The sequence below is a fragment of the Felis catus genome, chromosome B1, assembly GCF_018350175.1.
Source record: "Felis catus isolate Fca126 chromosome B1, F.catus_Fca126_mat1.0, whole genome shotgun sequence".
NCBI lineage: Eukaryota > Metazoa > Chordata > Mammalia > Carnivora > Felidae > Felis > Felis catus.
In genome coordinates this window covers 15,501,724-15,790,081 of record NC_058371.1, presented here as the reverse complement: position 1 = coordinate 15,790,081, position 288,358 = coordinate 15,501,724, and the positions used below count along the sequence as shown (strand labels likewise).

The following is a 288,358-nucleotide window of genomic DNA, read 5'->3' as shown; positions in this document are numbered from 1 at the left end:
ATTCACCTTCCAGGAAGCTATTACTGGGAAACGGTAATATCAGTCACACACCTGGACCGAGGTTTATGTCCAAGGGGGTTCCAGGCTTACTTACCATGGCTTAAGCCTGAGATAACCTAAATGTTCAAGCATAGGAGAATGATTAGGTCATCTCTTATGAACTCATAGGGAAATTGTCGCTCAATCAGATAGAATGTGTCCCCCAAATAAAATAATAAAATGGATGAATATATAATGATTATCATAACTGTATTTATTATGCAGTTATAATATACATGCAATGGAAGAGTATTCAGCCTTAATATGCTCCAGAATGGGTAAACATTGAAAATATTATGCTATGGGGCTCCCAGGGGGCTCAGTCGATTAAGCATCTGAGTTTGGCTCAGGTCATGATCTCACGACTCGTGGGTTCGAGTCCCACGTCGGGCTCTGGGCTGACGGCTCAGAGCCCAGAGCCTGCTTCGGATTCTGTGTCTCCCTCTCTCTCTCTGCCCCTCCCCCACTCGCACTCTGTCTCTCTCTCTCTCGAAAATAAATAAACATTTAAAAAATAATAAATAAACCAGATGCAAAAGGACAATTACTATATGATTCCATTTATATGAGGTACCTAGAATGTGTAAATGCAGAGAGACATAAAGCAGAGAGAAGCTATCAGGGACTGGGGTGAAGAAGAAAAGGGGAGTTAGTATTTAATGGGGCTAGAGTTTCAGTTTGGGAAAATGAAAACGTTCTGGAAATGGATAGTGGTGATGGTTGTACAAATTGTAAAAGTACTTAATGCCACTGAATTGTGTCCTTAAAAATGGTTACAATGGGGGCGCCTGGGTGGCTCAGTCGGTTAAGCGGCCGACTTCGGCTCAGGTCAAGATCTCGCGGTCCGTGAGTTCGAGCCCCGTGTCAGGCTCTGTGCTGACAGCTCAGGGCTGGAGCCCGTTTCAGATTCTGTGTCTCCCTCTCTCTCTGACCCTCCCCCGTTCATGCTCTGTCTCTCTCTGTCTCAAAAATAAATAAACGTTAAATAAATAAATAAATAAATAAATAAATAAATAAATAAAATGGTTACAATGATAAATTTTATGTTATGTGTATTTTACCACAACAAAAATGCACAGAAAAAAATTATATGCCCAAGTTTACCCAAAAATGTATGCTTTGAAATATTAGATAATGTGTAATTAGATACAAAGATGTCATCTCTGTATGCTGATTGATTCATTTGAAAAATATGGTTGATGCCTACAAAAAAGGTGTTGTATTGAACACCTACTATGTGCCACTTAGTCCTCCAGGATGTGGGGGATAGAGCTTGGTAAACAAGACTAATGACCCCTACTCTTAGTGCAAAGGATAACAGATACTGAGACGCTAAGAAATTTTCTTCTTTGACCCTTTCTGTATGTCCTGAATCCTTGTCAATGAGTGTGCTATTTTTATACTTGGCGAAAAACTGTAAGTGGAAGAAGGGAAGTAATTATGAAAAGCGATACTGGCTTGAGATGGGCGTCCTCCCTTGGTGTCAACTCATACGCTCTCATTGTAGAGAGGAAAGGGTCTGGTGACGGTGGGTGAGGAGGTGGAGTGGGGTGCAAAATATAAGGAATGAGACCTGTAGCTCCTGCTCACTCAACCATCCTGCTCTTCTCCTCGTTATGTGTTGGGCTTCCTGGCTTCCAGAAGCACCTGGAATCCACTTGCTCCGTTAATCCTACTCACTCTATTCCACCGCAAAAATAGTTTAGGTCAGTGTTCAAAAGATTAAGAGCTCTTTTCTGGTACCAAGATTTTTATCCCCTTATAAACAGTCCTGGGGTAGGGGCGCCTGGGTGGCGCAGTCGGTTAGGCGTCCGACTTCAGCCAGGTCACGATCTCGCGGTCCGTGAGTTCCAGCCCCGCGTCAGGCTCTGGGCTGATGGCTCAGAGCCTGGAGCCTGTTTCCGATTCTGTGTCTCCCTCTCTCTCTGCCCCTCCCACGTTCATGCTCTGTCTCTCTCTGTCTCAAAAATAAATAAACGTTGAAAAAAAAATTTATAAAAAAAAAAACAGTCCTGGGGCACTTGGACAGCTCGGTCGATTAAGTGTCCGACTCTTGATTTTGGCACAGGTCATGATCTCACAGTTCGTGGGTTTGAGCCCCGCGTGGGGTTCTACGCTGACAGTATGGAGCCTGCTTGGGATTCTCTCTCTCCCTCTTTCTCTGCCCCTCCCCTGCTCACGATCTCTCTCTCAAAAATAAATAAATAAAATTTTACCTGCGATAACTTTTAAATAATTATTTTCACCGCTCTGTCTACTTCTGTTAGACCATTGTACGTCTTATAGGGACTCACAAAGCTAGTATGAAAAAATCGGGCAGAGGTTAGTAGATTTACTGGCTCCTCACCTCTCCACCAAGAAATGGTTGCTAATTTTTGGCTCGTCTTACAACAGCGCAAAACCAAGAATGATTTCAGGGTTTTGCAATGTAGAAAGTCCCCAGTGGCCTCATTTCCACATGCCCTCTCCACCCTCGAATAACTGACCCCAAGTTTTTTTCATCCTTGTCTGATCTTAGCCAGAATTAGGGAAAGGCCTGACCTGGATGAGTAGATTTTGAGTATACTGATCATGATACAGAGACCGCCCCCCCCACCTCTGCTCTGAGGAGACACAGGAGGAATCATGTGCTTCCCTCTGTGAGAGATGGGAGACCCTCAGAGGGGACCCCCACCCATGTCTTTGCTGAAGTCCTCCTGTAATTCTTCTGTGACCTCTGGCCTAAGGATCTATTTAGGCAGTGATTTCCATACTCTGTCAGAAACCTCTCGTCATCAAACTAGACTTTAGAGGTGTGCGAACGTCTGGTTTTAGACTGTGAGTCCCCTGAAGGCTGATACAATGTTTAATTCCAGCTATCCGATGAAGGTTCAATTTATCAGTATATGACACATGAATACAACCAGCCTCGATGGCTTTGTTTTGATCTTATTCCCAAGAAAAATTTTACTCTCTGTTTCCCCCACAAAAACTTGACATTTTTCTTCTCCATTCAGTTCTTTTCATCTCCCTTTTCCCCCAAATCTCCAGCTATCAGTTGCTCCCATGGAAAATTCCTTCTTTACTCTCTATCGCTACCTGTTCACGATCTAGTAGCTTAATCTAGGAAAGAAAGACTGTGTGGTTGGGTGAGTGAACTCAGGCTGCCTGAGTTCGGATTCTGATTCCACCACTTTTGGTAACGTCTGTGTGTACCTTGGTGACTTCATCTGCAAATAGGGGCTCATAATAGAAACTACGTGACAGGGTTGTCAGGGGTGGTAATAAATGTAAAGTATCTCAGGTAGAACCTGGCGATTGAAGGATTTAATACATGTCCACTGTTAGTGAAGCTACACCCCAGTGGGTCTAGGCTGCAACATTATTTAGGTAGGCAGTTCTTTCTTCATGGCCTTTGTCCAACCCTGGTCGTGGTCACGTGAGGAGAAAATGGGTAATTGACCTGTGAGGGAATATTTCGGAAAATGGTTCTGTTTTTGTTTGTTTTTTTTTTTAAGTTTATTTATATATTCTGAAAGAGACAGAGATAGCATGAGTGGGGAATGGCAGAGAGAAAGGGAGAGAGAGAATCCCAAGCAAGCTCTGCACTGTCAATGCAGAACCCAATGCGGGACTGGAACCCAAGAACTGTGAGATCAACCTGAGCCAAAACCAAGAGTCGGAAGCTTAACTGAGCCACCAGGCGCCCCCTAGAAAAGCTATTATTTATTTATTTATTTATTTTATTTTAATGTTTATTTATTTTTGCAGAGAGAGAGCGAGCGAGCATGAGTGGGGGAGGGGCAGAGACAGAGGGAGACAGAATCCGAAGCAGGCTCCAGGTTCTGAGCTGTCAGCACAGAGCCTAATGCGGGGCTCAAACTCACTAAACCATGAGATCATGACCTGAACCGAAAGCAAGAGTGGGATGCTTAACTGACTGAGCCACCCAGGCACCCCAATGGGTTTTTGCCCCAGAGAAAAGGTGACCGCGAAGGGTAGCATCTGTGTCCACCCAGCACCTTCCAGCTCAGAGAGAACTTCTCGGTGCCTCAGCCCCTTTAACGCTCCAACGACCCACTGCCTGCACAGAACTTCAGTCAATCACCAACTCGCTGAGACTCGTGTCCCTACTTTTCAACTATATTATTTTCACCTTTTAAAAGAAGCAGCTGCAACCTAGAGGGTACAAAAAATTTGCCCAGGTTCAAGCAACCAGTAAGTGACAATGCTGAGTTGAGATTCTAGGTCTTTAGAAGACCTATCTTGGACCTTGGGTGGGCACAGAGGTGCTGAGTCTGTTCTTCATTTCTACTTAACCTAGCCTGCGTCTGGGGCCCTGCTTCCTAATCCACTTCCAGCTACTCCCTCTCATAGTCCCAGCCCCAGAGCCAGCCCTGAATGCCACAGATACAAAAACATGAGGGGTTCCACCTTCCTCTCATGCCTAGTGGGGCTTGAGAATAAGCCAACAGCCCAGCCCCAGTTCCATGGCCTGGTTATAATAATATCTGGGCTCAGGTGACTCCTGAGGGACCTTGCTGTGCATCAGACCCGGCAGCTTCCAGAAGTGCTTCCAATAGTCCCAGCTCTCTCTCTCTTGCTGCACTCCTCTCTAGCTGGGCACTCCAGCTGGAGTCGGGTCCATTGCCCTGCCTAGTCTCTAGGTTAGGGGAGGCCAGCTTTATTCTGAATTCCAGTTCAGTTGTTGGTGGCCTTGGCATCCATCCTGGCCTTATCTCTGGGGCATGAACTGATCCATATTTTCATTTCCTGCCATAAACAGACAGATTTCAGGGAGCAGTGCTTGGTCCTCTTGGCTCCTGAGCACCTGAAGGCTGCTCGCACCCCTAGCTCCAGGCCTTGCCCACCTGATTGTGGACTCTTCCTTCACCCACTGCTTCAGAAACTAGGGCACACCTCCTTTCTTTACTCCCCACCACCCATTTTTTTCAAAGGACCTATGATATACTACACCCAAATAGCCTCAATTTCAACACAACGATGGTCTTGCTACTATGCCTTTATGGAGTAGAATTGGATGGTCCACTCCATCTGTGACATCGGGCAAATCATTTTCCTGCCCTGAGGCTTTATTTCCTCCTAGTTAAAATGGGCATTAAATTCGATGACATCTTCCTGCTAGAAAACTCTGAATTTAGAGCTGAGGCATCTTTTCTGTTATCTGAGGACTCTGGGGAAGAAAGCATGGTTCCTGGGCTAACTCTTTAAGTAGATCTATCTGTCATCCAGGAGGAGAGTCTGAAAATTTTCTCCATCATAGACAAAGAGCTCTAGTCTGTTTTTGACTCCTATCCCTCCTGCTATGGCCTCAGAATGACCTTTTCTATCTATATCAGCTATATCATACTGGTCAGGTGATTTTACCTTCAAATCTACCTTTGCCACTTTCCGTAAAATACCCTCCACTCTGTACATTAAGTTACTTGTGTGAAAACCATAACAACTTCCTTCAACCCAAAAGTGTTTTGGAGACCTAAAACAAGCAATTAACCTTTGAAACGAAATGTCACCCTGATATTATGGAACATTAATGTCACTGGATTGCAGGGTACCTGGGTGGTTCCGTTGGTTGAGCATCTGACTTCACCTCAGGTCATGATCTCATGGCTCCTGAGTTCAAGCCCCACATCAAGGTCACAGCTGTCAGCACAGAGTCTACTTTAGATCCTCTGTCCCCCTTGCTCTCTGCCCCTCTCAGCTCATGCTCCCTCTCTTAAAAAAATAAACATTAAAAAAAGTAGCCTCTGGATTTCGACTATTTCAATGTTCTATACTTTTAGTCTCTTGATGTATGCTCTAATTGTTGGCTGACTGATTAGTTTTTCATAGTTCCTTTCCCATTTCTGCTTCTTAGAGTTTTAAAATTTCCTTGATTATTGGTGGGACAGAGTTAGCTTCCACCTTATCACTGTAAACAATTCATTGATTTAATAACACATTCATTCAACAAACAAACTCTTGCAATATGCATTTACACAAATGTTTTTACCAGAAAACACATAAGACCCATATGCTTTTTGGGTTTACACAACCCAAAACATCTGTTTGAAACGGAAGGTTAAATCATTCCATGTGTATAGGTATGTTGATTGGTAGAGAAATATGAATCATTACCTGAATTTTTTTTTTTTTTACCCAGCACAATACTATGTTTTTCTCTAGAGATTGACTCACCAAGCTTATCTCATCCTCTTAAGAACATAGTGAAATTAATTTCCCAATCATCATTGCATGGGCATGAGGCCCGACAACCAGCACTCATCAATGGAATGTAGTGAAAGTGAACTGGCCCTGAGGGACTAAGGAGGTTCTGTCCTTCTTCCCCCATCTGCTGACTGGAGGACACCAGGATGAGCTTGAAATCCTGTGTTGAAGACAGTGGAACTACATGAAAGAAGCCATGTCCCTGAACGATTGTGGGTAAGGCCACATGCTTATTACCTGACTGGATATGAGGTGAATCGTGGGACTACTGGGACTGTTTGACACAGACGTGGCTGAAACATGCCTCTTCTCCTTTATGTTGCAGAAGCAAAGGAGTCTTTGGAGTAAACGGCCTCGCTACATGGCACAAAGATGGCATGTCACAACTGACTTATGACACCCCTACTATTTACTCTGCCTCCACTTCAAGTAATGTAAGTTACATCTTCTCAGCAGAATTAGAAGGGGGTTTAAAGCTGTGAACACATCCTCTCCTTTCACCTTATCCTTGCTTCTCATCCATGGTGGCCAGTCTCACACGTCAAGCTTCATGAGCTTATCAAGATGTCTGCCAATTTGGGCAACTGAGTGAATACAGGCAAATGGCTTTGGTGTGACTCAGTCTCAGAAACCAACACAAAGCATTCGTATCTAGCTCCTTCACTTCTTTCAGATCACTCAATAAATGTGATCTGGTGTCTTTCACAGTAATATGGTTATCTAATTTCCTTTGTTAGTAGCTAGTTAAGCAAAGCTTCTGGCTTTCCAAGACCCAATTAGCTGGGTCCCTGAGCTCAATCAAGGCTTTTCCTCTTCCTCTTGAGGTCAGTCACAACCTTACTTCTTTAATGTAACCTCTGGGTTTTCTGTTGAAATATACTTTCTGGTTTTTATGTTATTTTTAAAAAATGAATGTCTTGGACCGTCCCTTCACTATTTCCAGCCCACTGAATCTTCACACTTAGCTGTGTCTCTTGCACTACTACTCCCTGAAAATGTATCTCAAATCATTTCTTCAAAGTAAGACCTCAATAATATCGAGATCTACTCCTTCTCTTTCCCTAGAATATAGCTGTTATCACCTGTTTTTCTGAATCTCCTCCCCTGGTCCGGGCCTCTTACAGGGCTACCTAAACACAAACCATTGATTGCTAAATCAAATCAAACAAGATAATACCCAATATGCTCTTTTTTCTCTCATAATTTTTAAATTTCCTTCTCCTAATGTTTAAATCTCTCCATCAATCAATTAGCAAATCACTCTGGTACCCTTTGCCAGGACTTTTGAGATGAAAACAGAAAAATGAGAACAGGATCGCCTAGGTGGCTCAGTTGGTTAAGCTTCCGACTTCGGCTCAGGTCATGATCTCACAGTTCATGGGTTCGAGCCCTGTGTCGGGATCTGTACTGACAGCTCAGAGCCTAGAGCCTGCCTCAGACCCTGTGTCTCCCTCTCTCTCTGCCCCTCCCCCACTTGCACTCTGTGTTTCTCTCTCTCTCTCTCTCTCAAAAATAAATAAACATTAAAAAAAAGGATGAGAACAGAAGAAATACAACCAAGTTCACAAGTAACGTGTGAGACTCATTTATATGAAACCATTGGAAAATAAGGTAGTATATAATACTAGTCATCTCATGTATATAAAAAGTGTGTCTACAGTTGCAGAGGGGAGAGATCAGTGTTTTCTGGAGTTTAATAAAGGTGGGATTTGGCCTGTAAGAACTGTTTGGCTAGAGTCTTTTGGGTTTTCCACGTAGAGTACCATGTTGCCTGTGAAGAGTGAAAGTTTGGCTCCTTCTTTTCCAATTTGTATGCCTTTATTTCTTTTTGTTGTCTGATTACTCCACCAAAAAAACTGCCAGAACTGATCCATGAATTCAGCAAAATCACAGGATATAAAATCAACAAACAGAAATCGGTTGCATTTCTATACACCCATAATGAAGAAGCAGAAGGAGAAATCAAGAATCAAGGAATTGATCCCATTTACAATTGCACCCCCAAACCATAAGATACGTAGAAATAAACCTAACCCAAGAGGTAAAAGATCTGTATGCTGAAAACTATAGAACACTTATCAAAGAAATGGAAGAGGACACGAAGAAATGGAAAAATATTCCATGCTCGTGGATTGGAAGAAAAAATACTGTTAAAATATTGATACTACCCAAAGCAATCTACACATTCAATGCAATCCCTATCAAAATAACACCAGGATTCTTCACAGGACTAGAAAAAATTATTCTAAAATTTTTATGGAACCAGAAAAAACCCCAAACAGCCAAAAACAATGTTGAAAAAGAAAACCAAAGCTGGAGGCATAACAATTCCAGACTTCAAGTGACATTACAAAGCTGTAATCATCAAGACAGTATGCTACTGGCACAAAAACAGACACATAGATCGTGGAACAGAATAGAGAACCCAGAAATGGACTCACGAACATATAGCCAACTAATCTTTAACAAAGCAGGAAATATCCAATGGAAAAAAAAGACAGTCCCTCCAGCAAATGGTGTTGGGAAAACTCAACAGCGACATGCAGAAGAATGAAACTGTACCACTTTCTTACACCATACACAAAAATAAGTTCAAAATGGATGAAAGACCCAAATGTAAGACAGAAAACCATCAAAATCCTAGAGGAGAAAACAGGCATCAACCTCTTTGACCTCAGCCCAGCACTTCTTACTAGACATGTCTCCAGAGGCAAGGGAAACAAAAGCAAAAATGAACTATTGGGACCTCATCAAGATACAAGCTTCTGCACTGCAAAGGAAACAATCAACAAAACTAAAAGGCAACTGACAGGATGAGAGAAGATATTTGCAAACAACTTGTTGGATAAAGGGTTCATATGCAAAATCTATAAAGAACTTAGCAAACTCAACACCAAAAAAGCAAATAATCCAGTGAAAATATGGGCACAAGACATGAATAGACACATTTCCAAAGAAGACATCCAGATGGCTAACAGACACGTGAAAAGATGCTCAACATCACTCATTATCAGGGAAATACAAATCAAAACCACAATGAGATACCACCTCGCACCTGTCAGAATAGCTAAGATGAACAACTCAGGAAACAAGATGTTGGCGAGGATGCAGAGAAAAGGGAACCCTTTTGCAATGTTGCTGGAAATGCAAACTGGTGCAGCCACTCTGGAAAAGAGTATGGAGGTTCCTCAAAAAATTAAAAAATATAACTACCCTAAGACCCAGCAATTGTACTACTAGTTATTTATCCAAGGGATACAGGTATGCTGCTTTGAAGGGGCACCCCAATGTTTATAGCAGTGCTATCAACAATAGCAAATTATGGAAAGAGCCCAAATGTCCATCGACTGATGAGTCATTAAGAAGATGTATATATACATATATATATACATGTATATATACATACATATATATATATACACACACACATATATATATAATGGAATACTACTCAATGATCAACAGGAATGAAATTGTGCCACTTGGAACAATGTGGATGGAACTAGAGTGTATTATGCTAAGCGAAATAGGTCGGTCAGAGAAAGACAAATATATGATTTTACTCATATGTGGAATTTAAGAAACAAAACACATGAACATAGGGGAAGGGAAGGAAAAATAAGATAAAAACAGAGAGGGAGGCAAACCTCTTAAATACAGATTATAGACTGAGGGTTGCTGGAGCGGAGGTTGGTGGGGGGGATGGGCTAAATGGGTCATGGGCATGAAGGAGGGCACGTGTCAGGATGAGCACTGGGTGTTGTATGTAAGTGATGAATCACTGGGTTCTACTCCTGAAACCAATAATACACTCTATGTTAACAACTAGAATTTAAACCAACAAACAAAACAAGAACTGTTAGGCAAGACTAATAGGAAGGACAAGCATTTCCATATGTGGGGAATATCATGAACAAAGGCACCAAAGCAGAAATAATAGTAACCATCAGAGTGGTCCTATTTATTGTGCCCCTAGTATGTGCCTTGCACCATGCCAGGCTCTTGTACCTTCATTATATCTAATCCTCGCCACAATCTGGGATTTGGGGTTGGGTATTTTACAAATGAGAGAACTCGAATTTAGAGAAGTACTGAATGCCAGAATCATGATTCAATGTCTGTGCTCCACCCACCACCCAGGAAGGTGGGGGGAGTTAGGAAGAAGGGTCCCCTCTGGAGAGCAGAAAGCAGTAAACTAGACGGGTTGGTCAAGCTCAATTCTGGAGACACTGGATGTTGAACGAGGGTGCTGGGCTTGACCCGGTAAGTAACAGGAGACTGCTGTGGATATCTTAGCACATCCATAGCATGGCAAAGTTTGGAATGAGACAAGGTATGAGTTCAAGGCCACACTCCACGTCAGCTGAATGACTCTGGGAAACAGCTGAGCTTGCCGAGGTTGTCTTCTTGTTTGGAAATATGTTTTACGATACCCCCCATTCATAGGGGGAGAGGCTTAAGTGAGGTCATGTATTTCAAGCTTCTGCTAAAGTACCTCACATACAGTAAGCGCTTAACACGTGATACTCCCGCTACTACCACTACCATGAAAGCAGCATTTCCAGGTGATAGTTTAGAGAAAGACAGCTAACAGACTACACCCTGGAGTTCCTGGGATAAGGAGAGACAGGTGGGAACGAGTTTACAAAAACGGCAAAGAGGAGTCCATAGGACGTTGGCGGCTGATTTGGGGGACAAAGGAAAAGACTGACCCAAAGACACAAATGGAGGAGAATCGAAGTGTGATAACATGACCAGAAATCAGGAAGCAAGGGACAGAGTTAGTTTTAGGAATTCGATGAGGAGTTACGTACGGGTTGGATATTTGGAGCGTGAAATCAGGGTAATACCTCGAGGACTATGTACTAGAATCTTTGACCAAAAGGTTGACTCTGGAGATGTAGATTGGGGGATTACTGTAACAATTGTCTGTATTTGTAAAACAAAAATGAACTAGAGCCTGATAGAGAGAAGACCAGAAGACTCAGACTGACACCTGGGAGTGCCTGCATTTGGGGAACATGAGATTAGAGAGGAGCCATTGAAAGACTAAATGAAGGAGCAGAGGGAGGGGTGACAGTAAGGCCAAAAAAAAGAAAAAAAAAAGTGACAGTCAATGCAGATGACGGAAGCCACAAAACAGGGAAGGGATTTTCCAAAGAAGACAAAGGTCTTCTGTGCCCAGGGCTGCTGAGGGGAGGAAAGACCGGGGGGGGGGGGGGGGGGGGGGGGGAGGGGGGGGACCAGAAAAGACTCTGCAGTTGGTGCGGTGACAGCTGGAAGCCAGACTGGCAGGAACCAGGTGGCAATAAAAGTCAGCGGGGCTGCCTGTTCATCCATTCGTTGGAGGGGTACGTGTACAGAGGACCAGGCTGTGTCTGGAGATAGTCGCAAAAGAAACACAGGAGGTTATTTTTTGTTTTCGGGGAGGCTGGCACCACCCATAAACCTCAGAGTGAGCTTCAGTTCCTGTCCGCCCCTTACCACGGCTCATCGCTTCGCGGACACGCTCCCCTCTCCCGTCGCCAGGGCCACGGTCATGGTCTTACAACTCTTGTCTTCTTCAGGTCTCACTTACCACTCATCAGCCTGGCCCGTCTGACCCCAACCGCACCATTTCTGATGACAGCCTGAGTCCTAAGACCTTTAGCAAACACATCCAAGGTTGTCTGGTCTCTTTCAAAGGCATCGTCGGGATTGAAGATTATTTTACCGACTTTGGTTTTTTATCTGGTTTCACACAGGTGTCTAAAAAAATGATAGCAGTTATTTTCATTGTGGGTTTTTTTTTTTAATGTTTATTTATTTTTGAGAGACGGGGGGGAGAGAGAGAGCGCGCGAGAGTGAGTGGGGGAGGGGCAGAGAGAAAGGGAGACAGAGGATCCGTACATAGCAGGCTCTGCACTGACAGCAGAGGTCCTGGCGCAGGGCTCGAACCCACGAACCACAAGATCATGACCTGAGCCTGAGCCGAAGTCAGATGCTTCACATACTGAACCACCCAGGTGCCCCAGTCATTGTGGGTTTTAGATCACTCCTCTCAAACACACTCGAAATTCCTTCACTTCTTACACAGTAATTCCATCAGGAGCCGAACCCCCCAAGTGTTATTTGGAGCATGCCCCAGGAATAACCTCCCTTCCCCAGCCCACTTTGTAAGTGATTCTTAGAATCAATTTCCTCCACAAAGCCTCTCCAGTTGGATTTCTCTAATTCCTGCCCTGGGTAAGCACGGGACTTTGGTGATTTTTTTCCCATCTATCCTTTCCCAAACACGATATCTATATTCCATCTCAAGCGACAAATAGCATGTGCCAACAAATAGCGTAGACACAGTTGCTGCATTGTATAAGTAATTTCTGCTTTTCCTTCTGTTATTGGTTTCACTCCCCAAGCCAGTCTGAGTTAGCTTCATTGGACATGACTTTGTATCACAAGGTCAGAAACCGTCTAATCCTGTGTGTCACCTTCCACACTCCAGGATCCCCACCCAGCGTCATGTAAAGAATGGTAATTTATAAATTATAAACATTTATAATTTTATATAAATTATATAAAATACAATTATAAATTATAAACGAAAAACCCAGCTTTTTGTTGCTGGTTGATCACGAGGGTGACCACACTCCTATGCTCTGCAAATTCCTCTTTATGGTGAGAACTAGGGAGCCTCATCTCTCTCCCACCTCCTGTAAACCCAGTGCAAGCATCGCTCCTTACCTGTCAGCGGCTCTGAGATCCAGCCTTCCTTTCAGAGACTTTCAGCACAGACCCTCTTTCTTAATACTGGTATCATAGTGTTTTTCTTCTCTCCTTGACCTTGAACTTTTTTCTGCCTTTGGGAAGATACAGCAAGTCCGTCCTGATCAAAAGCATTCTCCATGGACAAGCTTCTGGTTATGTGCCTTTCAACTTTATTTCTCCTCCACTATCCATATATTTTAATTCTAATTCCAGGTACTACAGAGCAAAGCCATATCACACTATAACCTCTGGTCCTGGACTTCAGAATCACAATACTAGATGAGTCAGCCGATAAGCTCTAGGAGTATTCCTGGAAGTCGTTGTACTTTGGGATTCCCAGTAATACCTTAACTAGATACCTTGAAGTCACTGAAAAACACATCAATATGTCTCACTCCACCAAAAATAAATATATCCATAATTTAATTTCCCCTCAACTGGATCTCCAAAATGCCTATCTCCCCTCCAATGACACCTCACACAAGGAACAATGGGATGGAGGAGAGGTTAAGGTGAAAAAGTACAGTAGATTTAACCAGTTGCACTTAATACATCTTACCTCTGAATATTTATGAAAGTTATGGCTATGTAACCACCATTCTGGGCCCCTCTAGGGCTTTGGAAGAAGGTGTGAGTGCTAGTGAAGTTTCATCAAATTCATGGCACATCCACCTCTCCACTCCACCTCTCTGAGTTTCTTTTTTCATCTGCAAAATAAGAATACTATTGGGGCGCCTGGGTGGCTCAGTCGGTTAAGCGGCCGACTTCGGCTCAGGTCATGATCTCGCAGTCTGTGAGTTTGAGCCCCGCGTCGGGCTCTGTGCTGACAGCTCAGAGCCTGGAGCCTGTTTCAGATTCTGTGTCTCCCTCTCTCTGACCCTCCCCCGTTCATGCTCTGTCTCTCTCTGTCTCAAAAATAAATAAACGTTAAAAAAAAATTAAAAAAAAAGAAGAATACTATTTACCTATTTGGGAGGTTGTTGTGCTACATATAATGAAATCATCTATGTTTTTAAAAAGCACTTTGTATTACTATGTAATACATTATTAGAGTTATTTCACATGTATTTTCTAATATTGGCTACATCAATATCTCCCTTCCTGCACTCTTCTTACAAAGACTCTGACACTCCTACCTTTACGAGCTGCAGTCTCTGAAGTTGGGTGCCTGGGTTGCTAAATCAGTTGAGCCTCTGACTTTTGATTTTGGCTCGGGTCATGATCTCGCTGTTCGTGAGATTAAGCCCTGCGTGGGGCTCTGTGCTGATGGCATGGAGCCAGCTTGGGATTTTCTCTCTCCCTCTCTCTCTGCTCCTCCCCTGCTCACCTGTGCTCTCTCTCTGTCTCTCAATCTCTCTCTAAAAAATAAATAGATAAACATTTAAAAAAAAAAAAGTTGCAGTCTCTGTTCCCACTCTTCGAATGTGGGTAGACTGGTGAGCACAGCCGAGGTGACACTATGACTCCCAAAGCCCGGTCATACAAGGTGAGAGATCTTTCATGTGGCCCTCTTGGAATGTTTACGTTGCAACCCAATGGCTGTGAGGAAGGCCAAGCTGCAGAGAGGCCCACATAAGGAAGAACAGAGAGCCACCTCCAACTTTTCAGCCACGTGAGGGAGCCATCTTGAAAATGAATTCCCCAGCCCCTCCCCCCAGTTAAGCTGCCACGGATGAAATAAACTCATGATTCATGAGCAAGATAGGTAATTGTTGTTGTTTTGGAGTGGTTGGTCATGCAGCACTAGAGAACGGATACCCCATCCATGTTTCCAATTAAACCCCTCTCCGCTCAATCCAAACTGAATCCCTCCCACCATCACATCTTACAATTCCCTGCACCTGTGCCTTTTCTCATACTTTTTTTCTACTGAAAGGTCCTCTTCCCATTGAAGTCATACCTATCCTTTAAAGTCTCCCTCAATTGCCACTTCTATGGAGCACCCCCCCCCATTGCCCCAGTTGATTGTGATGTCTTCCTCCTCTCAAATCTTGAAGAACTTTCTTTCTACTTATTGCCAGGATTGATATTTCTGACATTTATTAACTGGCATGTCCAAGCATTGACCAATCAGGAGCGGGGGTGGGGGAGGGTTCCTAGGGTCCTGGGATTGCCCTCAGCCGTGCAGTGAAGTTGGTTCCACACGCTCTTAGCTCCTTTTCTGACCTGAATGCCCCTTTCAGGAAGGGCACCTTATGTATTTTTGGAAGTATCCTATCCCCGATGCAAAGCATAGAGTCTTGTGTGTAATATACTGTGTATATTATTTTAAAATAATTTGATGAGACTTAAAAAATAGATCTCTGACTAATAAAAGAGAAGGTGCAAAGAGAGTACCCAAGAGAAAAAGGAGCGTAAAACTTTAAGACTGTAAATAACTGAAAAATCAGATAAATTTTCTCAAACCAGGATCATGAAGCCGCAGGATTGTTTTTTGATCTGAGAGCTGAGACATCATCTAATTGGGACTCATATTTGTGTGTGCAAAAGAATCACCTGGGGAAAATTAGTGTACGTGTGGTGGGGGAGAGAATACAGATTCTGGATTCCACACCCAGGCATTCTGAATAAGTAGGTCTAGATGAGATTGATGAAGCCTCCTTCTTAATGAGCTCTCCAGGTGACTCTGGGGCAGGCGGGCGGTGAACCTCACGTTTGGAAACCCTGGCTTAGTCAAACCTCTCTCTCTGCATCTGGTTTATTCCCTCATCGCTGTAGTCATGTGCCCTTTGAACTGGCCACGGATGCAGGACTGCCATAGAGTGGAAGAGGTAGCATGGTCAGAAGGAAGGAGAAGTTGGGAAAGGTGTCAGTTTAGGGCTGCCCTTGAAGGAGAAATCGCTGCCCTTGAAGGAGAAATCACCGCCTTTAATCTTTGGGTGGCGGCAGAATGAAACAAAACACTTCACTGAGATCAGCAGGGAGGCAAGTAGCCTGGTTGGGGAATCTTCTCTCCGGGGGTGTCCTTGGGTGTCCTTGGGTGGAGTGGCCTGTTTTCTCATAGTCGAGTAAATTGTTACGGGGGTGACTCACTCGGTGTGGTGCAGGCTCCACCCTCGGCCACCCGGTTCCTACCTGTTCCTACCGGTCCAACATGTCATTTCATTTACCCACAGCCCCAGAGCTAACATTACAACCCAAGGGTCTGACATCGTATTGTCTGCTTCAACCATTTTCAGAATAAAATCTATACAGTTCTGAACCCTTCAACTATTTGGAAAGAAATCCATGGGATCTTTCCAGCTTTGCTTTCCAGCATCACACACTCCATCCTCTGGAACCCTTCATGAAATGAGGGATTTGCCCAGGAATCTGAGTCTCTGGATGAGGTCTCAGTCACTGCTGAGGCGTGTGATCTTACCCAATAGCCATCTAAGAGGTGGCTGTCCGGCCCTTCGAACCTCAGTGTTTGCCTACGATAAAAACTGAGGGACACCCTTTAACTAAGACAGCTTTTTCTCACCAGCATCTTCCTCTTCTTGGAAGGCAGAAAAGGAAAGCAGGACGCATGAAGCAGCTACCAATGACTTAACCATGAATTATCATCAACCGTGAATTATTCGGGAGCAGCAGAATAGCCATCTTTTGTAAAATTTTAGGTCTTTCTGGAAATACTCTATCTCCCCCAATCCCTATGCATTTTTAAAATTAAAAAAATGTTTTTAAATATCTGCCTAGGGGCGCCTGGGTGGCTCAGTCGGTTAACTGTCTGATTCTAGGTTTCGGCTCAGGGCAGGATCTCACAGTTCATGAGTTCAGGCACCACACTGGGCTCCACGCTGACAGCTCGGGGCCTGCTTGGGAGTCTCTCTCTCTCCCTCTCTCTCTGCCCCTCCCCTGCGTGCATGTTCTCTCTCAAAATAAATAAATAAACGATCTGCCTAGAACCTAATGTAGAAACTGACATCTACTAAGTGATGAGACCCTACAGAATTTGAATCCTGAACTAGCTCACAGCACGGTACAAACATAACCACAAAGGTGGGCACATCCCTATCATTGCCACAGACTTTCCTCACAGCAGAATTCCAGGCCTCCTGTCATCAGTCTTTAACAATTGCTCTTTGTTGATTGTGTCACAACATGCCTATTCGTACATTGTACCAGGCGGTCGGCACCTGTGGGCTCGTGTCATTCCCCACGACGCTGGGAGAGAGGTGTTACTTTAAAATCAAGAAACCAAGTCTCTGAGAGGTTTGGCGCCTCATCTAAGGTCACAGAGCTAGCGGCGATCGGGGGCTTCACCCAGAACCTTCATGCCAATTCCAGGGCACCTTGCACCGTGTCATATGGACTTGCTCTGTGTAGGAGCCGAGCTGGGCCCACACAGCTTGTTCCAGACAGAGCCTGGACGTGGGCCTACAGGGGCCCTGAGGATGCAGACCTCCGACTGCTTGGGGGCATAACTGGCCCAGGGCACCGGCCTCTGTGCTCTCTCTGAAATCCACCTCTGCCTCACCGAGATCACCCTTCCCACAGGCTGTGCCCCGCCAATGAGGACCGAGGAGGCAGGGCGCTAGGACGGGCCCCTTTGTGGGATACGTGGGACTCCACTGACTGGTGACTTTGTCTCAGGACGCCCTTTGGCCTTGCCCAACTTTCCTGACAGCTCGGGAGCCAAGGAAGTGTTCACTCCACCTTTCTCCCCCTCCTTCACTCAAGATGACACTTGTATTCCAGTCTGATGGCAATCCCACCCTTCTCCAGCTCCCTAAGCAAATCCTTGGCTGCTGTTGGTTGGAGGCCCCGATTATCCCAGCCTGTCTCATTCCTTCGTTGCTGATGCCCCTGCAAGGCACATCCCCAGGCTCAGGGACCCGGAGGAGAACCTAGTGTTCAGACTCTGGTGAATTAGCAGAACTAAGAAGGCAAAAGACAGAAAGATCGGGCAAATTTCAGCATGCATGCCAATGCTGACCCAAACCTGTCCTTAGACGGGGGAATCTTCAGGGAGAACGTTAGGTGGGGAAATTAAGCCTGCCATGGGCGTGTTTGCTTGGGCAGCCTGCTTGGAGGGGTCGGGGAGAAGTGGTTGCTCCTAAGCAGTGATATGCCCACGAAGCTCCTTTGTGTCCTGCTGACAAAAGTTGTTCCTATTTGGCCTTCTGTACCCCTCTTAGGTTTCAAAAGTCGCTGTCCTCACGACCTGTTTGGTTTTTTTTTTAAAGTTTTTATTCAAATTCCAGTTGGTTAACATACAGTGTAATATTAGTCTCAGGTGTTCAACACTTCCATCCATCACCCAGTGCTCATCACAGCAAGTGTGCTGGTTAATCCCCATCACCTATTCCCCCCCCCCCACCCTCCCTCCCCTCTGGGAACCATCAGTGTGTTCTCTACAGTGAAGAGTCTGTTTCTTGGCTTGTATCGCTCTTTCCCCCCCACCCTTCGCTTGTTTGTTTCTTAAATTCCACACATGAATGAAATGGTATTTGCTTACAATCTGTTTTTGTTGACCTTTGAACTGCATGCGATGGGGAAGAGGCATCACATATGATACACACTCATTAAAGAAAGAACCGTCCATGTTGATTCCTTCTGAGTGACATCACAGAAGGCATTAGTCTTTGGATCTGTTGTTCGAAGAAGGAACCAGTTCCAAAAACAGAATCCCACACATTCTCCTCCCCTGGGTCACAGAGCAAGCATACCGTTCCGTGTTCATTCATTAAATACGCCCTGTGCCCTATCATGGCTGGGTGCTGGGATTCAGAGAGGAAGTACTGTCTAATAGCATCATTAACACATGTCAGGGAAACAAGACAAGGAAACCTGTCTACGGGAACTCTGAGACTTAGATTGATTTACTGAAAATAAAATTCTTTTACTAACTTTTTAAATGTTTATATTTGAGAGAGACAGAGAGGGACAGAGTACGGGCAGGGGAGGGGCAGAGAGTGAGAGGGAGACACAGAATCCAAAGCAGGCTCCAGGCCGTGAGCTGTCAGCACAGAGCCCAACATGGGGCTTGAACTCACAATGACCAGTGGGCAGAAGGAAGGGGTTTAGACATCAAGGAGCCAAGTTGCACAACACCCTCTCGATCTGTGCTGGATGTGGCCCTTGAGTACCTCAAGTGCAGGGTCAGTCTGACCCCCGTGCTGCAGGTATAAAATACACAATGGAGTTTGGAAAGCAAAGTTTAAAAAAGAATGTAAAATATCTTATGAATAATTTTTATATTTATTCCATGTCAAAATGACATTCTTCTGGACCTATTGAGTTAAATAACATACAGTATTAAAATTAACTTCATCTATTTCCTTTTGCTTTTTTAATGTGGCTATCAGAAAATTTAAACTTTCGTATGAAGCTCAGATTATGTTCACCGTGGCGCCCTAGATGTCAGATCCAACGAGGGCAGTGATCGTATGTGCTCATTGAATTGCCATTATATTCACAGAATTGAACGCAGTATCCAGCACCGAAAAGCACTGAATAAATATTCGAGGAATGAATAACAATATGAATGAGCAAATGGACATCAGTATCATTCATTTCTCTGAAGCAAGAAGCATTTCTGTCCCCTTTTTCCTGAACCTAACATCTGAGAAAGAGGCAGGAGATTTGCAAAAGTCCATCTCCCAAACTTGAATTCCAGCCCTGAACTCGCTTGAGTGTATGTCTGATTGCCTTCGCAGAGACTCCACGGAGGTGGCTCACAGACATCTCAAACTTAACACCTCCAGAGCAGAATTCTTTATTTTCTTCACAAACTGATTCCCGCCCAAATCTTTCCCGTCCGATAAATGGCCGATAAATGGCACCATGATCTACCAATCTTTCAGGGCAAAAACACGAGTCATTCTGGAGTACTCTATTTCCCCCACTAATACCACAACCCAACCCCATCCAATCAAGAAATAAAATTTATTGGTTCTCACTGCAAAATATATTCCAGATGCATCCAGATTTCTCTACCATATTCCGAATTGCTCCGTGTACTACTGCCGTGGCCCTCAGAAATTCTGTGAACCGTTATTATCCTTCTGACAAAATGGATGCCCAATAAACTTTATGGGAAGATGACTTTTATTTGTATTTAACAAATGTGTTTCAAAAGAGCACACCAACTTCAGGATGGGCACGGGTGGGCAGTCATCTAAATATACACCAGCCTTCGGGCAGGGCTTCAGCTTGTCCAGACAAAAATCTGCTCCATTTATTGAGCTGTCCACAGATGTGGGACCCAGAGACAGGCGAGTGGAGGTGTTAACCCCATCATTTATTAGCTGTATGATCCGCGCCTTTCCTGGGTGTTGGTGCAACAGCAGAGTAAACATCACTCTCCCCCTCCCCGCCCAGTGCAGCTTCCTGCCGCCTTTTGGGGACCTCCGCCAACAGTGTTCCCCCAGCTCAGAAGCCAATGAAGTGCACCCCTTGCCCCCACCTAAAACATGCAAAACATAAAATGATAGCCGTCATCCATCTGCTGGATCACGGAAAAGATAAAGGAGATCTCAGACACTTGTGGAAATAAACCATAGGCGCTCTTTGCTGGTTTGGCTCTATAAAGAGTTATTGTATTGCTACAGAATTGAAGGAAAATTAACTCAGCCTAGATAAGGAAGAGGGCACGCTGAGATGGAACCCTAACACGGGGTTCTGCCAGCTCCCTCCATGCAGGAGAGCAGGTGCCTGCTCTGCACATCTCTGCAGTTCGACTGGGGGCTCTACACCTCCATGTCCCCCCTCCCGCTGCCCCTGGATTTCGCCTTCTCCTAGGACGACCCTCCTCGAACACCCCCCGCCACCTTTCCAGTCCCTTGTGCCGTCGTTGGCCCTCTCCGGTGTGAGTGTTGGCTCTTCCGTGTGACGCCACGCCTCCCAGGAGGGAGCCCTCTTTTCACTCTCTCCTACTCAGTTCTACTCTGCCAGGCGAATCTTCCAGAAGCACCATATTCTTGAAGCCATTTTCCTAAATAAGAATCCGCGGTAGCTCGTCTGGCTCGTTCATTCATTTTTAAAGATTCATTCATCCAACATACATTTATGTCAGGCCATATGCTCAGGATGCTGATTAGCGAAACAGGCCAGTGCCAGTTCCCTAAGACTGAATGAGCGCCACGCTCTTCCCTGTGATTTTTAACACTTCGCCATCTCTCAACTGGACCTTTGTGTTCATCATTTCCCCAAACGGGGCTTCCACCCTCCGTTCGTTATCATCCTATGAATTTTGCTCCCCGCGGAAGGACCGATTTAAAGCATCCCTCCTCGATACTTGTCTGAATTTATATCATTTATTTTGCACACAACACTAATTTCACTGCCATCCTTCAGCGTCTTATTTTTTTAGTGCAGTTACTCTTCGAAATGTGTGGGTCTTATCCCCACAGCTAAACATAAATATACATACTTTGAGTGGGGTTCTCCCACAGTGTCTAGCCGATAGAGTGTTTTGCAATATTTTTGATTGATTGATCTATTAGAGATTTACTCTTTGAGAGATCTGCTCCATTATCGGCGAAAGTCATACATAGACTGCAGTTCACCCTTCAACACCCCGGGCTTGAACTGTGTGTGTCCACTTGTACACGAATTCTTTTCAGTAATTATATTGGAAAATTTTATGGAGATTTCTGACAATTTGGAAAAAAAAAAAAAAACCTCATAGACAAACCACATAGCCTAGAAATATCGAAGAAATTATGCACAGGTTAGGTACGTCACGAATGAATAAAATGTGTACAGACTATTTTATCATTTGCTGCCAAAAAAATATACACAAATCTATTATAAAAAGTTAAAATTTATCAAAGCTCATGCACACAGACCATACATACTCCCATCTGCAGTTAGGAGAAATGTAAACGCAGATGCAGTATTAGATCATAACTGCATAAAACTAACTGTAGTACATATTTCACTACACTGGTAATTTCATAGCTACCTCCTGTGACCATTGTGGTGAGCTCAAGTGTCGTAAGTATCCACTTAAAACACCCTGTGATGCTAATTATCTCCATGTGGGCAGCTCCTCTCTCGAGTCAATTGCATATTGCAGTAAAAAGTGACCGCTCACAGTTCTTGCGTATTTTTCATCATGTTTAATCAATACTGTAAACCTTAAATAATGCCATGGAATCCACGTGAAGTGCCACTAGTGACGCTGGAAATGATCCCAAGAAGCAAAGTCCTGACATGACAAGAGGAAGTTGAATTTCTTAATATGTACTGTGGACCGTGATCTGCAGCTGCCTTTGCCTATGGTTTCCAGTGCATGAATCCAGCATAGAGACCATTGTAAAGAAAACAAAAGAAACTGCATGAGGCCATGACCACAGCCAGGCCAGTAGCCATGAAAACCTTGACCTTCCTTTTCTTAAGTTTATGTATTTATTTTCAGAGAAAGAGAGAGAGAGAGAGAGAGAGAGAGAGAGAGAACAAACAAGCAGGGGAGGGGCAGAGAGAAGGAGAAACAGAATCCCAAGCAGGCTCTGGGCCATCAGCGCATAGCCCTATGCACTCCCCAACCGTGAGATCGTGACCTGAGCCAAGATCGAGAGTCAGATGCTTAACCAACTGTGCCACCCCAGGCACACCAAAAAACTTTGCACCTCTTGCTAAATACCCTTTTGGGTCGTATTGAAAATGCAGCTTTTATGTGGATGCAGGATTGCTGTAAGAAAGGCATACCTGTAGCCTCTAATGTGGTTCGAGAAAAAGGGAAGTCATTATAGGACAACTTGAAGCAAAAGGAAGGCTGCTGTCTCTCGTAAGTGGAGAAACTGCGTGTCAGCCAATCACACGTAAGTGGTTTTACAAAACGTAACAATGTTTTCAGTACTGTTATGAATCTGACCATGATGCTTTGTGCCATGAAATTTTTATAGCAATTCACTCATTAATGTATAGGCTAGGCTACTGTGGAGCAGTCATGTGGGCTATACTAGGCTACCATAAAGCAATCACACTGCTGCTTTTTCATTGTCAATGCATGAATCATTATACCTGTAAATAAACATGAATTTCTTTCCACATTATATTTTCATTGTTTGATGTCTGGTGTTACACGTATTAACATCTACATTGTTTTGTGTCATGTAATATTGAGGTAGGTACTGACAGATGATTCGTCTCGTGAACAAATGATGTAAACGTATGGGATTCATAAATACAGTACAGTTCTGTAAATGTATTTTCTCTTCCTTATGATTTTCTTAATAACATATTCTTTTCTCTAGCTTACTTTAGTGTTTTTAAGCTTATTTATTTATTTAGGGAGAGAGAGAGAACGAGCAGGGGAGGGGCAGAGAGAGGGAGAGAGAGAATCCCAAGTAGGCTCCACACTGCAGAGCCTGACGTGGGGCTCAATTTCATGAACTGTGAGATCATGACCTGAGCCAAATAAAGAGTTGGATGCTGAGCCACCCAGGCACCCCCTATAACTTACTTTATTGTAAGAATACAATATATAATACATAGAGCATACAGAATATGTATCAATCGACTGTTTATGTTATAGGTAAGTCTTCTGGTCAACAGTAGGCTACTAGTGGCTCAGTTTCTTGGGAGTCCAAAGTTGCAGATAGATTTCAACTTTGTGGGGAGGTCAGCACCCCTCGGCCCTGCATTGTTCAGGGGTCCACTGTATTTTTGTCATCAGACTAAATCATCCAATTGTAGTTCTACTACTTGAACTTTATATGAAGTCTTTAATCAGCAGATATTTAATATCTATTTTCTACACTGAAAAATTGTTTACAAATTCTATTTATGAAACAGGAGATGCCCTTAAAGTCGGGATTCAATATTTCACTTTTTATTAGTGTTCATTGTGTTTACTATGGCATTAAACAAACAGCAAGTGCCTGATTAAAACAAACAAACAAAAAAAGATAGCTTGTAACATTTCCTGTATTTCAATGGTTTCTTTTCTTGTTACTTTGGCATTATATTCTGACATCATTGAAAGCAGGATGGTGTTTTGTTTACTGCTGCATCAACAATTCCCAGGACAGGGCTGCTACCTGTTAAAAAGAAAAAGAATCAGAGAATATGATGGATGGATGGATGGATAGGTACATGGATGGAAGGATGGACAAATGGATAGAGGGACAAATTGATAGATGCATGACACAGAACAACAGAGATTTCTTCCAGTCTAGGGCAAAAGAAATTTCCTGAAGGAACTGGTATTTGAGCTGACCTTAAAGACTAAGGAAGCTTTAGATGTGTGGGATGATAAGGGCAAACCCAGGCAAAGCAAACACATTAAACAACAGCCTGGTGGATCAGAAGAGTTTGATGAAAGTTGGCAAGACATGAAGTGCTAGACAATAAGGTTGATGACTAGAAATGTGTTTGACGTACTTGTGAGTCCATTGGAAACATTTTCAGCTCCTTGAAGGCATAGCCAGTTCATGGGTGTGTTTCCAGAGCTTAGCCCAGTGCCTGTCACACACTGAAATAATGGAATAAAAAAACAAGTCATGGAGGAAAGTTGGCTCTTGACCACTTCTCTGAAGTCACCTACTGAGACCTTTTTCCTGGCTTACTCCATTACACCATATTGAATGCCTTGGTCTTTCTTAAACATAACTTAGAGCCTTTATAATTGCTCTTTCCTTTACCTGAAGCTCTTCTTACTCTGCTCTGCCCCACTGACCTCCTGCTCTCCTTTAAACAAACCACCCTGACACCTTTGCAGTTGCCATTTATTTGATCACTCTGCTGGGAAAATTCTTCCCACCCGTCTTCACGGGACTTGATCCCTCCTTCATTTAAATCTCTCCTAAAAGTCTCTTTCGCTTCCTTGAGAAGCCCTCCCTGCCAGCCCATGTAAGGAGTGCCTTTCTCCTGTCCCTCTCAATCCCCCCAACTTTTATTTTTCTATTGTTTCCTTTTTCTTGCTAGCACATAGCGCCACCTTCTATTATTAGAGAGTTGTGTCTAATCTCCACCTGGTTAGGATGTCAGCTCTTTTTTTTTAGGTTTATTTTTATTTGAGAGATAGAGAGCAAGTGGGGGGGAGGAGCAGAGAGAGAGGGAGACAGAATCTCAAACAGGCTCCACACTGTCAGTGCAGAGCCCAACAAAGGGCTCAGACTCACAAACTGTGAGATGATGAGATCATTAAGAGTTGGACATTTTTTTTTTAACGTTTATTTTTGAGAAGAGAGAGACAGAGCATGAGTGGGGGAGGAGAGAGAAAGAGGGAGACCCAGAATCTGAAACAGGCTCCAGGCTCTGAGCTGTCAGCACAGAGCCCAACACGGGGCTCGAACTCATGGACCACAAGATCATGACCTGGGCCGAAGTCGGATGCTTAGCAAACTGAGCCACCCAGGCTCCCCTAGAGTATGAGTTCTTATTCCAAAAATTTCCCATAGTGGTGGAGGATTTTCTTATTCTCTGCTATTTCCCTGAAGCCTAGAACAGTGCTTGACATAGGAAGCACTCCATAAATACCCGTTGAATAAATAAATAAGTAGTTCAAATACCTTACCCTGGAATTGAAAGCCTTTTATACTTGTACTCCGATCTTCCTTTGGGGCGACTAAGTCCTAGAACTTCAAAGGTAGAATGGACTACATTAAGATGATCTTATCCATCCAAAGCATCTTAAAGATGAGAATAGTGAGGCCTAAACACGGAAAGCATAAGCTGGAGGCCAAATCATACAGTAAATTGGTGAAAGGGCCAGAATTAGAAACTTGATCTCCCGTGGCCTACCAGGCTTAACCCTGACCCACACCAGTTCCTGCCATCTGCCCTCCATCAGGGATCAGAGTGAGCTTCGAAAATGCAAGTGTGACTCACCTCTACTTGACGCTGTTCAGTGCCTCTCCATCTCTCAGTCAGTCCAATCAGCTGTGCTCGCTGAGAGCAGCTGCCATGTTGGACCCACGTCCTTGTTGTGTTCCCGATGAATCTCACTCAGTGCTGTTTCACACATCTGTACCTCCATAGACGCTCACTTGTGTCTGGACCTGTTATCGTCGGCCTTGATGATTCTTACCCATTTATCCTTCAAAACTTTATTTAAGGGGCTATTCCACCATGAGGCCTACCATTATACCATCCCCCCAAGTCTCTGAGAAATAACTAATTCCCCTCCTCTACATTAATTCTAATCCTAGTCCTTGCTTCTGTCACTACAAATGTTATAACCGAATTGTCCCCTTCCATGGGGTTACAGAAGGTAGTGGACATTTGTCATTTTTACTGTGCGATGTTGAACCCTCCTTCTGTTTGGGAGCAGGAGTGTCACATGACCTGGTCTGTGACTACAGATGACAAAGCAGAGCGATCCTCTTTCTCTCTCTATCTCTGGCAGCCTGGGCCCAGGCACTGGGCCAGAGTCTGGCAACCAGAAGCCCATCCTACAATTTGGACTCTTGAGTGAGTATAACAGACACAAAGGGAGGGCTGGGATCCCCTCATGGCAGGTACTGCGGCTGTGGTGGTGGCATTCTGACGAGACTAATCTTGCTAGAAGATGGCTCTGCTCTTCCAGCTTCTCAGCCTAGGTACCAATGGGGAGAAAATCTCATGGCAGAATTAAATACAAAGTTCAATAAATATTAGCAACTAGTATCATGTATCCATGTATATTGACACAGGGAGCTCAATCTTTCTCTAAGACAGCCTGTCTCCTCCAACCCTATTCTTTCTGACTTGTCTATTTCTTGTCACCTGAATACGTTTTGGACACTTTGCTGCCTCATCTAAAGGACCTAGCACCTACTCCATCTGTCTAAATCCTAACCATCCTTCAAGGCCCCTTCAGTGGCTCCATTTGACCCCCCCCCCCCCCCCCCCGCCATGAGCTTGCCACCTCTTCGTTCCCATAGCACTCTTTCCCTATGCTATTTATGATAGATTGGATTCTTGGTCCCTATGATTCGCAGCCCTTTCTTGTGGAAGGATTACACATCACCCTCATAACTTGACGGGGCCACTAAAATGTGAGAAGTGACATGTGTCCCATCCAAGCGGAGCTTTCAGAGTGATCTTGTAGCTCTCCCATTGCACTTTATTCTCTGTCATAAGAGTGGCATCTCCTTAGAGAGAGGCTGTCCCTCCAACCTGGGTCCTGGAAAGACGAAGATCTGTGGAGTCCACGGTCGATCTTTAGTTCAGCCATCAAGAGAATGAAAAATAAACCTTTGTTATCGGCCACTGATTTATTTATTTTTTTATATGAAATTTATTGACAAATTGGTTTCCATACAACACCCAGTGCTCATCCCAAAAGGTGCCCTCCTTAATACCCATCACCCACCCTCTCCCCCCTCCCACCCCCCATCAACCCTCAGTTTGTTCTCAGTTTTTAAGAGTCTCTTATGCTTTGGCTCTCTCCCACTCTAACCTGTTTTTTTTTTTTTTTCCTTCCCCTCCCCCATGGGTTCCTGTTAAGTTTCTCAGGATCCACATAAGAGTGAAACCATATGGTATCTGTCTTTCTCTGTATGGCTGATTTCACTTAGCATCACACTCTCCAGTTCCATCCACGTTGCTACAAAAGGCCAAATTTCATTTTTTCTCATTGCCACGTAATATTCCTTTGTGTATATAAACCACAATTTCTTTATCCATTCATCAGTTGATGGACATTTAGGCTCTTTCCATAATTTGGCTATTGTTGAGAGTGCTGCTATGAACATTGGGGTACAAGTGGCCCTATGCATCAGTACTCCTGTATCCCTTGGATAAATTCCTAGCAGTGCTATTGCTGGGTCATAGGGTAGGTCTATTTTTAATTTTCTGAGGAACCTCCACACTGCTTTCCAGAGCGGCTGCACCAATTTGCATTCCCACCAACAGTGCAAGAGGGTTCCCGTTTCTCCACATCCTCGCCAGCATCTATAGTCTCCTGATTTGTTCATTTTGGCCACTCTGACTGGCGTGAGGTGATACCTGAGTGTGGTTTTGATTTGTATTTCCCTGATAAGGAGCGACGCTGAACATCTTTTCATGTGCCTGTTGGCCATCCGGATGTCTTCTTTAGAGAAGTGTCTATTCATGTTTTCTGCCCATTTCTTCACTGGGTTATTTGTTTTTCGGGTGTGGAGTTTGGTGAGCTCTTTATAGATTTTGGATACTAGCCCTTTGTCCGATATGTCATTTGCGAATATCTTTTCCCATTCCGTTGGTTGCCTTTTAGTTTTGTTGGTTGTTTCCTTTGCTGTGCAGAAGCTTTTTATCTTCATAAGGTCCCAGTAATTCACTTTTGCTTTTAATTCCCTTGCCTTTGGGGATGTGTCGAGTAAGAGATTGCTACGGCTGAGGTCAGAGAGGTCTTTTCCTGCTTTCTCCTCTAAGGTTTTGATGGTTTCCTGCCTCACATTTAGGTCCTTTATCCATTTTGAGTTTATTTTTGTGAATGGTGTGAGAAAGTGGTCTAGTTTCAACCTTCTGCATGTTGCTGTCCAGTTCTCCCAGCACCATTTGTTAAAGAGGCTTTTTTCCATTGGATGTTCTTTCCTGCTTTGTCAAAGATGAGTTGGCCATACGTTTGTGGGTCTAGTTCTGGGGTTTCTATTCTATTCCATTGGTCTATGTGTCTGTTTTTGTGCCATCGGCCACTGATTTAAAGTTGACATTACTGTAGCAAAACCTAACATAAGCTGACTAAGGCACCACTCACTTACAGTTTTCATGTGCTATTTGGTATTATTATTTATCTTTAAATACATATATCCTGTGTTCCCAAGGTGTTTTCCAACACCAGCAGCCAATTTTCTGCTGACATCCAACTGGCTGCCCAACAATTCAATCCAATCTGTAACCTAGCATTAGCACAGACCCCACAGGGTAAGGGCTCAGTCCCAAAAAGGCTGCCTTCCTTCTTCAGATGTCACTTGCAAGTAGTAAGTCCCCACCCTTACGTCTAATTTGGCTACAAACTGGGGTTCCCGTGACCCACTTCTCAGGTTCCATAATCTGCTAGAACCATTCATAGATTTCAGGGAAACACACTTATTGGTTTACTCGAAAGGATATTATAAAGGATAAAAAATAAGCAGCCAGATGAGGAGGTACATACAGCACGGTCCAGGAAGGTCCTGAGTGCAGGACCGTCTATCTGTGTGGGGCTGGAATATGCCACCCTCCGGGCACGTGAATGCATCTACTAACCCAGAAGCTCATCAAATTTCTTCTTTTCGGAGGTTTTCTAGAAACTTAATCTCCAGCTGCTCCTTCCTGGAACTCAATGAGTGAGGCTGGAAGATCAACCCTATTCTGAGGCTAACATAAATCTCCTCGCTAGCATAAAACCAAAGGGACCCTCTAAAACTAAAGGGACTCACTTTGAGTAACAAAAGACACTGAGCACTCAGGAAATTCCAAGGATTTTAGGGACTCCATGCCAGGAATTAAGGGCAAAGACCAAATATATTCTTTATGATATCATCTTTGGAATCAGAGGCACCTGGGTCGCTCAGTCAGTTAAGCGTCCGACTTTGGCTCCAGTCGTGATCCCTTGGTTTGTGAGGTTAAAGCCCAGCATTGGGCTCTGTGCTGACAGCTCAGAGCCTGGAGCCTGCTTTGGATTCTGTGTCTCCCTCTCTCTCTGCCCTTCCCCCACCTCAAAAACAAATAAACATTTAAAAAAAAAAAAAAAAGCCCAGAACCTTTGGATACAGAAATCATGGCTTACACCCACAACAGTTCCCAGCCCCAGACGGTGCAAAATAGTAGCTGCCCAGTAAATGTGAGTGGATGGTAAGGATGATTTTCAATAAACTTGAAAAAGAGACAAATTAAAGCAGACCTGTTCACCCAAAGTTGAGACTAGACCACCATGCTATTTTTTTTTAACACGAAAAGTGTAGAAGCTTAATAGCATGGGGGTATCTCAGTAGGAACAACACCCAGGAGACAGAGATTTCAGAAATTTAGTTATTTGTCTTCAGTAACCTCCCCAGATTATTAGCAAAAAGCCATGGGCTTGGGAAAATGGGAGCTTGGTAAATTCTGGCAAATCGATTGACCTGAAGAAGACCGCATGAGAACAGAGTCATCTAAATGTCTTCAATAGTGAGTCCAAATGACCAGAAGCCCATATGTATGTGAGCAGCCTGCATTTTAAACTGAAGAAAAGCCTGTCAGATACACACACACATACACACACACACACACACACACACACACACGGATTTTCAGCGATGATACAAAACCAGCCATGTATTCCTATATTTAGACCTAAGACATCTCCTTCAATTCAGACTATGTAAGAATATTCCCGATGGAGACTCTTGGCATTGAATTTAACAAAGTCAAGGACAAGAAGGTATTGTCACAGAGGGAGGTGGGCACCAAACAAGGGCCAGACTTTGATCACGTGGCCAAAATACTGGGGCACCGATACCGTGTCTTTGTAGTGAGTTAATTAGGTGAAATATTTTGTGCGAAAATTTTTCAGAGAGGGTATATTCTAGGGATAGATAGGCACTAGGTCATCATGCTGTGAACTGAGGTTCCATTTTATATTCAACTCTACATCCTTCGTGAACAGGTATATATACACACAGACCCACACCTACCTACACACTCCAACACCTACCTCCTAGATAGCACACAGTAAATGCCCACAAACGTTTTTAAGTGAATACCTGAAAAGCTGAATTTACGATCAAACGTCAACCCTTTGCTGCCTACATGTGCCAAACTGATAGCACCATGCACTTAAAAATGAAAACATATCTGGAAGCTTGGGATGGGGAAGCGAGGACCAAGGGCCTATCATGTGGCGGGCCCCTTACAACCTATTGTTCGTATGTGGAAACTGAGGCTCAGAGAGATAAGTCACATAACTAGCGTTAAGATAAATTTCTAGGCCCAAGTTGGATCTGCTCCTGACCAGGGCGTACCATCAACAAATCAAAATTCAGATCACTTTCATGTCCCTGTAAGTGATCCTCTTGACCAGAAATACGTGAGTTGGCTAGTCCCCCAAAGCAAAGCCAACTCAGGCTCTGTACTTACTTCCTTGTTCCTTCTCATTCCAATCAAGGTTGCCTAAGTAGCCCCAGCCAATCAGATTATTTTCCGTTTTTCTCTTCCCTGTTCTTTATTATTGATTTTATAAATGCTTCCTGCCTTCTCTGTTTTGCCGTTCTTGAATGGGGACTATCGGTTCCATGAAGTGTTAAATAGCTTATTCATATCACTTAAATTCTGTTCTCTCTCTCTCTCTCTTTCTTTTGATTTTAGACAGAGAATCACCCTCAGTGTGGAGCCCCACATGGGGCCGCATCCCACGACCATGAGATCAGGACCTGAGCCAAAATCAAGAGTCGGATGTTTAACTGACCGAGGCACCCAGGTGCCCCTTAAACTGTCTTTAACCATTTTTTAAACACCGGTAAGAGGCAGAGTCCAGCCTTGAACTTAGAGATTTGTATTTTTCTATTCTATCACAGGCTCTTAACCTAGGGAGCCTCGGACACCCACAGACAGCACACGGAAAGCGTTTATGAGGTGCGGATCCATATTTTTCATCAGATTCTCAAGGTGGGCCATGGCCTCCAGAAGGCTAAGGTGTGGGCCTGGGGGGAGCCTGCAGTGGCTGGGCTGGTGCAACGGTCATGAAGGAGCAGCCAGAGCAGAACTGAGGGAGGATGCGTGTTGCCCACTCACCCAGTTTCAACACCGCTCCGAACCGATGTCCCAACCCCACGGGGGTTACCAGTGTCCTGTTCCCAGAGACATCGGGTGACAAATGATCTGGTCCGAGTCCCATACGCTCCTTGTGGTATTTTTAGACACATTCTGTTCACTGAGAGAAACTTCAAATACTGCTGGGTATCATGGGCCCACGACATGACTGTTCCTTGGGTGGGGTGGAAGGGTGAGAGAGACCCCAGGGACAGGGGCTGGGCTCCCCCGGGCACTCAAGCACATGATGAGGGAGCGGCATTGTGACCTCAGAGGAGAGGGAAGCCAGTGAGCTCAGGTTCTAGGAATGGACTAGAAACAACCCCTGATGAATCACATACTCAGTCCAATTTTCCTGTAGACTTCTAGCCACAGGCCTTCCTGAGAATAAGTAGAATGGAGATTCGAGACACTTTTTATTTATGTCACAAGGATGAGCAGAGTACTCACTGCTACCACCGGGCACGGTGAGGGGGAGTCTCACGCAGACGTGGAGTGTGAAGACGGCACCTCCTTCCTGCGTGTGCATTACACGAACAAGTAATCACAATGAATGTGACAAGTTCTGTGCCAGAACCATCAGACAGAGCTGTGGGACCACCTCCGGAGGAAAGAGCAGTTACACCTTGGAGAAGGAGAAGCAGTGCTATTGGTGGTGACATACCGGTTCAATGGAATAAACATGTATCGAGTCCCAGGCATTGTCTTGGGATGAGGGGAGGAGATGTCTAGACACACAACGTCTGCTGTCAGGGAGCTCAAAGCCAGGCCCACAGACCTAGAAGCACGGGAATGTCAACCTATCACAAACAGGCAGTGCAACTTAAATGGCAGGCTAGCACGACTCTGGGGATAACAAGGTGTGTGTTGTCTGTGTGTGTGTGTGTGTGTGTGTGTGTGTGTGTGTCTGTGTATCTGTGTGTGTCTGTGTCCTGGAGAAAGGGATGCCTGAGTTAGGTTTTGGATGTCCCAACCCCACGGGGGTTACCACGGGGGTAACCATAGGGGGTTACCCTATAAATAAGAATTTATAGGGTTGCAGATACAAAAAGCATAGCTACAAAGGCTTTCCAAAGAGAATCGTAAGTAATAGCACTTATAGAATATTCACTGGGGGCAAGTACTGTACTAAGTGCTTTGCAGACATTATCTCACACAGCAACTCACCACCACCACCCCCTGCTTTTTTTTTTTAACATAATCATCCTTTCTTGGATAAGAGATACACTCAATCCCCAAAAGGCCTACCATACTCCAGACATATCTATCTGTCCATCTCTAATTTGTCTATCTACTCATCTTTCTATCTTTTATATATTTTTATCTGACCTGATTTGATTTGATTTTGAGAGAAAGAGAGAGCACGCGGGGGAGGGGCAGAGAGAGAGGGAGAGAATCCCAAGCAGACGCCATGCTCAATGTGGAGCCCCGACCGTCAGAACATGACCTGAGCTGAAATCAAGCGCTGGCCACTCAACCAGCTGACCCACCCAGGTAACCCTCATCTTTCTATCTTCCTATCTATCTATCTATCTCTCATCTATCTATATACCATCTACCTATCTCTCCATATCTATCCCAGTGTTTATTCCAGAATCAGATATAGGATTTTATTTTCTGAAGAAATTATGGTTTTCTTCTAAAAAGCAGAAAACACACTTTCAAAAGTTTTGATTTACATATTCCTCTATTAGATCAGCTGAGGGATGACTGAACAAAAAGAGAACACAATGTTTGGAAGGCAGAGGCGGGATTAATATTTAAATACCTTGAAAGGAGACCTTCTCAGTGATATATTTCATCTAGTCACCCTGAACTGTTTAAAGTGACACTCCAGATTTTAGAGCAGAAATTCATGGCTTGTTAGAGCATTAGTGGTTATGAACTGGGAACTTTAGTTCTAGAAACCCTACTGACTCACTGAAGTTTACAGAAGGCTGGAGGGCTCACTGATGGACCTACCAGGAATGCTCAAAGGTAGAAACTCTTAAGGGAAACAACATAACCACCGCTGTGCATTGAACTGGACAATCATGTGTGTTTTCAGATTGACCAATGAACTATTTCCTTGGCTAATACTCCCCAAAGCATGATTTTTTCCTGTGGAAACAGGATTTCTTCTGTGAAAACAGAAGGAGCACAGGACTAGAGGGATGGGGAGGGAAAATGTGTCACGACAATATATTCCTTGGAATGTAGGATATTGGACTTATTTTGGTCACAAGAGTGGAGGGCAGGCTTCCTTCCTCTTTCAGCTCTAATATTTTCAAACTTATCTGTATCCATTTGCACCTTTTTCTCTCCAGTCCCAGAAAAATGTGTTTTCCTTCACTAGAAGCTAATGACATTAGCTGCTTTTCAAAACATTTGCCTCTCATCTCTTTAAACACAGGGTGTCCCTCCACCAACAGAACTATAAATTAAATATTCTTTGATTCTATTTTCACTTTAGCTAATATGTTTCTTCTTTACTTTCTTTGTTTTTAACGTTTATTTATTTTTGAGAGACAGAGAGACAGAACCCGAGCAGGGGAGGGGCAGAGAAAGAGGGTGACACAGAATCCCAAGCAGGCTCCAGGCTCTGAGCTGTCCGCACAGAGCCAGACGCGGGACTCGAACTCACTGACCGTGAGATCATGACCTGAGCTGAAGTCAGAGGCTCAACCAACTGAGCCACCCAGGTGCCCCTGTTTCTTCTTTATTTTCTTTTTTTTTTTTTTTAATTTTTTTTCAACGTTTATTTATTTTTGGGACAGAGAGAGACAGAGCATGAACGGGCGAGGGGCAGAGAGAGAGGGAGACACAGAATCGGAAACAGGCTCCAGGCTCTGAGCCATCAGCCCAGAGCCTGATGCGGGGCTCGAACTCCCGGACCGCGAGATGGTGACCTGGCTGAAGTCGGACGCTTAACCGACTGCGCCACCCAGGCGCCCCTCTTCTTTACTTTCTTAAATTGAGATATGGTTGACTTGATCGATATAGAGAACATATATTAGTATCAGATGTCCAGCATAATGATTCCATATCTGTATATTGTGAAATGATCACCAAAATAAATCTTTAACATCCACTACTTTTACTATATTTTGTGTAATCTCAGATGCATATTTTTCCAGATTTTAATCTCTCTGGCATCAGGATGTACAGTAGACTTTTTGCAATATGGCCACTGTCGTTCCTCTCCTTGAATCCATGTCCTTGGGTAATCCTTTCCCGCATGGATACTTGACTTAGTCATGTGACTTGCTTCAGCCAATGGAATAGCGGCAAACACAAAGCAAGCCAAAGTTTGAAAAGCAATTGTACACTGGGGCTTATCCCCTTCGCAGAGCTTGGAGCCCTGAGGCCACCATTTTAGGACGGATGAACTGCTTACTGGAGTGGACATGTAGAAGAGAACCAAGGGACCCCAGCAAATATCCTGACATCCAAGTGAGTGAGGCCATTCCTGAGCCATCCAGCCCATATATCCACCAGCTGACTGGCTGCAAGAGAGAGCTCAGGAGAGACCAGCAGGGGAACTGCCTGGTTGAACCAGCCCAAGTGCCAAGCCACAAAATCATGAGCTAATAAATGATGGTTTTTTTAAGCCGCTAAATTTTACAGTGATTTGCTATGCAGTAAAAGCTAAGCAGTACACAGTACATCTTCCAGCTGATGATGTCATAATTATAATGGGAAGCATTTTTTTTTCTTTCTCAGGGATACATAAAATAATGGTGCATCTTACAATTGATTGTGACTTAGATCAGATGCAATACAGTATTATATGCACTTGGCAGGTAAGAAAGCTAGGGATCAGAAGGTTTCTTGCCCGAGGTCTGGAACCAGTAAGTTGTGGAATTTGAATCCATGCTGTCCGACTCCAGGCCTTTGCTCTTACCCTGCAAGCACTTCCATCCACCTGGATGGGGGAGTGTCTGGAGAGCTGGTTGGTAGGAAAGCAGAGACAGGTTATGAAGGGCATCTTAGAAGTTCTTGTAAAGAGTTTGATTTTGACAACGAAGAGCTAGTTGAATTGGAAGATTGGAGTACTTATAATTTATTTGACATTGACTGAATACAATATTCATACCACCTCAAGAAACAGAAAGTCGTGTTGTGGGGCTGCAGGGTAGAGTCTGGAAGGCCTGGAGTTGTCCAACAACTCACCCAGTGGGAAGAGGGGTGTACCCATGGAAGTTACTGCCTACACAGCTGTGGACTAACTCTCCCTTGTAAAGTTAATGAAGTCAGTGGATCAAGTGCACTTGAACAATAAAAGGGGTGGGGAGAAGGGAGGACTATGGCTTAATTAGGGCCACTGGAGACCATGTGATAATCAGTAGTTACAGAGCAACATCTGTTTGGTGGAAATATCTCAGATTTCCCAGCAAATCTGAGATTAATGGCATACAGTGCCTGCTCTCTAGGTACTTACATCTCCTGGGGGAAATGGATATACGCCTAATGTAGATGTAACCTCAAAATAGACTGAGTGACAAGCACCCAGCCACTGATGCCAACCCCTTCTTTAACCATCCACTTACCAAGGTCTGGAATTTAAAGCCCATTGGCCACTAATAACTGATGTGGCTACACTTCAGATGACCATGCTCAAAAGCAGTAGATATAGAAGATCAATAATTGTCACAACTCTGCAGTTGGCAATCACAAGTGGGAGATTTTGAGACAAGGTCATTGTCAACCTGTCCCTCAGCATGTCCCAAAAAAGACTTTGACTCTCTTTAGCTTTTCTGGAAGGTTGACCAATCAATTTTAGAGAGCTATAGATTTGGATCTAGCCAGAATTAGCCACAGAAGTTTAATCGAGCCAAAATGGGGCCAAGAATAAGAAGAGAGACTCAAACTTCTATTAGGAATTTTGTTCCACTGCAACATCCCATTTGGATCCTGTTCGGTTGGCTACAGAAGTGTTTGGGAAAAAAGAAGGTGGAAAAGAGGCTTAAGACTGGATTTCTACCGGGGCACCTGGGTGGCTCAGTCGGTTGAGTGTCCGACTTCAGCTCAGGTCACCATCTTGCTGTCTGTGAGTTCAAGCCCTGCGTCGGGCTCTGTGCTGACAGCTGAGAGCCTGGAGCCTTCTTGGGATTCTGTGTCTCCCTCTCTCTTTCTGTGCCTTGCCCGCTCACACTGTCTCTCAAAAATGAATAAATGTTAAAAAAATTTTTTTAAAAAGACTGGGTTTCTACCTCTCCCGGAGTCACAAAATGGAGCCCCCAACTATCGAGTACAGAACCTTTATTTAATGACAAAACTGAGATCATGGGCTGTCAGTCCCAACAACATCCTTCTGAGGTAGGTCCCATTCTTCCTGTCTTACAGAGGGTGAGACGGGCCTTGCTGCCCAACTCCAAAGCTTATGTGGCTTAGGTGCCCAACCACCGTGCAATACTGCTTACCTTCAAAGTCTTTATCTGGTGGTCACGGGACAACGCCATCAAGTGTGAAACTTTTTGAGATGACAAGGGAGATACGTTTTTTAAAAAAAGTGTTAGCACTGAAAGGGACCTGAGAAGTTATTTAGTCTAGTCCTCTTATTTCCAGAGGAGAAACCTGAACTTGCCGCTCTAGATCACACAGCAGCTCTACCACAGAGAGTAGGAATTGAGATGTAATCCCTGGTTGTGTGCCTTTCCTACGCTAGGGCCTTAAATTATCTGCACTAGGGCTAGAAATCAGGGAAGGGCATGCCAGTTAGAAGAAACGTGTCTTGGAGGGGGAAGGGACAGGGAAGACAGTCAGTGACAGCTGTCACGTGTTGTGGGGTTGAATTGTGTTCCCTTCTCCCTCAGAAGGAACCAATCGCACCCTCACCTTGATTTTGAAGCTCTCGGCTCTAGAGGCGTGAGACAATACATTTCTGTTTAAGCTACCTGGTTTGTGATACCGGGTAATGGCAGGTTACAAACCAATACAGCACAGAACTTGGACGTGCCTATGGAGAGGCGGAAGGACCAGTTAGAGAAGCAAGAGAAAAAAAGAAGAGGCTCAAATGATGAAATCATGGGTGAGGAGAGAGAGAGCTAAGCAGAGAAACCAAGGATTAGCCAAGTGGAAAGCAATAAAAACGAAAGTGGAGTACATTTCTAATTTTAGATGGAGAGCCTATGTGTAGAAGGGGATCTTGGAGAACTGAGCGGTTACAGAGGCCACTGGAGTGTGGGTGGCCCTCACCATTGCTGTCCTGGGGTACCTGGCACACTTTGGGAGGTAAGTCCTTGAGATATTAGTTGCTCCAGGGAACCCAATAAGCTTGAGGTGTCCCGGGAGCTCAGGCTCACAAAAACCTAAGTATCAGTCCAGTCCAGTGGTTATTATGTGCATATGCTCTGGAAGCAGATTGCATGAGTTCCAAGAGTACTTTCGCCCTCACTAGCATTCAGCCTCTGTGCCTGAGTTCATTCCAAATGGCCAACGCAGAGATGCAGAACCCCTCAAAACCACAGCCACTGCTGAGCAGGATATACAGGCCCCAAGAACTTGGCAGGTGAATACTGCCCTTGAGCAATATCAAGCCTGCATTCTGCTCTCACTATACCCGGTTTGATTTGTTCAACGTTGCTTCACGACCAGGGCATTGCAGAAGTCCAGACAAGAGTGTTCCCAGCCAAAGACTATGGCGAAACTCCATGTGAAAACCGTGGTGAAATCGGGCTAAAAGGGGTCGTGCATGTGGATGACAAGAAAAAAAAAAAAAAAAAGGCAAAGGAAGCCCTCTGGTCACCAGGATCCCGCCCCCGCCCCTGCTCCCGCATTAATCCTTGCCCGCCTAGAAGTCAGCAAGGCAGGCAATTGGGGGAGGAAAATGACAAAGGGCGTCTGCCGGTCCTCATGGCAACGGGACCCCAGGGCTGGCCGGGCTTCTAGGTTGAAGCTCTACAATATACCCTTTGCCCTTCCACAGATTCGCTATGAAATCGAAGGCAGGAGAAGCGACTCTTCCTGAGTTTGCTCGCCGCCTCCTTGCACCCGCCAGCAGTCAGCCCGGCACGCGCGCACCCAGACGGGAGATGGGCGCGCGTCGGGGGCGGGGCTTGAGAGCGGAGGCGGGGCCTGGGGCCGGGGCGGAGCCAGCGGGGCGGGAGCGGCTGGCGCACCCGCAGCAGCTTGGCTCCGCGGCGGCTGAGGCTGGGGCGCAGCCAGGGCGCAGCGACTACGGCGGCGCCCTTAAATAGCATCCGGAGTCGGCGCTGGGCAGGCAGTGGGCTGAGGTGACAGCCGGCGGCGTAGCGGCCCGGCCAGCCGAGGAGGTGAGTGCTTTTGCCGCCGGGAGCCGCGTTTTTCCCGGCTGCGGCGCCGGTGGTCTCGGCGGAGGCGCTGGGCTGAGGCTGCTCCGCCGGCCCGAGCCCGGGAGGCGACGGCCGCGGCGGAGACGCGTGAGCCGCCCCTCGACTCCCGAGGACGTTCCGCTTTTCCGGCCTCTGCCCTCGGTTCCCCTTCTCCCGGCAGCGGAGGCCTTCGGGCCGCCAGAGCCCGCCGCCGCTTCCTGTGCCTGAGCCGGGGATGCCCGGCCGCCGTTTCCCGCGGGCTGCGCGGGCGCGGGGGCTGGTGCACGGCGGGGTCCGGGTGACGCGCGCCGCGGGACCGGCCTCTGGTTTGTGTGACGGCGGGGACCCGCCCGTCCCGGAAGCCGGACCCCGAGCTTCAGATGCGAGGGATGGTCCAGCGGGGCCGGGGCGCCTGTCCCCGTGACAGGGTTTTTGAGGCGCATTTGGACCGCGCCTGAAAGCGTCGGAGCCGGAACGTCCTGCTACCTCGGCGTGATGGTGGCCCCTGCGCGGAGCGCTTGTAGGAGGGTCGAATGCAGCCTCAAAAGCCGGTTGCTAAAAGGAGAAATTCTCGCGGTGTCTCTGGAGGAGTGCCCATAGCCGTGTTGGAGTCACTGATGTAAGAAGCCTGGTGTTTTTTGAAATTAGGAAGCAGCGATGATACCTATCGTCTCGTAGCCTGGGAAAGTGGTGGTAAAGGACTTGAATGGTCACGTGGACTAGAACCTAGAGACCGACACTTATCAGTGTGTATTTACAATCGCAGATCCCTTCCCCACCCCACCTACTTACAAGGTGATGGAGCTTAATTAAGACCATTGTAGAAGTGCTGTTTGCCATTTAAAGTTAACAGTTCTGAGCATCTTCTTGATACAGGAGCATCCAAAGTGCCCCCCGAGTGTCAGTACCCTTTCTTTTATTTTTCGTCTTTGCTTAGCATGAGAAAAACATGAAATGTCACAGTGTCTGACACAAATTTCACCTGTGTTTATCTCGGTGTAAACAGTTATTTGCTTAACACAAACAAAAAGTCAATCGAAAGTTTCTGGTTGATTCTGCATTTTCAAGTGGCCATGGCAGGTTCAATGGGCACATTAGTGGACTTGAGGAGGTGGAACTTTTAAAGGAAATCTTGCTTCCCATCAGCATGGAGCCGGTCTTCTGAGATGAGATGTTCTTTCTTGCCTTCACTCAACTGGGAGAATCCCTTCCCAGTCTGAAACTTGACTCCTTACTTGTGATAGGTCTGCGTTAAACGAAAGTCTTTCATGAGCTAAGATTCTAGGACTAGGAGAAAATCTTCAAAAGTAGCCAACCTCATACCTCCCTTCCTCCCTTCAAATAGTGTAGGCATATTATAGACCTCTGTTTTATGCATTTACTGGGAACAGAAAAAACCTTTTTTTTTTTTTTTAATCACCCTTCCCTCACAATTATAAGCATTTTGACTTATTTCCTTCCTGGCTCTATTATGCATATTTTGGCAATATTTTCATTATTATTGCAGGCAGCCTGACTCAAAAGAGATCTCTGGGCTTTTTCACTTGGGGTGTTTAAGAGATAGCTAATTGTGACAAGTGCAGGTTGGGACAGGTTTCGGTTTATATCATAGAGGTATTTTCCTAGCCTCCTCTCTTTCAGATGAAGTTTGAAATAACTGAAAGCATTCTCACATGCCACAGGCCTTACTATGTCTTTCGTTTTTGATGTTAGCTGGCTTGTGGAAAATGTTCAGAGGAGGGGCTGGGGAAAGACCAGGTTGTTCTGTCATCACAGCTGGAGATTTCTCCTCTCTCCCTTCAAGTTTCACTTTTCTGGAAAGAGCAAGACTATCAGAATACTAGTAATTTCTAGATGTTGAGACTCCATAACCCGAGATGAATATGTATAATTTTTAAGGGCAGTTGCTGAATGTATTGGGCAGGTTTGCCTCATAAAGCATGAGCTCATTATTCTTCTGCACATACCGACTTTCGTATCCAAATACTGTTAAGTTAGAATCCATTAATAACGTTTTATGAACAGTATTGTCTGGATGATGCAATGGGATAGACTCTTGTGTTAAAAAATACAGAGGAACTTCCTTTAAGGCAGCTCCAAGCTATTGGTATCCGGTGGCCTTACTTGAAATCTTGGGATTCAAGCCTTTCTCTCTCGCAGGCAGGTTCGTCAGGAGGTAGACTGTAGGTGCACAGTGTTTCCTGCAGGTGGTCAGTCCAACTTGGCGGTCGGACAAACCCATCAGGATCATTTGTCTTTGGCACTCATGCCTAGAGACAAAGTCTCCTTGAACAGAGCTGATCTGAAGCTGCACATGGTTAGGTTTAATTTTCAACATTGTAGTACTTGAAGGGGCTCTGAGAGCTTTTATAGAAACACGTTTGGAAAGCGCACAAGCTAGAAAGTGGAGGCAATTTACCAGTGTTTGTGGCTGCAACTCCAAGATTGTCCTTTTGTCTCCAATTCCTTACCGAAAATGCCCAGATGACAGCTCAACAGGAATTTCTAGTTTGTGTGAGCCCAAAGTGATACATAATTTGAAAAAATTGACAAGAGGAAGCTATTGCGTAATCGGTGGTATGTTACTTTCTCTGCTTTTTCTTTACATCCAGACGTTTAGAAGTTCTTGGCTGAGTTGTAGACAATGTCGAATTTGGTTTGTTGTAACTTCTGTGCAATTCCGAGGAGAGAATGAAATATGGAGCCTTTCTTGAAACATGGCTGGCTTGGAGGGAGGGCACATTCTTTGGACGAAAGCTTAGGTGTAGGTGAGTGCTCTCTTCCCCTGTGCTGCCTGCCTAGAAGAATGCATTTGGCTGGAGGCACAAAAAAAATCTAAGATTTCAAAACTGGTGGCTCTGTGTAGGTACCTGGGCTAATTCTCTTTATGAGGATTTTTCAAGTTTTAAATGAAATTTGAAAGCTATCTAACACCTAATTCAAAACCATTTGCCTCAGAAAACCTACATATGTGTGTGTATGTATATGTATATAAAACATAAAATTATAAAAAGTTTAGCATGTAAATGTGAAAGTATTTATAATAGGAATATATACTTTTATAAGAATTATATTAACATAGGAATATTATATATTATATACTTTTTACATTATAACACGAACCCCTGCTTCTAGAAAATTTGGGAACTATAAAAAAAGGTCTTCAAGAGAATAGATGCTATTAACCTTTTTGTGTATTTCCTTTTAGTGTTTTTCTAAACAACTTTTTTTTGTACTTTAAGCATATAGTTTTAATTGAAGATAAAAATTTTGATGATTTAAAACATTTCTTAATGTTTTTTAAAAAATTTTTTTAACATTTTTTTTTGAAAGGCAGAGAGAGACGGAGCACGATTGGGGGAGGGGCAGAGAGCGAGGGAGACAGAATCTGAAGCAGGCTCCAGGCTCTGAGCTGTCAGCACAGAGCCTGACACAGGGCTCGAACTCACAAACCAGATCATGACGTGAGCCACAGTCCAACGCTTAACTGACTGAGCCACCTAGGCTCTCCTGATAGTTTAATTTTAATCACATAAGTTATATTGTGAGCATTCTTCCATGTTGTTACCTTCTCCAAAACTAAGTTTTGAGAATGGCTGCATAATGTGGTGTAAGGGATATGTTCCAATTTACTTACCCTTCTCCTACTGTTGGATATTTAAGAACAACTGCGTCAGAACAGTTTGCCAAGCCTCTTTTGTATTTAATGTATCTTTTGGAAAAATTAAGGCGTGTTCTGCTTTAAAACTGTTGACACTGGCAATGATTTGAAAATTATTTTTGTTAGTGAATGGTTTTAATGAACTTTTGGGTTCATGTGTTCTAGCGCAAAGCTGTCGATTTTTGGATTTCATGGTCTGGAAAGATAAATGGAAAAAATGAGGGCATCAAAGGAGGAAACGTGGATTGACATTTATACCATTTCCTCTTTCTGGAAGGACTTCTGATAAATGTATTATCTGTCCCTTTGCACAGTTTTGGCGGAGGAAGAAATTGGTATTTTCCCCTCAGGTTGGTGGTGAGAGAAATGTGCATATATCTAAGGCCCAAATACCTCGAACACTGTTTATGCTTTAAATAACCAGAGTAAAGAGAAGGTTGCTACAGAGACTAGTTTCTCCCTCAGGGCTCAGCCGTCAGCTACAAAGCAGGGTCTGTGAGCTGACTGAGGCAGTGGCCACAGCCCAGCAGGGGCAGGCTCAGGACGTGAAAGGTGATGATAACAGCCAACAGTCCAAGGCGCTGTTCTCAGTGCTTCTGATATCGTGTGAATTCAGTTAATCCTCCCTGCAAGGTAGGTCCTGCTATTATCCCTGCTTTACAAAAGATAAAAAGAATAAGGGCAGGAATGAAGTTGCCCAAACCAGGATTTGAACCTACGCAAGTCAGACTTCGGGGCCTGAGCTCCTAATTGGTTGGCTCAACTGCCTCCCTAGAGCTTGAAAGGTTCTTAGCCCAGGAGTGTCAGCAAAGTTCCAGGTTACCTAGCTAGTGGCAAGACAGGATAGAAGTGGTTCCTTTTCCGTGTCGTTGTTCCTTGATATCTCCTGGCCTCATTTTTACACTCTGTCCCGTACCACCAGAGCGCTGAAATGACAACAAATTTTGATTCAGCTTGCTTCAGTGAGTGACAAGATCACCTGATCCAGAGCTATGACTTTCTAGAGAATTAAAGAGTTAAAGGCTTTGCCTGCCCTTGGTTGCATTAAGACTGATGAACCGTCGAGGTGCACGGGTAATGCTCAAGTGTGTGGCAGGAAGAGAGGGTGTGGCTGGGAACAGGGACCCACGCTCGGCAGAGATGGTCGAGCCACTCACTTAAGTAAGAGATTGGTCTCACCGTGGCACATAGGTTTGCTTCCTGCTGTGCATCTCGGGTTACTTTTACCAAAAATAGACTTTCTCAGAATGTTAGAGACAAGAGAACAGAATTGTGAGTTTTCAGGGTTTGGAGGCACAGTGTTGTATCGCCTACTGGATATGGGTGCCTTTTTTCTAGTACAGTTTTAGGCAGAACCCCACAGTACGGAATAAAAGCAGGGCTGCTGTGGTTGAAGGGGGCAGGGGCGGGAACCCCAGCTCCCACATATATACTTGCTTCCTGAGTCACCTTTGTCTGCGGCACTTCTAAATATCCCAGGCTCCCTGAACATCGAAATAGCATAACTTGCTCCCTTGCAGACACAGTAATCGTGGTGCAGGTCATGGGTGATTTAGCCCAGGTTACACAACCTGTGTTCCCCTCTGGCCATGATACCCAGTGGAGTTTGTTCCTGGACCTCAGGCCTGTTCGGAGAATGACCAGATCTCAGTGTACTTCTTGTTTTGTGCCCTGCAGTCGACCTACCTTCACTTACTCTGTACAGTATTGCACAACATACACCAATTTTTCCTCAACATCACTGCCCAGACCATAGCCTGTCACCTCTCTGGTTGAGACAGTAGAGACCCCTCGTTGAAAAAAGAGGGAGAGAATGATGACTTTCCTTAATGAAGAACTCTCTGATTGAATCCCTCCTCTGCCCAGAAGCCTTCCGGGGCTCCCTCTATAAGGTCCCAAGTCTTTATTTAGCTTGGCTCTTGGGAGTTTCTAGAGTCTGGTTCCAACCTGCTGTTTCCTGTGCCTGTCCCAAACCACCCACATCCTGGGACTTTTGGAAAGCAGACTCTGGGAGCACGGGATTGCACCAAGGTCTCTGCATCCCAAGATTCTATCCGTGAGCTCTCTCTTTGGCCTGAGTGGCCTTCCCATGTCCTGGAAGGGCCTCATGGACCCTGTGCATTTACTGTGACCTGTCTGCAATGACATTCCTCATTCCAGCCTCCTTCCTCGTGGACCTGCTCCTCAGAGACTCTGGATCCCTCACTGGAACCCTAGGCTAACGTTCAACTGGCTGAGATGTGTCAGCAGCCGCAGTGGTGGTTAAAATGCTGAAATTCTCCCATATTGGTTAGGAATAGCTGCTACACCAAGTGCCCCCACCCCTAATTCAGATTCTGAAGGGTTGGTGCCTGGTCCATCCAAAGATCTCCTGAACCCATTCTGGGGCAGTGGCCTACTTCTTTCTGGATCGGTTGATACCTGGCTGTACTGGTTATTCATGTTATGAATGGCACCCCCCTCTCTCCTTCATTTGCCTTTTCATGTGAGCATATCTTGCTTCCTCATATAGACTCCCCAGCCGCATTCTAAGCTCTGGGCATGTAGGAGAGCTAGTCATTATCTTTTGCATGTTTTCAGCAGCATTTAATGTGGCACCTTAACTGCTAGCAAGCACTTAATATTGTCTGATGTCCAGTTGAGACCAGGAGACATTCAGACAGTCAGGTGTCCTGTAGAAGGGGATCGCTGACAAGAATATACATTTCAGTGTTCCAAATTTGTAAATTATGATGCTGCGCAAAACTGAGATCTTGCAGCAAAGATCAAGGTATCGAAAATCACTAGACCAAGCCTGTGCTTTCGTTGGGTTGAACTTAGTGTTTAGGAGTACAGCCGTGGTGTCTCTTTCAGGGTACTTTCAGAGAGGTTTCAACAGCAGGTGGTTGTAGGCTTTGCGGGATGTGGAAGGGAAGCAGATCAGTGTCAAGTTCTAGATAATCTTACATAACTGTACCGTCGTCTTCATTTACCTGGTATTCCTCCTTAAAATCATACCTTGTTTCTGTGCTACTAGTGAAATGGTCAAATAGCTGTTTGTTCCTTCTGTAGGACAATTACCCGCATTGTTCCTCGGGCACGCTTCCAAGGTGCCCCAGAATGTGGGGCTGGCAGGGAACTTGCCTGTCAAGCAGTCCAACCAACCACCTCATGGGAGGACGGAACCGAGATTCAGAGAGGTGTGGCTGAGAGCCCAGAGACAGGCTAGACTCTGAAGACAGAGCCAGCCTGTGCTGCCCTCTTCGGACAGGAATCACAGATGAGCGCCATTGAGGCTGGCACCCCTCTAAAGTGTAGGCAGACTGAACATCCCTGGCCCGTGAGGCAGGGGCTGAAGCTTTGGGCTGCCGTGGCCCTGCGACCTTGATTCTCCTTCCTCCAGACTAGCTGGCCCAGCCCCCTCGGGCTCTCAGCCTTGGGCCAGGTGACTTCACTGCCAGTGTCCTGCCCGCTCCAACTCCTTTCCCTCACGGAGTTGTTGATTACCTCTGTCTCCCTCTTAGACGGAAAGTCTGTGTGCAAGCACTATTACACTGCCCCCTAGCGGCGGCAAGCTTTTCGGGGGGGGGGGGGGGTGCTCCAGTTGGCACTTGTTTTTAATGTTTATTTATTTATTTTGAGAGAGACAGAGAGAACGAGTGGGAGAGGGGCAGAGAGAGAGGGAGAGAGAATCCCAGGCAGGCTCCATGCTCAGCGTGGAGTCCGACTCAGGGCTCGATCTCACGAATTGTGAGATCAGGACCTGAGCCAATCGCAAGACTCAGACACTTAACTGACTAAGCCACCCAGGCACCACTGCAATTAGCATTTTTATTTGTTGCCTCCCAGAGTCAAGAACTGACAGAGACTCTAGCCAGGCAGGTGCCCAGAGAAGCTGCAAGAACTGCTCAGTCGTCCCAAAATGGGGCCCATGTGCCCCGTGGCAGAGGTAGGCCATCCAGGGTGCAGGGTGGGTATATTAGAACTACTACAGATACTCATTTTTTAGCTTAAATTCATGTATGTGTATTTTATAATGTTCAGAAAATATTTGCAAATGTCTAGAGTTTATAAATGTAGTTACATATTAAGAGGCATTTATTGATTAGTTTGGATGCATTATGAAAAGCTCAGAGAACCGGAAAATTAACTCCGTCTCTACCAACAGCATGGCAAGATACCTCTGAATGCCACTTGGAAAAAAAGAAAAGACCAAGAGAACTCAGTTTGTCAGTTAAGGGGGAATCGAAACTCCTTTGCGAAACTAGGTTGTGATTGATGTCAAATTGGTCTCGAAGTGAGGTGGTATCTTATTGTGGTGGTGATTTGTATTTCCCTGATAACGTAGAGCATATTTTCATGTGTCTGTTAGCCATCTGGATGTCTTTGGAAAAGTGTCTAGTTATGTCTTCTGCCCATTTCTTCACTGGATTATTTGTTTTTTGGAGGTTGAGTTTGCTGAGTTCTTTATAGACTTTTGGATACTAACCCTTTATCCAGTATGTCATTTGAAGAGCCCAAATGCCCATCGATGGACTAATGGATACAGAAGATGTGGTGTACATATGCAGTGGAATACTACTCGGCGATCAAAAAGAATGAAATCTTGCCATTTGCAACAACATGGATGGAACTAGAATGTGTTATGCTAAGTGAAATAAGTCAGCCGGAGAAAGACAAACGTCGGATGATTTCACTCATATGTGAAACTTAAGAAACACAACAGATGAACATAGGGGGAGGGAAGGAAAAATAAGATAAAAACAGAGAGGGAGGCAAACCATAAGGGAGTCTTAAATACAGAGAACAAACCTGAGGGTTGCCGGAGGGGCGGTACGTGGGGGGGCATGGGCTAAATGGGTGACAGACATTAAGGAGGGCACTTGTTGGGATGAGCACTGGGTGTTGTAAGTGATGAATCCCTGGCTTCTACTGAAACCAATATGACACTGTACGTTAACTAACTTGAACTTAAAGAGATAAATTTAAAAATTTTTAAAAAGTGGTCTTGGACTTCAGGAGAGTCGTGTTAAATCCAGAGTATATTTTGACTTTGGACCCAAAGCTTGAAAATGCAGAAGCCTTAAAACCAGGACAAAGATTTTATTTTATTTTCTGATTCATTCATGACTGTGTCTCCTGAGATGGGAGCAATGTTTGATATGGAGTGCTCTGTAAATCTCAGGCTGAACATATAGACCTTTCTTTGTGTGACAATCAAATACCATGCTGGGTGTAGCACCTCGAGTCAATATTTAGGTTGGGTTTCTTTGTTGAACGTGTAGTCACTTAGCAGGAAGCAGCATGTGGATGTGCTAGTCAGTTTTACTCCCCGCAAATCGTTCCCCAAACCGCAGTATCAAAGCGCCGAATGGGCCTCAGAAGTGTCACCTGAATAGTAAGATGTTTGGGATTTGCTTTAAAATTGTTTTTTTTTTTTTTTTTTTTAATGGGTGTAAAATGAGACAATATTAGCCAAGTGTTGATCCGGGGAAAGCCGAAGCTAGGGTCATGGGCATATGGGGGTTTGTTTTCCTATTCTATGTACTTTTAAATCCACGTGGACATTTTCATTATAAAATATAAACAAAACATACGGGGAAAATAGACCCCAAGCTAGTGTCACGTGTTCCAAGTAGGTGACAGCCAGATGAGACCATCTCTTTGTCTTCCTTTCCTTCTTTTAAACGCCAGGTCGTTACTCTACAGTCCTCTGCAACTTGTTGGATTTGTTAGGTTTTCAGCCTCCCGCGGGCCACCCACTCTTCCCATGGTTCCCCGCACCCTTGGAGTTATTCTAGCCCCGCCCTTTTCCCCTCCTCCTGCAGTGGGCTTGATCCTGCAACTCTTTCTCTATTTCACGTGCTGCTTCCCCCGACACCACCACCGTCTTCCCCAGAGCTGACGAAATCGAAAAGCCAGAACAGGGTCCCAGCCTCTTTCAAAGGCTCTTTTCTGTCTTGAGGAGGCCCACAGCCTAAGCATATTTGGTGGGCTCCCTTCATCTCTGCTGTTTAAGGACACAACAGTCCCACGCTGAAATCTGTAAACCCTCAAAAGCGTCCCCATGTGTGAGTGGCCGGCCTTCCTCTCTGGGTAGAGGTCTGTCTATGTTCTATCTCCCACTTAACCCTGCGCCGCTAAGCCGGTCCACTAGTTTGTCAGTCCCTCTGAAACCGCGATCTATTTTAAGAGGTGTAAGTAACTCTATCCAACCTTGTGTCCTTTCAGCCTTCTTATCCAGGTCACTGCTATCTGATCGTGGTGACCTCTGCGAGCAAGGACTGGGCCTTGTTCTTCGCTGTCTCCTGCACCAGACCTCACCCTGGCGGGGACATGGGACGCTCAGCAAACTACACCCCGCTGCATGGGGACAAGCTCCTGCAGCTAACGGCTGCTTAGCCCGGGCGGAGGCAGGGCATCCTCCACCCTGGTCTGTGGCTCTGTCGTTCCTAACTGCCAGCCGCCCCTGCCCCAGCACCGGCCGGCACGAGCTGGCTCTCAGGGCATTTCACCCCCACCACCTGCCTCTGGCTGCTTCCACCTGGCTCTCTAGCCGGCCCTCCCATTGCACTCTGGTTCATCCATAGTGTTCTCTCCCTCCCGAAGCCCTCCACCACTTACTTCTTCACTTTTCGTCTAGATAGTTGGGTTAACTCTTTCTCGCAGGTGTGCTTGTTCACTGATACCCTAAACTCGTTGAAGGCAGAGGAAACACCGCAAATGCTGCTGGACTTCTGTTTGGGAGAGAGGGAAAGTGGGGTTTTTTTCCCTGTGATTTTGTTCATTAGCAGTGGAACCTTTCTCAAAGGTGCCCTTACGTGGAAGTGCCCACATAGCTGGTCAGGGCCCAACACGGACGGTGGGAGCCTAGGGATGGACTTTCTGGGCAGGGCTTCCACCCCATCTGTCGTTCTCCTAGAAGGACAGGTTGCCGCCCGAGGCCGTTTATGCAGCAGGTGGGAAATACATAAATACAAGAGGAAATGAACCGAATTGACCTAGTTATATCTTCTTTATCTTGAGAAATAAAAAAAAAATAACCAAATAATAACAGCAAAGTACATAGTAGAATAATAAAATCATAAATACCCAAATGCCACAGCATAGAATTAACAGTTTTTTTCCTTAATTTTATTTATTTATTTATTTATTTATTTATTTATTTATTTATTTATTTATTTTGAGGGGAGGGAGGAGTGACAGAGAGAGAAGGAGAGAGACAGAGAATCCCCAGCAGGCTCCGCACTGTCAGCACAGAGCCGGACGGGGCTCGAACTCACAAACCATGAGATCATGACCTGAAGCGAAATCGAGAGTCGGTTGCTTAACCGACTGAGCCACCCAGGCGCCCCTAGAATTGGCAGTTTCTAACAGTTATTTTCTCTCTGTGTCGTGCTGTCATCTGGAGTTTCTGGGTGGCGGTGGAATCCTGTCGTTCAGTCCTGAACGTCAGGGGTGTGTCACCATCTTTTGCCTTCTCTGGCCTTGTCTTGGAAATGCTCCATGGTGTCAGTGATTGAAGGGGGCACACATTTCCTCTATTCCCGTCCTTTCTTTATCCCCACGGAGGCCCGCACAGGCAGCGACGAAGCTAGCTCACGATTTTTGTCGCCCATCAGGGGCACCGCCGGGACCTGAAACAACAAGATTGTTACATCTGAGCCTACCTCCTACTCTTCCTGTTTTGTCTCCTTCCGTATTCACTCCTAAAAGTGACTAGTCTGGGACAAAACATCCGGAGGGACCCTGGGACTTAGGTACCCTCTCTGTGTGCGGTTTCTCAAACAAAAGGACCCTACTCCCCATTTCCAGGGTCCTGAGTGGACAGGAGTTCCTGCCTCACGGGGTCTGGCTCTGGCTATTGTGAAAGGACATTCGTCCTCTTAACTATTAAGTTCTTCTCCACCTCCCAGGAAGAGGAGCCTTCCTGCTTCCTGCCTTGCTTTGTGGTTTCCCAGAGGCCGGGAAGATGGAGAGTCTGTTGTGGATTATTTTCGTGGCAACAGGAATTTTATTTCCTTCTCTAGCTATGGTCATAATAGGCTGTACATAATGGGCCGTACCCCCCGGACCATGGTGTCGTGTTCTCTAATACACAGTCCTACAGACATAATTAGGGCCCTTCCTGGGCCAGATGTCAGCTGAGATAACATGCCTTGTTGGATTCACTTGGTGAGTTGACAGGTGGGGAGCCGGGCCCACAGAACCCTCTTCAGAAGGGTTGGGTCAACCTAGCAAACCGGTCTTGTCTCCATTAGCTGAAGTGAGGCTGACTGGCTGAGGTCACCCATTTTGCCCAAGCCTGCCCCTTCTCCGACCGTTACCAAGAAATGTCCCTGCCTCGTCTAAGTGACTTCTGAGAACTCACTTAACAGTGTTAGCAGTGTTTGAAGGCCAACGGAAACATCTTGCTTCTCTTAAGAGTTTTTTTTTTTTTTTTTCCAATAGAAACTTTCCCTCGTGAATCCATGCCACTCACATAACCTGGATGTCTTCGCTGGGCATGTCCAAACTAGAATTATCACTTCCCCAATTGGCTGGACATGGCAGGTCTTCGTGTCTATGCTGAAGAGAGAAGGGAGGAGAACCAGATGGCTCCCCCCCCACCCCCCGCCCTCCGGAGAATGCTGGGCAAGTCATATTTGCAGCATCCCTTACTGCTCAGATGGCCACCCACCCGGTGCTTGTGCTCGTGCTCGGTGTTCGGGGAGTCTCTGAGGGCTCTCCTCGCCACAGTCGCACCATTGCTGTCTAGCTCCTGGGATGCTTCTCTGGTTTAGAGGATTCTCTTTTCTGTCATAGAATAGTCACTTCTAGACGTTGGTGGCCAGCCGGGTATCAGGCTCTGGACTCAAGCCCTCCTGGCATTTGCACTTCTACTCAAGAGAGGTATTTGTTTACCCTCTTCCCCTTCTTGTGGGCAACCTTGATCTTTCAAAAAGTAATCCACAGTCTCCTGTCTGAATATTTGTCTACACATCTGCTAAGGAGACAGAGGATCCTTGCCCTTAGATGACCTTGAGGTGACATTATATAGAAGTGTAACAGTTTGAGAAATGAAAAACATCATGGGAAGATGGGCAAGAGAGTTTTGCTTTTTTTTAGTTATCATTACTGACTTCAGGAGGAGAATGTAGTAACTGATCACTTACGTAAAACACCCAGTGCTCATCACAACAAGGGGCAAGGGAGTATTTTTATGTAGCCTTTAAATCAGTGTCTTGCAAGCTTTTTCTTTTCCCCTCCACATCACCTAGGAGGTGCTGCTTATTCCTTTCTAGCACAATGGCTCGCAGCAGCAGCAGCAGCAGCAGCAGCAGCAGCAGCAGCGTGGGGTGTACAGGGAGAATGCTAAAGTTTAGAAATGTTTCAAATACCTCCTTGCTCTTTGGAGAATCACTGTTCTATAAATACACCCTCCTGGGGCCTGTAGCAGAAAACTGGTCAGAATCACAGGGGGTCGTTCCTAACTCAGTAACTGTTCATGAAGCACCTGTTCTGGGCAAGGCAGTATGTCCAGCATCAGGGGCCTATGAAGACAGATGGGAAGGGGCCCTGGCCCCAGGAGAGAGAAGCATCTATGTAAGAGAAGCAGACGCTCAACCCAAGTGTAAAATAGGAGATGCTAAGGGTCACGCAAGGGCTACAGATAACATATTCCTGGAGTTCAGGACTGCCTCTGACTGAGGAGGTCACGTAAGGATTTATTAGAGCAACTGAACTATTTGGGTCGGTTTGGACATGTTATTAAGACAGGGCTCGGGAAGAGGCCGTAAGGGAAGGAGACCCCAAGGTTGGAGAATGCAGCGTGGGCGTGGAGGCATGGGGAGACTTTCTGGTAGACTCTTGGAAAGGGCCAGAGCTCCGCCCTGGGATACTGGCCCTCCCAGCCTTGTTGAGGCAGGGAGCCGGAGGGGAGCTCGCCCAGAGACGCGTGGGGAGAGGATGGGCCGGTCCACTCGCACAAGGAGGCTTCCAGGACCCTGGGAACCTGCCTACAAACCGTCTTCCAGCCTCCCCCACCGCTTTGCTCCTTATTGTTCCACCGGTCAATCTCCCAGGCTCAAAAACCCAGCCCTCCGACTCCGACTCTTCTTTTCCACTTACATCCACTGAGTTACTAAATCCTGTTTTGTTTTGTTTTTTTTTTTTTAGTGATTAAAAATGCCTTATCGTAAAGTAGGCATAACATAAAATTTACCATTTTAGCCACTTTTAAGCATACAGTGCATTGGCATTCATTACATTATCGATATTGTGTAACTGTCACCGTTACCGAGTTCCAGAATTTTTCATCATCCCCAACACAAACTGTGTACCTGTGAAGCAATAACTCCCCTTTCCCCTCCCACCCTCCACTCCTGTAGCTTCCATTTCTGTCTCTCTGAATTTGCCTCATCGAAGTCCCTAGAACACATATAACGTTTTGTAGGTTCATCCAGTTTATGGCCTGTATCAGAATCTCCTTCTTTTTTTTTTTTTTTTTTTTTTTTTTTTTAAGGCGTAGGGATATTCCATCGCCTGCACAGGCCACATTTCGTGTGTATCCCTCCATCGCTTGGTGGACATTGGGATTCAGATCCTGGCTTTTTAAAGCTCTGTCTGTCCCAGCTTCTTAGCATCCTCTTCATCGCCTTGCACCTTCGTCTGCATTTGAACCACTGTGTGCCTCAGTGACAGGCCTGCCTTTTACGGTCCATAGGCTTTGTCTTCGGTCCTGGCCTCTGGTCTTGTTCTTGTGTGGGGCTGGGGCAGGACACCTGACTTCTCCTACGCAGTCTCCTGTCTTTGAGTCGAAGCTAATGAGGACCGTTAGGAGGATGACATTTCGTCATGTGTCTAATTACTCAGCATGGTGCCTGATACACAGCAAGTGCTTAGCAAACGGTGGCTCTTAAAGCGCAATTTCAAGCTGATTTTTTCCTTCCTTTCTCCTACCTAGTGGAATCCTGTCACTTGTTCCAGATTACCTGGCCAAAAATCCTAGAGCTGAGGTGGGGAGTTGCTTCTGGCCGTCCCGTCCTATCCCCAGAGCCCGAAGTGGAGCTCACGTTCCTGGGCCTCCCTCATCCTGCGAGGACCGGCTCACTTTTGCTTTCTGCATGCAGCAATCCTTGAGAGCGTGTGCCCTCTCTCAGAATTTCTTGTGCACTTACTGCCACCTCGTTTTGCCCTGTTTTGTGTATATATTTGTGTTACATTTTTGATTTCCAAGCCTCACGAATGGGGTCTGCCAGTTTTTCACGGTTTGCACCCACATTTGAATGTTAAGTAATGCACCTGCACCCAAGAGAGGGTGAGGATTTTCCGACAACCCTCTTGTAGTCATCGTGTGTCACTGAGGCTTTCATTTTGTGGGGGTGTCCTCTTGGTCACTTCCTTTTGAACACCATCAGGTAGAGAAGGCACCTTTCCTGAAACTGCCTCGTTCTCAGAAAGGCCAACTAAGTGAATTCAACTTTTCCTGAGCAAAGGAATTTAACACTAGCTGGGTTGCTATTTCTGGAGGCTTGACCTTACAAAGGCAAAAGTGGCTGGCTCTAGGGATGCCTGAGACCCTGTGTGAAGAAGTGTGTTCAAAGAATTTTAATAAACTATCAGGGAAATGTAAGTAGGGAAAGAGCACACATTTCTAAAGTGATTTATTTTGTCACGTGACTTCAATAGATATGTAATTTAATAAATACAGAAGCTGTTAGGGATAGACTTTGACCATTGCATCTAAGCCCTACAAGTTTATCCATTCAAGTTGGGCACATTGTATTTGGAATCTCATTACTTGGGGGCGTATATGGGAGTCGTGGCTTGGTGGCCAATATGAACAGGTGAGGTATGGCCCTAATATTACCGTTTAGAAAATTGTCTCGCCTTCTGCTTACCTTTACAGTTTTTTATTAAGTTTATTTCTTTATTTTGAGAGAGAGAGAGCGTGCACGTGCGCGCATGAGTGGGGGTGGGGCAGAGAGGGAAGGAGAGAGAGAAAATCGCAAGCAGGCTCTGTGCTGTCAGCACCGAGCTGAACACGGGGCTCGAACCCACAAACCACGAGATCATGACCTGAGCCGAAATCAAGAGTCGGATGCTTAACCGACTGAGCCACCCAAGCATCCCCCTGCTTACCTTTAAAAACTTTGTGTCCTGCTCTTTCTGACTTTGATGGCGTGGACAGAGAGTGGTGTCGTAAAGAATTTTCAAGTTGACTTGAATATTTCAGTAAATCAGGTTTCTAAAAGCAGAGCACCTCGCCTTCATTTCTCCTTTTAAAATCTGCTTGGAAATTGAATTCGTGATCCCAGAGAGTCACTTTAATGAAAATTATGTGGGTTTTTTTTTTTAATTTTTTTTTTCAACGTTTATTTATTTTTGGGACAGAGAGAGACAGAGCATGAACGGGGGAGGGGCAGAGAGAGAGGGAGACACAGAATCGGAAACAGGCTCCAGGCTCTGAGCCATCAGCCCAGAGCCTGACGCGGGGCTCGAACTCACGGACCGCGAGATGGTGACCTGGCTGAAGTCGGACGCTTAACCGACTGCGCCACCCAGGCGCCCCGAAAATTATGTGGGTTTAAGGTTCACTGTACTTCATTGGGAAGAAACACCCCATGGCAGTGGATGGGAGTAATTCATTCCCTGTGGAAGTATTTGCCCACCGTGCGTGGGATCCTGAAGTTACCCAGCTGGTCTCTCTCCTTCTCATGCTCAGGATGAGGAGATGATCCAAAGGCAGCAAACGTGGTCAGGAATTCATGTATAGAATGGGCTTTGGACAGAGACCTCTGTTTTCCTTTCTAACTGGTGGATGCCGGCGTCCCTGTTTGGGGAGAGCCCGACTGCTCTTTTGGCTCAGGAGGGGACGGCTTAAGCAAATCTAGCTTTAGGTAAATTGCCAGCCAGGGTTAAGGAGCACGAATCCAAGGGTTTTGGAGTGGCACACTGAAAGAACAGCACGCGGTCTGGCTGCTGCTCTCTTGTTCCTCCCCAAGGCTGAGCTCTGCCCAGCCGGCTCAGGACAAAGGGGGAGTTTCAGCCTTCTGTAAATAGCCTATTGTACAAGGGCAGGAGGTGGAGCAAGGAATGGCAGCGTTGCCAGCTTGGCTCGCCGCTTTTAAGGAAAGATGTCAGGATTTCTGCATTTGCTGCTGCTGGGGCAAGGGTGCTATTTATGTGGGTTTGCTTCAAGGCTGCATTCCTAGCAAAGTATTTCATCAAACCGCTGTTATTCAACCGAATGAAAGCTTGAGGAACTTTAGAAGGGGAGAAACATCCCGGTCACCCATTTTTTTGGGGGGGTTTGTAAACAGTATGAAGAAAATAAAATGCTGATGTAAGTATCAATCTGCAAAATCATAGGAGGTCTGTGTGTGTGTGTGTGTGTGTGTGTGTGTGTGTCTGTCCCTGTGTCCTTAGAGAATGATGCCCTTGTGAGTCACCTCTGGCCCCAAACCACTTTTGTGTGGTGTAAACAAAATGGTAGGAGGTAAACCTTTGTGTCCGGGTGGCCTTAGACCCATATGTTCAGAGTCCAGGATGATGGGGCAAATCCTGGTGGTTATGTAAGACAAGGGAGTTCAGATGCCCGGTTCTCATCAGGCCATGCAGTGTCAGTGCTGAGGACCTTTAGAAACCACCTGCTGTCACGGTTTCTAAGCCGGAGTGGGCTGCGGGGGACTTGTGAGCCGCATGTGCAGAGAAGTATGTGCATGTTCCCAGTGGAGAGGATCAGCGGCCCCGCAGAGGTTAGGAATTTGTTCGTGTAGAGGAAAAAGCATGACTTTAGGGTCAAGTTGGTGTCCCCGTCTTGGGATACACCTTGGGGAAACCTCTTAAGTCTCCAGCCTCAGTTTCCTCATGATCATTTTGTATTGCGATGTTTCGGTGAGCTACAGGATGTGAAAGCCGTTCTGAAACACTAAATCAGTGCTGTGTTGCCAGCTCTTCTTCCCAAAGTTTGGGTGGATAAATACCAGGACTTCTGTTTCCTGACAGTCGTGCAATCCAGCTTCTACTGCCGTGTCCTGTGTATCCTGTCCTGTGTCCTGTCCTGTGCACAGGGCTACTTAAAGGCATCCTTCACAATGGTTCTTTACGCTGGATGTGTGCCACGTTCCCCCAACCATTGCTCTGTCGTTCTGTGGTTTTAGACTCCAGCTCTTTGGGAAATTCAAAGGACCCAACTGAACAAATACACTTTTCCTAAGTGCTGGGAGGAAGGGTGTGCAGGTGTAGCTGTTGGGGAAGGGAGAAGCCAGCTGCCAATAGTCTTGTGTGTTCTCAACTGAGAAATACTGGCTGCTTAAGCCTTTAATCCGATTGAATCATATTCTTAGCAAATAGCAGCATTATTACTTGCCTGGGCTGTAAACTTCCTGAGAGGGTGATGTGGAAATTTGCTTTTGAAAGAATTTAATAAAAAAATATTCCAACTAGAACACCGTTGGAATAAGAAGTACAGTCTGTCTGGGTTTTAGTCATCTGTTGGCAAGTGTGGGTCTTGATTCTTCTTAGAGACCTGTTGGGGGCTGTCTTAAAGCGTGGTGTTAATGTTCACCTGCAGCATTGAAGGGCTATTTATTGTGGCTAATATTCTCTGAATGAGGTCTGCCTGCATTTCTAAATACGCAAAGTGCCTTTTCCTTAATAGCAGTTACATAGAAGGAAGAAGATTTAGAATGCTTTGTATTCAAGTTTAAGAGTCATTCTTCACGTGGATCTAAAAGAAGGATTGTCTTAGTTCTTTATTGGATGGGCTCTAGTTTTCCTATGGACAGCATTAACCAGTTGATTAAGTGAAGCTGGTTGTCAGCTTGTCTGTCACCTGGCTGCGAGCTGAGAGGCATGAATTAAACTGTTGTACCTTGTCATTATCACCCACTAAAGGTAAGAATTTAGCTGGGTTTCAACCCTTAGCATTACAGATTAGTATCTAATAAAGTGTTCTTGCAACGGTGCAAGATTACCAAATCAGTAATTTTCTGAAGTGTTTTTTTTTTTTCTTCAACTTTTCTTTCCTAGACTTATCTCTAGAAATAGACATTTTTCTTTCTCCTCTAATGCTGTCTACAGCTTGGCTCCTGCTGATGCTTAAAATAGAAAAAAAAAAAAATCACCAGCTTATGACTGTATTTGTTTATGGGGGGATTATTTAACGTTCCCCTCCAAGGACTGGATTCTGTCGAACAGCCCCTGCAGATTCACAGGATCTGGGCTGTATGGAAATGACTTCAGGGACCCCGGGGAGAGAAAAGCCAAGGGCAGGGGTGTGTCTGCGAGGGGTGGGAGATTCCTTTCCTGCCGCAGGGGCGCAGTGGGCGTGAAGAAGGCTGCCAGGGGCGTGACTTGAGGGCCAGGCAGGTCGGCACAGGGCGCAGTCGGGTTGCTTAGCGTCCGCTGGCTGTGCTGTGTATGGAATCTGGCCGCCTGCTGCCAGCGGGCCCGACTCCATCTGTCTGCTCGTCCTCACGGTCTCCGTGAGTGCGGGCCTTGCTCAGGGAGCCCTCACTTCAGCACGCCCTGCCGACACCGCCGGCTCAGTGTCGTGTGTCCCCCACCCGCCGAGAGCCTGGACCGGGTGGTGGGCGCCGTCCTCCCAGCCGCCGGCTCCAGGCACCCCCCCCCCCCCCAAGGCGCACCCTGGCTGGCCTCGTGTGTTCACTGTGCTCCCGGACTGGAGTAGCTCCGCTCCTGTGCGTTCCTCTAGAATAAATCTGCTGTGGCCATACCACGGACAATCTGTTTCTTTCGTGGTCCGTCGCCTGTTGGTTCGACATGCCGCCCAGCATCTGATCGTTTATTTCACTGGTTTTTAAAAATATGCCCATTGTCTCTTCTCATTGGGAAGCCAGGCAGAAAGAAAACAGTGTCTGTTTTCAGATCTGGCACTGGCAGTGACACTGGCTGATGCCTGTCCCTGCCCATGGGTGGAGCAGTGGGGTGACTGTGCTCCCAGCTGCCCATTGGCCCATCCTCCACCCGCTTCTCCTGGGAAGTCAAGTGTGAATTTTGTCTCATAGTTACCTTTAGCCCAGTGGGCAGCAGGACAGGAGTCGGCCTGTGGCAAATGTCCTGAGAGACCTTGGCAGGTCCGGCAAACGCCAGCTGAGCTCCTCCCCCCACCCCCCTCCCACCACCTCTTCTGCTCCGCAGTAGTCACCTAGCAGTCAGCTGTTGGTGGCACCTATGGTGAGTGGTATTGTAAGTAGTGGAGCTTCTCCTCCAGAAGTATGACCTGAAGAAATTTTGCTTATCTGTTCCTTCTTGGTAGTCATGGAAGGAACTTTCGTGTGTGTGTGTGTGTGTGTGTGCACGCGTGTGTACCTACACAGAGTTGTGACGCAAGATTGCACGAGCTGAGCAAATACATTAAGATAGTGATGGCCAGTGAAAACACCCGATACTCTGCTCCTCTCTAAACAAAATTTACAGCGGTAGAGAGTGAGATTTAAAGATTTCTGTATCTGAAAAAAGAAAATTATGTTCAGTTTTGTGACCTCGGTATTTAAAAGGACATACAAGAAGGAACTCACAGCTACCATCTGAAGCACAGCTAAAGCGTTCACACTTGGCAGGCAGGTTTTGAGAAAAGCCTTTCAGAGCATTCGCTATGATTTCCTTCCCTTTACTGCCAAACATACTTTATAGTAGTGGCTCATCAATCGTTTTCTAATTAGAATTATTCGTACTTATTTCCTGTTCTGACACTTTTTATGCTGATGTATATATAAATTGTCTATCCCATCCAATTTGAGGCTTTCATATACATTAGGTTGTTTGTCCAATTTTCTTCTGTGTGTTTTGGCTTTTTTTTTTTTTTTTTTTTAGTTATTTATTTGTTTTGAGAGACACAGAATGTGTGAGGGAGGAGCAGAGAGAGAGAGGGAGAGAGAGAATCAACCCCAAGCAGACTCCACAGTGAGCATGGAGCCTGACAGGGACTCGATCCCCTGGTCACGAGATCATGGTCTGAGCCGAAATCAAGAGTCAGTCACTTAACCGATTGAGCCACCCGGGCACCCCTGTGTTCTGACTGCTTTGTTGTTGTTGTTGTTGTTGTTGTTGTTGTTGTTTTATTAACTCTGTACCTTACGGTTCTGCATAAAGGACTAATCACAGGATGTTGGTAGATGAAATAATGATAGTACTTAGCATTTATCGAGTAGGTTCTGGGGCCCCATGCCATTCCAAGCTCTCTGTAAATCATGTAACCATTATAAAATCCCCGTGAGATAGGTCTATTTTCAATCTCCATTTTTGGTTAGGGAAACTGAGGCACAGAGAAGTTAAGTAATTCCAAATCATACAACTAATAAGCTGGGAAGACAGAATTTGGCTCTAGAATCTGGGATCTTAAATATTATTCTATACTTCTCAAATACTGTGCTTCAGTCTCTCTCTAGTTACGTGGTAGATGGTTTAGAATTTATGTACATCCATTTATTATTATTATTATATTTTGGTTATAATATCTTGAGGAATATAAAAAATTATTTTAGCAGAATAGAGAACTGCAGTTTCCTCTGCATTTGTATTGCTGCTTGTATGGTACAGAGAGCATGGGGAAAGCGAGAGACATACCGACACGTAGGTTGGTCCGTTGGACCGATCCAGAGCTGATGGGAAATCTTTCGGAAGAAGGGGGAGCAGACGGCTGCTGGGTGGTTTGGGCTTACTTGTGCCTCTTCCCCTTTTCTCCTCATTAGCCCTGATAACGAGACTTGAGTGTGTTTGATTAGGTGGGAGAGAACAGAGGCACACTATCAGGGAAGAAACTGGTAACTTACGCCACTTGAGCGTGTTATGGCGAGAATTCTTTGTGAGTGAAGTCTTTTTAATGTGGGGAATGGACACTTTGCACAAAACGATGGAAGTCAAATGAATTTCTGACGTGTTCTTAGAAAAATGAAATTCGGCAGCCAGGAAGAGAGCTGGACCATCAGGCCTGTGGGTTTAATGCCTCGATTGGTCAGCCAGGCATCAAGTGGGATGGTTGGCCGTCGGGAATTCTGGAGACAAGTCCTGCCTTGCTGGAATGAACATGACATCTTTTCTCTCCTGACAGAATTCAGCTGAGGGAGCCAGTGACACAGGACAATGCAAGCCCACGAGTTGTTCCGGTATTTTCGAATGCCAGAGCTGGTTGACTTACGACAGTACGTTCGCACTCTTCCGACCAACACGCTCATGGGCTTTGGAGCTTTTGCAGCCCTCACCACCTTCTGGTACGCCACGAGACCCAAAGCCCTGAAGCCACCGTGCGACCTGTCCTTGCAGTCTGTGGAGGTGGCGGTAAGTGGAGGGGCCTGCCGGCCTGCCATGTGGGTTTTCTCTGCATTTCCCCAGATTTCCCATTGAATGCGACACTGACCAGTTTCCGTCACCATCAGATATTTGCAAGGCCACTTTGTAAGCTAAACTGTGTTCAACAGACTGACGTTTGTCTATGTTAATAAATGGAGGGTGGGGGCCCGGAGGATTCCAGAAAGAATGGGCCCAGAGTCCCTGCTCTCGCAGGGCTGATGTTCCAGCAGAGAAGAGAGATGTCAAACAAATGTTCCAGAAAGAAGGATTTCATCTGCGGTATACCTGATACTTAGAACACATCCCCCAGCTGTTGAAAGGGACTCTGAGATTTCACCTAGAATGAGGCGAGGCTAGGAACTTGCCAGAATAACATGGCCACAGAATCTCAGTTAGGACATGATCAAGCAAGGGCATTCAGGAGGGATCCAAGGTTGAATTGTTGAGGACTGTGGTTGTATATACCATGGCCAAACTACAGGCCATGCTCTTGTCCTCATGAAAATGAAACCAGAGTGTGCATTCCCTGGTTAGGGCATAGTGGGTGGGATGGACAGGGAAAGCAAGGGACCCTTTCAGAAAGAGTTTTTTCTTTTTTTTTTTTAATTTTCAAAAAAATGTTTATTTATTTATTGAGAGAGAGAGAGAGAGAGAGAGAGAGAGACAGAGAGTACCTACGAGCAGGGGAGGGGCAGAAAGAGAGGGAGAGAGAGAAAGAATCCCAAGCAGGCTCTGCACTGTCAGCACAGAGCCCGATACAGGGCTTGAACCCACAGACCGTGAGATCACGACCTGAACCAAAATCAGGAGTTGGACGCTTAACCGACTGAGCCACCCGGGTGCCCCAGAGAGATTCTTTCTTGATGTTTCTGCTCTGCTTTCCTCCCTTTTGAATCTCTTTCGTATAAAATGTGAGGGGTTGAAAAGATGAAGCAGCCAAGTTCTCACTGGTGCCCTGACTCTCCACCTACTCTCTGTGTTGTGGTTTCTTGCTTTTCCCTACCTAAGTCAGAATCAATTTTCAGTATTCATAACTCCAAATGTACATAAAGAATGTCTCTTCTTCCCCTTCCTGCCCTGGTCCCCAGGCTGATGGCCATGAGGAGGAGAGGGTACCGTTCCACACGAAGCCTTGGCCTGCCTGATAAGGACCATTTTATTACTTACAGGGTTTTAGTTTTTTTAGACAATTTTCTCGGATTCATTAACTTGAAATTTTTATAATCTGTGGAAGATACATCAGTCTAATTCAGACCAAAATGTAAAGATAAAATGGCCGAATTATTGCCAAGAAAAGGTGTTTTCATACCTTGTTTAGAAGGTAAATGTGACTTAATATTTCACTTCAGCTAGTGGCGCCTGGGTGGCTCAGTCGGTTAGGCGTCTGACTTCAGCTCAGGTCATGATCTCGTGGTCCGTGGGTTCGAGCCCCGCGTCGGGCTCTGTGCTGACAGCTCGGAGCCTGGAGTCTGCCTTGGATTCTATCTCCCTCTCTCTCTCTGCCCCTCCCCTGCTCACCCTCTGTCTCTCTCAGAAATAAATAAACATTAAAAATTAAAAAAACAGGGGCGCCTGGGTGGCGCAGTCGGTTAAGCGTCCGACTTCAGCCAGGTCACCATCTCGCGGTCCGTGAGTTCGAGCCCCGCGTCAGGCTCTGGGCTGATGGCTCAGAGCCTGGAGCCTGTTTCCCATTCTGTGTCTCCCTCTCTCTCTGCCCCTCCCCCGTTCATGCTCTGTCTCTCTCTGTCCCAAAAATAAATAAACATTGAAAAAAAAAATTTAAAAATTAAAAAAACAAAATTTCACTTCAGCTAATAACAAGCCAAGAAGGAGTAGAATTTAATTTTTCTAACACATGAGTGTGGGGTTTTTGACATTCCTTCTCTTCTGGCGGAGGACCTGGTGCCTCAGGGTGGCATCGCCATCGCTATGAAAAGAGTACTTGGCAAGTGCAGATTTAAGATATTTATAATTTAGCAGTAACTGTAAATGCCTAATTCTAATTGTATGAGAAATTGTGGAGGCACTTACAGTGTGCTTTTTAAGTTCCAGCTTAGCATAAAGTCATCCTGAGACTTATTAAAATAAGCATTCATGTCCTCTGTAGAACGGTGGAAAACTACTGATAAGCGGAAAGAAAATTAAAATCTATAATTCCACTACCTGGTAGAGTCTCCCTGATTTTTCTCTTTGCTTACAGAACTGGATTCAGCTCTGATTTTCAGAATTTGTCAGTCTTGGGAGTAGATACAAAATGTGTTTCGCATTTCTTTTTTTTTAAGATTTTATTTATTGTTTTGAGAGATAGAGAGCAAGTGAGTGGGGGTGGGGCAGAGAGAGAGAGAGAGGGGGACACAGAATCCGAAGCAGGCTCCAGGCTCCTAGCCGTCAGCACACAGCCCGACGCGGGGCTCGAACCCACAAACCACGAGATCATGACCCGAGCCAAAGTCGGACGCGTAACCGACTGAGCCACCCAGGCTCCCCTGCTTTGCATTTCTAAAAAGAGAACTTAAAATACTGAAATAAAGACAAGCTTTGAGTTCTGAAGCTCCATAACGACAGGTGCTTTCCTGTAGGTAGCGTGGTCATAAGGAGTTCTGTGGCAGAAAGAAGCACTTAATTCATTTCATTAAGTATTCATCAGGAGCCTGTGTATCTGACACCGATGTAGGAACTGATCGTCAGAATAAAATACTGTTGTTTTGTTCCTTTGTTCCTTTGAAAACAAGTGCCATTTGCCAGTCCACACCCTGGTCTCCCGCCCTGCCCCCGTTTCGCTCCAGATTTCCACCCCCCTCTTCCCATAAACCTTCCATGGGTGTTAAAATGAGGAGTCTGCACTCTTTGGTTCTGCCACATCTGATACCACCCACACTGGCTGATTCCAAGCTGCACCTTCTTAAAGCTGTGGCCCGGAGGTTCTTGAGAAGTTACAGCTTCTAACATTTCCTTCTAGAAGTCGGGGTGACACCGGAGAAACAGATTCTGATTTTGTGGACATGTAGAGGGTGTCCTCTGTGAAGGAAAATAGTCATTTATTGTCTTGGGGAACTGCATAAAAGTGGGAACAATTAAATTGTCAGCCTTTTGACAAGAAAAACAAATGAATAAAAATGAAAGTAACATCCCATTTATAGTTCTCTAAGCTACTTTGTGAAGAAAAAAATATTTTGCTATGGTAGTATTTACCTTCCTGTTAAAGAAATTGGATGAACTAAAATAAATAAAAGTGGGGTGCCTGGGTGGCGCAGTCGGTTAAGCGTCCGACTTCAGCTCAGGTCACGATCTCGCGGTCCGTGAGTTCCAGCCCCGCGTCGGGCTCTGGGCTGACGGCTCGGAGCCTGGAGCCTGTTTCCGATTCTGTGTCTCCCTCTCTCTCTGCCCCTCCCCCGCTCATGCTCTCTCTCTGTCCCAAAAATAAATAAAAAACGTTGAAAAAAAATTTTTTTTAAATAAAAGTAAGTAAGTAAGTAAATAAATAAATCAAAAGGGTGATAAAGAGGACGTTAGCACCGTGCTGTGCCCCGTGTAAGAAAAGCAATGAGGACATAAGCTGCAGAACGGGACAGAGAAGCTGAAGTTCGGAACTGAGTCCAACAAGTGTCTCTTCAATTTCACACACGGTGTGATCCGGACCCTATGTTGAGGGCCGAGCCCGTGCGTTTGTGGTGGCAGCTGACACCGTGTGTCAGCAGTGTGACCCGAAGGCCTGCCTTTCCCTGCGTGTCAGGGAGGAGTTCCATCTTCCACGGAATTCTTTTGCTTCTGCTCGGTAACTCCAAGCTGTGGGGGGAAGCGAGCGTCTCTGTGTCCGTGCAGCCTTTACTCACTTTCACAGGTGATTCACACGTGTCCAGGTTTCAGCTGGTCTCTGTCTGTTGGCCGAGATTGAGATGCCCGTGTCCCCCGGGTGAAGATGACCTTAACCGCAGTGACTGGAAACCCTTCGGGGCTAGTCAGGGGCCCAGACCGTGGTGGTCGCAGCTTAGGGACATAGGAGAGCGTGATGCAGCCAGAAGGGACCAGAGAAGCGAGCAGATTTGGCAGAGGCTGGACCTCGCTCCCCTGCGAGGGGACCAGGAAGCGGTCCAGGAAGACCGCTTTGGACAAGTTCCCCTGACTTTTCTGACCTTCACATTCCTTATCTGGAGAACAGAAGTGATAGATCCTTCCCTCCCTCACGGTTAAGAGGACTGCCTAGATACTTGCAGAGGGTCCACTTGGCCCATACCGAGTGTCCAGTAAGTGTTAGTTTTCTTCTTCTATGAAGGCCTCCTCTTTTAACCCTCACGTTTTATACACAGGAAAACAGCTGAGTCCCAAGAGGCGAAATTGTATTACATAGGTAGTGAACTATCTAGAGCTTTGTTATACTGCCTTCATTACAGTGGTTGAAAGTCAGGTATTGTAATAGGGCTTTACAGGGGGTGGGGGAGGATAATAAAGTTGGGGTCTGTCTAGATTAATTTGAAGAGTCAGTGGTTAGACCTTTGAACCCAGGAGCAGGCTCTTCCGAAAATGGGTATTGGAGGCAAAACCATCTGAAGGTAATGCAGATGGAAGGAAGAAGCGGGGCTGGTGACGTAAGAACGGGGGCTGAGGTTCCACACACGAGATGGGTGTGGGAGCAGAAAGCGGGGTGGTGTGGGTGCGAGGCCGGGGCCGGGAGCATAGTGTTGTCACAGCCAGGGCGGCAGTGGCAAAACCAGGTTTCTGGTGAGCTTCTGCCTCCCCGCATCCTCTGCCCGTGCCCCAGGTCGAATGTAGATGGGGTCAGAGCAAAACTTGGTGCCGGTCGGTCGTAGGTCCACCTACCGGAGTTTAACGGATTGAGGCAACAAACCATTCCAAAGCGTCAATGAGAATCCAGGAAATTGCTGAAGGAGGAAGTGGAAAGAGTATGGGAATTCCTAGATTTGGTGAGAGATGTCAGAAGCATTGAAATGGCTCACTTGCCAAATTAAGACGGAAGGATTTATAATGTACTTAAATGAAAACCCAAGCTATTTGCCTTGTCTTTGAATATTAGAGAAGGGAGTAGACTGCAGAACATAAAAAACTTTTCTATATCTCTAACTCCATAGCTTTCTTAAGACTTCATTTTCAGAATATCAGAGCTTAGTTTCAGACTTACCTCGGGTAACCAAACAAGTCAGTCCATAACGGATTCACTGTTTAAACTTGTTGGCTACTGGACCTTGGTTCTAGTGTGGGTTCATATCTTTCAATACGCAGGATCGGCTCTTTGGGGATCACTCATCTTGGCTCCCAAGTTGGATGACTTCCACACCAAATGATCTCATGACATTCAGGCACATGCTGGCTGGCGGGCCTTTTGCCGTAAAAGCTTGAGATTGATACATCCACATGTTGGGATATTTATGATTAGCAACTTGCCTTAAGATTTTATTCTTTTTTTTTTTTTAAGTTTATTTTGAGAGCTCACATGTGTGCGCACGAACAGGGGTGGGGCAGAGAGCGGGAGAGAGAGAATTCCAAGCAAACTCCACACTGAGCATGGAGCCCAACGCAGGGCTTGATCCGACAACTGTGAGATCCTGACCTGAGCTGAAATCAAGAGTCGGACACTTAACCGACTGAACCACCCAGGCACCCCTTGCCTTAGCATTTTAAGCCTGTGCTATAGGTGACACTCTGGATTCAACCCTCCACGCTTCACAGAGTAATTATCTGATGGCCTCCCTTCAGCAAGCACTTGGTCATCTGCCATGTGATATGCGCCCAATACCTGGAAGAAGAGGCTGCTGTCCTCATGCAGCTTGTAGGCTGGCCAGCGGTCCTCTTGAGGTCTCCTTCTGTCCCTGGCAGAGGGTGAGGGTTGTCCTTAAACTAACAGGACAACTTGTTCTCATGCCATAAAGCCAAAATTCTGGTTCATTCTCTGATCAGAACCCTGAAAAAATTAAACTAAATGGAACGTATCTGGCCTGTGGAAACATTGCTCAATAAATGTCATGGTTTCCTCACATAGGACTTGCAGAGACAAAGTGTCTACCTCTGGGTTAATGACATTGGCAAAGCCAAAAGTGGCAATGCCAAAAAGAAGTTGACTCATGGAAGCATACATCAAATCACATCGTGCACTTTAGGTATCTCACACTTTTGTCAGTTACACCTCAGTAAGGCTGGGGAAAAAACAAAAAAACCAAAAAACAAACAAACAAACAAACAAACAAAAAAACAAAGGGCAAAGCATGGCGATACCCTGGACTTGAATGGCTGGGGCTGGTTCCGGGTGGGGGTGCTGTTGTCCAGTGGGGTAGGACCAAACTCCACAGTGAGGCAGCGATGTAGGGAGAGTCTGAGTGGGAGCTGGGAGGGCAGAGCAGGAAGGGAAGTTGTCTGGGAAGGGCAGGTGCAGTCAGATGGTGGAACTAACACCGGCCCCACGGTCTGTGGAACAAGTGGCAAAGCATCTGTAAGAGGGGGCGTTAGACTCCCGAATTTGAACCCAGTGGGAGGTAGCAGGTGAGCGTGACGAGGAAAGGAGAAATATTAGGAGCGGTCTAGTCGTTTCTGCAGTCACTTGTAAATACAAACATTAATAAAAACAGAATTCCCATCTCCGGCAAGACTCGGAGTGGTGGAGCAGAAGCACGTGCAGGACTTTGGAAGAATCTCCTGGTTTGATGCTCTGGCTTCCTCCCTGCCGGTAATGCTTGTGCAAATCCTGTTTTTAGGCATTAGCTTTCGTTTACTTGCCATTTGTAATTGCAGGTTTCCAGTCCTTGTTCCCCACTGCCTGTTCTTCCCTGGTCTGATTGGAAAATAATTGTGCATGTGGTCAAAGATGTCTGCAAAGATTTGCCTTTCTAATCTTTTTTAAGATTTTTAAATTTTTTTGAATTTGTTTTTGAGGGAGAGAGAGATAGAGACGGAGCATGAGTGGGGAGGGACAGAAAGAGGAAACACAGAATCTGAACCAGGCTCCAGGCTGTGAGCCTTCAGCACAGAGCCTGATGCAGGGCTCGAACGCACAAACCACAAGATCATGACCTGAGCCGAAGCTGGACGCCCAACTGACTGAGCCACCTGGGCACCCCGCCTTTCTAATCTTACCCCTAGTAGCTTGCCTGCTGTGGTGCTCAGAGAGTTTTCAAATGCATTTTTCTAAAGGGCTATGGCATCCGAGGGCATTTTCAGCCAGCGGCCCTAGCAGTTGGGGCCGTGGGGGTGGATGCAGAGAATGTATCTGGAGGGGCGTCTTTGTTTAGACCTAATATTCTGGGAGTGTATGAATGTCAGCATTTTCATGCCTTTAGGTAACTAGCACCTCTTCCAAAACGAAACAGGCTTCTTCATGACTAAGTATAACAAACCTCGTTGGTTACTTTGTCTTCGCTCACGCTGCAGAAAACTTAACTGAGGTTCTCTGTGTTTTGAGGCTTGTCTGCTAATTAGAAGTGACCAGTGATTGGAATGAGGCGGTAGAAGTGTCACTGCTGGTCATGGTCATGGGGCAGCGGTGGGTGGCGTGAGTGGGCTGCAGAGTGAAAGACGGGCATTGCAGAGAACTGAAGGCAGGTTTCTGATCTTCGTGCCAAGACTAGGCCGCAGAAGTATTAAGTAGCTGCCTTGAGGAATTCAAAGAAAGAAAGGTGATTGTTTTAGGGGGAAAATTTTTTTGTTTCTGGATTCCATGTAAAGCTGGCAGTAAAAGCTTCAGTTCACCGAACAGGAATATGGTAAAGCAGGTCTGAGAGCACAATTTGATTTTGTACAAATGATGCTGCCTCTCACAGGCTTCATTAAGCAGGGAACATACACATGTTCATAAACGACAGACGCGTGTGCTGGAATATTTATTTAAGTTTAAAAATAGCCTCCCCCAAGCAGGGTCAACGGGTGCCAGGTGAAAAATGGCAAATGTAACCCTTCTGAGCCTCTCGACAAAAAATCCCTGCTTCGCATTCATGTCTTAGAAGGCCAACCATGGATGAGAAACAGACACCGGTTCCCTTGAGAAGTCAGAAGTGGGGCAGAATGTTTCGCATATTCCAAATGGCAGGCATGTAGAGATGTTATAGGCAGTTTTGTTTTGCTGGAACAATGTGTGTTTGTGGGGGTTTGGATTTTGTGACTCCAGACTTTCTTCCCTCTCGCAGAGGTGGGAGGGTGCCATTTTCCCTTCTGTGGTTGGCTGATTTCCCCTGGTGATGAGCTTGAAATGTGCTTGTCAGCCTCCACCCCACCCCCCAACCTAAGCAACTCCTCCCCTTGGGAAGGCAGTGGGGAGGTGCTCAGGAAGTAGGAAACAGGAGAGTGAACTAGGGGTGAGGTGGAAGGTGTTCTAGGGCTTTAGAGGAAAGTGTTGAAGAACCGAAGAAACCCAGGCTGCCATCTATGATCCGGGCCCGGCTCCTCCAAGATGGAGACTAACAGCGTGGGGGCGAGTTTGAACCCTGCTTGTGATCCACAAAGAAACTTCTCACCGTATCGGATGTACGTGTCTCTGGACAACATTTGAGATGTCACATGAAAGCCTCCCCCGCAGGCTCTTTGCTCACCTGTGGAGTGGCTGGCTGGCTACACTCAGGTGCTCAGGAAATACTTACCCTCCGTCGTTCCTGCACTCAGATGACAGAACCCAGCACTGACGTGATGGTTCCGCCCTTTCTTTACTCCCTGGGCGGAAAGGATCTGGGGAAGTCAGCTAGTTAAAGGGTGAGCATCAACGGTGAGCCTGAGGGTTCTTCGCTCCGCAGGGGCATTTACGGTGTAGCCTATCATGGGGCATCTAGGTGTGTTTTAGATGTTCTCTTATCATTCGGGAAACATGGTTTGGAAGGCCACTTACTGGCTGGCCTTTACAGGCCCTGGTTTGATACAGCAGAGAGTCCAAGAGGTCACTGGATGGAAGAGCAGTTTTGTGCCTGTTTGTAGAAAGAAGCAGACAGTGTGGTCTGCAGAGGGTAAGATGCACGAAAAAACGTAGGGGCGCCTGGGTGGCGCAGTCGGTTAAGCGTCCGACTTCAGCCAGGTCACGATCTTGCGGTCCGTGAGTTCGAGCCCCGCGTCAGGCTCTGGGCTGATGGCTCGGAGCCTGGAGCCTGTTTCCGATTCTGTGTCTCCCTCTCTCTCTGCCCCTCCCCCGTTCATGCTCTGTCTCTCTCTGTCCCAAAAATAAATAAAAAAACATTGGAAAAAAAATTAAAAAAAAAAAAAAACGTGTAAAAATGCCAGTGCTGGGAAGAGTAGTTCACATGGAGGATGTTGGCAACAGCAAATAAAAAAATAAAAAAATAAAAGGTCTCCCCCCCCCCCCCACCCTGCCGTGGCCCCCCCACCCAGGGCTATGATTCCATCTGGAGCCTTTCCCCCAGAGACGGATTTAACATTAAAATCCACATGCGTCTTCAACAGTCTCCTTTCAAGTTACACCACTGTTCTGTTCTCCTTCCCTCCCGTGTCTCCCTCCGTCTTCCTGCCCCTTCCCCGTTAGAGGGACTAAACAGTAGTAACAAAGGAGGAACTTGACTGTCAGGGCCCAGATTGAGGTGAGTGACACCACAGTTTCTAAGGCCTGGGTCTTTCCATCCCGCAGAAACCCTCAAGGGTGTCATTTTGTTTTGCATTTTAGATATGAGAGTGTACAAAATGACCATCACCATCAAGAGTCCTTTTTGTCAAATACAGGCTTCCCCTGTTATCCGAAAGTAGAGCGCCCCCATGAAAGCTTCTGTAGGTCTAAATGGCATCCGTCAAGAGCGTCCGCCATTTTCCAAAAGTTCAAGTTAGCCACTTCCCTTTTATAAAACACCTACATTAGTACAGTAACAGCTTTCATAAAAGCAGAACTCCTCCTCAGATTTCTTCTGGTTAGTGAAAACAGACAAGTACTCATTGGGTCTTTCATAAAAGTGCCATAAAATGAACTTTCAGAAAGCAAGGGATCCCTGTATTGGCAAGGGTTCTGGTCTCGGGGACCACTGATAATGCAGATGTCCGCTGTGGCCCTGCCCTTATCGACCCTAAGTGGATTGAACTTGAACCTTTATTTCCTAATTCAGCCCACGTGGGGAGACTGACCTCAAGAGGAACCTTAGCTTCTGTAGATGTTGCAGAATATACTCATGAGCAGTGATTTGCCCATCGTGTGTTTGATTCATCATCTTCTATTTTTTTTAGCTGGAAAACCTATAAAACCACACTAAAGAAGCGTATAGCATAATCCTCCTTGACAATCAATCTTACTGACTGATTTCCTGCACATTTAATTGGGGTTGTCTGTTTAGCTCTCCGTTTCTTGAGCACCATTGAAACCACCCCCATACCCCCAAATCTGTAGGTTTATACCAGAAGTCCAGAAGGGCCAAGTTTAAAGTACTTTTTTTTCCATTTAAGTAGATGTTCCTAGAAATAGCCACATGTACTTGCACGACCCAGTAATGAAATGCCCTTCTTTTGAAATGGTTCGAATTTGTAGCACATACAGACATCTTGAGCTTGGTGGTTATAGCTGGGCTTCCCAGTGCTCAGTGCAATCCCTCCCCTTTGTAGGCATAAGTAAGGGTGCTAACACCCAGTGTTTACAAATAACATTTTTGTTCAAGAAGAATGGTAACACGTATGCACATCAAAAATGATGATTCTTGGGGCGCCTGGGTGGCGCAGTCGGTTAAGCGTCCGACTTCAGCCAGGTCACGATCTCGCGGTCCGGGAGTTCGAGCCCCGCGTCAGGCTCTGGGCTGATGGCTCGGAGCCTGGAGCCTGTTTCCGATTCTGTGTCTCCCTCTCTCTCTGCCCCTCCCCCGTTCATGGTCTGTTTCTCTCTGTCCCAAAAATAAATAAAAAACGTTGAAAAAAAAATTTAAAAAAAAATGATGATTCTTCAGGGGAACGTGTGCTCACTTCACAGAGCGACACATTTCAAAGCATAGATCTTGTTTAGTGCCCTCCCTGCCCCCCCCCCCACCCTTTCATTTCAGGCTCCTCTGTTGAAATTACAGACTTACCTTACAAGTCAGTGAGTGTGACCTTTTATCCAGTCTCACCGAATCGGTGTGCCTTTTTGGCATAGAACTCTTTCACTGCTTCCTCTTCAAACTTCTGCTAATTATTCTAATGGCTAATTAGAATAATAATAAATATCTTGTCTTCGGATTACTTTCTTAAGATGATTTGGGATGTTTGGGATATGACTGACTTCTTGAACTTGGATTTGGCTGTTTTACCTCCATGTTTCTCAAAGTTCTGAAGATTATATACCACCAAAAGATTAACCTTAACTCAAGAATTATTTAACCAGAGTGTGTTGTGAAATCATACTCTACAGCAGTGGATTCTCAAAATAGGACTTGGGTAGTTGACCTGTGTTGAGAGGGACATTGTCTCCGTATATCCAAAGCTCAGCTAACTCTCTTCTCAAACCTGGCCCCCATGCCCAGCCTTCTGTTTCTGATAAAAAATGGAACTGCTATCTTTAGACCTCCTTCTCTGCTCCTACACCCAGGTACTTGCCAAATCCCATTCATTAGCCAGTACTGCTTCTGGGGTCACCCTTCTCCCCATGCCCACTTGCCACTGCCCTCACTCAGGTCCAAATGAGTGGATTTCCCTCCCTCCCATTCTCCAGGCTGCGCACGTTTCTTGTAGATTTCTTTCTGAAGCATTACTCGGATCTTCAGCACATCCCTGCTGGGATCCTAATGCCTCCAGGCTGCTGGTTGTCACTATATCGTGCACCAGAATCCCCTGGAGAGCTTGCTAAAACACGGCCTGCTGGATCACACCCCCAGGGTTTCTGATTCAGTACATCTGGCGCAGGGCTAGCTAGTTTGCTTTCCTTACAAAGGCCTTACAAAGGTGTTCCCCAGACCATCCTTGAGGGTGAGCCCGTGCTCCCAAGACTCCAGGCTACTCCTGGCTATTCTTTCTGACTTCCTCTGCGCTCTTTGCTTAGCTGGTGCTCTTTGGAGCCCCTCGAGTGAGGTAAGAATAAGACTTGGGCTCCTTCAGAAAAAGCTCTGAGTCTTATTCGCCTGATTCCCATCTGACCCATTGACAGCTATAAGGGTCCTCAGCAGAACGCATGGGGAGGGCAGTATTGCTTTAGCAGAGACACCACTGAGGGATACCATGAATGAATGAGGGTCATGATAAGAGGTGTAGGGGACCCTGTCCCAGGCTGAGGTGATGAGGACCTCCCTGTGGGCTACCACGCTGCTTGTCCATGAGTTGATAAGCAGAGCGGGCTGGGCCAGTGGCCAGGGGGCAGTTATTTGTGACAATCTGCACCTCTGCACCAGGCATGCCTCTTTTCTTAGCTTTCTGTCACTCAGTCCCTTGCGCCTTTTTTCCCTACCTTAGCCGTGAGGCCCTGGGTCTTTTTGGTGGCTTCCTGGATTGAAAAGGCTTCCATGCTTAATATAAAGCAACAAAATTGCTTCTGAATTTTAATCTGAGTATTTGTTGGAGAAAAGATACAGTCTAAGAAGGACTGGTATTATAGTTATGGCATATTATAGGATATCCGAGTAGTATTCTACATATTCATGTTTTATAAGGCCAGTTTTGTTTAGCGGAAAATAACCCTGGACGTGGACACACGGTATCCCCGTTTTGCAAAACAAACAGATGCAGAGATTGAGTAATAATCATGAGTCTACAGTGCGGAGATTTTCCCACCATTATACACACAAAGAATAACTGCTTTATAAAGTAGTGTGTTATAATTAATAATTATGTTTGGAATCATGGCTACAGGTGTTAGAAAGTTTCTGCCAAGGTAGAGAAGACTGTGTGACAATTGTAAAATACATCATTGGATGATATTTACTCCAGAAAGCTATTAGTAGCCTTAGAGCAAGTGTCAAACACGTATTTGATACGTAGTAGATAATGAAAGACTTTATATAAATGTAGACCATAGAAGAAGTCTGGAAGGAACTCATCAAACTGGTAATAGGGACAAGTCTTTTTTTTTTTTTCCTTAATATACTTCTGTACTATTGCTCTTTTTGAAGTACATATATGATAAATTGGTTGGGAGGAGAGCTTGCAGGAGGAGTATGAAGGATACCAATTAAATCCTAAAAACAAACAAACAAAAAAAAAATACAAGAAGAAGAAGAAAAAGAATCCACCAAAATGTCTCTGGCCATCATTACCTATAAAGGCCTCCATGTTGGTTCTTCCGCTGCAATGTGTCCCGTTTTTCCATCTCACACTCTAGTCTCTGAGACCTAGTCCTTTGCCCCCTTCTTCATGAAGGCTTTCCTATCTACTTTCTTCAAATCTCGTGCTAGAAATGATCTCTCCTACTATGAACAGTCCTTTCTCTTAGTACCAAGAAGTTCTTATATCGTAGCGTGATTTCCCCAAGAGAGTGTTTCCTGACCATTGCACATGTGAAGACACCCCTCTCTGAAATTCAAAAGAAAAAAATTGTAGGCTCTGACATCAGAGTAGTTGAACTTTGATTTATCAGTTCCTAGAGAATGCTTGGTGTTTCTGTGGCTATCCGGACCCACAGTATCTCTGTGGCCCTGGAGGGCTGCGCAGCTCAGAGGTTGAAAGCTACTACCTCTTACCCCCCTACCCCCTTGGGAGAGAGAGAGAATCCCAAGCAGGCTGTGCACTGTCAGCATAGATCACAGGGCTCGAACTCCCGAACTGTGAGACCATGACCTGAGCCAAAATCAAGAGTCAGACGCTCAACCGACTGAGCCACCCAGGCACCCCTAGAAAGCTACTTCCTCTTGTGATAACTTCTGCAACTAGTTAGGAGTTATTGTGGGTAGGAGGTAAACTTTCTGCACCAACCAAGGAAGACCACAAAGAGACGGGTACGCAGAGATACAAAATCTGTGCACCTACAAATGCAGCGAGTCAAAGCAGTCAAGACATGTCCCTGCACCTCCCTAAGTTTTGTAGCTGGTGATTGTCAACTGTTAGATGCTATGTGAGCATCTAAAGTTCCTACCAGGTTACACTGCTGTTGACACAGAGATGTAACAGTGGCGATAATCTTGGAAGGAATATACATGGCATTTTGGAAGCACAACTGAATGGTGTGCCATTTCCACGAGAGCTGACCCAAACGCAGTCTCCTGTGCTGTCGATGGCAGAGGTTTGAGACTTGTCACAGTGTGTGGTGGTGGCAGCCTTCCAGTCCTCCTGCCAGACCCCTGCTCAGACATCTGCTCCCCTGTTTCCTTTTCCCAGGGCCCCTCTTAGCCTTGCTTCTCTGAAGCCAGGAGTTGACCCCAGCTGAATGCTCCATCTTGGCAAATCCTGCACTTCCGTTCTTTCAGCAAATACCGAGCAGCTGCTCCACAGGGGCCCCCTGCAGGGCACTGCGGGCGTGCACGCGAGGCCTTTTATTTTCAACATTTTCTTCTAACCGCTCACGTGTCTGTGTCTTTTCACAGGGTAGTGATGGTGCCCGGAGATCCGTGCTACTGGATGGCGACGAGCCCTTGGTGTATTTCTATGACGATGTCACAACCATGTACGAGGGTTTCCAGCGGGGCTTACAGGTGTCAAGTAAGCATTTGCGGGATTTGTGTGATGAATGCTTGACGGTTCTCATTCGGCATGAGTGGTCTTTCTGGAGAAAGTCATCTTTGCTCCCGTCTTCCACCTGTTTCCACCTGTCCGGGTCTCCCTGTCTCCTCCTGTAACTTCTCCAGAGTGACCTCCAAAGCACAGCAGCCCCTCCAGCTTATCCCCTGGCAGAGCGGGTTCTGTGGTGGAATATGTTTTCATCATGTCCCGCGTTTTGTGGAGGGTCACACGCATGTTAGCTCATTGTGGGCTCTGACATATCCTGAGGTCAAAAGATCTGTTTAATTGGACCCAATCCAACATTTTCAAACTTACTTGAGCATGAGACCCATATTTTGGGAAATAAACACTGACATCCCAAGGAAGCAGTGTTCCATGAGACACTTGGCAAGCGTTGGCCCGTGGGATTGCGCTTCATTGGTAACGGTGGCCTCAGAGACCCCGTGCACCTGCGTGCCTTTCCAGCCTCTCTCTCTTCCAGGCTCCATGTATACCTGCCTCACGTCACCCTGAACTTCTCGCAAAACCGGAACCCCTCTCCCTTCTCGTCACCCCGTGCCTTTGTGCATTTGTCTTTTTCCTGGTCATAAACCTGCTGCTTTCCAACCTCAGCCCCGGGCGCTTGCTATATGCCTACTAATCCTGTAAACCTCGTATTGCTTTTTTTTTTTTTTTTTACCTTTTCTATAAAACCTTCCTATTCCCTTGTTTTCATCTCCTACCTCCAGGTGGAGATGCCCACTTTCCCCAGCATCTTGTACCTATTTCTGTACCAGCCCCTCCAGGGAACAGAGGCATTTACTGCCCCTCTGTCCCACTAGCCAGTGCTCCACGAACCAGGCAGCTGTCTCTTCTCTCGGCACCTGCACACCGTAGGTGCTCTATTAATGTGTCCTCAGAGATGGAGAGAGTCCTCTCTACTTCCCCCCACCCCTCTTTTTGTTTCAGCCCCTTCATTTTGGCTTATTCCAGGTTACTCTCTAGAAATGGTCTTTGGGATCCACACGTTTGTTATTTAAATCTTTCGGTGGTTAGCTTTTATTTTTCCTACTGCTCCCTAGGCCGTAGTCTCCTGACGGCCAGGGGCTGTGTGCTATTACTGTCTCTGTCCCCACGACATGTTGCATGCGGTATGTGCTCAGGAAGTGCCGTGGTTTTTACTTGATACTGGTAAAATTGGATTGCTCTGTTGTGTTTTTGCCCTGGTGTTCCTGTAGCAGATTCATTAAGGCCCACGATAAAGGGAGAGCGTTTAATTTGTGAACTTCTTCAAAGTTAGGGGGAGGGGCAGGGTTTGTCTGTGATAGTAAATACCCATAAGGTACAGCAGCCTAACATAAGGCCACATCAAAATATTTGTATATATTCTATATATATAATAAATATATGTGGGTATGTATATGCATGTTCATATGTGTGTGTGACCTTTACCACTACCACAGAGTCACGTGTATAAATGTTTATATGATTTTCCACTATTAGTAGAGAATGAACTCATCTAGGTCGTGTGGTAACTTACATTCTACTTCTGACTCCTCTCATCTTAGGACAGTAACTTTTTTTTTTTGGTCACCTTCCTCTACTTGGAAAATGAGGGTCTTACGTGAATGTTTCCGAGAAGTTGAAGAAAACGAAGTTCAGTCTTCTTAACCTGTACTGATTGAAGGAAACTACTCTGCAGATCACTTTGCCTTCTTCCCCCCACCCCAGAGGAGCTTTTTATTCTAAGCTTTAATTTTCTAGACTACCATAAGATTAAGCCTTTACAGGAGAGCAAAATCCAGCCTCTAGATAAGGTAGTTAGGAGTCTGTTGAATGACAGGAGGAGCCAGCCAGCCTGGAGTTTTCAAACCTGGTCTTTTCAGACCGCACGCAGGAAGCCACTGCTAGGAGGGGCCCTCTGCCTGCCAGTCAGTGGATTCTTGTCCCCGGCTACACTGCACATCACCTGGGGAGCTTTTAAAAACCACTGAGGCCCAGGCCCCTTCCCTGTCCAATTACATCAAAAATTTTGTTAGTAGGGCCTGGGTATAGTATCTTTTTTTTAAGTTCCCAGTGTTCGGGAGCTGGAGTCTGCATATTTTTTTTGTAAAGGGCCAGAGAGTAACGATGGTTGGATTTCAGGGCCATACAGTCTCTGCCATGACTGCTCAGCTGCAGTCTTAGATCATCCGTAAATGAACAAGCGAGGCCGTGTTCCAGTAAAACTGTATTTACAACAACAGGTGGCAGGCTTGATTCGGCCCCTGCCTACAGATCGCCAGTCCCTGTTCTTAAAGAATAAAATCACGTTATTTCGCATGGCAAATATCTGAAAACAGCCTCTGATGGACCTTGTGTTGTCCAGCGTGGCCTTTATTACAGTCCCTGTGAACTGAAGTGGGTCTGAGAATAAGGCCCTCTGTGCTCTCTGTGTTTGCATGAAGGCTGCTGTAGAGAGAGCCAGGATGTCAGTGTGGAGCAGAGAACTTGTCCAGCCTGGGTCCTCCCCGTACTCACGACTGACCCGCACACGCAGCACCCGTCTCTAGCGGGGGGACTCCGTGTAATAGGTCCAGCGTATCAAGGCTGCCACGGGGGGCCATGCTCCACTGTCCCTCCCTCTTCTTCCAGGCCCCCAGACCAAATCAGAACATCTGAACTGCCACTCGAGCCTGGAATGGGGAAGCCAGATATGCTATAGTCACAAGACAGAAATGCCGATACCCTGTTCAGAGGGGAGGTGACAAAACAGTCTGTAGTAGAAGCCGTGCAGGCACACAGATGGTGGTAGGGCCTGTGTTTCTAGTTGAGAAACATTGGTGGGGGGGGCGCCTGGGTGGTCAGTTGATTAAGCGTCCGACTTTGCCTCTCATGGTTCGTGAGTGGAAGCCCTGCGTTGGGCTCTGTGCTGATAGAGCCTGGAGCCTACCTTGGATTCTGTCTCTCTCTCTCTCTCTCTCTCTCTCTCTCTCTCTCTGCCTCTTCCTGGCTCGTGCTTTCTCTCTCTCTCTCTCTCTCTCTCTCTTCCGCTTTCTCAAAAATAAATAAACTTAAAAAAAAAAATAAAAAGAAACATTCTGGTATGTGGTCAACCCTGGTCATCATCTGAATATGGCAGCTTTTTGTGGGGGGCTGGGGGTGGAGTGGACATAGTTTTCCTTCAACAACTACAAACTGAGCATAAAGTTAGCTTGGGGTTAATCTGTAGAAAGAAACTTGCATAATTCCAAATATAAATGACTTGAATGATATTCATTACTGTGCTAGCACTTAGTGTGAATAATTAATACCGAGTTTTCTTTCTTCCTGTTTATTCGTTACCTGGGTTAGAATCAGGACACGTCCTGATATTTCTTTCTTTTCTTTTTTTTTCAATGTTCATTTTATTTTTGAGAGAGAGAGTGCACGTGAGTGGGGGGGGGGGGGGGCAGAGAGAGAGTGGGAGAGAGAATCCCAAACAGGCTCTGCAGTGTCAGTGCAGAGCCCGACGTAGGACTCGATCCCACTAACCTAGAGATCATGACCTGAGCCCAAATCAAGAGTCAGATGCTTAACGCCACCCAGGTGCTCCCATCCTGATATTTCTTAACGTTTACTTTTATAAATACCCCCTTATTTTCTCTCATTTTGCATCTTTTCTTTATTTTTGTTTCTCTGCAATTAAGACTTCGCCTGTGTAAATAAAGTCCAGGTCATCAGAATTTGGACATTGAAGAATCGTATTTTCCTTTTAACATTCTGAGTTAGAATGCTTTAAATTTAGAAATTTTGAGGGAGTCTTCTGAACACCTACACCAGAATTTCTTTGCCATTCAGCTCCTGACTCCTTTCTAAACCGATAGGGTATTGAAGAAGAATTCACAAATTGAGTGTCTTTAAAAATTGCATTTACCTATATCCTCTCATTTTTTCCCTCTTTTCCCACTCCATTTAAGAAACAAAATAGAAACAAACAAACAAATGAGACCGAAACCTAGGGAGGACATATTTTCGAACTGAACTCATTATTTCTAATCTAGGGACAAATACTGTCTACCTGATCCTTTATAGAATGGAGTACAAATTAGAATATTTATGCATGTTAAGCCCATTTTTTTGTTTTTTGTTTTCCTTTTTCCAGATAACGGCCCTTGTTTAGGCTCTCGGAAGCCAGACCAACCCTATGAATGGCTTTCATACAAAGAGGTGAGTTCTCTGGCTCTGTGTGTCCTCGTGCAGGATGTGGTACTGAAATAGGTCAGCTCTCGGAGACGCTGTGAGGGCTGGAGGGTCGCTACTGAGTCCCTGTGTTGCACTAGCTCAGAGCTTCAGGGACAATGTGCAGCATGCAAAGGGAGAAGTCTTACACAGCAATTTGGGGAAAAACTGGTTAAGTAACTTAATTGGTGGTTCAAAAGCACTTTATTTTAGAACTTACGTTGGATGCATTGTGGAGTTGAATTTAATTCTAAGATGACGTTCTAGAAGTGTGCTCAGAGTCCATGGGAGAACAGAATTTCTCCTCTGCCTTGAGGGGTACTAGTGATATTTAGAAGCCCCAACATAGAGTGGCCCTCTCATGTGATAGATGAGGAAAATATACCCCAGGAAAGGAAGGGCCTCGCCTAACGTCACAAGCTGGTCAATGACAGAAACAGGAGCAGAAGCGAGGTCCATACCTTCCGGTACAGGGCTCTTTGGTGCATTGTATGAACCTGACCAACCTGGGACTGCGCTGACATAGAGCCCCAGGGCGGCCATAGTGAGCAGAACAGATATGCGGAAGTGACACCTGTGTTACTGTACAAACACAAAGGGGGCTGGGATCTGGGTGTATTTCTCTTTATTCCTGTGACTCTGCGGTCCTAGCTGATCCACAGCTACAGCTGTTTCAGTAGTTTCCACTGGCAGGGAGGGAGCGGAGCAGGAAGATGCTGCTTTTTATTTCGATCGTGATAGCAAGACATCTCGATGCCCCCGCCTCTCCCTGGGGAGGCAGGACCCCAGGGACGTATGGGAGCCACCGGAAGCATCAGTTTCTGCTGCCTTTTGTTTCCGGCACAGCTGTCCGGGAAATGGCTCCCTGCCGTAGAGGCAGATCATCCTGTGGCATTCATGAATCCACGTGAGCTTCCTCCTTCCACGTTTGGCAGCTGTGCTCTGGAGTGTATATGTGACAGGGGGGTCGTCACGAGGAGCCACAAAGCCGGCTCGGGAATAGCGCTCGCTGGCCCTCCCTAGACTGAACCCCACACCACTTTTCCTTCCCTTCCCTCATCTGAGGATCAGTGAGATGCAGAAGGCTTGGCTTGGGTATCTCTTGACAGAGAGCCAAGAGGCAGAACAGCTTAGTGGACCTTTTTTGGGGAAGGAGGGATGAGATGCGTGGCCCGGGGGACCAGAGGGATTTCACCGCTTTTCGTGTGCCTTTCCGGAGCCAAGGTAAAATAGCCGCCAAGGTCCCTTGTTTTCACGAGGGGTGTAGAAACAGCCGTGCGCGTGTGCGTTGGACACGTAACGCTGCGTGGTGGTGTTCAGGCCTCCCGGAATCCACAGGTGTGTTGTGAATTACTTGTGTTAGATGCCGGCTGGAAGGCGGAAGACAGGTCCGTTGCAGATGGGACTTTTCAAGGCAGACTGAAAATCACGGCGGTTCCTGAAGGTGTTAATCCGTGTTTTGTACATTTCAGCCAGAGGCTGGTGACGATACAAAACAGGACATAACAGAAGCCAGCTTTGGATTTGTAGACTTAAGTCTTCTCGTCAGCCTGGTGACTCTGCCCTTTGCGGGGCTCGGAACCCTGTGAGGTTTTCTGAGGGAAAACCTGAGGGAGCCTCTTTCTAGAGATACAAATGCACACACACTAGCCTAGTAAGCTCCGCAAACCAGGGTAGCATCTCACGGGTTCCTGTCCCTTATGTGCAAGCAGAGGTTGTGAGAAGGCTGAGGGATATGGAAACATCATTCTTGCTGTCACCTCACCCTTCAGCTCTCGTTCCCATAGGCAGAGCGAGGTGGCACTGTGTGCCAGGACAAATGGGGTTCTGGGCAGGAACAGGTGTGGCTTCATTCCCTACGGGCATGCGTGGGAATTCGGACTGCTCCCGAGAACTCAGCAACTGAGATGAAGAGAATAATTCCAAACTTTAAGATAAAAAAAAAAAAATTTCTTTGTAGTTAATCTGGGGTGGGAACGGGGAGAGGTTGGGGGCAGGTTTATAATCCTACCTCATCTTTATGAATCTACCTATTTTTACTTAGTTGCAATAATACTATTTATTTACTTACTCGTTTTACTTAAAATTGTCACAAGTTTTTTGAAGGTGTCCCCCAAACTTGCTATTTCTGTATTTATAGCAAATGACAAGTTTGGGCTGCTTTGCTGCTCTTTATAAATGCAAGTAATTTCTATCACTCTACGTCCTCGTATTACTTTTATAATTTTATAAAACTAAAGTGTAAAACAGAAATGTGCGTGAGAAGCCCGGGCATCCAGTGACCTCTGACCTGTAGCTGTCGGAATCCAATTCCTCTGCTTTGCAGAAGGAACCCTATGACCAGTTCTCCTAATAGTGAGTTCCGGTGAAGCCAGCCTCGTGTTTTACAAAACCGTAGGGCTGACGGAACCGCGTTCGCTCCTGCTGCCCTTCGCCGTGCGGCGCCACTTGCTGGCCAAGATAGCAGACTCGGTCGGCTGTCACTCCACTGAGCTTTGTTCCCTGAGTTGGGCCTGACGTGGTTCCTGATTTCTTTTCCTCCCCGTTTCAGGTTGCGGACATGTCAGAGTGTGTGGGCTCAGCGCTCATCCAGAAGGGCTTCAAGACTTCCCCGGATCAGTACATTGGCATCTTTTCTCAGAACAGACCTGAGGTATTGACCGTTAGACGCCAGTTGTGTGCGGTTTTGAGAGTCCTCACATGTAAGAGCCAACTGGAGTTCATACACACCTTTGCTTGGGACCCGATTTTGTGCTCTGATCTCTACTGAGCGTATGTCTCTATGCTATTCCTTAGAAAGTTACACATATGAAAACCCAGGCTCGGGCCTCCTTGGCCTTTAGGTGGAAAAAATCTATATATCACTTTTTGATTATTGGTTTTTGTTTTTCCAAAAACCAGGTCCCAAACAAAAACTAACAAGGAAGTTACTAGAACAGATAACTAACAAAGAATCCTCCTAGCCTCTAGGCCTACCTCTGTGATTAGAAAAATAGCATCAATAAATTATAGAGAAACTTGGATACGTTTTTGGCAGTAGCAGACCCCCCTCTTTGCTTTCTGAAAGGTGGGAGCTTTCCCTGTGATCAGGTTACAAAATTTAAAATACCGGGGGCAGTGGGAAAAGTACCTCACCGCGAGTCTGCCTCGGTGTAGACACACGGTCTGTCTGGCTGCCAAGGCCCCTGCGTGGTGCTTCTGTAAACCCTTGCATTAAGGTCAATTTAAATGAGAAGCTCTTCTGGAGCTGTTGTTCCAAGTATATATAATACACGTATTATAGCGTTGGTGAACAAATGGCATAACTTGGCTTGGAAAAATTCAAGCACTAGGCTCGAAGGAATTGAATTGGTTCTTGTGTCTAAAAGACATGTTGGCTCAATCGCTGTGCTATTGACTATTTGATAAATTAGGCTGGTTTCCTAGAGTTTTATGTACTGGTAAGGGATACACAGCATTTTCCACAGTTGGACTACGACTAGGCTTATGGAATTTCGTCTCTTTCATTGTAAGTGAAACCCAATCAAGTGAACACATCCCAGATGTTTGCGTTAGTGGCATTTTATGCTGAATCTATCACTAGGACCTTACTTCATAGGGTAAGCTCCTTCCTACATTTATGAACTAGTTTAATAAATGTGTATGGAGCACCTACTATGTGCCAGGCATCGCGAGGCACCAAAGCACAACAGTGATTTGGATCCTTCTCTTAAGGTACCGTGTGAGGGAAGACCGGCCCGTAGGGTGTTGCTTTGTCTGTAGCGTGGCAAGCGTGGACACAGGGAAAAGGGTTATGGGGAGCTCAGTCAAGGAGGACTTCCTGGAGGTGGCCTCCTAGTGGAGTCTTGAAGGATATGAGAGCAGGGAAGCTAAGGGAGTGTCCGGAACAATGACATGTTTGCATCAAGCAGCGTATCTGTGCTGGGGGTTGAGGGATTTCAATCTGGTAGAGCTTGGAGGGGCAGGGAAGACAGGACTACATGTGCCACATGGACCCTGCTGAGGAGCTTGGACCTGCCCTCCATGTTGGTAACTTGAAACTGATGCTAGGAAAGAAAAAGGAGTAAAACTTCCCCAGACCAAGTGAATGTAAGTGGGGTGTGCTGCCTTTCCACAGCAGCTGTGCCTTTATCTGCGCCGTGGCCGCGTGTCGGATTCTGCAGATTCGAGACCTGCAGCTGGAGATGAGGGGCACCAGCAAGGATTTTTAGCGAAAGGCTCATCTTGCCATGTTTGCCTTGTAGGCAGATCAGTTGCCACATGGCTGATGAGTTAGAGGCAAGGAGACCGGTCCCTGTACCACTTCTTCATCACTTTTCTGGGGAGATTTTGCCCAGAACATCTTTCCTGTTAGACAGGGGTGTCCCTCCTTCCCCAGTTCCCAGGTCTCACCGCACACGGCTGCACAGCTGATCTTCTCACACCCCAGGGCCTCCATTTCACCGAGAAGCCCTCAGTGGCGGCGCATTACCTGGGGATGGGGCCAGGCCCCTCCACAGACCACCTGCGACCCTGCCTGCCGGGGCACCCTTGAGTGCTCACTGCCCTCCCCCCTGCTTTTGTTCACGCAGTCCCTGCTCCTGGAGTCTCCTTGCCTTTCTCTCCATCTGTCCAAACCGTGCTGCCCTTGCAGAGGGCGAGCTCAGTCACGTGCTCCGTGGAGGTGGGTCACTTCCGGCTCCCTCGTGTCTGAGCCGGTCACTATCTCGTACGGTTAATTATCTTCTCACATATTTGCCTCGATTCTTCCGGCCAACTGCACTGTCCTTCTAAGAAGGGGGCAGGTATTTTGTTTGCATCGTGAATCCTCCGTGGTGCCTGGCACATAGGAGTAGACACACAAATGTTGATTTTGCCCCATCCAGTGTTTCCACTTTGAATCTCTCTAGAGTGTTGTTCTCCTTGGAGTGGTTCCGTGATGACATCTCGTTTTCTTTCCCTGACCTTTACTGTTCATTTAGTGGGTGATCATTGAACAGGGATGCTTTGCTTACTCCATGGTGTCCGTTCCCCTCTATGATACGCTTGGAGCTGAAGCCATCACCTACATAGTCAACAAAGGTATGTCTGGGGTCTCCAGGTGGGCACTGGCCTAGTTATCAGTTAGATTTGATGACTTTACATTTGGTTATATTTGATTTGATAGGGATTTTATGTTTAAATACACATCTGTCTTTCTATTCAAAGACTGTAAGTCCTGAAAATAGCCTGGTGTCAGATATCATACAGTCAGACTTTTAATATCTCGGAGCTCATTCTTCATTGTATCTCTTCATTCCCAGCCGAACTCTCTCTGGTTTTTGTTGACAAGCCAGAGAAGGCCGACACGCTATTAGAAGGTGTAGAAAATAAGTTAACACCAGGCCTTAAAACCATAGTCGTCATGGACTCCTATGGCATCGATCTGTTAGAACGAGGCAAAAGGTGTGGCGTGGAAATCATCAGTCTGAAGGCAATGGAGGTGAGTCATCCTTCCCACTTCCCTGGTGGGCGCCCCTGAGGCCATTTCGGCTCACACGTGGTATCCAGTGCAATCATGCAATCCTAGCTCTGGTTGGGCATCGCAGCAACCCATAAAAGACATAGGGTGGAAATTGCTGCCTCGTTACTGGAAGGAAGGGTTCTACGTGCATGTCTCAGTGTGAATCCATCACATCTGATAAAAAGTACTCTCGTAAAACAAGTTGCAGGTGCTCACACATTTATTCTAGAGCACTGACCAGCCATGCCAATAAATGGTAGAAATGTGAATTTCTTTTTTTCTTCTTAATGTTTATTTATTTTTGAGAGAGAGAGAGAGAGAGAGTACAAGCGGAGGAGGGGCAGATAGAGGGGACAGAGGATTCAAAGCAGGCTCTGTGCTGACAGCAGTGAGCCCGATGTGGGGCTCAAACTCGTGAACTGCGAGATCCTGACCTGAGCCGAAGTTGGATGCTCAACCAACTGAGCCACCCAAGTACTTCAGAAATGTGAATTTCTGATTTGGGTGGAGATTTAAGTTTGTATGTTCTTTTTAGCCTTTAATGCCATTTACTTACTGATTTGTTTCTAAAATGGAGCCAGCTATAGAAATCTGCCTCATTATTCTTTTTCCCAAGTTGCTTTTGTAGCGTCCTGGTAGATTTCCAGCATACATGTTTGATTTGGCTTATTTTTATATTAAATTTCTTGAGATTCACCTTAATCAGAACTTTAAGGGTAACCATTCTAGGAAAACGAATGTGGTGTATATTTAAATTGGTTGTTTGACATCACAAGTAAAAAGCTGATTCTCCCAGTTGGATTTGGATTAGAGTTTAATCCAGAGAAGCTAGTAAGAGGAGGATCTTGTCAGGTACATATCACAGGAATTGGCTGTTCTCCTTCTGAAAATGTTATAAATATTTTCCTGGAACTGTTATAAATAGGGTTTGAAATTTTACTTATAGTTCTCCTTCTACAAGGAATTGGAGGCTATAAACAAGGATCTATATAATACCTTTCCGGAGGAACTTAGCGGTCATAGAGAAACTAATTTGTTCTAACAGAGCCTTCTGCCTCACATTTATACAGAGACGCACACAGTAGAATAGATGCTTAGTCCGTAAGAATGGGTGTGCTGTACTGCTCAGTTGGGTTTTTAGCTAGCTTTTTACCTAGCATTTCTGCACATTTGTTAATTTCACTTGTGATCGCAATAATGCCATTTACAATGTAATTTTTTTCCTCCATCTTTTCCCTAACCCCACCACACAAACGTGCACACACATGCACACACCCACAGGAAGTTTTTGGTATTTTTTTATTTTTCTATGATGACATAATTTTAAGATGAAAAAATTTAGGTAAATGAAGATTGTAATGTAAAGTTAACATTAAAGATGTTATTTATAAAAGACATTGTTTTCCACTTATCTGTGTCATATGATTCATACTTGGGTTTTAAAAATTTGTAAGCAAAAGATTAAGTAATTTTTAAGAAGGGAATTTAACATTGGCCTTCCAGTTGATCATATGATCAAGTTTATGTTGATATATGTTTTTATAGGATCAAAAAGAGAAATATTGGTATTTGGAGTTTTTGCTTTTGGGGGATATTTTATTATGAATATTTTCAGACATGCAAACAAGAACAGGTACAAAGTACCAAGAATTGTACAGTAGACTGCCATATGCCCACCAAACATCTGCAGCTAATGTTTTAATATATTTGCTTTATCACATATTCGTGCATTACTCTGTCCCTCTATTCATTCATTATCTTTTTTTAATGCATTTTCATTAAGTTGCAGATTTTATTACCCCCAAATACTTCAGCATGTTATTCATTAACTAGAATTCAGTTTTCCTTCTGGGCAAGGTTTTTTGTTTTGTTTTGTTTGGGCATTTGGAGCCTGAAGATGGCAACTCATTTATTTTTATGGTTGCCATACTCTTTTCTACATGATGTCATTATACAGGTTTGAGGCTGTGAACCTTCTTGGCATATAGGGCACTAATTTTGATCATGTGTGTTCCCAATAAAATAAAAGCCAAACTGCATGTAGCTGTGGCTGTATTTTACTTAATATCAATTTTTGAAGAATTAGAGATCTCAAGAAGTTATGTAAGAATTTTGAACAGATGAGTGGAGATTTGGGTCTGATAAAGATTACTTTAAAAAAAAGGAATTATTTTTGCTTTAGCTCTTAGTTGACTTCTATTTGGACTTCGCTGTTCCTGTTTTTAATCAGCAGTCTATTATATACATAATTTAAAATGTAGTTAAGATTAAAAATGGTTTGGGGTGCCTGGGTGGCTCAGTCAGGCATCTGGCTCTTGATTTCAGCTCAGGTCATGATCTCACTGTTAATTGGATCAAGCCCTGCATTGGGCTCTGCACTGACAGTGTAGAACCTGTTTGGGATTCTTACTCTCTTTCCCTCCCTCTCTGCCCCTCCCCTGCTTGTGTGCTATCTCTCTTTCTCTCTCTCAAAATAAGTAAACTTTTTTTTTTTTTAGTTTTTTATTTTTTTATTGTTTTTTAATTTTTATTTATTTTTTTAATTTACATCCAAGTTAGTTAGCATATAGTGCAACCATTATTTCAGGAGTAGATTCCTTAATGCCCCTTACCCATTTAGCCCATACCTCCTCCCACAACCCCTCCAGTAACCCTCTCCTTATTACTCAGCTATTTAAGTCTCCTTATGTTTGTGTCCTTAAGTCTCTTATGTTTGTGTCCACCTCCCTGTTTTTATATTATTTTTGCTTCCCTTCCCTTATGTTCATCTGTTTTGTGTCTTAAAGTCCTCATATGAGTGAAGTCATAAGATATTTGTCTTTCTCTGACTTAACTAATTTCACTTAGCATAATACCCTCTAGTTCCATCCACGTAGTTGCAAAGGGCAAGATTTCATTCTTTTTGATTGCTGAGTAATACTCCATTGTGTGTGTGTGCGTGTGTGTGTGTGTGTGTGTGTGTGTGTATATATATATATACATACATATATATATACATATATATATACATACACACACACACACACACACACACACGCACACACACACACCACATCTTCTTTATCCATTCATCCATCGATGGACATTTGGGCTCTTTCCATAACTTTAGCTATTATTGATAGTACTGCTATAAACATTGGGGTGCATGTGCCCCTTCAAGACAGCATACCCGTATCCCTTGGATAAATACCTAGTAGTGCAATTGCTGGGTCATAGGGTAGTTCTATTTTTAATTTTTTGAGGAACCTCCATACTGTTTTCCAAAGTGGCTGCACCAATTTGCATTCCCACCAGCAGTGCAAAAGAGGTCCTCTTTGTCCGCATCTTCACCAACATCTCTTGTTGCCTGAATTGTTAATGTTAGCCCTTCTGACAGGTGTGAGGGGGTATCTCATTGTGGTCTTGATTTGTATTTTCCTGATGATGAGTGATGTTAAGCATTTTTTCATGGGTCGGTTGGCCATGTGGATGTCTTCTTTGGAGAAGTGTCTATTCATGTTTTTTGCCCATTTCTTCACTGGATTATTTGTTTTTTGGGTGGTGAGTTTGATAAGTTCTCTATAGATTTTGGATACTAACCCTTTATCGGATATGTCGTTTGCAAATACCTTCTCCCATTCTGACCGTTACCTTTTAGTTTTGCTGATTGTTCCCTTCGCTATGCAGAAGCTTTTTATTTTAACAAGGTCCCAATAGTTCATTTTTGCTTTTGTTTCCCTTCCCTTGTCCGGAGACATGTTGAATAAGAAGCTGCTGTGGCCAGGGTCAAAGAGGTTTTTGCCTGCTTTCTCCTCTAGTATTTTGATGACTTCCTGTCTTACATTTAGGCCTTTCATCCATTTTGACTTTATTTTCGTATATGGAGTAAGAAAGTGGTCCAGGTTCATTTTTCTGCATGTTACTGTCCAGTTTTCCCAGCACCACTTGCTGAAGAGACTGTCTTTATTCCATTGGACATTCTTTCCTGCTTTGTCAAAGATTAGTTGGCCATATGTTTGTGGGCCCATTTCTGGGTTCTCTATTCTGTCCCATTGATCTGAGTGTCTGTTCTTGTGCCAGTACCATACTATCTTGATGATTACAGCTTTGTAGTACAGCTTAAAGTCCAAAATAAATAAACTTTTTTTAAAAAATGGTTTAAAAGTGTATGCTGGGCAGAAACTCACTGAGCCCTGATCACACTGATCGAATTTCCATGTAATCCTAGCATGCTCACTCCATATGCTCATTCAAGCTATTCTGTTTTAATAGGAAAGGAATATAAATAGTTCATTAAAGAAATTAATAGCTAATTGAAGCGGCCACCACGTTACCTCCATGCAGTGAACTGAACATCACAATGGACCCCAGGTAGTGACTGGGAACGAGCTGCTGGGAGATGCATCCTCGGAAATGAACCTGCAGCTCTTCGTGTCCATCCAGCAGTGCTCTTCCGTCTTCTGTCATGGACACTTTTATTTTTTTTTAAGTTTGTTTATTTTGAGAGAGAGAGAGAGAATGAATGGGGGAGGGGCAGAGAGAGAGGGAGAGAGAATCCCAAGCAGGCTCTGCACTGTTAGCACAGAGCCCAACACAGGGCTTGAACCCACGAACCGCGAGATCGTGACCTGAGCCGAAACCAAGAGTCAGAGGCTCAACCAACTGAGCCACCCAGGCGCCCCATGTCAAGGACTGTTTTGTCATCTGAGGTTCCCAAATCTTTTATCCACTCCATGTGGGGAGTATAGATATTTGAGCCTGTAGCATTTCATCCTGCAGGGACTGCCGGTGATCCAGTCATCCAGAGCTGGGTGACCACACGTCCGTGCTGTGCTCTGGTCTCAGGAGGGCGCAGAGCGTCTGCAGTTCTTTGGTTATGACTATGATTTGCTTTTGGTCAAGAGCCAGCCATAAAAGGGTGTGGGAGTGCAGACAAGAAATCCATCATAAAAAACCTCTGATTCCCGTCTTTTGGATAAATCCTGTTTCAAGGGCTAGTCCTGACACCATTTGTTTGGTTTTATATGAGAGAAAACAACTGGAAAATGGCTCCTTTTTAAAAAAATTTATTAATGTTTATTTATTTTTGAGAGAGCGAGAGAGAGAACATGCATGGGGGGGGGAGGGGCAGAGAGAAAGGGAGACACAGAATCCAAAGCAGGCTCCAGGCTCTGAACTGTCAGCACAGAGCCTGATGCGGGGCTCGAACTCAAGAACCGTAAGATCATGACCTGAGTGGAAGTCAGATGCTTGAGCAACTGAGCCACTAAGATGCCCCTGGAAAATGGCTTGTTAGAGCAATGCATAAATATGTCACTTCAGGTTAATTAAAGTGGTCAGTTTCTTTCATTTGAAATGGACACTGTCTTTGAGCCAGCTCTGAGTGAATCCCACAGTAGAGTCAAGTTGAAGTGACTTTATCGATGTCGCCTTATTCTTTACATTTTGAAAATGTTTCCATTTAAGATTTTTTTTTTTCTCTTCTCCTTAAGGACCTGGGAAGAGCCAACAGACAGAGACCTAAGGTGAGTACACGATGTCAGCCCTGCTAAGCCCTGCTGATAACTAGTCTCCAAGACTGGTAGAAACCTTGGGGATCAATGTATGGCTTATAGTTTTCTTTCTGTTCTGACTTACACCACCGTTGGGTTTGTTTGTTTGTTTGTGTGTTTGTTTTTAATGTGCTCTAGCCGCCAGCACCTGAAGATCTTGCAGTGATTTGCTTCACCAGTGGAACTACAGGTAAGGTTTGAAAGGCAGTTGCCTCTTTTTTTTTTTTAATATGAAATTTATTGTCAAATTGGTTTCCATACAACACCCAGTGCTCATCCCAAAAGGTGCCCTCCTCAATGCCCATCACCCACCCTCGCCTCCCCCCCACCCCCCATCAACCCTCAGTTCTCAGTTTTTAGGAGTCTCTTATGTTTTGGCTCCCTCCCTCTCTAACCTTTTTTTTTTTTCCTTCCCCTCCCCCATGGTCTTCTGTTAAGTTTCTCAGGATCCACATAAGAGTGAAAACATATGGTATCTTTCTCTGTATGACTTATTTCACTTAGCATAATACCCTCCAGTTCCATCCACATTGCTACAAAAGGCCAAATTTCATTCTTTCTCATTGCCAAGTAGTATTCTATTGTGTATATAAACCACAATTTTTTATCAGTTCATCAGTTGATGGACATTTAGGCTCTTTCCATAATTTGGCTCTTGTTGAAAGTGCTGCTATAAACATTGGGGTACAAGTGCCCCTATGCATTAGCACTCCTGAGTGGCTAAAATGAACAAATCAGGAGACTGTAGATGCTGGTGAGGATTTTATTTCCAGAAATAAAATTCCTGTATTTTCTCCTCTTCCCACTACACACGCCCTCTAAAACTCACCCATGTTAATAAAGGTTGTTTAAGACAATCTTTTCATGTAAAGGATTGCAGATTGTTTAGGGATTTAATGTCATTCAGCATCTGGCTTTCACAGTTGCACCGAACACTAGAGGCATTTGAGGCCCCAATTATACAGGGTTCTGGGCTTCCTTAATTCCTGTCATTTGGGGATGGCGTTTCTTTAACTTGGTTTCTGCTCATGTGTGTTCCTCAGGCTACCCCAAAGGAGCCCTGATCACTCATCAAAATATAGTGAGTGATTGTTCAGCTTTTGTGAAAATAACAGAGGTAAGTGTTTGGGATATTGCCATCTTTCTTCACGCTCAGTGGTTGGCACTAGGCCTCAAGAATGAAAGTGTTTTATGGCAGAACCGCCATGTTTGGTCCCTGCTGTGTTTGGAGCACTGTTTGACGTGGGGATGAGGTCTGAGCTCTAATATGGTCTAAGATCACCTTCTCTCAGATAGTTTTCATTGTGGACCTAATCTCCAACTCCTGCTTGTGACCATTGAGCTGAATTGACGGAAAGTTATTATAACTTTTATGTAGTAACACTTCATGTGGGTACTGCCCTATATAAATGTTTCCAGGAGAGGACCAAGAAGAAATGACTCTCTAGTGCTCCCATCCTGGGGTGGGGAAAATAATTTCTTTAAGCGGACAATGAAACGTTAAATGCTGTGGAAGGTTTTTGAATTGCTGTTATTTATTACAGTTGATCTGGCTTCTATTTTATGAGAAGATTAAAACCTTGACCTTCAGTTGGTTTCCTAATAAAGTTTGCCCTCCAAGTGTCCTAGTCTGCGGGGCCGCCATAGCAAAATAGCACAGGCTGAGTGACTTAAATGACAGACATTTATTTTCTCACAGTTCTAGAGGCTGGAAATCCATGATCAAGGTGTCAGTAAATTTGGTTTCTGGTGAGGGCTCTCTTCTGGCCTCCTCGCTGTGTCCTCACATGGCCTTTCCTCTGTGTGTGCACAGAGAATGAGAGAGAGGTTTCTGGTGTTTCTTCCTCTGCTTCCAAGGGCACCAGCCCTATTAGATGAGCCCCCCAGTTTATGGTCTCATTTAACCTGAATTACCTCCCCAGGGGCTCTATCTCCAAATACAGTCACACTGGGGGTTAGGGCTTTAACATAAATTTGGGGAGGGGGACACAATTCAGTCTGTAGCACCAAGGGTATATTTCAAACTTGCCTTTAAAAAAAAAGTACTTATCAAGCAATATCATGCCTTTCCCTCATGCCCTTGGCACATTTTACATAATTTGCTTTTGCGGTCTCTGGGAGGGTTGCGTAGGTCCTAATTTTTGTGCTGGGAGCCTGTGCTGAATGGTTTTGGGGAATGTGCATCTTTGGTGGCTGGAGAAGGTCTGTCTCTTACCTACACTCACACTTTCTTAGTCCCCGGTTCCTTTTTTGACATACAACTTTATAAACAGAATTCAATATTTAGTGCCTCATCCACCTGGAATTTTAATTTCCTAATTAGCCTTCAAAGAAAACTTAAAATAAGGTTAGTGGCTCATGGAGGTGAATGGCTACAAACTTTGTTTAAAATTAATTATACTATCGGGGGCACTCACAACTTTGTAAAACTTCTAATCTTAGTAACATACATTTGGTGGGGGGGGGGGGGGGGGGCGGGGCGGGTACCAAATCAGAAAATTGAAAAGTATAGAAATCACCGAGTCTGACTCCTCATTATGTAGCAGTTTCCTACCAAGATGTACTATTTGGGACGCAGATCACGCTTGAATAAAATTAAGCTAAGATTATGGCATGTTCAGCCTCCATCACCCGCTTCTGGAGCCGCTGAGTTTGCCGGTGCTTTCATCTGTCACCACATGATCGTGAGGGACAGGCCAGCTTCAAGGAGGGGACGGGCACAGCCCAGAAATGGTTGCGTAGACACCCGACAAGGCCTCCGTTTCTTAACTGGTGTGGCAACAGCTGCTGTAAGGCAGCCCCTGCTTTGGCCAGAATTTTGTACGTAAATAACATGAACATTCTTAGCCTTGAAACAGAAACCAGATGCCTTGCTCAATCCAGCTGCAACCTGTATCACGATCAGCATTTTATTGCAGGTGGTGCCAGATCAGAGCTTGCACCCAACAAATCAAGATTATTTTTCATGGGGGGAAGTAGGCCATTCAGGTGAAGACGTTGATCAAACGAAAATACTCAACATGCGTGTATACTATAAAAGAGCTTGGAAATTCAATTTCTCTTCTCTCGTCCTTTCCCTTTTCAACACAATACACTATCTTATGTTGTAATAGATCTTCTGTTTCCACAACATAATATGTTACCTTGTGTTGGAACGGACCTTTTACTTCTTAAGGTGAAATTGAGCTTACTGGGCTGTGGGGTACTGTATCTTGGAAACACTAAATAATTAAAGCACATGATTCCTTAATATCCCAATCTGGACAAAATCTGCCTTATTTTGGTTAACGTCGTCATGAGTGGGTTTACTTCATCAGGAGTGAGCTCTACTCTAACTGTATAATTAACGTGTTGATTTTCATTTAATCCTTTGGAGAGAAACAATTTCAGAATGTGAGCAAAAGCTGTTTCTCCTTGGTATTGAGGTATTATGTGCTCTGAAATTCTAATGGGGAATTGCTGGGAATCTTAATGCTTTTCTGCTTGCTGGTATCTGTTTGCAGAATACAGTTGATCCTTCCCCAGATGATACTTTGATCTCTTTCTTGCCTCTCGCCCATATGTTTGAAAGAGTTGTAGAGGTAGGCCCCTTGTTTTACTTTTCTTGCTTGCTTGCTTGTTTTTGTTGTGCTAAGTTGTCATGTTTTACAGAAGGTACTTGCCTTGAATGCCAGTGACACACACATTTCGTTTTTGCCACTCGCACACATGTATGAGCAGCTTCTGCTGGTAAGTCTTATGTGTAGACTGTCATCCCCACAGTTAATTCTTTGCTGTCTTAGAAATGAATGATTAATTTATTTTAAGGAGTATAAATTTGGGGGTGGGGGTCCGGATACTTGAACTTTATTTTTTTTTAAGTTTATTGATTTTTGAGAGAGAGAGAGAGAGAGAGAGAGAGAGAGAGAGAGAGAGAGAGAACAAGCAGGGGAGACAGGGAGACACAGAATCCGAAGCAGTCTCCAGGCTCCAGCTGTCAGCACAGAGCCTGACGCAGGACTCGAACTCATGAACCGTGGGATCACGACTTGAGCCAAAGTTGGACGCTTAACTGACTGAGCTACCCTGGCACCCCGATATCTGAACTTTATTAATCGTTCATTTTAAAATTAGAAGCTCAGACTTTCAAAGGATATGCACGTGGGCATGATTCCAGAAATTTAACTTTAAAAGTAGAATTTTTATGAACACCATCCTACAAAGCCTTGAGAGGCTTCTGCCTCTGTAAGAAGTCTCTATTTTTGATGGTACTTGTTAATAGCGCACAAGTCGGCTTAAGACACACTTTTTTCCACCAGTATTCTCAGTGCCTTTGGGAAAGCAGGGTGATGTACAGCCGACCTTTGCCCGGGCTCCCTGTGCACAACCGTGTGACTAGTTTAAAAACTGACCGAGAACCATCTCTTTTCCTTCTTGGACAATTTTGGACCGTATACTTCTAGGAAAAAAAACAATGGCTGCCATCCATTCATTTAACAAATATTTACTGAGCAGCAGCTGTGTGCCGGGCACCGTGCGAGGTGTCTGTGACAAAGAGGTGACTAATCCGGAGCTAGCGGCCCTCTGATTGGCTGCTGCCCTCAAGGGCACTCTTAGCCCTAAAGGATCAAGGGTCACGAGATCCCGTCTTCCATCTGTTACCTCTGCTACTGCACACCTCAGGAGATCTTGTGAGTTTCCAGAGTGATCTCAAGCGAGCTGATAATGGACCATGTATAACTAATGGCAATTTTGGAAGGATGCCTGGGAGGTCGGGGCACACCTGAACAAAAGCCCCCTGCGCTTGAAAATTTCAACCGTGAACTGTGGTGTCCCTTTCCAGTGGTTTCTGCTTTCAGGCCTGAGACCATTTGTACTTCCGTGACATCATCTTTTGAATCTCTCTTTCTTTTTAAAATTTAAAATAGGCTGACTGTTTGTCAAGCACTTATGGCTTGCCAGTGCCATTTGCATCAGACAGGAACGCATCCACACAATGGATCCTACAGCAGGCCACTCTGGTGTTGGATGGCCCAGGATCTCAATGGCAACTTATCCAGTGGCTTTTCAGAAATTTTTAGTTAGATTCAGATTTTCAAAATGGGACTTTAATAAGCTTGGCAAGTAGCCAAGTTTGCAACGTAGCTAGGTTTTTGTTTTGAGAATAAATTAGGCCTAAAGTTTCTAGAAGAGTAAAATACTTGGATCACATGACATTCACCACCCATTTATCATAAACCTAAAACAGCGGAAGCTCCATCATCGTCCCTAAAAACACCACCGCCTGGTTCTTAACCAGCTCCTTTATCTTCAGGATGATCAAGAGAAATACCGCATTTCCATGTTGTGCAATGACTGGGGAATGTAAGAACACTTTTTGAAAAGATACCCACGTGTAGAAGCTTCAGGCTTTCTGGAAACTGGTCCAAAATGCTCAAGCTGGAGCCCTGGGTATCTGTGTGTATGTTGTGTAGCGCCCGTTGCGATGCTGATGTCATTTTCGTTTCCTGCCCTAGTGTGTAATGCTGTGTCATGGAGCTAAAATCGGATTTTTCCAAGGAGATATCAGGCTGCTTATGGACGACCTCAAGGCACTTCAACCCACTATCTTTCCTGTGGTCCCCAGACTGCTGAACCGGATGTTTGACCGAGTAAGTTCTGAGCAGCAGAGAGGGGGACCTCGAGTCCGAGACTTGGGTTTGAATCGGGCTCAGCCGGGTACCTCCTGTTCCCATGGTCTCAGGAAAGCGCAGTTTACCCATCGGTAAAACCAGAAATCATCGACCTCACAGAGCTGGTGGTAAGGACTCTGAGAAAAAAACAGACCAACAGACTTTGTTAACTGAAAGGCCCAACACAGGTGGAAGTGGGAGGTCATCTTATTTGTACAGTAAACTCTTTCGAGCCTCTGTTCTCTCATCTGCACGATGGACTGTTCCCTCCGCCCCATGCTGTGTAGCTCATAAAATTGCTCATCGCATCACATGAGAACAATAACTATGAAACGACTCTATAAATTGTGTTATGTGTCCACGCACACATAACATGACTTACTTAGCCACATAGAAAGAAACGACTGAGCCAAGCCAGGGATGGAGAGAATGCCAGCCTCTCCGTAGGGCGTCACTGTGGCACGGACCACACATCCTGGGCCAGACCAGCTTGTGGCATGAGCATTCTTCAAGATGAATTTGGACCGGGCAGTTTTCATGCTCTTTATTGGAAAGCAGGGCTTCTGTTATCTATGAGAACCTTCTTGGGTTTTTTAATGGTTCTTTAAAGAAACTTTTTAAAATAGCTTGATTGAGATATAATTTACCGTCCGTATAATTCACCCATTTAAGTGTAAAATTCAAAGGTTTTTAGGACATTCACAGAGCTCTACACCCATCACCAGAACCCATTTTTACTACCTTGAAAGGAAACGCTGTACCTGACCCATAGCTATCCCCTACTGCCTTCTACCCCCAGGCAAAATGAATCTACTTTTTGCATGTATAGATTTCCCTGTTCTGGACTTTCATATGAATGGAATCATGACATATCTGTTCTTTTGTGTCTGGCTTCTTTCACTTAGCGTATTTTCAAGGTTCATCCATATTGTAACATGGGTCCGTACTTCATCCCTTTAAATGGTCAAGTAATATTCCACTGTATGGTTATAACGCATTTTTTTTTTTAAAAAGACACATTTATTCAGCGTCATGATCAGACTATTACATTTAGCAATCAACAGCATGGGTGCAAAAAAAAAAAAAATCTACATTAAAACCCTTTGTTGGAATGCTTTACACTTTCCACAGAACAGAAACTAAAATAACCTGTTATACAATTAGTCACAAATACAGTCCTCGAGTTTTTTGCCCATACACATGAGTATTGTCTAAAACATGTCTTCTTTGTAGCAGCTAGGTCCTGCCACCACTGTGCTTGGCTGAGTTCACAAATCTGTTGTAACTTGTAGTTTCCCTGTCACTTCTCTGGCTCTCCTCTCCTGCTAAGCTTTGTTTCCTGGCAGTAATTAAAACCTTCTGCCACTGCCATAGCTACTGCTGCTGCTGGGACCGCCATAGCCACCTTGGTTTCGTGGTTTGGCAAAGTATTGGCCTCCACCACCATAGGGGCCAGAGCTTCTGCCTCCAAAATTTCCTCCTTTCATGGGTCCAAAATTTGAAGATTGATTGTTGTAATTGCCAAAATCATTATAGCTTCCACCACCTCCAAAGTTGCTTCCATCGTTACCAAATCTGTTATAGCCATCCCCACTCCCACCACCACCTCGACTGCCGCCAAAGCCACCTCGCCCACTGAAGTTTCCTCCACGGCCAAAGTTGTCATTCCCACCAAAACCACTGCCACGACCACCACCGAAGTTCCCAGGACCACTTCGACCTCTTTGGCTGGAGGAAGCACTAGCCATCTCTTGCTTAGATAAAGCTTTCCTTACTTCACAGTTGTGGCCGTTCACAGTACGGCATTTTTGAATGACAGTCTTGTCTACAGAGTCAGGGTCATCAAAGGTCACAAAAGCAAAGCCTCTCTTTTTGCCACTGCCTCGGTCAGTCATGATTTCAACCACTTCAATTTTCCCATACTGTTCAAAAGAATCTCTTAGATGATGTTCTTCAGTGTCTTCTTTAATGCCACCGACAAAAATCTTTTTCACAGTTAAGTGGGCACCAGGTCTTTCTCTCGAGACAGCCCTCTTTGGTTCCACAACTCTTCCATCCACCTTGTGTGGCCTTGCATTCATGGCTGCATCCACCTCTTCCACAGTGGCATAGGTGACAAACCCCAAAGCCTCTGGAGCGCTTGGTGTTTGGATCTCTCATTACCACACAGTCCGGAAGCGTTCCCGTTGCTCAAAATGGCTCCTCAGACTCTCATCGGTTGTTTCAAAGCTCAAACCTCCAATGAAAAGCTTCCGCAGCTGTTCAGGCTCTTTGGGAGACTCTGACTTAGACATGACGGTGGTGGGAGGGGAGACTTTCACGATGCTTACTCGGCGGCGTCCACGGGCAGAAAGCTATAACACGTTTTTTTTGACATAACAAGATCAGTCCTGTTATAATGGTTTGGCATTTTATTTTTTAAATTTATTTATTTAAATTAAAGTTAATTAACATTCAGTGTCATATTGGTTTCAAGAGCAGAACCCAGTGATTCATCACTTACATATAACACCCAATGCTCATCCCAACAAGTGCCCTCCTTACTGCCCATCACCCATCTAGCCCATCCACCCCCACCCAACACCCTGCCAGCAACCCCCAGGCTGTTCTCTGTATTTGAGTATCTTGTGGTTTGCCTCCCTCTCTGTGTTCATCTTATTTTTCCTTCCTTCCCTTCTCCTATGTTCATCTGTTGTGTTTCTTAAATTGAACAGATATAACACATTTTATTTATCTTTTCATGCATGGGTGGGCATTTGGGTTGTCGTCCCTCTTTGGCTATCATGCATAATGATGCTGTGAACATTCATGTACAAGTTTCTGCATGGACACGTGCCTTCTTTTCTCTTGGGTACTTACATTGGAGCGGAATTGCCGGGTCACATGGTAACTCTGTGTTTAACTATTTGAGGAACTGCCAGTCTACTTTCCAAAGTGACCGAGCTGTATGACATTTCCCACCCCACCCCCAGCAACGTAGGGGGGGAGGTTCCAGTTTCTCTGCACCTTTGCCGACACCTGTTGCTGTCTGACTTTCTGATTCTAGCCGTCCTCGTCGTTTTGAAACCTTCTCTTTTCTTGACCCATCAGATTTTTGGGCAGGCAAACACCACCCTCAAGCGATGGCTCCTGGACTTTGCCTCCAAGAGAAAAGAATCAGAGCTTCGCAGTGGCATCATTAGAAACAACAGCCTGTGGGACAAACTGATCTTCCACAAGATACAGGTGACAGACTCAAAACTGTTGTTTGTCATGTAAACTAACTTTGGCTTCAGAGTTTCTATGAGGGCTCTTTTTTTAAAGCAAAGTATGAAGGTAAGAGAGAATGGCATGTTTTTATTAAGTCTGGCACATTTCTAAAAATTAAGGGCCAAGCCACTAAGTAAACCTCAGTATCCAGTATAAACCTGAGCAACGTGGTGAGATGGCAGGGAAGGAAAGGAATCAGGGTATTAGAGCTTTTCTAATTGTTTATTTTGCTTTGCTTTCTGAAACAGGTATGTTACTTTCAATGTCATTTTTTAGGCACAAGTGATAAAGAATGTGGAATGACGATATTATGTCCAAACAAATGCCAAAAAATGTGGTGTTTGCCCCCAGTCCACCACACTCTTGTGCTAATTCCTTAAAAATACATGCAAGTAGGGGCACCTGGGTGGCTCGGTCAGTTGGGCATCTGACTTCGGCTCAGGTCATGATCTCACGGTCCGTGAGTTCGAGCCCCGTGTTGGGCTCTGTGCTGACAGCTCAGAGCCTGGAGCCTGCTAAGGACTCTGTGTCTCCCTCTGTCTCCCCCCCACCCCGTCCCCCTGCTCAAGCTCTGTCTCTGTCTCTCTCAAAAATAAATAAACATTAAAAAAATAATATTTTGGGGCGCCTGGGTGGCGCAGTCGGTTAAGCGTCCGACTTCAGCCAGGTCACGATCTCGCGGTCCGTGAGTTCGAGCCCCGCATTAGGCTCTGGGCTGATGGCTCGGAGCCTGGAGCCTGCTTCCGATTCTGTGCCTCCCTCTTTCTCTGCCCCTCCCCTGTTCATGCTCTGTCTCTCTCTGTCCCAAAAATAAATAAACATTGAAAAAAAAAATAAAAAAATAATATTTTTTAATTGCAAGTAAAAAAACAAAACAAAACAACACCCACAAGTAGTGGTGTTGGGTTATTCTTCATACCCATTGAGAGTGAAGGGTGTCGCTTCAGCTCCAGCCAGGCATTCCTCCTTTGAACGCCTGTGAATTGTGTGTGCATGGGTGAGCTCTGTGTGGCTGCGGAGAAGGAGTGGTGGATTAGGGGTACTGGGTTCCCAAAAGGTGTCTTGGAGAAGCCCACCAACGTGCAGCCATTTGACCCTCACTGTCTCCTCTCTCCTTGCCTTGTAAGTCGAGCCTGGGAGGAAAGGTCAGGCTGATGGTCACAGGAGCCGCGCCCGTGTCCGCCACCGTGCTGACGTTTCTGAGAGCAGCACTCGGCTGTCAGGTGAGATGGGCGTCACTGCAGCCGATTGTCTCTGCCTTTTCCAAGCCCAGGAATCTCCTTTCCAAAAGTCATCCTTATAGTTCGGTGTCTCATTTTGGCTGGGAAGATCGTGTTATGCATAGGTTGCTCGGAGAAAGGAGCGTGTATATCTTTAACACGAGGCGCGAGAAGATGCGTCTGTGGCCACCACGGACTGTGTGATTTTCTCTAGGGTCAAGCACAGTCCAGAAGACTCGCCTTTAACCAGGCCTGAGGTATAGAAATGGGTCGCAAGCGATAAGCCCCACTTGCAAACCATGGAGAAAAACCTGCCTTAAAGGGGTTGGGGGAGGCAGGAGAGACTGGGTGACATATAAGACGTGCGTGGGGCAGAGCCGAGAGCTCACAGAGCCAGGACGTTTCCCGAGTGGGTGGTGTGCAGTGTGACCTGTCGGGCCATGTCAGTGTCCCCTGGCCTGTCTGCAGGAGGTTAAGTAGAAGAAGATGACCGTGGACAGAGGCTGGTGTTTTGTGTTGGGGGTGAAGATGTTTGGGTGCCATAACAAAGCCGTAGCAGTAGCCTACAAATTTACCATATCCGTAAAACCTTGGTTTGCAGGCATAATTCGTTCTGGAAACATGCTTGTAATCCAAAGCACTCCTATGTCAAAGCAGATCTCCAGAACCATTGGCTCAGCTGTGATCATGTGACGTTCAGCCTCACATACTGCTCCTATTGCAAGACATCGCTCGTTTATCAAGTTAAAATTCATTAGAAATGTTTGCTCGTCTTGTGGAACACTCGCGGAACAAGTTCCTTGCCATCCAAGGTTTTACTTGTACAACATTTAAAAAGAGGTTTCACTATGGTCATGGTCAGCCGTTGCTCAGGAGTTACAAGAACTTAATGATTTGTGCACTTGCAGCATGGGTGTGACTGTTTCCTTTAATAACATTTCATCTCTTGCTGGTCCAGTTTTACGAAGGCTACGGACAGACCGAATGCACTGCCGGGTGCTGCCTGACCATGCCTGGAGACTGGACAGCAGGTACGCATAGCGGGCCACTGCTTATTGGAAGCCTGTTATTCCAACCAGAATTACTGGAATTGGGTTCATCATTGGTTCATTAACCGCCTTAAGTTCTGTGTCTCAAGTGATTAGGCCTTGGGGCAGCCTCATAAATCAGGGCGCCTGGTGGAGAACAGCCGCTGTGGCAGAGCAGGATGTGCTTTGAGGACCCAGCTGTAACACAGGGGGCAATGTACCTAGATTCTGAGGCGGACAGCTGAGACATGATGCCCTTTTTACCAGGTTCAGAATGTTGGGCCCAACACAGCCTACAAGGGGTCTAATTATTTGCTAGTAAATTTGAATTGAATTTACACTGGGTGCTGTGCTAGGTGTCGAGACCGCAGAGCAAAAGAAACAAGTCCTTTCTCCAAAAAGGCACAAGTAGAGGCAAATACAGAAGTCATCGATGGAGCAGCTGTCATGGATGAGGTTGTGTGTTAGGTGCTTGAGATGTACGTCATGTGCACTTCATCGCCTCCCTGTGAAGCAGGCCCTGTGACCCCGGAGAGGAAGTGATTGTTGATTAAAAAGCGTGTAAATAATGTATAAGAATTTGCACAGCAGTAGGCTTTGCAGCCAGGATTCCAGCCCAGGTCTGACTGCAAAGTTTCTGTGCTCTCCTCTGTAGCACACAGGTAGTACAGAGTTCTCCACTCGGCAGACCCCACTGACTTATTTGGCGTGTTAGAAATACGAGCGCAATCTGGTAACATGGATTCTAGTGTCTGGGACCCTAGTAGCACAATTCTGCTGGGACTCCCACCAACTGTCTGTGACCCTTTTTCATGGTTTGACTTAGGCAAAAATTATTAAAACATAGGAGGAATTCTTTGTGATGCTCTTAAAACCTGTCTCATTTCTGTTATTTGTTTGTTTGTTTGGGAAAAGACAACCCCAGTCTGAACCACGTTGGGCAGGAGAGTTGAGTTAGCTGTGAAAATAAGCACCATCCTATCTTAATAAACTTAAATCTAAAACAAGTTCTCCCATACGTAAGGAAGTAAAGACGGTCTTGGTCAGAGCCAGGGGGTGTGGGAGAGAATAAACCAGGTTTGGCAAAGCTGCGCATATTCTTTCTTTCTTTTTTTTTTTTTTAGTAAATGTTTATTTGTTTTTGAGAGAGAGAGCGTGAGTGGGAGAGAAAGAGGGAGACAGGGGATCCAAAGCAGACTCTGTACCGAGAGCACAGAGCCTGATGCAGGGCTTGAACTCACAAACCGTGAGATTATGACCTGGGCTGAAGTCAGACGGTTAACCAACTGAGCCCATCAGGCGCCCCTGTGTTGTTTTCTTACAGAAAGCAGGGATGTTAAGTCTGTTGAGAGAGAGGCGGCAGGTGATAAGCAGAGGCCATCGGATCGTGGGAGCCTAGTGGAACTTTTAGAAAGCTTGCTTCCGAGTGTTTGTAGAAAACCCTTAAAACCAGCAGCCAAATTATTTCTACTCTGAAAAATAATTTGGAGCACCAAACTTGGGAGAGGTCCCTAAAAGACTTTTGAATACTTGTCTCTCTTTGAAGAATAAACACTCTATGTTCACTTCCTGCGGGGGGGGGGGGGGGGGGGGGGGCGGGAGGGGGGAGGGACAGGATATAATGGGAGAAAACAGAAGTTTACACCAGCTGTTGTTATTATGAGCAGCAGCAGGCTTGTTTGCTATAAAAGTAATTCGGCTTCAGGGTATTAGTAGTCCTCCTGGGAATGATCATTCTTTTATTGAACATGCAGGCCACGTTGGTGCCCCAATGCCTTGTAATTTTATAAAACTTGTTGATGTAGAAGAAATGAACTACCTGGCAGCCAAGGGCGAGGGCGAGGTAAGTGAACCCCCCTCCCCCGCCCCTCGTCGTTCACCCTCATCGCCATTCCTCTGACGGCCGGCCGTGACCCCTGCACTGCCGTGACCTCGGCACTGTCGTGTAAAGGCATTGAGCTTGATGTCATTGGTGCTCCGGGATCCAACAGGCTTCTTTCTGAAGGTTCCTAATGCGGGAGGGGTACCACTAACATCTCTTCTATCAGACACCAGAGGGACTTGGGCTTCAGAGCGTGCAAAGGCTCCAGTGCTTCAGGGTCTAGAGCACAGCTCTGGTGGGCTAATTGCCCTGGATACCTGTTAGCGAGCTACTGGCTAGCGGAAGGAAAGCCTAATGACTTCAAAGTGATTTCATCCCCCTTGGGGCTTTCCAGCAGCTGTGAGCAGGAACCTCAGGCAAGCATTAGCCCTACAACCTGACTGCAGCTGAGGTCGTTAAGACAAGGAAACAGGAGCATTGGAGGTACCCCCAAGATGCCAGCGTGGCTTTGGTAACTCCTGGATTATAGAATTCAGGGCTTCTGGCTAAAGGTGGAGACACGTGCACGCACACACACACACGCACCCCAGCTTTCTCTGGACAGCCCCCAGTAAGTGCTGTTAACAGATTATCTTTTCCCCCCCACACTTCCGTCAAGATGTAATCGACCTACGACACTGTATGTGCTGTATGTTTAAACAGCACAGTGATTGGGGCATCTGGGTGGCTCAGTCGATTAAGCATCTGACTTCAGCCCAGGTCATTATCTCACGGTTTGTGAGCGTTCATGGGTTCGAGCCCCTGGGTGCCTCGGTCAGTTAAGTGTCTGACTTCAGCTCAAGTCATGATCTTACAGTTTGTGAAGGTTTGTGGGTTCGAGCCCCGTGTTGGGCTCTCTGCTGATAGCTCAGACCCTAGAGCCTGCTTCAGATTCTGTATCTCCCTCTCTCTGCCCCTTCCTCACCCACACTCTGTCTCTTTCTCTCCAAAATGAATAAACATTAAAAACAATAGCTATCCAGCATGATGATTTGACATACGTATATTGTGAAGTGAATTACCCACAATAAGTTTCATGAATATCCATCATCTCACATAGATATAAGAAAAAAAGAAAATTCTTTCCTTGTGATGAGAACTCTTAGGATCTCATTTTTTAACTTTTTTTTAAAGTTTACTTCTTTTTCGAGAGAGAGAGAGAGCAGGGGAGGGGCAGGGAGAGAGAGAGAGAAAAAGTCCAGCACAGAGCCTGACATGGGGCTCAAACTCATGAACCATGAGATCATGACCTGAGTCAAAATCCTGAGTCAGATGCTTGACCAACTGAGCCACCCAGGTGCCCCTCATCTCTTAACATGTAAATATATCACATAATAGTGCCAACTGTAGTCACCACACCGCACATTCTGTCCCTGGTACTTCTCTTCTGACTAGAAGTTTGTACCTTTTCACCCCCTTCCTCTACTTTCTTCTCACCCCCCCTCCATGCTTTTCCTCTTCAGGTGTGTGTGAAAGGGCCAAATGTATTCAAAGGCTACTTGAAGGACCCAGCAAAAACAGCGGAAGCTCTGGATAAAGATGGCTGGTTACACACAGGGGACATTGGAAAGTGGTTACCAGTAAGCTCTCCCCTCCCCTGTTCCCAGAGACTGTTGTTTTCTGCCATAGGGAAGAAAATGTCCCATGGGTTGCAGGGGGCGGCCTCATTTTTCTCTTTTCCTGCCAAGGGGGTATGGTGTAGGCTCTTCCATTTCCTGAAGGGCACACGCTTACGCTCTGAGCGTGCCCGGGTAGGATTTTCATCTTAACTATAACAAATAGGTTTGTTTTTGATGCTTGACATCAATTCTGGTGGCTGCTTCCCATTTGAAATCCAGAGAGACTCCGTACGGCCTTTTAGATATCCGGGCCGGACCTCGATGTTAAGGCCTTGGTTTAACAAGGTGTGGGGAGCACTGTGGTAGGCCTCCGGGAAGGTGTGGTGGGCAAGAATTTGTGAATATATGCGTTTGTTAGGTCTGCCATCTCATTACAAATAGGATAAGTGTTCCACGGATTAGGCCAGCTCCTTTGGATTTAGTCTTAAGTTTATGTAGAGAAATCCCAGAGTCCACCATAAGAGGGAGAGTCATGTACACGAAGCCACATCCATAGGTTTGGCCAATTTTGCTTGCTGTGGTACCAAACACTGCTTTTTCTAAGTGGTTAGTATGTTTAATTACAAGCACTGAAATGGCTAATATAATTTTCATGATTGTGTATTGGTCGATTCTTCTAGATTTAAGGTGCACAATACTCCCCGAAATTTTTAGTGAAGTGGAAAATCCGCCCCTCATCCCGCCGAGCCAATTAATTCAGACTTCAGCATACCCCAGTTACTCAGAAATAAATTAAGTCCCTCTTTCCAAGTTCAAGAGGGATTACGTGTCAGTTCTAATTCTGGCTCTGGCGCTAATGAACACATTTCATAATCTCTCTGGACCTCAGTCTACTCCTTGTGAAAATGGCGCAGAACCAACATGGAATGAGAGAACCACAGAAACTCCCCAACAGCTGACTTTTGGAAGCATAAGAATGACCCTGGGATGGGGATGGGTTGAATGGGGTGAGGTTTGGGTTACCAGAGGCGGGCACTCCTGACACCTGGCCAGTCTAGCGCAGAGATTGTAGCCTCCCCACGGTTATTGTGTGGGCAGCTGACCGACGCTGCCCCTCCTCCCCCGCCTGCCCCGAAACAATGACAAAGGAAGCAGGCGTTTGGCCTCTCTATAGCAAACATCCACTGAGCCCTCACTCTGTGCAGACAGAGTGCTCTGGGAGGATACGTCCCTGTCTGTACTCTCAAGGAGCAGGACTCATTCTTGGGGAGCCAGATAGGTAGCAAGCTACTAGGGACGAAGTGAAAGCATGAGCTCTGGGGTCCCTTCTCTCTCTCTCTCTCTCTCTCTCTCTTTTTCTCTCTCTCTTTTTCTCTCTCTCTTTCTACTTGACTCACTGGCCTTGGGCAAGTCACTTAGTCTCTCCAAGCCTGAGTTTGCCTCTCAGATGGGCTGATAGCTCGCCTCTGTGCCATGTTACCAGGATTAAATGATGCCCTGTGCAAAGTGCCCTGAACTGTGTGTGACTGACACGGGGCGGGCAGGGGCAGGGGGCACCAGCCACGGACCCACTGCCAGCCCCTCCCTCCCCTCTAATAAACAGAATGGTACCTTGAAGATTATCGACAGGAAAAAGCACATATTTAAACTGGCGCAAGGAGAGTACATAGCACCGGAGAAGATTGAGAACATCTACGTGCGAAGCGAACCTGTCGCTCAGGTGTTTGTGTACGGAGAGAGCTTGCAGGTACGGGCCCTCTGCCCCGGGAGCCGTGTCACGGGGGCACGGCCAGGCCTCGTGCTCCGGAGCTTTTCGGTGCCACGGGGAGCTGGCGATGGGTATTGAATTGACTTTCATGTGCGACGTGGCAGAGTACTACTGGGTTTTGCTGCCTGGCATTTCTTATCCAGAAGAGTTTTTCTCTTTAAATTGCAGATTTTTATTTTACCTGGCTCGAGTGGCCTGGTGTACCAAGGGGAGTTGGATAAAGATGTTAGGGAGTGAGGAGGGCACCTGTTGGGAGGAGCACTGGGTGTTGTATGGAAACCAATTTGACAATAAATTTCGTATTAAAAAAAAAAGATATGAGGGAGTGGGTACAATACGCTTCTAATTTAATTATGAAAGGAAATATTGATACGTTGATTATGAGAAAGTTTAGGATTTTCAAACGTTTTAAATGCAACGTAGCTATGCTGTGCCTCCTGAACTGTTTTTGAGCAGTGGTGGTTCTGAACTGGCATATACATAAAGTTGAAAACCAAGGTCAACGCTGTAGGGGCACGTCTCTTTGCAAACTGTGGGGCGGATGATGGCAAGGAAGAGAAAGGGGTCTGGTTTCCTGAAAGTTCATCTTTTTTTCAAATCTTGAGACTTTTAAATACTTTCGAAAGAATATTTTCTTATCTTGTAAGGAATACACCTATTTTTCTTTGAGTGTGTACTGGGTTTTTTTTGACCTGGTACCTTACCATGCCTTTGATTTTTAGTTTTATTGTTACTAAATTGTAAAAAAGAAAAAGCCGTTAGAGATTTTAAAAAAATTTTTTTAATGTTTTATGTTTGAGAGAGAGAGAGCACAAGTGGGGGAGAGACAGAGAGAGGGAGACGCAGAATCGGAAGCAGGCTCCAGGCTCTGAGCTGTCAGCCCAGAGCCAAACGCGGGGCTCGAACCCATGAACCGCAAGATCGTGACCTGAGCTGCAGTTGGCTGCTTAACTGACTGTGCCACCCAGGCGCCCCGCCCCCCCCTTTTTTAATGTTTTGTTTATTTTTGACAGAGAGAGAGAGACAGAGTGCGAGTGGGGGGGAGGGGCAGAGAGAGGGAGACAGAATCAGAAAGATTTAAAGAAAATGAATCTGTATAAATTTTCTCTCTTTTTTAGAGCAGTTATTTGATATCTATTGCCCCACTTGCTTATTTGATGCAGTTTTATTAAAATCTGTATATATATAATATGCAAAAGTAAATACAAATTAGGGTTTTGTCAGATTTTGATGCCCAGTGGCCCTTTTAAAACATTTAATCGCAAAATTCCTGATGCTGGGTGTAGTTTACAGCTGGGAGTTCTTAACCTGGGCTCCATCGACCCCTGGGGCTGGAATATGTTCTGAAGAGAGCGTCCGTGACCTCTGTCAGATCCTCCCGGGGTCCGTGGTACAAGATGACAAAGAAGCACTATCTCAGAGTATCTGCATCAAGCCGTGTCCTAACTCACTGGTCTGTGTTAAAGGCATTTCTCATCGCAATCGTGGTACCGGATGTTGAGACGTTATGTCCCTGGGCCCAAAAGAGAGGATTTGCAGGCTCCTTTGAGGAACTTTGCAGGAACAAGGTAAGGCTCCGAAGCGTGTGGTCCACCTTCCGGACCTTCGCCCGGCGCTGGGCCTGCTTCCAGGGACCTCCAGCACAGCAAGCGTGTTGTTTTCTTGCCTTACTAGGATGTCAGAAGAGCCGTCCTAGAAGACATGGTGAGGCTCGGGAAGGACTCTGGCCTGAAACCATTTGAACAGGTAAGACTTTCATCACGGCGCACGAAGCCCTGCAAAACAGGTTTCCGACTTGAGGATTTCGTGTGAGTAGGTGTGGAGCACGAGGTGACCTAAAGAAAGCCACGGGGAATGAATGATGGAGCGGCTCAGCAGCGGGAGGGGGTTTCTGTAACCAAGGAGTAGGCATCCTCCTTTCCTGGAGGTCGGGATCCAGGCCCGGATTCTGTCGTGGGCATAGCCCCTACGTCGTGTGGACAGAGCCGGCTGGCCTGAGTCGGAGGGACTGGACCGGCCACAGGGCCTCCGTCCCTTCAGGTCTACGGGCTTTTTAGATTCAAGTTGTGTCTGCCCTCGTTTTTGCTTCAATCACCTCATTTATTTGCAGGTCAAAGGCATTACTCTCCACCCTGAATTATTTTCTGTCGACAATGGCCTCCTGACCCCAACAATGAAGGCTAAACGGCCAGAGCTTCGGAACTATTTCAGGTCACAGATAGATGAGCTTTATTCCACCATCAAAGTTTAACGTGAGAAAGAAACCACACACCTCCAGCGTCTCCTACTGATGGCCTTCACGTTGGTAATTTTGACTAGAGCACACGTAGGAAAGGGAGCGTCCGTGTTTGACTTGTGCATTCGGGGTTCTTGTCATAGGAATGTTAGAGGACGTGGAACACTGCCTTACAGTCCCCTCGTGTTGCAGACCATGCTTATGGTGATACACAATTTCCAAAATGAGCCTTAAAATTGTAAAGGGGGAACTATAAATGTGCTAAGTTATTTATGACTTCCTCAGTTTAAAAAAAAAAAAAAAAAGGCGGGTGAAAACTTCTGTCTCCCTGTTTTTCTAACCAAGGGATTTAGGATTTTGCTGCAAATTCTGCATTTGTCTGCTGCTCTCGAGTACAGTGCCCTGGAGGGAACCTGTCCCTTAAAAACAAGAACTGTCCCAGCTGGAGAACATCACAAGTGGACCAGAGATTCTTTTTTAATCCCTGCCTCCTTCCCTTCACCGCCTCACACGCACTCTGACGACCCCTCTGATCCCGGGGTATGGAGCGTGCACGCTTCCCCGCTGTCCCTGTTGTCCCGTAGGAGCAGAAGTTTCCCAGAGAAGGACAGAACAGACTCACCTGAAAAGAGCACAGATTACGGAGTCTCCGATGAATGGCTGCTCACCTGAGCGAATGAATGGATTCTGGCATCCATGGGGCAGAATGCGCTCAGACCCTCTTCTCTACGCCCGCTTCCCTCCCTCCATCCCTTCCCAGGGGTTATTAAAAAATCTGCCTTAGACTCTGCAGTGAAGAGAAGCATTTCAAGAAGGAAATAAAATCACCTGGGTCAACCATGCTCAACTGTGACGCCTGTGTAACTGCTCACTTTATCTTCACCGAACCAGTCACTATTTGTGATGGCCGATGGAGTTTTAATGTGGTTTTCATATCAGAAGATTACGTTGTGGTTAACGGGCTCCCCCGGCCCCCAGTAAACTCTCAGGCAAGGCGTGTCTTTCAAAATATTAAGGGAATAGATCTACTTGGGTACTTATTGAAATGACAGTAATAAACACTCTTACAATGCTACCTGATTTTTATGAAATGTATTTGCCAAGCCAAAATTCTAGGATGTAGAAATCTGGAAAATTCATTTCCTGGGATTAACTTCTCAAGGGATTTTTTTTTGTTCTAAGTTAATTTGGGAAATTAGCTGCATTTCACTTTACTGCAAGTCTTTGCCACGTGTGACTGAATCAAGTTGTCATTTCGATACCGAAAGCAGTTGGTTTTGGATTTGTGAGCGTCCGTGTATTATACAAGCACAACAGGGTTTGCACTAAAGAATTGTCATTGTAGTAACACTATTTGGTAGCCTAACTTCGTACGTGTATTCTTAATTGCACACAAAGTCAATAATTTGTCACCTTGGGGTTTTGAATGTTTGCTTTAAGTGTTGGCTATTTCTATGTTTTATAAACCAAAACAGAATTTCCAAAAACAATGAAGGAAACCAAAATAAATATTTCTGCATTTCAAGTGGGTGAAAGCCTCTCTTTTCGTGTCAGGGGTAATACTCGGGATAGCCTTGCATGTGCACAAGGGAGCCGGAAGGGCCCTCGGCCTCAGCCCCGCCCTCCCGTGTCTTCGCCGACGCTTACAGGGGCCAACCGGGGCCCCTGGCTGGGCTCTCTGGCGATAGTCCTGTTGGGTGGTGAAGAAAACCATGGTGTGAGCAATACAGATATTCTTAGAAATGCAAATTCTTTGCTGGGCAGCCGGGTTTCAGGAGGCACTGGCTGTAGTTGGGTTTGATTCTGTGTGTGTTAGTAATTCTCTTACGAAGCACTGTTTTAGATGTCTCGCTTCCAGCAGCTGCCGTTTTCTCTTCCCTTTGCCTCTGGTTCCACGCTGTGCTCTTGTTGTAAAGATTTCCTCTTCGGCTGCTCTGTAGTCCGCCCCCGGCTCCTTATGGAGTCTGTGACGTTGAAATCCGCCTCCTGCCCTCGCTCCCTCCCTTAAATCTCATGTTTGGTGTGGAGATGTTTGGTTTCTCCCTCTAAAGCTCAAGCCCTCTGCGTGTGTCTCTTGAAAGCCTCCAAACATGTTGTGCCTTTTGTTTGAGTTATTAAATTCCTTATCTTGTCTTCCCTCATCTTTCTCTTCTTCCCCTGAGTGGAGGAAATGTGAGTTTCTTCACACTAGGACATGACCTCCTTTTCCCTCCCTTCGTGCCCAACATGGCTTGCACACCAGTAGGAGTTCATTAAATAAATCCCATTTAAATAGGGGATTCCCATGTAAATATGAACAAATACTTGGAATTTTGAATAAAACTTCTCTGATAATGAAGCTGATGTACACGTTGGGTTTATCCTGTTTTTAAAAAATTGTATCCTATACATAAATGTATCATCTTAATCGTTAAAAATATTTGTGTAATGTTTATTTCTGAGAGAGACAGAGTGCAAGAGGGGGAGGGGCAGAGAGAGAGGGAGACACAGAATCTGAAGAGGCTCCAGGCTCTGAGCTGTCAGCACAGAGCCCCACGTGGGGCTCGAACTCACAAACCGTGAGATCATGACCTGAGCCAAAGTCGGGTGCTTAACCGACTGGAACCACCCAGGCGCCCCCAGTTAATTTTTTTTTTTAATGTTTTATGTATTTATTTTGAGAGTCCTAAGCGGGCTCCGCACTGTCATCACATAGCCCAACACGGGCTCGATCCCATGAACCGTGAGATCCTGACCTGAGCCGAAGTCAGACGCTTAACCAACGGAGCCACCCAGGCGCCCCTCGTCTTAGCCATTTTCAAGCCTACAGTTGAGAGACATCAGGTGCGTTCACGTTGTGCGGCCATCAGCGCCATCCGTCCACAGAACTCTTTCATCCTGCAAAAGCGAAACTCTACTCATTAAACACTAGCTTCCATCCCCTCCTCTCCCCAGCCTCCAACCACCACCAATCTACTGGCTGTCGCCATGAATTTGACCCTAGGTAAATCCTACGGTGTAGCTGTCCTTTGGGACTGGTTTTTCCACTGTTCGCAATATCCTCAAGGCCGTACCATGTGTCAGGATTTCCTTCCTTTCTAAGGCTGAGGAATACCCCATTGTGTGCACAGACCACGTTTTCTCCATCCGTTCGTTTGTTGACGGATATTTGAGTCGCTCGTACCTTTTAGCTATTGAGAATAACGTTGCTGGGAGCGTGTTTTAGTCCCCGCTTTTGATCCTGGTGGGTATTTACCTAGAAGTGCCATCGCTGGATTGTAGGGTAGTTCTGTGCTTAAGTTTTGAGGAATTACCATATTGTTTTCCCCAGCGGCTGCACTGACCGTCTCACTGGCAATGTACGGAGATTCCAGTTTCTCCGCATCCTGTCTGTAAACATCCTCTCTCGGTGGTTTGTGTGTTTTTCACAGTGCGCATCCGAGTGGGTGTGAAGAGCTATCTCATCATGGTTTCGCTGTGCGTTTCTGTGATGATTAGTCAGGGTGAGCACCCCTTCCTGTGCTTATTGGTTGTTTGTCCATCTTCCTTGGAGAAATGCCTCTTCACGTCCTTTGCCCTTTTTTCTTCTTTTTTTTACAAGTTGGGTTGTTTGTGTGTTTTATTGAGCTCTGGGAGTTCTAACACCGCCTTTCGATTCTTAACTTGCATGGTGCTCTGTTGGGGGTCCGTGCCTGTTCAACGGCGGTAGATACCCAGGGGCACTCCATCCCACAAATCAAAACTAGACCTCGAAAGCCCTGTGGTCTGTGTCGCAAACCCAGCCAGAACAGAAGCGAGGGGCTTGACTTGGAATGAGGCAGTCTTTTCTTCCGTCCAGACGCCCTGGGGGTTAAGCTTCTTTCAAGAACAGCCAAAGGGGCGCCGAGGTGATTCAGTCGGTTGAGCGTCCAGCTCTTGATCCCATCACAGGTCATGATCCCAGCCGGGGTTGTGGGATCGAGCCCTGTGTTGGTCTCCATGCTGAGCGTGGAGACTGCTTAAGATTCTCTCTCCTCTCTCTCTCTCTCTCTCTCTCTCTCTCCCTCCCTCCCTCCCTCCCTCCCTCCCTCCTTCCCTCTCTGTCTCTCTCTCCCTCCCTCCCTCTATTCCTTTCCCCTGTGCATGCTCTCTCTGAAACAAAACAACACAACAGCCAGAGAGCAGGAGTCTCCCCCGTAGAGCCCTAGCGAGGAGGTATGAGTAGGGCAGAAGTGCTAAACCACTTAGCGCTTTAGTGGCTGTGCCCTCCCGGCTCCTCCTGCCCCTCCCTGCAGGCCCCAGCTGTGACCCACCCTCACTCTAGATCTAAACTCAGAAAAGCAGTTTGTTTTTAAGTATATTTGGCACTTGGTAAATATTTTTGCCCCACTCCCACATTTCAGATTACTTGGAATAATAATAATAACTAAAATGCTTTGGACGTCGCCCCGTGCCAGGCACGATTCTTGGCATTTTTACACAGATGACCCACTTTACATTACCACCCCTGGAGCCAAATGCTACCGTTGTCCCCAGTCTACAACGAGGGAATCTAAGCACACAGATAATGTGATCAGTGTCCCACGCCCAGATGGCATGGACTCCGTCTGGCTCCGGACCCAAGCTTTCAACCCCACGCCATGGATGTTTCTTCTTGTCTTAGACCGTGAACTTCCTGACGAGACTTGCCGGCGGAGTTATTCCTCGGTGCCAGTAGTTGTGCCTCGAAGCTTCGGTACAGATGGTTTCGATTCCTGCCCTGTGATTGTTCTTTGTCCTGGCAAGAGCTAACACCACCTCCCAGAGTTTTGTTCTGGTTTTACGGTTTCTCAGAAATTAGAGTTGCTCTCTGTGATGTTGGTAACCCCAAATCCACCAAGGACTAAAAGTTTCCTAGAGCCAGCCGCTCTGTTTGAGGAAGAAGATACGTGGAAAGCTGGGTCACAGGCCAACGGCAGGTTCATGAGGTCCCTCGGAAGTTCTAGAAACCCTCCTCAGTAACAGCTGCAGGGGCTGTGGATTTGGTACGGCCAGTGTGCCCGCCAGTGTGCATTCCTTACTGACGTCCCCATTCAGTCCTCACAAACCGCTGTTAGGCAGGGGGTGAGTCCACAGTTCTGTGTTTACCCTCAGCCAAGTGCCAGGCCCAGTTCTGTGCCGTGGGGACACAGCAGTGAGCTCAGCAGACAAGATCCTCGCCCTGACGAGGCTCCCTGGGTAACAGAGATGGACGGACACACAGGAAACAAAAAAGCAAACACAAGAATTCAGATTGTGATGGTGCTCTGACGAAAACAATTGCTAGAGGATTGGGGAGGGGACCACAGGCCTGTTTTAAGTGTTGCGGTCAGACGAGGTCCCTTTGAGGAGGTGACTGTGGGGGATGATCGGAAGAAGGAGGAGGGGAACCAGCCTTGCAAGGTTTGGGGAAGGAGGTGCAAAGGTCCTGAGGTGAGAAAGAGCTCGATGTATCCCAGGGCCCAAAAGAAAGTGAGTAAGACTAGAGCATCATAAGCAAGGGAAAGTATAGCACTGGGGAACAGTTAGAGATGAAGGAGGGCCAAGTTAGCAGGCCTCACGGCCCAGGAAGGAATCTGGGTTTTACCCTGGGTTCAGGAGGAAACCAAAGAGGTGTCTGAGGCAAGGAGTTACCCTCCCTGAGTTCCCCTTCTCAAAGACCACTCCTGGAGACGATGTGAGGACAGCATAGGGCATGGTGGCTTGAACCAGGTTGGTGGCAGCCAAGACAGAGGAGGAAAGGGGGGTGGGGAGGACCGCGCGTGGGGAACCGGGGGAGCGGAGGGTTCAGGATGTGAGCGCAGGGGGGTGGACGTGCACCCGCCCTCACCGAGCTGGGAAGACTCGCATCGGTTTTGGGGGGAGGGAGTCAGGGGTCGAATTTGGACCGTTTCTATTGGAGGTGGCTGCCCGACCAGCATGTGAAGACAGGAGTGTGCGGCCCAGAAGACAGCGAGGCGGGAGATAACACACTGGCAAGCTAACAGTGCACAGAAGGTGAAAGAGACTCGGCCGGGGACCCTGGGGGACCAGAAAACCTGGATGGGAACCAGAGGAGGTCTAAGACAGAACCGGCCTCGCCTATTTGAAAGGGAATTAAGGAGCCAGCAATGGGGACTGAGAATGGCCTACCGTGGAAGAAGGTCAGAAACCAAAGATGGGGTGTTCCAGAAGCGAAGAGAGAAAAGGTTCGGGGAGGAAGGGGATCAGTTATGTCATATGCTATCAAAAGGTAGGGGACAGAGGAACGTCCACTGATTCTGCAGTGGTGGCCACCGTGGACATAAGTGTTCCAGCAGGGCAGAGAGGGCAGAAGCCGGGGGGGGGGGGGGGGGCGGGCGGTGGGGACAGGGGCTCCGGGGAAGTCAGGGAGATCAGCTAACTACTCCTGAGTTTTCCGACTGCAAGACCTCTCTGCCTCGGTCAGCTTTTTTGCTGTCCCTCCCCCTCCCTGGTGTGATGCCCATCACTGTGTCAGACAAGTCTCCTTCATTAGACAGTCCTCAGGTACAGCTAATCTCTCCATTGTAAATGGAGAGTTGGCAGCTTAGTTCATGTCACAAGGTGGAGGCGGGTAGATGCCATCGACTCTGGAATTTTCGTCCACGTTTCCAGTGATCTTTTCCTTTCTTGGCAGCAGAAGCAGGAGAGAAGTCTGCCAGTCTGTCCCAATTGCCAGGCAGGGCAGGAGGACAGAGGGCAGAAGGCCTTAGGGCTGTAGACCGAGCGTCCCTCCCATCCCTCCACCTGCAGCCCCCTCTGCATGTATCACGGGAAGTGGCCATTCCTCCGTCCTCGGCCGGAGCAGCCTCAGCGCCCAGAGCCGAGAAAGTGCAGCCCCTGTTACCACGTGAGTCTGCAGATGTGAGGTCCCCGAGGGCAGCCCTTTCTCCACGGGGTCCTGGAGGAGATGCCCAAATCTGAACTCCCTCCTTCGCTCAGCACGAGTCACTGGGAAATCGACCCACCTTACCCTTTATCCAGTATTTGGCATTAAAAAAAAAAAAAAAATCCACATTTTTCCTTTTTGACTTTTAACTTCTCACTGTCGGCCTGCTGAAATGGTAGGCGTCTTGCTGGCTCAATTCTGCTTCTCGGCACTGTTCTTAAGGTACAGAGATGTTCTGTTCTTGGCCAGACGCAGGGTTTTGTTTTGGGGTAAATACAAGTTCTTAGCCACTCACTTTTGTTGAGCTTTTTCGTGGGGGCGGGGGGAGGGGAATGTCAGCGTTCCCTAAGAGAAATTGTCCTTGCTAAATACTGAAGCTGCTGGATTTTCCCCCACGAGCTCTGGGCAGGCTCCCTGCTTTGCCTGTGGCCAAAGTCGGAGGGTAAGTCCTGAGAGCAGCAGCGGGGCCCTGCCACAGGGGCACCTGAGTCCCAGGCACGGTCCGGGACACGTGTTAAGTGTGTGGGAAACCGGTTTGCTCACATTCCGCGTTGGGCAACATCTGCAGCCTGTGCACACACAGAGGGACTCTCCCTTAAGAGTCTTGTGCTTTCCCACACCCACTGATAACGCCTTCCCCACCCTGCTGCACTCCCGCCAGCTCCCCCGGCACCCCCCCCCCCGCCCCCGCCCACCCCGCCAGGTGGTGCACCCAGGAGGGATTCCAGGGCCGCCACTGTCTTGCTGAGGCTTTCTCCTATCATCTGTTGGATGTGTCCACTCCCCCTTTCCTGCTGCCCAGAGTGGCAGCTGTCTTCCACTGGGACCACTGCACCGGCCTCTTCGCTGGCCTCCTGCCGCCTTGTTCTCTGTGTTGGTCTCTACTGACTCACCCTGTTTTCCTCTGCTTTGCAGCAAGGATGATTTTTCTAACTCGTAAGTCTTATCGTGTGGTTGCCCTGTTTAAACCTTCAGAAAGTTCCTGTTGCTCCCAAGTCTGAACTGCTTAAAAGACTTAGAGGAGGCCTTCTCAGACTTTACTGTGCCTCAGATGCCCTGGGGATCTTAAAATGCAGATGCAGATTCAACACGTTGGGCGCTGGGCCTAAAATTGTGCGTTTCGAATAGGCTCCCCAGGGGATGCCAGCGCTGCTGGTCTGTGCAGGACATTTTGAGGAGCAAGGAACTGGAGGACCCCTGCTGATGTCCCTAGCCTCGTCTTCTGCTCCCTCCCCAACTCTGCTCCAGCCACGCTGAACTTGTGCTAGCTTCCAGAATACGTCACATGCTCGCTCACCACTGGGCCTTTGCACATGCTCTGTCTCCCTAGAGCACGCTTACCCTGGCCTACCTGGCTCCTGCTCCTATTCCAGGTAAACTGTAGATCCCACTTCCTCTGGGAAGCCTTCTCCCATTCTCCAAGCCTAGGAAATAAAGAGACTGGCATGTTTGCGGCCTGGCAGTGGTGTGAGGTGGAGAGGGAGGGTGGTTGGTAGTGATTTTCTTTATGCTAAGTGACAAGGTTAAAGGGGTGAGCAGGCTGGCCTGTGAGAACAGGGTGGCAGCCAGAGGGTAGGGGTAGCTGTTTACTCTTACAGAAGGTTCCAGAAAGAAGGTTTTTGTGTCACCTGGGGGTTGGAGAGGGAAGTACACCTGGCGTGAGGTTGTCTGGCTGATGGTACTCTGGCTCTTTTCCTTTCTCAGCTGAGCTGTGAAGGATCCCTGAGGTAAGGACTCCAGTTGCCCTGAACTCTGTGAACAAGGTCAGCTGCACAACTGTGTGTCCTCAGGCCACCCAAAAGTCGTGTCAGAGAGCAAGGACATTAAAAGGATGAGAACTGTTTTCAGAAACTTCTTTTTCTTCTTCTTTTTGGCGGGGGGGGGGGGGGGAGGGGGGGCACAGCTTGAGAGCGAATCATAGAGACAAAGAAAGTTTCTACTGTAGAGATTTTATTTCTCTTAATTTTCTTACCAAAATCTGTTCCTCTGGGGTGTTCTTTTGTTTTCTCTTTCTCACTTGTGCGCTCATGTGTCCCTTTCGCAAGTTTGAGTCATAAAACGAATTCCTCTGCAGGTTGGAATCAGCTATTGCTTGGCCAGAGAAATCCTGGACTTTGCTGGAATGGTCCTGCCAGGCTTCCTGCACCAGACGCAGCCCTGCAGGGAGCTGGGAATGGAATCTGAAACATGTGACGTTGCAGGTCATGATGCAGTGGTCAGGCATGTGATCTCAGCTTGGCTGCGGGCAGTGCCAGTTAGGTCTAGAAAAAGTAGGACGTTGGTTGCACGGCAAAAAAGTTCAGTAGTGGGTATCAGAGCCAAGGAAACGTCCGAGAGCTTGTGACACACAGAGGGATCGAACGTCATCGCAGTTCACGGCAATGGAAAACTCTTTCTGCCCCCCAACTGAAAAATATACCGCGTACTGCTTCCTTTCTGAATTTTATTTCCTCTTTGTCATAAAGGGAACCGTCCAAGCCGAGGTCTCCTCCTCCTTGGCCCTGGCCTTGCCCCGCGGGACGTTTTCAGTTCGTTTCGCAGCGTCATTGTTACAGATGGTGAGCAGTTGGTCTGTTTACCACAGATAACGACCTTAGTTTCTTCCCAAAGAGAGCTGCCAAGTTCAGTGGGTTATTCCTGTGCACCCAGTAATTAGTAGGTGCTGCAGGAAGTTAAAAAAAACACAGAAGGGAAATTTGAGAAAGAAATTATTTCCTTTATTTTCTTTCCCACACGAGAATATCATACCCTTTGCCTTCAGGGAGACTTAAAGGCATGAGCTCGACGTATAAGAGAGGATAATGCACATGACAAGGAAAAATGAGTTGAGCAACAGGTAGTTAAGAGACGTAGCCTTACGAATCTTGAACAGACTTTGAACCAGAAAATGTGAACTCTGGTCTCCAATTACATCTCCAGACCTCCAGTCCTGGTCTTCATCTGCCCTCTGGTGGCCACGGTTCTGAACAGGAAATTCCACAGAAGAGCTCCCCTGAAAGAAAGCAGAGGCCCAGTAAGAAATGATAAGCATGTGTGTATGTATGGATATGGACGTATATGTAAGTGTATATGTAAGTATATATGTAAGTGTATGCATAAATGTATATGAATACTCCGTATTCTTCACCTCATATCTTCATGGTAAACCTGTAAGGTAAATAATAATATTCTCACTTAAAAATCAAGCTAATAGGGGCACCTGGGCGGCCCAGTTCAGGCTGGGCCCTGCGTCAAGCTCTGTGCTGACAGCTCAGAGCCTGGAGCCTCCTTCAGACTCTGCGTCTCCCTCTCTCTCTCTCTCTCTCTGCCCCTCCCCCGCTCGCACTCTGTCTCTCTCTGTCTCTCAAAAATAAAGAAATGAAAATCAAACTAATAATTCCAAAACATGAAGTTAATATATACATCAACCCATTTCATGGGGAAGATATATTTCCACAGAGGAGTGTCTGTGCCCAAGCATTCAGTTCATCCCGAGGTCCAAGATGTTTTGTAGTTCTTTATTTTCTACATCTGTATTATAAAAGCAGTCGTTGTGGTGGGTTTTGTTGTTGTTGTTGTTGTTGTTGTTGTTTTGTTTTATCAAACTTTTTTTTTTTTTTTTTTTTTAGAGAGAGAATGGGAGCAGAGTAGAGGGGTTGGGGCGGGGAGAGAAAGAGAGGGAGAATCTTAAGCAGTTCCACGCTGAGTGTGGAGCTCAGTGCAGGGCTTGATCCCACAACCCAGAGATCATGACCTGAGCCGAAACCAAGAGTCGGATGCTCAACCTCCTGAGCCCCCCATGTGCTCCAATAGTGGTGGTTTTTTTTTTTTCACTGTCCAAACATGAAAGTATGTTACATCATGCTCCTCCCACTGTGATGTCCTCCAGAATTTCTGCAATCACCTGTCCTCTGCTATCCCCCAGCACCCTCTGGTTGTTCACGTTGCCCAGGCTACTTACAGGGCTCCAGACCTTCCTCCCTCCACTCCTGTGTGTTTAGCCCTCTTCCCACACCCATGCTTCACCCGTCCTGGCCACTGTCCCTAATTCTTCCCAACCTCCCTAGGTACGCTAAGATTACAAGGTTGTTGACTTTAACGAGCATTCACAAAGGGTTAACGGCGATGGAAAGAGTGCACACAACGCACACATCTGACGAGAAAATACGGTAGAAGCTTGGATTGCGGATAACTTGTTGCTGGGAGTGTTCCGCAAGACGAGCAAACATTTCTCATAAATTTTCACTTGATAAATGAGCGATGTCTTGTAATATGAGTAGTACGAGACGCCGGATGTCACATGATCACAACCGAGCCAATGGTTCCTCTCTCTCTCTCTCTCTCTTTCTCTCTCTATCTCACATGCGTGCGCTGTGGGACTGTGGGTGATCATCTCCCACACTTGGATGCTTCGTCTCAGGCTGTGGTGTTTGCAGAAATCAGTGATCTTTCAGAACATTGGAAGGTGCCCACAACTGGCACTTGTGTATTTTATGTCACTTCCAAGCACCTGTGGACAGTCCCTTGTTTTTCCATCCAAGAGTAAGCTTAGGAATGCTTTGCTTCCTTCTAGGTCAGGCTGCCTGCAGATATAGACCCTTTCCTTTGCTGTCTTATTGCCAGTTACGTGAAATACAGTAAATGACAAGAGGTTATTAATACTGTATTGCAGTCAACATCCGTTAGTGATAGTGAAAGTCTCCTACACAATAACCCTCCTGTGTCTTGTCTCTCTCACACCAGCCATGAAGTTTGCAAACAGAAGTGCAGGTTGATTTGTTTATTTTTCTTTATATTTTGTATTTTCTTTGTTATATTGTATTGTATTTCAGTACTGTAATCATTTTTATATGAATATTTTTGGGTTGTGTAATGAATCATCCGAATTTCCATTATTTCTTGTGGGAAAATTCGCTTTGATATACAAGTGCTTTGGATTATAAGCATGTTTCCAGAATGGATTCTGCTCGCAAACCAAGGTTTTCCTGTATTGATGGGCAACGGCTTCCTGAAAAAGTAATCTGCCATTGTCTTCGTAGTTTCCCAGTGACCGCATCTTCCCTTGGCTGCAACCTCTCTGATCTGCTGGGCTTTTCTTTTTCCCTTTACTGATCCTTCTCCCCTCTCGAGCCGCTGGCCTCCAGCCCCCACACTTCTGATACTTGTCTTAGGCCTTCGCGTTCACTTTCTTCCACCCAGACTGGGCTCTACACCAGAGCAACTGGGAGTCTTGTCCATGTTATAGCATTACTTGCTTCATCATACCACGCGCACCCCAGAGAGCCTGGAATCCGCCCCCTTTCCTCTCCCCTTTATTCACCCAATTTGAGAATCGCTGCTCGAATCTGACAGTTTAACCCAGAAGGCAGCATGAGGGAGTGGAACCAATGTGTTTGGTATTAGAACACCTAGGCTGAAATCCTGCCTTCCCTATGACAGATGAGCTCTGCAACCAACCGTGGGCAACTTTCTGCAGAGGAATTGGAATTGCCTGTCTCCACAGCATCCATTTCCTGCTTTCCCAATTTCCAACCCCTACCCACCACCCCAATCCCAATAGGAATCCATGTGGTTCCGGGAAGTTTGTGAGTGTGTTCCAGTTCTTTGACCCCAGGAGTTGATCCAGAGGTTGTCTTTTTGTTAATGTTTTTGGGTCAAGGTTATAATCCCCAGTTGCTTGGTCAAACACAAGTCTAGATGTTGCTGGAAAGGGTTTTTTGGTTGTTTTTTTTTTTTTTTAGATGTGATTAATATTTATTTATTAAAAAAATTTTTTTTAACGTTTATTTATTTTTGAGACACAGAGAGACAGAGCATGAACGGGGAAGGGTCAGAGAGAGGGAGACACAGAATCTGAAACAGGCTCCAGGCTCTGAGCCGTCAGCCCAGAGCCCGACACGGGGCTCGAACTCACGGACCGCGAGATCATGACCTGAGCCAAAGTCAGCCGCTTAACCAACTGAGCCACCCAGGCACCCCTTAGATGTGATTAATATTTAAATAAGTAGACTTTGAGTAAAGCAGAGTATTCTCCATAATGTGGGTGAGCCTCACCCAATCAGTTGAAGGCCTTAAGAGCAAAGACTGGGATTTCCCAGTGATGAAAAAATTCTGCCTCAAGACTGCAGCCTAAAAATTCTGCCTGAGTTTCCAGCATGCTGTCCTGCAGAATTCAGACTCAAGGCTGCAACACCAACTCTTACCTGAATGTATAGGCTGCTGGCCTGCCCTCTCCAGTTCAGACTTGCCAGCCTCCACAATCGTGTGAGATAATTCCCGAACACAAATCTCTCTCATGTAGATGTATATAAATATTCCATCTAGAGTGCTGAACCTCTTCCTGTATTAACAGTTGGGTACTTTATTTTTTAAATACGTATACATGAGAGATATATTTCATATTTATAAATATACATACATATACATATATATAGGCAGTGTGGGTGTGCACGCGCCTCCTATTGGTTCTGTTTCCCTGGAGAACACTGACACATGTAGGTATGTCACCAAAACCCCGTTAAAGCTTAAGCTTTTTTCTGGGAATACTGGGACATAGCTACTCCCTTTGTTTTGAATGGTGGAGTTGTGATGTGAGATTTGGAACAGCTGCTAGGTGCACGCTCTGGGCTTGGATCCTAAGACCTAATGCAGGCACTACCTCTTAGCACCTGTGGGACTGCTCCTTCGTTTCCTCATATGCAAAGTGGGATTATAGTGCTCACCACATAGGGTTAGGGAAAGGTTGAAATGGTTTACTACTTAGAACAGTGCCTGGATCATAGTAAATGCTCAATAAACCCAAGTGTCGCTGCCAATGCTGCTGCTGATGTACACGGCCTGATAACAAGCTGATGTATAAGAAGGGCAAGAAAATGGCCCCGTCAGAGCCCTGACGGCTTCTCAAACCTCTAGGTCAAACTGTCATCGCTGTCAAAGCCATCCTGCATCTGGGCTTTTCAGTGACATACGCTCATAAACTCCTTTCACTTTTTACACCTATTTGGGTTCAGTTTTTATTTTATATCCAGTGCTGAACATCTTCCCGTCTTCACAGTTGGGCAGTTTCTTTTTTCGGATCCACAAGTTTGAGACCCATGGCCCTTTTCCCAGAAAATGGAGCTACCTGTCGACTCTATTAAGAGTGACGAGTTTCAGTGGCTCCAGGAACCCCATTTCTAAACCCATCAGCAGGGTGGTACCTTCGGTTCCTGAAAGGTGATTTATTCCCCTATGGCAACTGCCCAAATGATTCCTGGGTGAGGTGGTTTCAGTGAGGAGGAATCAGGAAGGGACTGGGAATGATGAAAAGATGATGGTTTTAAGGGACATGCAAATGAAAAACATAATAGGATACCATTTCAACTCACTAGTTAGGTAAAAATGTAAAAGTCTTAAAAATTCTAAGTGTTGACATGTATATGGAGCTAAGGGGACTTTTACATACTGCCGATGGGGGATGTAAACTGTAATCTACAAAACGAGGTATAAAAATTGGCATTATCATGTAAAGCTTAAAATGTCTTTATTCTGAGGCAATAATATTTCTACCAGGTCTATCCGTAGAGAACCTCTCAGATATGTGTCATATGAAACACTTATAAGAATGTTGGGCACTGCATTGTTGATCAGAGCAAAAAGACTGAAACAACCATGCACAGGGGGATGGATAAATGAAATGTGGAGTATTTACTTAAAGCATTCCAAAGACAATGAAAATGAATGAACTACAGCTACATGAATCGATGTGGCTAAATCTAAAAATCATAGCTTTGATTAAGAGCACTTGCAAAGTACATACTAAATATCATTTATATAAAGTTGAGAAATACACAATAATTAACACATTCTTTAGGGATTTACCAAGGCTGGTGGAATGATCACGATTTATGCTTGTCTTTACATTATACATGTTATATTCTTTGCATGAAATATGTTCTTTTTATTGTGATAAAATCTGCATAACATCAACTTTAGCTTTTTAACCATTTTCAACTGTACACTTTAGCGGCATGCACTTAGGTACAGGCACGTTGTTACACAACCATCCACTACTATCCATCTCCAGAACTTTTCCGTGATCCCAAACTGTGCTTTTGGAATCACAGCCACGAAATCATTGCCAAACTCAAGGTCATTAAGTATCTTTGCTCTGTTTTCTCCTTAAAGTTGCATCATTTTCCTTTTTAAGTCTAGGTCTTTGACCCATTTTAAGTTCATTTTTATTTATGGTGTGGTAAAGGCCCAACATTCTTTCGCAGAATAAATTTGTAAACAGAAAGACAGAATCAGAGAATACTAGCTCCAGAAGGGGCCCTTCCCATTCACAATGAGGAAACTAGAATAGAGGTGAAAATAACAGGCCGAGCTCACACAGCTGGCTAAAGGGCAGCAGCAGAGTCAAATCCTGCCTTGTTGGCGATGCATCGTTCTCACTGCCCAGGAGCCTAAGCGCCGGGAGCTCCCACCCGAGTTTGGACCGGGTACCCACAGAAACACCGCGCTACCTCGCTTCAGCTCCGGCTCCTCCCCTTCCCCGCCCCCTGGGCGGGCCCCTACGGCTCCGGAACTGCCGAGTTTAGGAAAACCGGCGCGGACGCGGGCGCGGGCGCGGGCTCGGGGAAAAGCCCGGCAAACTATTGACGTCTCAGGGACCATCAGCAATTGGTTGGAAGGTGCTGACTCCAGATCCGCTTTCCTATAATCCCAGCCGGGATTTCTCAGGCGCTCCAGGACCGGGAGGACCCGCGGGATTAAACGGTCCGGGGCGGGGCGGGGCGTGCGCGCAGGCTCGGTCCAGATTGACCGCTTGGGGCGGCGCGCGGCTTGGCGGGATTTTTCTGGCTCCATTTACCCGCAGAGCCTTGGACTCGGATGGCTCCGTCGCGGCGGGTGCGGGGCCCGGGGCGCGGCGGGTAAGTACTTCGGTTCGTGCGGACGCAGCCCGGGCACCGGCGTTTACCTCTTTCGCTTCCTGCCGCGTTTTGTGCCTCTCGGAGCTGTTCGTGCTGCGTAGCGAGGCTCCCTGGCTCTGCCCCTGCGGAACTCGCTCAGGGTCTCGTCTTCCACCTATAAAATGGGAATATTAGCCCCAAGTGCATAGGGTGGCCGCGAGATTTAAAGCAGTTACAGCTGAAAGCTGCCTGGCGGGTGGAAGAGAAGGTTAGCTTTGTGTGCGCGAGTGTAGGCTAAAGTAGGCGGGAAATATTTTGAAACAAAATATCCAACAAATAACTCATTGAGCCGCCTCCTGCTTGCCAGACTTTACATTCTAGAAAGTTTGCCCTCTGGCTGGCCGTCAGGATTCTTATTTTCGAGACCCTGCCGTGTTTGTAACACGAACGTTAAAGCTGAACCAAATCTCCAGCCGGTGCACCAAGCTGTCGCTTGTTATTCTTAAAAAGGGGTCCAGGATGGGTCACGCAGTTTTGTCTTAATCAAAAAGGGCATGCATTTAAATATAGGCTGCCAAACTGCTCTCCAGAATGTTATTGTTTTAAGTTTTTTAATGTTTTTGTTTATTTTTGAGGCAGAGACAGAGCACGAGCAGGGGAGGGGCAGAGAGAGAGGGAGACACAGAATCCGAAGCAGGCTCCGGGCTCTGCGCTGTCAGCATAGACCCCGACGCGGGGCTCGAACTCACGGACTGTGAGATCATGACCTGAGCCGGAGTCGGCCGCTTAACCGACTGAGCCACCCAGCCGCCCCCAGAATGTTATTTTTAATGGATTCGTTGACAGTTGCCCTGCTCGCAGTGTCTTGAGCGCACCCGAAGGCCTGGTGTGGTCCTAGCTAAAGGGGTCTCGGCCTGCTATGGTGGGGACGCAAGGTCATACATACACATGTCCAGGAGTTCCTCCTGGGCTGTGGGAAGACTCCCTGTAGGAGGTGGCGTTTGTGGATGCCGGGTGACAGCGGAATGCAAGCCAGGCAGAGCTTAGGGGAAAGCCTGGAGCAGGACAGAGCAGGGAGGTGGAATGAACTGAGAGACTAGACTCCTGTGGGGACTCTTGATGGTGGGGAGAACCAAAGGCTCTCCCGATGGAGAGTCCCACTCTCTCCATGTGTGTGTATACATACAACATTTTTGCCTTTGAGACTCTTGAAATCTGTTCATCCCCCTCCCCCAAACTCACTGGTGCACATCTACCAAAACTTTTACATACGGTATCGCAGAGGTTTCCATCTTTGGAAACAGCACCTTGCTCCTACCCTTAGGGAAGGTGGAAACTTGACCTTTTTTTAAGCACAGAGGAGGCAAGAGCCAGGGGTCAGCGGAGGATAAGAAGTTCTGCAATCTGGTTTCTAGTCCTCTTTCTGTTACTTGGCTGTGTGACCTTTGATAAGTCACGTAACTTCTTTTTCCCGAACCCTGGAATCATAAATGCTGTAAAATGAATACCTGGTCTACCTTCTTCTTTGGAACGGAGAATCAAATAAAGCAGTGGTCCTTAAAGTGTTTTTAGAAATGTGCATTTGTTAGAAACGCAGCAGCTCAGATCCCATCCCAGATGGATGGAATCAGAATCTCTGGGGTGGGGCCAAGCAGTCTGTTGGAAGCCTTCCAGGTGATTCTGATGTCTTAAGTTTGAGAACCACCTCTCTAAAGAGTTCCACAGTTTTGTTTACTGTGACTCACAGTAATGATGTTTTACATCCCAATTAATACACACGTGTGCACCACACACTTCTAGAACAACAACAAAAAAAAGGTTATGAAAATCAAACGTTCAATGCAATCTTACATTTTCTATTCTTTTGTATTTACTTTTTGAAAATACAGAAGAAGATGTTGAGGGAAATTCTGGGGACGTGGGTAGAATTTGAATATGGACAGTAGATTATATGATCCTATCGGTGTTCATTTTCTTAATTTGGAAATTGTACTGTGGCAATGCGTGATAATGCTGTCTTAGGAAAGGCACACTGAATTATTTAGGGGTAAAGGTGCATGTTGTCTCTAGTCTACACACACAGAGGGCATATGAGACAACATGTGAACAGTAGGTGAACGTGGGTAGAGAATATACAGAATGTTCTTGAAATTCTAGCAAATAAAACAATACTCAAAGAAATATTGATTCCGACACGCCGGACTGATTTTGCTTTCCACGAATGGTGCCTGCACAGCAAGTTGTAGAGTCAGAGACTGAGTAATGGTATCGTACCCAAGTACCCCCAGTGCCGTCCTGCGATGCCTGGTGCACGGAGGATACACGGTACATGTTTACTGGAAATACTGTTCCCCCTCCCCCACACACTCCTATTTCCAGTTTGTATTTTATTAAAATTTTTTTTTTCAACGTTTATTTATTTTTGGGACAGAGATAGAGCATGAACGGGGGAGGGGCAGAGAGAGAGGGAGACACAGAATCGGAAACAGGCTCCAGGCTCTGAGCCATCAGCCCAGAGCCCGACGCGGGGCTCGAACTCACGGACCGCGAGATCGTGACCTGGCTGAAGTCGGACGCTCCACCGACTGCGCCACCCAGGCGCCCCTCCAGTTTGTATTTTAGTCACTGTTGTTACATCTTGTTTACGCTTGTTGAAGATCTACAACTTTGTCCTTTTATCCCAGTGCCCAAGGGAGGGGCATTAGCGGTGGGAAGGGGAAAGCTGTAGATTTGAACTGCTGGAAATTTTGACGCGGGCGGCTTCTTGGCTGTGTGCCGCTTTGGGCAAATTTACTCTGCAGATGGGGTTCACTTCTACTTTATAGGACCGTTGGAGCTAAATGAGGAAATATACGTGCAAGAGCCAGGCACAGGCTAGAATGGGTGTCGGGTGCCTAGTAAATGCCAGCCTACTTCCCTTTTGCTCTATTCTGCAGAAACTGTCAGTCGCTACTATTGACTTGTCCTCAGGGAAAAGGAATATAGCAGGATGAAGAGTTTCTGTGTCCCTGAGGGAGAGAGGTGTGCTATTTTATACACCGGTGATATGATTTGACCCGTAAAAAAAAAAAAAAATGTGTGTGAGATACAGGTTCTGTTTTCCCAAAGGATTTTGCCATAACCTGACTTTCTCTGGGTGCTCACTCTCTGTGCAACTGATGACAATAATCTGGGGGAAAAAATGCTTCGAAAGGGTTGCAAGTTACGGTGTTTCCCCAGTTATTTTAAATATTTCCTTTTTGTGTGTTTTTGCTGTTCGATAGTGTGAGATCTTCAAAGAACTCTATAGGAAAAACACATTCCACGAAAGATGTAAGTTATCGTCTCGCTTTAATATAATTATCTCATAACTGACAATACGAAATGATGAACGTTTTGTGGGAAGCTTCGAGTCGCGTAGACTTCACTCGGTGAGCTCAGTGTTCTACTGTAGTGAAAAGTGTATTCCTTTGCCTCCCATCTTTGCCAGTATATTACAAAAAATGATCCCTGTTAACATTTTGAATCTTTTTTTCTGGGCCTAGGTTGGTTTTATTTTCATTTGGATAATTGATATCCTGTAAAAATTTGTACAGCTTTCTGTATTTTGCTCTTTTCACTTCGCCATTTGGCTAAAGTCCAGCATACCTGGCACGGAATTCTTCAAGTTTTAAAGCTCTGCTCCCAGCCTGCCTTCGTGGGAAGTCCAAAGTGCCTGAGATGGATTTCTTAGCCTTCCTGACTTCTTTCTTTTCTTGGAAGGCAGCTGGAAGCTGGAGGCTGATTTGCATCTCAGAGGATGGGAAGGCCTGTCAGCTCCCCTTCTCTAGCATCCCACCCCCAAGTACTCCGTGACGGATTTTATAGTGAGGGTCTGTAAGTGGGAAAGTTTTTGTTGGGTCCATTTTACACCATCTCCTTCATATCTTCTAGAATTTCCTCATGTTTTCTTTTCTGTAAATGGCATCCTTCCCCATTTCCCAGAGCTGTGATGGATTTTTTTTCTCATTTTCTGTATGTTTTGGTCTTTCATGAAGATTTGGGGTAGTAAATGTCATGGGGCCTGTTGGTATATTGAACCAGAAACCCTTGTCTCTTCTTTGGGAGTTTTTACCCATGCGTATCCTTATGAACTTTCAGGTGCGTGGGGGAGAGGGCCCATAGCTTCCCCTAGATCAGCAGTTGGCAAACTATGGCCCATGGGCCAAATCTGGCCTGCTCCCTGTTTTTGTACAACCCTGTGAGCTGAGAAAGATTTTTACCTTTCTGATTGGTTGGAATAAAATCAAAAGACAACTATCTCGTGATAGGTGAGAATGATACAAAATTCAAATTTCAGTATTCATAAATAAAGTTTTATTGCGACACAGCCATGCTTAATTCTTTCTGCAAGGTCACTGTCTGCTTTCAGACTGCAGTGGCTGAGTTGAGCAGTTGCAACAGATGCAAAGCCTACTATATTGAGTCTCTGGTCCTTGATAGAATTTAGCCAGCCCCTGTCTTGGTTTTTCAAAGGGGTCTGTTTCCCCCAACTCCCCCCTCAAAAAGTGTTAAGGATCATTTCTTTAGGCAGCAACGATAGCAGGATTATCCTTTCTAAATAAATCAACTTTGTAATGTTCCCGGTTGTTACAACTAATTCAATGACTTTGACTTTATTCACTTTTAGAAAGCTGGCCCAGAGCAGAAGCCTACTAATGTATTTGATTTTCCCGATAATTCTGGTATCTCCAGCATCAGCAGACTGGGTGAACATGAGAAAGATGAAGAACCTTATGAAATCTTCGGTTAGTATTTTAAATCTTCATCTTAAAAACTTTAACGTAGTTTATCCTAAAAACTTTGGGCTAGCTCCTAATAAAAATATGCATCGGGCTGTGTGCTGACAGCTCGGAGCCTGGAGCCTGCTTCAGATTCTGTGTCTCCCTCTCTCCCTCCACCCCTCCCCCGCGCTCTCCCTCTGTCTCTTTTTCTATCAAAAATAAACATTAAAAAAAATTTTTTTTTAATATGGACATCTTTTCAGATTTTAAAAATCAGCTGTCTGCATATGACTGTAGTGTTCTGGGGAGTACTTAATATTTTGAGTTAATTTGTCTCACTTTTAAGTACATTAGAAGTAAGAACTCTTTTTTAAATTTTTTTTTTCTTTATGTTTCATTATTTATTTTGAGAGAGAGGGAGAGAGAAACAGAGCACGAGCAGGAGAGGGGCAGAGAGAGAGGGAGACACAGGATCTGAAGCAGGCTTCAGGCTCAAACCCATAAACCATGAGATCGTGACCTGATCCAAAGTTGGACACTTAACGGACTGAGCCGCCCAGGCACCCCATTAAGAAGTCTATTAAACATTTATCAAAGCGGAACTCTTCTAGGAGCATTTGTCCACAAGCCAGTCCTAATAGGGCACCTATTATAGTACTCTGTAGAAAGAGGAATATGAACTATACTTCTCACTCCATATGACCAATAGAGTGATTCAGTAAGGGGTTTTACTTAGAAGAGGGATAATTTTCCCTTTGCGGAAATACACAGAGGCAGAGGATGCTTCGGGAGAGCCAGGGGGAGAGCTTCATCTGTGTTTCTTGGAGTGTGAGGAAAGCAGGGCTGGCACCTGGCCCAGGTGGGACTGCTTCTGTTTATGTCACTGGCCACTTCAGAGGTCAAAAATGAGCAGAACGTGGGCACCTGGCTCAGTCGGTTAAGCGTCCGACTTCAGCTCAGGTCACGAATCTTGCGGTCTGTGAGTTCGAGCCCGCATCCAGCTGTGTGCTGACAGCTCAGAGCCTGGAGCCTGCTTCACATTCTGTGTCTCCCTCTCTCTCTGCTCCTCCCCTGTGCGCACGCTCTCTCTCTCTCTGTCTCTTTCTCTCTCTCTCAAAAATAAATAGATTTAAAAAACTTTTAAAGACAATACCTCCTTTTCAGTGGTACATTAGTGTGGCCCCCAAATTGCACAACCGTCACCATTGTCTATTCCAGAACATCCTAATCACCCCGGCGAGAAACTCTGTGCCTGTTGGCATTCAGTCCCCACCCGTCCTTCCCCCCCCAACCCCTGCCAGCCATACACCTCCTCCCTGTTTGTGCCTCTTCATACAAATGGAGTCCTACTCCGTGTTCATTTGTGACTGGCTTCTTGCATTTAGCAGAGTCTTTTCACTGTTCCTCTGTGCTGTAGCAGGCGTCATACTGCATTCCTAAAAAATGTTTTAGTTCCGTAATCCGTTGTTTGTTTTTTTTTTAATTTTTTTTTTTAACGTTTTATTTATTTTTGAGACAGGGAGAGACAGAGCATGAACGGGGGAGGGTCAGAGAGAGAGGGAGACACAGAATCTGAAACAGGCTCCAGGGTCAGAGAGAGAGGGAGACACAGAATCTGAAACAGAGCCCGACGCGGGGCTCGAACTCACAAACCATGAGATCGTGACCTGAGCTGAAGTCGGCTGCTTGACCGACGGAGCCACCCAGGCGCCCCTAACCATTTTTAAAAGTACATTTCTGTGGCATCACCCCGCTCCCGTTCTCCTGCAGCTATCCTCCCCATCCCCCCCCAGAACCTCCCCTTGCCCCTAACTGAAAGCCTGTGCCCATTAAGCCACACCTCCTCATTCCCCACACCTCCCAGCCCAACTTTCTGTTTCTGTAAATTTGACTGCTCTAGGTGCCTCCTTTGAGAGGAATCAGACAATATTTTTCCTCTTTTTTTTCCACTTAATTATGTCTTCAGAGTCTCCCCCGTGTTGTAGCCTGTGTCCAAATTTCCTTTTGAAACTGAGTAATATTCCATCCTGTGTGTATGTCCAGTCATCTGGCAGTGAACGCTGGGGTTGCTTTTACCTTGTGACTATTGTGAATAATGCTGCCATACACACGGGTGTTCAAACATCCATGGGAGTCCCTGCTTTCACTTCTTGGGAGCACCTACGCGGAAGTAGAGTTGCTGGATGTAAGGTAATTGTGTTCGCTTTTTTGAGGCCACAACATTCATTTTACATTTGCACTAGTAATACAGTTTCTCCACATCCTCACTTGGGGTTGTTTTGTTGTGTTTTGTTTTGTTTTTTGATGCCAGCCATCCAAATGGATGTGGAGTAGTATCTCATTGTGGCTTCGAGTTTTATTTCCCTAGTGACTAATGATGCTGACCATGTTTCTATGTGTCTTTTGGCCCATTTGTGTATCTGGAGCTGCCTATTCAAATCATTTATCCATTTTTAAATTGGAGTATTCATCTTGTTAAAATTGGGGTGTCTCTCTTTATGTGTTGAGGTGTGAGGGTCCAGTTTGTATGACTGGTTACACACGGAGATTCAGGATTGGTTTGTTTCTCTTTTACTCTTTGTGATGGGCAGTAGTGAATAAATCCCTTTGCCTAGTTGAGGGCAACACAGAGTATATACTGATGTTAAAATTGTGCATGGACGTGTTCACTGCTTAAGCAACTGTCTGAACCCATGTCGTTTAAAGCCACACCATGGTGCTTACGCTGCCACTGCCAGGCTAAAATTGCTAAAATTCGAACACAAGTAGTAGCTTGGCTCTTACCAGGCACCCCCCCATCCCACCCCCCCTTGCAGCAATTCAACTCTCCCATTCCTGGCCACCTCCCACCCTCCCCCAAGCTCTCCCCTCCTGCCACCAGCCCAGCCCCAGCCCAGTGTGTTGAGGTCTCTCTTTTTACCTGAGTAGGTAGGAGTGTTCTGTTCCCCCCAGGGTCCTCTTCCGTGCCTTTCCACCAAGGCCATTTGGTCGCCCTCCCTTTCATCTTGCTCGCTGAAGTTAGCTCCTTGTGCTAGGGAAAGGCTCAAACGGTGCAGGGGAAGAGAAGGAGGGAGAAGACTGGAATCCTTCCCCAGAGGGCCCCCTCCTCCTAGCTGGGAACTTGATGAGGTTCTAGAGTCCCGTGGGCCAAGCCCTGTAAGCCTCGGAGCTGATCACGAGCGTAGTGATCTCTCAAGTAGGGCCGTGATGCTCTGTCAGGTGAGGACTGAGAACGTCAGGCTTCTTTAAATTTCTTTTATATCCTTAAAAAATTTCCAGATAGCATGTAAATACAGTAATACAGGTTACCACTGATAAATGCCCACGTATTTACGAATGAAATGGTTTAAATTTCTCATTGTTGAGGTGTGAGCGCAAGAACATTCGGGAAGGAAGTAGCCTGTGTAATTGGTAGCCATTAAAACTGAGGTCGCCGTTGTGAGGGAACAAACTTAAACGCTGCCCAAGCTGCCAGACTTTGAAAGTTGTACTTTAAAAAAAAACGTCTTTTGCAGACCCTCCTTTACACAGCACTGCTATATATGCTGATGAAGAAGAATTCTCCACACACTGTGGTTCACCCATCCCTTCAACTCCTGAAGGAAAAGAAGTGGAGAAAAGGTAAGCTTCTACTTTCAGCAGTTGTTTATTTGGGGTTAGTAGGATTTCCGAGACGCTCTCTCAGGTAGAGGCTTATAAAACTAAAGCTCTTTAAAGATCTTTGGAGCCAACTTAGTTTTTCCTCAAGAGAACCGGTACATAAAAACTTATTTTCAAAAATTAATATTACTTATAATTAATTATAGGTACAACTTTCCCGTCAAAGAAAACAGTCACGGGGATGTAATTACAGCATGGTGATAGAGGTGATACTGTGTTGTATGTTCGAAAGCTGCTAAGAGAGTAGATCTGGACAGTTGTCACAAGAAGAAGAAAATTTGTAGCTCTGTTTAGTGACAGACGTTAACTAAACTAATTGTGGAGATCATTTTTCAGTATATACAAGTATCCAATCGTTATGTCGTACACCTGAAACTAACATATGTCTGTTATACCTCACTTATAAAAAAATCCAGCTTAATTAAAAAAAAAAAAGTCATTACAATTGACATTTAACTGATTATTCTAGAAAACATGCTCGTGAAGCTAGTTTTGCTTTAAGGTTAAGACAAGGAGGGAGGGAAAGAATTTTTCAAGTTTTTATTTTAATTCGAATCACCTGGGTCTCATCACAGGTACCCTCCTTAATCCCATTACCTATTTCCCCCCACCTCCTCTCTGGTAACCATCAGTTCTTCAAAGCTAAGATTCTGCTTCTTGGTTTGCCCCTCTCTCTCTCTCTCTCTCTCTCTCTCTCTCTCTCTCTCTCTCTCTCTCTCTCTCTCTTTTAAACCCTTTGCTCCTTTGTTTTGTTTCTGTATACATCATATGGGATTTGTCTTTCTCTGACTGACTGACTTTGCTTAGCATAATAGTCTCCAGCTCCATCCAAGTCATTACAAATAGCAATATTTCATTCTTTTTTAATGGCTGAGTAATATTCCATCGTATATATGTACCACCGCTTTATCCGTTCACAAATTGATGAACACTTGGGCCGCTTCCATGATTTGGCTAGTGTAACTAATGTTGCTATAAACATAGGGGTGCACGTACCCTTGGAATTAGGGTTTTTGCATTCTTTGTGTAAAAACTCAGTAGTGCAATTCCTGGATCATAGGGTAGTTCTATTTGGAACTTTTTGAGGAACCTCTGTACTGTCTTCCACAGTGGCTGCACCAGTTTGCAGCCCCACCAACAGCGCGTGATGGTTACTTTCTCTCCACATCTTCACCAACACCCATTGTTTTTGGGTTGTTGATTTTGGCCATTCTGATAGGCGCGAGGTTTTGATTTGCATTTCCCTGAGGATAAGTGATGGTCGTCTTTTCATGTGTCTGTTGCCATCTGGATGCCTTTTTGGAGAAATATCTGTTCATGTCTTCTGCCCAGTGTATAATTGGATTATTGGGGGTTTTCTTAGGTGCTGAGTTTTGTAAATGCTTTATACATCTTGGATGCTAACCCTTTTTCAGATATGTTATTTGCAAAATTCTCCCATTCTGTAGGTGGCCTTTTCGTTTTGTTGACTTTCTCCTTTGCTCTGCAGAACCTTTTTGTTATAATGAAGCCCCATCAGTTTATTTTTGCTTGTGGTTCCCTTGCCTCAGGAGACCTGTCTAAAAAAAGGTTGCTATGACTAATGCCAAATGTTACTCCCTGTGCTGTCTTCTAGGATTTTTATGGTTTCAGGTCTCACAGTTAGGTCTTTCATCAATTTTGAGTTTATTTTTGTGTATGGTGCAAGAAAGTGGTCCAGTTGTCCCAGCACCATTTGCCGAAGAGACTGTCCTTTTCCCATTGGATATTCTTTCCTGCTTTGTCAAAGATTTATTGACCATAGGGTTGTGGGTTTGTTTCTGGCTTTTCTATTCTGTTGATCTGTGTGTCTATTTTTGTGCAGTCCCATAGTGGCATATTACATATTACGGCTTTGTAATGTAACTTAAAGTCCGGAGTTGTGATGACTCCAAGCTTTGCTTTTGCTTTTCAAGGTTGCTTTGGCTATTTGGGGTCTTTTGTGGTTACATACACGTTTTAGGATTGTTTGTTCTAGTTCTGTGAAAAATACTGTTGGGGCAGCTGGGTGGCTCAGTCAGTTAAGCATCTAACTCTTGATTTCAGCTCAGGTAATGATCTCACAGTTCATGGGATCAAGCCCTGCATTGGGCTCTGCTCTGACATCATGGAGCCTGCTTGAGATTCTCTCTCTCCCTCTCTCTGCCCATCTGCTGCTTGTATTCTCTCTAAGTAAATAAATAAACATTTTAAAAAATGCTGTTGGTATTTTGATAGGGATTGCATCGAATGTATAGATTGCTTTGGGTAGTGTAGACATTTTAACAATATTTGTTCTTCCAGTCCGTGAACACGGAATGTTTTTCCATTTCTTTGTGTCGTCTTCAATGTCTTTCATCAGTGTTTTATAGTTTTTAGAGTACAGGTCTTTTATGCCAGTGATTAGATTTATTCTTAGGTGTCTTATTGTTTTGGGTGCAGTTGTAAATAGGATTTATTCCTTAATTTCTCTTTCTTCTGCTTCATCGTTGGTGTATAGAGATGCCACAGATTTCTGTGCATTAATTTTGTATCTTGCAGCTTCACTGAATTCATTTATCAGTTCTAGCCGTGTTTTGATGGAGTCTTTTGGGTTTTCTACATAGAGTATCTTGTCTGTAAAGAGTCGCTTCTTCCTTATGAGGATTTCTTTCTTTTTGTTGTCTGATTGCTGTGGCTAGTACTTCTAGTACTATGGTGAATAAAAGTGGTGAGAGGGAACATCCCTGTCTTGTTCCTGATCCTAGGGGAATAGATGAATTTTTTACCATCGAGTATGTTAGCTGTGGGTTTTTCATATATGCCCTTTATTATGATAAGTTCCCTGTAAACCTACTTTGTTGAGGGTTTTTATCATGAATGGATGTTGTACTTTGTCAAATGCTTTTTCTGCTTCTATTGAAATATCCTTATGGTTCTTATCCTTTTATTGATGTGTTGTGTCACATTTATTTGTGAATATTAAACCACCCTTACAGCCCAGAAATAAATCCGACTTGATCGTGGTGAACGATTTTTTTTAACGTGTTGTTGGATTCAGTTTGCTAGTATTTTGTTGAGGATTTTGCATCTGTGTTCATCAGAGATATTGGCCTGTAGTTCTCTTTTTTTGTGGTGTCTTTATCTGGTTTTGGTATCAGGATAATGCTGGCCTCATAGAATGGATTTGGAAGTTTTCCTTCCTTTACTGTTTTTTGGAATAGTTTAAAAAGAAAACAATTCTTTTTTTTTTTTTTTTTAATTTTTTTTAATGTTTATTTTTGAGACAGAGACAGAGCACGAGTGGGGGAGGGGCAGAGAGAGAGAGGGAGACACAGAATCTGAAACAGGCTCCAGGCTCTGAGCTGTCAGCACAGAGCCCAACGTGGGGCTTGAACCCAAGAACCGTGAGATCATGACCTGAGCTGAAGTCAGACGCTTAACCGACTGAGCCACCCAGGCGCCCCATAAAAGAAAACAATTCTATGCATTGGCCTGTTTTAGATACCTCATATAGGTGGAATAATACAGTATTTATTTGTCCCTCTGTAACTGGCTTATTTCCCTCAGCATCATTTTAATATCAAGTTCTTAAATATGTACCACCTCAGGGCCTTTGCATGTACCATCTCAGGTGCCCAGATTGCTCTTCTGTAGGCCTTCTGTAAGGCTTGCTCCTATGCTTCCTTTTAGATTTCAGATGTCACCATATCATAGCAATCCACTCTGCTGCCTCATAGAAAATATCACCTTTCTTCATCAGTATATTTTCTCTCTAATCTTTTTCTCACAGCATTCACCTCTACCAAGCCAATATTTTATGTTCATTTTTTAATTTTTTTTTAACGTTTGTTTATCTTTGAGAGCGAGAGAGAGAGAGCGTTGAGTGGGGGAAGGGCAGAGAGAGAGGGAGACACAGAATCCGAAGCAGGCTCCACGCTCCAAGCTGTCAGCACAGAGCCTGATGCAGGGATTGAACTCACGAACTGTGAAATCATGAGCTGAAGTTGGACGCTTAACCGACTGCGCCACCCAGGCGCCCCTAATTTTTTTTTTAATGTTTGTTTATTTTTGAGAGTGAGAGAGAGAGAGAGCGTTGAGTGGGGGAGGGGCAGAGAGAGAGGGAGACACAGGATCCGAAGCAGGCTCCAGGCTCCAAGCTGTCAGCACAGAGCCTGATGCAGGGATTGAACTCATGAACTGTGAGATCATGAGCTGAGGTTGGACGCTTAACTGACTGAGCCACCCAGGCGCCCCCTATGTTCATTTTTTAATTTGTTCATTGTCTCTCCCCAATAGGAGTAGCTTAAAAAGCAGAACTTTGTTCTGTTCCCTGCTGTTCCTCGGGTGCCTAGATCACCACCTGGCACGCAGTAGGCATTCAGTGAACATTTGAATCCCTTTGTTCGTGAGGTGTAAGTGCAGTGCCCTGGTTAAGGCAACTGGCCCTCAACCTCTTGTGCCAGTTCAGGTCCTCGTTAGGCCACTTCTAAGGTACTGGGCCTGGGGCCAGACCTTTAACTTCTTAATTCCTTCATCTGGAAAGTAAAGTAGTAGTACAATCTACGTCATGGATTGTTTAAGCTGAATTTATCCTCTTAAGCTCTTAAAACTGGTTGGTACATAGGGAACTTTCAAATATGAGCTATTATTGTTTGCATTTTGTCAGCATTCATTGAGCACCGCCCACATGCCTGGCCCTGAGTGAGGCTCTCGGTTTACAGTAATAACTCAGAGTGGACATAACCCTTGTTGTCCTGGAGCTTATGGAACGGTAGATATTACTGAAGGATCCCTGATGAACCTCACGGGGAAGCGGGTGACCCTGTGATGGGAATTGGGTTGGTGGGGTGGGGGAGGAGTGAATGTTCCATGGAGGTGAAATGGTAGGCACAAAGGCCCCGTGGTGGCAGGGAGCGGAGGGCGTCTGTGGGACTGAAAAGAGCTGGGGTGACTCGGGGTATGGAGACTGAAGAGGGGAGCACACAGCAAGATAGTAATTACTTTGTCACGGATGGTAAAGCGTGCTGGTCGTCTGCCCCAGTGTCTTCCCCTCCTTCCTCAGGGACAGCACATTTGATGTCAGCCGAGCATGTGGTGTCAGAATGAAGAGTGGATCTCCTAGCTTCTCTTGCCCCTAAGGTGTCTTCGTGACTGAATTTTTGCAGCTTCCATAAGTGTCTTTATAGGGAGGATTATGCCCTTCTTTGCGCCTTCCTTCTTCCTGATGGTGGAAGTGGATGTGGCAGCTGAAGCTTGAGCGGGCGTTGTGGGCAGAGAAGGTCGAGCCGTGAAGTGGAAGGAATACGGGTCTCTGATCACGGTGGGACTGTCCAAATTTCCATGAATGATCTCGAGTTTTATTAAGAGGCAAATAAAGCGTCTTGTTTAAACCATTTTGGGGGTATATTTTCTCGCATTGCAGCCACACCTAATCCCATCGTATGTAGTTGGTAAGGAGTTTTGTCCTGAAGCTCAGCAGTTAAGGAATTTTAAGAAAGCGTGGCGTGGCCAGGTAAAAACTGCATGGAAAAACTGTCCCTCTGGCTGCTGTGTGGAAAATGGATTTGAGAGAGGCAGGAGTGCACTGGAGAGACCAGTCTGGAAGTGTTTTAGTAGCCCAGGGCCGCCAGGACTAGGACAGTTACAACAGAGGGAAAAAGTGACTGAGCTTAAGCAATAGAAAGTCAACCAGCGGGCTTGGTGGTGGGTTGGCTCTAGGAGGGTGGGTAAGCGTTACTGGCAGACTACTGGCTTCCTGGTTTGTACACGTGGGTCGATGACAGTGCCCGTGACTAGCGCTTAATCCTACAAGATGCAGTAACTTCATCCTGAGGCCATCATGAATGGGTGTAGGCATGGCAAAGCTATGTACTTGGGTCTGGCGCTCAGAGGAGAGGGCCAAGCTGGACTTGTGGCTGAAGTTGTTGGCCTCTTGGTGGTGGGGGTGTGGAGCTGTGGGCGAGTGGGGCCTCGCGGGGGGAGGCTGCCCGAGGGCAGGCGAGGACGGGGCCCCCGTCTTGAAAGCCCACCTGCCGTCCCGAAGAGAGGAAGGAGCTTGTGAAGGCGAGAAGAAAAGCATCTGGAGGCAAAAGAAGAAAACCAGGGCAGCTCTGGTTCACAGGAGTAGCAGAGGGAGTGTGTGTTGGGCGGTCAGGTGGCCCGAGTGCGGTTGAGAAGCAAGTCACGCGAGAACTGAACGCGTGCGTTGTATTTAACCATATGGATGTCCTTGGTAATCTCGGTTTTGATCGTGAGGTAAGCTCCCCAGAAATAAACTATTTGGTAAGTTAGGGTCTGTGTGTGGACACAAAGGGGAGTCAAGGCGGCGGGGAGGCACTGGAGAGAGAGCGGCATTTCCCAGGACTCGCGGAGGCATCAGCACCTGCTGTCTCTTACCGGGGATGTGTTCGGTTCTTTGTTCCTTGATCTCCTTGCTCCCTCGCTGCTGTGTGCACAGGTGATGCTGCCCTTAGCTCTCTTCTCTCCACCCGCCCCGAATATTACTGTCGTGCCTCTGCTCCCCTCGTCTGTCTGTCTGGCCCCGCCTTTCTCCAGGGCACGCCATATCCCGGCTCCGCCGGGTACCCCTAGATGCCCACAGGCACTTTGGATTCCACAAAGGCAAAACCGAGCTCAGTCCTTTCCTCTCTCACCCGGTGTCAACAGGCTCCTTCCGCATTCTCTAGGTTAACGGCCTTGCTGTCACCTGGGCGTCATCCCCCTTTTATCTCTGACCAGTCCTATTCGTGTGGCCTGTGATGACCCAGAGGGCCTGCGTTTTCCTCTCCCTGCCCTGCCACAGCGTAAGCCCTTGCTGATCTCGCCAGCACTCCCGCAGCAAAGCCCGGCCCGCTGTCCTTGGCTCCGGGATTGCTCTCTCCCTCTGGCCCGCCCACCATACGGCTTCCAGCGCCATCCTTCTGAAATGCCAGCCTTCTCTCCCTGGCATGCCTCGCACCCTTGAGGGGCTCTCGGTGGCCTGTGTGCACGGCGTAGAAGGCCGCTGTGCCAGGCCAGGTAAGTACAGTGAGGCAGAATTAGAACGGAAGAGGTTTATTAGTAGACCTTTCTGTGAAACTTAAAGGTAGAAGAATGGGGACCGGGCAGAGATGGACTCAGACTGTAGGGCAGCCCTTGCGGTTCTGGCCAACTCACGGAGGGAACCCTGGCCGAGGGACTGCTTGTTCATGGAGCCCTGGAGTGGGCAGAAATGGCCAGGCCTGCTACTGTCTTTGGCCTTCCTACCAGACAGTGGACTTAAAGGAAAGTTCTCATTTTTAATTTTTTTTAATGTTTATTTATTTTTGAGAGAGAGAGAGAGAGAGAGAGTGCAAGAGGGGGAGGTGCAGAGAGAGAAGGAGACACAGAATCCAAAGCAGGCTCCAAGCTCTGAGCCGTCAGCACAGAGCCGGACGCGGGGCACGAACCCATGAACCACGAGATCATGATCTCAGCCAGTCACACGCTTAACCGACTGAGCCACCCAGGCGCCCCTGAAGGCTCTCATTTTTAAAGTAATTTTATTCACTGCGCTTTGCATTTTGAAGTTGGTATTAAATGAATGTTGAATTGAATGAAAAAATGAATTCTCATCTCTCATCAGAAGTTTAGGATTATTTTTTTTTCCATTTCAAAGAAAAAACTGGTATTCCTTTTTATATCCCCTAATGATAGGTCTAGCGTCTGTGGATTAGCTTTTAGTTCAACTGGTGGCCCATGTACCTGGGAGTGGGAACACCAGGGAAAGGACATTTCTTAGACATGACCACATGTCTTGTGGTGCAGTAACAGGACGCTTGGCTGCCCTGGGTGTCAGAAGAAGTGGGAGATGACCCATAAATCCGGGACACGTGAGAAATCTCACTAAATTGAGCTTGTTTTCATATTGGATGAGCAACCTCTATGCAGCATGTGAATAAAAATGAAGGAAGTGTAAGATGTTGATGGTTTATTCTTTCACACAGGTCAGACACTTACGAAATCGAAGCAAGTGAAGACACGTCTGTAGAAATGAGTGCAAAAAAGGTGTGTAGGAGTGTTCTCTTCTATCTTTTGCAACATATTTCATATCCTATCTCGATTGGAGGCAAGCAGAGAAAATGTGCACATTTTACACAGAGGAAGAATATTACGTTTCAGGAGATACTTTTAGAGTAAAAAGGGAAATGTGTTTTATGTCTTAAGTGCTTTTCATTACATAGGTCTCAAACCCGCATGTACCCTGTCAGTTTTCACAGCATTCCTGTGTTTAGTTCGGGATCTACAGAGGCAGAGTGAACTTGGAGTGTTCACATGGAGCCTTTAAATCTGGGTTTCCCCACTTACCCACTAATTTTGTCGCCATCTTCCTATTATGTTCAGGCTTGAGGGTGGGAAATGAGAAATGTGGATTTTAAGGCTGTCTACTATTACAGGAAGATGGTAAGCATTTGTGTTTTCTAAACCAGTAATGCTGATTTCTTGGCATAGCCAGCAAGAAAAGTCAAGCCCATTAGCAATGAATCTGAAAGCCCCGAAGAAGGTGATATAAGAAGGAAAGTTAAACCAGCGGAGAAAATGAGTACAGAACAATGTGAACCTGTTCCAGATACACCGAGTATATCTTCGGAACTTCCAGAGAAACCAGCTGAGTCCACCACTCCTAAAAGAGTAGGACCCCTTAGCGCCACGTCTGGTGTTGAAAAAGCGACCCTGGCGACAGAAAGTCGGTCGGTAAGAGCGTGTCTGTCATCTCCGTTGGGGAGAAAAAAAGTTGACTGAAAAATGTTGAGGAGGAAAATAAAGCATTTCCTCTCTTTCCTTTGATTCTTTAAAAAGCTAATATGTATTTTTGTTATAAAAATGTTTATTTTAGAAAATTCAGAAGGTGTAGAAAGGAGGATGAGATCACCCACGATCCCATCCCCGTAAAAGACGCGTGCTCTTTGATCTGTGCGCCTCAGTCCCTTAACGGAGCTTTTTCCTCACCCTGAGTGGACCGGCCTGGTCACTTGGTGTTCTGGGATGCCATTTTCACAAGTGCACGACATTTCCTTCATGAATGTGCCACAGTTTAATCTCTTACGAATGAATGGTTGCAGTCAAAAATTTTTAGGTGCTTTCATTCATGAATTTCTTCCTAGCTAAATCTTTGTGTACACCCTCGATCATATCCGTAGAAAAACATTGCTGAGATAAGATTTCCGGGTCCTAAACACTCTGTTTTAAATTGGTGGCATATGTTATCTTTGGGACAAGCTCTTAATATGTCATTTTATCCATTTGGCTTAATGCTTTGAATAATTCTCATTCATGTTCAAAAAGAATTCTAAGTATATTGTGTTCCTGCTGCCTCATTCTCCGCTTTCCGTCTTCCTCCCCCACTGAACAGGTAACATTTCGGCTGGTTTCTGTGTTCTCTTCCTGAGTTTCCTTCTGCTAAAATAAACAAAGAGGGATCTATTTTCTCTTACTGTCCCCTTTCTACGCAAACAGAAGCGTATTCATGTTGATCTGCCTCTTTCTGGTCTGTCTGGTGAACATCCCATGTGAACTTGAGTTGGCAGTTGTTGGAGGTTTTCTGTGAATGTCCTCTCAGGTCAAGTTGATGGACATGCGTTCAGATATTACGTCTCCGTAGAGTCTTTTTATGGTGCGGGGGTAGTCTACTTGATTACAAAGGAGATGTTTTAGGTGTTTGTTAATATCCCAGTTTTGCAGATTCTCTTTAGTTCTCTGAAGTTTTGCATTGTGAATTTTGTAGCTTTGTTCTTTGTTTTGTCAATTTTAGACTTATAGTTGCACAGATAGTTCAGGAAGTTCCCACACATTTTTTCCCCATCTTAATCTAATTCTTACATTTTATATAACCAAAGTGCGGTGATTAAAACCAGGAAATTAACCTTGACATAATACTGTTATCTCAAGTACAGAAGCTATGTTTTTAATTGCATGCTTACTTAACATTCTATGTTCTTGATGAGTGGCTACTATCATTATGTTCTGTTACCATTAGGAAATGTCTCCTTGTAATTTCTTATAATATTTTTTTGTCTTGAAATACATAGTGTTCGATATTCATATAACCCAGCAGCTTTCTTATGCTCACTTTGCACGGTATATCTCTTTTCGCCCATTTGTTTACAACCTGTTTATTTTTTCCAGTTTTGTTGAGATATAATAGATATATAACATTGTGTAAGTTTAAGGTGTTGGTTTGATACAATTATATATTGCAAAATTAACCACAGTGGTATTAGTTAATATCCCTATCACTTCACATAATTATCATTTCTTTTTGGAAATGAAGAACATTTAAGATCTATTCTGTTGGCAGCTTTCAAGTATATAATACAGTATCGTTAACTATAATCACTCTGTTGGACATTCCATTCCCAGAACTTATTCGTCTTATAATTGGATCTTTGGGCCAACACCTCCCCATTTTCCCCCAGCCCCTAGTAACCACCATTTCTGTCTGTGTCTATGAGTTCAGCTTTTTTTTTTTTTTTTTTTTTTTTTTTTTTGAGAGAAAGCTCGGGCATGTGTACAGACAGGTGGAGGAGGGGCAGAGGGAGTCCAAAATCAGGAGTCAGACACTCACCCGACTGAGCCACCCAGTAAATGGCCACCCCAAGCCCATTTACTTTTGATGTAATTTTTAAGTATAATCAAGTTCAAGTCTACCATCTTATTACTGTTTTCCATTTTCCCTTCGTTTTTTTCTTTCTGTTGCTAATTTTGGATTAACAATATATTTTGGTATTCCATTTTCTCTCTTCTATTGACTTCTCAGTTATCCTCTTAATTTTTTTTATTAATGTTTATTTATTTTTGAGAGAGATGGGGAGGGAGAGGCAGGGAGAGAGGGAAACAGAGGATCTGAAGTAGGCTCCACGTTGTCAGCACAGAGCCCGATGCAGGGCTCCAACTCATGAGCCGTGAGGTCATGACCTGAGCCGAAGTTGGATGCTTAACCAGTTGAGCCACCCAGGCGCCCTATGCCTCTTAATTCTTTTAAGAGTATTTTTTTTTTTTTAAGTGGTTGAGTCTGGGTTTAAAAATTTGTATCCGTCTGGGGCACCTGGGTGGCTCCGTGGGTTGAGCCTCTGACTTCGGCCCAGGTCATGATCTCGAGGTTTGTGAGTTCGAACCCCACATCGAGCTCTGTGCTGACAGCTCAGAGCCTGGTGCCTGCTTCGGATTCTGTGTCCCACTCTCTCTGCCCCTTCTCTGCTTACACTCTGTCTGTCTCTCAAAAATTGATAAACATAAAACTAAAAACTTTGCATCCTTCAATTGGCAAAGTCCACTTAGTATGTTACCACTTCCTACCATACATCCTACTTCCTGACAGTTCATCATTTCCCACTACATGAATCTAATTACATAACAATATTATTCCATTTATCCATCCGTCATCCTCTGTGCTGTTTTTGTCACGTGTTTTACTTCTACATACGTTGTAAACCTAACCTTACAATATTGTCATTTTTGCTTGAAACAGCTATTTCTTTTTTTTTTAATTTTTTTTTTCAACGTTTTATTTTATTTTTGGGACAGAGAGAGACAGAGCATGAACGGGGGAGGGGCAGACAGAGAGGGAGACACAGAATCGGAAACAGGCTCCAGGCTCTGAGCCGTCAGCCCAGAGCCCGACGCAGGGCTCGAACTCACGGACTGCGAGATCGTGACCTGGCTGAAGTCGGATGCTTAACCGACTGCGCCACCCAGGCGCCCCGAAACAGCTATTTCTTAAGGAAATTATGAAAAGGAAAAAATATCTAGTTTTTATGGTTACCCACTGATTTTTCTTTTCCAGTTGTCTTTTCTCTTTCCTATAGATCTGTGTTTCCTTCTAATACCTTTTCTCTTCAGCCTAAAGAACATCCTGTAGCAACCCTTTAGTGCAGGTCTGCTGGCAACATTTTCTCTCATTTTCTTGATCTGAAAGTGTCTTTATTCACCCCGTTTTTATTTATTTTTTTTTAATGTCTACTTTTTTTTTTTTTAACGTTTATTTATTTTTGAGACCGAGAGAGACAGAGCATGAACAGGGGAGGGTCAGAGAGAGGGAGACACAGAATCGGAAACAGGCTCCAGGCTCTGAGCTGTCAGCACAGAGCCCGGCGCGGGGCTCGAACTCACGGACCGCGAGATCATGACCTGAGCCGAAGTCGGCCGCTTAACCCACTGAGCCACCCAGGCGCCCTCACCCCTGTTTTTAAAGGATGGATTCACTGGATGCAGAATTCTGGGTTGACATTTTTTTCCCTCCACTCTTTAATTAGGTGTCTGTGTTGTTCTGTGGTGTCTCTTGTTTCTGTGAGAAGGCCGTGACATGGGTCATTGTTCCCATGTTTATTTGTATATTGACTCTGTCCCTTTCCTCTGGCTGCTGTCAAGGTTTTCCTGTTGATCTTTTTTGTTTCTTGGCATTTTGACTATGATGTGCTTAAGTATGGTTTTATCTTGCTTTAGGGTTTACTGAGCTTCTTGGATCTAGAAGTTGGAAAATTCCAGTCATTTTTTTTTCTCAAAATTTAATTTTTCTATCCCGTTCTGACTCTTCTCTTGGAACTCTTATTATGTATATTTTAGTATTGTCCCACAGGTTCCTGAGATGCTCTGATTTTTTTTTTTTTTTTCCCAGACTTTTTCTCTCTGATTTGCAGATTCGGTAAATTTTTATCACTTTGTTTTCAATTTTACTGACCAGTCTTTTGCCGTCTAAAACCTGCAGTTAGCCCGCATGTAGTGAATGGTGCCCCCTACAGATGTGTCCATGTGCAGGCCCACGAGTGTCATCACAAGTATCCTTAGAGGCAGAGGGAGATTACACACACAGGAGAAGATGCTGTGAAGACGGAGAAGGTGGTTGAAGTGATGTGACTGCAAGCTGAGGAATGCCAGAGCCACAAAAGCTGGAAGAAAGAAAGAATAGATTTACCCCCACCCCCACCCCCACCCCCCGCCAGGTCCCTGGAGGGAATGCTGTCTTACCAACACCTTGATTTTGGCCCATTGAAACTGATTTCGGACTCCTGTCCCCCAGAACCGTTAGAGAATACATGTCTGTTTTAAGGCATCAAGTTGTGGTAATTTATTACAACAGCTACAGAAAACTAAAACACTATTCCATGACTTCTTAGTTTTGTGCTCTTTGGTTCTAGAATTTCCATTTAGCTTGTTTTTTGTTTTTAATGTAGTTTCTCTTTTTCTGCTGTCATTAAGCCATCATTTTCTTTACTTTTGGGGACTTTTTTTTTTTAAGTTTATTTATTTATTTAGAGAGCAAGAGCAAGAGAGTGCAAGCAGAGGAGGGGCAGAGAGAGAGAGAATCCCAAGCAGGCTCCACACTGTCACAGAGCCTGACTCAGGGCTCAAACTCACGAACCAAGAGATCATGATCTGAGCCGAAATCAAGAGTCGGATCCTTAACCCAGGAGCCCCGTTTGAGACATATTTATGATAGCTGCTTTAAAGTCTTTGTTCTGGGCTAACTTGGGGTCGGTTTCTCTTGATTATGTTTTTTTTTTTTTTTTCTACGGTCACATTTTTTGTGTAACATTTGTATTTTAGTACTTTTAAATTGTGTATTGGAAATTGTTGACAGGCTGTTGAGACTCTGAATTCTCTTACGAATGTTGAGTTTTTATTCTCATTGGTAGCCTGTTTATTGGCTGATCATCTTTAGCTTCTGAAAGCTTTGTTTTATCTTTGGTTAGGGTCAATTTGCAAAAAGCCTAAGGGATTTTTCAAGCAGCTCTAACTCGGACTCAACCTCTGTATTAGTGTTCAGTTGCTGCGTAATAAATTACCTCCCACAAACTCAGTGACTTCACATGTATTTACATCTCACAGTTTCTATAGGTCCGGTCTAGGCCAGCCTTAGCCAGATTCTCTACGCAGGGTCCCACGAGGCTGAAATCAAGGTGCTCTCCAGGACAGAAATCTGATCTGAGTCGCCTAGTTCTCATCTAGGATCGTCCAGATTGTTGGTAGAATTTGAGTCCTTGCCTTTGTAGACCTGAGGTTCTTGGCTTCTCCGTGGGGGAAGCTGGGAGTCCTCCTTAGGTCTTAGTCATGCGGCTCTCTCAGTATGGCGGCAAGCATCTTCAGAGCCAGAGGATTTTCTCCGGTCAGCTACAGTGGAGTCTCTGTAAGGTGACCTCATCGAGGGAGCCACTATCCCATCCTGTCTGCAGGTGCCCCCCACATTCAAGAGGAAGGAGTTACCCAGATCATTGAGGATCATCTTCCAATTCTGCTGAGAGCCTACAATGTGTCTTTCCTAGTGAATCTGGTCAGACATTGGTTTAGGGTTTGTGAGGGTGGGTCCAGAGTAGGCCTTCCTCTAGGGTAGTGTTTCTCAATCCTTTTCATTATTGTCCTGACTAAAAAGCCTTTTAGACACTTTCTCTCCTAACCACGCCCTCCCCCAATTAAATTTTAATACCAAAATATACTGTATTACTCTTTATGAACTGGGGCCCTTTGGAGAGTCACAGACCATTTTAATACCTAAGAATTGTTTCTGCATCCTCTCCTGAAGAATCCCATTTTTTCTCCTTAGGAAAACTACCGCCCTGTTGAGGATTGCACGCTCTAGAGTATCCTTGTGGCCCCAAGTTGCAGTCTTCCTCCTAGCTCAACTGGATAGATAGGTTTTAATGAGGTTTAATGAGATCTCTGCATTTTCTGCATGTAATTTCCCCCCAGTGGCTTGTCCCCTATTACCTGTTGTGTTCTGAATCCCATGCCGGCTTCTTTCTAGTAAGCTTGACATAGTCTCATTCTGCGCATGCGGAGGACTCCGGGACCGCAGGGAACACGCACCTGGACTTCCTGTGCTCCCTCTGAGCTCCGGTTCCAAGTGCTTCACCTGCTCCAGTCTGGTCTCTGCTGCCTCAGCAGAGTGGGACTACGTGCTCTGTTTGAATTTAGCTTGTTGTGCTGCTGTCGAAATTGCCCCCTGGCACGGGAGGGGCGGGAGAGTGGGAGTTCACGGGGTCCCGGTCTCCCAGTCCTGGGTGCCCGCTCCCAGCACCTGAATCAAGTCGCCTCATCCCCACCCCGACTCCGTGTTTGGTTGCGGCAAGAGAGCTAGTTCGGAAGCCGATACTTCATCCCGGCTTGGAGAGCGATCAGCCGGCCTCCACGCAGTACATTACCTGCTACCTCCAAGACGATCGTTGTTAAAAGCCAATGAAGAGCTTTATTTACTTTTTGTGTTGAGACAGTTTAATTTTTCCAGGGTCTCTTTATGTTAATTTAGCCAGTATACATAATGAACCACTTAGAACTAAATGAGAGTAATAGCTAGAATGGAGAGTGTTTGATACTGTTGTTATAATATGGATGTTTTAAGAGAAGGAAAATTTTTAAATAAAAATCTTTGCTTTTTTTTTTTTTTTATTGTAGAAAACTCAGAAAAAGAAGATGTTTCCCGGCAAAAGGAAGAAATCAAGAAGTGAAGCCATAGACTCAGGTACAGAATAGTGTTTTATACTTTGTCAGTCATTCAAGAATTTCATTTTAAAAACCTATTTTTTGTTGTTAAAATAGTAAATTGTAAGTCAATAAAATTGCTACTTTAAAAAGCTGAAAATATGAGACTTTGTAGTAACTGATTTTTTCCAACATCTATCTTGAAAATTTTCAACCTACAGCCAAGGTGAAAGAATCTTACGGTATGTATTTATACACCTAGATTTTACTGTTATACCTCCTTTTATCACCTTAATTTTTCATCACACAGTCTATATTCTTTTGATACATCATGTAGCATATACTCTTCTGTAGAGGCTTTTTCTAGTCAGCATAACTTTTTTGAGATTGACTCTGTACTTTTTTATCGATACAAATAAAAGTTTATTGAAAAATGGGTGGAAAACCATTTTGTCCCTCTCCTACAGTTCTTTAAAGGAGAAGTCCTTTATGTTTAGAAAATTTGGAAAGTATGGAAAGGAAGATAAAAATCACCCATAACCCAAAAAGAGCCGCCGTGCATTTTGTTGGCTCTCTACTCTTCAAGCCTTTTATCGCACTTTCTCACCCGAAATGGGATCATATGTTTAAGTATTCTACAATTCCATCTTAACGAACGCATGACCTTTCATCCACAGATGTACCAGAACTTAATGTCTTACAATACACTACTGAGACTAAATCACATCGAGTAATCGTTACGTGTGCTAGAAGTGGCCTATTAGGTAGATTAAAATTAAGGAATCACAGGTAACCAAAAAGAGCTCTATTACCAGTAGTGTTGGGTAACAACAGACTGTTACATAAAAGGTACAACGAGGTAGTTAAGAGTCAGCAGTACTTCAGACTCTTTCAGTAGAAACAAGGAGACAGCAGGTAGAGTGACAGTGTAGACAGGATCTGTGAGACTCTGCACCAGGATAGGAAGTGAGTCATGCCTCCCCTTATGTGCCTCTTCAGCTGAAGCTATTTTTGGCAATTGGGTAGGACAGTTTTTTTGTTGGGGGCTTTCAGAACCCTGGACCTAGAGCCAAAAGATTGATAATCAGTATATTAAATTGACTTATCTTAATATTCTAGACACGTCCGACTGTGTTCATATTTGGTGTCTAAAAGGAAAGAAAGCCAGTGATCTCATGGAATTAGATGTTGTTTTGTCTGCATTGGAGAAAACCATCCTAGAGTATAAGTAAGTCTTCTGATGTGATACATGCACCTCATACATTGTCCTTAAAGCACGACTTGTGCTCATCCCATGGCTTTTGACACCTCGTATTTTCATCATCGTGTAGTTTTACATATATTTACATTTCCGTTAAAATTTTTTCTTTAATCCTGTGAATTATTTAGTAGTATGTTTTTATACGCCCAAATATGTGAATTCTTTGTATTTATCTTACATCTTAAATATGTTGTGGGAAAATTTGGTGATATTTTTTGTAATTTTGAGGCTTTCTTCATGGCCTAGCACAAAATCTGGGGACTCTAATTCATGGGTTTATGTAGACTCTCTAATTATTGGATCTGTGTAGAATGACTATTTTTCTTGATTCTTTTAATCAATTTATGCTATATATACTTAGAGACTATTTTGTTAGGACATCGTGTTTAAAATTGCTCTGTCTCATGGATGAAACATTTTATACTTCTCTAGTACCCTCTCCATTCCTAAAAATGTGTTTTGGTTTTTTTTTTTTTTGGCTTAAAATCTAGTTTATCTGATACTGTTGTGTCACTGGATTTCTTTTGCTGGCATTTGCCAGAATTTACATAGCCTTTGTCTGACCTTAAAAAAATTTTAATAAGAAATATTAAGCTTTAAATCCAGTGTGTCTATCTTTGTTGACTTCAATCCATTTACATGTATTATAATTATCAATACATTTAGAAGAATGTGTTGATATATTATTTAGATTTAGATATTATTTAGATTTAGATATTATTTAGATTACTTAGATTTTTTTTCTCCTTTTTGAGGTTTTTAATTCTAACTTTTGTTAAAAATAGAATTTTTAACTCCTCACTAATAAAAACTTTCACCTCTCCCTTCCCCTACCCAAAAATCCATCATATTTATAATACCTAGAGATTTTTAATTCTGGGGTAAGATATACAAATGTTTTCTCTTTCCGTTTTTAAGATAATAAACTTTATTAAGGTATTTATCTGATCACTTTGATTTCATATATTTCTTGTAACAACCTCTGGATATGTCTCTTAGTTAAGTGCTTCATCCAGCACTTTTAGGTGTGGCTCTTTATGTTGTAAAATTTCTAAATCCTTCTGATTATTTTGGTCGTGACTTTGAACTTGAAAGACTGTTTAGCTGGATATACTATTCTAGGTTCTAAATAATTTCCTTAAATACTCTGGAGTACTCTTCCTTCGTCTTCTAGTGTTGGTTTGGAAAATTTGGTGTTTGTTGAAGTCTTATTTATATGTGCTGTGTTCTTTCTCTCTATAAGCTTTTAGAATATTTGGTCTTTGATATTCTTAAATTTCACTATATGGGGCCTGACCTTTTGGATCTAAGGTCCTTCTTTTTTTAATTCTAAAATATATTTTTGTCCTTTATTCTATCCTGCCCTTTGCTTTTTCTAGATTTCCTCAATCCTGAAACTAGAAATTTGCTAACTTATTTCTGTGATATATCCATTATGCTATTTATCCCAGCTACTGAGTTCTTAAATTTAGCCATGAGGTTTTAACTAACATTTCTATTTGGTTCTCTTTTATGTCTTATGTTGCTGCTGTCCTCTTTAGAATATTTGTTAGGCTAAAGTCAAATTACTGAGTCATCTATTATGAAATACCTGCTTCTGTTACAATTTCTGATCTGATAGTTTGTTTTCTCTGACACAGTCGTGTTCCTCCAGTGTGTTATTCCCCAGCCTATGAGCTTAGTTACCCCTGCGCCAGTCAGCTTCCTTGTCAGACAGTGTGTATAAGGGAAGACCGAGTCTTGATCCCTGGGTTCCTGGGAGTGCAAGGGATGGGGGTAGTTGAGGCCTAGGTGGGAAGCCTCAGTCACTTATCCCACAAAGTAACCTGTCAGGTCAGGACTTAGCCTTGCCCTCCAGACATAAGTAGTGTTAAGAGCAGATACGCTCCTTACGAGATCATTTTCCAGCCCTGGGGGTTTGGTGGGGGAAGGCGGAGGAGGCAGCTGCCCACTTAGTCCTTGTTTCTCTCCAGGCCCCACAAGCACAGCCCAGGTTTGACTCTAGCAGGACGCAGACAGAGGTCTGATTGGCTGCAGCAGTTAGGGAAGCGCGGCTTGTGAGACTCATGCGGGGGAAGAAACAGGAGACAACCTTGACAGCTCCTTTCCTGCCCTGGGTCACAGCCACCACACATTCTAAACACCTCTTCCTCTCCCCTCGGGGATTTTCACAGCTCAACCCATTTTGAGAGGGGATTTTCGCTCTGGGGTTCTCATGGGGTTGATCTCAGGGAAAGGAGCCAGCCTGTCATGCTAACTCATCATTATCATTGTAGGAATTATCTGTTTTACTCTTCTGTACTTTATGTGTTAAAGCCAGTTTGCTGTTAAAATTGGTACAGAAGGTCTCTTACCATACCCAAGACCATCTTGACTGTGTTACCCTTTTCCCATTCATACATCTCTTCTAAAGGAAGAAGATACTTACTATAGATTTCTGATGTTGTGGCAAAATGGCAGTATCTTGAATTTTAGCATAATATATTTTTGATGTAATTAATGATTTAGGGGGGCGCCTGGGTGGCTCAGCCGGTTAAGCTTCTGACTTCGACTCAGGTCATGATCTCATAGTTTGTGAGTTCAAGCCCCACACCAGGTTCTCTGCTGTCAGCATGGAGCCCCTTCAGATCCTTGGTCTCCCTCTCTCTCTGCCCACCTCCCCCCCCCCCACTTGTTTTTTCTCTCCACCTCAAAAAATGAACTTAAAAAATGATTTAGGGGTGCCTGGGTGGCTCAGTCAGTTGAGCATCCGATTCTTGATATCAGCTCAGGTCGTGATCCCAGGGTCATGGGATCGAGCCCAGCATTGGGCTCCATGCTGAACTTGGAGCCTGCCAAGATTCTCTCTCTCTCTCCCTCTGCCCCTCCCCACCGCACTCAAAAGAAAAAAAGATTTAGAAGAGGTATAGTATTTTTGTTAGACTTTTTTTTTTTCTTTAAATAGGCTCCATGCCCAACATGGGCTTGAACTCATGACTCTGAGATCAAGAGTCAGATGCTCCACCAGCTGAGCCAGCTAGGCACCCCCATAGACTTTTAAAATTATAAAATACCCTTGTGTTTTCTGTCATACCCAGTGATTCTGGTAGAATCACTGATCTTGTTTTATTTTCCTGATATAAAGTATTCTCGACCACATGAAAAGTTGTGTTTTCTCAGAATCAAGTTAACTATTTGAGGGTCTTCTATTTTTAATACTCGTCTGGAACTCACACATGAATAGTTTGTTAAAAGACTTACTGATTGATTGTAAGCAGTTTGCCAATGTACATATACCTAGGGAAGTATGCCATGAAATGCAAACATTACAAACTTAGGCTATTCTATAACTGATTCAATTAGTTATTTGTAGCGACGTGACCAGATTTTTAAGGCACTAGAATTTGAAAGAGCTGTGTCTGACTCTTGTATGTAGACCACCACCATTTTCAGTGGTACAGTCTACCAATTTATCAACATTATAAGCCATATGCAGAAAGGCCTACCTAACCGGTTTTCCTAATTTTTTATGTTTTTAACATCTTAAAATCGTGATTTCATATTTATATTAGAAATACTTTTTTTTTTTAAAGCTGGAGCTGATGTATTTGTTTAATTATAAAATGTATCATCTTAACCATTTTTAAGTGCATAATTCAGTAGTGTTAAGTATATTCATATTGTCGTGCAACACACATCCAGAGCTTTTTCCTCTTGCAAAACTGAAAGTCTGTACCCATTAAACAATTTCCCATTTCCCCGTCTCTGCAGCCCCTAGCAACCTACTTACTGTTTCTATGCGTAACTACATTCGATACCTCACGTGAGTGGAATCACACAGTATTTTTCTTTTTGTGACCAGCTGATTTCACGTAGCCTCGTGTTCTCAAAGCTTATCCATATTGTAGCACATAACAGGATTTCCTTTTTTAGGGCTGACTAATCTTTTATTGTATGAATATAGCACACTTTTCTTTATCCATTCATCCACCTGCCTCTTGACTGTTGTGAATAATGCTAAAATGAACATGGGTGTGCAAATATCTCTTTAAGATCCTGTTTGCAGTTCCTTTGGATCCGTCCCCAGTAGTGGGATTGCTGGGCCATAGGGTTTATACTTTTTGAGGAAGCTCCTTCCTGTTTACCGTCATGGCTGCACTGTTTTACAATCGCACCCACGGTGCAGCGTTCCAGTTTCTCTGCCTTCTCACCAATACGCATCATCTCGTTTACTGTGGTGGCCATTCTGATGTATGTGAGGTGATAGCTCACTCTGGTTTTGACTTGCATTTCCCCGATGATTAGTGATATTGAGCACCTTTGTATATGCTTGTTTGCCATTTATATACTCTTTTTCTTTTTTTTTTTTGAGAAGTGTTCAAATCCTCTGCCCTTTTTAAAATTTGAGTTATTGGGGCGCCTGGGTGGCGCAGTCGGTTAAGCGTCCGACTTCAGCCAGGTCACGATCTCGCGGTCCGTGAGTTCGAGCCCCGCGTCAGGCTCTGGGCTGATGGCTCGGAGCCTGGAGCCTGTTTCCAATTCTGTGTCTCCCTCTCTCTCTGCCCCTCCCCCGTTCATACTCTGTCTCTCTCTGTCCCAAAAATAAATAAACGTTGAAAAAAAAAATTAAAAAAAAAATTTGAGTTATTTTGGCATTGAGTTGTAGGAGTTCTTTATATATTCTGGATATTACCCCTTATCAGACATATGGTTTGAAAATATTTTTTGTGATTCCTTGGGTTACCTTTATACTCTGTTGATTGTTTTTTTTGCTGCATAGAAGGTTTGAAGTTTGATGTCATCGCATTGTGTCTATTCTTGCTTTTGTTGCCTGTGGCTTTGGTATCATATCCAAGAAATCCGAGGCTAATGTCATAAAGTTTTTCCCCTGTGTTTTCTCAGCTGTTTTGTAGTTTCAAATCTTACATTTAGGTCTTTAATCCATTTCAAGTTAACTTTTGTACAAGGTAAGGGTCCATCTTCATTCTTTTGGATGTGGATATCCAGTTTTCCCAGCACCATTTGTTGAAGAGATTTTTCTTTCCCCATTGTGTAGCCTGGGCATCCTTGTTGAAAAGTATTTGACCATATATGTGAGGGTTTATCATTGAGTTTTCTCTTCTCTTTCATTGGTCTGTATGTCTGTCTTTATGCCAGTACTGTAATGTTTAGATTACAGTAGCTTTGTGATGTTTTGTACTTAGGAAGTGTGAGGCCTTCAGCACTGGTTTTCTTTCTCAAGATTGTTTGGGCTGCTTGGTGTCCTTTGATATTACGTATGAAGTTTAGGATTTTTTTTTTCTATTTCTGCAAAAAAATGCCATTGAGAATTTGGTAATTATTGCATTGAGTCTATAGTTTGCTTTGGGTAGTATGGACATTTTAATAGTATTCAAATTAAATCTTCCAGTTCATGAACATAGGAGGTCTTTCTCTTTATATTTGTATCTCCAGTTTCTTTTAACAATGTTTTATAGTTTTTAGTGTATAAATACCTTACCTCCTTAAGTTTGTTTCTAAGTATTATATTCTTTTTGATGCTATTGTAAATGGAATTGTTTTCTTAATTACCTTTTTGGAATGTTCATTGTTGATACATAGAAATGCAACTGTTCTTTGTTGATTTTGGTATCCTGCAATCCTGCTGAATTTGTTTATTCTAACAGTGTGTGTGTGTGTGTATAATCTTCAGCATTTTCTACATATAAAATTATGTCCTCTGTGAACAGAGATCATTTTACTTCTTTTGGATACATTTATTTCTTCTTCTTACCTAATTGCTTTGGCTAGCATTCTCAGTCCTGTGTTGAATAGAAATGGCAAGAGAGGCATCTCCATTTTGTTCCTGATCTGAGAGCAGTAACTTTTAACTTTTCACCACTGAATATGATGTTAGCTCTAGGCTTTTAATATATGGCCTTTATTACATTGATGTGATTTCCTTCTATTCCTAGTTTGCTGAGAGTTTTTATCATAAAAGGTGTTGAATTTTGTCAAATGCTTTTTCTGTATCAATTGAGATGAGCATGAGGCTTTTGTCCTTCATTCTGTTATTGTGTTATGTTGATTGTATTTCGTTTGTTGAACTATCCTTGCATTCCAGGCATAAATACCACTTTCTTGTGATGTATAATCACTTAAGTGTGTTATTGAATTCCCTTTACTAGTATTATGTTGGGGAGTTTTGCATCCATAATCAAGGATATTGCTCTCTAGTTTTCTTGTAGTATCTTTGTCTGATTTTGGTAGCAAGGTGATGCCAGCCTCATAAAATAAGTTTGGAAGTGTTTCCCCCCTCTTAAAATTTTTGGAAGAGTTTGAGAAAGATTAATGTTCATTCTTCAAATATTTGGTAGAATTCTTCAGTGAAGTCATCTGGTTTGTGGGCCTTAAATTGGAGGATTGTGATTAGTGATTCAGTCTCCTTACTAGCTATAGGTTTGAACATACTTTTTATTGCTACTTGATTCAGTCTTTGTGGGTTTTATGTTCTTAGAAGTTTACGCATTCCTTCATGGTTACCTAATTGGTGGGCTTATAATTGTTCATAGTAGTCTCTTACGATCCTTTTTATTTCTGTAGCGTCAGTTGTAATGCCTCCCCTTTCATTTTTTGCGTCTTTTCCCTTTTGTATTCGTCTAAGGATTTGTCAGTTTTGTTGATCTTTTAAAAAACGTAGTTTCATTAATTTTTTTCCTATTTTTCATTTCATTTATTTTTGCTGTAATCTTTACTGTTCTGTCTTATGCTGTTGTTTAGTTTGATCTTCCTTTTCTAGTTCCTTGAGGTGTAAAGTTAGGTTGTTGATTTGAGATATTTCTTCTTTTTTAATGTAGGTATTTACTGCTATCAGCTTCTCTTTTAGTACTTCCTTGGCTGCATCCCATAAGTGTTGGTGCATTATGTTTTAGTCTTCATTTGTTCCAAGATATTTTCCAATTTCCCTTGTATTTCTTGTTTGAATGATTCGTTGTTCAAGACTATGTTGTTTAATTTCCACATATTTGTGAGTTTTCCAGTTTTCCTTTTGTTGTTGATTTCTAGTTTTATTCCACAGTGGTCTGAGAAGATACTTGGTATGATTTCAATCATATTAAATTGGTTCAGACTTATTTCATCATCTAACATGATCCGTCTTGGAGAATATTCTGTGTGCCTATCAGAAGAATGTATATTCTGTTCTTACTGGGTGGAATGTTCTATGTAGGTTTGTTGGATCCATTTGGTTTATAGTGTTGTTCAAATCTCGTTTCCTTATTGAGCTTCTGTTTGATCTGTTATTGAAAGTGAGGTATTGAAATCACCTACTATTACTGTTACTGCCTATTTTCCCTTTCAGTTCTGTTAACTCATATATGTGGGTGCTCCAGTGTTGGGTGCATATATATTTGTAACTTTTATATATTCCTGGTGAATTGACACTTTTATCATTATATCATCTCTTTCTGTGACTTTTTTTTTACTTAAAGTATAACTTGTCCAATGTAAGTATGGTCACCACCGTTCTCTTTTTGTTATCATTGGATGGAATATCTTTTCCATATTCAGCCTGTGTATTTCCTTATACCTAACTAGAATCTTTTATAGACAGCATATAGTTGGATCCTTTTTTTCAAATCCAGTCAGCCACTCAGTGGCTTTTGATTGGGGGGACTCCTGGTAGTGATTGACTTATTTTACTACTAAATTTTGTTTTCTCTAAGTCTTATAGTTATTTTTTCTTTTCCTCTCTTATAGCCTTCCTTTGTGTTTTGTTGATTTCTTTTTTGTAGTGATGTGCCTTGATTCTCCTATTTTCTTTTGTGCTTCTGTAGAGTGTGTATGTGTGTGTGTGTGTGCACGCGTGTGCACACACGTGCACTTACACAAACGGGAATGACATAAATCATCTTATAGCAGTCTGCTTTAAAATGGTAACAACTCGGGGCGCCTGGGTGGCGCAGTCGGTTGAGCGTCCGACTTCAGCCAGGTCACGATCTCGCGGTCCGTGGGTTCGAGCCCCGCGTCAGGCTCTGGGCTGATGGCTCAGAGCCTGGAGCCTGTTTCTGATTCTGTGTCTCCTTCTCTCTCTGCCCCGCCCCCGTTCATGCTCTGTCTCTCTCTGTCCCAAAAATAAATAAAAACATTGAAAAAAAAAATTTAAAAAAAAAATGGTAACAACTCGGGTATGCCTGGGTGGCTCAGTCAGTTAAGTATCCTACTCTTGATTTCAGCTCAGGTCTTGATCTCGTGGTTGTGAGTTCAAGCCCTGCATTGGGCTCTGCACTGAGCATGAAGTCTACTTAAAATAAATGAATTAGTTAATGAAAGAAAGAAAGAATGAAAACTTAACCTCAGTCACCTAAAAAACTCTACTTCTTTATGTCTCCCTCCCCCACCATATGGGGATAACACTTTGTTACTGATGTTGCAGGTTTCACCTTCTTACATATTTTTTAAGTTTTTATGTATTTATCTTGAAAGAGACAGAGACAGTGTAAGTAGGGGAGGGGAAAAGTGAGAGGGAGAGAGGGAGAGAGAGAATCCCAAGCAGGGTCCATACTATCAGTGCAGAGCCTGATGCGGGACTCAAACTCACAAAACCATGAGATTATGACCTGAGCAGAAATCAAGAGTCGGACGCTTAACCAACTGAGCCACCCAGGTGCCCCTCACCTTCTTATAGTTTTAACCATTGACACAGTTTCATGTTATTTTTATGCTTATAGGTTTTAAAATCCATTATCAGTATGAAGAGTGATTTATGCCTCACTGTCCAGTATTATGGGGTTCTGTATCCATCTGTATATATACCTTTAGCAGACCTTTATATTTTCACATGCCTTTGTGTTACTGTATTGTGTCCTTTTGTTTAAACTTGAAAGGTTCCCCTTAGTAATTCTTACAAGGCAGTTCTAGTGATGATGAATCCACTCAGCCTTTGTTTACCTGGAAAGTCTTTACTTCTCCTTGATTGTTGAAGTACAGTTCTGCCAGGCACAGTATTATTGGTTGGCACTTTTCCTTCAGTGCTTTGTAGAGACCGTGCCACCTTCTGTTCTTCATTGTCTCTGCTGAGAAATCCATTGGTGGTGTTGTGGGAGCTCCCTTGTACATGACAAGTTGCTTTTCTCTTGCTACTTTCAAGATTCTGTTTTTGCCTTTGAATTTTGACAGTTTGAATATAATGTGTGTCAGTGTGGGCCCCTTTGGGTTCCTCTTAGGTGGGGGCTTTTTGAGCTTTCTGAATTTGGGTGTCCATTTTCATCCTCAGATTTGGTGAGTTTGGGGCCATTATTCAAATAAGTTCTCTGCTTCCCATAATGCACATTTTGGCGTGTTGAATGTTTTCTGTAAATCCCACATGCTTTTTTCCATTTTATTCTTTTTTCTTTTTGTTCTTCTGATAATTTCAAATGACTCATCCACAAGTTTCCCATTTCTTTCCTCAGCCTGATCAAATCTGCTGTGAACACGCCTAGTGAATTTTTCAATTCAGTTATCTTATTCAGTTCCAGAACTTGTTTGGTTCTTTTTATAGGTTCTCTCTTTGTTGATACTCTCATGCATCATTTTCCCGATTTAGTTTATTCATCTGTGTTCTCTTGTAGCACATTGAACTTCACTAAGGTGATCATTTTTTAGTTCTTTGTTAGCAAATTCATAGATCTCCACTTCTTTCTTTAGGGTCTGTTTCTGGGGATTTTTGCCCCCACTTATTTGGGTTATGTTTTCTTGTTTCTTCTAGTGCCTTGTTATTTTTTTCTATGTTGTGTACATTTAAAAAGCAGCCACCGGGGCGTGCCTGGGTGGCGCAGTCGGTTAAGCGTCCGACTTCAGCCAGGTCACGATCTCGCGGTCCATGAGTTCGAGCCCCGCGTCGGGCTCTGGGCTGATGGCTCGGAGCCTGGAGCCTGTTTCCGATTCTGTGTCTCCCTCTCTCTCTGCCCCTCCCCCGTTCATGCTCTGTCTCTCTCTGTCCCAAAAATAAGTAAACGTTGAAAAAAAAAATTTTTTTTTAAATAAAAAAAATAAAAAGCAGCCACCTCTCCTGGTTTTTACATACCGGCCTTGTACAGGCTTTGTACCTTCACCAGTCAGCCTGGGCAGTCCCTCAGTTCTGGTGGTCCCTCAGTCCTTTCTGAGAGATGTATCTTCTTTGGGCTTGTGCATGTGATTTGCCAGCTGGAGAGGTTTGCTTCTTTCTTTCTTAGGAATCTGTAATCTCCGAAGACTAGAGCTCTCTGCAACAGGCTGCTGAGCTCTTTTTTGGTCTCTGTGACCAAAGGCATCCAAACTATTTCGGTTCCCACCATTGTCATACTTCAGGTGACACAGAAACCATTCCAAATGATGGATAACGTTCTTGCTCTTCTCTCCCCCCGCCCCCCCCCCGCCCCCCGCAACCAAGGGAGAAGGCATGAGCTGGGCCTGGGTCATTTTTCCTGATCCCCTGGCCGCAGCATTGCCAGTTCTGTCGCTGTAGAAAGCCATTGGACTTTGTTCTCCACGGCAGTCAGGCATCTGAAGTATGCTGGTTCCGTTAGCGGTCCAAATCAGGCGAGGTGGAAAGGTGTCCCTCGGGCAGCCCCCCGAAAAGCCATGACATTGGATATACGTTGCATTCTTCTCTTTCTTTCCCAAGGGAGAAACCATGCACGGAGCTTCTTGGCTCAACCGAGCTGTGCTGGCTTGGGAGACGGGCTGTTGAAGTTGATAGGAAACAGCTTTTCTCACCTGTTTCAGTATGACTGTTCTTGACTTAGAACTTGCCTGCGACTCAGTTGGTTTCTGAAATTGTCACAAGGCTTTTTTGGCCATATATAGTTATTAAGTTGGTTTCCCTGTGGGGGAGTCTGGTGTGGGGGGCTTCCTATTCCACTATCTTGCCGATGTTACTAGACATACCTTTTAACAGTCTTGATGAGAACTTCTACAGAGATCTATATTCAGATGTACGGGCTTTCTCTTGTGTAGCGCTTAGCTCAGTCCCCTTCTTCTGAGGGACTTTGCCTCCTCATGGATTTCCCCCTAGAAAGAAACCATTTTGTAACGACCTGTCACTCATACCAGGTATTTATTACTTCCGGCGGAAAGCACACACTCACACTCTAGTATCCTTCTGCGCCGAGGCAGCATCGGGGCTTAGCTGCTGTCCCGCTGCCGCATAGTACTGTGGCTCTGCCGTTCGGCCATGAGAGCGCCGAACTGGGAGCCTCGGAGGCTTTTGTCCTGATGACGGACCGGAACCACTTTGTGTGGGTGAGCTTTGTAAGTGTTTGAAGAACTAGACTTGTGGCTACCAGTCCTGCTGGCTTCTCGCCCCTGTTGTCAGCGGGCAGGGAGGGGTCGGCTTGCTGGGCTTCCGATGACCACACTAGTGGCGGGACAGTAAAGGGTGAACACGGACCGTGAGCCTTTCCTGCGTCTCACGCCTTCACCTGTGGGCGTGGCCCGTATCAGGAAGTTCAGGTAACCATGTACCTGAAGGTTTAGGGGAACATATTTGCCGTTCTTTCTCTTTTGTTGAGACTCTGTCCGGTATTTTTTTTCTTTTTTTAGCCTGAGAAAAGGCTGCACGCTAGCCAGGCCGTCTTCTTCGGAACAGTATATGCCAAATCGTGGTTTGTTGATGTGCTAAGCAAATGAAACACACCTTTCAAAATCCTTTGTATGATACCTAGTGTGATCCTTTCTTTTTTTTTTTTCTTCCTGCTGTAGACAAAAAGTAGAATCTAAAATCTGTAAGGAAGCCATCAAAAAATTTCATGCTCATATGGAAGAAGAACTCCTCAAAATGGTAAGCTCACAGACCATAAATTTGTCGGTCTGAATTGTTTTTGCCAGTCGCGGGGCAGCATACAGTTAGTTATCTAAGAAAAGATTGCAGTGTGGTAAAGAACTCACTCGAACTATTTGTGTTTCACATGTGGTCTTTAAATGTGATATATGGTAAGTTAATAAACATTTTAATTTTGGAAAACACACACAAATATGTATTTTTTTTCTTTTGTGCAGCTTAAAGACATCCAGACATCGAAAACCCTGAAAAGGAAGAACACGAAGGTATATCCCTCGTGTGATTAGAAGCACACGGTTATATAGAACTCTAGCATGTGGAGGGTTAAGAAAAGCCGTGACTCCTTCGATTTTATAATCTTCAGTTTGTAGATGTTTTTTTTAGTCAGGCTTGTATCTGGTTGATCTTGTGGTTGGGTCCTACTAATGCGTGCTGAGGGATGGGGATCCTAACTTGCCTAAAATGGCCATCAAGCCCAAAATGACACTTACAAGGTATTAAGTTGTTACTAGTTATTAAGTATTAAGTAATATATATGTATTGCTTTTGTGGCTGTCAAAGAAGTAAAACCTTATGGAATAAAGAACTGTCCCATGTCCCACGTAAAGGGACAGCCTGGGAAGAATACAGCATTAAGGGTTAGGCGACCTCAGTTCCCATCCTGGTTCTGCTATATTGATGTTGTACCACTCTCTTGCAAACTCTAGCACTAGGTATGCGAGGAGAGGCAAACCCATGAACACCAGTGTGCGGTGGGACCAGATGACCTCTGAGCTCTAAGCCTGCAGGAATCCAGGACTGAAGAGCAGCCCCCCTCTACATTTCTAATAGAAATAAACTTGAAATGCATATTCATTTCAGTGATTACAAGCCTTTGTTGGGTTTTTTTCCCCTCAGTTTTATTTTCTTATTGGTCAATTCCGCATGGCTTCCAAGCCCCTGGGAATGGTCCAGCCGTGGATCTGGTAGTCACTAAAGGTGATGGCTGAGATAATAAAATTTGTTCTTTGGAAGTATTCTTTCTTAGATACGGGTTGTATCAGGACACTCCTGCTTCAGTATTTTCCTAGTGTACCCAGATAAAATCCAGACTCCTTATCCAGTAGCTCACAGGGTAGTAAAGATCTGGCCCCCACTTCCTCCTCAGAGTTGTCCTGGGGTAGATCCCCTATTTCCCAGAGTTCCCTGTTCTTTTTCTCCATAGCACATGACAGGTTGTAGTTACCTGCTGTTCATATGTAATGTCTGTCTTCCCCTTAGACCGAAGCTCCGTGAGGGGGAGGATGCAGTCTCTTTCCCACTGTTTTTCTAGAATCTGGTACAGTGTACATAGCGGTGCTCAAACATTGAGGGAGTTATTTTAACAAATTATTGTATTACTTTAGATTATTTCAGATATTGAGAAGAAAAGGCAGCGTTTGCTCGAACTCCAGGATGAACTGCTTCGGTAAGATAATGTCAGACTCCTCTGAGAACTTAGCTGCAAGGATTGAATCACAGTACGTCACGTGGGGCTGTGAAAATCTGCCGTATTACCTTGAAATCCCAGGTAGGTTTTCTTTGTGCCCGGAAGCTCAGTGAAGGTAGGTTATGTGGCTGAGTGGAAGCTTTTAGCAAAGAAGAGTTCAGCCTTCATCTATCAGCTCTCTCAACTCCAGCCTGAGAGGTGGCCCAGTTACAGATGAAGCGCATGGACTTTTGCACGAGACTGCCTGGGTTCGAATCCAGGGTCTGCCACTTACTGGCTGTGCAACCGCCCGGTGCCTCAGTGCCTCCTTGGTAAACGAGCACAATACCTTCCCCCCCCCCCCCCAGGGTGTTGAGAGAATTCAGTGAATAAATACACACAATGTGCCTCGCAGTGGCCGGCATCGAGTAAGTGCTGTGTAAGTGTTAACGGCTTGTGTTCGTGTTCTTGTTGGCGTAGCCCTCCTGTGAACCTGTCCCCACGTGTGGGGCCGGGAACACAGTCGGGGCTGTCCCCATGTGTGGTTACGAAGCCTGGGGTTTGCTGCCGCTGACAGTCAACCAGCTCGTAGTTGTGGGTGGTCTTCTGTGCAACAGGACCGTCGTGTGAGCTGAGGGCTGTGGGAGGGCAGTGGCCAGAGAAGCAGATCTCCTCTCTGTTCTTTGTAGGCGTTTTAAAATAGGGTGAGAAAGTGGTATTATCGGAAAAGATGGCCTACAATTATAGTACTAAGTTTTAAAGGAGAGAATGCCAGAAGTCTAGGAGAGGGTGGGATTGGGTGTCCAGCTCACTGTTCTCCAGTCCAGTCTGTGGGCAGGTGCTGGCCCTTGGCGGAGCGTCTGCTCACTCAGGCCCAAAGAAACTAGCACTTAAACAAGCTTCCTGTGTGTGCCGCTCTCTGTCTGAAATGCTTTATGTATTAGCTCCTTATCGTGGTCCTGGGAGGTGGGTTATTATGGCAGGATAGTGAGCATCAGACCTCTTACAGACCAGCGCCTCTGGTTCCTTTTCTAGATACAATTCTAGAAGTCGAAAAGTATGTCTTGAGAAGGCATAGAAACCTGCAGTGTATCATTATTCTAACTTCACGTGTGGAAAACCCCAAGGCCGAGGGAGGTTACCTTCCCCCAGTCCCACCCCCAGGAAGTCGGGGCCAGGATCTCATGGGTACAGACTGCCTTCACACCCCGCCCTCCTGCCCCAGCCAGCTTGCCCACAGTGCTGCATTTGTTCAGCAGACACCACTGTGAAAAAGTAACTCTAATATCCTTTTAGAAAAATCCTTTTATCTTTGAGAGAATAAAAAATCGGCAGCCTCCTCCCCCGCCTTTATTTGTCCATAAAATCCAAGTTATCCGTTTTTACTTTCCAGGGTAAGAAAGAAGACACTGAAAGATATAGTGGTTTACCTATACATTTTCCATCCAGGCACTTGGATGATTTTTCCACTGGTTTTATTGGATCTTGGAAAATGGACAAGGCTGTGATGAGGGGAAGGGGTGAAGGAAAGGCCTTTTTCCCTGCCGTTGCTGTTGACCTGAGCGGCCTCTCTCCTCCCACCTGAGGCTATGACTTGTTAACCAAACTGTGTCTTAATTCAGTGGTTCCCAACAATATGACTGGACAGGTTTTAGGATCTAGAAGACCTCTTCGTCTATGGATGTCATTTCTAATTCTTCATTGTGTATTGTATTTCAAATTGAAATCTAGACTCTGTCCCATATTCATAATTTCAGAACTGAAGATACCTTTAAAGATCTAGCCCCCCCTCACAGCATGGTCTCACCTCGCTCCATCTACCTGCGTCCTCAGTCTCCTACACCCTGGGCTGTTACACTTCATTATGTGCCATTCATACGTGGGGAAATATTTTCTCTTGTTGTAGGTTAGAGCCACAGATGAAACAACTACAAATGAAATACGTCGAGCTTGAGGAGAGAAAATCTTCCCTTAGGAATGCAGCGTGTTTCTTATCTAACTTAAAACAGCTTCATCGAGATTATTCAGATACTCGAGAGAAAGAACCACACGTAAAAGAAACGGTAACCTTGATTTTTATTTTTCACTGTGATTGAGAAGAGAGGGCATTTGCCTGTTGAGGATTAGCAGCTCTGAGGAGAAAGGTGGATGCAACATTACAGTCGGCCTGCAGAGCAGCATTAGACTTCACTTCTAAATTGAGTTTTCTTACACCAATCTAAAAGCCTTAAGCTTGTCTGTGTATTAGATACGGACGTGGAATGCTTTTCAGTTACTGTTCTCTGTGCCCACACACACTTGGCCCAAAGCTTGCTTGGAGTTGGGGATTTGGTTACTAACTTGGAGACATCCTGAGCACTGAATTTGAGCATAACTGGTGAAAACAGATGTGGCAACTGTACTTGGCTTGGAATACACGAGTGTACTAACCTGTCCTGTGTTTGCCCCACGGGCCTTCTGTACTCTTGCAGCATCTGTCTTCCTTCAGGGAAAGTAGGTATTTGGGTTTATGTCCTACTTCTTTTCCTAAACCAGAAATCTAACACCAAATGTTAGTTCTTCCCTCTCTCGTCTCCGAGAGCAGGCGCCCCATGGTAGCTTGAACACAGCAGGCTCTCAAATATCTGTGAAATTGAATTCCCCAGTAATAGGGTACGTGATAGTCTAGAAACAACTGCATTATTAGGTGGGTGGTAGCAATCGTCTGATGGCTTTTCTGCTCAAAGCTGCTCTTTTCATTACTAAGAAAAACCCCTTGAAAACGTGATTGTAAACTGTCATAAGTATGACAGACTGGAAGAGGACTTTAGTCACTCATCCTTAGATACAAGTTACAACATGGAGCCTGGCTTTGTCATTTCAAAATTACGAGTTTATGTTGGGTTGTCTAATTTTGTCTTCAGTTTTTCTACGTGATTAATTTTTCCCTCATGAACTTTTATGGGCCTGGTATTTTCATTCCATTAATTCTTCCAGGAAAAGTCCATCTGCCTTACGGTTTTCTGGATTTAAAACCGGCATGAGATCAAGCAGACTTGCCCAAACCCAGTCTCAATATGTACCAGGAAGTGATTTTGTTGTACATGCTTTAGATCCCACGGTTCTTGGAACTTTTTCCGGGATGAGATCAGCCTAAAACTTTCTAGAGAGGGGTCCCTTGTAACCGTACTAATTATGCCCTAAGGAAAAGGATTAAACCAATGATCATAATGGTCCTCGTTTGAAAAATGAAAGTACTGGAAAGCTCTATTCAGCATGGAGCTGTATGACAGACAGGGTTATAAAAGTTTGTTATACTTAATCCAAATAATTTGCCTTTGACAGTATGATTCATCCAGCCTTCCAGCTCTGTTAGTTCAGGCAAGAACCCTTTTAGGAGCTGAGACCCATCTGCAAAACATCAACCATCAATTAGAGAAGCTCCTTGACCGGAAATGAAGCCAGCCGCCTAAAACATGCCGAATAGAAGGATCAGTCCCCTGCTGCAGCCTGTGGTCTTCCGATCCATACTTTTGTAAATAAAAACTCCCTGAAAAGTTAACTTGTCTACTTGTTTGGGCTGGTTTGTCACCAAAATTTAGTACTTTGTTCATGGTCCTTTAATTTGATTGCATTAAGTGGCAACAGTGTGATTAGTTATCTTCTCTGGCTAATGTCTTGAGTAACAAGATTTAAAACGTTGACACCTGATCAGAGGCGGACAGAAAGCTCTGCCCTGAGTAGCACAGGGAGGTGTTCTAAGACGGGCGCCGAAGACCCTGAACTCCCCTCCTCCGCTGGCCACGCAGAGTCTGCACCTACATAGAGAGCAGCTCCTCCTGCACCACCGAGGGCCGATGGAACAGCTTCTGCACGATGCTAGAGGGACACCTTCCTCACCCCCAAGTGCTGGCCGGCAGCAGGGAGGAATAGCACTGAGGCCTGCATGCACGCTCGCCAGTCCTGGGGCACAGCAAAAAAAAAAAAAACCCAAAACATCGATTTAAAGGACAAATGGACTGTAAGCAAAGGAAACGCATTTATTAAGCTTAGCACATCCACCAAGCTGCTGAAGAACTGCTAAAACTCTCTGGGGCTGAAGGGCTGATGGGCACCATTGTTTACTTTCCCTTCCACTTTGATGGCCAGACAGGAGCCGGGCCCAGGCACTCCACTCTTCCGAGGCCTGGCCCAGTGAGCCCGGGGCCTCCAGCCCACAGCGGCTCCAGTGCAGGCCTGCACCTGCCCCAGCCGCCCCACCGGCACCACGTGCAACCGGACCCCCTCAGCCTGGGGCCACTCCGGCCCCAGCCATCTCCCTGGAGAACACGGACACCCTGGCCTGTGCCTATTGCTGCAGTCCTGCCAGGGTACCTGGGGGCCGCCCGGCCAGCCTCAGCTATCCCGCCAAGAACTCTAAGTGACTATCGTTTGGAAATAGACTCCTGTAGGGGCACCTGGATGGCTCAGTCGGTTAAACATCCAGACTTCAGCTCAGGGTATGATCTTGCGGTTCGTGAGTTCAAGCCCTGCCGCAAGATCATGACCTGCATCGCATCTGAGCTGTCAGCACGGAGCCTGCTTCAGATCCCGTGTCTGCCTCCCTCTCTGCCCCTCCCCTGCTCGCACTCTCTCTCACAAAAATAAACATTAAAAAAAATTTTCAAATAGACTGCTATATATGTAGATCAATACATACAAACCTCACGATAACCACAAACCAAAAACCTCTAAGACAGCGAAAAGAACCTAAACACTAAAGAAAGCCATCAAACCACAAGGGAAGAGACGAAGAGAAAGTACAGAGAAGCACAAAAACAACCAGAAAACAATTAACAAAATGGCAGTAAGTACATACCTATTGATAATTAAAAGTGAATGGACTAATGCTCCAGTCATAAGACACAGTGTAGCTAAATGGATCAAGGAAGTGACCCATGTATGTGCTGCCTATACTTCAGACCTAAACACAAAGTGAAGGGATGGAAAAAGATATTCCATGCAAAGGGAATGAAAAGTGATACTTCTATTAACTAAAATGGACTTTAAACAAACTATAACAAAAGATAAGGGCATTACATTATGACAGGGTCAATACAAGAAGAGGATATATAACATTTATGTACCCAACCCAGAGCACCTAAACACATAAAGGAAATGTTAACAAAGGGAGAAATTGACAATATAATAATACTATGGGACTTTAATACCCCCACTTAAACTAATGGATTGAACAGAAAGACAGAAAACCAATAAGGAAACATTGGCCTTACCAAATTAAACCAGATGGGACTTAATATATACAGAACATTTCATTGCAAAACTATAGAATACGCATTCTTTTCAAGTGCACATGGAGTATTCCCCAAGAAATAAATCCGGGAAACAAATCCTATTAACCATATTCTCTGATTACAACAGTATAAAACTAGAAACAAGTTACAAGAAGAAAACTTGAAAAAATACAAACACAGAGCATAAACAGCATGCTACTGAACAATAAAGAAATCAAAGGAAATTAAAAAATACCATGGGACAATAAAAATGGAAACAACTTTCCAAAAATCTGGGACAACAAAAGCAGTTCTAAGAGGGAATTTCACACGGATACAGGCCTACCTCAAGAAACAAAACTCCCAAGTCATCGAATTTTATACCTAAAGGAACTAGAAAAAGACCAAGCAAAGCCCAAAGTTAGCAGAAGGAAGGAAATAATAAAGAGCAGAAGGAAAAATAAATGAAATAGAGACTAAACCAACAATAACAAAAACAATTTAAAAAGATCAGTGAAAGTGAAGCTGGTTCTTTTAAAAGATAAAAATTAATAAATCTCTAGCCAGACTCATTAAGAAAAAGAGAGGGCTCATGAATAAAGTCAGAAATGGAAGAGGAGAGGGTACAACTGACATCACGGAAATTCAAAGTCTCATGAGATTACTATGAATAATTATACACTAACAAATTGGACAACCTACAAGTGGACAAATTCCTAGAACACCCAATCTTCTAAGACTGAATCACTAAGAAATAGAAAATCTGAATATATCAATTACAAGTAATGAAACAATCAGTAATTTAACACCTCCCCCCACAAAAGTCCCAAGACCAAGTGGCTTCACAGGTGAATTCTACCAAACATTTAAAGAAGTAGTACCTGTTCTTCTCAAATTATCCCAAAAACTTGAAGGAGTGCTTCCAGATTCATTTTACGAGGCCAGCATAAACTGAGGACCAAAACGAAAGACACCATTAAAAAAAGTTATAGGCCAATTTACCTCATGAACATAGATACAAAAGTCTTCAACAAAATATCAAGCCAAATGTAATAATACATTAAAAGGACCTTTACTAATGATCAAGTGGGTTTTATTCTAGTGATGCAAGGATGGTTCAACATCTGTAAATCAACGTGACACACCACGTTAACAAAAGACAAAAATCACATGATTATTTCAATGGATGCAGAAAAAGCATTTGACAAAATTTGACATCCTCAACATACTTCAAGGAACATATCTCAACATAATAAAGGCTATATATAACAAACCCACAGCAAACATCATATTCAAGAGTGAAATTCGAAAAGCTTTTCCTCTGAGATCAGGAACAACACTAGGATGCCCACTCTCACCTTTTACTCAACATAGTATTAGAATCCTAGCCACAGCAGTTAGGCATGAAAAAGAAATACAAGGCATCCAAGTTGGAAAGGAAGAAGTAAAACGGTCACTATTTGCAGATGACCTAACACCATATAAAGAAAACCCTCAAGACTCCACCAAAAAAAACTATTTGAATAAATGAATTCAGTAGAGTTGCGGGATACAAAATTAACAGTTTCTGTGCACTAATATTAAGCTATCAGAAATTAAGAAAACAATCCCATTTACAATTGCATCAAATAGAATAAAATACCTGGAAATAAATTTAAGGTGAAAGACCTATAAGACTCTATGAAACACTGATGAAAGAAATTGAAGAGGACACAGATAAATGTAAGGATACCCTTGATCGTGGACTGGAAGAAGTAATATTGTTAAAATGGCCATACTACCCAAAGCCATCTACATATTCAATACAATCCCTATCAACATGCCAGTGGCATTTTCACAGAAAATAAAGAATCCTAAAATTAGTATGGAACCGTAAAAAACCTTCAATAGTCAAAGCAGTCTTGAGAAGGAAGAACAAAGCTGAAGGGGTCGTGCTCCCTGATTTCAAACTGTACTATAAAAGCTGCAGTAATCAAAACAGTATGGTTGCACAGAAACAGAGACATAGATCAATGAAATAGCTCAGAAAAAGACCCATTCACAGCTGCTGTGGCCTCTTCTTTAGTTCAGAAGGGGAAAATAAGGGAGAGTGAGATAGGAGGAAAATATAGGCTATTCAATTAATGTGGTCCATCAATCTATGACAAACGAGGCAACAATATACTAATGGAGAAAGATGGTCTCTTCAATAAACGGTGCTGGGAAAACTGGACAGCTACATGCAAGAGAATGAAGCTAGACCACTATCTTACACCATGTAGAAAAATTCAAAATGGATTAAAGACCTGAACATAAGACGTGAAATCATAAAACTCCCAGAAGAAAACACTGGCCGTTGGCCCTGTGACATCAGCCTTATGAATATTTTTGAACTAGTCTCTTTAGGCAAGGGCAACAAAAGCTTTGAAATAAACAAGTAGGATTATATCAAACTCAAAAGCTTCTACACAGCCAACAACAAAATGAAAAGGCAACTTACTGAAATGGAGAAAATATCTGCAAGTCATATATCTTACAATAAGGGATTGATATCCAAAACATATTAAAAAAAACTTACACAACTTAATATAAAAAATTTTTTTGAACGGGCAAGGAATTTGAATAAACATTTTTCCAAAGCAGATATGCACATAGACAACAGACACATGAAAAGATGGTACAATAGCACACTAGTCCTTAGAGAAATGCAAATCAAAACCACAATGGGTATTACTTCAGACCCATCAGATTGCTATTATGAAAAAGGATAAACAACAAGTGTTGGTGAGGATGTAGAGAAAAGGAAACCCTCATGCACGGTTAGTGGGAGTGTAAGTTGGGGCAGCCACTGTGGAAAACAGTACGGAGGTTCCTCAAAAAATTAGAAATAGCATGTGATACAATCATTCCACTTCTGGGTATTTACCTGAAGAAAATGAAAACACTAATTCAAAAGAATATGTATGTACCTACGTTTATTGAAGCATTATTTATAACAGCTAAGACATGGAAGCAACCTAAGTGTCCACTGATAGATGAATGAAGAAAATGAGGTACACACACATGTACACACACACACACGCATGCACACTGAAATATCACTCAGCCATAAAAAAGAATAAAAACTTGCCATTTGTAACAACACGGATGGAACCAGAGTATATTATGCTAAGTGAAATAAGTCAGACAAAATTCCATATGATTTCACTTTCACGTGGAACATAAAAATAAAGCAGAACAGACGCACAGATACAAAAAACTGTTGGTTACCAGAAGGAGGGGTGAAGACGACTAAGAGCTACAAATGTCCAGTTACAAAATAAGTCATGAGGGGGTCATGGGATCCAGTCCCACACTGGGCTCTGTGCTGACAGCATGGAGCCTGCTTGGGATTCTCTCTCTCTTTTCCCCTCCCAGACTGACTGACTCTCTCTCTCTCTCTCTCTCAAAATAAATAAACTTAAAAAGTCGTGAGGATGTGATATGCAATACAGAGAATATAATCAATAATATTGTACTAACTTTGTGTGATAACAGATGGTAACTAGACTTATCATGGGGATCATTTTGTAATGTATAAAGATATCAAATCACTACAATATACACCCGGATATACTGTATGTCAATGATACCTCAATTTAAAAAAATTTTGTAATAAGAGTTTTAACCTATAAATAAACATGCAAAATTAAGCTGATATGAACATATACCAACTCTGGTCAGTTACGATTTCAAAGTTAATTTTCAATAAAACTGGCTTACTTCAGTAAAAAACAAGAATTGAGAAGCAGAGTGATAAAACTTAGTTGATATAGACGGTTTTAATAAAAAGTTACTATAACTTAATATATTTGTTACTAAACCACCTTCAGGCAAAATTACAGCCTACTTATATACCAGTCCAGAGTTAATTACTCTTGCAATACTTGCAAAATTAGTTCATCAGGAATTTCATCCACTCCACTATAATAACTGAGAAGGCCATTCTCTGCAGCTTCTGCTAATTCAGCATCTTCGGTAGCTTCCAAAAAATAAGTATCATCAATGCCATTATCCCAGTCAGCATCAGAAGCTACACCTTTTGACGACGTACTAGATGGTGGTTTATGAGGATTCTCGGTTTCACTGTTCATTGTTTCAGTTGCTGTGAACTCTTCTTCCTTTAGTTCAAAGGGGGAAAATAAGGGAGAGGGAGACAGGAAGAAAGTACAGGCGATTCAATGAGAATATGTGATGATTTCACTAAACAGTCGATTTATGTTAAAGTACTAAGTACAAAACCAGTTCTTGAACAGATACTAAAATAAATATGCTGGATGATATGGTCTTCAATACAGTCGCCATGGGAATGAGTTCATTAATTCAAATGTTGCTGCCACTGTAACTCAGACACTTAACAGTCTAAATTTGGAAATGCCCACAATTCCTCTGGTACATTCTTTTCAGTATTCACAGATGGGATTGGAACAATCGTAGATGGAATTTTTTAAAAAGCAGACAGTGCAGCTCAAGCCAAATTAGAAAATACACCTGCTATCTTAAAAGATTTAAAAGATTTGTTATCCTATTTATAAAGAATTTTATAAAGAATTTTAACATGAATTTAAAAAACCTCTATAAATAATTGAGACAATTGTCAAGATAGGGCTATACAGATTTGTGTATTAGGTAACAGTATTGTTATGTACATTTTCTGAGTTTAAAATTTTTACCATATTTAAGAGTATCCTTATTCTCTAGTAATATACTTAAGTGAAGAGATACAGCGTTTTGATGGCTGCAACTTCCCTTCAAGAGATCTGTTGTGGACTGTTACCCCAGATTCATAAGTTGAAACCCAAACCCCCAATATCATGGTATTAGGAGGGAGGCCTTTGGGAAGTGATTAAGCACGAGGGTACAGCCCTTATGACTGGGATTAGAAACCTTACAGAAGGGACCCCAGAGAGCTCTTTCATTCCTCTGACATGCGAGGACTTGTTGCAGACTCTCAGTCTGGAGTTCTCTCTTGTCCATCAAGAGAGCAGATGAAGAATTGAATACGAGAGAGGCTAATGTCCAGGAGGAGACAAGAGCCCCGAGTAAGGGACCTAGCTCCGTATTTATTAGGATTAGAAGGCTCACATATGTGATAGACATGCAGAAACAAACAATAATACAGTAACCATTAACTCCTGTGTGAGAGAAAAGGGGTTTTTGAAGATGTGTGGGGTTAGGGTCAAGACAAATCAAAATCTCGACACCGAGCAGACAGCTGTTTACTAAAGGCACCAGGCACCACGTCTGTTTATCTTAACTTTTCTAGGGGCTAAGACTAGAGCATGCTACCTCAGGGTTAACAAGGTGTTTTTCTCAATAATTAGCCCTGGGTGCTTTCACCCTGTGGCAGCTTTCCACCTCTACCTGTTCTCCGATGCTTTGGTCCTGTGGAAGCGGCTTTCCGCCCTAAGCCTTGTTAACTCTTGGTGCAAGCTCGGAGAATTTTTAAACTTTCCCCCACAAGGATTCAGCGAGAAGGTGGCTCCCTATAACCCAGGAAGCCAACCAGACACCAAATCTGCCAGGGCCTTGACCTTAGACTTCCAGGCCTCCAGAACTGTGAGAAATAAACTTCTGTTGCTGATAAGCCATCCAGTCAGGGGCACCTGGGTGGCTCAGCTGGTTAAGTGTTCAACTCTTGTTTTCAGCTCAGGTCACGATCTCACGGTTTTGTGAGTTCGAGCCCCACGTCAGGCTCTGCTGAGAGCACAGAGCCTGCTAGGGATTCTCTTTCTCTCTGCCCCTCCCCCACTTGCACTCTCTCTCAAAAATAAATAAAAACTAAACAACAACAAAAAAAAGCCACCCAGCCTGTGGTATTCTTTATAGTAGCCTAAAATGACTAAGACAAAATTCGTCAAAAATGTGTATGCATACAGTAGAGGGAGAAACACTAATGTAACCAATATTAACAAAGGGCAACTCTAGGTGAAGAGAGAGTTTGTTGTCCTTGTACAACATTTCTATACGACAGTTACCAACACTCGGTAAGAGAAATACAAATAGTAAATCTGAAAGAAGTTCAACTTCCTTAAGACTAAGAAATGTAAACAAAAACAACTGAAATATCACTTTTGGCCAAATAGGTTGGTAAAGGTCAAAGGCAAAAATAAACAATGTTGGCAAAGGTGTAAACAGGTGCTCTCTTAAATTGTGAAGCCTAATTTTGTATCATTTTTATTGGTACCAACTGGTAATACATACTACTGAAAACATTTGTGATAGCTGAAGTAGGAAAAAAAGCCTCTAACATAGTACGCATACTATGACTTTAAAAATATACACGGGAGCACCATAAATAGAAATTTCTGGAAGATCTATGCCAAAGCACTTACATCTGTTATCTCTGAGTGGTCAAATTATATGTGAGGAGGAGTTTTTCCCCTTTGGCTTTTCATGTATTTTCTAATTTTTTCTCAGAGTGAATGTGAATTATTTGGGCAAATAAAGGTTTTTAACAGGAAAATGTTAATTTGGCAATCTAGCAATATCTACCAAAATTAAAAATGTATACACTCTTTGACATAATTTACTTCCAGAAATTCTCCCTACAGAAAGAGTTGTTTAAAGAAACACAAAGATGAGTATTTTGGTACGCTTTGTAAAACGAAACATGAGAAACTTGTTAACTGTCTGGGAGTGGTTGACTAGGTATCTATACAATTTCTTCCGCGGCAGTGACAGTGAGGTGCATCCTACCAGGTACGTGCTCACAAGGCACAATCACTACGGCACGCTCCTAAGTGAAAACTAAGTACTGCAGAGTGTGTTTAAAGGCTATGTGGACACGTCTGAACACTACTAATAGCTCATGGATACTGTTGTACCAAGAACTGATTACTAATGGGAAAGAAACTAAAACCTGCACTTACCTCCTTGAGCAGAAACAGGAGACCAACTTCAGCAGGTAATGGAAAACCTGAACAAGAAAAAGAGCAAAACTGTTTTATATAGACCTCCTATTTTCACTTGGTATAAATATAAAAATTAACAACTCACAGTCCGATTTGAAGTTTTCTGCTTTACATACAGGGTCATGACATTTTTGATACCAAACTTCATTTTTCAGATCAACCAAAATCCTTTATATTGAAAAAACCAGAAAGGAAAAAGAGTTACAACTTGATTCCCAGACTGGATGGAAAACAAAATTCATCTACATGCTGCTTACCAGAGATGTGCCTAACTAAGACTTAAAGATGCAGACAAGGTAGAAAGTAGAAGCATTGAAATAAATATACACCACCCAAAAGAAAACTGTGGTTGTTAAAGATAGCACACAAGATGGACTTTAGGGGAAAAATATATGTATATCTATATACATATAGATACATATACGATATACGTATGGATACGTATATACATATCCATACGTATTATCATATATGTACATATGTATACACATATCTATACTCATATCTATAGACAAAAGTTCTTCCAGGAAGACCTAATTCTCAACCTGTACCCACCAAATAAAAAAGCTTCAAAAATGCATAAGCAAAACTGATGGAACTCCAAGGCTAAACAAATCTCCCATAAATCAAGATTTTAAAAAACATTTAGTATTTGATACAAATAGGCACAAAAAATTTAGAAAGGATATAGAAAATTTGAATGACATAAATTAAAAAGCAATTGCCAAGTTTGATGTAATAGGCATACATGAATATTGTTTCAGATAGTTGGAAGTTCTTTACACTCACATATAAAACAATTACAGGGGCATCTGGGTGGCTCAGTTGGTTAAGCGTCCAATCTTGGTTTTGGCCCAGGTCATGATCTCACAGTTTGTGAGTTCTAGCTCCACGTCGGGCTCTGCGCGGTCCAGTGTGGAGCCTGCTTGGGATTCTGTCCCTCCCTCTCTGCCCCTCCCACATGCTCTCTAAATAAATAAACTTAAACACAAAACAATGATAAAAACTGTGCCAGGTATCATGTTAATTTCACTGAATTTAAAAAAAGTATTCATACAACACATCTCTGACCACAAAGCAAACTGTTTAGAAATAAATATTAGAAAAATAGCTAATAGAAACACATAACTTGGAAATGAAAAACTTTTTTTTTTTTATCATTCTGAATTGTTCTATTTTGTTCTTTTCACTCTAAGAATGTAGTCTTATTCGGAGAATGACAGCTGGTCAATTTATTCGTAAGATATTTATCCATACTTATCTAGAGTTTTCAGAGGCTACTGGACCAGTCAGCTATTCTAAACTTTTATGTTAAATATGGACATTTCCCCAATACTACTCTTAAGTGATATCTCATTTACCTTCTTCCTTAAATGCACAGGCTTGTTTTAAATACTTGAAACGTCTGTAATACACTATAGAGTTTGCTTAGAGGCACTCTGTTAATGCTCTGGTGTGGCCAGAGGAAAAGCAAGCATTATTAAATATGAATGCAATCCTTACCAACACAAATTGAACCTTTTTTTTTTTTTCAATAAAAAAGCTAGCCCAGAAAAGTGTCTCATTCCACAAAGATTTATCATTTCCAAATCACAGTGAAGGAAAGTAAGTGATTTCCCAATTTTGTTTTCTATTCTGTGTCTCAGAGATGCCTCACTAAAAACTGGTATCTGACAGAGTAACATTTACAGAATGTAACATTGTAGTGACACTGCTCACATTGATTGTTAGACATATTAAACTCTGCGTATTAAATGGTTACACCCTGTTTATATAGAACATTGGTCCAATAACAAAAATAGAGAACGGCAGCTGGAAATTTATCTCATTCAGTGTTCAGAGATAAAAGAGTTAACTATTCATTCCATTATGTTCTATAGGTAAGTCCTTTTTTCATATGGAAATCTGCTGGCAATTAAATTATGATATTTTTCCCAGCTACTGTATGAAGAAAACGCCGAAGGCCATCGTGTACAGCACACTGCAATGTAAGGACTCTTCCGTTCACCAATTCTGGCGCACTTCCAAAATATACCCAACAATCCAGTTTTATTTCTGTCTAGGAGGCCGAGTGCCAAGGATAGGATATAAGCACAGGTACATATAAGCAGCAAGATTACAGTCAACAGACTCTGGAAACCAAAAACGGTAGACATAGTGAGGCCAGTGAAGCCCCAGCCACATCTGAAAAACATTTCTAAATAACCAATTACTCAAGGAAAAATCATGATGGAAATTAGAAAATGGAACTGAATGCAATTGAAAATATGTATTAAAATATGTGAAATAGAGCTAAAACGATCTTTAGAAAAAGCTTATTTACATAAAAGAATAGCTGAAGACCAATAAGTAACTAACTTGGGAAATGAACAATTGAATAAACTCTAATAAAATAAAAGGCAGGAAGTCAGCAAAAATTTAAATATTTATTTTGAGAGCAAGTTCCACACTGTTTATTCTGGAGCAGGCTCCACGCTCTCAGCACAGAGCCAGACCCAGGGGTCAAACTCACGAACCATGAGATCATGACCCGAGCTGAAATCAAGAATCGGATGCTTAACCGGTTGACTGAGGCACCGAGGTGCCTCAAGAAGCCAAAATGTAAAAGAACCAACAGGGCCAAAATGTGAAGACTAATACAATTCTTGCCAGACTGATCAAAAAATAAATAAGGTAAAGACGTAAGTGTTACTCAAAATTTAGTGCAGCTATAACTACAAATGTAGAATATACTAAAAATTTAAGAATATTATGAACAATTTCTGACAGTAACGTTAAGCATTTTGGTAAAATAGACAAAGTACTAGATAAAAAGACACCCAACTAAGCAAACTCAAAAAGTTATGAAGAACCTGAACAATCCTAATAAACGCATTAATGCTGCAGTTCCCGAACTTCACATCAAACTGTCCCAGGGTCATGAAGAATATTTACATGTTCCCAAGGGCAACTGTGATACTTGACATCCGTCATGCGCCCTGCAAACCACTTGCTTACGGTTCACAGGCTCAGAACCGTAGCAGCCTTCATTCCTTTCGGTCCTGTCCTGTCTTTGTAGAGCTGAGGTTTTTGGTGGTGACTGGGATAAAAAGGACCACTAACCTCAATGCGGAATAAGACAGAACCGTGGGGGTGACAGTGTCCAATCTAATACCAAGGTTTACGAGGTTATGTGATGCTCAGAACGACACATATCCCATTAATAAGTATCCGTATTTGAGAATCAGTCAAAAGGGGGGGCGCCTGGGTGGCTGTGTTGGTTGAGCGTTCGACTCTTCATTTTGGCTCATGTCATGATCTCATAGTTCATGGGATTAAGCCATGCGTCGGGCTCTGTGAGGACAGCACGGAGTCTGCTTGGGATTCTCTCTCTCCTTCTCTCTCAAAGTAAATAAACAATTTTTAAAAAGGGGGAGGGCACATGGGTGGCTCAGTCAGTTAAGCGTCCGACTCTTAATTTCAGCTCAGATCTTGATCTTGCGGTTCTTGAGTTCCAGCCCCATGTCGGGCTCCGTGCTGTCAGTGTGGAGCCTGCTTGGGATTCCCTCTCTCCCTGTCTGCCCCTCCCCGACCCGCATGCTCTCTCTCAAAAAGATAAACTTTAAAATAAAAAATAAAATTAAAATTAAAAAATTAAAAAAAAAAAGACGATCATCTTATGATAATGATTTACTGGTAAGCTTATATATCCATAGAGTAAAAAATTAGAAAGATATACCAAAATTATAACCACAGTTATCCCTGGTTCTGGGCCTATGGGTAATCTTTTCTTTGTGCTATTCTACGTGATAGCTTTTGTGTACTGAGCATATAATTTTTGAAATGTTATTTTTTTTTAACTGGGTTAACCTACATATGTAAGTATAGCACTGAGTCATGCTACCCAATGTATTCGCTAGCTTCCTAGCAGAACTTCACAGTCTTTTCTCATGTCTGGCACACGTGTTATTTACACTTGATACACAGAAGTCTCAGCTTTGTGTTAAATATAAAACACAGCAAAACTTCCCATATCATAACCAGTAACTGCTGGGTTTCTGTCTTATCCCTATTCTAACCATACCTTTGTATTATCTAAAATTCTTTTTTTTTTTAAGTTTATTTATTTTGAGCGAGAGAGACAGAGACAGAGAGAGACCGAGAGCATGCACAAGTGGGGGAGGAACAAAGAGAGACAGAGAATTCCAAGCAGGGTCCTCGTTGTCAGTGTAGGGCACAATGCGGGGCTCAAACTAACGAACCGCAAGATCATGACCTGAGCTGAAATCTTGAGTCAGATGCTGAACCAACAGACACCCAGGTGCCCCTGTATTATCTAAAATTCTATTTCTGGTTTCACTTCATCCTTCACTCCCTCTCGTTTTGCCAGGGGGATTTTACAGAAAACTCTCTAAAACAGGGCCTGGTGCATACAGCAAGCATTCAATAAATATTTGTTCCTCTCAATATCATTCTTTGTCTTGAACATGTTAACCTTAATTCCAACTCTTAGCACCAAAGAGTTTCCTTTTCACCCAAGTTTGCTTGATTTCAATTTACTCCATATAACATGTCAAGGACCAATGGAAACAGACAAGGGAGAGATACTTCCTTCCTCCTGTCTACTGCCTCTAATTTCTTTCTAGCCCCACTCAATTCTACCTCACTCTTCTCAAGATTATACTATCTAATGGATTATTTTACCAAATAAAGTACAGATGAAAATGACATGTGCTAAGGTGATAATTAAGTTGGTCAAATTAAATATTTTCAAACATAAACCAAATACAGTATCTGATGTAACTACATTCATTATAAGAACAAAATCATGTTTATATTCTCAACTGTAAAAATTATAAAAATTTAAAATGTAATGTTGGTTAAATACATGGAACTCAATAAACAACATTACCTACATGATATTATTGCTCTTGTGCGCTCTTCTGATGTTTTCACACCAGCGATATTTACAAATATCATAAACCAGTAACTCTTCTGGGAAAAAGTAGCTCCAACGCCGAATTCCTAAAATGCAAATAATGTTTCTGAAGCTATTATAACTCCAGCATATTACAGTGAATAAGGAATAAGATTATCTTTACCTCCTTGAATGCCATTTTTATTCACCAAAGAAAGAACAAATTGATCAATTTCAGGGTAGGGCGAACAATGAAAACCCTCAATGTTTTCTGCTGCAACAGAGAGAAAAATTCATTATAATTAAAGTGGCTAAAAGCTGAAGAGTTAAATTTTAAGTTGTTCTTTAGTACAATTACACGTTTCGGAAACTCTCCAGGTCCCTCCCCCCGCCCCCCCATTTCTCCATTTGTCTTTTAGTCAGTCACGGGTTCTGGCTTATCCTACAAGTAAGTAATATTCAAACCTCTCAATTAAGTCCAATGTTAACTAATTTTCACAAGAAGCACCTATAATCATTCTGATTGCTTTCTTCATTCTTATAAAGAGAAAAGCAACCCCTTACACCCCGGAGCTGGCCTACTCCTATCAGCTCGGCCTTGGTGTTGTGACAAACAGGCTGGGCACACACGGCTCAACCCTGTATTTTCCTGCTGATGAGTAACCATTTCACAGAATTTCAACATCACATAAGGTCACTCTGTAGCCAAGATGATTCAAGACAAAAATAAGAGCGCTCTGCAATCACAAACAAAACATGAACTATTTCCAAACCACAAAAATGACTAAACGCCGCCCATCTTATTCATAACGGGGGCTGCTTTGCCAATTCTAGCTTTAGTCCCACTGTAGTCTGCCTTCCTTCTAGATAAACTTTATGAAGATAGTCAAGCGCAGAATTGTCTCCGACAGTACCCAGCTGAAAACAAATCCACGCTGCCTTGGACATTCCTCAAAACACCCAACTGAAGCCTGAATCCTAGAAGTCGTTTCTAACACCCTTTTACTGAGCTGCCCCCACAGATCCCGGTGGTACGTGTTTTCCACACATAACACACACCACTGGTTCACTGCAGGTGTGCTCTCCCGGGACCTTCAGCTGTAGGGCTCTGACAATTTGGTTATATTTTGTATCTAAGAATCTACTGGAATAATTTACAATCATTTACTTAAAATCTCACTTCATCTTTAAACACAGAATTATCTACTTTTCTTAAAATAAAGCCTATATTGGGGCGCCGGGGTGGGTCAGTCGGTTGAGTGTCTGACTCTTGATGTTGGCTCAGGTCATGATCCCAGGGTCGTGGAATCAAGCCCTGAGTCAGGCTCTGCTCTGAGAGTGAAGGCTGATTACAGACTTTTTCTCCCTTTCTCCCTCTGCCCCTCTCCCCCACTGTGTTCTCTGTCTCTAAATAAATAAATAGGGGCACCTGGGTGGCTCAGTCGGTTAAGCGACAGACTCTCAGGTGTTCACTCTCTCTCTCCCTCCCATTCTCAAAATAAATACACTTTTTTAAAAAAAGTGTGAAAATAAACAAACAATGCCTATATTTCACTTACAAAAATAATATACATAATTGGAGAAACTTTGGAAAATACATTAAAGCAGAAATGAGAGAAATAAACTCCAAATCAGTATCTAGAAATAACTGTTAAACAAGAAGAAAATAAGCATAAGAAAATGTTATCCATGGTTTTAATGAAGCTGTAATCATACCTCCCAATTCCAGAGTCTACTTTTTCTCTTATAAATGGACATTTCCCATGTTATATTGGTTTTTATAAATTTTATAAATTGGTTATAGAGTATGTTATAGGATGTAACCAATGCCATTTTGTTTTACATTTAGATTTGTTTCCAGTTTTTCACTGCTATAAATAATGATAATCCAAAATGCATTTACAAAATTGTTTACGGGAGAATATATGAAATCCTAGAAAAAAACCTCTATGTTTTTCAATATAAAAATGAAGGACATGCGTGAAAACCATGCAGCCATTAAAAGAACCGGGAAATGCAAGGGAAATCTCCACGGGGTTCCATGGAAACTGATGGTGGCTACCCATCTTTGGTTGTGGACAGAAGGGAAGAGGACTTTTAAGTTTTTCTTTTTTTTCTTTTTATTTTTGAGACAATGTGAGCAGAGGAGGGGCAGTGAGAGGGAGACACAGAACCTGAAGCAGGCTCCAGGCTCTGAGCTGTCAGCACAGAGCCTGACATGAGACTCAAGGTCACAGACTGTGAGATCATGACCTGAGCTGAGGTCATATGCTTAACCGACTGAGCCACCCAGGCCCCCCTAGGTTTTTCTTTTAATAATGGTTTATTTCTACCAACAATCTATTTTCCCATTTCCTGCCCCCCAAACCATAAGATGAAAATTAGTGAATACGCTTTAAAAATTATCTTTTCTTGGGGAGCCTGGGTGGCTCAGTCAGTTAAACATCCAACTTCTGCCCAGGTCATGATCTCGCAGTTCATGAATTCAAGCCCCACGTCAGGCTCTGTGCTGACAGCTTAGAAACTGGAGCCTGCTTCAGATTCTGTGTCTCCCTCTCTCTATTCCTCCCCTGCTCATGCTTTCTCAAAAAATAAACATTAAAATTAAAAAATAATAATAATAAAAATTTAAAAAATAAAAAATATAATTATCTTTTCTTTACACTTTTTCCCTTTTGGATAAAAACTAAGTTGTTTTAAAGGATCAGTAGATACTGAGGCACCTGTGTGGCTCAGTTGGTTGTCTGATTCTTGGTTTCATCTCAGGATATGATCTCATGGCTCATGAGTTCAAGCCCCTCGTTGGTGCAGAGCCTGCTGGGATTCTCTCTCTCGCCCTCTCTCTGCCCCTCCCCTAATAGCTCTCTCTCTAAATAAATAAAGTCTAAAAAAAATAATAAATGATCAGTAGATATGAATACTGAAGATTTAAAATCTTCAAGGCAAAACAGACTTTGTATCCTTAAATTTTCATAGGAAATTGTTCTCTTAAAATTACCTTTAGTGTTGGTGCTGCTAAAACATTCAATTCGTTTTTCTTTATTTTGAGATGTGTCACATGTCAGAATTCGTAAAGTGTCTGAGAATCTGCAGAAAATAGGTGAAAGAAACAGTTAACATTATGTAAGAATTAAAGAGACATGGCTACGGAAAGGAGACTGAATTTCAAATAGTTCCACATTAAAATCCTTTGTTCAACAGCTAATTGTTCTAGGACAATCAAGCCACATTTGCCTACAAAAACACCAATCCTATCCATATAGAAAAGAGTAGTTTGGTGATCACTTAAAATACTTTCTTTGGGCTGCCTGGGTGGCTCAGTCAATTGAGCATCTGACTCTTGACTCTTGATTTTGGCTCAGTTCATGATCCAGGTCGTGGGATCAAGCCTTGCATCAGGCTCTGCGCTGAGCAACTGAGCGTGGAACCTGCTTGGGATTCTCACTCTCTCCCTCTGCCCCTCTCCACCTCCCTCTCTCTCTCTCTAAAATAAATTTTTAAAAATGAAAATACTTTCTTTAACCACAGAGTGAACCAGAGGACTCTGGGACTGCTGAAGCTTTAGAATGAAGTACAATTCTATTCTCCAAACATACAGAGCCTTTGACATTTTTGTTACAATGATTTGAAAAGTGTGAATAAGTCTAAAAATAATTTGAAAAGTGTGAAAAAAAAGAAGGAAGGAGGGATGAGAGCAAAGGAAAAAATGAATTAAAGTTAACTGAAAGACAGACTCATAGCCATAAAGAATTTAACGTTTATTTCAGGAAGAGAAATACTTATTTACTTGGCTACACAAAAGAAAATTAAGGAAACCCCATTGAGTAGAAGAACTCTCCACTTGTATGAAATTAATACCGAAACTACAAAAGAAATAGGATTTGGTAATCAGGAGATGACTTTAGGCTGTATTAGAGGCCACTCCTGTGCCAACCACAGTGATACAATTCTTACACTTACCACTGTACTTCCAGAATCTCAGGAACAGCTGCTAACAACTAACACTTACCCAGCAGACATCACGTGCCAGGCCCAGCTATAATTTTGTGTGTACCTCTTCCCTCATTTAATCTTCACAACTCCCTAAGATAGGTGTTAATATTATTTCCATTTTAAAGGTAAGGAAACTAAGACCCTGACATTACTTCTGACAAACGTAATTCAGTTGGTTAAGCACCCGACTTCAGCTCAGGTCAGGATCTCACAGCTCGTGAGTTCGAGCCCCGCGTGGGGCTCTGGGCGGTCAGCTCCAAGCCTGGAGCCTGCTTCGAATTCTGGGTCTCCCTCTCTCTCTGCCCCCCTCCAGTTTGTGTGCTGTCTCTCTCTCAAGAACACAGAAACATTAAAACAAATTTTAAGTTTTCATTACAACTAACTGTTGCAAATTACTAACTTGGAAGATATTCATGATATAATGTCGAGTGGATAAAACAAAGATATAACCACATAAATAATGATCTCAACTATTTTTTGAATGAAGGACGTATATAAGTATGTATGAACAGGCATATATGAAAAGTAGATATTAACAGTAACTCTATTTGCAAATGGAACAGGTTTAATTTTCTTCTTTATAAAAATACGTTACCCTAGAATTTTGAGAACTTCCTTTTCCTTAAGTTAGAAAGACTTTACCCAACTCACATTATAGTACTATCCAATGCTGTTCACTGCTTAATAAGCATTCACGAATATGCAACAGTTTGATGTTGGTACTATATACTATCTACCTGACATTGCTGACCAAAGAAGACAGGAAACATTGATTTTCTTCAGATACAGTCTCCGAATGTTTAGGAAAAAACTTGTTATCTTCAGCAATCTCCAAAGCCACGTGCTTCCCTATCTTCGATGATTTATACAGCCGAAAGTTTCTATTTCTTGTATAAACTCCTGTGTCAAAAGTTAACAAGAATAATTACGAACGCACGTTTTCAGCCATTTGGTTTTATAGTCAGCAAACATTAGATTCCTTTTGTATGGCGTTCTTAGGGAAACCAGTGCTTCCGGTCCAACATGGCAACGTTGGAAGAGCCTGAACTCACCTCCTCGGGTGAACACCCCAAATCTGTAGCTATATATGGAACAATCTCCTCTGAAAAACAGCCTAAGAGCTGGCCAACTGACTCCTTCCGCGTGGAGGATGAGTCCGACAGCCCGTCAAGGCAGGCAGGAGAGGCTGAGACAACCTCACCGCAAGCCCCACGCCCACCATTGGGAGGGAATTCAGACCCGGAGCGTCTCCCTGAAAGGCGGAGGAGTCATACCTCACACACCTCACAGCCCAACGTTTAAGACCTGAGCCTAGGAGATGAGCCCCAGGAACATATGGCTTTGAAGACCAGCCGGGCTGGGGCCTAGGAGACCTGCGGGCCGTGGCCAACTGGGGAAGAAAGACTCCTTCAGGGCCTGCGTGCAGACTCACTCACCCCAGGGCCGAGTGCAGAAGCAGCTCTCCGAAAAGCACCCAGGGTTTATGTGAAAGAGGCTCATTTCCAAACTTTCCAGCGTTGGACTGAGAGATCTTCTTCAGAGATGGAGGTGGCCGGTGCCATCTTCTCCGCTTTGCTAAATCCGGCGGGCGCCATCTTTTCTCCTTTCTCCCCCCCTTTCCAGCGAGTGCCATCTTTGCAAGCCCCTCTGCCCCCCTCCAGCCGGGGGACACGATCTTTGGCTCCCCGCCTGCCGTGCTCCAGGCCACCAGAATCTGCTGGAGGAAAGCGTCTACTCGCATCTGCTGCCGCAGTTTTACATCCGCCAAACCGTTTGTCAGGTAACCCCCTTGATCACCTGGCCTTAAAGGCCCGGGAGGCTTGCGTTCCTGGGTCCAAGGACTCTAACAACTGGAGGCACAGTTCTCGGTAGACCACCACTCCCAGGCCACGGCACTGAGAGCAGACTGAAACCCACCCCCAGTTTCTGACAGGCCGATCTCGTGTGCCCGAGGGGCAGGCTTCTGCTGTGGCACACTCCCAGGGGCCTACAGAAGGGCTCTCAGGGAATGGAGTCCAGGGGACCTAATTTTTGCACTCTCCCTCTGCCTCACTCCAGCTCACTGGTATCTTCCAGAAAGGAGCTTATGCCCTTTGCTTGGTGCCCTGATTTTCGCAGTTGCAGCCTGGGGACTCCTCTCTGTCACCTGGCTCTGCTGGCCGGTGGGACTCATCCTCACAGGTCCTACAGAACTGTCACCAATGGAGAAAGGGTTCTTAAACAGCAGGCGTCCCTAGGGCACAGTGAGGCAACAGACCCAGGAGCTCAGCCAGCTCAGTCCCTCTGTACAAGAGCCTGCCAGCTTCTCCTCACAGGAGCCTAACTGAACACACATCCAGGAGCTAATTGGAAACCTTTCCTGAGACCTTGGAGGGTGGGCACCATTCTCCTCCTGGCTTTTGCTGTGTCTCACAGCACCAGGATCCCTCAGAGGGGAGCTTCTGTATGTGTCTGGTGCCCCAGTTTTGACCTCTGGTACCCTGCTTTTCGTGGCCGCCTCCCAGGGCCTAACCCTCGATCACCCGGCCCTGGGGGTCATGGGACTGTAACGGTCAGGGAGACCGTTCTGAGATGGCGACCACCACCAGCGCACCGCAAAGACAGCGGATTGAAACACCCCCAGCCTTTCTGGGAAAGACGCCTAACTGCTTGTCCCGGAGCTTCAGCCTGAGGGGCAGTCTTCAAGTTTGGCATACATCTAGAAGCTACAGAGCTGCTCGCAAGGAACGTAGCCAGAGGCGCTACCTTTGTACTCTCCTTCTACCTCACAATCGCTCCCCAGGATCTCTCAGAAAGAAGGTCACATGCTCAACAAGTCCTGATTTTTACAACTGCCACCGTGGGCACCTCCATATGACCTGGCTGTGCTGGTCAGCGGGACTTACGCTTGTAGTCCAATACAACTGCACATGCTCTCCATTCCTTAAAAGCTGCTGCCATGGGGCATCTGGGTGGCTCAGTCGGTTGAGCATCTGACTCTTGGTTTCAGCTCAGGTCATGGTCTCACGGTTCATGAGTTCCAGCTCCATGTCAGGCTCCAAGCCACCAGTGTGGATTCTCTCTGTCTCCCTCTCTCCGCCCCTACCCCACTCAAGCATTCGCTCTCAAAATAAATAAATAACCATTAAAAAAAAAAAAAAAAGCAAGCAAGCAAGCAAGCTGTTGCCTGAGGGTCTGGCATCAGCCTGAATCTAGGTGTTAAATGAGATCCTCCCCTTTGGGACATTAACTGGTCCTGGAATACCCCGAAGTACTGGGAGCTATTAAAAATAAAACAAGCTGCTTGGAAAATTACAAAAGTTTGAGAAACAACCAAGAGCTAGGAGAGGGTTGAAGGACAGATTTCATCTCCTTCTCAGGCCAACTCTTCAAGACTACTAGGGATGCTAGTTCACCTAATGCAGGGAAACAGAGTCAAGCAAAATGAAGAACAAAGGACCAAGTTCCAAACAAAAAAGCAATTTAAAACTCTTTCAAAACCTTTATGAAATGGAGATAAGGAATTTATCTGATAAAGAATGCAAACTAATGGTCATAAAGATGTTCACCAAATTCTGGAGAAGAATGGATAACACAGTGAGAACGTCAACAAAAAGAAAATAGAAGAAAGTACCCAACAGAAGTCACAGGGCTGAAAATGCAGAAACTGATGTGAAAAATACACTGGAGGGGTTCAACAGCTAACTAGATGAAGCAGGATCAATGAATTCAACGACAGGATGGAGGAACTCACCCGGCAGAGCAGCAAAAAGAGAAAAGAATGAAATAAAGTGAAGACAGCTTAAGAGGCTTAGAAGACAACACCAAGCAGGCCAACATTCACATTAAATGAATCCCAGAAGGAGAAAGGGCCAGAAAACTATTTTAAGAAATAGTAACTGAAAACTCCAATAACCTGGGTAAGGAAAGACCTACAGATCCAGGAAGGACAGCGAGTTCTAAATGAAATAAATGCAGAGACCCCACACCAAGACACATTATAAAATGTCAGAAGTTAAAAAAAAAAAAAAAAGGAGAGAGAGAGAACCTTAAAGGCAACAAGAAAAAACAAACAAACAAAACGAAACAAAACCTTGTTACATGCCAGGAAAACCCCATGTGACTATGAGCACATTTTTCAGCAGAAATGCTACAGGCCAGAAGAACATATTCAAAGTGCACGTGATGCTCATGGGTTGGAAGAATATCGTTCAAATGTCAATACTACCCAAAGCTATCTACACATTCAATGCAATCCCAATCAAAATTGGACCAGCATTCTTCTTGAAGCTAGAACAAGCAATCCTAAAATTCATATGGAACCACAAAAGGCTCCGAATAGCCAAAGTAATTTTGAAGAACAAGACCAAAGCAGGAGGCATCACAATCCCAGACTTTAGCCTCTACTACAAAGCTGTCATCATCAAGACAGCATGGTATTGGCATAAAAACAGACACATAGACCAATGGAATAGAATAGAAACCCCAGAACTAGACCCACAAACGTATGGCCAACTCATCTTTGACAAAGCAGGAAAGAATATCCAATGGAAAAAAGACAGTCTCTTTAACAAATGGTGCTGGGAGAACTGGACAGCAACATGCAGAAGGTTGAAACTAGACCACTTTCTTACACCATTCACAAAAATTAACTCAAAATGGATAAAGGACTTGAATGTGAGACAGGAAACCATCAAAACACTAGAGGAGAAAGCAGGCAAAAACCTCTCTGACCTCAGCTGCAGCAATTTCTTACTTGAAACATCCCCAAAGGCAAGGGAATTAAAAGCAAAAATGAACTATTGGGACCTCATGAAGATAAAAAGCTTCTGCACAGCAAAGGAAACAATCAACAAAACTAAAAGGCAACCAACGGAATGGGAGAAGATATTTGCAAATGACATATCAGACAAAGGGCTAGTATCCAAAATCTATAAAGAGCTCACCAAACTCCACACCCGAAAAACAAATAATCCAGTGAAGAAATGGGCAGAAAACATGAATAGACACTTCTCTAAAGAAGACATCCGGATGGCCAACAGGCACATGAAAAGATGCTCAACATAGCTCCTCATCAGGGAAATACAAATCAAAACCACACTCAGATATCACCTCACGCCAGTCAGAGTGGCCAAAATGAACAAATCAGGAGACTATAGATGCTGGAGAGGATGTGAAGAAACGGGAACCCTCTTGCACTGCTGGTGGGAATGCAAACTGGTGCAGCCACTCTGGAAAATAGTGTGGAGGTTCCTCAAAAAATTAAAAATAGACCTACCCTATGACCCAGCAGTAGCACTGCTAGGAATTTACCCAAGGGATACAGGAGTACTGATGCATAGGGGCACTTGCACCCCAATGTTTATAGCAGCACTTTCAACAATAGCCAAATTGTGGAAAAAGCCTAAATGTCCATCAACTGATGAATGGATAAAGAAATTGTGGTTTATATACACAATGGAGTACTACGTGGCAATGAGAAAGAATGAAATCTGGCCCTTTGTAGCAACATGGATGGAACTGGAGAGTGTGATGCTAAGTGAAATAAGCCATACAGAGAAAGACAGATACCATATGTTTTCACTCTTATGTGGATCCTGAGAAACTTAACAGAAACCCATGGGGGAGGGGAAGGAAAAAAAAGAAAAAAAAGAGGTTAGAGTGGGAGAGAGAGTCAAAGCATAAGAGACTCTTAAAAACTGAGAACAAACTGAGGGTTGATGGGGGGTGGGAGGGAAGGGAGGGTAGGTGATGGGCATTGAAGAGGGCATCTTTTGGGATGAGCACTGGGTGTTGTATGGAAACTAATTTGGCAATAAATTTCATATAATATAAAAAAAAAGTGCACGTGACATGCAAAACATAAAACATGGGAGGCAAGAGTAAAAGTGTTCAGCTTTGGAATGCATTCACACGTGGGGTGCCTGGATGGCTCAGTCAGTGAAGCAGTCAACTCCTGATTGCAGCTCAGGTCATGATCTCACAGTTTGTGGGATGGAGCCCCAGTACAGCCCTGTACTGATAATGTAGAGCCTGCTTAGGATTCTTCCTTTCCCTCTCTCTCTGCCCCTCCTCCACACACACACACACACACACACACACACACACACACACACACTCTCTCTCTCTCTCTCTCTCTCTCTCTCCCTCAAAATAAATAAATAAAACTAAAAAAAAAAGAATGGGTTCCCACTTAAGTTGTTATAAATTTGAAATAGATTATTATAAATATAAGCTGTTATATGTAATCCTCACGGTAACCACAAAACAAACACCTCTAGCAGATACACAAAAGCTAACGAGAAAGGAAGCATACACTAAAAATGTCATCAAACCACAAAGGAAGAAAGCAAGAGAAGTAGAAAGAAAAAGAACTAAAAAACAGCCAGAAAATAATGAGCAAAATGGCTATAAGTACGTACCTATCGATAATTACTTTAAATGGATGAAATTTACCAATCAAGAGTATCTGAAAGGACAAAAGAAAACAACGGCCATCCATACGGTCCCTATAAGAGACTCATTTCAGACGTACGGACACAGACTGAAAGTGAAGGAATGGATGGAAAAAGATGTGGCATGCAAATGGAAGCCAAAAGCTGGGATAGCCATACTTATGTCAGACAGAACACAAAGACTTCAATACAAAGACTGCATAAGAGACAAAGAAAGGCATTACGTAACGATAAAAGGGTCAATACAAAAACAGGATAGAACATTTACAAATATTTAGGCACCAATGCAGAAGCACCTAAAAAATGTAAATCAAAGATTAACAGACCTAAAGGGAGAAATAGAAATATAACAGCAGGGGACTTTAGTACCCCACTTATATCCATGGATAGATCATCCCGACAGAAAATCACTAATAAGAAAACATCAACCTTCAATGACATGTTAGACCAGATGGGAATAACAATATATATAGAACATTCCATTCAAAAGCAACAGAATACATCCTTCTCAAGTACATAGGGAACATTCTCCAGGACAGATCACATGATAGGCTACAAAATAAGTCCTAATAAATTTAAGATTGAAATCACATTGAGCATCTTTTTTGACCACAATACTGTGAAATTAGAAATCAATTATAAGAAGAAAATGGGAAAATTTACAAACATATGGAGGGTAAGCAACATGCTACTGAAAAAGAAGAAATCAAAAGACCTTGAGCCAAATTAAAAAAATAAATAAAACAAATCTAAACCGATGAGATGCAGCAAAAAGCAATTCTGAGAGAGAAGTTTACAATGACAAATACCTACATCAAGAAAAAAGAAAAATCTCAAACACCTTTATTTCTCAAGAAACTAGGAAAGGAACAGCAAATAAACCCAAAGTTAGTAGAAGAAAGGAAATAATAAAGATCAAAGCAGAACTAAATGAAATGGAGACTTTAAAAAACAACAGGGAAAAAAAAAAATCAATGAAAGCAAGAGGTGGTTGTTTTAAAAGATAAATGAAATGGACAAACCTTTAGCTAGACTCACCAAGGAAAAAAAGAGGACTAAAACAAGATCAGAAATGAAAGAGGACAATTACAAGTGATACTGCAGAAATACAAAGGATCATAACAAACTACTATGAGAAATTACACTCCAACAAATTGGGAAACCTGGGAGAAATGCACAACTTCCCAGAAACATAATCTTCCAGGGCGCCTGTGTGGCTCAGTCGGTTAAGTGTCCAACTTTGGGTCAGGTCATGATCTCAGCTTCTGGGTTTGAGCCCCGCATCAGGCTCTGTGTTGACAGCTTAGAGTCTGGAGCCTGCTTCAGATCCTGTGTCTCTTTCTCTCTCTGCCCTTCCCCAGCTCATGCTCGTGCTTGCTCTCTCTCTCTCTCTCAAAAATAAACGTTAAAAAAATAAAAACTTAAAAAATATATATAACCTTCCAAGGATGAATCATGAATCGAAAATAGCCTGATGACTAGTAAGGAAAGTGAATCAGTAAACAAAAACCTCCCAACAAACAAAAGCCCAGGAACAGATAGATTTAAAGGTAAATTCTACCAAACATTTAAAGAATAATATGTTCCCCTTCTCAAATTATTCCCAAAAATAGACACTTCAAACTCACTTTACACAGCCAGCATTACCATGACACCAAAAATAAACAGGGGCACAAGAAAGAAAATTACAGGTCAATATCCCTGATGAACACAGATATAAAAGTCATCAAGAAAATAACTAAATCAACAAGAAAACAAAGTAACAGCAAACCAAATTCAACAATACAGGTATCTCCCCACTTTCTGAAAGTTCACATTACAACACTTTGCTTTTATGAAAGACCTATATTACTACCTGTTTTCACTACCTGCAAGATTCCAAAGAGGATTTCCACTCTTATGGAAAAAGCTATTATCATACTAATGTAGGTCTTTCATAAAAGCAGAGTGGCTTCATAAAAACCAAATGATCATCTTGCTCTTTCCGCCACCTTGGAACCTGTGGAGTCTGGCTGGGAACAGGACTCCTAAAAAGACAAATACGTCTAGAAGGCTGTGATCCAAGGCCATTTTTGCTGTCTGTAAGCGAGGTCTCCGGAGCCAGAGGGTCTCTGGAACACAGCTCTTCTTAAAAGTGAAGGTGTTTATGCTCTAGATGAAATGAAGTCTATCTAGGCTTTGTGTACAAAGCAAAGAACAACACGATGACTCCTGGTGGCAAACTGAACAAAACCAGAGTAATCTGGAGAAAAGTAACTCATGCTCATGGACACACATGGCGGCATATGGCTCGTGGCAAATTCCAAAGCAACCTTCCTGCTAAAGCCATTGGCCACAGAATACATGTGATGCTCTACCCCTCAAGGATTTAAACTTACTGAAAAGTAAACAGGTAAAGGTGTAGATTTCTCTTGTAAAACAAACAAGCAAAACAAACAAAAAAAATGACAATCTCAATAGATACAGAAAAAGCATCTGACAAAATTCAACATCACTTATGATAAAATACTCAAAGTATTTTATACCTATGATAAAAACTCTCAACAGAATGGGTATACAGGAAACGTACTTCAACATAATAAAGTCTATTTATGACACACCCATAGTTAACATCCCACTCAGCGGTGAAAAGCTGAAAGCTTTTCCTCTAAAATCAGGAATAAGAACACCCACTCTCATCACTTTTACCAACATGGTATTAGATGTCCTAGCCAGAGCAAGAAGGCAAGAAAATGAATAAAAGGCATCCAAATTGGAAAGGAAGAAGTGAAACTGTCACTATTTGCAGATGTGTATGTATAGAAACATATTATGTAGAATATTCCAAAGACTCCACCAAAAAAATTGTTACAACTATTATCAGTCAAGTTGCAGGACACAAAATCAACTGTATAGCAAGCAATCTGCTGCATTTCTGTACAACCACTAACAAACTATCGGGAAAAGAAATTGAGAACCAATCCCATTAAAAAAAGAAAAAAAAAAGAAACAATCCCATTTATAATTGCATTGGAAAGAGTAAAACACCCAGGAATAAATGTAACCAAGGAGGTGAAAGACTTGTACTCTGAAAAGTATTAAACGCTCATGAAAGCAGTTGAAGAGGACACAAAGAAATGGGAAGATATTCCAGGCTCACAGACTGGAAGAATACCGTGAAGATGTCCATAATACCTGGGGCAATTTACGATTTGGTGCCGACCCTATCAAAATTTCAGTGACACTTTTCACAGACCTGAACACAGAATTCTAAAACTTGAATGGAACTACAAAAGATCCCGAATGGCCAAAGCAACGCAGGCAGAGAACAAACCTGGAGGCACCATGTTTCCTGATTTCAAAGTGTATCACACTGCCATACTTACCAAAACAGTATGATATCAGCAATAAAAACAGGCACATAAATCAATGGAACACAACAGAAAGCAAGAAAATAAAGCCATGTATGTATATGTTCATTTAATTTACAGCAAAGGAGCCAAGAATATACAATAGAGAAAGAACAGTCTCTCCAATGAAATGAGATGGGCAACTGGAAAGCCACATGCAAAATAATAAAACTGTACTACTTTCTCACACCATATCCATAAATTAATTTGAAATGAATTACAGACTTGAATATAAGGCCTGAAACCACAAAAGTCTTAGAAAACCGGTGGTTTGGGATCTTGGCAACGGTGTGGTTTGTTTTTACTTGTTTTCGTTTTTTATTTTAGAGAGAAACAGAGAACTCGAGCAGGAGAGAGGGGCAGAGGAGGAGAGAGCGAAAGAGAGGGGGAGGGAGAGAAAGAGCGAGAGAATGTATCTTAAGCAGGCTGTATGCTCAGCACAGAGCCCAGCGTGGGACTCAATCCCACAACCCTGGGATCATGACCTGAGCCAAAATCAAGAGTCGGACGTTCAACTGACCGAGCCACCCACCCAGGCACCCCAGCGATGGTGTTTTAAATTTGACACCAACAGCAAAGGCAACAAAAGCAAAAACAAATAAGCAGGACTACATCAAAGTAAAAAGTTTCTACAGAGAAAGAAAACCAGCAACAAAAGTAAGGTTACATGCTGAATGGGAAAAAATACTTGCAAATTATAGATCTGATTAGATGTTACTAGCCAAGATATATAAAGAACTCCTACAACTCAAGAGAAAAAGGAAACCTAATTAAAAAGTGGGCAGACAGGCTTCTAGAAGAGAAAATAGAGAAGACCCAAATAGATAAAATCACAAATGAAAATGGATTTATTACAACCAGTCCCTCAGAAATACAAGCAATTATCAGGGAATACTATGAAAAATTATATGCCAACAAACTGGACAACCTGGAAGAAATGGATAAATTCCTAAACACCCACACACTACCAAAACTCAAATGAGAAGAAACAGAAAATTTGAACAGACCCATAACTAGTGAAGAAATTGAAACAGTTATCAAGAATCTCCCAACAAGTAAGAGTCCCGGACCAGATGGCTTCCCTGAGGAATTCTACCAGACATTTAAAGCAGAGTTAATACCTATCCTTCTCAAGCTGTTCCAAAAAAGTAGAAATGGAAGGAAAACTTCCGGACTCATTCTATAAAGCCAGCATTACTTTGATTCCCAAACCAGAGACCCAGCAAAAAGAGAGAACTACAGGCCAATATCCCTGATGAATATGAATGCAAAAATTCTCAACAGGATACTAGCAAATCTAATTCAACAGCATATAAAAAGAATTATTCACCATGATCAAGTGGGATTCATTCCCAGGCTGCAAGGCTGGTTCAGCATTCACAAATCAATGTAATACATCACATTAACAAAAGAAAAGAACCATATGATCCTGTCAATAGATGCAGAAAAAGCATTTGACAAAATATAGCATCCTTTCTTAATAAAAACCCTCGAGAAAGTCAGGATAGAAGGAACATACTTAAACACCATAAAAGCAATTTATGAAAAGCCCACAGCTAATATCATCCTCAATGGGGAAAAACAGAGGGCTTTCTTCCTGAGATCAGGAACATGACAGGGATGTCCTGTCACCACTGTCATTTAAGATAGTGTTGGAAGTCCTAGAATCAGCAGACAACAAAATGAAATAAAAGACATCAAAATTGGCAAAGATGAAGTTAAACTTTCACTTTTTGCAGACAACATGATACTCCACATGGAAAACCCGACAGACCACAAAAGGTCTGCTAAAACTGATACATGAATTCAGCAAAGTCAAAATCAATGTACAGGTACAGGGCACAAAATCAATGTACAGAAATCGGTTGCATTTTTATACACCAATAATGAAGCAACAGAAAGAGAAATAAAGAAACTGATCCCATTCGCAACTGCACAAAGAACCATAAAATACCCAGGAATAAACCTAACCAAAGATGTAAAAGATCTGTATGCTGAAAACTATAGAAAGCTTATGAAGGAAACTGAAGAAGACACAAAGAAATGGAAAAACATTCCATGCTCGTGGATTGGAAGAATAAATATTGTTAGGATGCCAATACTACCCAAAGCAATCTACACATTCAATGCAATCACAATCAAATGCAAGGGAATTAAAAGCAAAAATGAAGATATTTGCAAATGACATATCAGATAAAGGGCTAGTATCCAAAATCTATAAGGAACTCACCAAACTCTACACCCGAAAAACAAATAATCCTGCGAAGAAATGGGAAGACATGAATAGACACTTTTCCAAAGAAGACATCCAGATGGCCAACAGACACACGAAAAGATGCTCACCGTCCCTCCTCCTCAGGGAAATACAAATCAAAACCACACTGAGATACCACCTCACGCCCTTCAGAGTGGCTAAAATGAACAAATCAGGAGACTATAGATGCTGGCGAGGATGTGGAGAAACGGGAACCCTCTTGCACTGCTGGTGGGAATGCAAACTGGTGCAGCCACTCTGGAAAATAGTGTGGAGGTTCCTCAAAAAAACTACCCTATGACCCAGCAGTAGCACTGCTAGGAATTGACCCAAGGGATACAGGAGTGCTGATGCATAGGGGCACGTGTACTCCAATGTTTACAGCAGCACTTTCAACAATAGCCAAATTGTGGAAAGGGCCTAAATGTCCATCAACTGACAACTGGATAAAGATGTGACTTATATATCCAATGGAATACTACTTGGCAATGGAAGAAATGAAATCTGGCCACGTGCAGCAACGTGGATGGAACTGGAGGGTATTATGCTAAGTGAAATAAGTCAGTCAGAGAAGGACAGATTCATGTTTTTACTCATATGTGGATCTTGAGAAATTTAACAGAAGACCATGGGGGAAGGGAAGGGGGGGAAAAAAGTTACAGAGAGGGAGGGAGGCAAACCATAAGAGACTCTTAAAAACTGAGAATAAACTGGGGGTTGATGGGGGATGGGGGAGAGGGAAAGTGGGTGATGGGCATTGAGGAGGGCACCCATTGGGATGAGCACTGGGTGTTGTATGGAAGCCAATTTGACAATAAATTATATTTTAAATAATTAAGAAATTAAATAAATAATAAAATAAAGTGGGCAGAATTTGAATCCATGTTTCTCCATAAAAAGACACACAGATGGCCACATAAACAGATGTGCAACATCCCTAATATCAGGGAAATGCAAATCAAAACCACAATGAGATACCGCCTCACACCTGTCAAAATGGCTGGTCTCAAAAAGACAAGAAATAACAAGTGTTGGTGAGGCTGTGGAGAAAAGGGAACCTTCATGCACTGTTGGTGGGAATGTAAATTGGTGCAGCCACTGTGGGAAACAGTATGGAAGTTCCTCAAAACATTAAAAATAGAACTGCCGTATGATCCAGTAATTCCACTTCTGGGTATTTATCTGAAGAAAATAAAAACTAATTCAAAAAGATATGTGGTCACCATGTTCACTGCAGCATTATCTACAATAGCCAAGATATGGAAACAGTCTGCACGTCTATGAAACGGAATATTATTTAACCATTAAAAAAAAATAAAAATCCTGCCATTTGCAACAACATAGATGGACCTCAAAGGCATTATGCTAAGTGAAATAAGTCAGACAGGGAAGGACAAATACCATATTGCTTATATACAGAATCTAAAAAGTTTAAAAAAAAAAAAGCTAATAAATACAGAGAACAGACTGATGGTTGCTTGAAGTGGTGGGGTAGGGGTAGGCCAATGGATAAAGGGAGTCTAAAGACACAAACTTCAATTATAAATAAGTCATGGGGATGTAATGTACAGCAGGGCAAATATAGTGAATAACACTATATTGCATATTTGAAAGTTGCTAAGAGAGTACATCTTAGAAATTCCCATCATATGAAAAACAACTCTATTGTATGTATGGTGATGGAGGTTAATGAGAGTTATTGTGGTAATCAATTTGCAATATGTGCAAATATCAGATTATGTTATACACCTGAAACTGGAAAATACACCTGGAAAATGAGGGTGAAAAAAAATCACCTTCATGTAAACAAAAAATGAGAATAAGAATTATTTTCTACCAGCTGTAAACAAAATAAAATCAATGTATAAATTAAAATAAAGTAGAGTTGGCCTGGAGGAATGCCACATCCAGAAACAGAAATCGAATTCTGTTCAATTTGTGGGTAACCCTCCTATTGTAAATAAATAGAAAACCTGGGGAAATCCATTAGGAAAAAAAGTTTGAAACTACTGAAGACCTGCTAAGGCAGTGAGGTTTTCTAGTGCCAAAATCTCAAAGAAGGGAGACATCCAAAAATCAAGCAGTGCTCTCTCTCCGCTATGGAAGGCTACAATGAGAAGACAGGGATCTGTACACCAGGAACAGGACCTTCACCAGAAGCCACCCACACTGGTACCCCAATCTTGCTACTGTGAGAAATAAATGTTTGTTGTTTAAGCAAAAAAAAAAAAAAAATCAAATATCTAGAATAAATCTAAGATGTACAAGTTCTCTATTCAGAAAATTATAAAACGCGGAGAGAAATTAGAGAACATCAATGTTAGTGGAATGACAAACCACGCTCATGAATCGGAACACTAAATATTGTAAAAATGTCAATGTTGGTCAATAGACTCAATGCAAACTAAATCAAAATTCTAGCTGTGTGTGTGTGTGTGTGTGCGCGCGCGCACGTAACCTGATAGAGCGATTTTAAAATTTAAACGGAAGTGCAAACAGTCAAGAACAGCCAAGAAATTTCAAAGAACAAAAATGGTGGACTTATTCTACTGGACAGCAAGACTTTTTAAGAAGGCACATTAAGGGGCACCTGGGTGGTTCAGTCAGTTGAGCATCCATCTGACTTTTGATTTTGGCTCACGTCATGATCCCAGGGTTGTGGGATCGAGCTCCACCTCAGGCTCTGCGCTGAGCATGCAGCCTGCTTAAGATTCTCTCTCTCCTCCTCTCCTCCACTAGCATACACTCTAATAAAAAAATTTTTTTAATTAAAAAATAAATAAAAAAGCAACATTAAGATAGTAGTGGTACTGGCACAAAAATAGATCAATACAACAATGGAGCAGAACATAATCCAGAAAAAGACCAGACATAGATAGACGCTTGACTTATGACAAAGATGTCCTTTTAGGTAAAGGACAGTTATTTCAACAAATAGTGTTGAGACAGACAGATGTTCATACAGGAAGAAAAAACACAATCTTGACTCCTCTTCACACGATAAGCAAAAATCCATTCCAAGTGAATTGTAGATCTAAGTATAAAAGGTAAAAATATAAGTCTTCTAGAAGGTAACTAGGAGCATATCTTCATAAGTGGAGATAGCAAAAGATTTAACAAGATACAAGAAGCACTAAGAGGAAAACATTTGATAAATCAGACTACCACTATTTAAAGGTACTTTTGTTCATCAAAGACACCAATAAGAGTGAAAAGGCAAGCCATAAGTACTATGATTCCAATAATAAAAATTTCAGGGATGCCTGGGCAGCTCAGTCAGTTAAGCATCTGACTCTTGATTTTGGCTCAGGTCATGATCTCACAGTTCGTGAGTTCGAGCCCCCACTCACAGGATTCTTTCCCTGCCCCTCTCTCTCTGCCCCTCCCCTATCGAGCGTGTTCTCGCCCTCAAAATAAGCAAGCATTTTTTCAAAAGTTCGGAAATAGGCAAAACTAATCTACAGTGTTAGAGGATGGATTACTGGTTACCTGTGGGGAGGAGGAAGGGTACTTCCTAGAAGAAACATAGAGGAGGTTCTGGAATCCCAGTAACCTTCTATTTCTTGCCTAGGGTGGTGTGGTGACAAGGGTATGTTCATTTTGTGATAATCCATTGACCTGGGCACTCACCAATCACTCGTGGCTCTGAATGTTTTACTTCAATAAAAAAGTTTCCTCAAAAACTTACTATTACATCTCTGACCTTTCAAAAGATGCCTTAAGGAATGTCCTCTTTGCTGCATCAATAATTCTAGGCAGAGGCCTGAAATATTTCTTTCAAGCAGATCACAGAAATTTCCTTGCTAGTTCAGGAAACTAACTTTTAAGGCTGTCACAAACTGGGGTATTCTGTTTGTGTCTTTTACTGGGGTAGAGGTGGAGCACAGAGATCAGCTATGCCGCACCCCCACCCCCCAGCCCCGCCCCGAGTCACTTCCTGTCGGCAGTCTCCCTATTTTACTGCAATGCTAGCACGACCTGGAGAGAACAGTCTGCTAACAAGACAAAACTTGTCATTTGGAAGAATGCCCCTCTACTCCTAACTCGTGCTTGTTCACACCCGAACCAGGGCATTGCCCTTATCTGACTGTATTTCCAAATTTGGGCGCTCCGCTGTCAAGGTAGCCAGAGAGATATGGAATGCATCAAGACACTGCCCCCCCTCTTGGCCTGGCTGCCTTGATAATCCTGCCTACAAGTTAAACCTAACTTCCCTCAGCCCGTGGACACTGCAGCTCTCTCGGTTGCTCTGACACGCAACACATAAACGTGCTCTTCACGGCTTTCAAATCGCAAGCGGAGGCCACAATAGAAAAATGAGGCTTGGGTGGCTCAGTCACCCAAGTGTCCGACTTGGGCTCAGGTCATGATCTCCCAGCTGGTGGGTTTGGGCCCCCTGTCGGGCTCTGTGCTGATAGCTCAGAGCCTGGAGCCTGCTTCGGATTCTGGGGCTCCCTTTCTCTTGGCCCCTCCCCTGCTTGCACTCTGTCTCTGTCTCTCAAAAATAAATCAACATTAAAAAAATTTTTTTTTTTTTAAATGAGGCTTCTTTCACCAGACTGGAGCTGGCTGAATGGGTCCGGATCGGCCTATGTGTCACCTAAACAGACTACAGTCTCGCGCCGTGCTTCATACACCTTCAGGTTCACCGACCAGAAGCAAGTAGGGTAGGAGACAGCACAGTTAAAGCAGCTGCTAGTTTGACCACAGTGAGGCGGCTGAAGAAATGGCCGCTGCCACTAACGGCAAAGCTCTTCGGTGGAGAAAACAACCGCCTCATTTTGCCACATAAAAGTACCATTTTTATATTGTGTCTGTTTTTCACTTTTTTTTTAAGTTTATTTACTTATTTTGAGAGAGACAGACACGGCAGCGCAAGTAGGGGAGGGACAGAGAGAGAGAGAGAGAGAGAGAGAGGGAGCCACAGAATCCCAAGCAGATTCCCCACTGGCAGCGTGGAGCCCGATGCAGGGCTCGAACCCGTGAAACTGCGAGATCATGACCAGAGTCAAAACCGAGAGTCAGACGCTTAACTGACTGAGCCACCCAGGCGCTCTAACGTTGATATCATCTTATGAAACTTCTCACCGGTGCTGGAGAGTGCTGGGGCAACTGTCCCCTATTAAGACTCTCCTGACACAAGTCTCTAGACGTTTCAGAAGCAGCGGCAGCCACAACCATTTTCTTTTTGGAACTCAGGCCGGTCCGGGGCTTTTGTCCCACGGGGCCTCTCTACGATCTCTGAATGGAAGCCAGGCAGAGTTCCAGCACCTTAGCTCACTGATCACAGTCTGCTGGTGATTCTACAGTCACCATGGAGCAGTGGCAGTAGCAAGAATCCCAAGCAGAGTGACACGTGGGCACCGACTGGTCTCTCAGAGGAGTACAAAGGGACAGTCCAACGGACAGCTGCCAGCTTTACTTACCCAGGTCTACAAAAAGTTGCTTTTCTCCTGTGTTATTCCTCACAACTAAAAATGAAAGATCAGGACTGCTTTGCTTAGCTGACCCCAGCCTCTCCAGTTCCTCTGAATTCAACATCCAGCTCTCTCCTCCATCCTGATCTGGGGACATTTTGCCAAAGGAAATTCCTTGTTTAATTGGGGTTTCAGAAAAATGGGAAAACCCATGGCCCGTTTTCTCTGAAATACTATCGTCTTCACTGGCAATTAAGTGAAAAGCAGGCTGCAATATTTTTCTCACAAAATTACCTAAAAAAAAAAAAAAAAAAAGTATTATGATTAATTCTGCTTTTCCACAAAGTATAAGATCTAGGCACAAATCTCCACATGACAATTTTATACAGTAAGCCTTCTTTTTTTTTTACTTCTGGTTTTAAAACTGAGTTGTTACTACCAACTGTAACGTGCTTCTCTTGTTACTTCCTTCCTCTTTATGCAATCTTCTACTTTTTCGATTCCCACCGACAGGGTAGCGTGGGGTCACTTACAATAAACAGATCATCTCAGAAGGGAAGGTCAGTTTGAGAAGATGTGTTGACGTTGCTAGCATGAGCCTGAGCCTAACGTGCTGTCACCAAGAAAGCACCACTTTTTTTAAAAACTTTTTTTTAATGTTTATTCAGTCTCTGAGCTGTCAGCGCAGAGCCCAACCCCACCAACCCCCACTCAAACCCACCAACCATGAGATCCTGATCTGAGCCAAAGCCGGACGCTTAACTGACTGAGCCACCCAGGTGTCCCAGCACCACTTTTACTAATACAAATTGAGTAGAACTTATCTTGACCGTCGATGGATTAAAGAATGGAAGGAAGGTTTTTATGCATAAACAATGCTGCCAAGATAATGCCCAGAAATACCACGAGAACCTCTGCCGCACTCTCCTTGAGTCAGGATGTCAGCAAACTTCTCTGGAGCTCACGCTCTCTCCTTTACCTGTCATGATATGCCCTAAGAATCGTGACATTTGCAACCAGCGGTTCCAAAGTCGTTGCTCCTCCGGCTTCTCCCTATAACTGGTCACTGGACGGGCTGTGGCATCATAAGTAAAGTCCAGATCGAAAGCAATTAAATACATAGATTTCAATACTTACTCTAAGGGCTCTATTTTTTTAAGTTGTTTTTTGTTTTGTTTTGTTTTGTTTTTTTTTTTGAGAGAGAGAGAGAGAGAAGGAAGGAGGGAGAGAAAGAATATCCCAAGAAGGCTCTGTGCTATCAGTGCAGAGCCCAACATGGGGCTTGATCCAACGAACCAGGAGAGCATGACCTGAGCGGAAATCAACAGTCGGATGCTTAACCGACTGAGCCACCCAGGTGCCACAAAGAGCTCTAACCATTAGCGGTCCTATCTCTACCTAGAAAAGATGATATGGCAAATCTCGAACTTCTTTAACTCTTGTATGTTATTTATACCATAAAAATCAAGCAATAACTTGGTTAAGGTGTTTCATGCATATGAATACTGGAGAAAGGCAGTGTTTTAAGAAAAAAAATTTAATTTCTAATATTGGTATTGTCTGGGTTTGTCACTTTATTTACCCTGAAATCATGTAACACACATGCTCTGACTTCAAAATTCTCTTTCTCCAAATTAATGATTTACTCTCTACTCAATGAAACAAATCCAGTATCTCATAAAACGCTATACATCAAAATGAAAGCAAAAGCATCTGATCCTTGCAATGATATACAGATGTGATTATCTCTGGAATGAGGCAAATAAGGGTAAACACCGAGTAAAAAGAAATCACGATGTATCAAAAAACAACAATGCAGTACAAACATAAAGTTAATGTTCCTGGAAATGTGAGATAACATCTTCTTGACGCAAGGCATGGTTCTAGAACGACTTGCAAAGGGAGCGCTAAGCAGGCCAGGTAGGCCTTTAAAAACCTTTGGCAGGGAGCTAACGTGGCCAGGATACAAGGACAGTATCACCAGCGTGAATTCCAACACAGGCTTCCAGCAACTACTCTGCTTTCTACTTCCCTTCCCCAATCTTATCACCCTCACCCTCATCATCACTATGGGGACAGGAATTTTACTGGCTGGGAATAACTCAAAAGAACGTGTCAATCATAGGAATTTCGGGTCCTATGTCAGGCTGGCAGAGGTATAGTTTAGGCAGATCAAATTTACACATTTTGCGAACATTCTATGCTCTTTTACACTCACTCTAATTCTACTTTACGAAAGGCTAACGATAGGAACTAGAAATGTCACCAAAACATCCATGGAGGGATGGGAAATGAAGGGCAAATTTTGGACTAATTTCTTCATCCTTGCATCTCTGGTTCTGGCAGTTCATAATTTTAGAGAAAAGGAGCTTCAGACCCCCTCTGCCCCCCAAGGTACCTCCACACTTTTGTGTATGCTGTTCTGACAGTAAAGCACTTTTTACTTAGTTTATGCCACGGAATCAGGTTTAAAGCCAGCTTGAAGGCAATCTGCTTTCAGAAGACATCTGTAGCAGCAACTGCTAATTACCTGACAAATTTCTACTCTCCCTTCTTCCCTAGCAACCAATCTCCACTTTTAGCCTGGTGGCTGGGAGCCATGGAGCAGACTGAGGAGTCCAGAAAATCAAGGAAATATCTTGCTGAAGGCTCTGCCCCCACACCCTGACCGTAGAGCCCACTGAATAGTTTTTCATTCGGCAAATACTTATCAAATGCCTACTTCTGTTTTATTGCTGCGGCTGCTACTACTAGATTACAAATATTGACAAAGATATGATTATGTATGAGCTCTGGAAATAGCGAATAAGAAACAGTCCTTGGGGCGCCTGGGTGGTTCAGTAGGTTAAGTGTCCAACTCTTGGTTTCTGCTCAGGTCATGATCTCACAGTTCATGAGTTCAAGCCCCACATCGGGCCCCAAGCTGACAGCTGGAGCCTGCTTGGGATTCTCTCTCCTCTGCCCCTCCCCCACTTGTGTGCATGCGTGTGCGCGCAACGCTCTCTCTCTCAAAATAAATTAAAAAAAAGAAAAAGAAAAAAACAAGCAGTCCCTGCCCTAAGGAAACATTCAGTGAAACATAAAGACGACAGAAAATTACATGAGGAAGTGGTGAATGTGATAAGCACTGGGCTGTCTATAACCCAGAGTCTCAGCGTTTGAGATGTGACAGGCATGGCTTCTCATCTGATGATATCTACACTGGGTCTTAAGAGACCACATAATTGGAGTATGTCATTTCAGACAGCAGCATCAAAATGTGCAAAGGCACAGGGACTTGAGAAAATGTGGCCCCCGCAGGAGCTAAGTAAAGGTCAGAGTGAGAAGGGCTGTTCTGTGCCGGTCTCAGCATTTCATCAACACCAAATGTTGTGCTTGGCCTGGGCTTGGGTTCTTGTTACGACTGCAAGACGCCTTTCGGTAACAACTATCAAGAAACTTTGAAAAAAAATAAAGGTCTATTACTTTCAAGATCTGAAAATTGCCCACGACACCTGGGGCCACACAGCAAGGTGGAGAAAGCATGCACAGACAAGGGGTTTCTGCTTTTACTGGGCTTGGGGGCAGAGGCCTAGGGTTTCCCAGGCTCACACCTTGTTAGTGAATATAAAGTATAAGAGCAGGGGCTCCTGGGTGGCTCAATCAGTTAAATGTCCAACCTTCTATTTCGGCTCAGTTCTTGATCTCAGGGTTTGTGGGATCAAGCCCCATGTCAGGCTCCATACTGACAGCACGGAGCCTGCTTAGGAATTCTCTCTCTCCTTCTCTCTCTGCATCTCCCCTGCTCACACATGCTCTCTCTCAAATAAATAAATAAACATTTTTTTTTTAATGTAAAAAATAAAAGAGCAGGAATTTAAAGCAAGGAAGAGAAAACTAGTGGCCCAAAATGTCAGTTAATGAAATCAACCAAGATTTCTGAATCAAAAGCGTCTCAGTCTGGGGAGTGCTATTGAGATAGCGGTCTTTGAAATGGATGCCACTTTGAAATGGGAGCCTCAGGAATCAAAGCTTAAGTCAGGCAGTTGCATTACAACAAAACCAAACACGGTCAGGGTTTACACTACAAGGGTCACGTGGTATGAGAGGAGGCTAGAGCACAGTGGGGCTCTGTGTAAAGGAAGACATCTAGAAGTCATCCTGATGGCATCGAGCAATCCTTGAAGGGTCTGAAGCATCCAAGTGGTAGAATCAGCTCACTCCAGCTCGCTAAGTAAGTATGCTGAGAGAAAACAGAGCTCAAAGATGACACCAACATTTCCACTCGGGTAGTTGGGTAGATGGTAGATACTACTCACTGGCACATATATCACAGGAGAAAGGGCAAATTTAGGAGAAAAATGAGGAGTCCGGTTTAGTGATGATGGGTGTGACACATCTACAAGGGAATGTTTAATAGGCAGCTGGCTTTATAGGGTCTGGCATCAAAGAGGACAATCTTGGCTGAAGATGAAGACTTAAGAGTCATCAACACACAGATGGTCATCAAAGCCATGACAGTAGATGATCGCCAAGGTTACGGACAAAGTGAACAGAGGGACAAGGATAGATTCTACAATTATTAATACCTGAGGGCTGAAAGAGATGAAATGTCCAACTATGCAACGGAAAACGGGGAGATAATAGGAGCCCCTCAGACATAGCAAACGAGGTCACCATAACCTAGCTTTGATCTAATCTGAGTTAGATTCCTGACTTCTATGCCAGTCCTCGAGTGACTATGCTCACGCCTTTTATTCTAGGTGCCCCTAAACTATCAGACACCTGTAGTTCTGAAACAGATTACCTATTACCTGAACTTCAGTTAATCAACTGCCATTTAGACCTCGAAATACTAGCTCTATTGCTGCTTTGATAAACACTCAGGACTGGGGCTTCTATTCAGACCTTGGTTTTCAGTGTTTCCCCCTGCCTAATTTGTTCCTCTATAGACTGACTTCATTTTATACCTGGGCCTGTGTCTCTAAACATCCAGTCCCAGACACACACCCCCCTTGCACTCTCAGGCTTCCATATGTAGACACCTTCCCAATCTTGAGGGTCCGCCTGGAGCAGCAACCAATAAAAAAGCCTCTTCGGACGGAGCCCCAGCCTCGTCCTCATGTACCGAAAACGAAGACTAAGGCAAGGCTGAAGTGAAGGACAGACACAGATCTGAGGCATCACGGATAAGACCTGAATTAGGCCTCCAATGCATTACCCAGAAAAGTTCTGAAAGGACTCCTGTTGTAGCAAAAACCAGTCCCAGGCAACGGACGGCCATCCCAAAATGTCTAGCAAGAGGCACTAATGCCAAGGATATCCTGAGGAGGTTAATGTGTCTAAAATGTGTCTGAAACAGGAAGGTAGGTCTAGAACTAAAGGAGATCCTGAAGATGTGAAAAGCCACATTTCGTTATTCAGGATAGGTTAAGAACCCTAAAACCTGGCAAGTATTTACAAAACTTTAAGAGGTAAAGGAAAATAAGAAATTTTAATAGAATTCCTTGACTTTTTAAAAAATGGTGTACTTACCAACATGAATGTTATCTTTAAATGCCACATCATGGAGCTGAAATATTAGATGGCGGCTAAATTTTTCCTCGGTGCTAGAATCCAAGTTGAAAACATCTTCGGCTGAACAGTTAACCCTATATAGTTCTTGAAGTGCCTTACAAACATGCTAAAAATACAAGTAAAATAATTCATGTTTCAAATTGTTTTAAAATTTTTCCATGAGCAAAGTTCAAATACCGTGATACAACTCAAACTCATCTTTTTTATTTTATTATCTGTATACTTACTGTGTAATAATTTCATCAAATTACTGATGTATAGAAATATACATAGTATTTAAATTATGACACACTTATGTTCAAAGAATCATAGGCTCTCGGGAGTAAAGACCTCATAAAATTCGAACAACTTACCTTATATATTAATCTCCTCTAAAATCACAGTAAAAATATTTCTTTTTAAGCATCTCTTTAAATATCATCTATGAGTTTTTTTTTTTTTTAATTTTTTTTTCAACGTTTTTTATTTATTTTTGGGACAGAGAGAGACAGAGCATGAACGGGGGAGGGGCAGAGAGAGAGGGAGACACAAAATCGGAAACAGGCTCCAGGCTCTGAGCCATCAGCCCAGAGCCCGACATGGAGCTCAAACTCACGGACCGTGAGATAGTGACCTGGCTGAAGTCGGACGCTTAACCGACTGCGCCACCCAGGCGCCCCCATCTATGAGTTTAAAGTCACTAATTCTATTTTTTTATAGTTTTAGTTTTCAGGAAGTTCCTCACACATATTGAGCCCAAATCTATATCCAAGGACATAGCCCTCTGGGGCTAGATGCTGCTGATATTAAAAAAAAAAAAAAAAAAAAAAAATTTAATGTTTATTTGTGAGAGAGAGAGAGAGAGAGAGAGAGAGAGAGAGAGAGAGAGAGAGAGAGAAAGAGCCCGCACACACAGGGGAGGGGCAGAGAGAAAGGGAGACAAAAATTCCAAGCAGGCTGCAGGCTCTGAGCTGTCAGCACATGTCCCAATGCGGGGCTCAAACCTACAAACCATGAGATCATGACCTGAGCCAAAGTTGGATGCTTCACCGACTGAGCCACCCAGATGCCCCCAGATGCTGTTCATATTGAAGGCAGTTAAGCATTATAAGAAGGCAGCAAGCAGGATAGGCGCACAAGATTTGGAATCGGAAAGATATAGGTTTGAGTACTGGCTTTGCCACTTACCAGCTCTGTGACTTTGGTCAAGCCCAAACCTTACATTCCTACTGCAAAATAGGATAATAATCAGACCTAACTTTGAGGATTGTTGTAAGGAGTAAATGACAAAATGAAAGTAAAGAATTAGCCCAGTGCCTGGCATATATACCTGCTTAAAAGCAGCTACAAAATGAGTCACTTCTCCTGAAACCTCAGCCTCCTCATTTGCAAAATGAAGTTACTAAGAACTACCATGCATGGTTATCCTGACATTAGCAAAATGCTTATAAACTGGCAAGCACTTAGACACTTAATAGTTATACAATAAGTTTTATTAATGTTATTTGAGCATTATTATAGCTACCCCCCTCCCACCCTCTTTGATAGTATTCTTCAATATTCTCACTTTCTCAGAGACTTCCTCAGTTTCCTATTTACATCAATTCCCCCTTCATATTCTGTCTCCATTTGTAGTACTTACACAGCTACAATTTTAACTTGTGTGATTACTTTGACTTCAGTTTCCTCTGTTACAGAGGCTATCCCTCACTATCTGTTCTCTCCTCCTTCTGTAGAAATAGAACGCTCATTACCTAGGTACAAGGCCATCAGAATAAAGACTACATTTCCCAGACTCCCTTGCAGTAAGGTGTGTGGCCACATGACTCAGTTCAGGCCAATGGGATGTGAACAGAGGGAAGGTACCCGACTTCTAAGTTATACTCTTACAGGCAAGGGGCATGCCCATCCCTTCACCCTTTTCTACTGGTTAGAAAGCAGACAGTGGTAGTGAGCCATCTGGACAAGGTAAAATAGGCAACATCTCAGGAAACAGCAAAAGCAGTAAGCCTAGTCTTTAACAATGGAGCCATATCCAGATACTCCATGAGAGAAATAGATTTCTATCTTGTCTAAGCCACATTAAGTTTTTTATTATGGCAACTAAACCTATCCTAATTTGCTATCCTCCATTAGGCTATAAATTCTAAGAAGGCAGAAACCATGTCCTATGGGCTAAACCACTGTATTCCTAGTGCCTGGACGCACTGACACAGCAGAGGCTGAAAAGATTTTGGTAAGTGAATAAAATCTAGTTACGTACTTTGGAGCTGTACAGAATAAATGGAATGACTCCATGGGTCAAACAACAACAATAGAGTAGTCCTAATCATCAAAGTTAACTTTCCTAAGTTAAACTTTAAATAAATATTTATTTAAATATTAAAATTACAAAATCCACAAATTAAAAATATATGACTATTTGAACAATGTTACCTGTCAGCGTAGTTTTATAAAATGCATTAGCACCAGGGCTCATACCATTTGGCAAAAGGGGCTTACTAAAATTTTTCAGTTAAGTCATGGACTCAAAGGGTGATAGGTTATCATTAGTTACCATTAGCCAGTTATTTCTTAACCACCTGTTAAGACAGGACCTAATCTAATTTATGCCTCTTTACACGGAGGTTCAAGAGGAAAGTACTTACTGGAATACACAGTTATTATACAAAGTAACCAATAAATGAAATTAATCTCAGTGTAAATATGAATGAAGGTTATATTATCTAAAATAATCCTACTAACTTTTCTACCAAACAGTAAACATGTTAAATAAAAAGGCTATATAATTCTAAGCTCACATTTCTACAATTTTTTCCAACTTTTGCTGATGTAGAAGATTAGTTATTTAAGACTAAGTTGGATAAAAGTATATAAAGAATTAGGAGGAGGGACGCCTGGGTGGCTCAGTTGGTTGGGAGTTCAACTTCGGCTCAGGTCATGGTCTCGCGGTCTGTGAGTTCAAGGTCCACATCAGCTCAGTGCTGACAGCTCAGAGCCTGGGGCCTGCTTTAGACTCTGTGTCTCCCTCTCTCTCAGCCCCTCCCCCACTCACACTCTGTTTCTCTCTCTCTCAAGCATAAACATTAAAAAATAATATGTAAATAAATATTTAAAAAAATTAGGAGGTGGGGCGCCTGGGTGGCGCAGTTGGTTAAGCGTCCGACTTCAGCCAGGTCATGATCTCGCGGTCCGTGAGTTCGAGCCCCGCATGGGGCTCTGGGCTGACGGCTCAGAGCCTGGAGCCTGTTTCCGATTCTGTGTCTCCCTCTCTCTCTGCCCCTCGCCCGTTCATGCTCTGTCTCTCTCTGTCCCCAAAATAAATAAAAACGTTGAAAAAAAAAATTAGGAGGAAGAAATTTTAAATACCTACACCATTTCTGCCACACCAGTGTTTATTAATCTATGTTACAAACAGGATTTGCACTAGTGTTGGTTCAATTCAGGGTATTTCTGGTTCATAATACAATGTGCTACTTCTTAATGGTATGCTGTATTAAAGTGCCAGTAAAAATCTCTGAATCTTAATTCCTTCTTAGCTATACAATAGCTGTGTAATAAAGCTTACCTGAGAATTTAAAAGTGTATCATACATCAGGGAAAAATCAGTATCTATGAATTATTTTAAAATAAAATTAAATTCAAAATAATTACGCATGTTATAATTTACCAAATACAATGAAATAAAACTTTGGAATCTGTTTTTAAGGGTCTAATGGTTATTTTAAGAAAAGTATCCTTCTTGTTTGGTTTCTTTGGGGGAAGGGGGACTAATGTACATTTCTTCTGCATCAAAGCTAGGAGAGAAGGATGATGGAGTAGGAGGATCCTGAGTTCACTCCTTCCACAGACACACCAAGGCTGCAATTAAATACAGAACAGGTCCTCTGAGAGCAGCCTGATGACCTAGAAGAACAGAGCTAAAGATATAAAGGAAAAGCCACATAAATAAGGGTAGGAGGGGCAAAGACCAGGTTGGCTCAGGAACCAAGCCCTAAACACGGTGACCAACAGGAGGAAGAGACATCACGAGGCACAGGTCTTCCCTGAGTAGCCATGGGTTCAAGGCCCACACAGAGCAGCCCTGCCTGCCCTGGAGATGTGCACCAGGAAGACCAGCCACCAGAGAAGGACTTCGAAAAGGAGAACTCCAGGAGAGCTGGAGAGCTGGAGGGTTAGGAAACCAAGACTCGACTCTGTTTTTTTTTTTTTTTTAATGTTTATTTACAGAGAGAAAGATAGTGCTCACGTGAGAGCAGGGAAGGGCAATGAGAGAGGGAGAGAGAGAATCCCAAGCAGGCTCCAAACCATCAGCACAGAGCTCAAGGTGGGGCTCAAACTCACTAACCATGAGCTCGAGACCTGAGCTGAAATCAAGAGCCGGTCACTTAACCAACTGAGCCACCAGGTGCCCCAAGACTCTACTCTTAAAGGGCTTGTGAGCAATCTTACTCCAAGACACAGCACAAAGATAACAGATTTCAAAAGCACTTGGTCCAGGGGCACCTGGGTGGCTCATTGGTTAAGCCTCTGACTTCAGGTCAGGTCATGACCTCGTGGTCTGTGAGTTCTAGCCCCACCTAGGGCTCTGACAGCTCAGAGCCTGGAGCCTGCTTTGGATTCTGTGTCTCCCCCTCTCTCTCTCTGCCCCTCCCGACTTGTGTGCATGCGCGCTCTCTCTCTCTCTCTCTCAAAAACAAACACACACACACACACACACACACACACACACACACACAAAAAGCACTTGGTCCACACAGGAGGAGATGTATTAATCTTAGTGTGTGTATAAGAGGAGAAGAGGAACTTTCTCTGGGAATGGAAGCACTAGTAAGCATCATTTTTCTTGTTCCCTGGCAGATACAATTTCCAAACACTCTCTCTCCACCTTGCTAGTACCACTCATTGAGACCCAGCATCACCCTGTGGACTCAGCCCGTCCAACCTGCCCACCCCATCAGGTGCTCCTCCAAAGTGGCTTCCCACATGCTATACCCAGCAGGTAAGCCCAGGCCGGGACTGACAACCCTGTAAAGCAACTCCTACCCAAGGAGAAGGGGGAAGGGTCAACCCCACCTACCAGCACATGCACAGCAGTCACAGCCAAGCCCTAGAGCCAGCTACAACAGAGGCTAACTCCACCCACAAGCACGTCCCCAGCAGCTATAGCCACACCACTGGGTCCGTTGATCCTCCCACCCGCCCTGCCCACCAGTGCCCCTGACAGGAGTCAGGGCCCTGTCACGACAGAAGGGCACATACAACCCACACACGGGACACCCCTGGAGCACCTGGTTCTAGTGAGCAGGAGAGATTTCGCTTCTGGGGCCAGTAGGATGCCTTCTACATAAGGATACTACCTTCAAGACCAGGAAACAGAGCAGACTACCAAATACATAGAAATAAACACAGAAAAAATGAGAAAGAATATGTTCCAAATAGGGGAAAAAAAAAACAACCTCAAAGAAAGCATCGAACAAAAGAAAGATAAACAATCTACCTGATAAAGACTTCCAAGTAACGGTCATAAGGACGTATAGAACCAAAAGACCACATATAAATAAATCAATCTTAAGAAAAAAGAACAAAGCTGGAAGTATCACACTGCCAGATTTCATACTATACTACAAAGCTATAGTAATCAAAGTAGTATGGTACTGGCACAAAAGTACACACATAAATCAATGAAACAGAACACAGAGCATAGAAATAAACCCACAATTAAATGATCATTCTACAACAAAGAAGGAAAGAATATACAATGGATAAAAGACACTGTGTTCAATAAATAGTGCTGGGAAAACTGAATAGCTAGCTACACACAAAAGAATTCACTTTCTTTCATCGTATACAAAAATAACCTCGAAATGGATTAAAGAACTAAATGTAATGCCTGAAACCAAAAAACTCCTCAAAGAAACTATAGGCAGTAAACTCTAGGATATTTGAGCATTAGTTTTTGGATCTGTTTCCCCAGGTAAGGGTAACAAAAGCAAAATTAACCAACAAGGACTACATCAAACCAGAAAGTTTTTGCACAGAGAAGGAAACAATCAACAAAACAAAAAGACAATCTCCTGAATGGGAGAAGACATTTATAAATGATGTATCGAATAAGAAATTAATAGCCAAAATGTCTAAAGAACCCCAACAACTCAACACCAAAAAACAAAACTGATTTTAAAAACGTGCAGAGGACTTGAGTGACATTTTTCCAAAGAAGATGTCCAGATGGCCAACAGACACATTAAAAAATGCTCAACATCACTCATCAGGGAAATGCAAATCAAAACCACAGTAAGATATTACCTCACACAAGTCAGAATGGCTAGTATCAAAAAGACAAGAAATAAAAAGTATTGGCAAGGATGTAGAGAAAAGGGACTCTTTTGCACTGTTGATGGTAACATAAATTGGTGCAGCCTCTCTGGAAAACAGTATGAGATTTTTCAAAAAGTAAAAAATAGAACTACCGTATGATCCACCAATTCCATTCCTGGGGATTTACCCAAAGAAAACAAAAACACTGATTTAAAAAGATGTACACACTCCTATATTTACTGCACCATTATTTACAATAGCCAAGATATGGAAGACATCTAAGTGTCCACTGATAGATGAATGGATAAAGAAGATGTAATCATAAAGAATATGATTACTCAGCCATGAAAAACAATAAAATTTTGCCATTTGCCAGCACATGTGTTATGCTAAGTGAAATAGGTCAGACAGGGAAAGTCAAATTCCACATGGTTTCACTTACCTGTGGAATCTAAAAAACAAGACAAACAAAACTAACCAAAATAGACTCATAGGAATAGTCATTAATATTATAATAACTTTATACGGTGACTAGACTCATTCTGATGGATCCTATATAATGTATATAGATGTCAAGTCACTGTGTTATACCCCTGAAACCAATATTAGATGTCAACTATACTTCATAATAAATAAACAAACAAACCTAAGTAAGGTGGGGGGGGGGGGGGAGGCAAAGCCAAAAGAAAGCTAACATATGATTTTTTTTAAAAAATATTTGTGGGGTGGGGCACCTGGGGGGTTCAGTCGGTTAAGCGTCCAACTTTGGCTCAGGTCATGATCTCACAGTTCATGAGTTTGAGCCTTACATGGGGCTCCGTGAGGCTCCATTGGGCTCTGCACTAACAGTACAGAGCATGCTTGGGATTCTTGCTCTCCCCTCTCTCTCTGCCCCTCCCCTGCTCATGCTTTTTTTCCTCTCTCAAAATAAATACACGCTTTTAAAAAAAGTATTTGCAAACATTTTTCACAAAAAATTTTAAAAACATATAGTGATTCAACATAATTGGGCAGATATTCTCTACCAAAAACATTTTGAGATAAATTTTTTCTAATTTTAAGTTTTACCTATTTATTTGGGGAGAGAGAGAGAAAAAATATAAGTGGGGGAGGGGCAGAGAGAGGAAGAGAGAGAGAATCCCAAGCAGACTCTGCACTGTCAGCACAGAACCTGAAATGGAGCTGGAACCTATGAACTGTGAGATCATGACCTGAGACCAAGTTGGATACTTACCTGACTAAGCCACCTGGGCACCTTTGAGATATATTTAAAGTTATAAAATGTGTCATCTACAATTAACATCTAAAAGAAAAAAGTTAAATCAATAAATGTTAATGCCTACTTTGGGCCCAAATAAAAACCAAGTTTAATGTAATTTAATGTAATAAAATATTAAAAGATTTTATAAACATACATAATAGTGTTCAGTTGAACAAGCCCATATTATCCCTTTTGTTAGTAACTTCCTGGTTGACACTGCTAAATCAAAAACATACTAGAATTACAGTCTTTTCTCCTTTAAAAACAATGTTAACTGAATTACTAGACCATGTTTTACCAATACTATAAGACCTGGAATAAAAATTAAGTCTTTCTAGACCTTAGTTTCCTCATTTATGATGGCACAATAATTTCCAAAATTATTGTGAGCAAAAAAATTATGATACCTTTTTTTTTTTAATGCTTATTTATTTTTGAGACAGAGGGAGACAGAGCGTAAGTGGGGGGAGAAGCAGAGAGAGAGAGGGAGACACAGAATCTGAAACAGGCTCCAGGCTCCGAGCTGTCAGCACAGAGCCTGATGTGGGGTTCAAACCCATGAACCGTGAGATCACGACCTGAGCCAAAGTCGGACACTTAACCGACTGAGCCACCCAAGTGCCCCTTATTTTTTTAATTTGAGAGAGAGAGAGAAGCAAGCGGGGGAGAGGGGCAAAGGGAGAGAGAGAGAATCTCAAGCAGCCCAGCATGGAGCCAGATGTGGGGCTCCATCCCATGACCCTGGGATCATGACCTGAGCCAAAATCAAGATGGACACTCAACCAACTGAGCCGCCCAGGTACCCCTGTGATACAAATTTTTTTATTTTTTATTTTTTAAGTTATATTTATTTTGAGAGAGAGAGAGAGAACCAGCAGGGGAGGGACAGAGAAAGAAAGAGAGACACAGAGAAACAGACAGAGAGAGAAAGAGACTATCCCAAGCAGGCTCCAGGCTGTCAGCACAGAGCCTGACTTGAGGCTCAATCTGATGAACCATAAGATCATGACCTTAGCCAAGATCCAAGTCATATGCTTAAGTGGCTGAGTCACCCAGGCGCCCCTATGACACAATTTTTAATCAAAGTTTTCTTGAAATTCATCTTACTACCTGATTTTTACAGTAAAAATTACTTTGCCTTTTTACCAGAGTCAGCTATTTATAACATAAAGAGAATTAACATATAATTTAAAAAGCGTCCAAACTGCCATCTTTCTCAAGGCTATTTTTTATAGATGTGCTAATATCACAAAACATATGGACCAGAACTGAACCTTCGGTCTCTGTGGAACTTTACTCAGAAAAGTCACATTAAGAAATGAAGGTCAAAAGGAAGAGGAAAAAAAAAAAGGAGCTGAAACACAGAAGCCAAATATTACATAGGTTGGATGCACTTAATGAATGAATAAATGAATGAAGAGATATACAGATATAAGAAGAAAAACCCAAGTTTTTAATGTACCTCGATGAGTAACGCAACCATCTTTTTCCCATCAGCTTCAGGATTCGCATGTTTGTTAAATTCCAAATCAAAATAAAGCTTGCACACAGCGTTTTCAGGAATGACTTCATAGCAGTGTAAGAGATTTTTTCTAATTGAATAATGTGAGATTATTAGGTTTACATCTTATACCTTTTAAATCATAATACCTGCTTTTATATTTCAAGATACTGTATTAACTGTGATTTAATGACATATAACTATGGCACAGTGAAGGCATGACAAAGTAAACAACTGCTCACAGTAGGTTTATGGATCATATTATTAAGAGCTCCCATCACACAACATGTAATAATTGTATTCGTAACATTATTTAACTTGAAAATATTTTCAAGTGCTGATAATTTTCACATTGTATGACAATTCTTGGCTTTTTGGTGACATGATAAAGCAAATCCTGTCTAAGAAAAGAACTTTCTCAAACTGGAATCCCAAGATCACATATATTCTTGGGATTCGATAAATTTTTTGAGAATTTTTAAGATTTGTATTTTCATTAGGAAAACAGTCTTTTCAAAATTGGCTAAAAACATATTCTAAATCACCTGACTTCAACGAGCTTTCAATGCTCCCACGTGGATCAGGAGATAGGACTTTAACACGGGTTAATAAGAACAGATACTGACTTGATAAGTAAATGATTACTTGTGCTAAGTGAAGTTCAGATGGCATCCTATGTAAGTAAGAGGTTTGTAATTTTCAACACGGAAAAGTGATGGGGGGATTGGGTCATCATGTGACACAGATTATTTAGGAATTCAAAACACACACACACACACACACACACACACACACACACACACACGGTTGGTTACACAGTACTCTTCTCCCAACACCTGGTGAGATCAGTGTTGCCATGACAAGGAAGGCTCCAGAATTCAATTCTACCAGTAAAGGACTATTGTGTGACTGAGAACTGTAACAGTTAATTCAGCCAGAATCAATTTCACAAACATAATTAGATGAAGGAAATGTAACTTTAACATGCTGTGCTTTACAGACTTACCGGGATTTGTAGTAAAACCAAAGTTGAGTGTAGGTTGTTACCAGGTAAATACGTTGTCCATCACCCACTTTGTATTCCAAAGCAAATACATGAACATCCTTCATAGAAATCAAAAATAATATTCAAAAAATTAATAGAGTACAAATCCAAAAACCCACTGTAGCTACTCAATGCTTATGAAGAATTTTGTCAAATTTTGAAAAACTGGAATTTGAACATCATTCTGTATTACTAAAAATAAGAAAAATAGTCAGTACATCTACACCGACCAAAATCTTTGCTTTAAATGTAAATGGACTAAATCCTTCAGTCAAACGACAAAGGGTAACTGACTGAATGGATAAAAAACACAAGACCCATCTATATGCTGCCTACCAGAGACTCACTTCAGACTGAAAGACACATAAACTGAAAAAGGGATAGAAAAAGATATTCCATACAAATGGAAATGAAAAAAAAAAAGCTGGAGTGGCAATACTTCTAGCAAACAGAATAGATTTAAGACAAACACTATAGCAAGAAACAAAGAAGGTCATAACATGATGATAAAGGGATCAGTCTAACAACAGGATACGGCAATTGTAAACGTCTATGCACCCAACATAAGAGCACCTAAATATATTAAGTACTAACAGACAAAGAGGGAGAAAATGACAGTAATACAATAATAGTAGCATACTTTAACACCCCATTTACATCAATGGATAGATCATCCAGACAAAAAAAAATCAATAAAGTAACTTTGGCTTTGAATGACACACTAAACCATATGGATTTAATAAATATATACAGAACATTTCATCCCCAAACGGCAGAAAACACATTCTTTCCAAGTGCACATGGAACATTCCAGGATATGTCAGGCCACCAAACAAGTCTCAATAAATTTAAAAGGACTGAAATCATATCAAGCATCTTTTCCAACAATAACAATATGAAACCAGAAATCAATATGAGAAAAAAACTGGAAATAAATGTGCTAGTAAAAAAACCAATGGGCCAATGAAGAAATCAAAGGGAAATCAAAAAAATACCTGGACACACGAGAAAATGGAAACACAATGGCTCCAAATTTACAGGAGACACAGGAAAAAGAGTTCTATTAGAGGCAAGTTTATAGCAATACAGACCTACTTCAAGAAACAAGAAAAATCTCAAAGAAGCAATCTAAACTTACACCTAAAGGAACAAAACAAGAATTAAAAAAGCCCAAAATTAGAAGGAAGAAAATAATAAAGATCAGAGTGGAAACAAAGACTAAAAGACAATAGAAAATATCAATGGAATTAAGAACCGGTTCTTTGAAAAGATAAACAAAATTGATATAACCAGACTCATCAAGAATAAGAAAGACAACTCAAAAATAAAATCAGAATTAAAAGAGGGGCGCCTGGGTGGCTCAGTCAGTTAAGTGTCCGACTTCCGCTCAGGTCATGATCTCACGGCTTATGAGTTCAAGCCCCACATCGGGCTCTGTGCTGACAGCTCAGAGCCTGGAGCCTCTTCAGATTCTGTGTCTTTCTCTCTCTCTCTCTCTGTCCCTCCCCTGCTAACACTCTGTCTCTCTCAAAAATAAACATTAGAAAAAATAAAAAAAAAGAGAAGTTACAACTGACACCACAAAAACACAAAAGATTAAAGGGACTACTACATCTTTTGATTAGGTCTGGGTCTTTTAATAAGCCTGTTCTGGACCATGAACTTCATACTGGCTTATCAGCCCACCCACTAGGTGAGGCAGGATGATTAGAGTGGGCTGGAGATAGGTATTTCATTAGGTATTTTATTATTTAGTTTAGCTCTGATAAAACCCTGACAGCTTAAACCATGGTTAAATAGTGTCTCCTCAGTGTAGACCATGTTAAAAAGAACAGACTGCTTTGACGTATTTCTAATTGGTTCCTCTTTTCTTCTCCCTGCTGGAAGCATGAGGAGATTTTTCTCTGGTGTTCATTGTGAGAAACTGATAGAGCTCCCCAGGGGGAAAATTTCATAAAAGTGTGGGGCCATTCCTGCTTCTCCCTCTTCCACTCCCCACCCCTCCAATGACGGGTCTTCTTAGAGATTTTCTCTCTCAGACTTGTCCATCCTGAGACTCCAGCAAGTTATCAGTTACAGTTCAGGTTTCCCTAACTTGACACTCGTTCCCAGAGAACAGAGGTTACTGCTCATGGGTCTTTTCTCCAGGAGGCTATGATTCTCTGTTTTTGTCTGTCACTCTTTCCAATTTGGGGGAGCATTGGCTTACCTGTGTTCTCACTTCTCTTACAGATCTAAGAAAAGTTGTTGATTTTTCAGTTTTCAGCTTTTTATACTACTTAGGTAAAAAATTAGTGTTGTTGGGACACAGTGGCAACTTTTAAGCCTCCTATATGGATTGGAAATTGAAAGTCTACATATTTCTTTTAAAATACATATCTCTGTGTTTTTAGGATGTGAATTTGGCACTGTTTTTTTCATAAATTTTGATTAAAAAAATAAAAATAAAAAGGGGAAAAAAATAAAGGGACTACTACAAGAAAGTATATGCCAACAAATTGGACAACTTAGAAGAAATGGACAAATCCATAGTAACATAAAGTTTTCCAAGACTAAATCAGAAATAGAAAATGGATTACTAGTAATGAAATTCAATTGGTAATCAAAAACTCCCCAAAAAACAAAAGTCTAGGGCCAGATGGCTTCACAGGTGAATTTTACCAAACATCTTTTACTCATTTTTTAAAAAGTTTATATATTTATTTTGAGAGAGACAGAGAGCGAGTAAGCACAAGCAGAAGAGGAGCAGAGAGAGGGAGAGAGAGAATCCCAAGCAGGCTCTGCATTGTCAGCACGAACTTGATGTGGGGCTTGAATCCACGAACCCCAATATCATGACCTGAGCCAAAACCAAGGGTCAGGCACTCAACTGACTGAGTCCTCCAGGTGCTCCTCACCAAACATCTTTTAAAGAAGAGTTAATAACTATGCTTCTCAAACTATTCCAAAATATATAAGAGGAAGGAATGCTTTTTTTTTTTAAAGGAATACTTCTGAATTTGTTCTGAAAGAACAGCATTACCCTCAAACTAAACCAAAGACACTAAAAAAAAAAAAAAAAAAAAAAGTAGACTATTATCCCTGATGAGCACAGATGTAAAAATCTTCAACAAAATATTAGCAAATCTAACACAATACATTAAAAGGATCATTCACCAGGGCGCCTGGGTGGCTCAGTCATTGAGCGTCCAACTTCAGCTCAGGTCATGGTCTCGCAGTTCGCGGGTTCGAGCCCTGCGTCCGGCTCTGTGCTAACAAACAGGTCAGAGCCTGGAGCCTGCTTCAGATTCTGTATCTCTCTCTCCCCCTCCCCTGCTCATGCTCTGCCTCTCTCTGTCTCTCAAAAATAAATGTTAAAAAAAATTTTTTTTAATAAAAAAAAATTTAAAAAAAAAGATCATTCACCATGATTAAGTGGGGTTTATTCCAGGGATGCAAGGATGGATCAATACCCACAAATCAATCAACATAATACAACACTTTAAAAAGCATTTGACCAAATTCCATATCATAACACTATCAACAAAATGAGTATTGAGGGAACATCTCAACATAATAAAGACCATATATGACAGACCCATAGCCAGCATCATCCTCAACAATGAAAAGTTGAAAGCTTTCCCTTTAAGATCAAGAAAGGATAAAGATGCCCACTTTCCCCACTTTTGTTCAACACAGTACTAGAAGTCCTAACCACAGCAATCAGACAAGAAAAAGGAGGGGAAAAAAGGCATCCAAACTGGTAAGGAAGAAGTAAAACTGTCACTATTTGCAGAGGACATGATACTACATATAGAAAACCCTAAAGACTCCACCAAAAAATAATTACAATAAATGAATTCAATAGAATTGCGGGATACAAAATTAACATACAGAAATCAAGTGTACTTTTAAATACTAATAGTGAGCTATCAGAAAGAAATTAAGAAAATAATCTCATTTACAGTTGCATCAAAAGGAATAAAACACCTAGGAATAAATTTAATCAACAAAGTGAAAGACCTGTACTCTGAAAACCATGAGACACTGATTAAAGGACTGAAGACAACAAAAATGGAAAGATATACAATGCTCATGGATCTGAAGAAGTAATACTGTTATAATGTCCATATTATCCAAAGCAATCTACAGATCGAATGCAATCCCTACCAAAATACCAATAATATCTTTCACAAAACTAGCACAAATAGTCCTAAAATCTGTAGGGAACCAAAGAAGATCACAAATAGCCAAAGCGGTCTTCAGCAAGAAGAACTAAGCTGGAAGTATTCCAACCCCAGATTTCAAAGTAGATTACAATTCTATAGATATCAAAATAGTATGGCACTGGCACAAAAGTACACACACAAATCAATGGAACAGGATAGAGAGTCCAGAAATAAATCCATAATTATAAGGTCAATTAATCTATAACAAAGGAGGCAAGAATATGCAATGAGGAAAAGACAGTCTCCTCAATAAATGGTGCTGAGAAAACTGGATAGCTAATGCAAACAAATGAAACTGGGCCACTTTTTCGCACCATACACAAAAATAAACTCAAAACAGATTAAAGACCTAAATAAAAGACCTAAAACCATAAACCTCCTTAAAGAAAATACAGGCAGTAAACTCTTGGACATCAGCCTTAGCAATATTTTTCTGGATCTATCTCCCCAGGCAGTGGAAACAAAAGCAAAAATGAACAATTGGGACTACACCAAACTAAAAAGCTTTTGCACAGCAAAAGACACCATCAACAAAATGCAAAAGCAACCTCCTGAATGGGAGAAGATATTTACAAATGATATATCTGATAAGGGGTTAATATCCAAAGTAATATAAAGAACTCTTACAACTCAACACCAAAAAAAAAATCTGACTTTAAAAATGTGCAGAGCACTTGAATAGACATTTTTCCAAAGAAGACTATAGATGGACAACAGACACATGAAGAAATGCTCACCATCACTAATCATCCCGGAAATGCAAATCAAAACCACACTGAGATACCACCTTGCACCCATCAGAATGGCTAGTATCAAAAAGACCAGAAATAACAATGTTTGTAAGGATTTGGAGAAAAGGGAACACTCATGCAGCACTGTTGGTGGGAACGTAAGTTGGTGCAGCCGCTATGGAAAACAGAATGGAGGTTCCTCAAAAAAATTAAAATAGAAATACCATACAATCCAGTAATTTGGTATTTACCTGAAAAAAATGAAAGCGCTAATTCAGAAGAATATGTGTAGCCATATTTATTTATAACAGCCAAGATATGGAACACACCGAGTGTCCACTGACAGATGAATGGATAAAGAAGATACAGTATATGTACTCAAAGGAATATTACTCAGCCCTAAAAAAAAAAGAATGAAGTCTTGCTGTTCACAACATGGATGGACCTAGAGGGTATTATGCTAAGTGAAATAAGTTAGAGAGAAACAAAGATCCTATGATTTCATTTATATGTGGAATCCAAAAACAAAACAAACCTAAAACAGACTCATAAATACAGAGAATAAACCAGTGGTTGCCAAAGTGGGGCAGGGAGGAGATGGAGAGACAAGAGGAATAGGGGAAGGGGATTAAAAAGTACAATCTTCCACTTATAAAATAAATAAGTCATGGTGATGAAAAGGACAGCATAAGGAATATAGTCAATAATATTGGAGTAACTTTGGTGATAGATGGTAACTAGACTTACTGTGGTGAGTATTTTGTATGTATAGAACTGTCAAATCACTATGTTGTTCACCTGAAACCGATATACTTACTATGTCAACTATATTTGAAAAAAAAAATTTTTTTAAGTATCATTACAAATTTTTCAAACCAATTGGCACTACATAGGTCATTGCTCTTCATTCTTAATATAAAGTAAATGCCCAATAATTCATAGGGATATGTTTTGCAAACAGTGTGATATTTAGATCACGATTCTTTTGTAGATCATGTGGGCTGGAATAAACACAAACAACGATTTTTAGTTTGTTTTTAGAAATCTAAAGTTACAGTAGCCCCAGAAACAAAGGCAGGAGATGAGAAAATTACCTCTTTACAGCTTTTAACAAAATTAAAGGCTTCAGTTTGCCGATGGAATAGTTTCCAAATGGAAGGTGGTTCTTCTGGCTTGGACAATCTCGGTCTGTATACTGAGGACAATGGTTTCCTCCCATAACAAGCTGCTCGTTCTTCAATTTGCTTCAGTTTTGCTTCCCATTTTCTCTCCATTGGTTCAGAAGTTACGGGAAACTAAATCCTTTCCTGTGTAAGATTTCTACCAATTAGTACTAAAAAAACAAGGACATCAATTTCTTTGTTTAGAATACATATACTTATTTTTTGGTAAAACTTCAAAACCCATTTCCTAATGGCTATTTCCTTATCCTATTTATTTACTTATTTATTTTACATGAAGTTTTAATGTGAAATGAGAACATGGCTAGTTGTCAGATATCTTTCAATCTTGGTTCTTCTAACAGTGCTATGATTTTAGAAGTTCGCTGAGCCTTAACTGCAAAATGGGGATCAATGTCATCCTGAATACTTTATGTAATTATCAGGATACATGTGATAAGACCTAAGAAAACGTTTTGTAAATTACAAAGTCACAGGTAAATACAAGTGGTTTCTGTATCGTTATCGTTTTCACTAGAACCACTTCAATGCATCAAGCACTATTGACCTTGCCCAAGTCGTCCTACTACTTTGGCCATGACTCTTGTGCTACTACTTCTCAGGGCAGAGTTCATTTCCAGACACCACTGTGCAACTCTTAGTTCCCTTTCCTTCTATGTTTCTATCCATTTCTTTTCTTTTCACCCAACACAGCCGTTAGTTGGGAGGACAACACCGTGTATAAATGGGAACTGCAATATTGGCTACTTTGGTTTAGAATGTCTATGTTCATCATAAGCACGATTGAAGACGGGAATAAATAAATTTTAATCTATGTCTGTTAATAACTGTAATTTTGTGATCAATGTGAAATGATGGTCTTTTAACACTTGTTTATTAATCTAATCATATATGTTTTTGTTTGCATACATTTCCATTTTAACCAGGTGAGGGGGCCAGGCAATACTTTTTCAACTTTTGATTATGTTTTACTTAGAAAAAAAAAAAAAAAGGATGAGTTTTTAGAAGGGGAAAAAAGCTTGTATCGTAGGTAGATAATGGCCACAAAATTTTTGCCATTCCTCCCATCAATAGCTGCTGTCTGAGCCCACTCCCACACTGACTCTGTGTTTGGTCATGTGATTTGCTTTGGTCACATCAACAATGTGAATCTCAATGTGTCAATGTCACATCAACAAATGTGAAGCAAACTAGTGGTGTTAAGTGCTTTTGCACTGGATTTGGCTATGCTGTAGTCCCACCCTGAGACTGTCATGCCAGAACTCTAGCCTCATAGAGGATATAAAGCCACCTGGAGAAGAACCCAAGTTACCCCAGGTAACAGCCAACATCAACTATCAGATATATTGAGTCAAGCTATTTTGGATCAGGCACCCACCAGAATTCAATGTGTAAGTAAGCCTGAGTGAGTTCAGGTGAGATCTGCAAAGCAGCTGTTCAACCCACAGAACTGGAAGAAAATATTACTTTTTGTTTAAGCCTAGAAGTTTTGGTGTGATGTTTTACACAGAAATAGAAAACCGATGTAGTCTCCCTCTTCATCAATATCTATGTCATAATTTACTGATATATAAAACACATACATTCATTTTATAAACCGAAATAACAACATAAACTACAGCATTTGAGGGAAAAATTCCTATTTACCTTTCACGATGCCTTTCCAGTACTTGTGCTTATCATGTTGATAAATATTCTCTTCAATTTTAGGAGAAAACCTTCCAACAACACAAACTCACTGGCAAATGATACATTCCCGGGAAGGAAAAATAGGTTCATCCTAGAAGACTGAGATGGTAAAACGTCATGACTGTTAAATTTCACATTTGACTCCAACCATAACAGACCTAAGAAAGATTGCTCTCAAAGTTACACCTGATCCAGATGAAAATTATAAATTACAAACCAAGAGGGGCACCTGGGTGGCTTAGTCGGTTAAGCATCCAACTTCAGCTCAGGTCGTGATCTCCCAGTTGATGGGTTTGAGCCCCACACGTCCAGCTCTTATGCTGACAGCTCAGAGCCTGGAGTCTGCTTCTGATTCTGCGTCTCCCTCTCCCTCTCAGCCCCTCCCCCGCTGGCACATGCACTCTCTATCTCTCTCTCAAAAATAAATAAACATTAAAAAATTTTTTAAGAAACATTAAAAAAATTTTAATAAATAAATTATAACCAACGTAATTCTAAAGATATCAACATAAATGTCATTACAGGTATGCCGCGGAAAGGAATACAATTTCACTGGATTGAAGAGAGGATAGTTTTTAACGAAATGGCTTTTTCAATACGAAGTGATACAGGGGCTCCATAATGCTAGATTCTGAGCACAAATTTTATCTTAATTTGTTTCACATACAGATAAAAATCCTCAACATTTAGACAACCTAAGTGAGAAACTGATTCTCTTCTATAAAGTATAACTTTTAATAAAGCCCACTGATGACTTAATAAAGACAAGAAACACAGAATGCATTTAGATAGGATCTGTAGCTCTAGGATCTAACCAGTAACTGACGAAGAATAACCATGTACATGTTCACACTTAGTGACACGGACAGCAGGAAAATTTTTGATTTTGTAAAAATTGCTGGCATGACCATGAGAGTATGGTTTGACAACTCACTGAACTGAGGAAACCACAGAGCCAACAGAGAACAAAGAGAAATTCAATATGTTACTCCCTCATGTTGTTTGCACCGTTCAAAAATTTTAACAGCTGGGTTCAGGGTTAGAAGACAACTGGGGGCCTCACTGTAGGAGCAGGAGGATTAAATGACAAAAGCAAAGGAAATGGAGAACAGGAAGGCATCTGGCATTCTGGTTTTGGACTATCATTTTCCTCATCTCTACCCTCTACGAGAAGAAACAGGTCACCAATTTTGAAATGCTTTTTTTTTTAATGTTTATTTTTGAGAGAGACAGAGCGTGAGTGGGGAAGGGGCAGAGAGAGAGAGGGAGACACAGAATCTGAAACAGGGTCCAGCCTCTGAGCTGTCAGCATAGAGCCCGCGCGGGGTTCAAACTCCAAAACAGCAAGATCATGACCTAGGCTGAAGTTGGACACTTAACCCACTGAGCCACCCAAGTACCCCTCGAAATGCTTTTAACTCCTGGTGGGGAAGGATTGTGGTCTTTTACATAATTGTGCAGCAAAAACCTCTTTTCACACAGGACCATAACTATTTTTGGTAACAGTTTCCAAGTTCCAAAGAAAAATATTTGCTGTATTTTAAAATACTAGGTTTGGGGCGCCTGGGTGGCGCAGTCGGTTAAGCGTCCGACTTCAGCCAGGTCACGATCTCGCGCTCCGGGAGTTCGAGCCCCGTGTCGGGCTCTGGGCTGATGGCTCGGAGCCTGGAGCCTGTTTCCGATTCTGTGTCTCCCTCTCTCTCTGCCCCTCCCCCGTTCATGCTCTCTCTCTGTCCCAAAAATAAATAAACGTTGAAAAAAAAATTAAAAAAAAATAAATAAATAAAATACTAGGCTTAAGAGCTCTATTATTTATTTCTTCACACTGTGCCACAATGTTCTTTCTTCTTTCTCCTCCTCTTCTTTTTTTAAAATAAGCTCTATGCCCGATGTGGGGCTTGAACTCATGACCTCAGGATCAAGAGTCACAAGCTCTACCAACGGAGTCAGCCAGCCAGGCACCCCCGACAGTGCTATTTAATTTTTTTTTAATGTTTATTTATTTCTGAGAGAGAGAGAGAGAGAAAGAGCATGAGCAGGGGAGGAGCAGAGACAGAGAGGGAGACACAGAATCCAAAGCAGGCTCCAGGCTCTGAGCTTTCAGAACAGAGCAGGATGTGGGGCTCGAACTCATGGACTGCGAGATCATGACCTGAGCCAAAGTCAGCCGCTTAACTGACTAAGCCACCCAGGCGCCACATCCCACAATGCTTTTTTCTTAACATTGCAATTAACCATGTTCGATACTGATTTTACAACTAAAGGTGGTCAGGCTAGAAAAAAGTCTGGCTGAGTCATTTTTGAGGAACCGTAGTGGAAGAAGAGGCAGAGGAAAGGAGGCAGGGAAAGGACATAGGCAGCCAACCTCAATAGCCCTGGTTTATGCCCAGACTTGCCCAGCTAGCACACTTGGTGGCTGGAGTCCCAGGAGCAGCTGGAATACAGATTCCCGGCCTCTAGGGAGAGCTAAAGCCTTGCCATGGTTCTCCCTGGTGCGCTTCTAGCTTCTTTCTCCTTTTGTCTAATCACAAGTCAGCTTCTCCCTGTGCCCTGAGAACAGATTCACCAGTATTTTGTGTTTCCCGGCATGTATGTTCCAGTTCCAGTGTTTAGTAATGTTCTGGTATTTGGCAATATTTTCTTAATAAAATCCCCTTGCTGGCCTCCTGGAACACATTTATACTACTTCTCCTGTTACTAGAATATTCATAATCAAGTATGAGATTAAAATTCATGTACAGTAATATTGTTATAGAAGATTATATCCCAGATGAGTAACACCTGAAGAAATTAACTACACCAATTGAATCTTCTCCCCACCCCCCACTCTGGTCACTTTGCCTCTCTATGCTTAAACAAAAGTAAGTCATATTAAAATTTCCCTAAGGGCACCTGGTTGGCTCAGTCGATTAAGCATCAGACTTTGGTTCAGGTCATGATCTCGAGTCGGTGCATTCCAGCCCTACGTTGGGCTCCATGCTGATAGCTCAGAGTCTGGAGCCTGTTTTGGATTTTGTGTCTCCCTCTCTCTCTACCCAAGCCCACTCACACTCTTTCTGTCTCAAACATAAACATTAAAAAAAAAAATCAAATTTCCCAAAAATTTCTGGTAAGGGATAACAAAACAGTGACATATTATTCTTCTCCAGCTTCCCCTTTCTACCACCCGCAGTGGATCATTCATCCAAACAGCCTAACTCTGCCCGACTAATCAATCACCTTTAAAACCAGATTCAGAACTTTCCATAGGGCCACTCATTAATGGTTCAGAGCATCACTCAGTTCATACTTTGATTCACCTCAAGAAGTCCAAACTCTCTCCAGAATCTGGACCAGATTCTAAACCGCTTTACAGTCTCTAGAATCACTTAATCATTTTATTTCTTACCACCAAATGCATAAGGACCACTTCCTGTCCCTGGCCAATTACAAGCACCCTCTGGCGTAGATTCCTCTCACCTGGAACGCCTCACTTGCTTTTCCCAAATTCTTCCTCTTCAAGGCCCAGATCAAATCCTGCCACCTCTGAGACAACTCTGTCAAAACAAATTACTGGACTCAGAAGACATTTCCTCTAGCCAACTGTTCTACTATAATTAAAGTTTCACTAGACAAATTAGCATAATTTACAGGAAAACAAAATCTGCTGTTGCTTTAACTCAAGCATCATTTTGGGCGTGGGCATCTCAGGGTAACAGGACTTATTAACAGTACCAGTTCCTTCCTTAGAAGTAGGAGCCAGGGGCGCCTGGGTGGCGCAGTCGGTTAAGCGTCCGACTTCAGCCAGGTCACGATCTCGCGGTCCGTGAGTTCGAGCCCCGCGTCGGGCTCTGGGCTGATGGCTCAGAGCCTGGAGCCTGTTTCCGATTCTGTGTCTCCCTCTCTCTCTGCCCCTCCCCTGTTCACGCTCTGTCTCTCTCTGTCCCAAAAATAAGTAATAAATGTTGAAAAAAAATTAAAAAAAAAAAAAAGAAGTAGGAGCTGGACCACCGGTAGGATTTGGAGGGGGTCATATTCTTCAGTTGCACTGCAGCAGAGAAAGGACTGCCAAACACTGGTCCTCTCTCAATTTGGGAAGGATAAAGAAAGGATCTGAGTTTAACCCCGGTAACTCTTTTAGCAAGAGCAAATGATTTAACGGTCTTCAACACCTGTAGCGACTGTAATTGGAATTCCTACCTCTTGGAGTTGTAGAGAGGATACCATGAGCGCACTGCGAAAATGTACTAAGCACTCAACAAAGGGGTGCCATATATACAAGACGATGCATATTTATGTACAAACCGCAGCCCCCGGATTTATACCTGAATGGGCAAAAATGTTGGGGAGCAGGCTAGTTCTTAACGTGGATATCATGAAGCTCTTGAAATCTGGTGAATTTCGTGCTCAATTGTGTTGATATATTCTCCTGCGAAAACGATATGTTGTCTGCATCAGGGTCTGAACGGAGATTGTGAACGAAAACGGGAGGGGAAATCAGTAGAGCAGGGAAGGATTCGGATTTAGAGACAGTAAGTGGGGGGGTGAGGTAAGAAAAGCGAAGTACAGATTTACCAGCGCGGGTCGCGGCCTGCTCCCTTTCCTCCCGGAGGTCTGACGGGGCCCGCCTTTGACTCCCTTCTCTCTGCTCCTTGGGCCTCGCGAGGCCTTCACGTCTCGGTCCTTTTACTTTCAGAAACCCGCGCCACCGGCGGAAACCCGTGGGCCCGCAGCAGCAGGCGGGGTCCGTCTTCAAACCCCGCGCGAGGGCCAGGCCAGAGCGTGAGGGGGCGTGCCGGCAGGAGGGCGCCGGGCCAATGAGAGAGCGGCATAGGTGCGGAGGGGCCGGAGAAAGGAGAGCACCAGGCCTATGAGAAAGGGGCCAGGGGCGGTGGGGACGAGAGCGTGCCGGGGTTGGAGGGACGTGTCAGCGCTGAGACGGGCTGAGCCGAGGGGGCGGGCCCGGGGCGGGGCTAGCGGGGGCGGAGCCTGCTCTGGAACTCACCCTTAATGGGCAGCTGGCGGAGGGCTAGAGAAACGGAGCCTGTGCGGAGAGGAGCAAGTCGGTGGCCGTTGTGTGGAGACTGTGTGTGCGGTGAGTGCTGCCATCGCCCCTTCCTGCCGCGGCCCCGTCAGCCCTAGGCCCGCTCCCTCCATCCTCCAAAGCCCGGCGCCCGCCGGGCCTGCAGCTGCTCCGGGGGGAGTGGAAGAGATGGGCAGGGTCTGTGCGGCGGATCCTTTGTTATGGCACCACATGGGTGTGAGACCGTGCACCGAAGCCCGCTCGGCGACAGAGCCGAGCAGGGGTGGGGGAGACCGGGCCGAGGAGCGGAGATCTGGCTGGAGGGGCCGAGCCCGGAGGACGGGAGAATGGACAGGCCGGGCCGGAGACTAGACCCCGGGCCTGGGGACGAGTGGGGGGAGGGGGCGCCGAACCCGGCAGTAGGAGGAGGAGCCGAGAGCCGAAGGCAGCGGGATGCCTGGGAAGGTAGGGCGGCCTTGGGCTAAGATTTGGATCGGGAAGAGAGGAGCGGACGCTCGGCGCCCAGAAACCGTGCCCCTGGGGGGCCGAAGGCGGGCCTGGTGGTGCCGAGAGGCGCGGCCCTCGGGGCCGATCCTCCCGTTACTGGACGACCGGTTGGTCTTTGCTGCCTGTTCCGTCTCGGGCCTAGATTTTCTCCGGTAGACTATGTGACTCAGTTTTCCAGAGACGTAACTTCAAGCATTGAATTCCAATTCCTTTTCAGACCTGAGGGCTTCCATAAGTCCTTGCAGCTCTTCCCTGTGGTTAAATATCCATTTTCAAAGTCCCCTAGGAGCTGCTTTGAAACCCCCTCAGGCCATGCTGAAAATTGCGCCCTTCTCACACTTGTCACTCTTGATTTGAGTGGTCTGTTCTCAAGCCATGCAGAAGCTTCCTCTCTCCCTGTACTCAGTAAAGGGCATCCAAGCCAAGAAACCAGGAACCAGCCTTCTCAGCTACCGCGCCCTGTTCTTTCCTCAGTTAGCCATCAAGCCTCTGGACCTCCTCCTGAATATCCGCCACATCTGTCCACTTCTCTGCATTCCTGAGAGCCACCCCAGGCTCTCACGTGGCTACAACAGCCTCATTGGTCTCCGTACTTCCAGACCCCTTCCCCCTTTCTAGTCCATTCTTCACAGCACAGGCTGAGTGATCTTTACAAAATAGAATTCCAGAAGGCTTATCCTTTGCCCATAGGACAAACCCAGTGCCTTAACGAGGCTAACAAAGCCAAGCACGGGTTGGGTCCGTGGTCTCCTCCCCTGCCTTATCTTTCATTGTAGCACCATTTCACTTTCTGCACAGCCAGGCTGATCTTAATACCTATTCTCTGCCTGGAACACTCTGCATTCGCTCTCTCCCTTCTTTACATCACATTTCCTTGTGGAACTTCTACTTAGGTTTCTGTTCTCATTAAGTACTTCAAGGTTTAAGTCTTCTCATCATGTGTTCCTTTTGCATCCTGCATTTCCTAAGAAGGAAATGGCATATCCTTTGCAATTGCTAGTTTATCTCCCCTACTAGTTAGTAAGCAAATTCCATGAAGTACTGTGTTTATCTTGTTGTTCCTTATTGTCTTTCCCCATGTCTAGGGCCTGGCACATGTTAACGCCCAGACTACAGTATTATGGTTTTTTTTTAATAATTAAGCCCTATTTAGAAAAAGTAAACCTATTTTAGGATTACTTGGCAAATTATAATTAAAAGATGTGGATTAGAAAGGAACTGCAGAACTGAAATATGGAGACGCTGTAACAACGTGAATATGCAAGATAGTAACAGGTGCTGAGCAAAGTGATTAGACCAGCCTGTATCAAAATATGCTCAGCCACTTTGAATGTGTTAGAGTTACATGATCTCCAAGCTTAAATCATCCCTATCACACCTGATGTTTGAGCTTTGGTTTTGCTTTGCTTTTTTGCAAAAGAAGGCTTTGAAAGTTAGGATGTGTTTTAATAAAGGAACAATTTATTAAAGTGTGGTGATAAAACCTGCTCACAATACAAAGGAAATGAAACATGGTACCTATTTAAATCAGATTTGCTTTTGCTCTCCTTAAAAAAAAAAAAAGGGCCCTTCTTCCTGCCATTTTAAGAGACTAACGTGTTGTCTGATATAGACATTTATAATATTTCTTTACTGTTTGCTTTCAAGCCTAATTTAACACAACCTACAGCTTCATCCTCCTTCAATGCTAAAAAGCAGTCTTTCCTTTCACATATGCTTTCAGAACAGTTTTGGTGCCTAGTATTAGATCTTTAAACTCTGCCTCAAAGGTAGGAAGCACTGGTGTTTGGGCCCCCAAAGAGATGTGGGAATTCTTCAACTGTTAGATAATGTTCTGTACACATTTAGTAAATATCAGTGTAATGGAGGGGAATAGGCACTCTGTTGTCAGAAGACCCAAGGCCAAGTCCCAAGGGCATCACTTACTAGCTCTTTCGTAGATTCGGCATAAATTATATACACACCTCATAGGGTGGTTGTAAGGATGAAATGGATGTCTGTTGACGGTGCTTTCTAACTATGTAATGTTATTTCTCTGCCTGTTTTGGTTTTGCCTGCAAATTGCTTATAGAGATTCTGAGTTCGAGTAAGATAAAGTTAGGTGATCCCTACTGAGCACTGTCTGGCATCTGGCTTGTGGAGGCACCTCTGAATTCCCCGGGGGGTACAGGCGAGTCCCACACAGGGATGGGACCCACGGCTCTGCCGTCACTGCATCCACTCAGGTTGACCGCAGTACTCTGCACGCAGTTGTTCAGGTAATTATTATAGCACAAATGACAAGTGAGTAAATACTGCTCACTCTGACTTTTCCCAGTTTCAAACCTTCTCTCCCTGGGAGGATTTTTTAAGTCAGGTGATTGTAAACACGAATCTGTGTGTAGAGAGGAGTGGTTCTGAGTGGGCAGGAGAAAGTCTCGTAGGTTAGCTGTAATTTTTATGAAAGGCATTCAGGATCCTTCATTCTACATTTATTTTATACACAATTTGGCTTTGAATGGGGGGGGGGGGGGGGGGAGCAGTTCCAGCCTGTCTTCCTGGGCCTGTGGCCCTTCCAGAAGAAAGGAAAGAATGGTTTCATTTGATTCTGTGGCACCACTGAACTTAGTCTAGTTTACTCTGTATTTAATTCTACTTGCTGCTCAGTGGGTTTTCACCTCAATTACAAAATAAATATTAAAAGAATGACTACTCGGTCCAATGACAACATCCAATTCAGTGAGTCTTACAATTCCCCAAAGAAACTCAGAGACTAGATGGGAAACAGTTTCCATAAAACCCCCAGTACATTAGAGCTGAAGTCTTCTCTTATTCAAACTATTTGAAAAGTACGTTTTTCTGTTTCACTTACTAAATTTGGATACATGACTGCTTTTCAGACTTTGTCCTCTGTAATCGGTTATAAATACAACCCTGATGTTTTTTCAAGTTCTTTGGCAAAAGCATAGTCTTCCCAGAAGTCCTAATGGGAAGGCTTCACCTTTACTTTAGAGACATACAGAAAATATGTCTTAATAACATACTGAATGCTTAACATGAAAGCAGTTATGTGACTTTTAGAAGTAAATTACCCAGTGGCATCAGAAACACCCTAACTGTCATCCTTATTTTCTTCATTAATTAGAGTAAGGGCACTTTATACTATTTCTGTGTCTCTGCTATCAGTTTCTGTCATGTTATTTATGCTCTCTGCTGCTTCTTAATTAGAGCTTCTAGGTTATGGATTTTAGTTTCCTGTGTTAAAATTATGAATAGTGTCCTATAGGGTAGTAAGTCACGTAGAAGAGTGGGAGTCCTGGCTCTGCCACTTAAGTTACTTAACTGCTCTGAGCCTCAGTCAGCTGAACTATAAAATGGGGATCTTAACGTCTCAGACCATCGTTGGAAGAACTAATCAGAAATACAGTGTGTTGTTTTGTTTTTTTTTTTTAGATAGATTCATGGAGTTGATTCATAAGTGAGCAGTATTCATTCTGATGTCTCATTTTGAGATTTCAAACCCTTTGACACCAGGCTTTATCCCTTACCTCAGTTTCCTTGTAGGGTAGCACCCAGGAACAACCTACTGATGGGGGACAGGTTAGCTGAGTAGGAATCTAGCAAACTGTTTATACTATTTTAAAATCTTATTCGGAAATCTCTGCTGTAGACACACTTTCAAACGATTCATTTTTAATAACAGAGTTTTGTGGGCTTTTACATAACACTTCATAACTTCATATAGAAATTGCAATTTTAGAAATTAATTTCCATTCTGCACCTTAACTGTAGATGACTTTCTCTGCTTTACTGTATGATTGCAATACATGATGGTCCCTTTAGTTGGCTAACCACAATATAAATAGGAAAACATTACAACTCTTCACTTGTTTAGGAAAACACAGTGTGAAATGTTTAAATATCTGTTTCAGAGTGACAGCAAATTTATACTGAAAACCTGTTTTTAAACTTGAAGATCTGTTTGTATCTTCAGTGGCAAATGCTAAAAGAGTCTAGGAACTTGAGAAGTGACCCTAAGACCCACATTCAAGTTGCCATCTAATGCCAATTGGTCCACTTAAATTTTCTCTAGGACCTAATATATATTCAGAACTCCACTTTGTGAGCAGCAGCATCCTGAATTGGTGGAAAAAAATAACATACATCAGTACAGCAGAAACATTTAGTATTAAGTTCATTGCTGCACTGAGATATATTTTTTAAATCCTTCTTATCTTCCCACTTACGTTTTGTCAAATGAAAATGTTCTAAGAACATAGACTTCTGTTATCATTTAGAGCATTAGATGTTTCCCTTGAGGGATCATTTTTTTTCCTTCAAGATGAGATCACCATCCTCAGAATAATTTATATTCAGCCAAGCATTAGCTAATGGAGGTGAGGTAATGCTAAATGTGACACATTAGTAAGTTCTGCGAGAACCACAGCGCTGATCCCAAGAGTGTGGATTTGCTACTTTCACGTGGAAAAAGCAGATGGTGACAAGGAGAGAACAAATGTGCACAAATCTGAGGCAGTGAGGATTTTATTTACCATTATATAAATTTACGATACTCTATGAAGGTCAGCTGATACTGTCACAATGTATAGTATTCAGATTCTGGTAACAAAAGCCATGAAGCATGTTACAGTATTTTTTCCTGAGAAATCCTTATCAAATACTATAATCCTACTCTAAAGAATTCATATTTTTCCTTTCAGCCACCAACTGCATTTACTGCAACAAGATCGTACATCTCATGCCTAATATCAGATATTAATAAATTACAATTATTTGTATTAAGCTTGATCTGTATGAAACTGTAACTTTTAAGAATGATTTGGTCAGAGAAAGTTCAGTAGAGGCACCCGGGTGGCCCGGTTGAGCATCTGACTCGATTTTGGCTCAGGTCATGATCCCAGGGTCATGATCAAGTTTCACATCAGGCTCCGCACTGGGTGTAGAGCCTGCTTGGGATTCTCTCTCACCCTCTGCCCCTCTCCCGCACCTGCGTACTCTCGCTCTCCAAAAACATTAAGTTAAATTAAAAAGAAAGTTCAGTGAAAAGGAAGTAACTACGTAAAAGTCTCCTATTATTTAAATTAAATCTTAACACTGATATGAACCAAGAAGCCAAATATTTTAAAACTCTGGAAAGCTGGTCACTATTTAAATTAAAACTTTCTATAAGGATAGAATAGTTTCATTCCACAGCTTATTGTTGGCAAAAGATAAAAAGGTTGTTAGAAATTAGTATTTCAGTCTAAGAATCACTGCACTGTTGGCCAAAGTGTTTGACAGGATTTCTTAAGGGCTTCAGTCCCATGTGGGAACCTACCAGCATTTAGGGGTTCCTGAGCACATACTGTACATTTGGAAAACCCATTCACAGGGCCAATTTGAGACAAACCCTGGGGGCCAGAAAGGACACTGGCAGGAGCTCAGGGTTCAGCTTAAGAAATTTCTTTTTTCTTTTTTTTAATGTTTTTATTTATTTTTGAGACAGAGAGAGACAGAGCATGAGCAGGGGAAGGGCAGAGAGAGAGGGAGACACAGAATCTGAAGCGGGCTCCAGGCTCTGAGCTGTCCGCACAGAGCCCGACACGGGGCTTGAACTCACGGAGTATGAGATCATGACCTGAGCTAAAGTCAGATGCTCTACCGACTGAGCCACCCAGGCGCCCCAAGAAATTTCTATTTTTATTAAGTCTTCTTTCCCACTGTGTTTTCAGTCCAGATTTACTACAGCCTGGCCATAAAGTCTTGAAACATATATAATACTATTTTCGTATGGATTGTAATACAACAATAAATCATTATATATTTGCCTGTGTTTTCAGAATTGTTAGCCACTCTAACTATTCTCTCAATTCATCAAACTAACCACAACTTTGTTTTTAGCAAAAAATTATGGATGGATAGTTATTTTGAGTTCCAGTCTGCCCACTTAGAATTGGCCTGCATGGGGCAATTTGATCTCTAGATTTAGGGTTCAAGGACATTTGAGGTTTCCTGTACCTGATACATGTTTTTTTTCAATGTGTGAAAGAGAAAGAGAAAGAAAAAGAGGGAGACTAGAACATGGCACAGAGCAGTTAAGGAAGGATTGCTACTTTCATAGTAGAAATGATCTTTGTTACTATTTTCTAACTTTAAAAATAATACATGGCACAAAAACAGACACTCAGATCAATGGAACAGAATAGAGAACCCAGAAATGGACCCACAAACGTATGGCCAACTAATCTTTGACAAAGTAGGAAAGAATATCCAATGGAATAAAGGCAGTCTCCTCAGCAAGTGGTGATGGGAAAACTGGACAGCGACATGCAGAAAAATGAACCTGGAACACTTTCTTACACCATACACAAAAATAACTCAGGCAACAACAGATGTTGGCGAAGATACAGAGAAAGAGGATCTCTTTTGCGTCGATGGTGGGAACGCAAGCTGGTGCAGCCACTCTGGAAAACAGTACGGAGGGTCCTCAAAAAATTAAAAATAGAACTACCCTCTGACCCAGTAAAATTGCACTACTGGGTATTTATCCAAGGCATACAGGTGTGCTGTTTCGAAGGGGCACGTGCACCCTAATGTTTATATCAGCACTATTGACAATAGCCAAAGTATGGAAAGAGCCCAAATGTCCATCGATGGATGAATGGATAAAGAAGATGTGGTATATATATACAATGGAGTATGACTTGGCAGTCAAAAAGAATGAAATCTTGCCATTTGCAACTATGTGGATGGAACTGGAGGGTATTATACTAAACGAAATTAGTCAGAGAAAGACAAAAATCATATGAGGGCTCATATTCACTCATATGAGGGCTTTAAGGGACAAAACAGATGAACATAAGGGAAGGGAAACAAAAATAATATAAAAACAGGGAGGGGGACAAAACATAAGAGACTCATAAATATGGAGAACAAACAGAGGGGTTGTGGGAGGGGGGATGGGCTAAATGGGTAAGGGGCATTAAGGAATCTACCCCTGAACACACTGTTGCACTGTATTATAACTAACTTGGAAGTAAATTTAAAAAATAAAATAAAGTAAACATACACCATTTAAAAAAAAAACAAAGGGCACTTGCTGTGATGAGCACTGGGTGTTGTATGTAAGTGATGAATCACTGGGGTGCCTGGGTGGCTTGATCAGTTAAGCGTCTGACTTCGGCTCAGGTCATGATCTCACGGTCTGTGAGTTTGAGCCCCGTGTAGGGCTCTGTGCTGACAGCTCAGAGCCTGGAGCCTGTTTCAGATTCTTTGTCTCCCTCTCTCTCTGCCCCTCCCCTGTTCATGCTCTGTCTCTCTCTGTCTCAAAAATAAACATTAAAAAAAAAAAATTTTTTTTTTAAAGTGATGAATCACTGAATTCTACTCCTGAAACCAATATTGCACTGTATGTTAATTAACTAAAATTTAAGTTAAACAAAGATTTACAAGATAGGGGCACCTGGGTGGCGCAGTCGGTTAAGCGTCCGACTTCAGCCAGGTCACAATCTCGCGGTCCGTGAGTTCGAGCCCCACGTCAGGCTCTGGGCTGATGGCTCAGAGCCTGGAGCCTGTTTCCGATTCTGTGTCTCCCTCTCTCTCTGCTCCTCGCCCGTTCATGCTCTGTCTCTCTCTGTCCCAAAAATACATAAACGTTGAAAAAAAAATAAAAAAAGATTTACAAGATAAATTAATATAAATAAATATAATCAAAATTTAAAAATTAAATAAATAAATAAATAAGAACAGTACAGGGGCCCCTGAGTGGCTCAGTCGGTTAAGCATCCAACTTTGGCTCAGGTCATGATCTCACAGTTCGTGGGTTCAAGCCCTACATCGGGCTCAGTGCTGACAGCTCAGAGCCTGAAGCCTGCTTTGGATTCTCTCTCTCTCTCTCTCTCTCTCTCTCTCTCTCTCTCTCTCTCTCTCTGCCCCTCCCCCACTTATGCTCTCTTTCAAAAATAAATAAAATAATTTTAAAAAAAATTTTTTAAACAATACAGATATCATAGAAAAAATAGAAAATAAAATTTTAAGGAATGAATAAGTTGCCAATAATCCCATCCCCCAGAGATAGCCACAGTTAACAGGTTAATATGTAAAGACACTAGATAATTACTTTGGGTCTTTTTCTTGTGTTTGCTTTGATGGAGATTATTTTATACAGCTTTAAAAGCATTTTTTTAATGTTTTATTTATTTTTGAGAGAGAAAGCATGAGTGGCGGAGGGGCAGAGAGAGAGAGACAGAGACAGAGACAGAGAGAGAGGGAGGGACAGAGGATCCTAAGCAGGTCCTGTGCTGACAGCAGCAAGCCCAACGCAAGTCTCCAACTCAACTGTGAGATCACAACCTGAGCCACAGTTGGATGCTCAACCAACTGAGCCACCCAGGCACCCCTATAACCTATATCTACTTAGCCTTACATTATAAGCATTTGCTATATAATTGATAAGTACTTTTTTGTACTGTTTATATATTTTGATTAAGAGAGGGCTGGGGAGAGACAGGTAGAGAGAATGGGAGAGAAAATCCCAAGCAGGCTCCACACTCAGTGCAGAGCCTGATGCAGGGCTTGACCCCATGACTGCGAGTAATGACCTGAGCCACCCACGTGCCCCTTGTTAAGTTATTTAACAAACTTTTATACCAGGGCTGAGTGTAGCCTGCTTAAGAGTCTTTCTCTCCCTTGCCCCTCTCCCGTGTGCACTTTCTCTCCAAAATTAAAAAAAAAAAAAACCATTGTTTTAAGTTTTATAGCTCTATTAGCCAGTGTATGGATATACCACAACTTAACTATTCTCAGTTCTCGATATTCTCAATATTTTGTTGAAAAATGCGTATCCTTCCCTCCCCACCCCCACCAACCCCTGGGGCTATTTTTTTTAGGCTGCATTCTTAGAAGTATGATTTTACCAGGCCAAACTTCAAAGCATTTATTGAGGGGTGGGAGGACATATCAAGATATTCTCAAGAGATGATCCCAGTTGACGTCCCTTCCAGTAGTGTATGAGAATGCCTATCTCACACACCTCTCCTCATATTGTGCGTGATTGGTTGTAGGTAGGACTTGGTTCAAATACACGGGTAAGTCCGCACAAAAATACAGCTAGGACATTTTGGGATTCTTGTCTCATGGCTGATCTAAATATAGAGGAAATAAGAGCAATCCCAGGGAAGTACCTGATCCTCCCTCTGTCACACTCACCATCTCTTTACACGGGGTGTCCTCCTTCCCATCATGGCAGATGAACCCTCTCCTGTTCTTAGCTGAGACTGACACCTCCCCACATGTGAGCTATATCCACAAACCCTTTCAGCCCTTCAGGAATCTTCTCTCCTCTTGCCCTATTAATTTCTCACTTTACACAGATCAGTCTCACCAACATGAGAGCATGCCTTCTATAACCTATCTTTAAAACCAAACAACTTAAGAAATCTCTGCCCCCGTGTCCCCCTCCAGCTACTATCCCATTTCTCCTTTCCCCTTCACTGCAAAACTGTTTACTCACTTTTGTTATCTTTACTCATTTTCGTTCTCCCATTTTCTCCCCAACCCTCTGCGGCAACATGGATCCTTTTAAACTATGATTTTTGAAAAGTATAAAATGTGGCTGTTGGGTAAATGTAAAATAAATGTGTCAGATATTTTAAAGCATTTTTTTTAATGTTTATTTATTTTGAGAGAGAGAGAGAGAGCGTACACGTGCAATTTGGAGAGATGCAGAAAGAGAAAGGAGAGAGAATCCGAAGGAGGCCCAGATGCAGGAATCGATTCCATGACTGTGAGATTATGACCTGAGCCAAAATCAAGAGTCAGATGCTTAACCGACTAAGCCACCCAGGCACACCAGATATTTTAATTAATAATAGAACCAGTAAGATATTAAGACCAGTTCAAAGGAGAATTGGAAGAGCAAACATAGACAATTAGGTATAATGAAATGAATTTGCTAATAGAAGCAAAACTGGTTAATATCCTATAGGGCGGTAATACATCATGTGAAAGGGTCCTCTTTTCTACAGGTTCAAAACCAACTGCATCATTAAAAGACACATTCATTTTTGTTGCTATAGACAAGAATCATTTGCATGGCCATCCATTTTCCATGACTTATCTTCCTACAGAGTTGTAAAATAACCTACACAGTACAAGGTCAGTCAAAAGACACCCTATAAAGTCAACATTCCTCTTGACAATGGCCAGCACCACACTGAAATGATATACAGTAATTTCTTTTGCCCATTTCCAAGTGTTAGACAATTTTTCCTGACATTCCTCTGATACTCCCCCTGCTGCAGTCACCTTAGTCTCCTACTGGCTCTCTAAATACCAGAGTGCCCCAGTGTATCTCCAGCACTGATCTCTCCCTGATTCCAGACTCTTAACTGCCTACATCCACTGTTCAATCTAGTCTAAGCCATCATCATCCCTTTCTAGAACTATTCTTTAAGGCTTTCCATTGGCCTATGTGTTTGTGCTCCAGTCTTCTGCAGTTAATTCTCCACTCAGCAGTGACAGTGATCTTTTGAAAGCATTCCTTCCCTCCTCTGCTTAAAAACACACCAATGGTTTCTCCTTGCAACCAGAATAAAACCCAAGCTGCTCTCAGCTCCTGAGGGCCCCATGTGATCTCACCTTTCCTACTCCATTTCTCTTCCCTTCCCTCCCCTCCCTTCCCCTCCCTTGACCGTGCACTAAGTGAAATTAGTCTTCTTTCTGTACCATGAATACACCAAACTTTTTCAGAGACATTATACTCGGGGTCCTTCTCTGGCAAGGATAGCCTCAATGTCATTTGGATCTCAATGTAAATGTCACTTCGGAGATGGCTTCTCCAACCACCTTAGCTAAAGTAGCTCATACTCCCAGTCTCTCTAGTACTTTACCCGATTTTATTTTCTTCAGAGTTCCAATTAGTGTCAGAAATCTTACCATCAATCTGTAACTATTCTTCCTTTCTAGGATGAAACTTTCTTGAAGGTAAGAACTTTGCCTTGTCTTCTACTCTGTCCTAGTACTTACAATGGTACCTAGCACAAAGCATGTGCTCACTAAATATTTGCTTACTTACTAAAAGAGGGTTCATCACTATCCTCCCACGATTTTGTAGAAAGCCTGTAGGAAACAAGATGGTAGAAAAGCAAAAAGTCTTTGTTAGAAATGCAAAATGAAGACTGGCTTTGAGAGAAGGTGAAATGCTACCCTCCTCTGTGGTTGAATTGAAATGGTGACCCTTCCTTTCCTCCATATTCTTGTCTCCATCTTTCCCCACCACGGGTGCATGTAATATTTAGGGAGAAGGCAGGAAGGAACTTGACTTTGGAGAACAAAAGAAGTCTCCTTAGCTCTTAGGAGGCCTTGAAAGGGGCGGGCTTTGGTAGGGATTTTCAGTTTGGGAAGATGAAAAAGTAGGTTCTAGAGATGGATGGTGTGATGGTTATGCAATAATGTAACTACACGTAATGTCACTGAATTGTACACTTAAAATAGTTAAGATGGTAAATTTATGTATGTTTTATCACAATTTTTTAAGTTTAAAAGTGGGAAGGGAGGCTAAGGCTTTCTATATAAGCTCTGTGGTTGAGTAGGTCCTGTTGATGGGCTGGTATATTCTTTTAAGATTCCTGATTTTAGCATACGAATTAGGTTAAAATTGTATCTTGGTTAGAATTTCTGAGATAGCCAGGGCTTCCAGAGGCTGGAGACAGTTGAGAAATTTTGGCCTTGTTTTTTCTCTCTTCTTTATTTAAGGAGGCAGATTGCCATGGGAAGTACCTTTACTTCTGGAAGGCTAGAGAAGACATGGGAGAACTCCAGAAGACAAGTAGTAAGGACCTGGCTTCCTCGGAGGCCTCAGAGCAGAGTGGGAAGGAAGGGGCCTCAGTCACTTAGCTCTGTGACTGTGGCCCAAGTCATTTAATCGCTAAAAGTGGAGTTTCCTGACTTGTAGGAGTGTCGGGAAGAGAAAAGGTCACATGCCCAGCACAGTGTCTGCTGTATAATAAGTGCTTTGATTGTTAAAGACTTGCGCACTGCATAAGGTAGGCTAGAATTGTCTGATGGAAGCATGAAAGCAGAAACTTCCAGTTCTTACTTCCTGGTTTCCCAGGCCATCCACCCCACCACCCTAAACGAGAAGTCGGGATTCTCAAGCCCAGTTTCAGAATAAAGATTATATGTAGGTTTGGGACTTCTTGGTGCTGTATCTCTCAAGAATCTAAAGCATCGTAGAATAGTATGATGTGAGGTGTACCGTTGTGATGGGGACTTTCTGGGTTTTGTGTTGATGGTGTTGAGTTAGAAAACTGAGTTCTTATCCATGAATGACCTGCTCTGTTGCAGTAAGTTGCAACTGGTACCTGGGTCGGGTGGGAGTGTACAAATGTAAAAATTGACCAAGCCGCATGCTTCTTCCCTGTATACTGTGTGGACTTCATAGCTCGCTTAAAAAAGAAAGAAAGAGACCAAGAAATGGGCTCCGTTACACATACTTTTAGAAGGGATCATTGTTTTCAGGTTTGACTCACAGAAACATTTAACAGAGGAGGTGAAGCTGGGGAGGGGGGTAACGCTAATGTGAAAATATCCATATAAAGCATTAATTTGGAGAAACCATCATTGGAATAATTAAGAGGAGGCAGTGATCTTGTAAGGACAGGTTTTGATTACTTCCTATCTTTATATTCTAGTTAGAAGTACCCATGGAGAACAGTGAAAACTCAGTGGATGCAAAATCCATTAAAAATTCCGAAACGTGAGTATTTCTAATACTATCTTTATAATCAGAGAAAGGCACGTGTACGTGACACAGCGAACTTTGAGAAGCAAGGAAACAGAATGGCCTTTCAAACCAGAGACCCCCAGCCAGCTCCCTACCTCAGCAGCTGTGTGGCTCCACACATGTCTACTTAGCGTCCTTGAATCTTGTCGTTAATATCAAACTTTCATCTAACTATGGGAAGGATGGGGGGAAAGACGAGGTACAGTGCCTGACCCACAGTCAGAGACCCCCAACCTGGAAGCGGGACGCCACAGGAAGGGCAGAACTTGCAGATCTGGATGGTTCTGTGCTTCCCTAAATCCTTCTGCAGGATGAGAGCTTCTGTGTTTGGGGGAGATTTTTGGCGTTGTGTTTATCTCTGAGTGACAAGACTAAAATGAAATGACAGTTCCGAGTCTAGGGAAGAATTGCCTGGTTTTAGATGATCTTGTACCCTTTGTTTTTCTGTCTTCCTTTTTGCAATATTTTACATATTAATGTTTCCCATAACCAGATGTTGGAGAAAGAAAAAAGATAAAACTCAAAACATTATTAATTTAATTCGTGTCATTATCCATTTGCAATCTCTTGGAGAACTTTGAATTCTAAAATTTCTTTCTGAGACCTGATATTACTATTTTGGACCACCCAGGGAAGTAGTAGTTTTAGTACTAAATAAGAGTATTACAGAACTATTAACAGTTTACCAATAAAGATTTAGCGGTGTCTGTTTCACTAAGGAGATTTCCTAGAAACTAAACTTTTGAAATGCACTCTCCTTTTAGAGGGTTTGGGGTTTTTTTTAAAAACCTTTTTAAATGATACATGCATCTTCCTACCTTTTCATATCATATAGCATATAATTTTTTTACCGTTTTTATTCATTTTTGAGAGACAGAGAACATTAGCAGGGGAGGGGCAGAGAAAGAGGGAGACACAGAATCCGAAGCAGGCTCCAGACTCTAAGCTGTCAGCACAGAGCCCAACGCGGGGCTCAAACTCATGAACTGTGAGATCATGACCTGAGCCGAAGTCAGGATGCTTAACCAACTGAGCCACCCAGGTGCCCCTAGAATATAATTTAATAGCAAATTGCATGGGAGCCCAAAACAGATTTAGGTCGTTTTTGTCTTGTGCTAAGTTATCCTCACGTCCCTTGGTTTTTTGAGTCTCTGCTCTTTATCAGGCAGCCCCCGCCCCCGGCTCCCCCAGCCTGGCTATCCTACTGCCTCCTAGGAGGCAGCAGGAGGTGGAGAATTACTGTTCTGGGATCCATTATCTATATGGTCTCCAACAAGTCAGTCTGCTTTCAGAGTGTTGATTTTCTCACCTGTAAAATGTGGGGATCTTCACCTCTAGCTAAATATAATAGTTCCTTTCTGACCTTGACTGCTTTCATGTACTATTTTCATCTTTTTCCAACAATGTTTTTAGAATTGCGTGTAATTGCACGTAATGAAATACTCTCTGGTTAAAGGCATGAGTACATGCACTTTAGGTATTAAGGTTTGGCTGTTCCTAGACCTGGTATTTACTGATTCTTGGGCTAGATCAGGGTTTGGGCTTCCAGACTATTTTGGTCAAGTATTATTGGAATGTAGCCACACACTTTGACTTACATATTGTCCTGGGCTATGTTCACCAGCAGAACGGAGGAGCTACAAAAAACACTGTATGACCTGCAGGCCTCAAATACTTGATATTTGGCCCTTTGGGAAAAAAATAAAAGTTTATTGACCCTGGTCTAGGATTAACAGAGGTTTAGCGACTTTCAGACAAGTATTTTCCAGTTATTAACAACAGTGATTTTCTGTATTAACTATTAATTTGTTTAACTCATGGCATTTAAGGAACAATTTAGGAATTGTGGTAAATATTGTGCTTCAAGTCATATATGCATTTTGTTGCTTTCCTAGCATTTCAGGGTAATTTTTAAGACGTTGCTCTTACCTTGAAAGGTAAAATATCTCACAACATTACAAGAAATTTAAAATGTTTAAAGCATAAAATGTATGTGGTGAAATTCTATACAATTTAGAGGAAAACCAAATGTGGAGATTAAAAGCCTGGACTCTGAAGTCCAACAGGTGCTCTTGGCCTCGGTCCTGACACGTTATCTGCATAACCATCTGCACATTACTTAGCCTCACAACAGTCACTTCCTCATCTGTAAAATGGTTTCTTGTGAAATTTAAATCAGGAAAGGCCTCCAGCACACAGCCTAACATTCACCCAACAAATGTGAACTGTCCGTCTGTGTTATAAAAGTTGTATTGATGTGAACAGCAGCATTGGCCTTTCTATCTTTGTAAACTGTTTGATTTCCAAGCAGAAAGATCTTCCATGGAAGCAAATCAATGGACTCTGGAATATACATGGACAACAGTTACAAAATGGATTACCCTGAAATGGGTTTATGTATAATAATTAATAATAAGAACTTTCATGAAAGTACCGGTATGTATCACAACCCAATTTTTAGTCCTTTTCAAATATTGTACTATTTACATTTGGTATAATTTTAAAAATAGAACTGATGTTATTAGTAAACGATAACACAGAATAACCACAAAGTAAGGATGGAGCGGGACCCTTCATGTCCTGCAATACATTATGAACTCTCCATCTTCTATGCACCATCATAATCTCTCCCTCTTCCTATAGCAGGCCTCCTATCTGTGTGTTGGCTTTTCTGCCCTCGTTTCTTTATCCCCCTGTTCCCTCTTTAAGGCTAATGGAAGGATTCAACAAATAATAGGTAGTAGTATTTTTTCATTCCAGGAATCGTACAGGGCACCTGGTAGGTATTCTCTTGTTTAATTTGCATAACAACCTGGAAAAGCAACCACGGTTAGGTGCTGAAAGGTTAAAATTCTTGTACAGAGTCACACAGATAATTTAATAGCAGAGGTGGTACTTGGCCTTGGTGTGCCCGACCACGCCCCCAGCCTGAGCTCTCAATCCACCTCCTGGACTCCTTCACCTGTTTGTATCTTCACTTGCTCTATTGACTTTTTCCTTTCCCCCTACAAAAATGACAGAGCCCCGTTTGAAAGAGACCTTTCTTTTACCCTGCTTCCTCTTAGGCTTTGATCTCATTTTTGTCTCCTCTAAATTTTGAAAACATGTACTTCAAGCTTGCTGTTTTCCCTTCTTTGCATCCCTCTTGAATCTGTTTCCTCCACTACCTCTCCACTGAAACTGTTCTCTTAGGTTCACCATGGCCTGATCACCAAATCTCCTTCCCAGCCTCTATGCTGAGTGCCACTTGAATCTACTAATACATTGCAGACTTTATTTTTAGAGAATATAAAAAATAAAATCCCCTACAATCCTAAAAAGCTAATTAATATCTTGATGGATTACTTGATATTTTCTCCTGACCATTTCTCTTAAAGCTTAATTGTATTCATAATATGCAAGCAGTATTGTATCCTTATTCCTCTTAACGTAATATAAACATTTTTCGTGTTCCTATATAATCTTCAGATTTTTTTCTTTTAATGATCATATAGTATTCCATCTGCTCCATTTGTATAATTTATGATCTGAACGGGCTATTTTTCCACTTCTTATTTTTTAAATTGATGCTGTGATCATTCTTTGAATTGGCATATCGATCACATTAGAATTGATTTTTAACTAAAGAAATTAGAAGCAGCAGATCTAATTTAGGAAGCTGTCTACCAGAGTGGTGCTGAAAATGGCCAAAAGAAGCCAGGTGGCACTGGAAAGACAAGTGGGCCTTGGTGTTAGATTAGTTATGAAGAATGAGGACACGGTGAATGGGGATGGGTGTCTAAATCTGAATGGCAGCATTTGTATTGCTTTCGGCTGTAAGTTGAGATGCCGCCTTGAACCATCGGACATTCTGTCTCACGTTGCCAGTTATGATGCCCACTTCCGGTAGGATTTTACATTGTTGAGTATGTTCTTTAACAACCATAAGAACAAACAACAAACCAGTAGTCTGGCTTTAGAGCAGACTTTAGAGCATTAGAGTGAGCTCTTTTTCTGCTTTGAAATTTGAAGGTCAGGGCCTTGCAGTGATCTCTTGACAGTATCATACTTTCGGTTCTACTATTAAATAGCTCACAGGGGTGCCTGGGTGGCTCAGTCAGTTGAGTGTCTGACTCTTGGTTTAAGCTCAGGTCATGCTCTCATGGTTTGTGGGTTTGAGCCCCGCGTTGGACTCTGTGTTGACAGCTCAGAGCCTGAAGCCTGCTTCGGATTCTGTGTGTCTCTCTCTCTCTTTCTCTCTCTCTCTCTCTGCCCCACCCCCTCCCCTGTTCATGCTCTGTCACGCTCTCTCTCTCTCTCTCTCTCTCTCTCTCTCTCTCAAAAATAAATAAACATTTAAAAAAAATTTTAAATGGCTCACAACCTAGGACCAGAATTCACTCACCTTGTCACATAGCTGCATGGTACCCTCAGCCTCTCCAAAGTGAAAACTTTGCTAGACTTATTTCAATTTTATAAAAATTACATATGGCCATAATAGAAATTTCAGAAACTACAGATTAACAAAAGAAAAACCATTAAAATCACTTATAGTCACACTACACAGAGATACTCTATCAACAATATTTTGGAGGTATAGACATTGAGTCTTTTTTTTTCTATTCATACATGTTAATAACTTATTCAATTCTAAGGTGTGTCCTCCCCAACATTTTAGTAATTTTAAATCTGGGTGCACTGTGCAATCAATCTGTACATTGATGTGGAGGGTACTGTAAAGGAGTGATGAAAGCCCAGGACCCCCAGGTACAGGCCTAACGTGAGCTTTGTCACTTTCAACAAGTACCTGAACCTCTCTGTGCTCCTGTCCCACATCTGTACAAAAGAAGCTGGTCATAATCATGGTCTCGTGGTGTTTGGAAAGGGTTGGAGGAAATTACTCCTGGCAGGATGCCTGGTGGGTTTGTGGGGGTTTTTTCTGAAAAAATATTATTAAAGTAGTAACGTATCTTAAAATTGCTGGGAACTTAAAAAAATCCAGTTCCTCTGAGTGTATGAGATGTGTATATGGATATATATATATATATATATATATATATATATATATCATATTTTTCCTAAACAAAAGTAGTATCCTATATTGTTTTATAGGGTTTTTTTATACAATGACCATTTCCCATGGTAAAATTTTGTCTACAGAAATGGCAACACAGTATTCCGTTATATAAATGAATCATAATTTATTTAACCAAAGTTCTCCCATTAAGCATTTCAGTTGTGTTTTTTACTAAACAGCTGTGAAAGATCTCCTTATGACCATAACACTGATACAGCTTGTATTATGAAGTGTCTTATATGCCAAGAAACTAAAGAGACTTAGTGTTACCGATGATCAGAGTAACTGAATTTTCTTAACAGCTGAAAAGAAGAATTTATTGCACTGAATAATTCATTCAGAGCCATTACTCTTTTTTTCTTTTTAATGCAATTTAAGTAATCCTTTCTGTTTTCCAGGAATGCCGTCTCGGTCTGGTACAGATGTGGATGCGGCGAACCTCCGAGAAACATTCACAAACTTGAAATACGAAGTCAGGAATAAAAACGATCTTACACGCGAACAAATTGTGGCGTTGCTGGACAGTGGTAAGAAATAATGAAGAGTGACCCGCCTTCACGGTCCAACTTTATATGACGGTAGCTGTAATTACAACCGTAAAGCGTGAGAACGGTGGCGTCATACTGTTTATAAGCCTACATTGTATATAAATGACATAAGAGTAGTCGTGCCCCCCCCTGAAATGGTCTGAGCTGTGCTGTCTGGCACAGGTGGGGCTTCAGTGATCTCTCGGTTCCGTCTTCAAGTCCTTCATCTTTCTCCTGTGCGGTCTCCTAGGAGATGAGTGAGTGAAGTTGTGTTGGGTTTTCTTTGCTTATTTTCCTTACTTATAAATGTTTTTTCCAGTTTCTAGAGAAGATCATAGCAAAAGGAGCAGTTTTATTTGCGTGCTTCTAAGCCACGGTGATGAAGGAATCATTTATGGAACAAACGGACCTGTTGACCTGAAAAAATTAACAGGTTTCTTCAGAGGGGATTATTGTAGAAGTCTAACCGGCAAACCCAAACTCTTCATTATTCAGGTAATCTTTCACTGAATAACCTGGTGATGGAGGATTAATCAGGGATTAAGTTACTCGTTTGTGGATTAGCCGATGGATTGTTTTTTTCCCCCAGAAGCTACTGAACTAATGTTAACTTTTTTATTCATTTAAACTACCACTTACGAGATCTAGAATAAATGTTCATTTTAGACTTCTATCAAAAATATTCTTCATAGTTAACATTCATTTTTACACAGCCTTTACATTTCTTAGGAATCAGTTATGTGTGTAGGGGTACCTGGGTGGCTCAGTCACTTGAGCGCCAACTTCAGCTCAGGTCATGATTTCAGGTTGTGAGTTCGAGCCGTACATCAGGCTCTAGGCTGACAGCTTACAGCCTGGAGCTTGCTTCAGATCCTGTGTCTCCCTCTCTCTGCCCTTCCCCTGCTTGCACTCTGTCTCTTTCTCTCTCTCTCTCTCTCTCTCTCTCTCTCAAAAATAAAATAAATGTTACAAAAAAAATTAAAAAAGAAATCACAGTTATGTGTATACACACATGGTGTTTTATTTTTATTGTTTATTTATTTTGAGAGAGAGTGAGTGAGAGTGGGCATGAGCGGGAGAGGGGTGGAGAGAGAGATTCCCAAGCAAGTTCCATGCTGTTAGCACCGAGCCCAACATGGGGCTCAAACTCCCAAAGAGTGAGATCATGACCTGAGCCAAAATCAAAATTGGACCCTTAACCGACTGAGCCAGCCAGGTGCCCCACACATAACAGTTTTTTAGTAAATGTTTATTTTCTAACCTCTAGGCCTGCCGAGGCACGGAACTGGACTGCGGCATTGAGACTGACAGTGGTACTGAGGATGACATCGCCTGTCAGAAAATACCAGTGGAAGCCGACTTCTTATATGCGTATTCCACAGCCCCTGGTAAGGGTACAAACAGTGAATGTTACCTGGAGATCTTAAACACAAAGAAACTGTGCCAAAGGCTGTCAGGATTTTGATATTCGTGAACAGCTAGCGGGGCTGTATTTCAGGTAACTTTAGCTACAGAGAAGTGTCTGAAGGTTGTCTTCAGCGAAATCTGGCTGGAAAAATCTGCTGATAGAAGGAAGCATACTTGGACAGTGCCATTCATGAACTTAATGCCAGATAGGAGGCTATAGGGTAATGCAGAATAGCACTATCGTGATTTAGCAGTAGAACACAGTATGTACCATTTTGTCACAGGTATTGTAATTGTGAGAGCTTCCTCCACTTCTTGGAATAGGAGAGAGGTATGTTTTCCAGGAATTCTTTGGGAGATGGGAGATAAAAAAGATAAACCTTAATAGTATATGACAAGGGAAAAGAAATGTGGCTTGTGTTAAACCCATCAGCATATAAATAAGTATTGATTGTGTGATTTATTTATTATGCGACTAACTCAGGGCGTCACAAAGTTTGGAAATGGAGGACAGATGCATTTTTTTTTTTTATTTTTTTTTTTTAACGTTTATTCATTTTTGAGAGACAGAGTGTGAGTTGAGGGGCAGAGAGAGGGGGAGACACAGAATCCAAAGCAGGCTCCGGGCTCTGAGCTGTCACCACAGAACCCAACGCGGGGCTCGGACTCACAGTGTGAGATCATGACCTGAGCCGAAGTCGGACACTTAACCGACTGAGCCACCCAGGCGCCCCTGAGGACAGATGCATTTTTAAACGATGTTACATTTTTAAATACGCTCAGTATGATTCCTTTTTGACCTCAGGACATCTTTCCAGGTAAAGTGCTTCTAAATTAGAAGCAGTCGATCCAAGAGTTAATCTGAAAAAAGTACAATAAATATTTTTACCCTTTTTTGGAGTTTTTGAATACTCTCTAATGTCTTTATCATATACTTCATTCAGATGCCTCGTAGACGCATTTAGGACACTCAAATGTGTGTGCAGACATGAGCAGCTTCTGTCTTGGATGAGTCAATAATCTGACTGCAACACTGTGCTACCCCAGTGGTGCTTCTCACGCGTTTGCCTCTGTACCTTCTGCACATTACCCTCTACCCTCCCTGCGGGAAGGGGGACCCAGAGAAGAGAGCTTCCCATAATTCAGCGGGGAAGGTAGTTCACAACTCTTCGTTTCCTCGCCACGAGCAGGGGTATATACACAGCACACTTTTGTCCCCTCTAGTGTCATTTCCCCGGACACCACAGGCGCCATTTCTTTTCTTTTTTAGGGCTGGCCCTGCTTGAGGAAGTGTGTGCTTGTTTTCTCCTTGACGATTATGTGGGAATTTATAACATCAGACACTCACGGCATTTTGGTTACATTTTGCCTTGTAGGTTACTACTCCTGGCGAAATTCCAAGGATGGATCCTGGTTCATCCAGTCACTTTGCTCGATGCTCAGACTGTATGCTCACAAGCTTGAGTTCATGCACATTCTTACTCGGGTTAACCGAAAGGTAGCTCTAGAATTTGAGTCCTTTTCTCTTGACTCTGCTTTTCATGGAAAGAAACAGATTCCATGTATTGTGTCTATGCTCACAAAAGAACTATATTTTTATCACTAAAGGTGGATGATTTTTTTTTTTTAGTTTGTATGCCAAGGGAGGAAAAGGTTTAACTGCTTTGTTTTCCTCTCTCATTTAGATCTAATCTAATACTTCAAGTGGTATTTTGGAACATGGCACTTTCATAGCAGCAGAATTATGAGGCTACCTCAAACTCAGAATCAGGTAGTTGAAATCAAACTTAATTAGGGATAAATAAAAGTGAATAGTGGCACAATCATTGTGAGGGGAAATGTTTGTAAATTAACTGCTCTCATAATTAGCAAGTTTTAGTGATGCCATGCTATGAATTCTTAAGTAAATGCGGAAAACGTTCAACATTGTAGTTAGGAAGTTCAGTGATCCTGGTATGCTGTCATTTAAGAGTATGCACTCTCGTTTTTGTCACACCATAGACCTACTGATGTGGAATAAGGGGTCCTAGAATTGTGGGGACCCACGGACACGGTCAAAGTCTTAAAGACCTACCTTGATTTTAGAATCGGTATTTGCAGATAAGGCCCCTGTACTTTTAGATCATTTGTCTGAGTGCATGGTTCTGTGATGTTGGTCCCGAGCAGGTCTTCTGCGGCAAAAAGTCACGTTTACTATTGAAAAAGAAACTGAGTGTTTTGCTAGAGAGGCAGTGTGCGCAAATTCCGTTGATTCTTGTGAGGCTAGATGCGGCGTCAGTGGAGGGAGACGGGGTCAGAAGTGCGAAGTGCCAGAGAGAGTTCATCCACCAGCATCGCGGTCCTGATGTCTGCGCCCGGGCCCATCCGCTGAGCTCTCACCAGGAGAGCACCTGAAGAGAAGTTACGTAAAAACCTCAAACGGTGGATCGTGCTGATAGCAGCGCGAATTGACGAAATTCTACAGGAATATAATAAAACACCCCGGGCACAGTAAACAGTGTCATGCAACGAAGAAGCAATAAATCCATCAGCTGGGTGCTCCATAACTAGGAGATGGTTTGACCTGAGCAGAGACACGGCGGGCACAGCCCGTGTGATGTGATGGAGACGGGGCCACAGACCGGCTTCAGAAAAACCACCGCCAGTTAGTTGTTTCGTATGGACTGGTGTGCGTGGAGGATGAATCTCCAAGAAAGCAAACCAAAGCAGAAACGTCTGAATTGGAAATTTTCCAAAGAAGGTGAGCGTCACAGCCGAAAGCATAGCATGCTTTGTAGTACGGTTTTTAAGCAAGCTATTTTCTGTTGAAGTCTACACAGGAAATGGTCCGGTTGTAATCATGTCCTGTTCTCTGAAATGAAAGGCCCACCGCACACAGAACCTGAGACGGCAGCCAGTCTCCCCTCCCCTGGCGCAGGGGAAGCGGCGCTCGGGCAGGCCCTGGGCCGCTGCCGCGTCACCAGGTCTCCCTGGTTTTTCCGTCTCACGTTGCACATAAGCTATCTCTTGCTCAAAGAAAGGAACTCACATTTATAAATGACAGCTCTTTGTTTTGACTATGGAACTTTTTTGTATAAATGAAGCATGCATTGGTATCTGTGTGACTGTTCTGTAAACTTTTGTTACGATTTTTTATTTCAAAACATAAATTTTAACTTAAAATTACCAACATGGTCAAGTTTTTGTTGTCGTTTCTGATGTTGTGCTACTGACTGTAGTTAAAAACATTTTTAACCAAGGAGCGCCTGGGTGGCTCAGTTGGTTGGGCGTCCGACCCTTGCTTTCAGCTCAGGTTGTGACCCCACGGTGGTGGGATCGTGTCTGGCTCTGTGCTGACAGTGCAGAGCCTGCTTGGAATTCTCTCTCTTCCCCTTCTCTCTCTCTCTCTCTCTCTCTCTCTCTCTCAAATAAATAAACTTAAATTAAAAAACAAAACAAAATGGCGGCACCTAGGTGGCTCAGTCAGTCAGTTAAGTGTCGGACTTCGGCTCAGGTCATGATCTCACGGCTTGTGAATTTAAGCCCCTTGAGCCTTACGTTGGGCTGTGCACTGGCAGTGTGAAACCTGTTTGGGTTTCTCTTTCTCTCTCCCTCTCTCTCTGCCTCTCCCCTGCTAGTGCTTTCTCTCTGTCTCAAACAAACTAAAAAAAAAAAAAAAAAAAAAAAAGAAAAGAAAAGAAAGAAAGGGCAAACATGCAGTTTTAAATTTCTTCCAGTATTTCTGTAATACACATATTACACTATAAGTCAGAAAACTAAATTAAATTATCCTAACTGGGAATAGGGGATTCCTATTTCCAAGAAATAGAGGATGGCATGAATAACTTTTTAAAGACTCTTTAAAGCTATAGTTCTGTAATGGGTTGAGAAAACCAGCCCATTCTAATCTCCCTACTATCCAAAGAAACTTGAGATGTTAAAAAGAAAAAAAGGATCAAGGGTGTGGACACAGTTCACGGAAAAAGAAAGACCAAATGTCCCTAACACTCACATAAAGAGCTTAACCTCCATCATAATAAGAAAATCAAACATCTGTCCTAAAGTTTGACACCATTCTGTGGGCGAGGCAACTAGGAAATACATTCTCCCACTGGTTGAAGTGCAAAATGGTATAATTCCCTGTGGAGGAGAATCCAGCAATACCTATCAAATTATTTACTCTTTGAGGGGCGCCTGGGTGGCTCAGTCGGTTGAGCGTCCAACTTCGGCTCAGGTCATGATCTCACGATCCGCCAGTTCAAGCCCCGAGTCGGACTCTGTGCTGACAGCTCAGAGCCTGGAGCCCGTTTCAGAGTCTGTGTCTCCCTCTCTCTCTGCCCCTCCCCTGTTCATGCTCTGTCTCTCTCTGTCTCAAAAATAAATAAAAACGTTAAAAAAAAAAATTTACTCTTTGAAGTAGCAATCTCATTTCTTAAGATTCAAACTACCCATACATCTGCATATGTACAAAGTTATAGGCATAATTATCCATCACAACACTGTTTTCGTGGGTAAAAAAAATGACAGCGACCCAAGTGTCACGAAGACAGGTGAAATACACTGTGATACAACCACGTGATGGAACATGATTTGCTGTGAAAGAATGAGGAAGATCCTCAACCGATAGGTAAAGATCTCCAACATAGGTGATTAAGTAGAAAAGGATGAAACACAGAACACTATAGATAATATGCTGCATTTTGTGTCAAAAGGGAGAAGGGAGATAAGAATATGCATTTGCCTAAAGAAACACCAGCAGGATTTAAAGACAAAAAAAAAAGAAGAAACTAACAAAAATGTAAATGGTGGACGGAAGTGAGATTTCACACGTGTTCACTTTTCTGTATCATTTGGACTGTTGAGGACCATGTCAATGTATTACCTATGTCAACTGAGAAAAGAAGCAGAACTTGAAATAAAACAAAAACATTTATTTTGGGTCTCAGAATGGCAACGTGGGAGCACAGATTTAGGTGGCAACCCAAATTTTGGCCCCCCAGGGAACACAAATCAGGATTTATTAAAGACAAAAGGGGGGCGCCTGGGTAGCTCAGTTGGTTAAGCATCCAACTTCAGCTCAGGTCATGATCTCACAGTTCATGAGTTCGAGCCCCGCGTCGGGCTCTGTGCTGACAACTCAGAGCCTGGAGCCTGCTTCGGATTCTGTCTCTCTCTCTCTCTCTCTCTCTCTCTCTCTCTCTCTGCCCCTCCCCTGCTCATGCTCTGTCTGTCTCTCTCTCAAAACTAAATGAACATAAAAAAAAAAAAAAGACAAAAGGGAAGGCTTGCATATGTTTGCAAAAAATGTTGATTGGTGTTGACAGCAGAAAACTAACCTTGGCTAACCACGGTTGTTGCTAAGGCTGTCACTCGTTGGTTCATTACGATACCAACCTCCCCGTGTTCCCTGGAATTCCTTTCCCTGGAATATTTGCTGTTTGGCCCAGTACAGAAGTTCATGGTCCCGCCCAGTGAGGTGTGTGCAGAAGGGCCACCTTGATGGCCTCCCAGCTCCATTTTAAAACCCCTTGACATAAATGACTCCTTTTTATTGCGCCATTCATAACCTGCCTTCAAAAGTGAAATTAAATCAAGGGGGGTGGAAATGGCACAAAACTGTTTCAGTAATGAGAACACAACTCAGCACAGAGGGGAGCGGTGGGGAGGATACCATACATTCCCAAAAGCTATGTTACAGGATTCTGTTTAGCTTGTTAACTTCCTTTTTTTGCCTCAAACTTTGTAGGTATTAGTTGCAAAATCATAACATGCTTAATATTAGAGCTTGACCCCAAAGTAATTCTCAGTTCAGTTTTTTGGTTGTTGTTGAAGGAACACACTAGAATATTAGTTTCTTGATCGATTTTCTACTTGTCATGAAAAGACTTAGCAAATATATGATTTCACTCATACGTAGAATTTAAGAAACAAATGAAGAAAGGGGGGAAGAGACAAGCCAAAAACACACTCTTAACTACAGAGAACAAACGTGGTTACCAGAGAGGAGGTGGGTGGGAGAAGCGGTGAAATAGGTGATAGGGAATTCAGAGTCCACTTATCATGATGAGCACAGAGTAATGTATAGACTTGTTGAATCACTATATTGTACACATGAAACTAATATACTATCCTGTATGTTAACTATCCTGGAAGTAAAAAAAAAAAAAAAAAAAAAAAAAGCAGGGGGGCGGGGGACAGGCACCTGGGTGGCTCAGTTGGTTAAACAACTTTGGGCTCAGGTCATGATTTCAGGGTTTGTGAGTTCCAGCCCCACATCCGGCTGGCTGCTGTCAGCACAGGGCGAGGAGCCTGCATCTTCTGCCCTCCCCCTCTCTGCCCCTCCACCTTGCACACTCTTTCTCAAAACTAAATAAAACACATTAAAAAAAAAAAAAGATAATGAAAAGACCTGAGGAACTGAGATATTTAGGAATATTCAGAAAAGGCAGACATCTCCCTTTCAAGAAAATGTTTTTACCAAATTTAAACTTGGTACAAAAGCTATTAAGGAGCATGCCTGAGTTAAAAGAATCCATTGTCTGATCTCCTTCTGCTTTGTTTTTATGTGACTTTTTTTTTAATTTTTAATGTTTATTTTTGAGAGAGAGAGAGAGAGAGAGAGAGAGAGAGAGTGTGTGTGTGTGTGTGTGTGTACGCACACAGGTGGAGCAAAGAGAGAGGGAGACACAGAATCCAAAGCAGGCTCCCGGCTCTGAGCCGTCAGCAGCATAGGCCCACGCGGGGCTCGAACTCACAGACCTCGAAATCATGACCTTGAGCTGAAGTCAGACTCTCAACCGACTCAGCCTCCCAGGCGCCCCTGTGTGACTTAAATGTAAGCTTGGAGACCTGACAGCCTTAGAGGGAAGCATGGTTGGCCAGCATGTTGAATGCTAATTCACTGATTTTACCAAAGAATTTCCAAAAACCCATTTCTGCCTGGCAGGTTTAAGAAGCATTAATGGGGCCACTGTGGCAGGAGGACAGTCAACAAGGGGGAGAGTAGACAAGGTCAAAAGAGAGGCCTTGGAGGTGCTTTGTCTAGAGATGCCACCCAGGGAGAGTACACGTGGGAAGAGGAAGCACCAACATTTGAACACCCAGAAAAGGAGACAAAGGACCACCAAAGTCAAAGGTGGGACAACAGTAGAGGCTGAGAAAGCCACAGGAAGAAACGTTCCAGAGGAAGTGGCCAGTGTGACAAACTACCAAAAATTCAGAGAGAAAAAATTTTTTTTAACGGCACTGGATTTGTGACAGGAGGTTATAAGTGAGCCCGACAAAGGGCACTCTGCAAATACTGAGACAGAAGCCAGCTAAGAGTGGATCAATACATTAGTAGAAAATGAAGAAACGGAACTAACAAGTATAAGAAACTTGAGAAATTGGCTTTGAAGGACGGGAGAGAGAGAAGGGAGTAGCTAGAGCAGGAAGTGAGGAAGGGTAAACCTGAACAACTGTGGGAAAGAGGAGGGGAGACTTTTTTTTTTTTAACAGGGGAAAATGTGAGGCGGGGTGCTGAGGAAGCTAGGGTTACAGTTTTTGTGGCCGGAAGTTCCTTCATAATAGCCTCTATATTTCCTGTGAAGTAGAAGGCAAGGACTCTGCTCCAAGTTAGGGAGGGGACAGTGGGATCAAAGGTTGAAAGAGTAAGAAGAGTTTGCAACAGTCATTGTCAAGAGCGGGAGAGGGAGTTGGGCAGAGAAGCTCAGGAAGGTCTCTGGGGGGTACTGAGGGCCTCCTCAAGACCAGAGATGATGAATCCACAGTGGCTCCAGCCGCCCCGTTGGCATGATTTTATCTGGTGCACTCAGCTGCTTGGATATTGGCATGCGTTGGCTTTATCCGACTTGGATATTGGCATGTGTTGGTTTTATCCAACTTTGGACCTTTGCCCACATTTGTTTAAAAAAAAAAATTACAGAGGGGGTGCCTGGATGGCTCAGTTGGTTAAGCGTCTGCCTTTGGCTCAGGTCATGATATCATGGTTCATGGATTTTCTCTCTCCCTCTCTCTGCCCCTCCCCTCCCTCTCTTGCAAAATAAATAAATAAACTTGAAAAAAAAAAATACAGAGGAGCCACAGACTTCAGGATACTGAAAAATGAGTTACTGAATTGATGAACCATAGAATGTGAACCAGCTAGAGAGGGCAGGGGAAACAGAAGGGGTATAAATGCAGGGAATATGAAGAGTGGTCCAGAGCCTGGTGGTCCCGATGAATCCGAATATCTGTTGTAGGGCCAGTAGTGGAACAATGTGACGAAATGAGGGGAGACCGTGGTCAGAGAATGAGTGGAAAGTGGGGCAACTCTGATCATGAAGATGATGTGACTGAGTACAGGGACCAAGTAGCAGGAAGCAGACCATGTTGGAAATGAGGTCATGGACCTAAGAGGTGAGGATGGTGGGAGTGGCCTCATCCATGTAAGCCCTGATTTGCTGAAATGAGATTCAATATGAGGGAGTATAGTAATGGGATAATGTGACAAACTTTAGTTGTGTTCACAAACCTTTGATTGTATGGAATTTAAAAAAAATCTTTTTTTTGTTTTTTGTTTTTTGTTTTGCCAAATAACATTTTTGGAACACTATCTATTATCACCATTATTCATAAAAAAAAAAAAAAGACATTTTAACCCACCTTCTCATTTACCCCTCGGCCCCCAAATAAAGAAGGACATCATCTCAGATTAAAGGAAAGTACTTCCCAAGGAAAGGGGATGTACCGATGGCCAATGATTTAATCAATTATGCCTACGTAATAAAGCCTCCATAAAAACCCAAAAGAACTGGGTTCAGAGAGCTTCCGGGTTGGTGAACACATGGAGATGTGGGGAGAATGGTGCACCCGGGGAGCATGGACAGTCTGCGTCCCTTCCCTAAACCTTGTCCTAACCATCTCTTCCCTCTGGCTGTTTCTAAGTTCTAGCCTTTTACAAAAAATTGGCAATCTAGTGAATAAAATGTTGGTCTGGGTTCTGTGAGCCACTCTAGCTAATTAATGGAACCCATTAGAAGGGGATCTCACTAAGGGAACCCATTAGGGGATCAGTGGAACCTCTGATTTCTAGCCCACCATCAGAAGCAGAGGTGACAATCTAAACTTGAAGTTGGCAGGACTGAGACCTTAACCTGCGCCATCTGATACTATCTCCAGGTAGACAGTGTCAGAATTAAGCTGCAGTGAAAAACATCTACTTAGCTGGTGTCTAAGAATTGATTAATGGTGTGGGGGAAAAACCTATACATGCTGCTATCAGAATCTGAATCTTTGATGTAGCATTTGAGAAGTGCCACTCTTACTCTAGTCCATTAGAATAAAATTCCACTTGCCACCTGAAATAAATTTGTACTCTTAAAAATTTCCTTCCTTGGGGCGCCTGGGTGGCTCAGTCGGTTAAGCGGCCGACTTCACCTCAGGACATGATCTCGCAGTCCGTGAGTTCGAGCCCCGCGTCGGGCCCTGTGCTGACAGCTCAGAGCCTGGAGCCTGTTTCGGATTCTGTGTCTCCCTCTCTCTGACCTTCCCCCGTTCATGCTGTCTCTCTCTGTCTCAAAAATCAATAAACGTTAAAAAAAAAAAAATTAAAAAAAAATTTCCTTCCTTGATGAGACTTGGGCAGAGAGGAGCAGCAGTAACTAGAATGGCATAGAATTGCCTTTTACAGAAATCTTTTTACCAAAAGTTTTCCCTGTACACCATTAGTATGTCATCATCAGTGATTTGCCAGAACTTTCCATAGATAAAATAAAGATTCCAAGTCTTCATTTCTTTCCGTATTTATCTAACTTTCAGTTGATCCTGAGCAAGAGAAAAAAAGTGAATGTCGATGTGGGAGGGTCTGAGTCAGTCCACTGCATAGATGATTAGGAAATAATAGGTTGAAATCAAAAGTAAGTGCATGTGGATGTTAGGAACGAGGATATTTGGGTCCCAGTCTGTATTAGGCCACTAATAGTAGAGTGATCTTGGCCAAATTACAACTTTTTTTTAAAGTTTTTTTTTATTTTGAGAGAGAGTGTGCGTGCACATGGAAGAGGCAGAGAGAGAATCCCAAGCAGTCTGTGTGCTGTCAGGATGGGGCTCCATGTGGGAATCGAACTCATCAACTGTGAGATCATGACCTGAGCAAAATCAAGAGTCAGAAGCTTAACCAACCAAGCTACCCAGTGCCCCCTGAATAAGTAAGTTTATTACAATATATCTAGACCCTGTTGTTCATTTACAGCATTTATTTCTAGACCTTCAAGTTTTCCAAGATGCTTCCCCATTTTTAAAGCTTAAAAAAAAACCTGATTCTGCTCAAAACCTTAGTGTGTGTGTGTGTGTGTGTGTGTGTGTGTGTGTGTGTGTGTTTGCTGTTGTTTATTTCCAATTTTGAATCAGAATACAATGTAATCGGGGTGCCTGGGTGGCTCAGTCAGTTAAGCGTCCAACTTCGACTCAGCTCATGGTCTCACAGTTTGTGGATTTGAGGCCCGCATCCAGCTCTGTGCTGACAGCTCAGAGCCTGGAGCCTGCTTCGTATTCTGTGTCTCCCTCTCTTTCTTTGCCCCTCCCGGCTCATGCTCTGTCTCTCTCAAAAATAAATAAACATTACAAGTTAAAAAAAAATAATAATAATGCAATCAAGAGCTCCATATAGAAATAGTAGATCCCTGTTTCCAGCCAACACTACCCCGTGTCTATTTTGAACACTGGTGTCCAGAAGCATCGTTGGTGATGCAAATTCAGATGGAAATGATTGAAAAATAAAATTTTCAAGTAGTATCTGTTGGGTTTGTACTACTTAAAAATCCGTAAGAATGAGTTGGACTACCGCTGGGGTGAGGGGTGGAGGCAGCCTGTTTACTGAAATCTTGTTCTGCACCTGCACAGTCTCACCCCACCTTCCCCAACTCCTGCTCCCCATTCACCCTTCATGGCTCTCTGTCCCCTGCAATGAACTTGAGACTCTGGAATGAGGGAAAAAAAAAAAATCAGATGTGTCTGGCTTGTGCATATCAGCTACGGTCTGATTCAACACTCCCTTGTCCCAACCCAGGCTGATACAAAATTTAATGACTTCAATATTAAAGTCTGCTTTTAATGGACAGACTCCATCCTTCCATTTACTTTCGGTACGTTATCCCTAATTGATCAACTTGTTAGCCTCCTGAAAAAAAATTTCAATAATCTTATTGTGAGAAATGGAATATGAACTTTCTAGATATATCTGATGGTCAAACGAGTCAAATATCACTTAAATTTCATTTAGATTTCTATTATTAGTATATAGTCATACAAAATTAGGATCTCATTTATCCCTGCTGTCTCCCTATCCCATCCCATCCCCTCATACACCCTCAAGCATGGAGCAGAATTGAAAGGTTGAGATGGCTGAACCAAAACAGTGGTTTGGTTTATCCAATGAGAACATAAAAAGAAAGACGGACTCGACTCAGAGCCACTATCACACATTCATATCCTTTAAAGTTAACCACTAAAACTTTTAAATTCTGTGTAATAGATTCTCTTCACAAATGTCTTCCTAAAACTCAAGTCCCGGATGGAAGCTTCTTACGAAAGTTCATCTGAGAGCCTTAAGGCGATCTACTTTATGTTGAAGCCCCGATGTAAAAAGTCCCTTCAGATCACCGCGTTGATAAGAACTACCTTAGTTGGAGAACGTGGCATAATATCCAACGGCATCGACTACATTCCAGGAAATCCTGAGTTAACATGTGCTGCTGTCTCCAGAGGTGCTACGGTTTGCGAACGACCCATTTTTCAGCCTGGGAAACTCACAGGTAAACTATGACTAAGAAACATTTTTCATAGGACATTTGTCACAACTCATTTCAATGCAGACTCCCCTGTCTCTGCTCCAACTCCCACAGCTACACTTCCTCTGTTGGGGTTCGTGAAGTGAGGGAGCGCTGGTTGTATTGAGCTAGCCAGCTGCCTCTTCCCCAGGCTGGACTGCGGCCTCTCCTCTAAAATGGGGGCAATAATCTCTTTCTTCCTGTAGGAGTGACATGAGAATTTGTCAACAGAGAATGACAGAGGAGTTGTCTGATGAATTTGAAGCAGACAAAACGATGGCAGGTTATTTAGATAGCCATCAGTTTGCTGTCACTGAAAATGTCCGGAGAACTAGGAAAACTGCTTTCTTTACTTATCAGCACATATACTTCCCGACTTGATGCCCGCCCCCATTCTAAGTGGTTTTAAATATTAACTCCTATTCTGTGCTTATCAACCTTATGAGACAGCCCCAGTTTACAAAGGAGGAAACTGAAGTAACTGGACCGAAGCCACGACGAAAGGAAGGAGCAGGGCCAGGATTCGAACCCAGGAGTCTAGCTATAGGGCCTGCCCACTCAACCACATTGCCGAGCTACCTCGAGGGAGGTCCTGTGTGACCTCGGCAGCCACGTCAGCAGGTTCAGTCCTGAGCGTGCAGAGGATCCCTGGGGAACTTAAAGTTATTTTGTTTGTTTTCTTATTTTTTTTTTAACATGTATTCATTTTTGAGAGAGAGAGAGAGAGTGAGTCGGAGTCGGAGAGGGCCAGAAAGAGGGAGACGGAGGATCTGAAGCAGGCTCTGTGCAATGAGCACAGAGCCCCACCTGGAGCTTGAACGCACGAACTGTGAGATCATGACCTGAGCCAAAATCAAGAGTTGGCCGCCCAACCGACGGAGCCACCCACCCGGCCACCCCTCAAGTTGTTACCGAACAAATACGTATTGAGTATGCATCATTTCTTTGCCAGGGATTGTGCTAGGTGCTAGGACTATAAAGCTGAAAGACACATTTCATGCCCTTCTGGAGTCTGTCAGATGGCTGGTGAAATAAACAGGGAACACCTGGTAAGAGGCTATTTCCCTCCCTTTGAAGTCAATAAGGATAAGCTGAGTCCAAGAAAATTCCAGGGTGTGTGAATTCTAAATTGCCTTATCCTAGGTAGCCTCTGGCAGCCTCCTAATCTCTACTTATTTATCTGTCAAAAGCAAAGGAAACCTTGATGACTCAACGGTGTAAAAAGTATACAGCTGCTTCTGGCCGCTCCCAGGGCAGGCCAACTGACAGGTCTTGGTATGACCAGCTTCCCCCACACCACAAAGAGAGGAAGCCACGCTAAGTCAGAATCGGTGGGCTTTTCAGGGACGGCTCTTAACCCCCATGTGGGGCACACTGGGCTCTGGAGGGAATGCTGATTTCCTCACCGGGTTTACATGGTGAGTGGGTGTGGAGGGGAATGAATATCACGACGCTGGAATACGAGATGAAGGGAAACAGGTCGTTGAGACTCATTCTAACAAACCAGCGCCTCTTCGCGTTGTTGTGTTTTCAAAGGAAAATAGTAACAAAGGTCAAGATAATACAGCCAACGGTCATTATGTATCTATTCTCAGGAAGTATATGTGGAAAAATCGCCAATGAACAAATGAGGGTTCAGAAGGCAGACTGATGCTCAGAAGACCTTCTAAGATATGCGCAGTTGAAATCTCTTTGTGGGGGCGCCTGGGTGGCGCAGTCGGTTAAGCGTCCGACTTCAGCCAGGTCACAATCTCGCGGTCCGTGAGTTCGAGCCCTGCTTCAGGCTCTGGGCTGATGGCTCAGAGCCTGGAGCCTGTTTCCGATTCTGTGTCTCCCTCTCTCTCTGCCCCATCCCTGTTCATGCTCTGTCTCTCTCTGTCCCAAAAATAAATAAACGTTGAAAAAAAAATTAAAAAAAAAAAAAAAAGAAATCTCTTTGCGTGGTGTCACAAGTCTCTTTCCACTGACATCCAGTTAGGTCTTGGGTTGTGGATGCGAAAGTCCTGCTGAGAAGTGAGGAGTCTGACTCCAGGTCGCAACCCTATGTGTGATCTCTCAGGCCCAACGTTAGGAATTACAGAGGCTTTACCTGGCAGACCGCGTGGGGGAAAGCTGACCTCCCTGCACACACAGTATCTGTGTGCACCGAACTGAGTCTCTGCAGGGATACCCAGACCCTCCTGGCCGGCGATGCTCTTGCAGATATCTGCATTCCTAGCCCTCTTGCCTCCATTTGGAGGCCTCCTTATTGGGAGGCCCATGGCTGAGTCATTTTTCAGACACCTCTGCAGAGGCCACCTTCTAGGCTTGGGGGGAGGGGGACTCTGAAAGGCACTTTCCTTCACTCTGACTCAGCATTCATTTTTTTTCACTCCCAGTCCACCCCTCACCCCCCTCCCCTGTCTGCTCTTCACAAAACAGTAGGAGTCTTTTGTCTGGGGCTTCCTGTTGGTGCCCGCCCTGTTCCACGGGGAAGAACAAAACACTGGGAGAGCCAGTGCTTTCCTCAGTCTGCCTCCCGCTCATACCCTCACAGTAAGCATTTAAAGGCACCACTGTTACTCTCATATTGGCTCGTCATTGATCATCTCGATACCCGGCCTTCCAGCTCTCTCCAGCTCAGCTCTTGCCAGGCAGGAGGTTAAAACAAAAGGATATTTTCCAACTGGAATTGAAAAATAAGTATTAGGACTGAGGTGACTCTATTGCCCAGACAGCCTACGTAAGCAAACCCAAACCTAAGCCTGTCACGCCTCAGGGCTAGGAAGTCAAAACCTAAGGACAACCAATCACAGACAGCCGACTTTCCCAAATAAGGCTTCTGTCCAGCTAGAGCCAATCAAGTCATTTCCTTACTTTGCTGCTACGTCTTTTCTGTGAAGTCTTTCGCTTACCTCCTATGGAGCTCCTAACCACTTCTGGTTTAGTGCTGCGGATTCAAATCCATTTCGACTCAGATAAACTCTAAAAAATGTAAGACGCCTCACTTTATCTTGCAACTTTATCCTAGCAAGGGCACCTGGGTGGCTCAGTAGGTTGAACATCCGACTCCTGATTTTCGGTTCAGCTCGTGATCTCACGGTCACGAGACTGAGCCCCATTGCCCACCGCACCCCTCCCCCCCCAGCTCTGGGCATGGAGCCTGCTTAAGATTCTCTCTCTGCCTCTGCCCCTCCCACCCTGATAAATTCACATCAGCTTCAGCTGAATCACACTGTTGCTTGTCAACAAGGATCTTTTGGATGACTTTCAACCAAGGCTAGTGTACAAATGGTATCTTTTTAAAGCACATGTAAGGAGAGCCAGTCAAAGTTTGCACCCCTAAAGTCAACTGCACCTCAGACAACAGAGAAGGGTTAGCGGTCTCCTGAGCCCAGCTGGGACAGGCAGCAGGTCTGTGAGGCTGCTTTCCCTGCAGCTACTCTGATGGAGGGAAGGGTGTTGTGGGAGTGTCTTTCAGGGGTATCTTTCAGGGATCCAAGCAGGAAACGCAGAGCAGTCTTAAAAATTAACTTCTCCTATGGCTAAACTTAGCAGCTGATTAGATAGAAAGGCAAACATCCTAGGTGAAAGAGGAAGCTGTACTTTCTAATGCGTAGATGGCTGTGTCCTAGAATTGTGTGCATTAAAAAAACCCAGGCTGCAATAAACTTGTGAGTTTGCTTTAAACCGCCTTTAACCCCAAGTATAAGAATCATTTCCTTTGAGGGGCGCCTGGGTGGCTTAGTCAGTTAAGCTCTTGATTTCAGCTCAGATGGTGATCTCATGGTTGGAGAGCTCGAGCCCTGTGTTGGGCTCTACGCGGACAGCCCGGAGCCTGCTTGGGATTCTCTCTCCGTCTCTTTCTGCCCCTTGCCCCACCTTCTGTCTCTCAAAATAAATCAACTTGATAAAAATTAAAAAAAAAAAAAAAAAAGAATCACGTCCTTTGAGGAAGTACAGGGTGGCAGGTCTCCTGACAAAAGAGGGGATCACTACCAGAGGAGAACACAGCAGGAAGTGATCCCATGATGGTGAGTGTGTGTCCACACACACGCACACACACACACACACTTGCTCAGAGGTTCAGTTCACTGGGACAGCCTCCCATTTGGTGGGTATACAAATTAACTTGAGCACTCTGTTGATAAATCAAGTTACCTGAACCTCAGTTCTACTTGGTACTGGAAAACTCATCAGTTCAGGGCAAACTGGATCCATTCAGAGTTAACCCAGCCAACTTGGGGCTCTCTCCTTGCCTGGAGTTGGTGAAGCGTCGTGTCATGGAGGTAGGAGAAGGTTGGAGGACTGGAGGTATCTGGTTCTCCGTTGTCACAGGTGCCCCGTGGGTCCGGCTGAGACTTACCTCATCCCATTTGGTTGTCCCCATCACTTGTGCTCTCTGGTATCCACTGAGATATCTGCGTTCCCATTGAGCCTCTGCTGTTATGGTTACTCTGCTACCACTCTGTGTCCTCGAATCCCTGAGGCCCCTGTAGGGAGGAAAGGGAACTTTTCCTGTAACTTTCTGGGTTCTTGGCTGAGACCCCTGTCATAAAAGTCAGATTAACAAGAGAAAGAAACCCAGAAGTTTACTGACAGGTATACCTCGTGTATAAAAGGAAGATCCCCAGGGAAAAGTGGGTAATAACCTCCCAAGATGGCCTAGGCACTGGCTTAAATACCATCTTCAGGTAAAGACAAAAGAAAGAAAGGTGAGGTGGTCTAGTTACGGTCTAGTTAAGCCTCTTATGATCAAGAGTCATCCTTCGAGACAAGCTTTCAGGTGGAGACTTCCCTTATATAAATGCCCATTTCTCAGGGCGCCTGGGTGGCTCAGCCAGCTGAGTGTCCGACTTCGGCTCAGGTCATGACCTCAGGGTTTGTGAGTCTGAGCCCCACATCGGGCTTGCCCGTCAGCTGTCAGGGCACAGCCCGCTTTGGATCCTCTGTCCCCTCCCATTCCCCCCCCCCCACTCCTCCCGCCCCTTGCCCACTTGCCCTCTCTTTCTCTCAAAAACAAATAAAACAGAAATAAATAAATGCCCATTTCTCTTGCAAAAAAAGTAACTTCGATTCCATTTTCAGGGCTTCGCCTGCGTCTGCAGTTACTCAAAATAATCCTACGTCAAAGAGGCATATTTTGGGGGAGCGTGTTTTGCACCCCTCAAAGTTAACTGCCCCTCAGACCACACAGGAAGATTGGTTAGCTGTCTCCTGAGCCCTTCTGGGACGGGCCCAGTGTCCGTCTGTGAGGCTGCTTTCCCTGCAGCTACTCTGATGGAGGGAAGGGTATTGTGGGAGTGTGTCTTTCAGGGTTCCGAGCAGGAAATGGGCAGGGACCCACACGAGTGACTCACTTTGGCACTCTCCTCATTAGATGTCCTCCTTTTCTCAGCTCAGAGGACTGTGACCTACCCGCAGGGATGCAGGGGACGGAGGAAGCACGACAGTTACTCATTCTGTGTCAGCTTCGGCTCTTAGACACCAAACTCAAGACATAATGCCCTCATTCTTACTTCCGCTGCCAACAGTTCTCCTGGGGGCCACGAAGGCCTCATGTCTAACAGCTGAGTGGACAGTTTGAGAACGGGGAGGGTAACAGAGTCAAAGGAAGCGTGGACGCGGATGATGGGAACGCATCAGTTAATATTTCCTAACATGATTTTGCCACATGTGCTTATCACAGCAGTTGGCCCGGTTGCGTGACTTCTCCATGCCGGATGCTTTCCAAACATCGTTTCCTGTAATTCCCACACGAACTTATGAGGTGGGTATTATTTTCCTAATTTTATAACTGAGGAAATGAAAAATCAGAGCTTAAACAGCTTGCCTAAGGCCCCACAGCCTGTATAGGTGGTAGTGCCCGAACACGAACCCAGGTATTTCTGACTCCCAATTCTTTGCTCTTTCTACTACTTACTTCTCCCGAGGAAACCCAGTGAAGAACACAAGCTAAAGCACGCACTAGGATCTGGCAGGAAGCATGCATCTGTAAAACAGATCGCAGGAACACCTTCTACGTGCTTGTCAGGGCTCTGGCCTTTTGAGATGCTGAAGCAGCTCGTGGGAGGAGAATCAGTCAAGCTGACAGAAGCTCACAAAGCTCTGGGCGATAGCATGGCCCTTCCCTGAGGACGGCTGCAGGAAAGAGCGGAGGAACAGATGAGCTCCAATCCTTAAAAACAGTCTGAACAAATGGCAGAGCCCCGTTTGCCAGAACCTGCTCTCAAGGCGGCCAAGAGCCGTACCTCGTGGCATCACTTAAAGAAGCCAAAATAAGAAGGCGAACAAGTCCCAGGACAGGGTTGGAGGCTACCGGGTTGGGGAGTCAACTCGGGGCGGGGGGGGGGGGGGTTGAAAATTGACAGATACCTATGCATAGGTTTCTTTCTCAACTTTTCTTCCTGATTTTCGATCCAACTCTATTCTTCTCTCACCCGTGACTGTAGGATCCAGAAAGCAAAGGAGCAGGAGGTGCTGTAGCTGGGGGATGTCAGCTAGGAGCATCTGCCCACGGCGTCGTGTGTGAGTAGCAGCAAACATCTATGGGCCAGAGGACCAACGAGGAGCGTTTGGGCGACAAGTGTTGCTCTAGGCAAGAAGCAGACGCCTGGGCATGCCAGGGTTGGGCACCTGGGAGGCAGGGTGATCCTGTGGCCCTCAGGAACTCAAAAACAGAGTGGAGATGAGGAAGAGGAAGCAGCCCTGTAAAATGGAAAGCTCCCTGACTTTGGAGTCCTCAAGACCTGGCCACGAAGCCTGACGTCTCTGCGCGTTAACTACGCGACCTCGGGCGTCTTGGTTAACCTCCACGAGCATCGGTCTTCTTATTCGTAAAATGACCAAAGTAAATAATATCATCCTTGCAAAGCGGTTGTGGAGCGCACAGCTTAGGGCGTCACGGGCAATCGGTTCTGTCCTGCATCAAAGCTCATGTACTTGCCCCTAAGGGATCTCTCGTGGTTTCCATCAGATTCTTAGACCTCATAAATTCAAGGTTGCATTCTCTGTCCTACGATGTGCAAAGCACCGTGCTAGTGCTGTGAAATGAAGGTGCAAGCTACTGCAGAAAGCTGGGCAAAGAGTGCTGAATGGTGCCTGTCACGCTCATTTTCTGCTGATGACAGCCACTTACTATAAGCTTAGCATCTTAAATTTTTTTAATGTTTATTTACCTCCGACAGAGACAGACAAAGACAAAGCATGAGTGGGGGAGGGGCAGAGAGACACAGGGAGACACAGAATCCGAAGCAGGCTCCAGGCTCCGGGCTCCGAGCTGTCAGCACAGAGCCCCACGCGGGGCTTGAACCCACAAGCTGTGAGATCATGACCTGAGATGAAGGCCAACACTCCACCAACTGAGCCACCCAGGCGCCCCTACAAGCTCAGCATCTTCAAACAGCACACACTTGTTCTCACAGTTTCTGGGGTCTGGACTCCAGGCGCAGTTCTCCGTTCAAGGACCCACGAGGCTGAAACCAAGATGCCAGCTGGGTCATGTTCTTCTCTGGGTGTTTACTAGGGAAGAAGCCATTGCCAAGCTCATCAGAGTTGTTGGTGGAACTCAATTCCTTATGGCTATAGAACTAAAGTCCCTGTTTTCCTAGCTATTGACCAGAAGCCACTCTCTAACTACAAGCCACCCTTGGGTCCTCGCCACTTGGCTCCCTCCACAGGCAGTTTCTAACATGCTGTTTGCTTCTTCAAGGCCAGCGGGAGGCTTTCTCTCCCTTCGAATATCTCTTCCCTTCGGAGAAGGCCCAGATCCTCTTTTGAGATGTGGCCGCTCAGGTCAGTCTCACCCAGAATCGTCTCCCTTTTGATTAATTCAGAGCCAACTGATCAGAGACCTTAGTTACATCTGCAGAATCCCTTCCCTTTGCCATGTCACCCAACCCAATCACAGGATGAAATGCCATCAGGCTCCCACATCTCACTCACACTCAGAGGGAGAGAATCATCTGGGGCACGGACACCAGGGGACAGAAACTGGAAGAACATATAAGAATTCTGCCAATGATACGTGCTTAGTCATACCCAGCTCCAAGCGGGGGCTGAGGGCTACAGGGTAAACGACACGTAGTAGACACCTTGTGAATCAGCAACTGATCCACTTGGAAACTCACAAGGTGATTTTTCTTCTTGCTAGATAGTTTACAGAATCACATCACCCTTTTCAGACGCCACACCCCGAAAGAATATTGTCCTGCTGGGAAATGTGTTGCCCTGGGGGAAGCCTCTCTCACCATCTCAGACACTTTGCATTCTGTCTGTCCTGCAGACATCTTTTTAAAAATTTTTTTTTCCAACGTTTATTTATTTTTTGGGGGACAGAGAGAGACAGAGCATGAACGGGGGAGGGGCAGAGAGAGAGGGAGACACAGAATCGGAAACAGGCTCCAGGCTCTGAGCCATCAGCCCAGAGCCCGACGCGGGGCTCGAACTCCCGGACCGCGAGATCGTGACCTGGCTGAAGTCGGACGCTTAACCGACTGCGCCACCCAGGCGCCCCTGTCCTGCAGACATCTTAAGGTAATAAGGGGCATCCAGAGGAATGCAGTTTATGCGGCCTGGGATCTAATTTTAGAAATACTCTCAATCTAAATATGGGGAAACTAAGGCCCGGCTAGGAGGAAAGTCACCTGGCCCCCTGCTCCGGGCCTCTTGCAGTGATGTTCTGATCAAAATTCCCACAGACTGGTCCGCTTTGGCTGTCAAGGGAGGGAAGTATCGGCTAAGTAGGATCCTAGCAGGTTGTGTAAGGAGTAGGTGACAGTTGACAAAATACTAGCCGGTGTCAGGTGGGTTGAGGGATTTTCCAAACAAAGTTTAATTTCCTGCATTATTATTACCGTAAAGAAAAAGAGGTAGGTAAAAATTATTTTCAAATTAATTGAAATCGAATTCATGGCGTTAATTAAGGAATACTTCTTTTGCATGAAACCTTTTATTTTCTCATTTTCAATGAAAAAAACGACTTTGTATTACTATTAATAGGCTTCATGAGATGAAGCACATTTTGAAAGTCAGTAACTTACAAACCTTCCAAGGTCTACTGGGATTAAAAGAGCTACAAAATTATCTTGTTCATTGCCTCCTACCAGATTACTGATAGCTGATGGATCTGCTGGTCTCTGCCGTGCTTGCCCCTCCGAATGATTTTTGGTTTTAATATCTCTTTCAGGCTAGGCTTCCTAATGATACCCAGCACTATTAGTTCTCCCTTAAAGAAGGCTCCCCTGTGCTGACAAAAAGGGGTCTCGGGCTTGAGAAAGACTTGCTGGATCAAAATCCAGACTTCGAAAGTCAAATGGGGAGAGTGGCTGTGGGTGTGTGTTGAGGGAAGACCCCAGGGTCTGACCTGACTCAACCCTTCAGTGAAGGGTGCTTAAAGAGCTGGAATGGTAGGAGCGTGGGCTAGTTTTAGCAAGAAGTGCCTCTGGCTGAGCCTAGCACTGAAAACACACTGGCTTTGGAAGGATCCTCATCAGTGTTGGTGGCAAGGGCGAGAGCCAGAGCCCAAGGAGGGCAAGGAGGGGGGGCAATTCTCACGTACTGCTGTTGGTAATGCAAAATCGAACAGCCACTTGTGAAATCGGTTTGGCAGTTTCTTCTTAAGTTAAATATACATTTATCGTATGAGCCACTCATTCCACTCTTAGGTGCTTTTTCAACAGGAGTGGAAACATATGTCCCCCCGCAAAGACTTGCACGTGACTGCTCACAGCACCTTTATTAATAATGGCCTAAAATGGAAAGGGTGCAAATGCCCATCAAGAGGTGAACGGGTACAGAAACTGAGGTGTGGTTACACGGTGGAACAGTAGTCACCAATAAAAAGAACCAGACTACTAATACACACACAGATAAACCTTAGAAGCCTCTTGCTGACTAAAAGAAGCCAGGTGAAAGAGTACATGTTATATGATTCCATTTAAATAAAGGATCAGGGGCGCCTGGGTGGCGCAGTCGGTTAAGCGTCCGACTTCAGCCAGGTCACGATCTCGCGGTCCGGGAGTTCGAGCCCCGCGTCGGGCTCTGGGCTGATGGCTCGGAGCCTGGAGCCTGTTTCCGATTCTGTGTCTCCCTCTCTCTCTGCCCCTCCCCCGTTCATGCTCTGTCTCTCTCTGTCCCAAAAATAAATAAAAAAACGTTGAAAAAAATTAAAAAAAAAAAAGGATCAGAACAGGCAAAACCTACGTTATATTGAGAGAAATCATATTAATACTTGCCTAAGGCAGGGATTAGGACTCTATCAACTGCAAAGGGGCATAAGGAAGATTTGGGGGGTAATGAGAATATTTGATATCTTAATGGTGGTGATGGCTACACAGATGTATACAATTGTCAAAACTCATCAAACTGGAGTCCTAAAATAAGTACATTCAATTGTATGTAAAAATACTCATTACTGGATGAATATTAAACCAGACAAAGTTCATTTTTTAAAAAATGATCCAGGCCCAGGGTTTCCACTGAAGAAGACTGATCGAGAGAGATCACTCTGTGTGTCTCTAGAGACATCTGAAATTCATGCTATGTTTCTTAAGTCCAACGGAATTCTGTTTAATTGATATAAAAACACTATAGGGACCAAGATGGAGTAGATACACTTCTCCCTACCCCTCCTGCTAAGTATAGCTAAAAACCTGGACGTTATCGAGCAAATACAAGACTCTGGGTGCCTGGGTGGCTCAGCCGGTTGAGCATCTGACTTTGGCTCAAGTCATGATCTCACAGTTTGCAAGTCTGATTCCCGCTTTGGGTGAACACTGCTTCTCTTTCCCTGTTTCTCTGTCTCTCCCTCTCTCTCTCAACCCTCATGGGATTCTCTCCCTCTCTCTCTGCCCCTTGCTCACTCACATCCTCTCTCTCTCTCTAAAAAAGGTCAAAATAAAGCAAGTACAAGACTTTGAAAGTGGACAGAAAAAGGAAGTCTGGGGAGCTACCTCAGAACTCAGGGAATGATGTGACAGTGAGTTCCCTGAGTTTTATGTCTCATGTATCTTGGGTAAAATGCCAAGAAATGAGCCACTCATAAACACCAATGTGTACACACCAAAAGAAGAAAAAGGCCTCCAAAGAAGCCTGCTCTTTCTAGCCAAAGGACCAGGAAAGCATAAGGCTAGCAAGACAGAAAACTTGAAACAATAACCACCCTTCTCAAGCCAAACACCATGGAAACAACCAAGCCCCCCACTCCGCCCCCTGACCTGGTCAACAAAGGTACCCCAAGCAGCAGAACTTGATGTTCTTCATTAGGGGAGTATTATTTCTTCTAACAACAACAACCTAGGAAACAAAAACTGTTAACATTTTCAATGGCACTGACTATGCTTTAAAGTATTCATGGTTAGTGGTGGTTATAATACCACACGCGTGCCTCACTTTTGGAGGAGCTAAGATATCCAAATGGTCCTTATATCACTGTTTTTTGTGACTATTACACCGTCAGATTTCTAATACAGATATTAGATTCCAATCATTCTCAGATTGGAACTTTGACGTACAAAACATAGCCAGGCTTCTCTGACAACCCCAAATTCAAGGGGGGGGGGGAACACTTAGCAAACTGTCAGGGTGATTTTGTAACCAAATTATCTTTGGCACTTCCTAGATGGCCACTTGGTGTTGCCCAAGTATTTACTTCTACTTCCCACTGATTTAACCAATGGCATGGCACATATGAACAAAGAAGGAATTCTAAGAATAATTGGATGTGAGTTACACACTCCACAATTTTGCCAGTGTAACTCAAGAGTACTGTAAGAACTGCCCCATTTATCAGGCCCACAGTATGAGGAAAACTCTGAAGACAAAGAAGGCAACTCATCCTTCTCCTTGAAGGATATTTAGAATTATTCAGACCTAACAAATAAAATGTTATCCTTATAAATGTATGCTCTGGTATTTGTATATTTTCAGGATGGACACAAAAAACTCACAAGCAAGTATCTGTCAGCTAATATAAAAGACCTTATTCCAATGTTAGAAATGCCTTCTCCATTCAGAGTGGGTGGGTATTTTACAGGACATTGTAAACAGTTTGTAAAGCTTTATAACACCAACAGTGTCTCCAACCACCAACATAATCCAGATCCAACGGGAATAGTAAAAATATGAAAACTGTATTTGAAAAGAAACTTGCCATAATATATATTAAAAATGGCCCTGCCCACAGCATGAACAGGAAATCTATTGCTTATAAAAGACTGGCACTCTCCTCATATGAAGTATTAATTTCTAGGACTTTCGGTCCTCCCAACATTTCTGGCAGAATATACATCAGCTAAATGGTGCTGTGTTGAATTTTAACAACACATATGGGATGCAACTTTTCACTCACAGGTAAGAGAGGCTCTACAATCGACCCAGTTGATCATGAAGCAAGAATGTTTTCACATTGGGGTTCATCAGTTTTCACTGGAAGGGGTTTTATATAGCCCCTCTAACACATATGGCTGTCAAATACGAAGTTCTTTTTTTTTTTTTTAATTTTTTTTTTTAACGTTTATTTATTTTTGAGACAGAGAGAGACAGAGCATGAACGGGGGAGGGTCAGAGAGAGAGGGAGACACAGAATCCGAAACAGGCTCCAGGTTCTGAACGGTCAGCACAGAGCCCGACGCGGGGCTCGAACTCACGGACCGCGAGATCATGACCTGAGCTGAAGTCGGACGCTTAGCTGACTGAACCACCCAGGCGCCCCACATACGAAGTTCTTTTATCTTAAACCCCTACGTCCCACAATAAGCAGACGTCAGTCCCCTTCAACATATAAATCTATGCTCTTAATGTCTCTTTTTCTGCCTAGACACAGGCATTAGCGACCTCCTCTCCACTATGTTCCAAATCAGTAGTGGCACCATGAAGTGTCCCAAGGGTGACCTGAAGCTCCAAGACCAACAGACAGACTTGCTACTCTAACCTATGCCTGCCAAGTAACACGTTCCAACCTGTGTTCCTCTGTTGTTCAACAATCTTCCCGAACGCTAAGTCCATCCCATTACAACTGGGAAGGCTGAAGAAAAATTTCCAAGGAGACATTTTTCAACCTACCTGTTGTCAACAAGAAGACAGGTCTAGTGCCCATCGCGAGTATCAGCAGCACACGACAGTGATCACACACCACGATGTTTGCTATTTTGCTGCTTTGCTCCATCTGAACTTTCTGGTTTGGTCAATGAGTCATGACTGGGAGGTAAAGGGGATTCACTTTCAAAGACCAAGACGGACTCTCCCTGATACCTGGCCTTGACCCAGTTTACTGTCACTGGGGTCTTGCATTCAGGAGCTAAAGGACACGATAACATTTTGTTCCTTTAATTATCACACTAATACACAAACTACTTAAATGCTTCTAAATGGTGGGTCAGCTCTCATGCGCCACAAGGCGCTAAGGGAAAAATCCCTGTAAGAAGGGTACCTTTCATATGAGATACGAAGGGTGACAGGCGGTGAAAGTTTAAAAAAACAAAGTTCCTTTAACGTTATGAGTGACACTAGTCTAACTTCACAGACTTTCCTTTTCCAACTCAGTGGGAAGATATAAAGATAACTAGCAACTGATAGATCAGTGTGCCAGGACATTGATGAATCTGTGTTGTCAGAAGACAGCATTTCATCCTATCCTAGGCCACGATAAAAATCAGCCCAAACACTTGTAGAGTATAATGCCACCTTGTTTCTGGATGACAGGTACAGTTAGAAAGGAAACAACAGCTTACATGAAAAATTAATACTTACAACATGTTGCAGAAGCTGAACCCTGAAAAGAATGTATTCTGAATTTTCTCAACTGGACACTAACAAATAGTGAACACTACATATTTAAGAGTAGACTTGCAAAATAAATCTGAAGGACCAAATGTAAGAAATTTTATGAAGAATCAAATTTTAAAATAAAGCATTGCTAAAGGAGGCGACAAAGAGAAGCACCTGGGTGGCTCAGTCGATTGAGTGTCCGTCTCTCGATTTTGGCTCAGGTCACGGATCTCATGGTTTGTGAGACTGAGCCCCACAACGGGCTGCATGCAACAGCATGGAGCCTGCTTGAGATTCTCTCTCTCCCTCTCTCTTTGCCATTCCCCCACCCACTCGCTCTCAAAATAAATAAACTTAAAAAAAAAAAAAGGCAATATGGGGCTCCTGGGTGGCTCAGTCAGTTAAGCATCAGACTTCTGCTCAGGTCATGATCTTAGCATCCATGAGTTTGAGCTCCTCATCGGGCTCTGTGCTGACAGCTGGAGGCTGGAGCCTGCTTCGGATTCTGTGTCTCCCTCTCTCTCTGCCCCTCCCCTGCTCATGCTCTGTCTCTCTCTCTCAAAAATAAATAAACAGTAAAAAAAGGGGGGAGGGGCAACAAAGAGAATTGTAGAATAAGAAAATAAGAAGTTGTACATTGCATTTGTTTAAAATTGTTGTTTTACTTTTCTTTTTTAAATGACTTTAATTACACAAAATAGATTAATCATAATTCTTGATTCACAGGACACATTTGTTCATAGTTCATCCTGGACTGTGCTTGGGCCTCTACGTAAATATGTTGGAGTGTATTTGAATAATACAATGATCACCTGAGACCTCAACACACAACACAAGAATTGGAACTCTGACCCTAAAATCTACTGAAAACTACTCTTCCCTTATCCTTCTCCCCACTTTATACCATCCAGCTCAGGGGCAACCACCATCCCAAATTTACGTTTATGACTCCCTTGCTTTAAAAAAATAATGTTTTATGGGGCACCTCAGTGGCTCAGTCAGTTGGGCATCCCACTCCTAACTTCAGCTCAAGTCATGATCTCATGGTTTGTGACTTCAAGCCCCACATCAGACTCTGCACTGATGGCACAGAGCCTGTTTGGGATTCTCTCTCTCCTCTCTCTCTGCCACTCCCCTGCTGGGGCTCTCTCTCCCTCTCTCTCAAAACAAATAAACTTTAAAAAAAGTTAAAAATAATAAAAATAAAATAAATGTTTTATCACATATATATGATTGCCTAAATTATAGATTGTTTTTGAGTGTATAACTTATTTATCCATTCTCCTGTTAATTTACCCATTCTCCTATCATTGAACATCTGGATTTAATTTTTTTTTTTTTTTTTAGGTAGACTTCATGTCCAGTGTGGAGCTCAATGCAGGACTTAAACTCACGATTCTGAGATCGACACCTGAGCTGAGATCAAGGGTCAGACACTTAACTAATTGGGTCACGTAGGTGCCCCCAACATTTGGATTTATTTCTGGGTTTTTTTGCTATTATGAATGGCACTGAGCTTTTTTATTTTTATTATTATGATGATGATTTTTAATATCTTCTGATGCACATGGGCAAGAATTTCTCTGTGGCTTATAGTAATTACTCTGCCATAAGATAAGAGAATGCTCAACTTCATGAGATAATCCAAATTGTTTTCCAAAGCAGTGGTTCTTATTCAAACTCTCACTCAATAATAAATAGGTGACCTCTTGGTCCACAATCTCTCCAAATTTGGTATTGTCAAACTTTTTTTTTAAATTTTTTTTAACGTTCACTGATTTTTTGAGAGACAGAGAGAGACAAAGCATGAGCAGGGGAAGGGCATAGAGAGGGAGATGCAGAATCTGAAGCAGGCTCCAGGCCCTGAGCTCTCAGCACAGAACCCAAACAGGACTTGAACCCACGAACCATGAGATCATGACCTGAGCCGAAGTCGGACGCTTAACTGACTGAGCCACCCAGGCACCCTAGTGTTGTCAAACTTCTTAATAGTTGCCGATTGAATAGAATAGAATGTCTCATTCATTTTCCTGATTACCGAGGTTGAGCGAAAGTTTGTGAGTTTGTTGGCCATGTTTCCTCTTCTGTGAAATCCCTATAAATGTATTTTGCCAGTTTTCTACTGGACTGTCATTTGTTATTAATTCACAGGAGCTCCTTATACTGTGTTGATATGATATTAACACTTTGTAGGTTTCATGTATTGCAAATGCTTCTTCCAATTTGTAGTCTGTCTTTTGCTTTTTGATGAAAGTTCTTAATTTTGCTACAGTCAAGAATTTCATTCTCCTTTTATGGTTACATATCTTTCTGCATCTCGTTCTCCTACATCTTCCACTAAATATTTTAAAGTTTTGCTTCTGACATTTAAGTCCTTGATCCATCTGGAATTAATTTTTATAGCTAGAGATAGGAATATAATTTCATTTTTTCCCTGTATCAACAACCATTTTTTTCTAGTCCTATCTATTGAAAAGTCCCTCCTTTCCTTACTGACCTGCCATGCCACCTATGTTACATATCAAAGATTAAATATGCGGAGGTCTGTTTGGAGACTATTCGGTTTCATGAACCAGTTTCATTGGTCAGTTTGCTTATCTTTGTGGCAACGCCACACTATCTTAAGTGTCGAAGCTTCACACAAGTCCTGAGATTTGGCAGGATAAATCCCTCTTTCTTCTATAATGGTGTCTTAGATGTTCTTGGCTCTTCTCACTTTTTTTCTATTTTAAGATCTGATCGCAAGTCTGCTTTTTTCTCTTGGTACTGTTTAGAACGACCGTGCTTAGCCCTGGGAATGATGCTAGTGAACAATAATAATCTAAGGAATATAAAAATAAAACGTTCCCTCTTCTCTATTGCGGAAAAGCAGAAAATCTCCTGAATCATATAGTTAGTTCTGATAAATCGGTACATTGAAAGCATTCACAGTGATATTAATTAATCTTGATCGAATTTCTGCTTAACTTGGAATCTCAACATACATAGACTTAAAAGATTATTGCTCTAGGGGCTCCTGGGTGGCTCAGTCGGTTAAGCATCCGACTTCAACTCAGGTCACGATCTCGCGGTCTGTGAGTTCAAGCCCCGCGTTGGGCTCTGGGCTGATGGCTCAGAGCCTGGAGCCTGCTTCCGATTCTGTGTCTCCCTCTCTCTCTGACCCTCCCCCGTTCATGCTCTGTCTCTCTCTGTCTCAAAAATAAATAAAAGTTAAAAAAAAAGATTATTGCTCTATTCTATGAAATGTAACCTATAACCCCTACAATTCTGCCATTCTAGCTGGCTGTCTTACTTAATAATCCGTTGCTTTGTTTAATAACATGCAAATTGGCATCAATATCAGTGAGGTTTCTTAGTTACTCTAGAGGAAGCTTCACCTTCAATTACCAAGGTGACTTATGCATGAGTAACAAATCTTCCAGCTCCTTTTTTTTTCGTTCCATCATAGCATTCACAGAAAATAATATTCCTATAGCAGATGGGGATAAATGGACCACAGTGCTTGTGACCTGAGGTGAGTGGCTCAGGGTCTCGGGTGTTCCAGGCCTCACTGAGCCTTCCTGATAGCTGAGAGCATCGGTCATCTCCACACACCTATAACATATGGTGCCCCAGAACATAAATCAGAATGCTCTGCTTTATTCAAATGAAGAGTTGACTCTGTCTCATTTTAATTAAATCAACAAATAAGCACTTATGTATACTTAAAATCTGGTTCCGTTTATGTCCCTTTACAAAGCCAGTTGCTTCAACTGAACCACAAGCAAATGCAGAGAAAACATAAGTTAAGCACATATGCTTTCTGTGAGATACTATTCCAAAATCTAATTTAAACCTAATTAGGAATGCCAATAAAAACTTCAAACACTGAACTCATTAATTTCTACATTATTTTACTTTAATGTAGTTATTTCTTTTTATGAATTTACTGTTTTTAAAAATGCTCATCTTAAAAAATATATAGCAGACTAATATAGCAAAAGACAAAGAACATGGTAAAGAACCATTCTCAACCCCACAACCTAGAAATAACCATCATTAATATAGGAAAATACCATACCATCCACCTCTCTGGGAACACATGCAGATAAATAGGAAGATAAAAAGATAAATGATGGTAGGATGGATAGACGAAAATAACTCTGAATAAATGAGATCACTATAATTCTAATTCTGATGCAAAATTTTACATTTGCCTTTAATTTGAATTTTGAAGCTCTGTTGTTTGGTACACACAATTCATATCTCTATGTCTTCTTGGTGGATTTTTAAAAACAATTCTATAATGTGAGTTTATATCCCTTTTAATTTTTTCTCTTAAGTCTGTTTACCTGTTATCTTTATCTGTTATCAATTTTAATATTAGCATATATATCTTTTTTTTACCCTTTAACTTTCAACCTACCTATACTGTTGTGTTTGAAGTGAATTTCTAGTACACAGCATGTACATATTTTCTTTTTTTATTTTAAATTTATTCTGCTAATCTTTGTCCTTTACTTAGTGTTTTTAGACCATTTATCCTTAAAGTAAGTCTTGAAATGTTGGAGCTTAAGTCTGCTATTATTTATTTTCTCTTTGTTTCCTCTGTTTCTCTTTTCTTGCTTTCCCATGGGATGCTTTAATCATCTTCTTAGGATTCCCTCTTGTTTAATTTATACTGTTTTTGAGTATATTGCTTTGTATAGCTTTCTTAGTGGTTGCTGTAGGTATTACAATATACATATGTAAGTTATCACAGCCAATTGGTATTAATGTTTAACTACTTCAAGTGAAGTATTGAAAACTTACTTCCATCTAAACCTTTTTACCCTCTCTTATTTTAAAATAGAATTGTTTCAAGTATTTCTTCTACATATTTTGAACACACTACAAATACTGTTGTAATTTTGGCTTCAACCATTGAATAGGATTTCAGAAACTCAGGAGGACAGTTCATTATTTTTACCCATTTCACTGTCCTTTTCTTTCTGAAGTTGCAAACCCTCTGTTATCACTGTCCTTCTATTTGCAGAGTTTTCTTTGACTATTTTTTAAGGGTAGTCTGCTAGTGACGAAGTCTCTTAGTTTTCTTTCATCTAAGGATGTTTTTATTTTCCCTTCCTTCACAAAGGGTAGTTTCTCTGGACACAATTCAGTTTCCTATTCTCTTCTATCAGCACTTGAAAAATCTGCCACTTCCTGCTGACCTCCATGGTTTCAGATGAGTAATTTCTGTTATTTGAGTTGGAGCTTAAGTCTTCTATTTCAAATCTCCAACATTTTTCTCTGATTGCTTTTATATTTTTTCCTTGCCATTACTTTTCAAAAGTTTGATTATGACATGTCTTGGCACAGATTTCTTTGGTTTGGGATTCGTTTAGTTTCATAAATCTGTATGTTTGTGTATTTCACCAAATTTGGGAGGAAATTTGCAGTCATTATCTCTTCAAGTGTTTTTTCAGCTCCCTATTCTTTCTTCTCTCATTCTGGAACTCCAATGATACAAATACAACTTTTGTTGTTCCACAGGACCATAAGGCCCTATTCATTTTTTTTCTAATCTATTTTCTGTTGTTCACGTTGAGTAATTTTTATTCACTGCTCTTAAGTGAATCACTGCTTTTATCTTTTGTCATTTCCACTGTACTGTTGAGCTCATCCAACCCAGTTTTTTATTTTAGTTGTTGTATTTTCTTGAATTTAACAGAAAAGTAGATAACTGAAATAAAAGTGAAATCAATGCTGACCTTTAAAGAAATTATTTTTTTCACTCCCTGACAAGATAAGCTATTTCCTCAGTCCCCTTCTCTTCAATATGGGGCATATTAGCAGGACTATCCAAATGATCACTCATTTGGGAGGTAACTCTTGTTTTTTGTCCTACCAGACATATTAAAGTGATCACATATTTCACAGAGGAAAATAATTTTCCTGTAACATATTTAAAATTTTTTAAATAAAATGGCATGGAAATTTTTATTTTTATTTTTTTTCATTTTGAGACAAGAGCAAATATTCTTGGATGTCGTTGTGGTTTTGTGGTCCTAGACTCTGCACCTGCACTGCCCAGTAGCTCTGGACTTATTTTGTTCCTGAGAATGGTCTTGACACCTGGCAGAGCCTTGCCAAAATTTCTTTCTCTTTCATTAGCTAGCATCTCCTTCTAAAGGCTATAGCCTGACATTACATTATGTTTTGTTACTCCAGGGCAACTCTGCTCATGCCCTTTGGGTAGTTTATATCATTCGGTACTGAGGGAGGTAGATCTTGTGATCCAACTGCATTCAATCGTCTTTACCCAAAAGTCTAACATTTTCTTAAAAAGTAGAAACTTCCATTTTTGGTCCTTTCTCAGTGATATGTGTCCAAAGCAAGACACTGTTAATTTTTGATACTTCAGAATGTGTCCATCATTCCTTTATTGTCATTTATTCAGGTAACATTTACCCCTAGATTATTAATTAAATGTAATTAAGTCCTAATTAAATTAAATTAATCCTAAAATTTGGCCTAATATCATTTCAGTTACTTTCATTTTAAATGGCTCAAAATTGCTTCCATCCTGTCAACCAAGGTTGCCCAAATCCAAAACATTATTCCTTCTGTTCATCTATTAAGGACGGATATATTTCAGTCTACTTTTTACTGAAATTTGTTCCTATATTCAGATCAGTGCATATTGCCTCTTTTCCATCTTGCATGACAAAGACATCCAAAGCTCAGGTCACCGTATTTATTTTCTTTTCCCGATACTGCTTGCTAAGATTTTTGCTGTTTCCTTCATCACTGTGCTTCCAACTACTTTTTTAATTTGTAATTTGGCATATTTTAAAAGTTTACCCTGTTGTTTTATCATGACAACCCTATAGTTACCAATTTATTTTTTCCCTCTTTCCTGAAAACTCTGGTGTTTGATGCTCTTAATAATATTAGCATAAAAAGCCAGTTGGTTGCTTCTACATTGATATTGCAAAAATCATAAAGTGATGAAGTTAACAGGTGTTTTTTTTTTAAATGTGCATAATAGGAAAGTGTTTTGTTGTGGTGGTTTGTTTGTTTTGGACTTTCACAGACTAGATTTAAAGGTTTATGGAAGATGAGACAAATTGTCTGGTGAAAGCTGTATCCTGTGACCACAGGCTGACCTCAGGTAATGGGCAGTGGATCTGATAAAGACATCTTCCTACTTGGGGTGTTTGCATCTTTAAAACAGAAGCCTGGAGAGGGGCTCAGTCAGTTAAGTGTCTGACTCTTGATTTTGGCTCAGGTCATCTCACGGTTCGTGAGTTTGTCATGCATCGGGCTCTGTGCTGATAGTGTGGAGCCTGCTTGGGATTCTCTCTCTCTCACTCTCTCTGCCCCTCCCCTGCTCTCTCTCAAAAAAAAAAAATTATAGATCTAACTATATATATGTACGTATATACATATGTATGCATATACATACATATATATACATACATATATACATACATACGTGTGTGTGTGTATATATATATATATATATATATATATATATATATACACTTTTTTTTTTTTTAACAGGAGACTGGAGAGGCAGCTATAAAAGGTTTGTTTTAGATGTCTGGGGAGGGAAGAGAATACCTCTATATTCCTCCTCCTCCATTTACATTTTGTTGAACCACTGTCATCTAGGGGGAAAATATGAAAAATAAAAGATCATTATACTGTCTATAATAGGACATGTCACACTGAATGTAATGATTTGTTGATTGTTCATTCCAGGGAAAGAACTGTGAGTTCCTCTAGACAAAGGCCCAGTGTCACTGATATTTCTATCCCAAGGCCTAGAACAGTGCTTGCCCCATGGTTCATTTCAATAAATGTTTGCTTAATAATACCTGGAATATTTAAAACATTTTTCTATGGCTTTGTATCTGGAGGTCAAAATCTTGATTTTCCAGTGCTTGTACATAAAAGGTGTCTGTAGCAATGAAATTTTCATTTCTGAAGAGGAGGACCAAATCTTCGAGGTTATTGTTGCACTGATTATAAGGACAGGTAACTGTCTATTCTTAGATCCGTAAATGTCTGTTTCCTTGGACGTACTAACACCAGTGCCCATTCCTGGGTGTGCCTTCTTACCTCCACCACTGGGGGACAGCACAGATAGTGAAATCAACTCTATCAGTTTACACAGTGACAGGATCCCTCCACACCAGTTTATAGTACAAAATAAGCCCTTGAAAACATTAGTAAATAGCAAATGGTTGCAAGATGCAATCATTTTAGGTTTTAGGATTAATTTTCCCAAATCTGTAGAAAACCCAATATATTACCTTAGGCTGTAATCCTATGGCAGAGTCTCATCTGTTAAGTGAGGGGTTAGTCCTTCCAGCTCTAGGATTGATGGTTTCCATGGTTGATCTTCTCTCTGCCGTGCATCCCACTTTGGGTTTTTAAGTTGGGGAGGTAAATAGTAGATGGCCAGGTTCACCTTTAGGTCATGAGTGGCTCCTTTCCACAGGGGCCAAAGTCTGGGCACCACGGTCTCTCCTTGGGAGTCTGGTAGTAAAAACGGATGCAGAGCAAAGAAGTTTCCAGAGGCCAGCTTTCTGCAGTAGGGTGCCCTATACAGGGCAGGCTGTGCACAAAGTCGTGTTTGTTGGTCTCGTCAAAAAGCTCCTTCCAGGAGTTGGGCACTATGTACCCTGTAGGAAGCCAGTCGTAAGGCTCTGGCTCTAGACAAGGCACCCAGGCAACAGACAGTGGTCCCTGGCCTGACTATGGCTTTGGATGGCCTGTGGCCCTATTTTCTGAATCTTAAATCTGGACAACAGTCTGACCAGAGGAATGTGTTTCTGAATCTCATGTCAAAAACCTGAAGTGGGGACTGTCCGGGAAATTCTGGCATATGCGATCCTCAGCTCAGTGGTCAACTGTATGAAGGGGCTATTTACACTTCATCTTGTTCATTGTAATCTTTGACGTCAAAATTACGAACAGCTTTCTGCTTCCTTTCCTTCTGCATTTTCCATAAGCAACTCCCTCCATCCTGCCTCCCAATAGGCTATGGTCGATTTGGGAAATTCTAGCCGTGGAAGTGAGGGTTCATAATTGAGACATCCGAATAGAGGGAAGACCAAAGGGACCACCCCTCAAAGGAAAAAAACAACAACAAAAACCTCTTTGATAGGAATTTAGGTTCTAATATAAATGTGTTGGACAATACTTTTTACCTTCAGACAAGTTTTTAAACAATTGTTGGTGAGGGACCTCAGTGAGATTGGGCTGGTAGTGTGGTTGGTTGTACTTGGAAGGGGCTGGTCCCTTTTTTTTCTTAGATTTGTCTCCTTATTCTGTTGAGAATCCCTAACAGCAGAGCCTGAGGCAAGGATGTGAGTGTGGGGACTTATTTGGGAAGTGATTCCAGGAACCAAGAATGAGAGAGCAGGGTGAATGAGGCAGGGAAGAAAGAAAAGCCAAGATAAAGGTGCATTGTTGAGGTGGCTGCTGTAAGCAGTGGGCTCATTTCTACCAGGATCGCAAAAGTAGCGCCGGGAAAGCTGTCCAGATTTGTCTGCCTGAAGAAACAGGAGGCTTAAGCCCTTGCCCACCTGCTCCTGTCCTGTATTAGTCGAGGCTTCCTCCAAGACCCTTAACTCAGCGATGTGTCTGGTTTGCATTTGTACAAGGCAAACTCCTACAGTGTTGGAGATGGCCATGGGGCAGAAAGTTGAGCTCGAGCTTGAAGTAGGATGCGGGCAGCACAAGGAAAGTTATGTTTCCGTGGAACTGTCCAGGGCAGCTGAGACTGAAATGAGAAGTGGCGGAGAGGGCAGGGCACCGCGTTGGGTTGAGCAGTTGACTTAGGTAACAAGGCCCCTGCCTGGACCCATGCTTTAGAAGGTGCCTCTTTGGTCTTCCCCTGACTGCACTCCTTCCTACCTGGAGCTTGTACCCTCTGTTCTAGACCATTAGGTAATTAGGATCCTGTCTAAATGGCCCTGGGCCTTCAGGGCCTCTTCCCTGGGACCATCTTCAAAAGACAGACTGCTTGTCCAAAGGATGCCCAAGGTACCGCTGTCTGAAGAGAGTGAGGATGTGTGGATGGAGCTTGAATGGGGCTTAGGGAGTCCACACAAGGGGATGCAAGGCCCCCTATGTGGGGAACAGGGCTGGGGTAAAATGAAAGAGGATTGGCCCAGCGCTGGGGGCTAGCTTTCCCTCAGTCGCCACTGCCCTGTAGAGAACACCAAGGAGTCTGAAAATTATGAATTCAGCCTTGGCCTCATAGGTCATTACCGTGGCATATTTGCTATGTTAGAGAATAGAGTGTGTTTCATTTAACAATTTGTTTTCTTGATTTCTAACTCATAATTATCTAGACATAAGGCAAATGTGGGTTGGAAGTCAAGTTCCATCACGTTCCAATTTTTGTGGCCTTGAACTAAGAAAAAGGAACCTTGGAAAATAGGCTTTATATGCTTGGATGATTTCATAGAATTCCCAAGTTCATTAGCTTCTGTAATGACTCATGGTTGTTACTAAAATAAACTTTATATTATCTTTACAAAACTGGGGATCTTATTTAGGTCAGCAACTAGAAGGCACTAGACTCAACATTTCTGTGAACTAAGGATATGAATGACTAAAAGCAGGGGAATTATTACCTGAGGGCTGACTCTCAGAATATTACATATGAAATTTTTCCTGTTGACTCAGTGCTGGCTATAGGTGGGGCAGGAGAGCACTGGGACTGATGCATATCTGGAACAGTAAGGAATGTGGGAAGCAAACTGGAGAGAAACGGGCTCTATTTTAGGCAAAGGTGAATCTTACAAGATGAAATTTTAGAAGAAAAAAAAAGGTGGATTGTGTGGTTGAAGTGGGGACGGCAGAAACTGAGTGGCAAAGAGAAAGAACCAACTGAGAAATGTGAAAATGCGTATCAGAATTCGGATCCGTATCTTACACCATATACAAAAATAAACTCAGAATAGATAAAATGTGAATGTAAGACCTGAAAGTGTAAAACTCCCAGAAGAAAACATAAGGGAAAATCTTCATGACGTTGATCTTGGCAATAATTTTTTTGGATATGTCAACTCCAAAGCAGAGGCAACAAAAGCAACCATAGACAAACAGGAACTACCAAACTGAAAAGTTTCTGCACGGCAAGGAAAACAGTAACTGAGTGAAAAGCCCACCTACAGAATGGGATAAAATATTTGCAAACCACGTGTCAGAGAAGGGGTTAATTTCCAAAATAGTAAAGGGACTCATACAGCTCAATAGCAAAAAAAACCTCCAAACAACGCGATTTTATTTTTATTATTATTTTTTTAATGTTTATTTATTTTTGAGAGAGAGAGAGAGAGAGACAGCCCGAGTCGGGTAGGGGCAGAGAGAGAAGGAAACACAGAATCCGAAGCAGGCTCCAGGCTCTGAGCTGTCAGCACAGAGCCCAATGCGGGGCTCAAATTCCTGAACCATGAGCTCATGACTTGAGCCGAAGTCAGACACTTAACCGACGGAGCCACCCAGGTGCCCCCAAAGAACCCAATTTTAAATGGGCTAAAGACTTGAATCGACATTTCTCCAAAAAAGACACACAAATGGCCAACAGGTGTATGAAAAGATGCTCAATTTCACTAATCATCAATACAACTCAAAATCACAATGAGATACGATCTCACACCTACGAAGAAGGGATTATAAGAAAAAAGAAGAAAAGATAGCAAGTGTCATTGGGAATGTTGAGAAATTGAAACATTTGTATACTGTTGGTGGGAACACAAAATGGTGAAGCTGCTATGGAAAAGAGTATAAAGTTTCCTTTAAAAATTAAAAATAAAACTACCATATGACATAGCAATCCCACTCCTGGGAACTTACCCAAAGAATTAAAATCAGGATCTTAAAGAGATATTAGCACTCCCGTGTTCCTATTCCCAATAGCCCAGATGTGGAAACAACCTAAATACTCAACACAAATAAATGGATAAAGAAAATGTTGCATATCCATACAATGAAGTATTATTCTGCCTTTAAAAAGAAGGAAATCTTGAAAAAAAATATGTGACAGCATGGATGAACCTTGAAGACGTTATGCTAAGTGAAATAAACCAGTCACAAAAGGACAAATATTGCATGATTCCACTTACATGAAGTACCTGTATTTAAATCAGTCAAACTCACAGAAGCAGAGAGTAGAATGGTGATTTCCAGGGGCTAGAGGGGAAAACGAGGAGTTGTTAATCAATAGGCATCAAGTTTTTTATGCATGGTGAACAAATTCTAGGGGTCTGCTGTACAACATTGTGCCTACAGATAGCAATACTGTAAAATACACTTAAAAATCTGTTAGGAGGGTAGGGGCACCTGGGTGGCTGTTGGTTAGGTGTCTGACTCTTGATTTAGGCTTCGGTCATGATCTCACAGCTCATGAGATCAAGCCCTGCATTGGGCTC

At 43.5% G+C, this 288,358-nt stretch overlaps 4 protein-coding genes, 7 long non-coding RNA genes and 2 pseudogenes across 29 annotated transcripts in view; 4 read left to right on the top strand and 9 right to left on the bottom strand.

Moving 5' to 3' along the window:
- Positions 1-13,463, bottom strand: part of LOC123384767 — a 15,519-nt gene extending 2,056 nt beyond the window's left edge. Inside the window, exons 1-2 of the long non-coding RNA XR_006596287.1 lie at positions 12,967-13,463; positions 11,825-11,994 (exon numbers count right to left, since the gene is read on the bottom strand). This is a non-coding gene — a long non-coding RNA (uncharacterized LOC123384767). The remainder of the gene's footprint in view (positions 1-11,824; positions 11,995-12,966) is intronic.
- Positions 13,464-23,846: 10,383 nt separating this feature from the next.
- LOC109498730 lies at positions 23,847-26,732 on the bottom strand. Of its 2 annotated transcripts, none has more exons than XR_006596286.1 (4): positions 25,753-26,732; positions 25,439-25,576; positions 24,304-24,394; positions 23,847-23,960 (listed from the first exon to the last, which is right to left on the bottom strand). It is a non-coding gene; the product is annotated as an uncharacterized LOC109498730 (long non-coding RNA). The 2 variants fall into 2 exon arrangements; XR_002155609.3 differs by having other exon boundaries at positions 25,439-25,502.
- Positions 26,733-26,947: 215 nt separating this feature from the next.
- On the bottom strand, positions 26,948-31,718 carry LOC123384766. Its single transcript, XR_006596284.1, has 2 exons — positions 31,579-31,718; positions 26,948-27,064 (listed from the first exon to the last, which is right to left on the bottom strand). It is a non-coding gene; the product is annotated as an uncharacterized LOC123384766 (long non-coding RNA).
- On the top strand, positions 30,456-36,680 carry LOC109498728. Of its 2 annotated transcripts, none has more exons than XR_006596285.1 (3): positions 30,456-31,264; positions 31,362-32,456; positions 34,926-36,680. It is a non-coding gene; the product is annotated as an uncharacterized LOC109498728 (long non-coding RNA). The 2 variants fall into 2 exon arrangements; XR_002741612.2 differs by having other exon boundaries at positions 34,713-36,680.
- Positions 36,681-38,715: 2,035 nt separating this feature from the next.
- ACSL1 (acyl-CoA synthetase long chain family member 1) lies at positions 38,716-117,808 on the top strand. Of its 8 annotated transcripts, XR_002741611.2 has the most exons (25): positions 38,716-38,849; positions 60,566-60,792; positions 75,201-75,315; positions 79,439-79,503; positions 82,067-82,168; positions 84,477-84,576; positions 84,798-84,976; positions 90,469-90,501; positions 90,667-90,718; positions 91,572-91,645; positions 94,032-94,109; positions 96,024-96,158; positions 99,270-99,404; positions 100,556-100,651; positions 101,607-101,679; positions 103,431-103,519; positions 105,001-105,117; positions 106,700-106,843; positions 108,331-108,432; positions 108,539-108,610; positions 108,975-109,169; positions 114,979-115,264; positions 115,717-115,926; positions 117,094-117,338; positions 117,670-117,808. XR_002741611.2 is itself a non-coding variant. In XM_023252322.2 (21 exons), exons 2-21 carry the CDS (start codon positions 60,598-60,600, stop codon positions 109,113-109,115), a joined length of 2,097 nt encoding a protein of 698 aa, XP_023108090.1. In that variant the 5' UTR covers positions 38,716-38,849; positions 60,566-60,597; the 3' UTR covers positions 109,116-110,625. The 8 variants fall into 8 exon arrangements, 5 of the variants coding, with proteins under 5 accessions (XP_023108090.1, XP_023108089.1, XP_019683816.1 ...); XR_006596279.1 differs by lacking the exon at positions 114,979-115,264 and having other exon boundaries at positions 115,714-115,926; XR_002741609.2 differs by lacking the exons at positions 114,979-115,264; positions 115,717-115,926; positions 117,094-117,338; positions 117,670-117,808 and adding an exon at positions 109,446-110,625.
- LOC101090856 lies at positions 97,177-98,508 on the bottom strand (annotated as a pseudogene).
- On the bottom strand, positions 97,177-109,192 carry LOC123384765. Its single transcript, XR_006596283.1, has 4 exons — positions 109,181-109,192; positions 100,641-100,644; positions 99,410-99,412; positions 97,177-97,464 (listed from the first exon to the last, which is right to left on the bottom strand). It is a non-coding gene; the product is annotated as an uncharacterized LOC123384765 (long non-coding RNA).
- Positions 117,809-124,717: 6,909 nt separating the features above from the next.
- On the top strand, positions 124,718-166,652 carry CENPU (centromere protein U). Of its 2 annotated transcripts, none has more exons than XM_045055215.1 (13): positions 124,718-124,856; positions 128,099-128,147; positions 129,484-129,601; positions 133,093-133,198; positions 141,181-141,241; positions 141,686-141,928; positions 148,619-148,685; positions 149,765-149,873; positions 161,586-161,664; positions 161,883-161,930; positions 163,050-163,111; positions 165,018-165,174; positions 166,436-166,652. In XM_045055215.1, the coding sequence occupies exons 1-13, from the start codon at positions 124,816-124,818 to the stop codon at positions 166,547-166,549; spliced, it is 1,254 nt and encodes a 417-aa protein (XP_044911150.1). In that variant the 5' UTR covers positions 124,718-124,815; the 3' UTR covers positions 166,550-166,652. The 2 variants fall into 2 exon arrangements, 1 of the variants encoding a protein (XP_044911150.1); XR_006596280.1 differs by lacking the exon at positions 166,436-166,652 and adding an exon at positions 164,147-164,248 and having other exon boundaries at positions 165,018-165,070.
- LOC123384764 lies at positions 165,169-169,597 on the bottom strand. Its single transcript, XR_006596281.1, has 2 exons — positions 169,245-169,597; positions 165,169-167,053 (listed from the first exon to the last, which is right to left on the bottom strand). It is a non-coding gene; the product is annotated as an uncharacterized LOC123384764 (long non-coding RNA).
- Positions 169,598-172,144: 2,547 nt separating this feature from the next.
- On the bottom strand, positions 172,145-229,925 carry PRIMPOL (primase and DNA directed polymerase). Of its 9 annotated transcripts, none has more exons than XM_019828253.3 (16): positions 229,706-229,919; positions 229,456-229,591; positions 228,611-228,687; positions 225,110-225,250; positions 223,376-223,588; positions 217,304-217,401; positions 216,259-216,388; positions 207,194-207,341; positions 201,689-201,973; positions 184,923-185,085; positions 183,191-183,279; positions 180,377-180,466; positions 180,191-180,299; positions 175,381-175,463; positions 175,254-175,300; positions 172,145-172,502 (listed from the first exon to the last, which is right to left on the bottom strand). In XM_019828253.3, the coding sequence occupies exons 5-16, from the start codon at positions 223,553-223,555 to the stop codon at positions 172,254-172,256; spliced, it is 1,671 nt and encodes a 556-aa protein (XP_019683812.2). In that variant the 5' UTR covers positions 223,556-223,588; positions 225,110-225,250; positions 228,611-228,687; positions 229,456-229,591; positions 229,706-229,919; the 3' UTR covers positions 172,145-172,253. The 9 variants fall into 9 exon arrangements, with proteins under 9 accessions (XP_019683812.2, XP_044911147.1, XP_011279683.2 ...); XM_045055212.1 differs by having other exon boundaries at positions 228,540-228,687; positions 229,456-229,559; XM_011281381.4 differs by having other exon boundaries at positions 229,456-229,559.
- Positions 176,455-178,652, bottom strand: LOC102900622 (annotated as a pseudogene).
- Positions 229,926-230,165: 240 nt separating the features above from the next.
- CASP3 (caspase 3) lies at positions 230,166-252,236 on the top strand (the record flags this gene model as incomplete). Its single annotated transcript, NM_001009338.1, is given in 7 exon segments — positions 230,166-230,225; positions 243,332-243,396; positions 245,735-245,859; positions 248,878-249,006; positions 249,326-249,501; positions 250,274-250,394; positions 251,790-252,236. Coding segments are annotated over 6 exon segments (834 nt in total). The 3' UTR covers positions 252,020-252,236.
- On the bottom strand, positions 248,587-268,685 carry LOC123384761. The gene is made up of 4 exons (XR_006596277.1): positions 268,554-268,685; positions 268,102-268,319; positions 266,545-266,671; positions 248,587-249,061 (listed from the first exon to the last, which is right to left on the bottom strand). It is a non-coding gene; the product is annotated as an uncharacterized LOC123384761 (long non-coding RNA).
- Positions 268,686-288,358: the final 19,673 nt, after the last annotated feature.

Excerpts from the sequence above, each read along its gene's own strand:
- ACSL1 (XM_023252322.2), top strand. The coding sequence starts at position 60,598 with ATGCAAGCCCACGAGTTGTTCCGGTATTTTCGAATGCCAGAGCTGGTT. Across the intron at positions 90,502-90,666 it reads CCAACAGACAGAGACCTAAG|CCGCCAGCACCTGAAGATCT; the intron begins GTGAGTACACGA and ends AATGTGCTCTAG. Across the intron at positions 96,159-99,269 it reads TGAACCGGATGTTTGACCGA|ATTTTTGGGCAGGCAAACAC; the intron begins GTAAGTTCTGAG and ends TTGACCCATCAG.
- CENPU (XM_045055215.1), top strand. The coding sequence starts at position 124,816 with ATGGCTCCGTCGCGGCGGGTGCGGGGCCCGGGGCGCGGCGG. Across the intron at positions 124,857-128,098 it reads CGGGGCCCGGGGCGCGGCGG|TGTGAGATCTTCAAAGAACT; the intron begins GTAAGTACTTCG and ends GCTGTTCGATAG. Across the intron at positions 161,931-163,049 it reads TGAAAAGGAAGAACACGAAG|ATTATTTCAGATATTGAGAA; the intron begins GTATATCCCTCG and ends GTATTACTTTAG.
- PRIMPOL (XM_019828254.3), bottom strand. The coding sequence starts at position 223,555 with ATGGAGAGAAAATGGGAAGCAAAACTGAAGCAAATTGAAGAACGAGCA. Across the intron at positions 217,402-223,375 it reads TTGTTAAAAGCTGTAAAGAG|GATGTTCATGTATTTGCTTT; the intron begins GTAATTTTCTCA and ends ATTTCTATGAAG. Across the intron at positions 175,301-175,380 it reads AGAAAACTTCAAATCGGACT|GTTTTCCATTACCTGCTGAA; the intron begins GTGAGTTGTTAA and ends TTTCTTGTTCAG.